General features: G+C 43.7%; 4 protein-coding genes across 5 annotated transcripts; 1 reads left to right on the top strand and 3 right to left on the bottom strand.

The window, feature by feature from the left end:
* Positions 1-70,699: 70,699 nt before the first annotated feature.
* LOC120987097 (mitochondrial inner membrane protease ATP23 homolog) lies at positions 70,700-87,923 on the bottom strand. Its single transcript, XM_040415733.1, has 6 exons — positions 87,611-87,923; positions 84,910-84,955; positions 83,156-83,237; positions 78,055-78,192; positions 77,456-77,539; positions 70,700-71,453 (listed from the first exon to the last, which is right to left on the bottom strand). Exons 1-6 carry the CDS (start codon positions 87,759-87,761, stop codon positions 71,250-71,252), a joined length of 705 nt encoding a protein of 234 aa, XP_040271667.1. The 5' UTR covers positions 87,762-87,923; the 3' UTR covers positions 70,700-71,249.
* Positions 87,924-96,676: 8,753 nt separating this feature from the next.
* Positions 96,677-106,533, bottom strand: LOC120981058 (mitochondrial inner membrane protease ATP23 homolog). 2 transcript variants are annotated; one of them, XM_040410529.1, is made up of 6 exons: positions 106,287-106,533; positions 105,342-105,387; positions 103,218-103,299; positions 102,674-102,811; positions 100,721-100,804; positions 96,677-96,919 (listed from the first exon to the last, which is right to left on the bottom strand). In XM_040410529.1, the coding sequence occupies exons 1-6, from the start codon at positions 106,435-106,437 to the stop codon at positions 96,716-96,718; spliced, it is 705 nt and encodes a 234-aa protein (XP_040266463.1). In that variant the 5' UTR covers positions 106,438-106,533; the 3' UTR covers positions 96,677-96,715. The 2 variants fall into 2 exon arrangements, with proteins under 2 accessions (XP_040266463.1, XP_040266470.1); XM_040410536.1 differs by having other exon boundaries at positions 106,283-106,418.
* Positions 106,534-106,734: 201 nt separating this feature from the next.
* Positions 106,735-181,660, top strand: RPAP3 (RNA polymerase II associated protein 3). The gene is made up of 17 exons (XM_040410518.1): positions 106,735-106,797; positions 109,262-109,427; positions 110,738-110,881; positions 116,232-116,357; positions 119,950-120,077; positions 120,191-120,312; positions 123,428-123,498; positions 126,115-126,261; positions 129,118-129,245; positions 130,070-130,191; positions 138,221-138,291; positions 139,465-139,578; positions 148,990-149,201; positions 167,884-168,064; positions 170,150-170,247; positions 172,124-172,224; positions 181,446-181,660. Exons 2-17 carry the CDS (start codon positions 109,275-109,277, stop codon positions 181,529-181,531), a joined length of 2,004 nt encoding a protein of 667 aa, XP_040266452.1. The 5' UTR covers positions 106,735-106,797; positions 109,262-109,274; the 3' UTR covers positions 181,532-181,660.
* A 10,827-nt stretch (positions 181,661-192,487) lies between these two features.
* LOC120985576 (G-protein coupled receptor 61-like) lies at positions 192,488-193,801 on the bottom strand. The gene has a single exon (XM_040413593.1). The coding sequence runs from the start codon at positions 193,799-193,801 to the stop codon at positions 192,488-192,490; it is 1,314 nt and encodes a 437-aa protein (XP_040269527.1).
* Between the last annotated feature and the right edge of the window lie 94,557 nt (positions 193,802-288,358).

A 288,358-nucleotide genomic window follows, 5' to 3' on the forward strand; every position in this document is an offset into this window, starting at 1 on the left:
CAATTCCCCCATTTGGAATTTTTTTCTCGCTTCCCACAAAATTTTATGGCATAATTAATGGTGGCATTAGAAAGTACAACTTGTCCTGCAAAAAATAATCCCTCATACAGCTATGTGACTGGAAATATAAAAAAGTTATGGCTCACGGAAAATAGGGAAGAAAAATGAAAACGCGAAAATTAAAAAACCTCCGATATCCTAAGGGTTAAAGAGTATCTGTCAGCAGATTTGTACCTATGACACTGGCTGACCTATTACATGTGCGCTTGGCAGCTGAAGACATCTGTGTTGGTTCCATGTTCATATGTGCCCGCATTGCTGGGGGTGTTGCCATTACACTTAGAGGCTGTTCTCTCTCTGCAACTGCCTAGCCCATTGCACTTGATTGACAGTACCAGGCGTGATGATATTTTCATTGCCTGGCCATGTCAAAGTGCAGAGGGCACGGCAGTTGCAGAGAGAGAGAGAGCAGAGCCTCTAGGTGCAATGGCAACGCCCCTGTTGCTCCTAGAGGCTAATTTGCATATATTTAAACATAATTGTTCTCGGGAAGCAGGCACATTAGAACATGAGACCAACACAGATGCCTTCAGCTGCCAAGTGCACATACAACAGGTCAGCCAGTGTCATAGGTACAGATCTGCTGACAGATGCCCTTTAATGTGTTACTATAGACTTGATTGTAAAATATCACCACATACAAAAATGCTGAAAATGCTGTTTAAATGCAATGAAAACGAAATCATTTTAAAACTATGCTGTGGGAAACCAGCCTTCTATCTTTTTTTCACTTTTCTTGTTTGTCTTCTATCTTGTGCAGTATGTTTTGGCTTTTTTTCAGATGTTGACACTGAAAATAACATAATGAAGATTTGTTTATTTCATGTATTTAATGGTTTGCATCTTGCATAAGGGGCACAGTTTTAGCTTATTATGCCCTTCTCATTATGAGAAGCAGCTGATGGCTCAATTACAACTTTGTTCTCTTTTTGACACGCCATTTAGGGTAAACTCACATGCGGCATAAAATCCGCTAATCACAGAGTGATTTTCCGCCCACAATTATACATATCCCGTATTTGTGGTGGATTTGTATGCAGAATGAGGGTGCGCTGCAATGAGCGCAAATCTGTTACAATGAGGAAATAATGTGTTTCTTTGGCAGTGTGGTGCCATAGTAGAGAAATGTGCTAAAATATTGGATATACCCTTTAAAATGTAAAAGATGGGCTGCAATGGGGACAGAACCAAACAGACAGTAAGAGCCTTCATGATGGTTTGGGTCAGACACAAGCCTTGTTGAAGCGACTGACCGGATCAAGAAAAAAAAATTATGTCAACTGGGGAACGAACAAAACACTTACCTGGTGACCACTTTTTAATATTTTCAGCTACAGATCTGCAAATTCCTTCCCTTCTGCCATCTAAGATGGCTGCACCATTTCTCAGACTATTTGATAACACTTCCTGCTTGTCCTTCTCTGCTCTTGGATTGGCCATCACTGTTCATGTGACCAGTGCTGGCCAATCTAAGGGCAGCAGGAAGTCTTTTGGACTACCAATGCACAGTGTGCATTAGGTAGTCTGAAAAAGCAGTTTGGCCATCTTGGAATGCGGAAAGAGAGGACAAGAACTGGCAGATCTGCAACTGAAGAGAAGAAAAGGAGGTTACCTTGTATTTTAGTACTCAATGGTACTAATGTGTTAAGATTTATTAAAATATGGTGTAATAATTTGTACTATGCATACAAACCAGTGCTGCCTCTGCTCCTCTTCTTCCTCCGTAGAAATACAATAAGGCCCAGTAGAACACAAGAAATCAGAACTATGGCAGAGACTTTAACTGCTGAGCTTTCATTTGTAAATGCATTCACTTGACCTAAAATGTAATATATGCAGTTATTTCAACACATTTGTAGTTTTACATTGATAACACACAAATACTCCTATCCATCTGTAATAAGCCCCAATCCAAAAGCAGCTAAGCATGCGTTTCTAAAACTACTTTTGCTTCTCTACCAAATGAAAATTATAAGCCCTGTATGTATCTCAGCCAGTCTCCTTCTTATGGCTTCTAAATGTATTATTTGAATATTACAGCTTGTTTTAGGTGGTTCACCTGGTTTTAACCATGTATCGGGTGCTCAAAATCTATCTGATTCACCCAATCAGTAAATTTAAAATCTGAAGTATAATGTATAGAGGAGCACTCCTCATCCGGTCTTACGCAGAAAAATAATATTTTATATATATATAAAGTGTGTGATGTACAGATAAAATGGCATATACAAATGCTTATTGGAGTTCCCACAAAGACAAAAAAACAATATGAACTTGATTGCATTGGTGCAATTGTGCGAAAAGAGTGCACGTGCAGTGAATACTGTGAAAAAGATCAATAAAAAATAGAGAAATAAAAAATAAAAAAATATTAAAATATAAAAAAAAGAAAAATATATGATAAAAATATAGTAAACTAGAGTGTCCAATCTAGTTGGCGAGTTGATCCTAGTGCTGGTGAGTCACTTGGTGTTAATATTCTTGATAGATGATCAAAGGGTAGATCAAAAATGTGTCTTATTTTACACATATTTTTGATCTACCCTTTGATCATCTATCAAGAATATTAACACCAATTAACTCACCAGCACTAGGATCAACTCGCCAACTAGATTAGACACTCTAGTTTACTATATTTTTATCATATATTTTTTCATTTTTTTATATTTTTATATATATATATTTTTTTATTATTGATCTTTTTCACAGTATTCACTGCACATGCACTTTTTTTGCACAATTTCACTAATGCAATCAAGTTCATATACTCCAATAAGCATTTGTATACGCCATTTTATCTGTTCATCACACACTTTTTATATATATATCCTTTTTTTAAAAAATATATTTTGTTTCCTCTTTTAACCAATAAATATTAATTTCTGCATAAGACCGGATAAGGAGTGCTCGTCTATACATTATACTTCAGATTTTAAATGTATTATTTACTTCCAAACACCTAAAACTATCCATGAGACCACTCAGCTTATCACATATTATCAGTTTATTTTTTGTTATTTCTATGGAACTTGTTGAAAGTCAGTTGGTTTCCTCCTTGTGTGACTTCACTACAGCATCAATATCTACCTATGGCTTCTTCACCTCAGTGATCTGAATGTGTATTAAAGGGGTATTCCAGTATAGAGTTGAGCGGACACCTGGATGTTTGGGTTCGACCGAACTTCACAAAAAAGTTTGAGTTCGGGACTCGAACTTGACCCGAACTTGACCCCGAACCCAAACCCCATTGAAGTCAATGGGGACCTGAACTTTTGAGCACTAAAATGGCTCTAAAAATGTCATGGAAAGGGCTAGAGGGCTGCAAATGCCAGTAAAATGTGGTTAAGAGCATGGCAAGTGCTCTGCAAACAAATGTGGATAGGGAAATGACTTCAAATAACATAAAATATGTAAAAATAAAAAATTAAAAATAATCTTGATCTAGGAGGACGAGGTCCATATGGAGTAGGAGGTTGAGGAGGCAGTGGATGTGGTGGTGTAGGTGAAAGTGGCAGTGGAGGAGGAGGAGGTAGCCTACATTGGTTTTTTATTTAAAATTTTATTTTTTAACTTAGGGTACACACCAAAACATTGGGAAATATAACCTGGGATAACCCCCTCCAGCCGTGCTAAACAAATGTTCAGACAATACACTGGCTGCAGGGCAGGCCAGCACCTTCAAGGCGTAAAGGGCAAGCTCAGGCCATGTGCCCAAATTGGAGACCCAGAAGTTGCAGGGGGCAGGCCCATCAGTCAGTACGTGTAGGCGTGTGCACACATACTGCCCCACCATGTTGCACGTCCCCGTGATGGTCACGATCCAATTTTAAATCTGCTCTATCAACTTTCGATGTTCTTTTCTGCACCTACCATGTTGATCACGGTTATCGGCGAATCAGGGTTGCACGCCGCAGAGGGAGCGCGAGAAAGGGATAGCACATCCAAGGGAGATCAAAGGATGAAATGTAATTTTGAACGAGCGGAAATGTGGGAGAAGTTATTAAAATGGAAGAATCGAAGGAAAGGAGGGGGCGCGCGGCAATTACCCACTCCCAACTTGGGGAGGTAGTGACGATAAATAACAATACAGGACTCTTGAGATGCTCTGTTATTGGAATGATTAATAAAAAATTATAGGGAATGTCACTGGGGTATTTAAGATTTGGAAACGTTAGACAGGAGAGGCCCTGCTGCCACTTTGTTGACTCTAGATAACTTCTGCCTGATCACACGTCACCGTGACGTCCACCATCCATTTGGATATCTTCTCTATCAACTTTCGATGTCCTTTTCTGAGCCTACCATGTTGATCACGGTTATCGGCAAATCAGGGTTCCATGCCGGAGAGGGAGCGTGAGAAAGAAAGACCACATCCAAGGGAGGTAAATTTTTTAAAAATAAATATGATCGAGCGGAAAAGTGGGACAAATTATTAAAGCGCAAATGTGGGACAAGTTGTTAAAGTTTAAGCATTGAATGAAAGGAGGGGGTGCACATAAATTAAAGAAGAATTTTTTAAATATAATTCCCTGTCACCTTGGCAGAGCAGAGGGTTTGTATACGGCAAAATTGGTAAAATGTCACCTGACAATGTAACAGATGATTTTTTGAAATTTATGCCCCTATCACCTATGCAGAGCAGGGGTTTAATCATGGCAAAAATGTCACCCAAGAATGTAACAGACAAATTTGTGAAATTTGTTTACCTGTCTACTAGGTACAGCAGGGGTATATCACACCCAAAAATTGGTGAATTTCACCCAAATATGTAACAGACAAATTAATGATTTTTTTTTTTACCTGTGTACTAGGTATAGCAGTGGTATATCACACCCAAAAATTGGTGAATTTTACCTGAAAATGTAACAGACAAATTAGTGAAATATTTTTACCTGTCTACTAGGTACAGCCGGGGTATATCACACCCAAAAATTGGTGAATTTCACCCGAAAATATAACAGACAAAATTAGTGAAATGACATAAAATAAAATAAAATACGTACAAATTAAAAAAAATAAACTTGATTTATGAGGTGGAGGTCCATATGGAGTAGGAGTTTGAGTAGGCGGTGGACGTAGCGGTGTAGGTCAAAGCGGCGGTGGAGGAGGGCGAGGTAGCCAACACTGGTTTTTGGTTTTAATTTTTTAATTTTTTAAAATTAGGGTACACTCCAAAAGAGTGTGAAATATACAAAATACAACAATGAGCAATTGCGCTGTAGTATAACAATGGTTGGTTAGTGCCGGTATACATGTCTATTCTGCAAAAGGTACGGACAAGTCCTGTGGGATCCAGGCCTCGTTTATTTTAATGAACGTGAGCTTGTCCACATTGGCTGTGGACAGGCGGCTGCGCTTGTCTGTGATGACGCCCCCTGCCGTGCTAAACACACGTTCAGATAATACACTGGCTGCAGGGCAGGCAATCACCTCCAAGGCGTAAAGGGCAAGCTCAGGCCATGTGCCCAATTTGGAGACCCAGAAGTTGAAGGGGGCAGACCCATCATTCAGCACGTGTAGGCGTGTGCACACATACTGCTCCACCATGTTGCTGAAATGCTGCTAAGACGTTCCATATCAGCTGGTGGTGCTGGTTGTTGTGGCGTGCTGACAAATCTTTTCCACATTTCGGCCATGCTAACCCTGCCTTCTGAGGTTCTGGTGGTGCCCCAGCTGCGTTGACGGCCTCTTCCTCTGCCTTCGCGTTGTGCTTCCACTGTGCCCCCGCTGTCAGGTGGGAATGCCACCAGCAGCGCGTCTACCAGCGTGCGCTTGTACTCACGCATATTACGATCACGCTCCAGTCACGGAATTAAGGATGGTACATTGTCCTTGTAACGGGGATCCAGAAGCATGGCCACCCAGTAATCAGCACAAGTTAGATTGTGGGCAACTCGGCGGTCATTGCGGAGACACTGCAGCATGTAATCGCTCATGTGTGCCAGGCTGCCCAGAGGCAACGAAAAGCTGTCCTCTGTGAAAGGTGTATAGTCTGTGTCCTCTGTATCCCCCCCAGTCACGCAACAGTGATTGCCATGAGCTGGTTTAGGTGCCACCCTGCTGTGAACACAGTTCCTCCTCCTCCTCCATCTCCTCCTCCTCATCTTCCACCTTGTCATCCTCCAGAGCTGTGCCCTGGCTGGACAATTGTGTACCTGGCGTTTGTGGGTGCAGGAACCCACCCTCGGAGCCACTTGTGAATGACTGGCCGGAAACCCTATGAAATGATCCCTCTTCCTCCTCCTCCTGTGCCACATACTCTTCCATCATTGCCAGCAGCGTTTTTTCAAGGAGGCAAAGAAGTGGGATAGTAACGCTGAGAACGGCGTTATCGGCACTGGCCATGTTGGTGGAGTACTTGAAACAGCGCAAAAAGGAACACAGGTCTCGCATGGAGGCCCAGTCATTGGTTGTGAAGTGGTGCTGTTCCGCAGAGCGAATCACCATTGCGTGCTGCAGCTGAAACTCCACTATAGCCTGCTTCTGTTCGCACAGTCTGGCCAGCATGTGCAAGGTGGAGTTCCACCTTGTGGGCACGTCGCATATGAGGCGGTGAGCGGGAAGGCCGAAGTTACGCTGTAGCGCTGACAGGTGAGCAGCAGCAGGGTGAGAACGCCGAAAGCGCTCACAGACAGCTCACACTTTATGCAGCAGCTCTGACATATCGGGGTAATTTGTAAGGAACCTCTACACCACCAAATTCAGCACATGAGCCAGACAATGGATGTGCTCCAAACGGCTAGTCGAGATTTCGCCCATTATCGCACACCACCAGGCAGGGGTTGAGGCTCACTGGCACCAACCAATCATCGGTGTGTTGTACAAGGCCCGTCCACAGCTCCTGCGCGGTGTGGGGTTTGTCCCCCAAACAGATAAGTTTTAAAACTGCCTGCTGTCGTTTACCCCTGGCTGTGTTGAAGTTGGTGGTGAAAGTGTTACGCTGACCGGATGAGGAGCCGGTAGATGATGAGGAAGCGGAGTAGGAGGAGGAAGCAACAGGAGGCAAAGAGAAGCGCCCTGCAATACTCGGTGGTAGAAGGACATGCGCCAAACTGCTATCCGTCTCAGGCCCAGCCGCCACTGCATTTACCTAGTGTGCTGTTAGGGAGATAAAACGTCCCTGTCCATGCTTACTGGTCCATGTATTCGTAGTTAGGTGGACCTTGCCACAGATGAAGTTGTGCAGTGCACACCTTATTTTGTCCCCCACTTGGTTGTGCAGAGAACGGATGGCACACCTGCAAAAGTAGTGGCGGCTGGGCACGACGTACTGTGGGACAGCCACCGCCATAAGGCTTTAAAAACTCTCCGTATCCACCAGATGGAATGACAGCATTTCAAAGGACAGTAATTTTAAAATGCTGGCATTCAGGGCTAGGGATCGCGGGTGGGTAGGGGGGTACTTCCTCTTCCGCTCCAGTGTTTGGGAGATGGAGAGCTGAACGCTTCCGTGGGACATTGTGGAGATGCTTGGTGACCTAGGTGGTGGTGTTGCTGGAAGATCCTATGTTTGCGGGTGGCAGGTGGCACTGTCACTCCAGAGGTGGATGAAGAGGCCGAGACTGCAGCAGAAGAGGAAGCAGGAGAAGCCAGAGACCTTTCTTTTGTTTTTGAGGTGTCCATTCCACTGCAGCTCGTGTTTTACACTTAGATGCCTGGTCATGCAGGTTGTGCTCAGGTTGAGAACGTTTATGCCTCGCTTCAGGCTCTGATTGCACAGCGTGCAAACCACTTGTGTCTTGTCGTCAGCACATTGTCTGAAGAACTGCCACGCCAGGGAACTCCTTGGAGCTGGCTTTGGTGTGCTCGGTCCCTTGCTGCGGTGGGAAGTAGTAGGCGTATTGTCTAGGGGACCGCCGCTCCGCTTTTGCACCCTGCTCCCTCTTCTGCTGTGCTGGTGGCTCTGAGCGACCACCGCCTCTTCCTCCGAACTACACAGGTCACTCACATGACCTTGATTCCATGTGGGGTCGAGGACCTCATCGTTCTCCACATCATCTTCTACCCAGTCTTTACCCCTGCCCTCCTTGTCGGTCTGCACACTTTCGAAAGCCATAGCAGTTGGCACCTGTGTTTCGTCATCATCCGAGACGTGCTGCGGTGGTCCTCCCATGTACTCATCTTGAAACATAAGTGGTTGGGCACTTCTGGGGCAGGGCTATGTGGATGGCCCTGGGAACCCCTGCTAACAGAGTCATCAAAAAGCAGAAGAGAGGGGGTGAGGTGAAAGACTGATGAACATCGGCTGCAGGTGCCAACTTTGATCTTTCAGCAGGAGACTGGGTGGGAGACAATGTGATGGAACTGTAGGCACTGTCAGCAACCCAATCTACTATCGCCTGTACTTGTTCTGGCCTCACCATTCGTAGAGCCACATTAGGCCCGACCAAATAACGCTGAAGGTTCTGTCGCCTACTCGCACCTGAGGAAGGTGTTTCACTTGTGCGTGTAGCTGGCACAGATCGACCACGTCCTCTCCCTGCAACAGGAGCTCCACCAGCAGCACCACGACCGGGGCCACGTCCCTTATTCAACGCTCTCCTCATATTTCTCAAATTTAGTATTTTGCACCAAAATGGGTGTTTTTTTAATAACAGAATAGAACAGCAGTATCTAAAGCGTGTATTTCACACTGACAGATGCAGCAAAGGCTGCAAATTAAGTATTTTGCCTAAAATAGATGTTTTTTTTATAACAGAATAGCACAGCAGTATCTAAAGCGTGTATCTTACACTGACAGATGCAGACAAGGCCGCAAATTAAGTATTTTGCCCAAAATGGGTGTTTTTTTAATAACAGAATAGCACAGAAGTATCTAAAACGTGTATCTCACAATGACAGATGCAGCAAGGGCTGTAAAGTTTATTATTCTGCCCAAAAAGGGTGTTTTTTTTTATAACAGAACATGACAGCAGTATATAACGCTTGAATTTCACACTGACAGATGCAACAAGGGCTGTAAAATTGAGTATTTTGCCCAAAAAGGGTGTTTTTTAAAACTCTGAAAATTATTGAAGTATTTCAAGCTTGTTTTTAACAATCACAGATGCAGCAAAGGCTGCAATATTAAGTACTTTGCCCAAAATAGGTGTTTTTTTAATAACAGAATAGAACAGCAGTATCTAAAGCGTGTATCTCACACTGACAGATGCAGACAAGGCCGCAAATTAAGTATTTTGCCCAAAATGGGTGTTTTTTTTTTTTTATAACAGAACAGCACAGCAGTACCTTAAGTGTGTATCTCACAATGACAGATGCAGCAAGGGCTGTAAAATTTATTATTTTGCCCAAAAAGGGTGTGTTTTTTTATAATAGAATATGACAGCAGTATATAACGCTTGAATTTCACCCTGACAGATGCAGACAAGGCCGCAAATTAAGTATTTTGCCCAAAATGGGTGTTTTTTTAATAACAGAACAGCACAGCAGTACCTTAAGTGTGTATCTCACAATGACAGATGCAGCAAGGGCTGTAAAATGTATTATTTTGCCCAAAAAGGGTGTGTTTTTTTATAACAGAATATGACAGCAGTGTATAACGCTTGAATTTCACCCTGACAGATGCAGACAAGGCCGCAAATTAAGTATTTTGCCCAAAATGGGTGTTTTTTTTATAACAGAACAGCACAGCAGTACCTTAAGTGTGTATCTCACAATGACATATGCAGACAAGGCCGCAAATTAAGAATTTTGCCCAAAATGGGTGTTTTTTAAAACCCAGCAAATTATTGCTGTATTTCTAGCTTATCATGCACACTGACTAATGTGGCAGAGGCCCCAGATGGAGGGTATTGCCAAAAATGGGTATTTTTTAAAACCCAGAAAACTTTTGAAGTATTTCAAGCTTGTTTTTAACAATCACAGATGCAGCAAAGGCTGCAATGTTAAGTACTTTGCCCAAAAAGGGTGTTTTTTTTAATAACAGAATATGACAGCAGTATATAACGCTTGAATTTCACACTGACAGATGCAGCAAGGGCTGTAAAATTGAGTATTTTGCCCGAAACTGGTGTTTTTTAAAATCCAGAAAATTATTGTTGTATTTCTAGCCTAAGGCCTCATGCTTCAGTTGTGTTTCCTTGTGTCTTCCTTTTTGTTTGTCTGACAGGGGGAAAAAAAGGAAGGTTAATTAAAAGTGTAATTTTATTGCACCAAGGTCTTGTAGAGAAAAGCGGACACGGACGCGGACATGGATGACATACCAGTTGTGCATCTGTTTTTTTTGACGGACCCATTGACTTGAATGGGTCCGTCCTCCGTTTTCCACTGACAAGAATAGGACAGGTTATATTTTTTTGACGGACTGGAATCACGGATCACGGACGCGGAGACAAAACGGAGGACTATCAGTTTTTTTTCATAGCTCCATAGAATTGAATGGGACCTCGGCTAAACTGTGAAAAATGACGGAACGGACGCGGATGCACACAATGGTCATGTGCATGAGGCCTAAATTGCACACTGACTAATGCAGCAAAGGCTACAGATGTAGGGTCTTTCCAAAAATGGGTGATTTTTTTTAACCCAGAATATAATTGCAGTAGTTCAAGCTTCTATTTGACTGTCACAAATGCATATATGAACTTGCATAAAATGGCCGCCGCCGCCGCCCACCTAACTAACAGACGGATAAAAGTTATTTTTATGGGTCACTGGGCTCAGGGCAGGGTAAAAAGATTGTGCACTGCACCCACAAAACAAAATCTAGGTAGATCGCTGAGTTAACAAGCACTTCTGATTAAAGATTCTGTCCTATTCTCTCCCTCACTGCAGCAGCATCCTATCCCTATACTAATCAGAGCAGAGAGACGTGCAGCGTTACGTGACTCCTGCTTATATAGAGGCTGGGTCACATGCTGCACTGGCCAATCACAGCCATGCCAATAGTAAGCATGGCTGTGATAGCTTCTAAGGGCACACAAGTTAAACGCTTGTTGATTGGCTGCTCTGCAGCCTTTCAAAAAGCGCCATTAATTCGCCAAACACCGAACCCAAACTTTTACTGAAATGTTCGGGTCTGGGGTCCAAAAATTTACAGTTCGGGTTCGCTCAACCCTATTCTAGTATTTTAATATTGATGGCCTATTATGAGGATAGACCATCAATATTAAAATTATGGACAACCCTTTCAGACTATAGGTGGTAGGTGTCACCAAGCAGAATACCTGTTTACTGCAATGCATTTTTCTGCACTATCTTTAAAATTGTCTTCTTTTATTAAAGGAGTTTCCAAGATTCAAAAAAACATGTCTGCTTTCTTCCAGAAACACTTCCAGAAACACTACCACACGTGGCCATAGGTTGTGTCTAGTATTACTGCTTAAATCCACTGATGGGAAAGGGGCTGAGCTACAATACCATACACATCCTGTGGACAGGTGTGGTGCTGTTTTTGGAAGAAGGCAGACATATTTTTTTGTAATTCTGGACAACAACTTTAAAACAGAGGATGCTTTAGTGAGCTAAAAACTTTCAGTTTTGGAGTTATCGAGAGAAAAGTAGAATATTTGCATGTATCAATACAGGAAAGGATTTGACTAAGGTTTTGTTCACATCGTAGTCCACAGGCCCCATAGACTATAAAGGGGTCCTTTAGGTTTCCGTTCAGAAGACATTTGAGCGGAGACAAAAGTTGTGCATGCAGAACTTTTGTCTCCGCTACAAAAATCTTCTTCTGAGCGGACACCTAATGGACCCCATAATAGTCTATGGGGCCTGTGGACTCCTTTCGGCTCAGTTATGTGCCGAATCTGTCCTTTCCGTTTTCCTGCCCCTAAAAGGGGCAGGAGAACGAAAAGGCTGAGCGGTGATGTGAACGAAGCCTAATATACTCTTGCACACATCTCAATAATTCATGCTTTACAATGTTGTCAAAAGTATACCAGTTCTATACAAATGAATCTTGCTAGGAATGCGTCATTACATGTAGCTATATATCTGGTATATGTTTCTTACCTTGTACCAAAAGCTCTGTTTTCATTGTATACCTAGATTTTGGTGTTATTACAAGACATTCATATATTCCCGCATCAGATATCTGTACATTGTGTAGTAACAGAGACAAATTTCCTTTTGGAAACTCTTTATAAAATAGTTCTGTTCTTTCCTTAAAAATGTCATTTTGCTGTCCTTTTTGATAGTCTCCATAATAAAAAAGTTGAACAAAAATGTTGTCATCAGTTTTCCACCTAACAAAGAGCTCATGATATGAAAACTCTTCTTTGTATTTAACAATGCAAGGTAGAATCACATCTTCACCTTCACTCCTCGAAACAATTATGTTACCGGAGGCTGAAAACCAAAGCATATTGAAGTAAAAATAGGGTGTGTGTCTTCTGGTTTAATTACTTTACCATGTTTTTTTTTTTTCTCTCAACATCCCCAAGAGGAACCCAACTATCCATTTTTTGAAAGGAAGTAGAAACCACATTGAGGCTTCATCACAGATTCTGCCAAAAAGTGCAGATAAAAAAGTCCTGCATACAGGACTTTTTTCCACTAAAAAAACAGTGTATAGCACTCTGTTCTCCTTTATTCATTTAAGCTATGTGCTGGATCCAGCATTTCTGTTAGGCCTCATGCACACGACCGTTGTTGTGTTTCGTATCCGTTGTTCCGTTTTCCGTGATTTTCTGCGGACCCATTGACTTTCAATGTGTCCGTTGAAAACTCGGAAAATGCACCGTTTGTCATCCGCGTCCGTGATCCGTGTTTCCAGTCCGTCAAAAAAATATGACCTATCCTATTTTTTTCACCGACAACAGTTCGCGGACTCATTCAAGTCAATGGGTCCGTGAAAAAACACGGAGGCACACAAGATTGTCATCCGCGTCTGTGATCCGTGTCTGTTTTTTTCATATCATTTTCAAGGCAGACTTGACTTAGATTTTTTTTTCACTTTTCATGTCTGGTGATCCTCCAAAAATCAAGGAAACAAAATGGAAACGGATCATGGAACAACGGAAACCTGTTTTGCGGACCGTGAAAAAATACTGTTGTGTGCATGAGGCCTTATTTTGTTGTTCTGCTCCTATAACAGTGCCAAAGATTGGAGACGACTACCGCTGCTATGAACATGCGCAGTGTCCCTACTGCAAATGTTAATATGATTGTATTTTATGCACTGTATGTCTTGTAAACTGTATAACAGTGTCATTTAGATATTTTATTGATCATATGCTTATCATTAAACTTTTCCTTTTATTGAAGGAAGACAAAAGTGGAGAAATAATCAATTTGCTATCTTCCTCAAACCTTTGAAAACTTTATTTGAATACACAGAAGGAACACAACATAGATATACACTGTAGGTAGTTACCATTTCTCATTCTTTCTCCTAGACTAAAATTACTTTTCTCTCCATTTGTTCCTGCATACAAGACAATGCAGGTTGAAATGCTTTTAAACATATTTGTATTTCAGCCTCCCCCAACTTCTGTCCTCTAAGGGGGAAGTTTGGCTGTGTAATAGGAAATTGGTCTATTGGCAAAGCTAAGTTTGTTTCTCCTAGTTTTGACTGATTTGCTGGTATCGTCACATATATTCTATCCAGAGGACAGATGATAAATGTTAGATTGATACAAACTGAAAAGAATGGCGTGGTATTAAACAGGCAGGAAGTGCTCAAACCCACATGCAGTTGTGCATATATATAGGGCCCGGTACTTGTGGCCCGTTGCTAATGACGATCCCCAGCAAAAATGCATACAGTGGAGGATGACCGCAGCGAACCACAAGTACCACAATAGACATCCTACACAAGATAGCAATTATGTGGATGTGATAATCAATATAACAATATAACAAAATAATAGCAAAGACAGGTGCACTCTGCGGTCTTACTAAACCCTCAAACTGATTTTAAAATTGACAGATTAGCCAACATATCCTACGGTGTAGGACATGTCTGAGCCCGAGCACCGCGCCAAGGTTTCTCAAGTAGCTCGGGGACCTAACACTCACCTACCTGAGCCGTATGGGCAATACCAGGAGCCAGTGGGCAAATTACAGGAGCATGAGGTCCGACTCACAAGCAACTCACCAGTTACCTCCAGCATGCAACCATGCTAGCAGTGGGAGGAGGGAGGAGTCTGCGAGTCCCACTCAAGACGGGCTGATAAGGCCCAGGCCTCACAGGTGCACCTAAATGTAGCCTGTAGATGGAAAGCAGGCACATTTAAATTGGAGTTTATACAGCTCCAGGCATCTCTATAAATACAAACTGAAAAGAATGGCGTGGTATTAAACAGGCAGGAAGTGCTCAAACCCACATGCAGTTGTGCATATGTGAGTGTTAGGTCCCCGAGCTACTTGAGAAACCTTGGCGCGGTGCTCGGGCTCAGACATGTCCTACATCGTAGGATATGTTGGCTAATCTGTCAATTTTAAAATCAGTTTGAGGGTTTAGTAAGACCGCAGAGTGCACCTGTCTTTGCTATTATTTTGTTATATCGCTATATTGATTATCACATCCACATAATTGCTATCTTGTGTAGGATGTTTATTGTGGTACTTGTGGTTCGCTGCGGGCATCCTCCACTGTATGCATTTTTGCTGGGGATCGTCATTAGCAACGGGCCACAAGTGCAGGAATTGCTCCCCTATATATATGCACAACTGCATGTGGGTTTGAGCACTTCCTGCCTGTTTAATACCACGCCATTCTTTTCAGTTTGTATTTATAGAGATGCCTGGAGGTGTATAAACTCCAATTTAAATGTGCCTGCTTTCCATCTACAGGCTACATTTAGGTGCACCTGGGAGGCCTGGGCCTTATCAGCCAGTCTTGAGTGGGACTCGCAGACTCCTCCCTCCTCCCATTGCAAGCATGGCTACATGCTGGAGGTAACTGGTGAGTTGTTTGTGAGTCTGCCTCATGCTCCTGTAATTTGCCCACTGGCTCCTGGTAGTGCCCATACGGCACAGGTAGGTGAGTGTTAGGTCCCGAGCTACTTGAGAAACCTTGGCGCGGTGCTCGGGCTCAGACATGTCCTACACCGTAGGACATGTTGGCTAATCTCTCAATTTTAAAATCAGTTTGAGGGTTTAGTAAGACTGCAGAGTGCACCTGTCTTTGCTATTATTTTGTTATATCGCTAAATGTTAGATTGGTAAGAGTTAGACCCTTGTTACACTTCCTTTCATAATGATCCATGCTGCCTGCCCCATACAAGACTATTGGAAAGTCTACGGGGAAGTCAATTATTTTCATATTATACACTATATTATATCATACCCCCCCATTTTGGCTGCTGTCCCACAGTCCCAGGATGAAGATGTATGTCCCACGCTCAACTGTCTCTGCATTATAAAGACCATTGCTAATTGCAAAGGGTGAAGAATGGAGATTGCTGGGCTGTGTAAGAGGAACATGCAATTCCAGAAATTGTCCAGTGGGTTCCTTCTACACAGCCTGGCAAGCACGATGTGTCTGTGACTGCATCATGCCTCCTGGGGAACGCAGGAGGTGCTCCGATCATTTGAGAAAGTATTTACTGTTCTTATTTTTTAATTTTATTAACAGTGCACTACTGAAATGGGGCATAACTACTGTGAAAGGGGCAATACTGAAAGGGGTCATAACTACTGCGAGAGGGCACAATTTGGGCATAACTACTGTGAAGGGGGCACAGTGTGGGCATAAGTACTGTGAAGTGGCACAATATGGGCATAACAGTGAAAGGGGCATGACTGCAAATGGGCATAACTACTGTGAAAGGAGCGCAATGTGGGCATAACTACTGTGAGGGGGCACAATGTAGGCATAACTACTGTGAAAGGGGCGCTACTGTAAGAGGGACATAACTACTGTGAAAGGGGAACAAAGTGGGCATAACAACTGCAAGGGGGTACAATGTAGACATAACTACTATGAAAAGGACTCTACTGTGAGGGGGGAATAACTACTGTGAAAGGGCCACAGTGTGGGCATAACTATTGTGAGGGGGCTCAATGTAGGCATAACTACTGTGGCAGGGGCACAATGTGGGCATAACTACTATGAAAAGGACTCTACTGTGAGGGGGGAATAACTACTGTTAAAGGGCCACAGTGTGGGCATAACTATTGTGAGGGGGCTCAATGTAGGCATAGCTACTCTGACAGGGGCACATGTGGGCATAACTACTGTTAAGGGGGGACAATGTGGGCATAACTATTATGAAAAGGACTCTACTGTGAGGGGGGAATAACTACTGTTAAAGGGCCACAGTGTGGGCATAACTATTGTGAGGGGGCTCAATGTAGGCATAGCTACTCTGACAGGGACACATGTGGGCATAACTACTGTTAAGGGTGGACAATGTGGGCATAACTATTATGGGGAGACACATTGTGAGCATAACTACTGTGTGGGGGCACAATGTGGGCCTAACCTTTGGGGGAATTAAGGGGGCAAAACTACCTTTTGGGGGCACAAAGGATGAATATTTACCATGTGGGACCACTAAGGTGACTGGGTGGGATTTGGCATGTAAAGAGAGGTATTGGGGGAAGTTAGAGGCATGGCTTAGTATTAAAACATTTGAGCGGGGTGCTACATTTTTTGCGATTTAAAAAAATTGGGAGGTATGTTATAACTACCATTAAGGTGATCACGTACGGTCAGAATATCAAAGGGATTCCCAAGATTTTACATTGACCCTTAGACCAGCCTATAAATATATGATCATAGAATGGGACAAAGGGGCCATAGTGCTCCACCAAGCACCAATAGTCATTCTGCTGATCTGTAGTTGTCCCAGGGGTCACACTTCCTTCTCCTCTGTAAAATCCTGGAAACCCCCCTAATGATTGCTATTTCATCTGTAACCATTTTAACACACAGTAAGCAAATGATTTTCTATGGATTTTGAACCATAGTAATATAGCAATCTAGATACATTTGTGACCATGATAATCTTATTCATAGTTCCTATGCTCTACAGCTTTTCAGGAAAACATAATGTTCAGTTGAGATTTCTCTGCATCTGATTTCACATACACTAAACCAGTCTGAATATTAAACCAGAAAGGCGATTATCCCTAGTTAAGTGCTAGGTAACAGACTAAAGGGATTGGGGTCAATGGCCATAACATAATGACTATTAAAGTGAATCATTAACATTAAGTATAACTTTGAACTGTAATAAAAGTATAAGCAAATATCACATAAGCAAATATAAGTACATAACTATAAATATATTGGAATTCCATATCGTCTTTTTCCTATATAAAAAAAAATATATGTTTCTTCATACTAGTCTGAGGATGCTGAGCAGGGGGAAACTGCAATTTGGGAGTCAAAATAATGGCTCAGTCATGGAGGAATAGCAGCATGTGCCAAAGCAAATTGGCCAGATGCATCCTTACTATAGGGACCTGTGGAGATGCATTTTTCAAGCAGCCCTCAGACTAGACAGTGGATGGATGATCCTATTGGTATTCTGTATAAGGTAGCAGGCACTTGAATGGAATCTCTGTAACAGTCCGGAGAGGAATATGTCAATCATGGTGACTGAATAACACATACAAGCAGTCCTCTTTAGTACATACAACGGAAAGCACATGGAACACCCTCAATTATACAGGGTGGCCCACGAAAAAGAAGCCCACCTCATGCAATAGTATGACAAGATGAGCGAGCAAGAGGATTTTTTTTATTTTTATTACCCACAAGTCACAAAAGATGCTGAAAGTGGTCACCGTTCACGTCTCTGCATCTTTGGGGATGTCGGATTACATTGGCTACTACTGCTTGTGATGCTGCGGATAGTGTTTCTGATGTTTTCCTTGAGTTCATCCAGGGGATATGGATTGTTAGCGTACATTTTCTGCTTTAAATTTCCCCACAGATAAAAATCACATGTGGACAAGTCTGGGGAACGTGGTGGCCATAACCCCTTGCTCACAGTTCGCTCCTCCATAAACAGTTCATGAACACGTGCCAGTGATTTCCGTATGGCGTGGCATATTGCCCCATCTTGTTTGAAAAAGCAGGACATTTTCTTCTTCTGGTGTTAGTTGGTTGTAAAACTGTTCAACGATGTTCAGGTAAATTTAGGTATTCACAGTTGATTTGAAGAAAATTGGGCCCACTGTTTCTGACACTGCAACAACCAGCATTTTCTGGTCCTGAAGTGGTGTTTTGTGAGTCGAATGGGGATTCTCAGCGGAACAGTACAGTTCCTCCTATTCTGGGAATTTATGTGACCTGATAAATGAAACCAAGCTTCATCCGTCATGAAGTACAGCAATGGGACCAAATGTCTGTCAGCAATCATAGTCAGCAACCAAATACAGTAATTTATGTTTAGCTTTGTCAGACTCTTTCAGTTCCTGCACACACGTTATTCGGTACGGTTGGAGATATTGGAGGCGGGCTACTTTTTGGTGGGCCACCCTGTATTACGCAGTTTCTTTTATCTTGATTAGATCCAAAAAGATACACAATACAGTGGCAGTACAACATGTTAGTTAGTCCATATATTTAAATTGAAGATTGAGACAGACAAAAGTGTGAAAACAAGCATCTGCAACGTTTCTGGGGACCACCGCCTTCTTCGGGCAACTGAGACAAAAGATGCTGCATTATATGAATTTCTAGGTGTACCATGTGCTTTCTGTTGTAGGAACTTACATGGACCTGAATACATCCCTCCTCTAATATTAATGGCAATGCTAGATTTGGCAAGTACTCCCAGTCTATGTCTTTTCATTGTGGCCAAAGCTCTATGCATGAATGTGAAGGCTTATTTCTTAAATCTAGAATCATGCCCAACACACTTATATACTTCATGGTCTAAAGCTGGCCATACATACACTGCCTGGCCAAAAAAAGGTCACCACCTAGATTTATATAAAAAATGGCTAAGAGCCTCCCAGTTTGTCAGGTCTAGGTTCAGCAATATTATGTGTCCAAAGAATGAGGTCAGCTGACTACCTGAATATACTGAATGACCAGGTTATTCCATCAATGGATGTATCCTTCCCTGATGGCACGGGCATATGGCACAGGCTCAAATTGTGAGAGAGTGGTTCAAGAAGAAAGAGACATTATTTTCACACATGGATTGGCCCAGGAGTCCAGATCTGAACCCTATTGAGAATCTTTGGGATGTACTGGTGAATACTTTGTGCAGTGGTTTAAATCTCCCGTTACAAGATCTTGGGAAAAAATGTATGCAACGCTGGACAGAAATAAATGTTGTGACATTGCAGAAGCTTGTGAAAACAATGCCACAGCGAATGTGTGCCATAATCAAAGCTAAAGGTGGTCCAATAAAATATTTGAGTGTGTGACCTTTTTTGGCCAGGTAGTGTATTAGAGAAGCTATTCGATGTTCGGCTAACAACTATCTCGTCCGACTGAACAAAGACAAGCATGCTCAGCTTGACCAAGCATTCATGTGTTATAAAAGGTTGTAATTTATGATATTACTCAGGTATTATAACATTGTATCTCAAATCTTAAGGAACCTCGCCGGATCATGTTTTGAAGATTTCTCATAAAAATAAAAAAAAAACTATGCTAAATACTGATACAGTAAAACTATATTATCAAATAAAACATAATACTAGTCCTAGGATTAAACCTACTTTAAAAAAAATAAAATAAAAAAATGCTTTTTGAAATATTGTTTACCTGATGCCCAGAAGAACACAATCCACAGAAGATTAGCAATGAGACACATTCTGGTATAGTAACTTTCCCTGTAAGTATAAAACATCAGAAGCACACACAATGTTAGCAAATGTATATTGCCATTTACCTCATAAATTACACTTTTCAGTGTGTAGAAAAGCCTTGGCTATCAACATCTAACTGAGGAGGCATGGTTTATTCAAGTAAAAAACATCTCTGGTAATATGAGAGACTGGTAATACAGTGCCAGTGTTGAGGGTGAGGAGAGCTGTCCTTGCACCAAATGAAAGTGCTCATTGGTTATAGAGAAAAGCCTATCACAGCCTGTAATTTGTGACTCGGTGTTTGTGGGGAACAGAGCACAGGCAGAGGTGGACTGGCCATAGACCCTACTGGGAAGATTTGCAGTGTTCCAATGCCCAGTGGGCCACTCGAACCCTCCTCATGGCCACCAGATGACCATGACCTTTCCAGCAATACTTAACGTTAGGAGCACCAGGTATTTATATACCAGGCCAGCAGCCGCAGGTGCACTCCTAGATTCAACTGTCACCATCCTCAGCCTCCCAGCCCCACCATCCACCCTCATAGGCCTCAGGCTACTGGACCTGAAGCCTATGAGAAAGTAGAATGACACAAGCAGTTGTGAAACGATAATGTCATCGCGACCGCTTGCACTGGGTCTCAAGTAGTGCAATTACATCATCGCAACCACCGTCTGAATGGTGACATGTTTAATACTGGATAATTAATAACTTGTAGAGCAGCACTTCAGTACCTTAATGACTCCTCATTGGAAGGCATGCAACAGCCCGTCTATGACTCCCGATCCACTGAAGTCCATTCATAGAAATTCAAATAGTAGACAGCAGCATATTCTTCCAAAAGTTTCTTTATTAGTTGTTAGTCCATGAAAAATTTACAAAAAGGCTATAAAAGCTACAACGTTTCGACTACGCAGTAGTCTTTGTCAAGCATGACAAAGACTACTACCTAGTCAAAACGTTGCAGCTTTTATAGCCTTTTTAATACTGCGGCATTATAGGGCATTAATGAGGCACTATTATAACTAGGGACACAATAGGACAACTCTATTTTTAAGAAAGGCACTAAAGGGGGCAATCTTATTGCTGGGGGCACTATAAAAGGATTATAATTTGTGGAGGTGCTATAGGGCTTTATTATTACTGAGGGCACTATAGTGGGCATCACTGGGGCGAAATACGGCTTAAAGTTGTCTTCATAGCAGTCTAGTGAGAAAAAAGAAGACGAAGAAAGGGATCATGTACTTTCATAACTTGATGGTGATATGCTGAAGGTAGACCTGGCTGAAGGTAGAGCTGGCTCGGTGATGTGACCAGTGTCTCTCCTCTGCAGCCCCCTCCTCCACATCCTAGGCTATTTCCACACTGCCGTTTCTAGGTCCGCCTGTGAAATCCGTTCCAGTGCTCTCACAAGCGGCCCAAAATGGATCAGTTCAGCCCCAATGCATTCTGAATGGATAGGGATCCGTTCAGAATGCATCAGTTTGCCTCCTTTCAGCCTCTATTCCGCTCTGGAGGCGGACACCAAAACGCTGCTTGAAGCGTTTTGGTGTCCGCCTGACGATGCGGAGCCAAACGGATCCGTCCTGACTTACAATGTAAGTCAATGGGGACGGATCCGTTTTCACTGACACAATATGGTGCAATTGAAAACGGATCTGCCTCCCATTGACTTTCAGTGTAAGTCAAAACGGATCCGTTTGCATTATCATGAACAAAAAAAAGAAATTTTTTATTTATTTTTTGTTCATGGTAATGCAAATGGATCCGTTCTGAACGGATACAAGCGTTTGCATTATAGGTGCGGATCCGTTTTAACGCAGGTGTGAAAGTAGCCTTAGGCCTCATGCACACGACCGTTGTGTGCACCCGTGGCCGTTGTGCCGTTTTCCGTTTTTTTTCGCGGACCCATTGACTTTCAATGGGTCCGTGGAAAAATCGGAAAATGCACCGTTTTGCAGCCGCATCCGTGATCCGTGTTTCCTGGCCGTGAAAAAAATAGGACCTGTCCTATTTTTTTCACGGCCAACCGTTCACGGACCCATTCAAGTCAATGGGTCCGTGAAAGAACACGGATGCACACAAGATTGGCATCCGTGTCCGTGATCCGTGGCCGTAGGTTAGTTTTTATACAGACGGATCCGAAGATCCGTCTGCATAAAAGCTTTTTCAAAGCTGAGTTTTCACTTCGTGAAAACTCAGAACCGACAGTATATTCTAACACAGAAGCGTTCCCATGGTGATGGGGACGCTTCTAGTTAGAATACACTACAAACTGTGTACAAGACTGCCCCCTGCTGCCTGGCAGCACCCGATCTCTTACAGGGGGCCGTGATCAGCACAATTAACCCCTTCAGGTGCGGCACCTGAAGGGGTTAATTGTGCTGATCACGGCCCCCTGTAAGAGATCAGGGCTGCCAGGCAGCAGGGGGCAGACCCTCCCCCCCCTCCCCAGTTTGAATATCATTGGTGGCCAGTGTGGCCCCCCCCCTCTATTGTAATAATAGGTTGGTGGCCAGTGCGGCCCCCCCCTCCCTCTATTGTAATAATTCGTTGGTGGCACAGTGTGCGCCCCCCCCTCCCTCTATTGTAATAATTTGTTGGTGGCACAGTGTGCGCCCCCCATCGGCCCCCCCTCCCTCTATAGCATTAACAACATTGGTGGCCAGTGTGCGGCCTCCCATCTCCCCCCCCCCCCCACATCATTGGTGGCAGCGGAGTTCCGATCGGAGTCCCAGTTTAATCGCTGGGGCTCCGATCGGTAACCATGGCAACCAGGACGCTACTACAGTCCTGGTTGCCATGGTTACTTAGCAATAGTACAATAGTAGAAGATTCATACTTACCTGCTGCTGCGATGTTCGTGTCCGGCCGGGAGCTCCACCTACTGGTAAGTGACAGGTCTGTGCGGCGCATTGCTAAATGAACCGTCACTTACCAGTAGGAGGAGCTCCCGGCCGGACACGAACATCGCAGCTCCCAGGTAAGTATGAATCTTTTACAATTGTACTATTGCTAGTAACCCGCTGCCATCAATGATCGGGGGGGGGGAGATGGGAGGCCGCACACTGGCCACCAATGTTGTTAATGCTATAGAGGGAGGGGGGGCCAATGGGGGGCGCACACTGTGCCACCAACGATTTATTACAATAGAGGGAGGAAGGGGGGGCGCACACTGTGCCACCAACGAATTATTACAATAGAGGGAGGAAGGGGGGGGGCGCACACTGTGCCACCAACAAATTATTACAATAGAGGGAGGAAGGGGGGGCGGGGGGGGCACACTGTGCCACCAACGAATTATTACAATAGAGGGAGGAAGGGGGGGGGGGCCGCACTGGCCACCAATGATATTCAAACTGGGGAGGGGGGGGGGGTCTGCCCCCTGCTGCCTGGCAGCCCCTGATCTCTTACAGGGGGATTTGATAGTACAATTAACCCCTTCAGGTGCGGCACCTGAGAGGTTAATTGCGCTGATCAAGCCGCCTGTAAAAGATTGGGTGCTGCCAGGCAGCAGGGGGCAGTCATGTACACAGTTTGTAGTATATTCTAACTAGAAGTGTCCCCATCACCATGGGAACGCCTCTGTGTTAGAATATACTGTCGGAAATGAGGTTTCACGATCTAACTCATATCCGACAGTATATTCTAACATAGAGGCGTTCCCATGGTGATGGGGACGCTTCAAGTTAAAATATACCATCGGATTGGAGAAAACACCGATCCGATGGTATAAAAGGGACTCCAGACTTTGCATTGAAAGTCAATAGGGACGGATCCGTTTGAAATGGCACCATATTGTGTCAACGTCAAACGGATCCGTCCCCATTGACTTGCATTGTAATTCAGGACGGATCCGTTTTGCTCCGCACGGCCAGGCGGACACCAAAACGACTTTTTTTTCATGTCCGTGGATCCTCCAAAAATCAAGGAAGACCCACGGACGATAAAACGGTCACGGATCACGGAAAAACGGAATCCCGTTTTGCGGACCGCAAAAAAATACGGTCGTGTGCATGAGGCCTTAATCAGAGACAACCGGAAAAGAAAGAGGACAGAAAGTGGCAGTTGGCACTGACCACCACAGTGATGCAGCTTCTAGGGAGGTATTTTGGGCTGCACTGTAGTATTTGGTCTTGTTGGGGCAGTATTTTGTGCTGTAATGTGGTATTTGGTTATGCTGGGGCAGTATTTTGCGATGCACTTTTGTATTTGGTTCTGCTTCTGTAGTATTTGTGCTGTACTTTGGCATTTGGTTCTGCTGAGGCAGTACAATTTGTTGCACTGTTGTATTTGGTTCTGCTGAGGCAATGTTTTGTATTGCAATGTGGTATTGGATTCTTGCTGGAGCAGTATATTGTACTGCATTGTGGTGTTTGGTTCTGATGATACAGTATTTTTTGCTGCACTGTGATATTTGGTTCTGCTGGGGCAGTATACACTGCGCGCAGAATTATTAGGCAAATGAGTATTTTGACCACATCATCCTCTTTATGCATGTTGTCTTACTCCAAGCTGTATAGGCTCGAAAGCCTACTACCAATTAAGCATATTAGGTGATGTGCATCTCTGTAATGAGAAGGGGTGTGGTCTAATGACATCAACACCCTATATTAGGTGTGCATAATTATTAGGCAACTTCCTTTCCTTTGGCAAAATGGGTCAAAAGAAGGACTTGACAGGCTCAGAAAAGTCAAAAATAGTGAGATATCTTGCAGAGGGATGCAGCACTCTTAAAATTGCAAAGCTTCTGAAGCGTGATCATCGAACAATCAAGCGTTTCATTCAAAATAGTCAACAGGGTCGCAAGAAGCGTGTGGAAAAACCAAGGCGCAAAATAACTGCCCATGAACTGAGAAAAGTCAAGCGTGCAGCTGCCAAGATGCCACTTGCCACCAGTTTGGCCATATTTCAGAGCTGCAACATCACTGGAGTTCCCAAAAGCACAAGGTGTGCAATACTCAGAGACATGGCCAAGGTAAGAAAGGCTGAAAGACGACCACCACTGAACAAGACACACAAGCTGAAACGTCAAGACTGGGCCAAGAAATATCTCAAGACTGATTTTTCTAATGTTTTATGGACTGATGAAATGAGAGTGAGTCTTGATGGGCCAGATGGATGGGCCCGTGGCTGGATTGGTAAAGGGCAGAGAGCTCCAGTCCGACTCAGACGCCAGCAAGGTGGAGGTGGAGTACTGGTTTGGGCTGGTATCATCAAAGATGAGCTTGTGGGGCCTTTTCGGGTTGAGGATGGAGTCAAGCTCAACTCCCAGTCCTACTGCCAGTTTCTGGAAGACACCTTCTTCAAGCAGTGGTACAGGAAGAAGTCTGCATCCTTCAAGAAAAACATGATTTTCATGCAGGACAATGCTCCATCACACGCGTCCAAGTACTCCACAGCGTGGCTGGCAAGAAAGGGTATAAAAGAAGAAAATCTAATGACATGGCCTCCTTGTTCACCTGATCTGAACCCCATTGAGAACCTGTGGTCCATCATCAAATGTGAGATTTACAAGGAGGGAAAACAGTACACCTCTCTGAACAGTGTCTGGGAGGCTGTGGTTGCTGCTGCACGCAATGTTGATGGTGAACAGATCAAAACACTGACAGAATCCATGGATGGCAGGCTTTTGAGTGTCCTTGCAAAGAAAGGTGGCTATATTGGTCACTGATTTGTTTTTGTTTTGTTTTTGAATGTCAGAAATGTATATTTGTGAATGTTGAGATGTTATATTGGTTTCACTGGTAAAAATAAATAATTGAAATGGGTATATATTTGTTTTTTGTTAAGTTGCGTAATAATTATGCACAGTAATAGTCACCTGCACACACAGCTATCCCCCTAAAATAGCTAAAACTAAAAACAAACTAAAAACTACTTCCAAAAATATTCAGCTTTGATATTAATGAGTTTTTTGGGTTCATTGAGAACATGGTTGTTGTTCAATAATAAAAATGAATCTTCAAAAATACAACTTGCCTAATAATTCTGCACTCCCTGTATTGTGTTGCACTGTGATATTTGGTTCTGCTTGGGAGATAGTGGGACCTGCCAAAGGACCACTTTTAGTTTTTTCTAGGGCCACTTTAAGTTCCCAGTCTGCCCCTACGCACAAAAGAGAGATAAGCTCACGTACTACACTATTAGGCATGTATTTGTAGCAGGTGCTGAATAGGGGAACATTTGTACAATGTATGACCACTACAAGCTGTAAATGGGGAGAGAATGAGATCCAGTCTCTTACGAGCATTATTACTGTATACAGTCATGGCCAAACATTTTGAGACTGACACAAATTTTGGTTTTCACAAAGTTTGCTGCTTCAGTTTTTTTCAATTTGCATTAACTCTAGATTGTTAGGCTACTTTCACACTAGCGTTTTTTGTGGATCCGTCATGAATCTGAAAAAATGCTTCAGTTACAATAATACAACCGCATGCATCCGTCATAAACGGATCCGGTTGTATTATGTCTTATATAGCCATGACGGATCCATCATGAACACTATTAAAAGTCAATGGGGAACGGATCCATTTTCTATAGTGTCAGAGAACACAGATCCACCCACATTGACTTACATTGTGTGTCAGGACGGATCCGTCTTGCTCGGCACCACATCGCGGACAGAAAAACACTGCCCGTGATGGGGACGCAACCAAATGGAACAGAATGCATTTTGGTGTATTCCGTTTTACTCAGTTCAGTTTTGTCCCCATTGACAATGAATGGGGACAAAACTGAAGCATTTTCTTCCGCTATTGAGGTCCTATGATGGATCTCAATAGCGAAATTGAAAACGCTAGTGTTAAAGTAGCCTTATGAAGAGTGATCAAATAAATTGTAATTAACTGCAAAGTCATTCCTTTCCATTTAAATTAATTTAAAAAAAAACCATAATGCCACAAAATGACTTGCTAACCTATTTTCCGTGATCTCGTTAGTTTAGGAGAAAGTGTTAACAATGACAAGGCAGCTCATATCACTTTGTCATGCTGACTGAATTAGAAGAGCAGACTGGTTGCTTTAAAGGAGGGAGTGATTGACATCATTGTCTTTTTCTGTTAACCATGGTTATCTCCAAGGAAACACATGCAGTCATCATTGCTTTGCATCAGAAGGCCTACATAAGCAAAGACATTGCTGCTTCTAAAATTGCACCTATGCAACCATTTATTGGATCATCAAGAACTTCAAGGAGAGAGGTTCAATTGCTGTGAAGAAGGCTTCAGGGTGCTTAAGAAAGACCAGAAAATGCCAAAAATATCTCCTAAAGAGGATTCAGCTATGGGATTGGTTTACCACAAGGAAAGTCAGCAGACAGATATGAATGCATCTGCAGGTACAGTGAGGCGAAGACTTTTCGTGGATGGCCTGATATAAAGAAGGGCAGCAAAAAAGCTACTTCTCTCCAAGAAAAACATCAAGGACAGACTGACAATCTTCAGGAAGTACAGGGATTAGACTGCAGAAGACTGGGGTAAAGTTATTTTTCTGATGAAGCCCCATGCAGACTGTTTGGGACATGTGGAAAAATAATAGTCCAGAGAAGGAAAGGTGAACGCTACTATAAGTCCTATATTTTGTTTATTTTAAACCACAATTTCTTCAAATTTAAAGAGTCTTTTTACTTACAGACATGGGGTACCGCTATGGGGACCAGATTCGCACCGAGTTTCGCAAATTTGTATATGGGAAGATGGGAGGAGCTTTCCATTTTTCCCAGCGGCCAACTACGTGCGAATCTGGTCCTTTGGCACCATTTTATTGACAATATTATTTTTATTTGGAAGGGAGGGGAGGACTCACTTAAGAATTTTTTACTAGAAATAAATAAAAAATAATTTTATCTTCAATTCACTCCATTTTTTAGTATGGACCAAATACATTTTTTAGACCTAACTATAAGTATTCAGAACAATCAGATCTCTACCCAGACGTATTCAAAACCAACAGACAGTAACAGCTTTATCTCTTCGGACAGATGTCACCTACCAGTCTGGTTAACTAACATCCCATGCAGCCAATATATTAGATTAATGCGCAACTGCACAACATTGGACCAATTTGATAAGGAGGCAAATGCTCTACAGAATAGATTTGAGGTAAAAGGCTACAAGAAAAATGACCTGGAAAAAATAAAACTTGAAATAGCACAAATAGATAGGAAAAAAATGCAAAAAAGATCCACTAGACACAAATAAAAAAAATAAAAAAGAGGAATCCGACTTTAAAATCCCTTTCATTATGCAATATAATGAGAGGGAGTTCCTCTTTAGGAAGATTGTTGAACGTCACTGGGATACCCTTAAACGGGATAAAATCATAGGAGATAAAATATCCCAGCATCCATGCTTCATATTCAAGAAGGCACAAAACTTGGGGAATCTAATAGCCCCCTCCATCAAAACAACTCAAAAGAAGAAACAACAAACTGTGTGTAACACCAAATTGGGTTTCTTTACCTGCAAAGCATGCAAAGTTTGTCAACTTGCAAAACAAAATGGACCAGTAAAAACAATAGAGGGTACACACAAAGTATACAAAACAGAGAGTTATCTTACATGCCATACAAGCAGCGTTATTTACTTTAGAAAAGGCCCCTGCACTAAACTATATGTAGGCAGAACAAAAAAAACCTACAAACTAGGATAGGTGAACATATTAGAAATATAAATAAAAAATTTGAGGGCCACCCACTTTCTCATCATTTTGCAGTCAAACACAGTGGGAATTTTGGGGGGTCCACTTTTGGAGCATTAGAACAAATCAAACCTGATCAAAGACCATATCAAATTAATGTCAAGAAATGAAACGAAATGGATCTATAATTTGGATAGCCTCGCACCAGGGGGACTTAACCAAAAAATTTAACTGTTTGCCTTCTCATAGTCATAACCATTCAATAAATGATAAATACCAAACTTCCCAGTATATACATTTTCTAACAAGGGAAGTAATCAAGTATGACAACCACATATTACATATAATACATATCCAAATGAATTGACGTTTTAAACATTAAAATATATACTCCATCCCCTTACCGCAATTGGATATATGGGTGAAGGAGGTTTCGAAAAGACGGCAGAGCAATACTGGAAAAGTTTAGATGTACCGGCAGCTTGTGACCTAGACAACAATTGGAGGGCTGGTAGCCATGGGAACGAACGCCTACTTATTTCCAAACAGGATGAACCACAACCATCCCTAAAAAAGGAATTCGCTAATTCTGAAACGCGTCGGAGGTATTGTGGTCTATGGAGGCATCCGTCCCCAGTGTGACGTCACACGGAACTCTCGCTCCCAAGGATTACCAGCGTGGTTTCCCTCGTGTGCCACGTGTCACCGGCCGGAACCACGTGCGCTTGCAGAGGAAACTGAAGATCTCATAACTTCAACTGAACCACCGGGACCATTTACAAGAACTCTGCACACGACCGCAACACAGGCAAGTACCCATCCTGCATTTCTGCCTGAATAATTTTGCCGGAAAGTAATATATCAACAAAAAACTATAAAAAATTGGTATATTTTGGCAACATTGGCAAACAATAACTGAACATCCCTGTGTTAATGTTACGTGACCTATTACCATTTAGCACTAAGTAGTCTAGTATTTTACCTCTTTTATATCTATATATTTTCATCGAGGGTTTGGGCAATTAACCCTTTCTAGACCGGCAGCGACGCACTCTAAGTAGAGTTACATAGTGCTATATCTTTTCCCTTCTCCTTGATTGTGGCAGCGTCTGCATCTCCAATTGTTATAAGTCCTGTATCATGTCAACTTTAAAGCAGACTATTCCTGTGTAGGGTTGCTTCTCACCCAAAGAAGTGTGTTCACTCGAAATTTTGCCTAAAAACACTGCCATGTATAAGAAATGTTATCAAACATCCCGAGGAGCAACTTCTCCCAAGGTTCCAGGAGTAATTTGGAGAAGAACAATGTGTTTTTTTCCCAGCATGATGGATCACCATGTCACAAGTGATAACTAATAGGCTCAGTGAACAAAAGACTGATATTTTGGGCCCATGTCCATACACATTGGGAACCTGTGGTCAGTCCCTACAAATCAGGTGGACAAACAAAAATACAGAAATTGTGATAAACTCCAAGCTCTGATTAGGCAAAAATGGGTTGTCAATAGTCAGGATTTGGCGCAGAAGCTGATGTCCAGCATGTGAGAGTGAATTGCAGAAAGAAGTAAACCACGGCACTCGTATTTGTAGTTTTGGAAATTTATATTTTCATTTCATTTTTCATTTCATTTATCATTATTTTTCATTTCATTTATTATTTCATTTTTATCAGCATCCAGGAATAGCAAATGCAAAACTGGCCAAAGTTTCGGTCCTAACACGGGACCTTGTTCACGGCCTTAGTTATATACAGCATGTTGCCTCTGGGATGCGGTGGATGACCGCATCCAGAGGCAACATGCTGTATATAAATAAGGCCGTGAACAAGGTCCCGTGTTAGGACCGAAACTTTGGCCAGTTTTGCATTTACTATTCCTGGATGCTGATAAAAATGAAATAATAAATGAAATGAAAAATAGTGATAAATAAAATGAAAAATGAAATGAAAATATAAATTTCCAAAACTACAAATACGAGTGCTGTGGTTTACTTCTTACTACATTACCTCCACTACCATTGAGCACCGTACCGAACGACACAAGAGGAGTGCCGTCCAACCCAAGCCATATCAAGAGTGAATTGCAGAAGTCTTGAAAAAGAAGGGTCAACATTGAAAGTATTGAGTCTTTGCATAAACTGGATGTATCTGTCAATAAAAAGTTATGAAAAGCTTATAATTGTACTTCAGTATACTGTAGATACAGCTAACAAAATGATTCAAAAACGCTGAATAAGGGGTGAACTGGTAACTTAAAGAGGCCCTGGGAAAAAAAATAAAGTGGTGGCCCTATGTTGTAGGCAGGTCCAAATTGACAGAAGGCAGTCCAATACAAATAGGCGGGGCTAACAGAAGTACAGGTGAAACTAGAAGAATTTGAATATCGTGCAAAGTTAATTTATTTCAGTAATGCAACTTAAAAGGTGAAACTAACACATGAGATAGACTCATTACATGCAAAGCGAGATATTTCAAGCCTTTATTTGTTATAATTTGGATGATTATGGCTTACAGCTTATGAAACCCCAAAGTCACAATTTTGAGGTCCCCTTTGGTCAGGGGGTATGGATTAATTAGCTGACCAGAGTGTGACACTTTCAGCCTAGAATATTGAACCTTTTCACAATATTCTAATTTTAAGTTGCATTAATGCAACTTCTTTTAAGTTGCATTACTGAAATAAATGGACTTTTGCCCGATATTCGAATTTTTTCGAGTTTCACCTGTAGGTGGGGCCTACAATACAGCATAAAACACCACCCTAGTAGAACCAAATAGCACAGTGCCACCAGCCACGTGCATAATAACCCAATACTCCTAAATTAATTAATGCTGAGAGCACTAGATCATTATAAACTTTGCTGGCAACCATGAGCAAGACTTTGGCGGCTCTGTGGACATCGGCCCACCAAAAAATTTCCCTATAGGGTCTATAGCCAGTCTGCCCCTGCGCTGAAGGAGCAAAGTTTGTGAAAACTGAACTTTGTGTTAGTCTAAATACTTTTGGCCATGACTGTAGAATGGAAAAGCTGTAGGAGACCAGTTCCAAAAGGTACTGGAGCCTTCCAAGAAATATGTGCTGTGACTGCTGAAGAATGTCTGTTCTGTCATGGGTCAAGTGGCACCTTCTCTCTACAGCTAATGCACAGCTCCTCCACAACTCTGCCCTTACAGCTGACTTTGTGAAGGGTGTGTACCTGAATCTGAACATCAGCTCTGGTTTATTTGACACCACAGGGAATGCTCAGATCAGCAGAGCATTCTGTGCTTATGGTCTGGGAAGCTGGCAGCCATCTTAGGTGAGAGAAGAGGGGCCTGGGACAAAACTTAAAAAGAAGAGCACCAGGCACATTTACTAAGCATTCAGCAGCTACTGTAATTTTTTTAGGTAGAGCTGGAAGGCCACTTTAATGTTTATTACATGATAAACAAAAAGTTATTAAAAAGATCCAGTGTCAACCAAGATCACCAAAATAACTACCATTCAATATACATAGTATACACTACTGTAAAATACAAGCAGTAATAGGAAATATTTTACAAATAGTCTGCATAACCAGAGAACCAGAAAAAAATGCTTCCTTTTCCCAAAAAGATTTCATTTTATTGAACGAACTGGTATGTATAATAAGATAAACCTTTCCCCTGGTTTTATTGATAAGCATATAGCTATATGCTGCATGACTAAGGCTCTGTACACCCTGTGTGTGTCACAGCTCTGTTCATTCGACGAAGACCAAAAGACATTCTGCTTAGTGTCAGTCAGGCTGATATACGTCCATGTACCATTTTTCAGCTGTGCAGAAAGCACAGCAGGCAGCACTACCCTATACAGTGAACCACCACAAACAAAGTATGTTTTTTAAGATAGTGGACAATAGAAGATGTATGGCTATACAGTAGAACATTGCAATGGAGGTATATGTTAGGATATCTGTGACAGAAGGCTTAAAGCCAGTGCACACAGAGTCTAACATCTCGAAGTAAACATCAGACACCTCCTTGGGCAAACAAATGATTGTCTTTTAGATATTTTTTCCTACATTCATTTCTTTCTTCCAGATTTTTTAGTTGCACTTCTGACATTACAAGAATAAAATAAATGTATACATCTAGATCACATAACAAACAAACTGCCCCACAGTTACATAGATTACATTTGTCTTATAAGACTCACCCCACCATCCAGCTAGAAGTTCATTGTTTTCTTGAGTAAATCTTCACACATTACTAGAGCCTAGAACACGTAGAAGCCCTAGACTTGTGTGCCCGGATGAAAGGAATAAGGAAGTACTAGCACTAAAATACTTCCAGTTTCGCTTTCGTAGTATTGTAGTTTAAGTCCTTAAAGGGGTTGTCCGAGTTATGAAAAAAATAAAGTATAGCACTGTAAATCTGATGGGCAGCAATATATAACTGAGCTAAGCAAGTTTTAGTAAAAAAAAAAAATAATCTATATTTCCTCATTTCCCTGGCTCTCTTCTGGCCCTTTGTTTACCTGCAATAACAACAATCTCTGCCCTTCCCCCTGGACTACTAAGGGAGTGCATACAAGAGCTGCCCTGAGTGACATGTCTGCCTGCTGGGAGACTATGCAGCATGTTGTATGTGTAGGACTACAAGTCCCAGCTGTATAATGACACTGCTAAGGGAGTGGTTACAAGAGCTGCCCTAAGTGACAATGTCTGCCTGCTGGGAGACTCAGCAGAATGGTGTATGTGTAGGACTACAAGTCCCAGCTGTATAATGACACTGCTAAGAGAGTGAATACAAGAGCTGCCCTAAGTGACAATGTCTGCCTGCTGGGAGACTCAGCAGAATGGTGTATGTGTAGGACTACAAGTCCCAGCTGTATAATGACACTGCTAAGGGAGTGAATACAAGAGCTGCCCTGAGTGACATGTCTGCCTGCTAGGAGACTCTGCAGCATGTTGTATGTGTAGGACTACAAGTCCCAGCTGTATAATGACACTGCTAAGGGAGTGCATACAAGAGCTGCCCTGAGTGACATGTCTGCCTGCTGGGAGACTCTGCAGCATGTTGTATGTGTAGGACTACAAGTCCCAGCTGTATACACTGCGTGCAGAATTATTAGGCAAATGAGTATTTTGACCACATCATCCTCTTTATGCATGTTGTCTTACTCCAAGCTGTATAGGCTCGAAAGCCTACTACCAATTAAGCATATTAGGTGATGTGCATCTCTGTAATGAGAAGGGGTGTGGTCTAATGACATCAACACCCTATATTAGGTGTGCATAATTATTAGGCAACTTCCTTTCCTTTGGCAAAATGGGTCAAAAGAAGGACTTGACAGGCTCAGAAAAGTCAAAAATAGTGAGATATCTTGCAGAGGGATGCAGCACTCTTAAAATTGCAAAGCTTCTGAAGCGTGATCATCGAACAATCAAGCGTTTCATTCAAAATAGTCAACAGGGTCGCAAGAAGCGTGTGGAAAAACCAAGGCGCAAAATAACTGCCCATGAACTGAGAAAAGTCAAGCGTGCAGCTGCCAAGATGCCACTTGCCACCAGTTTGGCCATATTTCAGAGCTGCAACATCACTGGAGTGCCCAAAAGCACAAGGTGTGCAATACTCAGAGACATGGCCAAGGTAAGAAAGGCTGAAAGACGACCACCACTGAACAAGACTCACAAGCTGAAACGTCAAGACTGGGCCAAGAAATATCTCAAGACTGATTTTTCTAAGGTTTTATGGACTGATGAAATGAGAGTGAGTCTTAATGGGCCAGATGGATGGGCCCGTGGCTGGATTGGTAAAGGGCAGAGAGCTCCAGTCCGACTCAGACGCCAGCAAGGTGGAGGTGGAGTACTGGTTTGGGCTGGTATCATCAAAGATGAGCTTGTGGGGCCTTTTCGGGTTGAGGATGGAGTCAAGCTCAACTCCCAGTCCTACTGCCAGTTTCTGGAAGAAACCTTCTTCAAGCACTGGTACAGGAAGAAGTCTGCATCCTTCAAGAAAAACATGATTTTCATGCAGGACAATGCTCCATCACACGCGTCCAAGTACTCCACAGCGTGGCTGGCAAGAAAGGGTATAAAAGAAGAAAATCTAATGACATGTCCTCCTTGTTCACCTGATCTGAACCCCATTGAGAACCTGTGGTCCATCATCAAATGTGAGATTTACAAGGAGGGAAAACAGTACACCTCTCTGAACAGTGTCTGGGAGGCTGTGGTTGCTGCTGCACGCAATGTTGATGGTGAACAGATCAAAACACTGACAGAATCCATGGATGGCAGGCTTTTGAGTGTCCTTGCAAAGAAAGGTGGCTATATTGGTCACTGATTTGTTTTTGTTTTGTTTTTGAATGTCAGAAATGTATATTTGTGAATGTTGAGATGTTATATTGGTTTCACTGGTAAAAATAAATAATTGAAATGGGTATATATTTGTTTTTTTGTTAAGTTGCCTAATAATTATGCACAGTAATAGTCACCTGCACACACAGATATCCCCCTAAAATAGCTAAAACTAAAAACAAACTAAAAACTACTTCCAAAAATATTCAGCTTTGATATTAATGAGTTTTTTGGGTTCATTAAGAACATGGTTGTTGTTCAATAATAAAATTAATCCTCAAAAATACAACTTGCCTAATAATTCTGCACTCCCTGTAATGACACTGCTAAGGGAGTGGATACAAGAGCTGCCCTGAGTGACATGTCTGCCTGCTGGGAGACCCTGCAGCATGTTGTATGTGTAGGACTACAAGTCCCAGCTGTATAATGACACTGATAAGGGAGTGAATACAAGTGCTGCCCTAAGTGACATGTCTGCCTGCTGGGAGACTCAGCAGCATGTTGTATGTGTAGGACTACAAGTCCCAGCTGTATAATGACACTGCTAAGGGAGTGGATACAAGAGCTGCCCTGAGTGACATGTCTGCCTGCTGGGAGACTCTGCAGCATGTTGTATGTGTAGGACTACAAGTCCCAGCTGTATAATGACACTGCTAAGGGAGTGAATACAAGTTCTGCCCTAAGTGACATGTCTGCCTGCTGGAAGACTCAGCAGCATGTTGTATGTGTAGGACTACAAGTCCCAGCTGTATAATGACACTGCTAAGGGAGTGGATACAAGAGCTGCCCTGAGTGACATGTCTGCCTGCTGGGAGACTATGCAGCATGTTGTATGTGTAGGACTACAAGTCCCAGCTGTATAATGACACTGCGAAGGGAGTGAATACAAGTGCTGCCCTGAGTGACATGTCTGCCTGCTAGGAGACTCTGCAGCATGTTGTATGTGTAGAACTACAAGTCCCAGCTGTATAATGACACTGCTAAGGGAGTGGATACAAGAGCTGCCCTGAGTGACATGTCTGCCTGCTGGGAGACTCTGCAGCATGTTGTATGTGTAGGACTACAAGTCCCAGCTGTATATTGACACTGCTAAGGGAGTGCATACAAGAGCTGCCCTGTGACATGTCTGCCTGCTGGGAGACTCTGCAGAATGGTGTATGTGTAGGACTACAAGTCCCAGCTGTATACTGACACTTCTAAGGGAGTGCATACAAGTGCTGCCCTGAGTGAAATGTCTGCCTGCTGGGAGACTCTGCAGCTTGTTATATGTGTAGGACTACAAGTCCCAGCTGTATAATGACACTGCTAAGGGAGTGGATACAAGTGCTGCCCTGAGTGACATGTCTGCCTGCTGGGAGACTCAGCAGCATGTTGTATGTGTAGAACTACAAGTCCCAGCTGTATATTGACACTGCTAAGGGAGTGGATACAAGAGCTGCCCTGAGTGACATGTCTGCCTGCTGGGAGACTCAGCAGCATGTTGTATGTGTAGGACTACAAGTCCCAGCTGTATAATGACAATGCTGAGGGAGTGGATACAAGAGCTGCCCTGAGTGACATGTCTTCCTGCTGGGAGACTCTGCAGCATGTTGTATGTGTAGAACTACAAGTCCCAGCTGTATAATGACACTGCTAAGGGAGTGGATACAAGAGCTGCCCTGAGTGACATGTCTGCCTGCTGGGAGACTATGCAGCATGTTGTATGTGTAGGACTACAAGTCCCAGCTGTATAATGACACTGCGAAGGGAGTGAATACAAGTGCTGCCCTGAGTGACATGTCTGCCTGCTGGGAGACTCTGCAGCATGTTGTATGTGTAGAACTACAAGTCCCAGCTGTATAATGACACTGCTAAGGGAGTGGATACAAGAGCTGCCCTGAGTGACATGTCTGCCTGCTGGGAGACTCTGCAGCATGTTGTATGTGTAGGACTACAAGTCCCAGCTGTATATTGACACTGCTAAGGGAGTGCATACAAGAGCTGCCCTGTGACATGTCTGCCTGCTGGGAGACTCTGCAGAATGGTGTATGTGTAGGACTACAAGTCCCAGCTGTATAATGACACTGCTAAGGGAGTGCATACAAGTGCTGCCCTGAGTGAAATGTCTGCCTGCTGGGAGACTCTGCAGCTTGTTATATGTGTAGGACTATAAGTCCCAGCTGTATAATGACACTGCTAAGGGAGTGGATACAAGTGCTGCCCTGAGTGACATGTCTGCCTGCTGGGAGACTAAGCAGCATGTTGTATGTGTACGACTACAAGTCCCAGCTGTATAATGACACTGCTAAGGGAGTGGATACAAGAGCTGCCCTGAGTGACATGTCTGCCTGCTGGGAGACTCTGCAGCATGTTGTATGTGTAGAACTACAAGTCCCAGCTGTATAATGACACTGCTAAGGGAGTGCATACAAGAGCTGCCCTGAGTGACATGTCTGCCTGCTGGGAGACTCAGCAGCTTGTTGTATGTGTAGAACTACAAGTCCCAGCTGTATAATGAAACTGCTAAGGGAGTGGATACAAGAGCTGCCCTGAGTGACATGTTTGCCTGCTGGGAGACTCAGCAGCTTGTTGTATGTGTAGAACTACAAGTCCCAGCTGTACAATGACACTGCTAAGGGAGGGAATACAAGTGCTGCCCTGAGTGACATGTCTGCCTGCTGGGAGACTCTGCACCATGTTGTATGTGTAGGACTACAAGTCCCAGCTGTATAATGACACTGCTAAGGGAGTGCATACAAGTGCTGCCATAAGTGACAATGTCTGCCTGCTGGGAGACTCAGCAGCATGTTGTATTTGTAGGACTACAAGTCCCAGCTGTACAATGACGCTGCTGATACACACATTGTACATGGGGGTCTGATCCCTTCTGCAATGCATTAGAATACATCTGTATTGTAATGCATTGCCTGTTAGTGTATTACACAGAGCAATACACTAACAGGTTGCCTAGGAGACCCATCCTGAGGCTGGATCTCCTGGGCACCCGTAGAAGGCAGGTCCCGATGCCGTGCAAGGCATTGGGCAGTCTCTGCATGGCATCGGGCTGCCTTCTCACCCATCGGGTGCCCCCTTACTCGCAGCAAACCACTTCTATGTCGCGGTCAACACTGACCCCGGCATAGAAGGGGTTAATGCGCCGGCAACGGTGAAAACACCGATGCCGGCACATACAGCAGGGGTCCAGCTAACGAGAACAGCTGATCCCCTACAGCTGATCGGGCGGGCACAGCTCCTGCCCCCGCCCGATCAGCGTGCCGTATTAGTACTGCGCTGGGCGGCAAGTCATGTCCTGCTGCGCCATACTATTACGGCGCTGGTCGGGAAGGTGTTAATCAAGCAACCAGCAAGTAAACAGTAATGTATTCTGCTATCCACAATAGTGGTAACATCGGCTTATCATAATGTTGCAACTGAAATGCATATCCCAAGCCTAAAATGACTGCCAAATGTAATGTTTTAGTAGGTTAGAGTATATTAATACAACTAAGGCCTCTTTCACACTTGCGTTGTCCGGATCCGACGTGTACTCCACTTGCCGGAATTATACGCCGGATCCGGAAAAACGCAAGTGTACTGAAAGCATTTGAAGACGGAACCGTCTTCCAAATGCGTTCAGTGTTACTATGGCAGCCAGGACGCTATTAAAGTCCTGGTTGCCATAGTAGGAGCGGGGAGCGGGGGAGCAGTATACTTACAGTCCGTGCGGCTCCCGGGGCGCTCCAGAATGACGTCAGAGCGCCCCATGCGCATGGATGACGTGATCCATGTGATCACATGATCCATGCGCTTGGGGCGCCCTGACGTCACTCTGAAGCGCCCCGGGAGCCGCACGGACGGTAAGTATACTGCTCCCCCGCTCCCCACTACACTTTACCATGGCTGCCAGGACTTTAGCGTCCCGGCAGCCATGGTAACCACTCTGAAAAAGCTAAATGTCGGCTCCGGCAATGCGCCGAAACGACGTTTAGCTTAAGGCCGGATCCGGATCAATGCCTTTTAATGGGCATTAATTCCGGATCCGGCCTTGCGGCAAGTGTTCCGGATTTTTGGCCGGAGCAAAAAGCGCAGCATGCTGCGGTATTTTCTCCGGCCAAAAAACGTTCCATTCCGGAACTGAAGACATCCTGATGCATCCTGAACGGATTTCTCTCCATTCAGAATGCATTAGGATAATCCTGATCAGGATTCTTCCGGCATAGAGCCCTGACGACGGAACTCTATGCCGGAAGACAAGAACGCAAGTGTGAAAGAGCCCTAAGAACAGAGGAATGAGGATATTTATTCTGAAAGACATGAGACATCAGTCAAATTCGTAGCAGGCGCATGCGCAGTAGGTATTGCGATGCCCTGCCAGGAGCGGGCATCGCATTGCGCATGCGCCCGGTACGATTTTGACCACGCAGCCTCAGTGGAAAAGGACAGAGGAGGGGAGTAAACGGGCGGGCAGAGGCACACGGAGGGCGGGGTTATGAGCCGTTGAGGAGGTGCTGCCTGGGGCTCGGAGGATTGAGACGCCGCCCTGGGCACTTGAGAGGGCTCATTAACATAATGTTAAAAGTTTATTTTCGGCTAAAAGAAAAGTCAGTTTTCTACAACAAAGGTACAGTTCTTAAGTTCTGGGTGGCACATATAACGCTATTTGATCAGTCTAATATTCTCAAATGTGGTGACAGACTCCCTTTAAGACAGTAGTGATAACTGCATAGGTGGTTAACAGGTGAGACATGAGCGCTTGTATAACATTGTAGACATTTTCACAGCTTCTAACTGCCCAATTAGGAGTCATCGGGACAATCACATACCATAACACCAGCAGAAACTGAGGCAGCACTATGATACTTGAAGGCACAGTGAAGATCCATAGATAATCTTAATCAGCAGAAGATGAATAAGGAACATATTAGTAAACTACTGTTCATGAGCCATTAATCTGGATTATTACTGGTGCAATTTAACTTGGCATTGCAATTACTACAGTTCATTACTCCCTATTTTCACTTACTCTCCATTTGAAACATTGTTATTGTAAGCGGAATTTTAATTCTGAGGGCATGCAGGTCAACAAAAAAAAGAAAATTATGGAGGATATGGTGAGTTGCTCTAGATCACTTGTCATAGAGCAGAGAGACCCTACAAATGGATCCTGCTCTGGTACACTCAACCAAGATTGCCTACTGAAAGTAATACTACATTACTGCTGTAGCAGATGCTCCCGGAGAAATAGGTAGTCTTGCCCCAGTAAGATCTGATGATCATCCGGTCAACAGACTGAGGCATTGTGCAGTGTCTGGATAAATTGTGCATTTCATGTATTGCAGCTTGTACCTGTGTTGGCTGAAATATATTACAGAATTGTAGCCACAGTTCCTTAAAGGGAAACTGTCAATTTTTTCCCCCCATGCCTCTACCATGGCATGATACACACTGCGCATGTGCCAGGTGTTTCAGAACAAAAGCTTTGCATCTGGAGGGTAATGGTGGCATAGCATTTCTATCAGAATGGACAACATCAATAGGATTCTTATTTAGGAGAGCAAAATCATGAACATATAGTAATGGCATGGTACTTGAAATATTCCATCATCATATTAATTTACGTAGAAACCTGTATAATATTCCAGTGCCAAAGATTCAATCAATTTTTTCCATTAATTTTTCTCATGATTTTCAGCATTCTGGCTTGTTATCTTTCAAAAGGAACCAACATGGCTTACACCCAGGGGATGAAAATCTGTTGATCACACAGTTTCGCGTCAGTAAAAGAATGAAAACGGATGCGAAAATCTGTGAAATTTATGCAAGAGATAGGACATTTGAAAATTTGCGGTGTTCCTAGAATCCGCCGCAGATTCTTTTAGACTGAGTCAATGAGTTTTGTCAAACCCCATTCACTGTACTTTGTGTTCATTGTACTGTACCCTGTTGTGATATTTTGGTGTAGATTCCATAAAAATTGTTATGTTATGCTAATTATGAAGAGTTACAGAGATTGTCTGGGACTTAAATATCAAAGATCTATCTTCAGGACAGATCCTCAATATTTGTTCGGTGGGGGTCCGACTCCCAGCATCCTCACTGATCGGCTTTTGGAAGGGGCTGTGGTCCTTTGGTGAGGCTTATGGACTCTTCCTTAGCATTTGATATCATGTTCTTCGGTTACATGTTCTTTCTGCAACTCAGTTCCATTCAAGCAAATGAAATTAAGCCAAAATATCAAGAACACTCACTATACAATATTTGATGCTGTGATTGGTAGCACTCACCTGAGTGCCATGGCTCCTGCAAACAGTTAATCGGAGAGGGACACCAAGAGTCAAACCCCCACCGATTTGATCTATCCTGAGGACAAGTCATCAATATTTAAAGAGTTTTTCCAGGAGTTTTTTCTATTTTGTGATCTTCCGGCCCCTGGCTTATTTTCTACTGGACTGGATATGGCCATGGTCATATGCACTGCAGTCTTTGACTGAAGTGGCACACATAACCCCTTCTGTACCCAGTAAACAAGCTGGTGATTGGAAGAATGCCAAACTGAGCCAAGGCACCGGACCAGCTGACTATGATTCTTTCATTAGGCAACACACGCTAGAGGGGCTAATTAAAAAGGACAAAATCACGAAAAACCCTTTAAGTCCTGGACAATCTCTTTAAGCCTTTCTTAGAGTGCAGCATTATCTGAACTGCAGAACTACTTTTTTCTTCAGTCTTTAAGCATATCATGCATTATTTTCTGTGTTAATAGGGAAATTCAAATTAGGTTGAATGTGCTCTACAGATCTTCTAATAACATATGTGAGACATTAATAAGTAATAGTCTGATATTGTTAGGAAAAAAGGACTTGTGGCTTTAACATTTGTCTCAATGGACCAGAGACCGAAACAGATGGAAGATCATGTTTGGCATCAGCTTGGAATTCCTAAGTATTGCTGATAGTAATTCCATTAAATATACCAGCTGTACAAGTGCCCTGTATGTCATCACGCTGACAGACACAGAATAAATGTGTTAGTATATAAAATGTTCTTTAAAAATGTTAATTTAATTGGTAACTCCAGGCAATTATTCTATAAAGCCCCTTTCACACGAGCGACTTTTCGGCGCGGGTGCAATGCGTTACGTTAACGCATAGCACCCGCACTGAATCCTGACCCTTTCATTTCAATGGGTCTGTGTACATTTTTTTTCACGCCTCAGTTCTGCGTTGCGTGAAAAACGCAGCATGTTCTATATTCTGCATTTTTCACGCAGCCCATGCCCCATAGAAGTGAATGCAATGTGTTTTTCACAGATGATTGCTAGGAAATGTTGTTTGTAAACCTTCAGTTTTTTATCACGCTCGTGAAAAACGCATCAAAACGCATTGCACTCGCAAACTGAACAACTGAACGCAATTGCAGACAAAACTGACTGAACTTGCTTGAAAATGGCACGAGTTTCACTGAACGTATCCGGACCTAATCCGTCACGCTCATGTGAAAGAGGCCTAAATCCTGTCTGCTTTGCTTGTTACTTCTTTTTTGGATCAAACCAACAGATGGAGGGCTGATTTAAAAGGAAAGGTTTTCTTTCTTCCATCTGTTAAAATGTATATTGTCTTAAAAATATATACATTGCATACACGGGATACAGAGTGGAGATGGACCATGTGAATGTAGAGATATTAGCACTTAGGTCTCATGGAACCCAAATCATTGGCCAGGAGCCCGTAGAAATCTATGGGCCTATATTGTACGTTCTTGTGTCTGTAAAATAATACTACTGGTTCATTAATGGATATGGCCTAGGACTAAACCAGAGAGAAGAGTCTAAGGCAGGGATGGGCAAACTGCGGCTCTCCAGCTGTTGTAAAACTACAACTCCCAGTATGCCCAGTGTCGGGTATATAAAGCAAATGCTTTATATATAAAAAAATATATAATAACGGATCAAAAGAAAAATTATGCAAATGATATTGATCCACGAGATGGACATAAACATCTCAAAAAGAGTTCAATCGAGAACCTGATTATTTTGTGCAATCAGACAAACAGGGTACAAGCGTCTATGCAAAAATATAAATGGTTTATTATACAATAGTTTAGAATACAATCAAAAATGTATCAACGTAAATTTCAATAATATACAATGATATGCAGTACCCAGAATTTGCCACTATATGGTACCAACAAAACACTACTCAACCAACACAAAAATATTATGCAATATGGCATTAAAATTGTGAGAGATATAAAATCAATGGATGATGCGCAAAAACTCAATCAAGAAAATGACAGATACGAGCCCTTGCTCTGCCCGAAATGATGACCAATCTCAGATATGGGGTAGTATTGCAACAAAACTTATAAATTATTGGCTTGATATCAAACTAGGGAATATAAAGATTCCCAACAGAGAGTTTCTCCAATATTATCCCCTTTATTCAGTTATATGCATCGTAACTGAAATCAAGCGAAAATATTGATGTAGCAACTAACGTTACACGTCTGCAAATGAGCAGGTATCTGGCTAAGTATCAAGCCAATTAATTTAGATCAATACTACACAAAACAAAAATATACATTACCCAAGGGTCAAGTGATGTGCAGAGTCTTGGGGCAGTCAGCTCTCAAGAGTTTTTCCGATAATACGAATCTTTCTCCAGAGATCTCCCTTTCTTTCTTTTTTTTTTTTTTTTCTTTCTGTCTTTTTTCTTCTCATTTTGGTATCTGGTTTCTTAACCCAAAACTTATCAGATGAACACACCCTCCTAGTTTGGAACTTTCCAATCATTGTTGGATGGGCGTGTGCATTGATAAGGAATGTGACGTCATAATACTACCCAGAATGCACTTTTGCTACTGGTGTAGTATTAACTGCTCTTATCTAGGTGGCACTGTTGTATTAGCTATAAGCATCATACCATTAAGGGTTAACTCATACATGCCTGATATTTTCAATACTACACACCTGACATCTAGAGGCCTTGTCTTAGAGCCGACGGACAAACTTTGATACATGAATGTATACTTTGAGGAACATCTAGACAATTCTCACACTGTGGAATTCATGTTTAGATAAGAAATACAATGAAACCTCTAAATCTGCAGGTGTCGTATATCTTCTAACTGTCTAAATGTATAATATATTGTTACAATAACACTAGCTCTTTGAACGGCGCAGTAATCTTCCCATGGACCTACTTCAGCCTACATGAAAATCCATACAAAATAGTGAATATGAATCAACATTGCTCTTAAAGGCAATGAATACCCATTATAATTAAAATAAGTAGATATAACTGTTTACGCTTATGGAAAAGCACAACACCAGTCTGCCTACAGCTATCAGCCTACAGCAGGGCATGATGGTATTTGTAGTTTTACAACAGCTGGAGAGCCGTAGTTTGCCCATCACTGGTCTCTAAGGGATTGTGCGTTCTTCATCCTCAGGCCTCATGCTCACGACTCTAGGTATTTTGCAGTCTGCAAACTGTGGATCCACAAAATACAGATACCATCTGTGTCTTTTTCTCTTACATTTTGCAGACTATATATAAAGAAAACAAAGACAAAAACATACAGCGTCTCATGTGCGATATCGTCTTAGTGTATGTGCAAATATAATGAATATATATGCGCTTACAGAATACCGTTGTGAGTAGTCACAACAGCTATAAGGGCTTCCTTGTTTTAAATTCTTACCAGCAAAAGGTGATACTGTGCTGCTGTCCAGGTCTCTTCCTGGCTCGAACGGGCGAGTATAGGGATGGTTCGTAGATAATGGAGAAAAGTAGACGAAACCCACAAGTCGGCTGTGAGCAGTATAGATGCAGAAACAGAAGTTCTTCTTTATTGTAATAATAAAATGGCAGCACGTTTCTGGGACGGAGCATCCCCTTCATCAGGACAAGCATTTTGCAGACCAGAATAGGACATGCTTTATATTTTGTGGAGCGGACATGCGGTTACAGAGAACAAATAGATGAGAGTTAATGGGCCCATGAAAAAATGCAAATTGCACATGGACAGTATCTATGTTTTGTGGATCTGCGGTTTGCAGACTGCAAAATACATACGCTCTGTGCATGAAGCCTAAACTGTACAAGGAGGTATGGACTTTTCCTCAGGCAATGTCCATATGGCTACCTCTGAAGTAGTCTCAATTAGCATTAGCAGTCACTCACAAGTTGGAGAATGTGAAATCTCAAAGTATAGGTCAAGGAAGAATGAGATCAACCTTAGCCCTTTCAATAGGCTTGAGCGAATCGACCTTCGGATCATAGATCCGAAGTCGATTCATTCAAAAACTTAGATATTAATGCTGTTTCCATACAGCATTAAAATGTATTAGCTCCAAAGTTCGTATGAACCGAAGTTGCGCGAGACTTTGGTGAATTACTACTGTATTCATATATACATATTTAAAAACAGATTAAAATAGGAATCCGAAGTGGGCTTTGGTACCGATGTACAGAAGCAGCATTAACATCAAAGTTTTTGAACAAATTGACTTCAGATCTATGATCCGAAGGTCAATTCACTTAAGCTTTCACCTCCAGAGGATTTTTTTTTTTTGCTTTCCCTCTCTGCATTTCCGTGGCCATAACTTTTTTATTTTTCAGTTCACATAGCCATATGAAGGCTTGTTTTTTGTGGGTCAAGTTCAATTTCTAATTGCATATGATGTAGTGGGGAGCTGGAAAAAATAATGCAATGCCGCACCAGTTTTATGGATTTAGTTTTTATGAAATTCCCTATAAGGTAAAACTAACCTGTAACTTTTATTCTACATTTCAGTACGATTACAGCGATACCACATATGTATAGTGAGGGCTCATTTTTTGATGGGGTAATCTGTACTTTTTATTGATACCATCTTGGGGTGTGCATGACTTTTTGATCACTTTTTATTTAATTTTTTGTGTGTGGGAGATGAAGTGACCAAAAAACAGAGAATTGTCCATTTTGACTTTTTTTTCTGTTTTGCAGTCTGCAGTCTGGGATAAATAATTTTATATTTTAAAAGTTTGGGTGTTTTTGCATGCAGCGATGCCCATGATGTGTATTTTTTTATTGTTTATGTATTGTTATTTTAATTTTGGGGAAAGGGGGGTGATAAGAATTTTTATATTTCTTTGAGATTTTTAAAAACATTTATTTATTTAAAAAAAATTTTTTTATAGTTCTCATAGGGAACTATAACAAGCAATCATAAGATTGCTTCTCTCATAGACTCCAAAGCATTAGCATTGGAGTGTAGGAGAAATACACTATGTTCCTATGCAGCCCTGCCACACAGCGCGTGCTTCAGGGATTTTGCTCCTCCAGCTGCAGTGGTCACATTTGACCATGGCATCTGAAGGGTTAAAAGTATGCGATCAACGTGATCATCGATTGTATATGTTAGCTGCTTAAAACAGCAGGAACTCATGGTGCCCGCTGCGCTTGTGAGCAGGTGCCATATTTAAACTCCGGCCCAGTGTATGTATGACACTGGTTGGGAAGGGGTTAAACAGAGATCAGGCTGACAACAGGGAGGGCAGCCAGGAGAACAAGGTCGAGAAAACAAGTAGGTTTGTGGATGTAACAAACACACTGTAGCAGCTTAGGAACCAAATGGATCTTATGACATAGTAACATAGGGGGTAATTTATCAAACTGGTGTAAAGTAGAACTGTCCTAGTTGCCCATAGCAACCAATCAGATTCCACCTTTCAATTTCCAAAGGAGTTGTCAAAAATGAAAGGTGGAATCTGATTGGTTGCTATGGGCAACTAAGACAGTTCTACTTTACACCAGTTTGATAAATCTCCCCCATAGTTTGTAAGGCTACATAAGACATCTTTCCATCCAGTTCAGCCTGTTACCCTGCAAAGTGTATCCAGAGGAGGGCAAAAAAGTAATGAGGTAGAAGCCAATTTTCCTCACTTTAGGGGGAAAAAATTCCTTCCCGACTCCAATCAGGCAATCAGAATAACTCCCTGGATCAACGACCCCTCTCTAGTAGCTATAGCCTGTAATATTATTACACTCCAGAAATACATCCAGGCCCCTCTTGAACGCTTTTAGTGAATTCACCATCACCACCTACATCAGATGAAATTGATCAAACCAGACAAGCATAGCCATATTGTCTCATGAGCTCACATTTCAGCCTAGCTATTGAGTTCAGAACATGTACGTTAACCTACTGCAGTGCTCGCATGTTGAGTTTAATTTGTCAGCCGCCACCAGTCATATCTACTGCTAGAAGCTGTGACAGTTACAGGGAGATGGCTGCAGCAGAAAGGACATACCCCCTGAGGTGTGATAGTGAGAGAGCTGCAGCAGAAAGGACACTCTCCCAGCTGTGATAAGGAGAGAGCTGCAGCAGAAAGGACACTCTCCCAGCTGTGATAAGGAGAGAGCTGAAACAGGAAGGACACTCTCCCAGCTGTGATAAGGAGAGAGCTGCAGCAGAAAGCACACTCTCCCAGCTGTGATAAGGAGAGAGCTGCAACAAGAAGGACACTCTCCCAGCTGTGATAAGGAGAGAGCTGCAACAGGAAGGACACACACCCGAGAGTTGCCAGCCTGAAGATACTACAGCAATTGGAGCAACAAATGAGGAGATCTCTGGATCCATATGAGGTACAGGGCTGGTTCTAGAAATAACATAACCTCTTCAAGAGGAATCTGTCAGCAGTTTTGACCATGCCAAACTGTTGATACAATTAGGTAGGGGCCGGGTAAAGCAGTAAAAACATGCATTGAGGAGATTTTATTATGAGTAACATCTGTAGAATCCAAAAAGGAGACCACTAAAAAGGGGCCGTGAAACAGTTAAAGGCAGAGAGCACTTCACAGTAAAGCGCCACCTCCTGGGGACATGCAGAAGCCATCCCTGACGGAATAAAAGTACATACTGACACTATTTCTTATAATAAATAATCCACAATAGGTAGGTTTGCACTGCTTTCTCTAGCCCCTACCTAGTGGATAGTCCCTTTAAAGGGGTTGTTCAGGTTGTTTTAATTTGCACTAGAGCCTGGAATAACACTGCTCCTACCTCTCACCATTGGTTTTCCGGTCTCCATCTTGTAAACTTCTGCACAATCAGGGTCATGTGTGCAGCTGCAGCCAGTGAATGCCAGTGATGTGCTGCTTGGGGAACATTATCACTGAAGATAGGCAATGGATGCAGTGGCGCACCAGACCCCGTCCATGCAGAAGTTGACAGATGGAGACTGGAGGACAAGTGAAGAGGCAAGGAGCCAGGAAGCTGGAATAGAGCTGCAGGGAGAAGGCGAGTATGGTTGACTTTGAAGGGTTAAACAATAGGTCATTTTCTGATTACACATGCCCTTTAAAATCCGACTATCTTAAACTGGTTGGACTAAAAGTGCAGTCAGTCAGTAAATATCTACCTTGCTTTTGAACAGAAAAAAAAAAATCATGTATTATTTCTGTTTGGAAATCTTTCCTGCTTGGCTTACCATGATCCAGCAGCTAAACAGAGCTATTTAATATCCACAGCACAATTTTGGGATTATATGGACACTTGATGGATTAATATTTGCCAAATTTCTAGCGTCGAAATGGGCAGGAATGCTGGTTTTATATGGCCACATAATAGTTTCGCTGCAAGGATTAATTCTTTTGATTTAGTGCATATGTGATTTTAAGACTGATTAAACCCTCTCTAATTAGAATTTCAGAACATAGCAAATATTTTATGTCAAATGAGAGATTTTATTATTGCCAGTGCAGCAGTTACCCAACTTTAGCTTGTTCTCTGAATATCAATTGTGGTTAAATGAAGGCAGCACACTGTTTAATTTTCTTCTACTAATGTATTAGAATGATCACTTTTTCTATTATTTCAGCAAGAGATATACAATCTATACAAATAATACAATATGCGTACATATCGGATATCACATATTATTCAGCAGAAACAAGTACACATAGAGGAAAAACATCCTGCAGTTTAGTATGCATTTACTGAACTCTCATTTTGGGTGTAAGGGCTCATCTGCACAACCGTATTACAGAGCCATAATAGAGCTGTCATGGACGTGTATGAGCCCTCTACTGTGCCTCTGTATGTCTCTGTTATGGTTCCGCTGGCCGCTGCTGCCTGTGCATTAGCAGCATCCAGTTGCTGGGAGAACCAGAGCAGCTGTGCAGCCCGCTCTGAGATCGGATCCCCGGGCTAATGATGATGCACGCCGGGGTTCCTGAGTGTCAGGACACTCAGCTGGCAGGTCATCCCAGCGTGCAGGGATGCAAGCGTGAAGCCGTTGGCGGCACATGCATGTGCTGGCGCTAGTGAATTTCTTGTCCTCTGGCTCCCCCTGCTGTTCCCTTGTTGTATTTGAAGACTCCTCTGGCTTGTGGATTTCTGGACTGGCTTTGAAACTACGTTTTGGCTTCTGGTGATGTGGTATTGTATTGATCTCCTGGTTCTTGACTTTTTGGCGTGTTGGTTTTCTCATTTGCTTCTGGAGTTTTTCGTCTGACTGGCATTTGACCCTTTACTCCTTATGACTACTCTCCGTTTGTGTGTTGTCCTCACACATACTTCAGCATAAGGACTGCTTCCCAGTTGTGGGTCACTGTCACTGCCAAGTAGGTAGGGATAGTCGGTCCAGGAAGTTTTAAGGCTGCACTATCCCTGTTTGTGGGTGATTGTAGCCATCTTATCCTGACAGCCACTGTATGAAACCAACAGAAAATAAAAATTGTGGAATGCTCCAATTTTGTGAAGGTATTCTCTCCACTGATCCAGGGAGAATATCTCCATACATATGATACACCAGTGCGCAAAAGGTTCATATGACTCAGTACTAATAAGACTTTCAGGTTCCATGCCAGTTTTCAAGAACCTCTAAATTTTCAGAAGCCAAGGTTGAGGACACATATCCAATTACCACAGAAAAAGAATCTTTACTGGGTGTCCCAGCATAGCAATGTATGATCTATCCACAGGAAAGGTGAAAATGGTCCTTTCACTGATAAGAACAGTGGTCCCATATCCCATGTTTGAATAGAGCGGCAGTCAACCATGCATGCTGCTGCTACATTCACAGTCTATGGGACTGACAAAGATAGCCAAAAACAGCACTTGGCTAGCTCCAGTGGATCAATGGAGTTAGAATGGAGCAGCAGTGTTCTCGTATTTAGTCGGAGTCCCAGCAGTCGGATCTCCGCCTATCAGACACTAATGAACTAGGCTGCGAATAGGTCATCATTTGTCAGGCTGTCATCTTTTGTGAAGGTAGACTGAAATCAATCAGCACTTCTAGCTGAAAAAGAATATGAAACAACATACACTATTAATAACAGGAATAAATAGAAGTGTGTGTACATTGCAATTTGAATAGAGGTGTATCCTGAAGACATTTCCAGCTGAAATTTTAGTCGCCTGGAATGATTTTCAATTAACAGGTATGTCTCGTCAGGAGTTAATTTGTGGGAATTCTTGCCTTAATAATGTGTTTGAGATCATCAGTTGTGTTGTGCAGAGGAAGGGTTGGTACAGTTCCTTACAGTGTTTAGCCTTTACTCTACTAGTGTTCTAATCCATATTATGGCAAAAACCTGTAAAGAAAGTAAAGAAAAACAACAGTTCATTAATACTTTAAGACATGAGGGTCAGTCAATCTGGAAAACTTTGAAGTTATCCTCAAACATTATGATTTGTGCTGCCCGAGGGAAGGAAAAGCAAGAGTTACCTCTGCTGCAGAGGATAAGTTCATTAGAGTTACCAGCCTCAGAAATCACAAATGATCAGCACCTCAAATTAGAGCCTAGATAAAAATATTAGAAAGATCAAATACCAGGCACATCTCAACATCAACTGTTCAGAGGAGACTCCGAGAATCAGGCATTTATGGACAAATTGATGGAAAGAAGCCACTAAAAGGAACAACAACAAGAAGAGAATTGCTTGCGCCTAGAAACACAAGGAATGGATAGTAGACCAGTGAAAATCTGTTCTTTGGTCTGATAAGTCAAAATTTGAGATTTCCATGCCTTTGTGAGATGCAGACAAGATAAGCAGATGGTTTCTACATAACGGATGGAGGAGGAGGTATGATTGTATGGGGGTGCTTTGCAGGTGACAAAGTTGGTGCTGGTGATTTAATCAAAATTCAAGACTCACTTATCCAGCATGGCTACCACAGCATTCTGCAACAACATGCCACCCCACCTAGTTTGTGCTTAGTGGACCATCATTTGTTTTTCAACAGGACACTGACCCCAAACACACCTCCAGGCTATGTAAGAGATATCTGACAAAGAAGGAGAGTAATGGAGGGCATCAGATGACATGGCCTCCATAATCTCCTGACCTTAACTCAAATGAGATGGTTTGGGATAAGTTCCCACAGAGTGAAGGAAAGGCATCCAACAAGTGCTCTAAATGGCAAAAAAGCCAGAAGATTGTAGCCTCCTACAATATAAAAACTTTCCTCTAGAATAAAATAAAATACATAAACAATAAAAAATAAACATCATGGGCATCGCGGCATCCAAAATCACCTGTACTATTAAAATATAAAAATATTTATCCCATATAGAGTATTCTGTAACAGAAATAAAATCAGAATGGCTCATTCGCCAGTTTTTCATTGCTTCACTTACTTAAAAAAATAAAAAATAATGTGATCAAAAGTCACACACACTCCAAAATGGTATCAATAAAAACGACAGATTGTCCCGCAAAAAATGAGCCCCCAGACAGCTCAGTAGTCATAACTATGTAAAAATAAAAAGTTATGGCTCTGTGAAGAAAGAGAAGAAAAATGAAAATGCAAAAATTAAAAAAATCTCCAGTATCCCAAGGAGTTTTCCAGGATTTTAATAGTTATAGTCTGATCTCAGGATACACAGCTGTATTTGCTGATTAGTGGACAGAGCTGGTTACTGCTGCTGGTTACTTCCAATGCGAGAGCTACTGTAGAACAGCTGATCAGCGGGAGTGAGGGGTCCTTTGTACTGCAATCTGCGACCTGTCCCCACTAACACCAGATCTAAAAATGTGAGCGGGGAAGCGGACGGGCCCACCTCATTTACCATTTTCTTTGCTTGTTTTAGGCGTAGAAAATGGTCTAAATGTACATTTAGAAGCGGCGGTGGATCTGCTGAAGTTATGTAAACACCGGCGCCTCTACATAACTGCGGCGGATCAACCTCTAGTGCAGGGCTTTATTAAGACCGGCGTCTAAAAAAAACCGGACACAAATGTATTGAAATGTATGCACATCTATTACATCTATATGTCAAATGATAGATAATCACAAAATTACATACGCTTGTTTTTACATTTTTTTACTGTATGTATAAACATGTTGACGTACAACAAAAATGAGATGTGAATAGCCCCTTATATTGTTTCAAAGTAGCTGCACCAGAGGTCACTGAAGTAAATGGGGGCAGTGCTGCAGTTACCAACTCTGTCCACTACACAGCAAATAGAGCTGTGTATTTCTGGCCCTAGAGCTAAAACAGCTGATCGCCAGGGGTGCAGGGTATTGTTGTATACAAGAATATTAAAATATTCAGAATATAAAATGCACAACCTAAATCAGATGTTTTAATCTCAGTATTCTAAAATATTCATGCTAGGTGCTATAAATATTTAGTATAAATGCAAACATTCACAAGGGATATACGGATTAGAAGTTATCCCCTATCCACAGGATAGAGAATAAATATTAGATTGCCCATGCTAAAATAGCTACTCCATTCATTTAGCGGTATGGAGCCCCCTGTTCTCGTGATCGGTGTGGGTCCCAGCAGTCGGACCCCTACTTGTTTTACAGTTATCTCTTATCCTATGTATAGAGAATAAATTCTAGCCAAAATACTCCTTTAATGTCACTTGACTTCATGTTTTTATTTTATTTTCTTTAATTTGTGGTGCAACAGTGATGCAGTTGAAGGGATTGTCTGGCTGTGAAAAAAATAGAAAAAGTAGCAGAATGACTTAAGAGTAATATTTGTTATCCATTTCAACATTTTCTGGGTAACCAGCTGGTCTCTACTTCCTGGTGTTTCTTGACACAGGAAGATCACTGGCCATAGTAATGACCTGCCTCAGCCACTAACTGGCTGAGTGGCCACATTTCCTTATCGAAAGAGACCAGGAAGCAGAAACCAGCAGGTGACGCAGGAAGTATCTGAGCAGGAGCAACAGGAATCAGTTAGGTGAGTATTACTTTTTTATGCCATTTCTCCTGTTTTACTATTATTTTTCCTGGCCGGACAACTCTTTTAAGAATCAGGTTATTAACATTTTGTTGGAACTCAACCTTAGGCTAAGTTCAAACCATGTTTGAGACATAAGCAATTTTCAAAATATATAATTGTAAAAGACTATACTTTCTGACACAAGGGCAGGTTAAAACACCAGTTCATTGCATAATGTTATATGATGGAGGCTGCTCACATGTGCAAAACACTGGTGACCATCCACTCACACAGCCCTATCCATTAAGGGATGGATGCCTTGCATTCCAAATGCACACATATTAGTCTTCTATGTAGTGATAATCACACATTTACATGTAATACGCCATTCTATCTAACAGCCTATAGGTCACAGCGGCAGCCAAGCACCTTCTAAGTACACATGCACTGACACTACATAATCTTGAAGCATCACAAGGCTTGGAAACATCCTGTAAAAATGATGAGCATGAAGTAATACCATATTTTTTGAACTATAGAAGGCCCCTGACTATAGGACGTGACCAGCTTTTAGACAAAAAAATATGAAAAAATATTCCATAGATAGATATGTATAGGTATGATATACTACTATTCCACAATAATAAAAAAACTCTTAAAAAATCATTTTCTTTTGCCGCAGCTCAGAGACAAAAAACAACGCAACAGCACTCTGCACACACAAAATACAATAATGCCATAATTATAGAAAATGCTATGCGCATTTTATAAATATGGGATTCTTACCAAATACATTTTGCACAAAATTATTTGTGCCTGTCCACCAGTGTCAAGGCGATCTCTATAGGACAGAGACCTAACATTCAGAGAGCCATAACGCTTTTATTTTTCTGTCGACAGAGCTGTATGAAGGCTTTGTTTTGGGATGAGTTGACGTTTTATTGGTACCATTTTAGGGTACATATTACTTTTTAAGTGTTTTGTTTTTAAAACTAATTACAGGATTGTTTATGGTGACAGTATGTAAAAACGTATTTTCAAAAAGTGTGCTGTCAAAAAGTATGGAAAAATATTCCTATATCTTATGTCTGCCTTTAGCTGTATTTAGAACAAAACATGGTCATTTACAGTATATATTCACTGAATGACAAAAAAATATATGCATTAAGAAGGAGTTGTTGGAATTGAATAAATCTTTATATGTGTGAATATAACAATGATATATGCAAGTGATTACAATATTAGAGTGAAAGGGTACATTTATTGGGGAAAACTGTAAAACTGATAGGAGGCTCTAGTCCGCTGCTGGGCTGCCTTTAGCCTAGATTCAAGATGAGATATGGTTGGGCATGGAGCAATACTGGTTCTGTATGGTAGCATGTGGAACAGTTACCCACAGATGTTGCAGTTGGGCCTTTAGATCCTGCACACTAATAGGCTGCAGATGCTGGAGTCCTAGTTGGGCCCATAAATGCTCAATTGGTAATAAATCTGGTGACTGGGCAGGCCAAGGAAGTGTTGCAATCTGGCGGAGACATTCCAGTGTGTGGGAGAGCATTATCCTGCTGAAAAATACCAGTTGGAAGCCCTTCCATGAGAGGCAACACATGTGCCTGCAGTGTGTCCTGCACATATCACTGAGTTGTTAGTGCCCCTTATATCACTACTAGGGGTGACTGACTGCCATATACAATGGCTCCCTAGATCATCACACCAGCAGTTGGGGCATTGTCCCTCCACAACAAAGGCAGGATTGAAGCACTCACCATGAGGCCTCCATACTGTAATTTGACCCTTGTCTGATCCCATACAGAACATGCATTTGTTGGTAAAGACGATACAGTTCCAGGCCTCTCGTTCATGAACACCACTGCGAAAGAAGGTGACAGTGGCAGGCTGTTAATTGCAGGACATGTAAAGGGTGCAGTGATGCCAAATTTTCTTCTGCTAAGAGCCTGGAAATGGTTTGGGCACAGTAAAGGTTGTAATAAAGGTGCTACTTGTGCTCATCAACAGATAAAATCTCTCTACTTGTGGTCTTCCAGAGCCCATTTACCATGTGTGTGTGCCCACAGATAACCACTACTCCCAAAATCTTCTAACAAGATCTCAGATCCTGCTTCTCTCAGTCCAATGATATGCCACCTCTCAAAGTCAGTCAACTGGGCAAAATATCTTAGAGTGCATCGTAGAGGCATGTCTAGAAAAGTCAGTAATCTCTAACCAATAGATACATTACCCAAAAGTAGCCTCTGAAAGACTTTTCATAGGCCAGCTGGGAAAGCACTTTTGCATACTATTGTGGCAACACCCCGATTAGAAAAATACCTCCACGTAGCTTATGAGAAAAAATGAACTTTATTGGATAAAAATACAAATAAATACATAGGAATCAATATAGCAGCAATCAATATTCCAAGAGAGAACATGGAGGGCGCTGCAGTGTCAGTTGCCTTAAATCCACATATCCCAAATCCAAATATACACTGCTCAAAAAAATAAAGGGAACACAAAAATAGCACATCCTAGATCTGAGTTAATTAAATATTCTGAAATACTTTGTTCTTTACATAGTTGAATGTGCTGACAACAAAATCACACAAAAATAAAAAAATGGAAATCAAAATTTTCAACCCATGGAGGTCTGGATTTGGAGTCACACTCAAAATTAAAGTGGAAAAACACACTACAGGCTGATCCAACTTTGATGTAATGTCCTTAAAACAAGTCAAAATGAGGCTCAGTAGTGTGTGTGGCCTCCACGTGCCTGTATGACCTCCCTACAACGCCTGTGCATGCTCCTGATGAGGTGGCGGACAGTCTCCTGAGGGATCTCCTCCCAGACCTGGACTAAAGCATCTGCCAACTCCTGGACAGTCTGTGGTGCAACGTGACGTTGGTGGATAGAGCGAGACATGATGTCCCAGATGTGCTCAATTGGATTCAGGTCTGGGGAACGGGTGGGCCAGTCCATAGCATCAATGCCTTTGTCTTGCAGGAACTGCTGACACACTCCAGCCACATGAGGTCTAGCATTGTCTTGCATTAGGAGGAACCCAGGGCCAACCCCACCAGCATATGGCCTCACAAGGGGTCTGAGGATCTCATCTCGGTACCTAATGGCAGTCAGGCTACCTCTGGCGAGCATATGGAGGGCTGTGCGGCCCTCCAAAGAAATGCCACCCCACACCATTACTGACCCAATGCCAAACCGGTCATGCTGGAGGATGTTGCAGGCAGCAGAACGTTCTCCACAGCGTCTCCAGACTCTGTCACATGTGCTCAGTGTGAACCTGCTTTCATCTGTGAAGAGCACAGGGCGCCAGTGGCGAATTTGCCAATCTTGGTGTTCTCTGGCAAATGCCGAACGTCCTGCACGGTGTTGGGCTGTAAGCACAACCCCCACCTGTGGACGTCGGGCCCTCATATCACCCTCATGGAGTCTGTTTCTGACCGTTTGAGCAGACACATGCACATTTGTGGCCTGCTGGAGGTCATTTTGCAGGGCTCTGGCAGTGCTCCTCCTGTTCCTCCTTGCACAAAGGCAGAGGTAGCGGTCCTGCTGCTGGGTTGTTGCCCTCCTACGGCCTCCTCCACGTCTCCTGATGTACTGGCCTGTCTCCTGGTAGCGCCTTCATGCTCTGGACACTACGCTGACAGACACAGCAAACCTTCTTGCCACAGCTCGCATTGATGTGCCATCCTTAATAAGCTGCACTACCTGAGCCACTTGAGTGGGCTGTAGACTCCGTCTCATGCTACCACTAGAGTGAAAGCACCGCCAGCATTCAAAAGTGACCAAAACATCAGCCAGGAAGCATAGGAACTGAGAAGTGGTCTGTGGTCACCACCTGCAGAATCACTCCTTTATTGGGGGTGTCTTGCTAATTGCCTATAATTTCCACCTGTTGTCTATCCCATTTCACAACAGCATGTGAAATTGATTGTCACTCAGTGTTGCTTCCTAAGTGGACAGTTTGATTTTACAGAAGTATGATTGACTTTGAGTTACATTGTGTTGTTTAAGTGTTCCCTTTATTTTTTTGAGCAGTGTATTACTATAAACCCAGCACTAGCAATAATCATACAAAAAGCTCCAGCGGTAGCCTAATTTAGAAGCTATAGCATAGTGTTGGAAAGGCAATATTGTTACAAAGCAAAAAGCAAACACATGTGGATTACCGACCGACACTGCAGCGTCCTTAGGCTTCTTCCAGGGATAGAGAACCACAATCAAACCCTCCTCTTTTTATACCTAAATTGATGAGTTAATTAGAACTCCAAGGCTGTTACCTATTGTCGTGGCATCATATGGCAGTCGACAGGCTGGATAATAATGGTGCATAGACCGGAAGATGTTGGGGCACACGTGCCAGGTCAAAATGAGGCCCGGGATGCGCGTCACCACGTACAAATTCATTTTTTTTCTCATAAGCTACGTGGAGGTATTTTCTATTAGCGGTGTTATAATGTAGTAGGGATGCTTTTATGATATTCATGTTGATGTGTATCCCGTTTTAGAGAATTAAGTGTGTATTATTAATACTATTGTGGCAAGACATGGAGTCCAATAGGACCACATCTGTAATCATGTACATGGCTCACTGAGATGTAACTGCATGCCAAGTTTTGAAGCAATCCAACATTTCTATCTGGATGCTTTATTTTTGTGTTTCGTTGTTGCTTTCTACATACTTTTCAGTAATGAAAAAATAAAGCTGATGAAAGAACATGCTAGGGAATACATGAACACAGTGGTTTTTTGAATTTTTGGATAGAGTATATTAGGAAACTGTAAAAGAGGGGTGAGGGACGGCTCACCTCTGGTTTATGATGGCAAGGTGCACCAGACAGATGTTGTACCCAATCACCAGACAACAATAGTAGAAAAAATAGAATGGGCACTCAAATACCTAGTTCACTAGGTAGGCAATGCGACTCAAACGATATGGTAGTAGTATATTAATTTATTGATAGCGATATATATATGCAGGTATATATCAATATACAATTAGTATTGAAAACCTAATAACTCTATCCTCTAAATAAACCTAAATTGATAAAACTCACATAAAAATAGTTAATAAAACAGGCATAAATCTATCCACTGTTATAGCTAATGGAAAGCCGGAGGTTCGGTCCAGCGTTCATAGGAGGAACACAATAATATTCCGTTATCTACAACAGTGGCTAGCAGCAGATATAGCTCCAGGGATAAATAAGTGAATAAATAATTAGTTAAATAAATCAATAGATGAATAAGTGAAAATTCAACAATAGAGTTGCGTGATATAACACAGTGACTAGAGGTGTCCAATAGATAAAATGTGGCAGAGTATGACACATAAAATCCACTGAATCCACAATATGGTGCAAATAAATAATAAAATAGTGAATATTTATAAATATATAAATATCTCTGGAGAGTCAATAAAACATGCTGTCTCCCACTGGTAGTATTGTTCCAAAAATAGTCTTGCTAATAATAGAACGTATGGCCTGGATCGCGGCTTAATCCACACAATTGTCCGCAGGTAAGTTCAGTTTGAGCAGATAGGCTGTATCATTAAGCAACCGCAGCAAACGCGGCAAGCTACTTGAGCAGTAGTATAAGTATGTCCAATAATGTTGCAATATGATGAAGCAGCAATGCAAATGTAGCAAACAGTATATCAGGGTGATTAAGCAGCAGTACGTATATCTCCAGCAGTATTGTGCCAATTCACATATATCGGAGCTAATAGCTCTTACTCACATGTACTCCCACCGTGGCGTCCCACGAGGTGTAAGTTCAAGCGGACTTGTCTTTCTATAGCACAGCTAGGGTATATGTTAGCGATGCTGTATCCACCCGACTGTGAACGGGAATGCTGGCTGTGTTGTGCTGCAAATCCACGTCCGGTTTCTTTGGTTAGAATCAATGTTCCACCTGTTTGGGTCAGTGCTGTTGCTGGAATATTTAACCCATCAGTCTCTGTATAAAGTCCAAAGAGACCCGCAGTTCGATTGTCTTTAGAACCGCAATTCTGACGTCCTTTAGAAAGCGCTTTCTCAATCCAGTACAGTAGGAAATTGATATAGATGGACTAGGGTCTATACCCCATACACTCTGCCCGAACCATTGCAGGGGGTGAGCTCCATGGGATACAGTCTGCTGCGTATTAATTAATAAGAATATTTATATATGCATTTAGCCAAAATAACTTTATATATATTTTATATATTTTTTATTTGTAATTTGTATTTATATATTTTTAGATTTTTATATAATATTTTTAGACCTAATATAGAAGTTCTCTACTATTTAATATGTTTTTTAATATAATAAAGATTTATAAATATTGTATTTTAGTAAGAATAATGTGTTTATATTAATTTATGATATAGGACAATATTATCCATATAAGATCCAATTGTAACCAGATATAATAAAAATTTGATATGCATAAGGATTCTGGTGGACCTAGGAATATACAATACAGAAAAACGCATGGGTGTATAAAAACCGCAAATTTACCGCAAGATTACCGCAATACAAAATAATTGCATCTGTGAAACCCAGATCCTTTGGGTCCATTTCAGGTCTAATAGAGAGCCCTATGGAAGATAAAAAGCCGGCCAGTTAGTCAGTTCCAAATTAGCCACTGAGGAAGAAGGCAGGTAGCCTTTGAAACGCGTCTGGTGAGGAATAATTGGACCTGACAACATACCGGCAACAATTTCCTACTGTACTGGATTGAGAAAGCGCTTTCTAAAGGACGTCAGAATTGCGGTTCTAAAGACAATCGAACTGCGGGTCTCTTTGGACTTTATACAGAGACTGATGGGTTAAATATTCCAGCAACAGCACTGACCCAAACAGGTGGAACATTGATTCTAACCAAAGAAACCGGACGTGGATTTGCAGCACAACACAGCCAGCATTCCCGTTCACAGTCGGGTGGATACAGCATTGCTAACATATACCCAAGCTGTGCTATAGAAAGACAAGTCCGCTTGAACTTACACCTCGTGGGACGCCACGGTGGGAGTACATGTGAGTAAGAGCTATTAGCTCCGATATATGTGAATTGGCACAATACTGCTGGAGATATACGTACTGCTGCTTAATCACCCTGATATACTGTTTGCTACATTTGCATTGCTGCTTCATCATATTGCAACATTATTGGACATACTTATACTACTGCTCAAGTAGCTTGCCGCGTTTGCTGCGGTTGCTTAATGATACAGCCTATCTGCTCAAACTGAACTTACCTGCGGACAATTGTGTGGATTAAGCCGCGATCCAGGCCATACGTTCTATTATTAGCAAGACTATTTTTGGAACAATACTACCAGTGGGAGACAGCATGTTTTATTGACTCTCCAGAGATATTTATATATTTATATATATTCACTATTTTATTATTTATTTGCACCATATTGTGGATTCAGTGGATTTTATGTGTCATACTCTGCCACATTTTATCTATTGGACACCTCTAGTCACTGTGTTATATCACGCAACTCTATTGTTGAATTTTCACTTATTCATCTATTGATTTATTTAACTAATTATTTATTCACTTATTTATCCCTGGAGCTATATCTGCTGCTAGCCACTGTTGTAGATAACGGAATATTATTGTGTTCCTCCTATGAACGCTGGACCGGACCTCCGGCTTTCCATTAGCTATAACAGTGGATAGATTTATGCCTGTTTTATTAACTATTTTTATGTGAGTTTTATCAATTTAGGTTTATTTAGAGGATAGAGTTATTAGGTTTTCAATACTAATTGTATATTGATATATACCTGCATATATATATCGCTATCAATAAATTAATATACTACTACCATATCGTTTGAGTCGCATTGCCTACCTAGTGAACTAGGTATTTGAGTGCCCATTCTATTTTTTCTACTATATTAGGAAACTGAAGCAGATTTAATACTTAACTATTTAAACCATATTTATGAGATCTCATGGACACCTGACACAAAGGCCAAAATAAAAGAACCTTGACTTGAAGAATAAAAATAGGTAAGTAATATGGAAAGAAAATCCACAATAGTTCCAGTATCAGAGTAAAATAGAACATGATTCTGGCCTGTGCAGAAGTTTGGATAATGTTATGCTCTAGGAAATGCACTGATTACAGAAAAATTTACCATGAAGACAGCAGGAGAAATAGCTGACAGGGTATCTGAAAGACTACTCTATATTCCTGGAAAGTGGTGATGATGTGAGTCCAGGTGAATAGCAATGTTAATGGAAATATGAAATCGGCTAAACTGAAAGCTGCAGAGAATCTTAAACTAAAACCCAGCAGAAGACAAGAAGTGCTAGCAAGAAATGTCCCAACAGGGATCAGCAGCAGCTATTTCCAAGGTTGAGAATGATTTAACAGTAGGTGTACAGAAGGAAGTGTGGTATTTCAGCATTACATATTCAGGTGAACATCTACACGTCTTCACAAAAATGCTAATATAGCATGTAGTCTACCATCAAAGTTACACTATAGCACAGGGTTTATCAGGACATTTACACTATGGCATGTGGCCGACCAGAACAGAAGACACACTATAGTACCACTATATTTCTTTTATTATTGTATGGCCTCTACCGAGAGTGGATGATTGCACAACTGTGGTTGGGCAAGGTGGGATGCGCGCCTCCTGCTCCCTACAGCTGCTACCCTGGGAGCTTGTTGTTTTACATAAAGGTCAATTTACCTGGACAGGTAATCAGGCAGATTATCAGGGATGAGTGTTTGTATAAACGCTCTTTCCCGATGATTAGCCTTTGTAAAATGTGCCAATGATTGTGTCGTTCTGCTGGCACCAACAAATCATTGATCCTGTGCAGCAGACCGTGTTTTCTAAACATCTGCTGTCCAGGAACAATGATTTTCTAAGGGGACAATCGATCGCTCTGTATATTGGAGGTGCTTGCTGTATGTAAATGAAGCCTTGATCACTGCTGACAATCAGGCAATTATCAGGAACATAAGTTCATTCCTGATAATTGCTTGATACATCGGTCATGTAAAAGTGTCCTTTGCATGCCTAGCGTCTGTCCTTTCCACCTCTTTCTCATGACTGGAAGGTGAGGGTGAGCAGCTTGAAGAAAACCAGATGATGGGAGGAGATGCAGCACATATGTACATACCTCCTTTATTATGAAACCCCTAAATAAGGTCTGCTTCAACCAATATCTCCTGAAGCCACATCATTTGTTGAATACGGTGCTCCATTGAGCAAAGTGTCACATGATGTTAGTATACACCTGTTCTGAAAAGCCCCTGACTCTCCAACACTACTAAGCCAGCAACATGAAGACTAAGGAGCTCTCCAAACAAATCAGACAAAGTATAAAATATATACAAAGTATTAAAAAAAATCCAGAACACCATTAAATCCATTATAACAAAATGAAATCGAAAGTATATGGCATAACTACAAAGAGAAGGCCGCCCACCAGAACTCACAGATCATACAAGGAGGGCATTCAAGTATGTTCTCTGATCAAATAAGACTAAAGCTACTTTCACACTAGCGTTTTCAATTCTGCTATTGAGATCCGTCATAGGAAAACGCTTCAGTTTTGTCCCCATTCATTGTCAATGGGGACAAAATTCAACTGAATGAAACTGAATGCTCCAAAATGCATTCCGTTCCATTTGGTTGCGTCCCCATCGCGGAAGTAATAACGCTGCAAGCAGTGTTTTTCTGTCCGCGATGTGGTGCGGAGCAAGACAGATCCGTCTAGACACACAATGTAAGTCAATGGGTACGGATCCGTTTTCTCTGACACAATCGAAAACAGATTCGTCCCCCATTGACTTTCAATAATGTTCATGATGGATCCGTCATGGCAATAGAAGACATAATACAACCGGATCCGTTCATGATGCATGTGGTTGTGATATTGTAACGGAAGCGTTTTTGCAGATTCATGACGGACCCGCAAAAAAACGCTAGTGTGAAAGTAGCCTAAAATGTAACTTTTTGACCATCATGGGAAGAACTGTATGTGGAACAAACTCAATGCTCCCCAACACCCCAATTCCCACAGTGAAGCATGGTGGTGGCAGCTTCATATTGTGGAGAGGCTTTTCATAAGCAGAGACTAGAAAACTGGCCAGGAATGAAGGAACAATTGATGGCATTAAACATAGGGCAATTCTTGAGGAAAATCCTTTTAAGTCTGCCAGAGATTTGAGACTGGGATGTAGTAGACCTTCTAGTAGGACAATGGCCCTATACCTACTGCTAAAGCTACACTTGAGTAGTTTAAGGGGAAATATTTTACATGTCTTGGAATGGCCTTGTCAAAGTCCACACCTCAATCCAACTTAGAGTCTGTGGCATGACTTAAAGACTGCACCACACAACCTATGTAACTTGAAGGAGTTGAAGTAGTTTTGCCTCGAACAATGGAAGAAAATCCTAGTGTCTAGCTGTGCTAAGCTAATAAAGACATGGCTGAAGAGACTTGAGTCTGTAATTTCAGCAGAAGGTGGCTCCAGAAACTAATAAGGATGAATACTTATGCACCTTAAAGTTCTCTGCTTTTTCATCTTAATTATTGTTTGTGTGCCACAGTAAAAAATATTTTGCACCTTCAAATTGATAGGACTGCTGTGTAAATCAAATGGCACCTCCACTCCCCAAAAATCTTTTTTTAAATTCCAGATTCTAATGCAACAAACCAAAGAAAACAATAAAGGGGTGAAAGCTTTTGTAGAGCGCTGTAGGAAGAACAAGGTGACTCAGTACTGCAAAGTTCAGTTGTACATTATGTGTGATATAAAAAGCTACTATAGTGTGCAGTATACCGCAGGGAGGAGCTACACAAAGCCCGAAGTCGATTTGTTCAAATACTTCGATTTTAATAGTGTTTCTGTACAGCAAAAAAAATGTATTGACTCCGTGAAGCCAAAGTTCATCTTGCCCGAAGTTGCGCAAGACTTTGGTAAATTCCTACTGTATTCACATCTGCGTATTTAAAAACAATTTAAAATAGCAATCTGAACTGGGCTTTGGTACTGGTTGGTACCTCGGCACAAAAGCCCACTTTGGATTGCTATATTAAATTGTTTTTAAATACACATATATGAATACAGTAGTGATTCACCAAACTCATGCATCTTCTGTCAAGACGAAGTTTGGCTACACGGAGAAAATACATTTTAATGCTGTACAGAAAAACCATTAAAATCGAAGTATTTGAACAAATCGACTCGTTTCGCTCAAGGCTAATTCAAATATAGAAATATTTATCCCATATGGTGAACGGCGTAATGGGAAAAAATATAAAAATGGCTGCTTTTTTCTTTGCTTCACCTCCCAAAAAAATTGAATAAAAAGTGATCAAAGTCATACACATTCCAAAATGGTATCAATAAAATCTACAGCTCACACTGCAACAAATGATACCTCATACAACTCCGTACACATAAAAAGAAAAATGTATGAGAATCAGAATATGATAATGCAAATCAAAAATCATTTTTTTTACAAAGCTTTTTTTTTTTTTTTTAAAGAGGTTGTCCCATGAAAAATATCCTACAGTTTTCAAACCAGCCACTGGATCTAAATACTTTTGTAATTGCATGTAATAAAAAATTTAGCATAGCCACTGAGTTATTCTATAAAATGTCTGTATAGCGCCACCTCCTGTTTTTCTGATTTCTTTGTCCTGCTCACTGAGAAGGCCGCACATGCTCAGTTTCATTCTTAAACTGCCTCCTGAGCTGTGATAGGGAGAGCATGGACACGCCTCCTGAGCTGTGATAGGAAGAGCATGGACACGCCCCCTTAGCTGTAACAGAAAAGACACTCCCCTTCAGCTGTCAACTTGATATAAATCTAGCAGAGCAATGAATGGGGAGATCTCTGGATCCATGGGAGGTACAGGGCTGGTTCTAGCTTTGTTAGAAAGAGGTTGTCAAGTACTATATGATGTCCGATTTTCATATTTTATATTAATCATGGGATAGCCCCTTTAAGTACTGATACACAAGAAAAACTACATAAATGTGGTATTGCTGTAATTGCACTGACCCAGAGAATGAAGATAACATGTCAGTTTTACCGCATAGGGAACGCTGTAAAAATGAAACCCATAAAACTAAGGCAGAATTGTTTTATTTTATTTTTTTACAATTTCACCCCATTTGGAACTTTTTTCCAGCTTCCCACTACATCATATGCAATATTAAATGGTGCAGTTAGAAAGTACAATTTGTCCTGCAAAAGAACAAGCCCTCATATGCTATGTGAACGGAAAAGTAAAAGTAAAAAAAAAAAATGGCTCCAGGAAGGCTGGGAGTAAAAAACAGAAATGCAAAAATGGAAAATGGCCCAAGTTCTGAAAGGGTTAAAGCGGTTGGCCCATCTCACAATTTGGTGACATATTGCTATGCTAGAATATGCCACCAATGTCCAATAGGTGTGGGTCCCACCCCTATCTCTAAAATGGGGCTGCCAAAGTGAATGCACACTGTGCAAGTGAAGCCACCCTCCATTCACTTCTATGAGACTGCCAAAAATAGCCAAGCACCAGGCGCTCCGTGATTTCTGGAAGTCTAATAGAGGTGAATGGAGAGATGGCTGCGTTTGCACAGCGCGCTCTCCATTCCCTTCTATGGGAGTTCCGGAAACCGACGAGATCACTCGTTTGCCTCCTTTCGGAATGCCTTCACTTTGGGGGCCCAGTTCTGGAGACAGAGAGGACCCACACCTATCAGACACTGGTGGCATATCCTAGCAGTATGCCACTAATGTGTGAGATGAGCCAACACAACCCTAAAATAAGCTGGAGAATAAGTACGCAGACTAGTAATTTGCTGCGGCCCCCAATCATCCAGGGGGACTACAGCAATAATACAGTAATGTCATAGATGTGATATCGCACACACAAAGCTTTTTGTTTTTAGATTATTTTTTTTGGATCCTTTCATTTAATAGCCTAAGGCCTCATGCAAACGAACGTTGTGTGTTTTGCAGTTCGCAAAATTGCGGATCTGCAAAACACAGCGTCCGTGTGCATTCCGCCATTTGGGGAACGGCACGGACAGCCATTGATATAACTGCTTATTCTTGTCCGCAAAACGGACAAGAATAGGGCAGGTTATATTTTTTTTGCGGACCACGAAACGGAGCAACGGATGCGGACAGCACACGGAGTGCTGTCCGCATCTTTTGCGGCCCCATTCAAGTGAATGTGTCTGCATCCAAGCCGCAAAAACTGGGGCTCGGATGCGGGCCAAAACAACGGTCGTGTGCATGAGGCCTTAGGGGGAGATTTATCAAACTGGTGTGAAGTAGAACTGGCTTAGTTGCCCAAAGCAACCAGATTTCACCTTTCATTTTCCAAAAGAGCTGTCCAAAATGAAAGGTGGAATCTGATTGAAGCTATGGGCAACTAAGCCAGCTCTACTTTATACCAGTTTGATAAATCTCCCTTAAAGCTATGTAAGATCTGTATATGCTTCTACTTGCTATGAATAAGGCTTTTCTTAACACACAGGAAGGCCAGATCCATCACACGATGGATGCCAACTACACCAGAGGGACCCCACTGACTTAAAATGGGGTCCGTCAAGGTTCCATTGTGGTGTCCACCATTGTGCAGTGCTGTTTTTACCCTCTGACGGTAGTGTGAATCCAACCTAAGGAAGGAAATGAGTGTCCAGGATTACTGTTTGTGTGGTAGTTAAGAGATTTAGAAGCAAACAAATACAAAGCACAGCAAGTCAGAAGATCAAATGACATCTAACACTACAAAACACAAGCTTAAAGGGGTTGTCCAGGATCTAGCGTTTTACATGCAGAGCCAAATTACAAAGCAGAAGTTGATTAGCTGCGCATAGCTATCATCAGCTTGCTTCCACAGCCTACTATTACCACTACTGGCAATTAAGGTGGGGGCGCCGTAATTAATAATTCTGAAATAACACGGCGCTGGAAGCTACAAGAAACCAGTAGGTTAGTCTTAAACAGTCATCAATCCTCTACTACTCCAGAGACGGTGGGAGGTTGCAGCACTATTGCCTATGGTTATTGAGGCAGCTATGGTGTATGAGGTTGAGAACTCTTCTATCATGTAGGGTGGTTTCCTTTAGAAGAAATCTTCATTTCACCATGAAGCATGCCCTAATTGTCCACAGTAAATCAATCCGGTATGATGGACACTAGTCGCCTTTATCAGGATCTGAATGAAAACATACAGCCCAAGCAGATTTCCTAGGTGTGGAATCCTATTATGGAGTCACTACTAGAACGTGATTTTTTGGCTTGTGGCTCCCTCTGCTGTTTGGTATGTAAAGGATACCTCAATGCTTGATTCAGGACGGCGGTACAATGGCAGACTCCAAGTCCTGAAGGAGACACCATTGCATTTTCTCATGATGATGAGCTGTATTAAAGGAGGGTTCCAGTTTTAGTATACTGCATACTCCGCGTAGCAACTGCTTTGCTTGAAGTCATTCTAAGTAAAAATTCGATCCAACTGATATAAAGCCTTTAAAAGTTGACAGTTTAAAGGGGTTTTCCGAGATCTTTTTACTGATGACTAGGGAGGAGCGAACTTCTGTTTTCAGGTTCGGCGTACAAGGGTCGGGTTATCTAAGAATTCCGTTATGGATAACTTATGGTCCGTGGTAGCGGAATCCATAACGGAATTCTTAGATAACCCGAAACCTGTACGCCGAACTTGAAACACAAGTTCGCTCAACACTACTGATGACCTATCCTTTGGACAGGTCATCAGTTTTAGCCATTTCTATCTGAGATCAGTTTTTTATAGTCCTACACAATGTATTTTTTTCTGTCTAAAATAATTACTAAGGCTGTACTTATACAGTTACAGTAAAACTACAGCTACATATTTATTTCTGTAACTCTGGCCATAGCATCGGAGGGCAATTCCCTTATCAGCCACGCTTTGCTGAGATGGGGACATCCCGTTAATACTCTAGAGGCAGATCCTGCAGCAGGGACTCAGCTCAGCCAGTGATTGGTTGATCCGGTATTTCCTGCGTATCAAAAGGGACAAAAAGCAGAAACAAGCAGGGGACCTGTCAGCACTGGAACAGGATTGTCACTTAGTTTAAAAGCAATTTTTATTAGCTGACAACCCCTTTAAAGAAAAAGGATGAAAACTTCAAACCGAACTCGGCTTCGTTTCTGACTAGTACCTCGGAACCGAAGCAGAGTTCAGTTTCAAGTTTTAAAGTGGTTTTCCACAAAATCAATTACCGAAGTTATTCAACGAAGTCCCGTGCGACTTCGTGAATAAATAACTGACTCATCAGAGCCCATACATTCTAATACTGTACAGAGACGGATCTCCGTACAGTATTATTCCGAAGTTTTGAACGAAACAACTTTGTTCAACACTAGTGGTAAAACCATAGACCTCAATATTGCAGTCACACACGGTAGCTTCTGGGTCCTTTCGCTACGGTTATTACAACATGACTAGTTCAAATAATACACCCAGAGAATATTTTTTTATTAAAAATTACAAACACAGGAACAAAAACACATTTTTCTTTTACATTTTCAGTGCAAAGTGTGCATTGTTGAATTAGTTTTGTTATATTGAATGGAGTCGGGAAGGAATTTTTTTATTCCCCTAAAGTGGGGAAAATTGGCTTCTACCTCACAGGGTTTTTTTGCCTTCCTCTGGATCAACTTGCAGGATAACAGGCCGAACTGGATGGACAAATGTCTTTTTTCGGCCTTATGTACGATGTTACTATATTAAAATTAAAAAAATAACTTGTTTACAGAGTCCTGTACAGGAAAATAAAATTAGAATATATTTAACGGGGTTATTCAGGAACTAAAAATTGCTTTGATCTGCTTATAATACAAGCGGTGGTCACTCATATTAGTGCCTTTGTTTTTTCAGACCCCTATTGCGCCGTTACAGCCCTCAGTCATGTAACACCGGAAGAGATGTGCATTCTTCCTGACTCATGACGACAACCCCGTACGTGTGGTTGATGGACCTGAACATTATGCCCTGAATTCCACATGGATCTTTTCCACTACAAAGACCAATCGGAATCCATAGCTAAAAGTCTGCAACATCTGAACTCACTCTTGCAGTCTCAGACTACCTTTCCCACTGGTCCACATATCTATAGTGGAAGGGGAAGCAACATTCTGTGGGGATCAAAAAAGTATTCAATATTAAAGAGGCTATAAACATTTTTTTTATTATTGGCCCATTTTACCATTATCAGGAATGACACTGGTTCCCTATAACTGGCCAAGCAACCGTTTGTCAGCTGATCGAATCATTTATGAGACTTGATGTAAAAAGTACGAGGGATGAATGATCGTAGTAAAGATCGTGTGCAATTTATATCGAACTGTATAAATGATTGCCAATCGCCTGATATTATCATTGATCGGTGCTCATTATGGCCCAGAACCAGGCTGTGTAAAAGGACCCAACGGGGATGTCTCATAAAAACATTCTACATTTTCCAAACCAGGACACAGATTTATTTCAAGATGTCAGATCTAACAGGACAATTGGAGCAATGAATAGGGAGATCTCTGGATCCATGTGAGGTACAGGGCTGGTTTCATCTTTGTTAGAAAGAGGCTGTCATGTCCTATACGACGTCTGATTTTCATGTTTTACATTAATCATGGGATAACCATTTTAAGCTGAATTCTTAGCAAAGTGATTAGAATTCAGCCTAAATTAGTGTTATGCACCCTCAGGAGTGCAGCGATATGGGCTACAGATCAAGCTGCCAGACAGCTTTCCCAGATGAATTTCACTTACTGTATGTGAAAACATGAAGGCAGCAGAAAGCCAACGATAGAACATTTTTAATAAAGGCTCACTTGAAAAAATTTTTATTTATTTTTACCCAAAATACAAAGCAATAGTAAAAACAACCCCAAAATGTCAATAGGCTTTAAAAGGGCATTCCGGTTATATTGTTGTCCCCTATACAAAAGGTGGTCAAACACCACCGATCTCAATAACTGGGGCTCTATACCCCATGGAGCTCTCGAAATGAACAGAACTGCCAGTCGGGCATGCACGCGGCTATCTGCAGAACTCTCTGAGAAATGAATGCCACTTATGATACAACTCACCTGCGAAAACTTGTGTCACAATTTTGGAGGATGTGTCCCAAAGACAGACTACATAGAAAATTGCGATGTCATTGTACCGGCCTATCATATCACACAATGGATAATCACTACATGTGAGGGCAGTGTAGGCACTACAGGCTCTGCTATGTAGCACCAGCCTTCTGTACTTTTAACCCTTTCCTGACATGGCGTTTTTCCGTTTTACTCCCTGCCTTCCCGGAAACATAACTTTTTCATTTTTCCATTCACTTAGCCATATGAGGGCTCATTTTTTTGAGGGACAAGTTGTACTTTCTAATAGCACCATTTAATATTGCATGCAATGTTGTTTGGTAAGCTGGAAAAATATTCTAAATGGGGTGGAATTGGAAAAAGAAACACAATTCCGGCAGTTTTATGGGTTTTGTTTTTATGTCGTTCGCCATGTGGTAAAATTGACCTGTTACTTTCTGTCTCCGGGTCAGTACGATAAGGATACCACATGTATCTAGTTTTTCTTGTGTTTTAATGCTGGAAAAAAAAAAACTTTTGGGGAAATTTTTTATTTTTTATTTTCATTGACATATTCTGAACCCCATAACTTTTTTACAGTTACAGCTGGTTGAGGGCTCATTATTTGCAGGATGATCTGTAGTTTTTATTGATACTATTTTGGTGTGTGAGACTTTGAGAATTTTTTATAACTTTTTTTTTACAGTACGTGAAGTGACCAAAAAACAGCGAATTGTCCATTTCGATTTTTTTTTTTTGTCTGTTACGCCATTCAGTTTGGAATATTTTTATATTTTAGTAGTGCAAGCGTTTTTGGACACAATAATGCCTATTTATATTTTATTTTAAGTTTTGGGGGAAGGAGGGTGACTTTTTCTAATATTTTTAAAACCTGCATTCATCAGATTGCGGTTTCAATTCAGTAATGAGATTTTACTCCTTACTGAATAGAAAAATCTGTATATTCCAATGCAGTGCTGCCACCTGCAGGCCTGCATTGGAATATACTTGTAACACACCTGGTAGCCTTGGACAGGCTCAGGCCTATTACTACTAAGGAACGCATTTCCCAATCTCAGCGAGGGCAAGGCATTCTGGCCCTGGGATCACATTGGTCTCAAAGTTCGTGCTTACATTTGACCTCTGCATCTGAGGGGTTAAGTGTCTTAGATTGGCATTATTGCCGATCGCAAACATTAGCCCGTGTGTCCGCTGTCACAGAGATGAGCGAGTGCCATCTTTAAAGATCCGACATCGCGGCCAATGTCGGGAAGGGGTTAATACGTTATTTATTTCATATATTCGCATAATATCTCCCACGATTTCTAAACTCTTTGTACGCCATATTTGCTTCAGCTGCGTTATGAGGAATGCGACCAAAAGGTTCTCTGTCGTGGAAACATGATTCAAAAACTTCATCCACAGCCTTTTCTGCTGCCTCTTGACTGATTTTCCTTGCAGCCATAATGGAGCCAACTGCTCGATCTCGGACACAAGTCTATTAACGAAATAAATACAGAGTAACAATTCCCTACGGTACGCACCAACAATGTGTAATGTTAGAAACTAATAAAACTATACAAAGAAATGTCCTTGTACTCTGCAATTTCATATCAATACTCTGGCAGTGTTAGGCTGGGCCTATGTGGCGTCTTTATCGCCATTTATCACTGTGCAGCACTGCCTGTACTGCAAATACTGTAAATGAAAGGTGACGGACACTGCTGGATTTTTTTGCTACTGTTGGGAAGCGGCAACTTGTCGGTTGCAATGCGACCCCCATTAACGTACATATCTGCGTCACAGACAGTGCTATACAGAGAACTTTGTTAGTGCGACATATATTGTGGCCAAAGTTGCCATGTAGCCCAAGCCTTAGGAATAGCAGATACAAACCACAGCAGTAAGGACTGCACCTCTCAGGTTAGACATTTTACACAAAAAAAACTAAAAAAGTCACAAATTCGATAGTTTTTGACAGGAAAAATGGTGCTGCACACGTAGCCATTTTTTCTGTGTAAACGACCAGCATACCTCATTAAGGCCCCTTTCACACGGGCGAGTATACCGCGCGGGTGCAATGCGTGAGGTGAACGCATTACACCCGCACTAAATCCGCGCCGATTCATTTCTATGGGGCTGTGCACACGAGCGGTGATTTTCACGCATCACTTGTGCGTTGCGTGAAAATCGCAGCATGCTCCTCTTTGTGCGTTTTTCACGTAACGCAGGCCCCATAGAAATGAATGGGGCTGTGTGAAAATCGCAAGCATCCGCAAGCAAGTGCGATTTTCACGCACGGTTGCTAGGAGACGATCGGGATGGGGACCCAATCTTTATTATTTTCCCTTATAACATGGTTATAAAGGGAAAATAATAGTATTCTGAATACAGAATGCATAGTATAATAGGGCTGGAGGGGTAAAAAAAAATAAATAATAATAATAATAATTGTTCGCGCAGTCGACATCTCTTCTGTCTTCTTTTGTGAAGAATAGGACCTTTGATGACATTAGTACGCTCATCACATGGACCATCACCATGGTGATGGATCATGTGATGGACCATGTGATGAGCATAGTGACGTCACCACAGGTCCTTTTCCTCACAGATGAAGACAGAAGAGATGCCGGCTGCGCGAACAAGTGGATTAAGGGGAGTTAAAATTATTATAATTTTTTTTACCCCTCCAGCCCTATTGTACTATGCATTCTGTATTCAGAATGCTATTATTTTCCCTTTATAACCATGTTATAAGGGAAAATAATAAAGATCGGGTTCCCATCCCGCAATCGCGTACCTACTCGCGCGGGTTTGCCGCATTGCACCCGGGACGCCTCCGGAGCCACGTCACGCCCGTGTGAAAGTGGCCTAAAAGTCAATGGGGTTCGTCACACTCAACTGGTGCTCATAGTGAGACAGATCCAGCACAAATTTTAGATTATTCAAAGTAACCCCCCCGTGCCTTCATAACAGCTTGGCACACCCTTCTGATTGTAGACTATTACAAACAGAACCACTTCCGTATCAAGCAATTTTTCAGTTTTTCTTTTTTTACACCCTGCCTTCTCAGAGCCATAACTTTTTTATTTTTCTATTCAAATAGATGTGTGCAGGCTTTTTTTTCCCCGTGGACAAGTTGTACTTTCTTATGGCACCAATTAATATTGCATACAATGTCTTTTTAACAGCATTCCTTGAAAGGTAAAAAGTACAACTTTTTTCTAAGGGTCAGTAAGATCATAACTATACCACATTTTTTTGTAAAGTTTTTGCGGTGTTATAATACCGTACTTTAAAAAAAAAACAAAAAACTTTGAAAGGAATGTAATTTTTCTGTGTGTTTTTTGCAAGGCAATCTGTAGTTTGGATGTCTTTTGATACATTTTTGAAGTAAAGAACAAAAAAAATAAGTTTTTTTAAAAAAAAATTCCATTACACCATTCACCACATGGGATAAATACTTTAATATTTTATAATACAATTTTTTTTACATGAATTTTTTTTATTTTATATTTTTAAAACCCTTTTTCACTTTTTACACATTTGTTTTTAGTCCCCAAGGGGACTTTAACATGCAATCATGTGATTGATTCTCCCATAGACTGCATTGGTTTAAAATTGCAGCCTATATAAGAGTATTACACTCACCGGTAATCCGGTTTCCTGGAAGTCTCCATGACACCACATCCTGAGATTGACTTCCTTCTGATTGGACAGGAAAAACACAGAGAGGTTAAAAACCCCACCCCCTCCCTCCATCGCCAGTGTATTTTAACGAAGAACGCCAGGATGAAAGGATAACAGAAAAAAAAAAACACTGAAGTATCTAAAGGGTGGGATGCATGCAGTGTCATGGAGACTTCCAGGAAACCGGATTACCGGTGAGTGTAATACTCTTTTCCCCAGTCGTCTCCATGACACCACATCCTGAGTAAATATCAAAGAAAATTATTAGGGGGGACACAACTGCAGAGAGGACTTTACGTCCAAACCTTAAGTCGTCGTTGACAAGGATATCTAATCTGTAATGCTTGGTAAAAGGTATGAATTCTTTTGCAAGTTGCTGCTCTGCAAATTTGCTGTAAAGAGGCCGAAGCTTTCTCCGCCCAGGAGGCGGCCATGCCCCTTGTGGAATGTGCTTTCAGGGAAGTAGGGGCTTCTTTCCCTTTGACTTTCTATGCTTCAGAGATAGCTAAGCCTTCCCCCTACTGGTATGGCGTCATTGTTTGGTATTGGTGGAGGAGGATTCTGCTTGATTCGGGTTGAAAAGGAAATTTCTTCCCCTGCCTCCTTTTGCATAGCTCCACCTTCCGGACTTCCCTTTAATCTTTCTTATTTTCGGGTTGATAGTGTCGGTCACGAAAAAATAGCCTTTTTTGTTTGTATCTTTCTTCTGGGAATCCCCTTTTCCTATTAGTAGCATTCTCTAAGATTTTGTCAAGGTCCGTTCCAAAGACGTATTGACAGTGGAAGAGGAGCGCGTTTAGTTTATTTTTGGAAGTAATGTCTCCTGACCAAGCTTTAAGCCATAAAGCCCGTCTCGCCGTGTTGGATAAAACGGCTGTCCGGGCGGACAGTTTGACAGACTCTGCTGTTGAGTCTGCTAAAAAAGAGGTTGCCATCTTCAATAAGGGCAAGCTCTCCAATATCTGGTCGCGTGGCGTTTTATTGACTAGGTGGATTTCTAGTTGCTCTAGCCATAAGTTTAATGTTCTAGCTACACAGGTTGAAGCTACTCCTGGTTTGAGAAGGGCCGCTGTTGCCTCCCAGGTCTTTCTTAAAAGACTTTCTGCTTTCCTATCTAGCGGATCTTTTAGTTGTGCTGAATCATCAAAGGGTAGAGCTGTATGTTTAGCCACTTTAGCTACTGGTGCGTCTACTTTAGGGATGGTTTCCCAGTCAGTGCAGTCATCTGGGCTAAACGGGTAACGCCTTTTAATCCCCCTTGGAATAAAGGATCCTTTGTCTGGTTTCTCCAACTCAGAACGTATCAACTTCTGGACACTATCTGGTACTGGAAAGACCGCATTTTTCCTTTCTCCTAGGCCCCCAAAAATCTCTTCTTGTGTTGACCTAGGTGTCTTTGGAATTTCCATTTGAATGGTAGCTCTGATAGCTATGATCAGCTCGTCAATGTCATCCGAATTGAACAAAAACCGTTTGTATTCGCCATCTTCATCTGAGGATGCAAATTGTTTTTGTACTGATTCAGAGTCCGAAACTGCCAGACCTTCGGAGTCTGAGTCAGAAATAAGTAAACTACTACTGCGGATGTCTTGAGGAGGAGTTATTTTTGGGGGTGTTCAGGCCAGCTGAACCTCCTCTTTAACTACTTTTCTAATATCTTCAAGGAAGCTGGAAGATTCTGATTTAACGACATTGGATGTGCATTCCTTACAAAGGGGTTTAGACCCTGTATTGGACAGTCGTTTATAGCAGATACCACATTTTCTGGCTTTCTTAGTGGTAGTAGCTGAATCCTTTTCTCCCTGAACGGTAAGGGAGGGAAGGATGAGCAGACCAACCCAGCATTACATAGACATGTGCCTGAGAGCAGGCTACTCACAGTCCCTGGATTTGTTGCAGGCTCGGTTCCAGAGCCCGGTGTGAGGGGGGGGTGCTCATCTTGACTCCCAACAACTTCCAGGGGCGCACTCCTGATAGGAAAAAGCCGCGCTGTGCAGGGCGCCATTCTGCAGGTCCTGTGGGTTTTTATAGCCTCCTTTGCCCTTCCAGGACCTGCGGCGCATGTTGATGACGTCAAGACGCTTTGGCTCCGCCCTCTGCGTCTGACGTCACCCGCCTGCTGGCTGGAAGGGACACATCCTAGTGCCGATCTGCCATAATCTTCTTTCCCCTCTGCATTAAGTCCCCCTGGACCGCCGCAGAGGGGATCTTCGCAGGGGGGCATATCGCAATGCACCCGAGCCCAGGCCTAACCCGGAGGAGGAGGGAGAGCTGCCCTGCAGATCCGACCTCGGCCTGGAAGAAAAACAGGTGAGCCCAGCTAGAGCTCCATACACCTCTCCGGCTTCCTATCCTGATGGGACAGGAAAAACACTGGCGATGGAGGGAGGGGGTGGGGTTTTTAACCTCTCTGTGTTTTTCCTGTCCAATCAGAAGGAAGTCAATCTCAGGATGTGGTGTCATGGAGACGACTGGGGAAAAAAGATTAACTATGTTCCTATCAAGCGCTGCTACAGATCGGGCCGGTCAGGGGGCCTGAGGCTGCCAAAGGAACTGAACGGGTCCCTTGATCTCGGCAAGGGGGAGCGGTTCGGTCCCTGGGAGCGCAGTGTTCCCTGGAAAAGACAGTAGTCGCAATTGACCATGGCATCTGAGGATTTTAAAATTCAGTGATCGGCCCTATCACCAATCACAGACTTTGCTACCAAGTGTCTGCTGTGTAAAACAGCAGGCACTCAGCTGCTATGGCACCTGCTCAGCTACTGAGCAGGAGCCATCTTTAACGACCAGACATCCATTGTATATTTATGGTGGCTGGCAGGGAAGTGGTTAAGACCCAACCTACCTTCTTGGCATTGATACTATTAGGCATAAACAAGGATGATATCCCACAATCTAACTTTAAAAGGCACCCATTAACTCCACCTCTCCCCCTTGGGTGCCACAGGTTTCAGGTCTCCTTGCGTCAACATCCTTTTGGACAAGGTCATGTGAACACTGTGTTACCCACGTTTTATGTGACTTGGATGACAAGTCTCCTCTATGGCCACTCGTTGGCTGCGGCGGTCATATGACCTGCGTCAAACAAAATGGGTAAAAGTGTGTAAATAGCAAAGTGCCATATAATTTAAAGGGCAGAGTGGTCACACGTACTATTCAAAGAGCAGTATGTTCAGGCAACCTACAGTAAGACTGGTGTGCATCACCAGCTACATAATAACCATGAGAGTAGTGCATGGTAAAAGCATAGGGGGGAATTTATCACGAACATAATATTTGCAGTTAGTTTTGCTTGAGTCTGCATTAGCATACTTTATGGCAAAATTATCAAAAAGCACACTCTGTTTGATGAGTTTGGCACATCTTTAAAAAATAGCATTTGTCTAGAAATGCTACTCCAGTGTTTGGTATGACTCCACCAAATGGAGTGGGCTTCCAGGTGCCATGATCGGCAATAACACCATTCACAGACTGTTAACCAAACCCCCCCCCCCCCCCAGGTGCTGTGTTCAATTGTGACCACAGCATCAGAGCTGTCAATTCCTGGGACGAAATTTTTTCAAATTATACCCCATTTAGAATTTTTCAGGTTCCCACTACGTTGTATGCATCAGATCATGTATCATTAGAAAGTACAACTTGTCCCGCAAAAACATGCCTTCATACTGCTATGCGGAAAGAAAAGTAAATGAAAAAAAAGGTATGGCTCCAGGAAGGCAGGGAGTAAAAGATGCTGCATAGTAACGAGTGAAATTAATCTAAAAGGATTAGGTAGAAGAGGAATGATCACGAGAAACCATGTTTCCATACCTGATGATGCTGCTTAATACCAAACTTGAACCGAGACATTTCATTGGTAAGGGAGCAATCTCCACTGAGACTGGCAGCTCGGATCTACAGCACAGTTCAGAAACATACATTTAAACACAATACAAATATTAACTTATAAGGGCTCAGACATGAAAAATATTATGAATGGTACACACTTTCAGATGGATAACATAGATTTAGGCATTGCAAATCAGCAGCAGAAATTGAAATCCTGTGCATTTAAGAGGCTTTCTGAGAGTTCTGTACTGATGGCCTATCCTTAGGATAGGTCACCAGTATCAGATTGGTGGCGGGCCGACACCTGGCACCCTCAACTGTTACGAGAAGCTGCCGGCCTGAGGATATGCCATCGATATCTGAATACCCCCAAACCCCTTTAAATCCGCATTGCAGGTCAAGTTATATGCAGATTTGTTGTGGAACTTTCCCGCAGCATTTGGATGAGATTTCCTTAACATCTCATCTATTTCACCATTACTGTAAACACTGCGGATTTGGGTCTTTAGCTTATATATAAACAAAGCAATGGCACCTCTACCCTAAAAAGTCCCTAAAATGAAAAGAAATACCGTACATACCTCAGTACAGGCTAAGTGTCGAATGTTGCCTAAAAAGTCAACTTGTGCACGACAGTGGTCATAAGCATGAATCAACTCATGTGTCAGCATTCTGTTCATAGTTGCTTGATCGTTAATATTATTCTGACATATAACAATCTACAAGAAAGGTTGAAGGAAAAAAATAAAAATAAATACACTATACCCTAGTAAATACATGAAATAAAAAACTAATGAAATAACAAATATTATTTGATACAATAGAGAGTTAGATGTCACCAAAAGGCCTTCGGCTCCTGAATAATGGTCTAATGCATAAATACTCAAATGGTGGAAGTACTAATCCTAAGAATATTACTGTAGTCAGTTCCCATTATTATACCCCAATGGTGTGATGCAAAACACTGCAGGGAAATCACCTAACATATTGGGGGACATTTATCAATGACTTTACGCCGACTTTGTGGCGTAAAAAAGTTGCAAATAAAGGCGCACGGCACCTGTGCACCATAATTTTCGACTTTTTGTGGTTCTCGGCACTTTGGAAAAGTGGGAGTGGCTTCACTGAAGGGAACGTGGCTTTGCGCCGCCCGCCACATTTACTATAACTTTCGCCAGAAAGTGGAGGAAGTTATAGCTGGCGTAGACTTCAGTTTCTGGCGCACAGCAGGGCAGAGGTGGCCTCATTTATTAAGAGGCTTCTGCCTCTTAACAAATCAGGCGCATCTCACGCCAGTGCGGGGAGATCAAGACTGGCGGATGGATCCACCAGCCTTAATATACAGTCAGGTCCATAAATATTTGGACATCGACACAATCCTAACATTTTTGGCTCTATACACCACCACATTGGATTTGAAATGAAACAAACAAGATGTGCTTTAACTGCAGACTGTCAGCTTTAGGCCTCATGCACACGGCCGTGCCGTTTTTTTGAGGTCCGCAAACCGCGGATCCGCAGAAAATGGAAGCCGTCCGTGTTGCCTTCCGCAATTTGCGGAGCGGGCGGCGGCAATATAAAGGCCTATTCTTGTCCGCAAAGCGCGGACAAGAATAGAACATGTTAAAAAAAAATTGCGGGGCCGCGGAACTGAGCCATGGACGCGGACAGCACACGGAGAGCTGTCCGCATCTTTTGCGGCCCCATTGAAGTGAATGGGTCCACATCCGAGCCACCAAAACAGTCATGTGCATGAGGCCTTAATTTGAGGGTATTTACATCCAAATCAGGTGAACAGTGTAGGAATTACAACAGTTTGTATATGTGCCTGCCACTTGTTAAGGGACCAAAAGTAATGAGACAATTGGCTTCTCGGCTGTTCCATGGCCAGGTGTGTGTTATTCCCTCATTATCCCAATTACAATGAGCAGATAAAAGGTCCAGAGTTCATTCCAAGTGTGCTGTTTGCATTTGGAATCTGTTGCTGTCTACTCTCAAGATGAGATCCAAAGAGCTGTCACCATCAGTGAAGCAAGCCATCATTAGGCTGAAAAAACACAACAAACCCATCAGAGAGATAGCAAAAACATTAGGCGTGGCCAAAACAACTGTTTGGAACATTCTTAAAAAGAAGGAATGCACCACTGAGCTCAGCAACACCAAAAGACCCGGAAGACCACGGAAAACAACTGTGGTGGATGACCGAAGAATTCTTTCCCTGTGAAGAAAACACCCTTCACAACAGTTGGCCAGATCAAGAACACTCTCCAGGAGGTAGGTGTATGTGTGTCAAAGTCAACAATCAAGAGAAGACTTCACCAGAGTGAATACAGAGGGTTCACCACAAGATGTAAACCATTGGTGAGCCTCAAAAACAGGAAGGCCAGATTAGAGTTTGCAAAACATCTAAAAAAAGCCTTCACAGTTCTGGAACAACATCCTATGGACAGATGAGACCAAGATCAACTTGTACCAGAGTGATTGGAAGAGAAGAGCATGGAGAAGGAAAGGAGCTGCTCATGATCCTAAGCATACCACCTCATCAGTGAAGCATGGTGGTGGTAGTGTCATGGTGTGGGCATGTATGGCTGCCAATGGAACTGGTTCTCTTGTGTTTATTGATGATGTGACTGCTGACAAAAGCAGCAGGATGAATTCTGAAGTGTTTCGGGCAATATTATCTGCACATATTCAGCCAAATGCTTTAGAACTCATTGGACGGCGCTTCACAGTGCAGATGGACAATGACCCAAAGCATTCTGCATAAGCAACCAAAGAGTTTTTTAAAGGGAAAGAAGTGGAATGTTATGCAATGGCCAAGTCAATCACCTGACCTGAATCCGATTGAGCATGCATTTCACTTGCTGAAGACAAAACTGAAGGGAAAATGCCCCAGGAACAAGCAGGAACTGAAGACAGTTGCAGTAGAGGCCTGGTAGATCATCACCAGGGATGAAACCCAGCGTCTGGTGATGTCTATGCGTTCCAGACTTCAGGCTGTAATTGACTGCAAAGGATTTTCAACCAAGTATTAAAAAGTGAAAGTTTGATTTATGATTATTATTCTGTCCCATTACTTTTGGTTCCTTAACAAGTGGGAGGCACATATGCAAACTGTTGTAATTCCTACACCGTTCACCTTATTTGGATGTAAATACCCTCAAATTAAAGCTGACCATCTGCAGTTAAAGCACATCTTGTTCGTTTCATTTCAAATCCATTGTGGTGGTGTATAGAGCCAAAATTGTTAGAATTGTGTCCATGTCCCAATATTTATGGACCTGACTGTATCTCCCCCATTGTGTTGCTCGCAACCACCACCATACATACAAAGTAATAAAAAAATACAAGACCAAATGATCCAAAAGACCACAATATTGTCACCCCGACGTACATTTTGCCCAAAGCTTCTTCCGACGTACATTTCTCCCCCTGCAAACAGCTTTGGGCCGAAACGTACATCGGGGTGACGATACTGTGGTCTTCAGGATCCTTTGGGCTGGTATATTTTTATTACTCTGTATGTATGGTGGTTGCAGGCAACATGCTGTGATTTCCCTGCAATGTTTTGTGTCACACCATTGGGGTATAATAATGGGAACGTTGAATTTTTAGCAGCTTCCCACCACATTGCGTGTAATATTAAATGGTGCTTTTAGAAAGTTGAAATTGAACCCTTCCCCTTTAAAGGGCTAAAAAGGTAAAAAGTCGTACAGTGCAGTTCGTTTTTAAAGAAGCAATTTTTTTTTTTTTTTTTTTTTTTTTTTACCACCAGCTACCATCTGTTATATCAGACATTCGGCCCCTACTGTATATGCAGTCCGTGGTCCAGCCCTGTGTCCGGTATCTATGGCCTAACTGAAACATGACATCAGTACTGTGACTTTCAGTAAGCAGCAGTGTTACATGACATATATAAGCTGTGTCAGCACATGGGAAACCGGACTAGTGGTGATATTAATGTACACTATATATGCTCCTCAGTACTTCACTACTACTAGCCGGGTCACATGACCTATCCAGCTCTCCTACGGATGCGTTTTTTACAGGACAATTTTCTGTTAGGGAGAGGCTACTGTATGGCTATAATAAGGCCTGTTTTTATATTCTGGACTGCTTATATAGCGTTCTTGTACACACAGGTTTAGAACAGTACTTTTGTGGTTTTTGTCCCATCTAGTAAGGCTGAAACGAGTTTATGAAGTTATGCAAATTAGGGCACGCAGGTACCCAGGCCTCCCGGTGATCTGCACGCCTAACCCCTCCCCATGGCGTCCTTTGGTCCGCCCTGTAATGATTTTGCGTCACCCTCTATGGGCAGAGGCACAGACATGTGCCGGTTAATGCCGTGGCTCGTTGTCCTCTGCTGGTGCCAATAAGTCTCCAAACCTAGATGGTCTTTTTAAGGCTACTTTCACACTGGCGTTTTGGCTTTCCGATTGGGAGATCCGTCATGGGCTCTCACAAGCGGTCCAAAATGGATCAGTTTTGCCCTAATGCATTCTGAATGGAAAAGGATCGGCTCAGAATGCATCAGTTTGCCTCCGTTCAGTCACCATTCCGCTCTGGAGGCGGACACCAAAACTCTGCCTGCAGGACGGATCCGTCCTGGCACACAATGTAAGTCAATAGGGACGGATCCGTTTTCTATGACATAATCTGGCACAATAGACAACGGATCCGTCCTGGCACACAATTTAAGTCAATGGGGACAGATACGTTTTCTATGACACAATAGAAAACGGATCCGTCCTCCATTGACTTTCAATGTTGTTCATGACAGATCCGTCTTGGCTATGTTACAGATAATACAAACGGATCCGTCTTGGCTATGTTACAGATAATACAAACGGATCCGTCTTGGCTATGTTACAGATAATACAAACGGATCCGTCTTGGCTATGTTACAGATAATACAAACGGATCCGTTCTTGGCTATGTTACAGATAATACAAACGGATCCGTTCTGAACGAATGCAGACGGTTGTATTATCTGAACGGATCCGTCTGTGCAGATCCATGATGGATCCGTACCAAACGCGAGTGGGAAAGTCGCCTAAGAAGAGCAGGCAGCCTGTCGAAGCTATAATATATTATACAAGTTTAATCATGAAATCGACTCCTTTCAAAATCATTTAAATGGGCGTTATATGAATTATCGTTTCATAGCCGACGTGTGCTCTCCATGTTCTCCGCGGACAGCACACGTATCCATTGATCTTAGCGTGTTCTGCACCCTTGCAGAGAAGAAATGCACTACTTTAGTCTGTTTTGCAGAATAAAAATGCACATACAAGTCTATGGGTCCATGAAAACCACAGACAGAACAATGGTGCCACCTATTTCATGGACCGTGGCTAGAAGATGCCGTGGACAACAGATGACATCTGGATGAAACAATAAGCATGGATGGGGAGGCCTTACTGTGAATATGGGTCCATGTAAAAAATGGGTCATTTTAACGATGGGCATTGCATTTCCTAGAGAAAATGATCCCAAATGTCACAGCCCAAAATAACAAATATTAGAAAGCGCTTGTCTGATTGGGTAGCGTGCTGAGCTGTATATTTAACTCTTCCAGTACCAGATTCTCTTTAAACATGTACTATGTACTGCTTTAGGACTTACTAATGAGTTTGCGGTGCATCTCCTTATAATAGGTGATGACATTTAGAAAATTACCTCAGAGGTAGAAGAATCAAAACCTCCTCCCACTCGTTCATCACATTCTTCACACGCGAAATGTCTGTCCCTGTATGCGGTGCTGGAAAAGAATAAAGGCGAGATCTCCATTGACATCAGGTCTTGTCCTGCCATATTGGAACACAGACATACAGTTCAACCCTTTACTGACACGGCCATTTTCTGCTTTCGTTTTTTTACTCACTGCCTTCCCGAAGCGATCATTTTTATTAATTTTTTTCAGTTGACATAGACAAAGGAGGGACAAGTTGTACTTTCTAATGGCACCATTTAATATTGCATACAATGGGTTCTATAGGTTTCGTTTTTACAGCGTTTACTATGCAGTAAGACTGACCTGTTACCGTCTTTCTCCCAGTATGTATGATTACAGCAATATTAAGTTTGTATAGTTTTCTGGTGTCTTAATATTTTAAAAAATAAAAATAAATACCCCCTTGAACACAGGATCGTCTGATCGTGTCTCACATAGACTGCAATGAATTACCATTGCAGCCTATGGGAGATTCAGTGTGTGCTCCATAGGAACATCTCTGTGGCAGGTAATTGACCCACTAGCAGGCCCAAGGCTACCACAGTGATCAAAAGGCTCCCCTGATCTCAGAGCTGGGGAGCTGTTCAGGCCGCTGGAGCACAGCGTTCCCATGGAAACGCCTCTCGGATGCCATGGTTACAACTGACCATGGCATCTGAGAGGTTAAACGCCTGTGATTGCTGTTATCGTTCATCAATTTTGTTGTCTGCTCCTGAGGAAGGGGTCACCTATACTTGAACCCCGAAACGCGTTGAGCCTGTATCACCATTAAAGAGATTGAACTGAAGCGCTGGTTTACCTGCTGACTGCAACCTCTTAGACCTATTAAGCGATCCTGGCCCGGGGGGGGGATGGGTATTGTCACGGGCGTCTTGAGTTTGACCTGTGGACAACCCCCCAGTGAAGCGAGTGGAACACCATACTATTATTTCTATTTGCTCCTCATATCTATATTCTATCCCAACAGAATGCTGTTTCTATTTAACCAATGTGATCAACTTTTATTCTCTGTCTAAATAGCCATTCCACTGGAATTTTATATATTCATATACTTATTATTTTATTTGGGGCGTGGCGCTATATACTGCTAGAGGAATATATATATGCAGATATACATATCCTCCTTTTTTTTTTTTTTTATCTATCCTGATTATATAAGCGTATGGTATCCACTAATGCTATTTTTCAGAAAAAACGTACTTTATATGATCACTAGTATCCTCACCACTGTTTAGTAGAAACCGTCACTGGTGGCACCTCTGGGGTTTCACACCTTCTAACCAAAAGAATCTGCTTAACCCCCTCTTCCTCCCCTTTTTTCCTTTCATCTTCCCTATCGTTCATCAGAGACAGCTTCTAAGCGGGTTCCGTGTTTAATTACCTTACTTCCGCTGTACTTGTACAGCAGACATCCAGAAGGGGTTAACTATCTGAACTGTAACCAGGGTTTGACACAGACAGCATAAAGCTTTCATGCACGATCAGGACATGGGCCCTTTAGCTCATGAAATTCATGGACTCTGCCAATGACATGAAACCTAGTAGCCAGTAGGTGGCGGTGGGCCCTACTCCCTAAGAGACCCCTATACAGTAACTTCACTGTCCTATGGAGGGCTATGAATAACAAATCAGTACAGTTGGTGGTCTCCCGTATGCACTAGCACCTCTAACATTACTTCACTAAGCTTAAGAAACTTACCAACCAGCCCGACTCATGGCATCAAGAAGTAATTTGACATGTGGACCTAATAAAACAAAACACAGAAGGGCATTACATTGGAATTAATGACACAGCCTATAATATACGCAGAGCTAAAATGTCTGATTTCAAGTAAATATAGATTAGAAATTGTATTATACAAATCTATGCACATTTCTAACATATTTATGTGAACCGTCGTTGTAAAGGGGTTTTCCAGACGCTGGTGGCCTGTCCTTAGGATAGGTTATCAATGTCAGATCGGTGGGCATCCGACACCTGGCACCCCGCTGATCAGCACCAGTAAGGGTACTTTCACACTTGTGGCAGAACGTAGATGCGGATCCGTCTGACAAATGCATTGAAATGCCGGATCCGGTATAAAAAATGTTTGCATTTTTTTTTTCGGTCTGTGCAGGAATGCCAGATCCGTTTTGCCGGAACACTTAATGCCGGATCCGGCACTAATACACTTCAATGTAAATTAAGGCCGGATCTGGCAAGTGTTCCGGAATTTTGGCCGGAGATAAAACCACAGCATGCTGCGGTATTATCTCAATCCTTATCAGTCAAAAAGACTGAACTGAAGACATCCTGAACGGATGGCTCTCCATTCAGAATGCATGGGGATAAAACTGATCAGTTATTTTCCGATATTGAGCCCCTAGGACGGAACTCAATACCGGAAAAGAATAGTGTGAAAGTACCTTTACTATACAGTGGATGAAAGCGGAAGCATAAGGTTCTGTCCACTGTGTAGGGGCCATGCCGGGATACGGCAGCTCAGCTCCCATTCACGTGACTGCTAGCGGAGCTGCACCATACTGGAGAACTACACAGTGAATGGAGCCTTCCATCCCCTGTATAGTTTTCTGAACCAAAGACTGTCAAAAACAGCTGATCAAGGAGGATCTGGCATTGATGATCTATCCTGAGGACGGGCCATCAATATTGAAGTCTCGGAAATGCTATGACTATGGAACTGATGACTAGACGTAGAGAAAATACATCTATATACATAAGAGGTAATGTAAACTAAGAATATTAGTATCTACCAGGAGGTTTTATGACCATTATAAAAGCACAATGCTGCAGGCGGAATCCATTTCCCATCAGCAGGAGAAGTCCACGACTCCTGGCTCACAGCGAGATGCATCTAAAGCAAATGGGGCCTGGTGGTGCTCCGGCCGTTTCTGGCTATGCCAGATGCAATCAACAGTTTAGCGCTAGTGTGAAACTAGCCTAAAGCCTCATTCACACGTCAATGATTGTGAGCTAAAACCAGGACTGGAGCCTCCACAGACATAAGGTACAAGGGACAGATCTGCACCTGTTCTGGGTTTAGAGCCGCACCAGTTTGGGCTCACAATCACTGAGGTGTGAATAAAACATAACGCTGGGTTCAGATCACTTCTACTGATCTGTCAGAAACTTTCACACTTGCAGCAGAGGATTCCGGCAGGCAGTTCCGTCGCCGGAACTGCCTGCCGGATCCGGCAATCGGGACGCATACGGATGGCATTTGTCAGACGGATCCGGATGCAGATCCGTCTGACAAATGCATTGCAATACCGGATCCGTCTCTCCGGTTGTCATCTGGAAAAACTGATCCGGTATTTATTTTTTTCACAGATTTAAAAAGGTCTGCACATGCGCGGACCAGAAGAACGGATCCGTTTTGCTGGAACACTTGGGGGCGGATCCGGCATGTGTTCAGGATTTTTGGCAAGACAGAAAACTGCAGCAGTATTTTCTCCGGCCAAAAAACGCAAGAGGGACTGAACTGATGCATTCTGAACGGATTGCTCCCCATTCAGAATGCATTAGGATAAAACTGATCCGTTTTTTTTCCGGTATTGAGCCCCTAGGACGGAACTCAATACCTGAAAAGAATAGCGCTAGTGTGAAAGTACCCTTTGAACAGAAAATGAAAAATAACTGATCCGCCTTATTTTGAGCATCAGTTGTGATCAGTTTGTGTCACTTCCATCAGACATTAGTTACCGTATGTTTGATGGGAGAAAAAGTCCTGCATGCAAAAATAACTATGTCTGACAGAAGCGATACCCAAAATACGATGGACCAGTTATTTTTCATTTTTCTGACGGATCAGTAGAACGGAAAGCTAAACTTAGACATGAATGAGCCCTATTATAAGATGTCCTTAGGAGTGAGACAGTGACAGCATGCACATGGCCGGTATCCGTATTTTGTGGATCCATGGTCGTGTGCATGAGGCCGAATGGTGGTGATGCTCTTCGCTGTACACGGCAGTCCCTTGAATGGAGTGGTGGTAACGTATCCACACAACTGCTTCATTTACACAGGGCAATAGGTGGGAGTCCCAGTGTTTGAATGATCATATCCTGTAGATGGGGGGGGAGAAATGTTGTTTATGGGCCAGTCCCTTTAATGAAGAGTTTCTGCAGCAGCTGCAGTGCTCAGATTGCTGCAAAACAGTATAATACACAACTCAGCTGCTGCAGAACTTCTTCTGGAAAATGGGGAAGGGGTTTCATGGTATGAAAGTACTGTAGACAGGAATCTCCCATTAATCACCAGAAAGAGGTTCTGCAGCAGCTGAAACATTACAGATCACCTTGTGCACTGTGTAAATGAGAGAGAACCCTCCTAATACCATGTATAGGAGGAGGCCATATCCCCCATGGTATGACATAGAAGACACGCATCCATCACCTACTCGTCTCCATTGAGATCTTCATCCTCGCCTTGCACCTGAGCTTCAGCCCGTACAGCTTGGACAGAAAGGGCTCTTGCTTACGACCGCGGGGGTCTCTCTCAGGGAACAGATGGTAGCCGTAGTCGTCTTTTCCTGATTTATCTTCCTCCATGGGGACCACTTTCTGTCACTGACCCTGAGCAGCGTGCAGGCAGCGCTGACCTTCAGGCGCAGGTATATGACGTCAGCGCCGAGGACTGCTGGCGGCCATCTTTCTTGTGGTCAGAGGCCAGGAGATGAAAACACTGACCGCGGCAAAGAATACACTGAAAAGGGAGGACTGTGGGGTATTATAGAAGCAATCAAACCGAGAGACTTTGGGGGGAAAAAGTACCAAACCCTTCTTTCCTGGATGAAGTGTTTTGGTATTTATTGAGCCATTTAGTTTGAGGGATTGTTTTTTCACAGTTTGAAGGATTGTTTTTCATGGCATATTTTTCATGGTACCATTTAGTAAGGGGTTGCCAAGGTTTTCTTATTGGTGGCCTAACCAAGGGCACATCTGACTGTCAGCGCCGTACTCCGCCGAGCGCTGCGAACTTCCTAGGCCATGTGACATCACGTTTATCGGTCAGATGGCCTAGGTGCAGCTCAATCTCATTCAAGTGAATGGGTCTGGGCTGCAAGTATTTATCATTATTATTTGACTCACAGCGCATTACAGACATTAGCATCACACTGTCCCCAATGGGGCTCACAATCTAAGTTCCCTTTCAGTGTGTCTGCAATACCAAGCATGGCCACTATCTAATAGACGGCACTGTGCACTTACCGAAGTGCCACGGCCTCCTCAAACAGTTCATCAGCTTCTGAGAGTGGAAAGCCGCCAGATCTGATATTGATGACCTATCCTGAGAATAGGCAATCCATATAAAATTCCCAGAAAACCCTATTAATTCTTATTCCATCAGTAGTGGCAGGGGGTCACAACTTACACCCCGTGCAGATGGCACAACTCATGAGCCTGTACCATAATAGTACGGCATGGTGCAGGGAACCAATCACATCATACTGTAATGGCACAGCGTGGGGACAGGGAAAGGCTAGGGACATCTTTGGGGGACAATTATTTTTTTTTTTTTTATCGTTGCATTCTACTCAAATTGGGACGCTGATCATTTTTTCAATTGGTCATTTATTGTTTTAAATCAGTCCTTTTCTTTGTACTGTACAGATGTCAGTCTTTGTGCTACTCTGTCAGGAGTTCAGAGATAAGGGAGCCATCGGGGCTCTGACATCTGTATAGACAAAAAGGGCTGAACAATTTTAATAAAGACCCATTATAATTATAGAAAAATTCCTCCGAAGGTGTCCACAGCCTTTAAAGGGGCTAACTGTGGTGAGACAACCCTTTAATAGTAATGCTGCCTACTCTCAGAGAAAGAGCAGGAGACACCCAGGCAAAAGGGGCAGACCTTCCAGAAGTATAGGCTATTGTCCCACATATGGAGCAGCGTGTACTTGGTATCGCAGCTCAGCCCCATTCACTTCTATAGGGCTGAGCTGCATCTAGGCCATGTGACCAATGCAAATGATGTCACAAGGGCTAGGGAAAGCTGTGAGAAGGCTGGGCAAGTGCTCTCTCAAACAGCTGATCGGCAGCGGTCCAGGGTGTCAGACCACCACCTATCATATACCGATGACCTATCCAGAGGAGACCTCAGAAGAGCCCTTTAATTAATAATTTAAAAAAAAAATTACTTACCAGTAATTCCCTTTTCATGAATCCTCCATGACGGCATACCATGAGAGATGACCCACCTACAACCAGGTAGGGACAGGAAGTATAAATTAGACCCTCCTTCAGCTCTTCCTCAGTGTCTTTCTGGACCGACAGCCTAGAGAGTCTTATCCTCACATATAAAGGATTATTATATATCTACAAATATTATATATTTATTTTTTTGCATTCACACCCACACACTCCTTCACCTAATTATTGGCCTATATGTGGGCCTGTATGTACATATTCTTACATATATTTATTCATATACGTACTTTAGGGTGGGAAATCCGTGCCGTCATGGAGGATTCATAAAAAAGGGAATTACCGGTAAGTAATTTGGTTTTTCCCTTTCATCCTCCATGACGGCATACCATGAGATATATCAGATCAATACTCTTATTAGGGGGGGGACTATGGCCTGAAGCACCTTCCTGCCGAAAGCGAGCTCCTGACTAGCTGTAGTATCCACTCTATAATGTTTAATGAATGTATGAGGACTTGACCATGTCGCTGCTTTGCATATCTGTTCTAATGAGGCACTCGCCCTCTCTGCCCAGGATGCAGCCACAGATCTTGTGGAATGTGCTGTAAAGGACTTTGGTGGAGGAATATCTGATGCTTTATATGACACCTTACCACCCACAATCAGCAGTGAGCCACTCCATTCTATTGATTACTTATATGACTCTGAGCTCGCCATTTTTATCCATCTGGATAAGGAGTTTTTTGTGTCTTTCTGCACTTTATGTGTTCCACTGAACTGGACAAATAGATAGTCTGTTTTCCTGAACGTTTTTGTAACCTCTAGATAGAGTAATACAGCCCTACGTACATCTAACTTGTGGAAATTCATTTCCTCTTCTGTTTTTGGGTTTGAGCAAAATAATGGGACAATAATCTCCTCCTGTCTGTGGAAGTTTGATACCACTTTAGGAAGAAAAGAATTGTCCAATCTGAATACAATTCTGTCCAGAAATACGATGCAAAAGGGTTCCACTATCTTTAGAGCTTGGATTTCACTCACTCTACGCACTGAGGTGATGGATACCAGGAATAAAGTCTTTAGTGATAAATATCTCAACAAGGTTTCTGACAAAGGTTCAAACGGGGCGTTTGTCAAACCTAATAGCACCAAATTGAGATCCCAAGGGGAAACTGTAGGCCTTAGGAACGGTCTTAACCTATCTGCCCCTCTTAAAAAACGGATAACCCATGGATGTTCCGCAATTTTTTCTCCAAACACTGCAGTTAAGGCTGATATGTGCACTCTTAAAGTGTTTGGGAGTAATCCTTTTTCAAAGCCAGACTGCAGGAAACCTAGAACTGCTTGGACTGAGAACTTCTGAGAAGTTTTTTCCTGGATATACCAACAGCAAAATTTACTCCACACCTTATGATAAATTTTTGAAGTTACATCTTTTCTGCTGGCCGACAGTGTTAATAATTGCTTCTGATAGGCCCTTTGATCTCAAAATCATCCTTTCAGGTTCCAGCCGTTAGGTGTAACCTTTCTATTTGGGGATGGTAGATCGGGCCCTGGGACAGTAGATCCTGTTGCCAAGGAAGGATCCATGGGCTCTGGACTGAAAGAGTCTTCAGGAACGCAAATCATGTTTTTTTTGGCCATAGAGGGGCTTTTAGTATCACATGAGCCCTGTCTAACCGAATCTTTTTTAGGACTCTGGGAATTAATTGAAAAGGGGGAAAAGCATAGTCTAGTTGAAAATCCCATTTTTGGGACAGCGCGTCTACCCCTATGTTTCCGTTGAACGGATTCAGAGAAAAAAACTTTTTTAGTTTTGTGTTTGTGACTGAAGCGAAAAGATCTACTTGTGGAGTTCCCCACAATTCCGTGATTTGGAGAAAGACGTGTCTTTCTAGGCTCCATTCTGTTGTTTTTAAGGGAGTTCTGCTTAAAAAGTCTGCTTCTATGTTTAGGGATCCTTTTAGATGAATCGATGATAGGGATCTTAAGTGAACCTCCGCCCAGGAGAATATTTTTTCTGTTAGTTTGCTCAGAGTTAAACTTCTTGTCCCGCCTTGATGGTTTAGGCAAGCAACGTCTTTTTTTTGCATCAGATGAGAAAACACCTTTAATGCTTCCCAGACTGCCGTCAATTCTCTTTGATTTGACGACAGAGATTTTTGAGTGACGGACCACTCTCCTTAGGAATAGAGATGGGAACAATGTGCTCCCCATCCCCAAAGGCTTGCGTCCGTCGTGATAACAACCAGGTGTTCGGGGTTCCAAGGAACTCCCTTTGACAGATGTTCTGACTGTTTCCACTACTGCAGGGACTGAAACACTGGTCCAGGGATTTGAATTTTTATCTCTAGAGAATCCTGGCTTCTTTTCCAACACTCTAAAATCCATTGTTGCAGGATCCAGGTGTGGAACTGAGCCCATCTTATGGGATGCATGAGGTCAGGGAGCCCAGTAGTTTCATTGCTTCTCTGATCATACATACGGATTGATTTTGGAAATTTGTTACCTTTTTGCTTATCCCGATTACCTTCTGGGTTGTAAGAACTGTCTCCTGGTGAATCGTATCTAGACGAACCCCCAGGAAGGTTAAATTCTGAGATGGGCAAGGATTTGACTTTTTCCAATTTATCAGCCACCCTGTTTGGTACAGTGTTTGGCAAGTCAGAAACAGGTTGTTTTTGAGAGCTGTCTCTGAATTGCCTACAATCAACAGGTCGTCTAAGTAGGGGAATATCAGGATGTTTCGTCTTCTTAAGTGGGCCACTACCTCCAGCATTACCTTGGGGCAGAGGTAATTCCAAATGGGAGTACCTGAAATTGGAAATGACAGTTTTTTTCCTAAGAAAACCGCTATGCGGAGAAACTTTTGAGATTCTTCGCAAACCGGGATATGGAAATAAGCATCTTTTAGGTCTATTGATGCTAAAAAATCTCCCTCTTTTAACAGGTTTATTATAGATCTTATTGCTTCCATTTTGACGTTTTTTATGAATTTGTTTAATCTTTTCAAGTTTATTATTAGTCAAGACTTTCCGTCTGTTTTTTTTGTACCAGAAAAATGGTCGAATAATAACCTTTCCTCTGTTGAGAGAAAGGAACCGGAATAATTGCCTTTTGGGCCAACAAATCCCGATTTTTTTCTGTAGAACAGCCGATCTTTGGATGGGGTTATTCTGAATACATTTGGGGGAGGAGGAAGGCAAAAGGTAATATTGTAACCTTTTGAAATGATGTTTAACACCGAGGGATATCTTTCCATTCTTTTAAGAAAAGCTTCAGTCTTCCTCCTACCTCCCTGGCGTCATTGTTTAGTAGAGTCTGTATTTCTTGGGGTAGATCGGAAACCTCTGTTACCACTTTTTTAATTTTTCCCTTTTTACCATGGAGTGTTACTAGATGTTCTCTTGACCTGGAAAGAACTCCCTTTTTTAATCCTGTGAAAAGGAAATTTCCTTTTGTTTGTATCTCTAGGGAATGACTTTTTTGAGTCCAAGGCTTTCTCTAAAATGGATTCAAGGTCTTGGCCAAACAGTAGGTTCCCATGAAAGGGTAAACTACAAAGTCTTGTTTTTGAACTGGTATCGCCGGACCAGGATTTTAACCAGAGAGCTCTCCTAGCTACTACTGCTAGGCCTGAGGTCTTAGCAGCCATTCTGATTGACTCTGCCGTGGAGTCTGACAGGAAATCGACGGCTTTCACTAGAAAGGAGTATCATAAGAGGCTCCTTCTTTCAGGAGAACCTCTAACTGTAACAGCCACCTTTTTAAAGACCTCGATACGGATGTGGCCGCCAGATTTGGCTTAAATAACGCTGTGCTAGCATCCCAGACCTTTTTAAGAACCTGATCAGCTTTTTTTGTCCATGGGGTCTTTTAAAGTCCCCATATCTTCAAATGGGAGAGCATTAGCCCTTTTAACTAGTTTAGATAGATACATCAACTTTGCGGCAGGATGTTAATAGGGTCTCGTCTTCTTCACAGAAGGGGAGGCGACGTTTCATCGTTTTTGGAATAAACAGTTTTTTATCTGGGGATTTCCATTCTCTTTTAATTAGTTCCATCATGTTTTTATGGACCGGAAACACCCTCTTTTTTCTTTGTTCTAGACCACTATACATTTGGTCCTGGACGGACCTCTGCACTTTTTCGTCTGAAAGCCCCATAGTAGCCCTAATGGCTTTTACTAACTCTTGTGTTTTTATATTCTGAGTCAGACCCGGAAGAGATCTCGGACTCCTCATCCTCCGAATCCGACTCCAGTTCTGAGTCAGAGGATGACGACCCGGAGATGCTCATTTTAGTATCTCTGTGTTTAGAGCTAGATTTCCCAGGGGTAACTACAGGACTTTCTGCCATGGCAGATCTAATTTCTTCCCTTATTACATCTCGCAGCTCCTCTCTAATTGACGGGACTAAAAGTCCTTCACCATATTAGAGGTACATTTCTTGCAAAGCTTTTTGTTATATGTGTCGGGCAATCTAGCTGAGCACATCACACATTTTTTTGTTTTTGAACTAGCTTTTTTCTGAGCTACGTCCTTTTCACTCTGCATTCACACAGGGAGAGAAACCATAGCTAGAGAGAGAGAGATGGGCACATACCGGGGTTAGCAAAGGGTAATGTAACCAGCATTCCCCCCTCCCCAGGACCTTAACTTACGATAGAGGGTCCCTGAGAGGTTTCCATCTGACCAGCTTGCTCAGACATGTGTGCACCATCCCCTCTACAAACCCCTCTTAAATACTCTCACCTGCAGACCTCAGATCAGTGGGTGACTTCCGCCATGATCCAGCGCGCCGACTAGTAGCTCCACCCCCTCAGCGTGCGTTCAATAGAGCGTGCGTTTCGTTTGGAACGCACATGAGCCGCATACGACTTCCGGTGGCGTTTTTGCGAGAGCCGAAACTATCGGATCGCGATGAGGAACTTTCCAACAGACCGGAGGGACTCACTGAGTGTCCGGTCACACATGGACTTCCGCGCCCGACGCGCATAGCGGGAGGTAAGGAGCAGCACTCTCGGCCATCTTCACAGCACCTCAATACCCAACTAGGGCACGGGTGCTGTCGCTCCCTCATGTGCAGATAAGGCATGTCTTTCTTCTTACCGCTCTGCCTGCCTGAAACAGAACGGGCTCATAGCATGTGCCATGAGGATGATCCTTCTCCTACCTGGAGGGACAGGAAGACACTGAGGAAGAGCTGAAGGAGGGTCTAATTTATACTTCCTGTCCCTACCTGGTTGGAGGCGGGTCATCTCTCATGGTATGCCGTCATGGAGGATGAAAGGGAAAACATGCATTTCTCAAAAGTAGCCAAGACAAATGTGAAGATGGCCTTATGTGTATCCATGCTGATATATCTATTGTTGATAAAAAAAAAAAAAATATATATATATATATATATATATATAATGGCTGCACACACCTATAAGCAGTAAAGCTGAGAAATGGGGATCATTCTAAATTAAAGTGGTATTATACCTACTGTAAATGGATCAATGGAAGCTCTTAGCGCACATTTTGATCAAACTTGTGCCGGGCCCATCTACCAAGTGTCAAGGTGGCTTCCGCAGATGGGTCCCTATCACTAATATACCGCCTCTCTTGGACTTATCCAAGTCCACATTTTCAGGGCAGTGTAGGAACCAGCTACATTTGTACTTTGCTCAGAAGCCCCAGGCAGATGGGCGTTTGCTCAAACCACTTGAATTTAGAATGATCCCCATTTCTCAGCTTTACTGCTTAGGCTACTTTCACACTGGCGTTTTGAATTCCGTTTGTGAGATCCGTTTCAGGGCTCTCACAAACGGATCAGTTCAGACAGAATGCACTCTGAATGGATAAGGATCCGTTCAGAATGCATCAGTTTGGCTCCGTTCCGCCTCCATTCCGCTCTGGAGGCGGACACCAAAACGCTGCTTGCAGAGTTTTGGTGTCCGCTTGGCGATGCAGAGCCAAACGGATCCGTCCTGACTTACAATGTAAGTCAATGGGGACGGATCCGTTTACACTGACACAATATGGTGCAATTGAAAACATTTTTTTTTTTCAAGAATAATGCAGACTGATCCGTTCTGAAGGGATACAAGCATTTGCATTATAGGTGCGGATCCGTCTGTGCAGATACCAGACGGATCCGCAGCTAACGCAGGTGTGAAAGTAGCCTTATGTGTGTGCAGCCATTATTTTTTTTTATCAACCATGTTTGCTTTATGGATATGCACCTATGACTATGAATAACAATGTGACAGTCTACATTTTCTTGTAGTAAGATATATCTATTGTGACACAGAAGACTGACAGCTGGTGGAGCCGGAGAGCATGCTGCCATGCTGGATTGTATCCTCAAAACCAAGTTTCTTTATTTCGAGTAGTTATGTAATGTCATGTAAAAAAAATTAATAAAAAATTTATAATCAATAAAGCCAGCACATAAAAGGTGTTTTCCCATAAACATGTATTCTGAAGATAGGTGATAAATCTGTCATGGCTGGGGGTCCAATCACTGGGATTACAAGTATAGGGTCCCTAATGTGCAGTAGCTTGCATGTATGACCACTGCTCCATGCACAGTCTGTGGGACAAATGGAGATAGCCGAGCACTTTACTCACCATTTCAATAGAAGTGAATGAAAGGGTGGTCATACACTACCACTCCATTCACACACACGGGACTCTGGGATCCCCTTCACATGATAGGTGGGGTCCTTACATTCAGACCACCAGCAATCATACATTGTTAAACTATTCTGTGGACAGATCATACACGTTATTTAGTGTAATATGCTCTCTCTTTAGGTCCCAAGTTCAGGACTTGGCTCGCATGGCTTTAAAAAGGTGTTGTCCAGCAACCCCTGGTCCTAAACCTGTGCCCCTCAACATAAGACTCACTCACCTGTCCGCGATACCACAACGGTTTCATTCCCATCCCCCATAGGACCAGGAAACAGCTTGGTCCTATGACCGCTAAGCTCAATAATAGGCCTTGCCGTCACAGCGGCTACAGCTCCAAGGCCAGATCACCCCTTGAAGCAAATGAATCCACAGACCGGGGGGAGAACATAACCCCTGCTCAGGGATTTCTAACCCATTTCCATGCCCCACATTGACAAATACTTTTAGGAAGCAACCAGAAATAGACTCTGTGTTGTATATTACCAGCAAAACATTAATCAGTTGTATAAATCACAGAACTAAATATATACAATTAAAAAAGACATACAATAAACACGCAAACCTAGCTTAAAACCTTCCACCATAAGCACTGAGGCTTTTCTGTTTGAGGGGTGCGATTCTGATTCACGATTACTAGATCATCGTAAGGATTTATTTCTGTGTTATTTTTGAGCAGCTTAAAGGTTTGCATAATATCTTCCTTGCTTTTTAAAATCTCTGTATGCCATGTCCGCGTCCCTTTTACAGTAAGGGATTCGACCAAACGGTTCATAGTCATTAAAACACGATTGAAACACGTCGTCTACGGCCTTTTCTGCTGCCTCCCGACTGATCTGCCTGACGGCCAATATAGAGCGGAGAGAGCGGTCTCTTACACAGGCCTGGGAGGGAGAGAAGGGAAGATCAGCTTAGATCAAAAACCACGGCCAGATTTCCTGAATTAAACCTACTGTTTCTACAAGAAATCTCCTTTTTTTTAACTTTCAAAATATCTCAATGCATTCCTCAGAAGTGCAATAATGCCTGCTTCTAAGGGCTCATTCACACGACCGTGTGCTGGCCAGGCCCCGTGCTGCGGACCACAAATTGCAGTCCGCAATGCACGGGCACCGAGCGTGGGGCGGCAGCAGCATGCGGATCGCAGACCCATTCACTTGAATCAGACGGTCCGCACCGCAAAAAAGTAGCGCATGCACTACTTTTTTGCGGTGTGGAGGCACGGCCAGAAACACCCCGTAGTGCTTCTGTGGGGTGCTCATCCGTGCTTCCGCACCGCATCTCCGGGTTTGCGGACCCATTCATGTGAATGGGTCCGCGACCTGTGATGCAGGGTGCACACAGCCGGCCCCCGGTGTATTACGGACCTGCCGTATGCAGGCCGCAATACAGCCACGGCGAGGTAATGGTCGTGTGCATGAGCCCTAACACAATATCCTGTGGCTATGGATAAACGTCTAAGGCTGTGTTCACATCAAGTTTCTATCATCCACAGTAGATCTATTTAACAGATACACTAACATACAAATAGAAGCCAATAGCAAGGCGTCATAGGCTTATGTGTCTGCTAAACACAGCCTAAGGCAGTGTTTCCCAACAAGTGTGCCTCCAGCTGTTGCAAAACTACACCTCCCAGCATGCCCGCACAGCCATAGGCTGTCCGGGCATGCTGGGAGTTGTAGTTTTGCAACAGTGGGAGGCACACTGGTTGGGAAACACTGGCCTAAGGCCTCATGCACACGGCCGTGCCGTTTTTTGCGGGCCGCAGACTGCGGCTCCGCAAAAAACTGAAGCAATTTGCAGAACGGAACGGGAGTCGGCAATATAAATGCCTATTCTTGTCCGCAAAGCGCGGACAAGAATAGAACATGTTATTTTTTTTTTTGTGGGGCCGCGGAACGGAGCCACGGATGTGGACAGCACACTGAGTGCTGTCCGCATCTTTTGCGGCCCCATTGAAGTGAATGGGTCCACATCCGAGCCGCCAAAACGGTGGCTCGTATGCGGACCCAAACAACGGTCGTGTGCATGAGGCCTAACACTGAAGGCTATGTAATACAGAAGCAAACAAATGCCCTTCCATTGACAGCCAATTTTATGTTTTTAGCGTATCTGTTAAAGGAGTTATTACATCAACTTAATAAAAAATGTCAATATCAGTAGTGAAGACTATTATTCTAATTACAGCAATGCAAAAACTGCTGCTCTCCAGTCAAATTTTCGCCTTCTCTTTTTACTCACTTTCTCTGGAGAACTTTTGTCTGTCCTTTCTGTGGGGAGCAGCAGATCACATGAGACCCTTTAAAACGGATCTACTAAGCCCTTGATTGACAAGGCCTGGCCATGTTACAGGGATTCTGTCACCAGAATTAACCCTATTAAGCTAGCTGACACTAGTGATAAGCTAATGTCAGCTAAACCTAACTAGCCTATTCCTACTTTTATCTATGCCCCCGTTACGCCAGAAATATAACTTTTATAATATGCTAATTAGCCACGAGGAGCGGGGGGGGGGGGGGGGGGGGGGGGGGGGGAAGGGGGTGGCGCATTGTTCCTGCTCCTAAAGGCTCCGTTCTCCCACCTTTGTCGCCTCCCTCCAAGTCCTGATTGACAGGGCCAGGCAGCGCTCGCATCTGTCTGCCAGCCCTGTGCTCTGGTGAAATCTCGCGCCGTTCAGCATTCGGCGCAGGCGCGGTGAGCGAAAGACGCTCTCAGGCTGCCAGCTTCCTCACTGCGCCTGTGGTGAATACTGAACGGCGCGAGATTTCACCAGAGCACAGGGCTGGCAGACAGATGTGAGCGCTGCCTGGCCCTGTCAATCAGGACTTGGAGGGAGGCGACAAAGGTGGGAGAACGGAGCCTCTAGGAGCAGGAACAAAGGCTAATTAGCATATTATAAAAGTTCGATTTCCGGCGTAACGGGGGCAGATAAAAGTAGGAATAGGCTAGTTAGGTTTAGCTGACATTAGCACATCGCTAATGTCAGCTAGCTTAATAGTGTTATATCTGGTGACAGAAACCCTTTAAGGAGGAGAGGGAGGAAGCCGGAGAACAAGGGTACACAGGGAAACTTGGGTCCGCCCTCTGTGCACTTAACGGCTAATCTGCATATGTATTAAAAGTACGTCTTCTCCAGAAAGAAGCAATGGATAACTAAGTGGAAGGTATCATTATATTCAGCTGAGCTAGCCCCAAGGCATTGTACCAGACTTAGTGTATTTCCTGCTCACAGATTACGACTGTTTTTTACGGAAGTCTTAATAAAAACATGCTGGCCTACAATACGTCATAATTATTGGAGGGAATCTGTCACCAGTTTTTTGGTGTCCAAACTAAGGGCAACATAAACTAGTGACAGATCCTCTTAGTAAGGCCTCATGCACACGACCGCTCCGTTGTTTGCGATCCGCAAACCGCCGATCCACAAAAAACGGAAGTCGCCCGTGTACCGTCCGCAATTTGTGGAACGGAACGGCTCATTGTAGAAATGCCTATTCTTGTCCGCAAAACGGACAAGAATAGGACATGTTCTATTTTTTTTGCGGGGCCACGGAACGGAGCAACGGATGCGGACAGCACATGGAGCGCTGTCCGCATCTTTTGCGGCCCCATTGAAGTGAATGCGGACCCGAAAAACGGTTGTGTGCATGAGGCCTAAAATGCAAGGACACTTTCTTTAATAGACTCAACCTATTTGTAAAATCTTGTAATGAGCAGCTCCAGCGCCTGCCAAAGAGTCTGGAATATTCCGTTCATCAGCTCCTGATTTCCCCTCGCTGCTAATTCAGTTGGGAAAAATTGTCAGTATCAGGGAGGAGGAGAAAGCTCATGAATATCCAGACTCGTTGGCGTGCACTGGAGCGGTTAGAACCTAGCAGCATAAAACTGGTGTCAGAATCCCTTTAAGAGGGGCGTCTTATATGGGTTATCCTGGAAAAGATAATGCTGACTTATCCTCAGGATAGGACATCATTAGCACATCAGTGGGGGTCCAAGTCCCGGCACCCCCGCCGATCAGCTGTTTCAGAACGCCGCTGCGCTCACTGGAGCAATGTAGGCTCCCAGCAGCTTTACAAGGATAGCGCCATACACTGTATAGTGGCAGTACTTGGTATTGCAGCTCAGCCCCATTGACATGAATAGGGCTGAGCTGCAACTAGGCCACATTATGTCACTGGCCTAGGAAGAGGCTGCAGCGCTCAGGGCCTCCTCTAACAGCTGATCGGCAGGGTCCTGGGTGTCGCACCCCCGCAGATCTGATCCTGATGATCTATACCAAGGATAGGTCATAAATATCTTTTCCTGGATAACCCCTAATAATTTCGATGCATCTCATGCATCAGAAAATGAAATCTACCACAGCAAATATCTGAGATCTCTACTCCCATATAACGCCAGTTTCTAGTACAAGCATTATTAAATTTGCCGGGCAGTGTAGGCTTTGCCCAGCCTGCCCACTCCCCGCCAGTTTTTAGAAAAGTGACGATTGCGGGTTAAAAGTGTGTTTTGTGTGTGTGTGTGGGGGGAGGGGGGAAAATCATACTTTTCTTCGTTCAAAATAGGACTTGAGCCATCACTCACAAATTTCCTATGCCAGAAGACAGGCACTGTTGCTTTAATAGGAGGGGTCCATTCACATACTGTTCGACAAACACTACATATACCAGTAACTTTTCAGGACATACCTGATGATGTTGTTTCAAGCCAAAATTAAACCGGCTAATTTCATTACTAAGCGAGCAGTCTCCGCTGAGATTGGCAGCTCTGATCTACAGGAAAACACCAAATGTAAATTGAGGATAGGGCATCAATATTGTACTCCTGGAAAACTGCTTAAAGGGAGTCTCATCAGCATTTCACGTTTGTAACCCTTCCCATAGCTTTCAAGCATTCTTAGAGTTAATAAAAACGTTACCTTTAGCATCAATCCTGGACTTATAAAACCGTCAAAAAACATCTTTGTAGCATATGCAAATGAGGGCTCGCAAGTGCCCAGGGGCGGCGTTACGCTCGTAGGTGCCCTGCTAGCTCAGCCTTTTCTTCGCTCCCCCCGCCCCTTCCTTCCCTCTGACCACCTATCTACTAACTTGTTGTTTCGCCGAGATCCTGCGCCTGCGCAGTCAGGCCGGCGCATGCGCACTGCGATGACCATTCCTTGAACGGCATGAGGCCTTAACAAGTGGAGCGTCAAATCTTCACAATGTCCCCAGTACAATATCACTGTAGGGTCTCTTAATATGCCACATTGCTCTGCCTTCCAGTCCTACATTAGTATGAGTATTAGGCCTCATGCACACGACCGTTCCGTTATTTGTGGTCCGCAAAACGTGCATCCGCAAAAAACGGAAGCCGCCCGTGTGCCTTCCGCAATTTGCGGAACGGAAGGCCCATTGTAGAAATGCCTATTCTTGTCCGCAAAACGGACAAGCGGGGCCACGGAACGGAGCAACGGATGCGGACAGCACACGGAGTGCTGTCTGCATCTTTTGCGGCCCCATTGAAGTGAATCGGTACGCACTTGAGCCGCCAAAACGGCGGCTTGGATGCGGACCAAAACAACGGCCGTGTGCATGAGGCCTTTACAACATGTCGCAGCCACCACAGCTCTCCCAGTATGACTGGTGTAACGCAGATGCACGTTCACAAAGATCCGCTGTGGACATGCAGTAGACACTGCTTAACCCTCGATCAGTATAAACTCATTTGTGGGAGATTTATCAAACTGGTGTAAAGGAAAACTGGCTTAGTTGCCCATAGCAACCAATCAGATTCCACCTTTCATTTTCCAAGGGAGCTGTGAAAAATGAAAGGTGGAAGCCGATTGGTTGCTATGAGCAACTTAGGGCTCTTTCACACTTGCGTTGTCCGGATCCGTCGTGCACTCCATTTGCCGGAGGTGCCCGCCGGATCCGGAAAAACGCAAGTGAACTGAAAGCATTTGAAGACGGATCCGTCTTCAAAATGCGTTCAGTGTTGCTATGGCAGCCAGGACGCTATTAAAGTCCTGGTTGCCATAGTAGTAGTGGGGAGCGGTGGAGCGGTATACTTACAGTCCGTGCGGCTCCTGGGGCGCTCCAGAATGACGTTATCCATGAGCGTGGGGCGCCCTGACGTCACTCTGGAGCGCCCGGGGAGCCGCACGGACTGTAAGTATACTGCTCCCCCGCTCCCCGCTACACTTTACTATGGCTGCCAGGACTTTAGCGTCTTGGCAGCCATGGTAACCATTCAGAAAAAGCTAAATGTCAGCTCCGGCAATGCGCCGAAACGACGTTTAGCTTAAGGCCGGATCCGGATTAATGCCTTTCAATGGGCATTAATTCCGGATCCGGCATTGCGGCAAGTGTTCCGGATTTTTGGCCGGAGCAAAAAGCGCAGCATGCTGCGGTATTTTCTCCAGCCAAAAAACGTTCCGTTCCGGAACTGAAGACATCCTGATGCATCCTGAACGGATTTCTCTCCATTCAGAATGCATTAGGATAATCCTGATCAGGATTCTTCCGGCATAGAGCCCCGACAACGGAACTCTATGCCGGAAGAAAAGAACGCAAGTGTGAAAGAGCCCTAAGCCAGTTCTACTTTACACCAGTTGGATAAAGCTCCCACACTATCTTCATAAATGTAAACGTCATGCTTACCTCAGAGCACGCTAAATGGCGAACGTTATTAAACCAATCGACATGTGCACGGCAGTGGTCAAATGCATGAATCAGCTCATGTGTCACCACGCGGTTCATGTGGGACTGATTGTGAATGTTATTCTGACACAGCACAATCTGGAGGAAAAAAAAAAAAAAAGTTACTTTGGAGGTAACTTTGTTTTAAAAAAGGCCAGAAAGGGTTAAAGATGAAAAAAAAAAAAAAACACCTCACTCATTACTCACCTTACTAGTCCACCTCCATTGCTGGCCTAGTCCTTGCTGCTCTCCACTTCCTGGTCCCAGCTCGACACACAGGAAATGGCTTGGCTCAGTCAATCACTGGCCAAAAGGGTGGCCCAACTCAACCAGGGATCGGGCATTCCAAGCCATTTCCTGTGTGACGGGCCAGGAGCGGGATGTGAACCAGAGTCAGTGAGGTGAGCAATGCCTATTTTCTTTAAACCTTCCTGGCTTTTCATTATCAAGCCCCTCCAGACTAGGAAATACATCTGACAATCATATGGCGTCCCCCCTCACTTACTTCAGATGTATCCGCGTCAAAGCCTCCACTTACTGATCCGTCACAATCCTCGCAAGAAAAATGGCGGTCTCTGGAAACTGTGCTAAAAAGGCAATACACTCACGTCAAAGTTATTTCTGCAGGAGCGGAACACATTCATATCCACAGCACTTTGATGGCACGTACAGTTATATATTCAGCAACCTCCAGCACCCAGCTGTGGGGAAACTACAACTCCCATCTGCTAGTGTATCGCTAACAAGCATTTGTAGTAACGCTTGTCAGCGATGATCTGGCAGTGTAATACTGGCGCCGACTACCCGATGAATGAGCAACCGCGCGTTCATCGGGTAATTGGAATCTTTCAGCAGGTTTACAAATCATCCCTTGCTGGTGGCAGATCGTGCTGTGGAATCCTGATCTGTTGCCGGCAATCAGTGATTCAGTATGGGGACAAGCGATGGCATTAGGGATAACTCCTCCATGACGAGCAGGCGATTGCCGGGAAGGAATACCTCCCTCTTCATAATCGCCTGTGTGATCTGCTAGTGTAATATTAGCATTAAGCTCCCTGAAGACTTTGGGGGTCATTTATCAAACTGGTGTAAAGTAGAACAGGCTTAGTCGCCCATAGCAACCAATCCACCTCTCAATTTGGACAGCTCCTTTCGAAAATGAAAGGCGGAATCTGATTGGTTGCTATGGGCGACTAAGCCTGTTCTACTTTACACCAGTTTGATAAATGACCCCCAAGCAGAGATTGGCAGCCTATGCTGTATATGTGAGAAGCCTTTTGGATACATACCCTAGATACCAGATTTCCAAATGATATGAACTCAAGGAATGATTTAACCCCTTCAACCACCGTGATGTACTGGTATGTCACGGTGGTCAAGGGAATGCATGGAGTGGGCTGCTGCAGTGAGCCCGCTCCACACACAGGCACTCAGCCGCACTGACGAGGAACGGCGATCACGCCGAACTCCATTATTTTATACCACAGATGCTGCGATCAACACCGATGGTGGCATCTGTGAGGCAAGGCAGTGGAATGCAGTTCCCTCTGCCTTCCAATTGGAGCCCCCGCAGTGAAATTGTGGGGCTCCGATCGGTTACCAAGGCGATATAGCTTTGCCATAGATATGAACGCTTACGTTTATTTAGAAAATCGATTTTATCCATATGCAAATTACCTCTGAAAAGAGCCCAATAGGCTGTTCCTAACGTCTCTGGAGCCCAGCCGCACCCATTCTGAAGGAGCCCAGCAACGCCCCGCGCCCCCTCCCTGTACTGCGCATGTGGCTCTTTTCAGAGGTAATTCGCATATTGATAAAATCTATTTTCTGAATAAACTAAAGCATTCATATCTATGTCAAAGGTATATTGCGGTATCATGCAAAATCTAGGTGACAGAATTCCTTTAAGTGAACCTGTCACCAAGGCGTTATCACATCTTTTAGGCATTGAAATGATGCTGTGATTCTGTAGATAGCGATAATCAGAGTCCATACTGTATACCCCTTATCCCTGTGAACCCTCTCGGTCAAAGTAGACAAGAGATGGGTCCATGACACACTCAAGTGCCCTTTCCTTAAATTTGCATGAAAGGCTACTTTCACATCTGCGTTTCTCCTTTCCGGTATTAAGATCCGTCATAGGATCTCAATACGGGAGGAAAACACTTCAGGTTTGTCTCCATTCATTGTCAATGGGGACAAAACTGAACTGAAAGGAGTACACCAGAATGCATTCCGTTCCGTTTGGTTGCGTTCCCATACCGTTCAGAAAAAACGCTGCGTTTGAGTGCATCCTGGGATGCGGAGCAAGGCGAATCTGGCATGAAACACAATGCAAGTCAATAATGCCGGATCCGTTTTCTTGGACAGAAAAATAAAAACGGATCTGGTTTTAGTGCCGGATCTGTTCATAACGGATGCAGACGGTTGTATTATCAGGATAGAAGCGTTTTTGCTGAACCCTGCAGGATCCAGATAAAACGTAGATGTGAAAGTAGCCTAATCCAGTAGAACCCCCTGCACTCACCATTAGGAAGCACAAGCCTCTAGTGATTTAGCCACTCACCTGGGTGATACCTACCTGCAATGGAATATGAAGCAATTATATTGATTCAGAATAGACACTTACCAACCAGACAGCTTCATGGCATCTAACAGTAGCTTGGCATATGGACCTGAGAAGCAGTAAGAGCAATCTGTTATAGTCGGCACTGATGCCCAATAATTTTACAAATCAGATGTATATACATGTAAGTTATTAGAGAGGAGTGACTCCATTTGCAGATTCACCAGAAAAATTCATTAAGAGAATTTAAAAATAAATAAAAATTGCCAATTAAACCTGTTAAATGAAGAGTGTGTATGGGAAGTATGACATCATATAGCCCAGACTGCAGCAGGCCGTGAAAAGGAGCCATTAGGAAAGGGACAGCGTGGTCCCTTGTGTTTTTTGGGGTTAGGGTTGTTCGGTGGAGGTTATGGGTTCTGAAGATGCAGAAGTGGCTCCACATCACATGCCTCTAGGGGTCTTCAACTGGAAAAAGCCCAAGGCACCATATAAAATCCCAATGTTTATTATTAAAGGGGTTATCCGACCCCTATAATGACCCAACAATGCCTGGGCCCCTCATATAGGTTATATTTACCCCCCTTCCCGGTAAGTATAACCTATATCAGGGGCCTGGGCATTGGGGGGGGGGGGGGGGCATTTAAAGGGTTTGCCTTAGATAAGTCAATATCTAGGACAAGCTCATGATATTATACTCACTATGTGATGCTGGTCCGCTCCTCTCGCTGTTTGTTTACATCACATGACCGCTGCAGCCAATCACTGTCCTCAGCGGTCTAACTTTAGGGACGTTAATAATCTACATTTTATAATTCACTATAGACTGTACAGTGATATGTGGACACAAAAGGCAAAAAATATAAAATGCTCAAGCTGATTGGTTACCACAGGCAACTAAATCAGTAAAAACACCAGAAAACCCAGCCTGCAGTTACTGTGATAACTAATGAGCCTATAAGAGAAGGGGGAGGGGTGACACTGGGACCACAGGCGCAGCACACCTACTGGTTTCCATGGTCAGCCGCAGCATTCTCTGGCACTTGTGGTTCGCTCCGCAGGATTTCGATTCGATCGGGTCCCTTGTGGTCTCCCAGCTCTCCCTGTCCGGGTACAGCGGGTAGCCATGCTGTCCATGCGCCGATCTGTCTTCCTCCATTTGTCTCCCCCTCTCACCTTTACAGCTATCTTACCATCCCGTCTGAACCTGCACAGGAAGCTGCCATCTTGGAACGGTTCCACGTGACGCCGTGACGTCATTGTCAGGCGGAACACTTTCAGCCATTTTTATTTGGGGAAAAACAGAAAACGTTCGATGAAATTTTGGGATTTTTATTTTCTCTGCGAATGTATAGGATAAGCCACAGTACCCTCGCCTGGACGCTGGGGTGCGCTGTTGTATAATTCGGAGATGCCATCATATCCGGGGACGTTGGTCTCTATGGTTACTGCGTGGGCGCAGGGCATGCCGGGAGGCAGCGAATGGGAAGTGATAGTAGAGCAGCGGCTGAGTGAGGAGGTAAGTGTCAGGCATGTGTACTTCCATGGCCCTGGCACTGCAGTATGCCAGCCTGGGTGGTTTCCATGGCACTGCTTCTCTCTGTGTGCACAGAACACTGCTGAAGGGGGTGGGGGGGTAACCTAGAATAACTAATTGTGACAAAAAAGGATTATTTTTTAATTTATGAAAGAGCGGGCAACGTTTTGCTCAAATTTCAGCTACATAATCTCCAGCAAAGCTGATGTCAGCGTTCCCCGCATGATAAATAACCCCCCAAACAGCCCAAATCATGGAAAACCCATGTACTAGTTGTGTGCAGTTGGTTTTCCCATCTGGGACTACCCAGTGATTGCACATTAAACGCTTCTAAGGCCGCATCTGTGCCTCCTGACCCCTCCACATGTACTATGTTCAGTACAACCCCGACATCCGCCTTCCATAGACATTAACGTGACCCTCCGGTTCAAGAAAAAGAAAAGAAATCTAATGAATTAGTGAACAGAACTCTAGATCTTCTACCATCCTAGATGGTCACACCACTTCTCCATTGGTAGCCCAAGACACTTGCTCTTGGATTGGCCAGCATCGGTCACATGAACAGTGATGGCCAATCCAAGGGGGCAGGAAGTGTTTCAGGCTGCCAATTTCACAGTGTGCATCAGGCAGTTCTATTGGGCAGAAGCGGCGCCTGGGAATTGGCTGAGCTGCAGCTAAAAAGGTCACCAGGTAACCCTGTATTGCACGGCAGATATAATCACTAATACAAGCGTTCACATGAATGCTGATTAGTAGTGTTGAGCGAACCTGCGACTTGCAAGTTCGGGTTATCAAAGAATTCCATAATGCAGGCGTGCCCAACCTGCAGCCCTCCAGATGTTTAAACTACAACTCCCAGCATGCCTAGACAGCCTACTGCTATCAGTCTACAGCAGGGAATTGTGGGAGTTTTACAACAGCTGGAGGGCCGCAGGTTGGGCATCCCTGCCGTAATGGATTCTGCTACCACGGAGCATAACGGAATTCTATGACCGCATGCCTCCGTCATAATAGAAGTCTATGCTGGCTGTCCTAGAAATCCGTTATGGTCCATGGTAATGGAATCCATTACAGAATTCTTAGATAACCTGAACACCGAACTTGCAAATCTCAGAGTTCGCTCAACAATACTCATTAGCGATCATCTGCCGCCAATTGCCCGATGAATAAGCAAACGCTCGATCATCGGGCAATCCAAGTTTTTTGACATGTTAAAAAATTATCGTTGACAGGCGGCAGATTGTGGTGGTGTGGTACAGCATGGGGACGAGCGATGGCATAGCGATCGCTCCTCCCTATACTGTGGAGGAGATCACTGCATGTAATAGGAGCGGTCTTCTCCTCTAGCGAGCAGGTGATTGTTGGGAGGGAATGCTTCCCTCCCGACAATCGTCTGCCACATCGGGCTGTGTAGTACAGGCTTTAGTGTTCTATTTGTTCCTATTTAATGTGATTTATTGTTTCTCTTGAGCAGGAAGGATGCATTAAATAATCATCTGACCCACACGAAATAAGCAGGTTTAGCCAAATTCTTTCTAATGTGTATGTGCACCTTAAAAGTTGCATGCAAACCTCAGTTAAATTGTGGTCATCTTTGAAATTTTAAAAGCACTAATTCTAACCCCCGGAGGGTTTCCCCCTTCAGAAAAATAGTAGTCATATAGTGTCCATGATTTACGCCCAGCTATTAGTTACAGACTTCATTTCATGGTTTAGGGGGTATTCTGGTTGTTAAAAGTTATCACCTATCCACAGGATAGGGAATAACAGATCCGTTGGGGTCCGATCACTGTGACCCCCAACCATCACAAGAATGGGTACCCCATGACCCTCAAAGTGCACAGAAATGAACGCAGTGGCAAGTTGGGCATGCAAACCGACACTCCATTCATGTCTATGGGAGTCGTACAGCGCTTGGCTACTTTTGATAATATATTCTAGGTGCAGCTCAGTCCCATACAAGTGACTGGAGACGAGCTGTAATACCAACCACAGCCACTATCCAATGGACGGCGTTATGCTTGGACCAGGCTGCGGCCTCCTGAAAAAGGAGGCAGACACCCGCCGATCTGATATTGATGACCTATCCTGAGAGGAGGTCATCAGTATTAAACACCCGGACAACCTCTTTAGTCTTCTCTAGATGGGACAGTTTTAAAAGGGTTATCCAGGAGTTTATATTGCTGTCCTACCCTCAGGATAGGAGATGAATACATATTCTTGACTAGAGTGTACATAGGCAGCAGAGTGGCGTTGGCTCCCGCCACATGAGTAAGGGGATATTAAACCGATGCCGCTCTATCTAACGCTATAGACGTTGGGCTCTTACTTGGTGTTCGGAGTAATAGCAGAGCTGTCCTCATGAAGTCCAATAGTTTTGGATTCTAGCCGTCCCTGTCAGGTTGTAGATATGAATCTGTATAACATGCACGTTTGTATTTTCAAGGCACTTCGCCACCATGTCGTCTCCAAACAAAGCACTTGAGCTTCAGTTACAGATGAAGCAAAATGCCGAGGAGTTGCAGGACTTCATGCGAGAGCTAGAAAGCTGGGAAAAGGATATCAAACAGAAGGATGCCAAGCTAAGCAAACAGACGGCCGTAGGTGAAGAGGTAGGTATGTCTGCAGTACGTGACATAAGAACAGGAGCGTCCTTATGTGTTGGCTACAAATCTGCAAATGGAAGGTAGATTGGGGCTACATCTCCAAGCACAGAGGAAAGGGATATTCCCACCTCTTAAATGTATGGCTTCTGAGAATGATGGGGCTGCATTGCTGGATCAGCCGCTTGCAGTGCAGGGAACTGTAGCACGTCTCCCTCTTAGTAAATGAAGTAATGCTGTTGCCTGGGGCACCTCAGAACTACGTAGTACTGATGTGCACCAGACAGCTGCTTTACCCTTCAAGGGTGGCATGCCCGCACTAGAATGAGATTCTGTTTCTGTCAAACCTACGTCATACTGGTTTTTACCAACCACCGCACCACTTTCATTTATTGGGGGTAATGCCGCTATCATATGATGCAGTATTTGACAGACCTATGCAGTTCTGTCATTCACTAGGTGGCCACATTGCTCCCTACAGTAGGCAAATTATTGGCACTACTTCCGGATGCTGTATCTGTCTATACCAGGTGGGCGCATTTATCCTTTCAGTTGATGGTGGGATTGTGCTATTGCCAGATGCACATTTGGTTACTTTTCTGTCCTCATTAAGCAGAATTCTTGAACCATCACCAGGTGCTGTATCTGTCAGTACTACACAGTCCTTAAGGCGCATCTGTCACGAGGATCAACCCTATTAAACGTGGCATACTGCCTGGTAGGGCTCATCATTGCGATGTTATTAATATGCGAATAAGCAAGTTGGAGCACCAGGAGGCGGGGCTGAATCCTTTGCTCTGCACAGGGCTAGACATCAGCATGTTAAGGAGAAAACTGTGTCCTGGCATCTACCTATCATATATTCTATGTACTGTAGCTTCACCACACTGAGATGTGCTCAGAAAGCTAATATACATATTACTGCTTTATTCATAAACCATCTATCACATGTTCAAGTCCCCTAAGGGGACTTAATATAAGTGTATTAAGTAAAAACAAGTTTTTAAAAATACAAAAAAACAAATTCAAATCGCCCCCCTTTCCTTGTAACAAAAATAAACATTAAACATATAAAGATAATTTGTATCCACGTCAAAAAGCATCCATACTATTAAAATATAAATATATTTATCCTGTACAATGAACGATGTAGCAGAAAACATCAAAATGGCCGATTTGCCGTTTTTGTTGCTCCACCTCACCAAATTTTTTTAAATAAAAAGTGATTTATTCAACCCACTTGTCACTCAATATATTGCTGCTGTAAGAATGAAATATTTGGCACCATGCATTAATATCTTAAAATACATTTCTTTTAGACACTACCCCCAATTAGAAACAAAGACTATAGAAAAAAGAAAAAGAGCAGAAGTAAAGTGTCTACTGAAACTAAGAAAAATGAGGAGAACAAAAACCCCAAAAGAAAATTACATGACTACAACTACTGGGACAAGCTGGATGTGGTAAGCCGTAATAGTGCATGTCGTATCAGGCATTTCTTTCTACATACTGAAACCATGTTATATGGAATATTGCAGCTTGTGATATTTATTTGAATTGTAACTGTTGTTGATGAATATTCACTTTGTTGCATTAATTTTGTGTATGAGACACATAAACCAATAATATATTATAAAAATATACAGAACATTAACCCCTTCTATCTCAGGCCAGTTTTCACCTTCCTGCCCAGGCCATTTTGTTGCTAATCTGACGTGTCACTTTATGTGGTAATAACTTTGGAACACTTTTATTTATCCAAGTCATTCAGAGATTGTTTTCTCGTGACACATTGTACTTCATGATAGTCATAAATTTGAGTCAATATATTTTCCCTTTTATTTATGAAAAAAATCCCAAATTTACCAAAAATTTCGAAAAATTCGTAATTTTCAAAATTGTTATTTTTCCGCTTTTTAAAACAGAAAGTGATACCTCGTAAAATATTTATTACTTAACATTCCCCATATGTCTGCTTTATGTTGCCCATCATTTTGTAAATGTCATTTTATTTGTTTAGGATGTTACAAGGCTTAGAATTTTAGAAGCAATTTTTTTAAAAATTTTAAGGAAATTTCAAAAAGCCACTTTTTAAGGACCAGTTCAGTTCTGAAGTCACTTTGTGGGGCTTACATAGTAGAACCCCCCCCATAAATGACCCCATTGTAGAAACTACATCCCTCAAGTTAATCAAAACGGATTTTACAAACTTTGTTAACCCTTTAGGTGTTCCACAAGAATTAAAGGAAAATGGAGACAACCTTTCTAAATTATTACTTTTTTGGCAAATTTTCCATTTGAATCCATTTTGTTCTTTAACACATTGAGGGTTAACAGCCAAACAAAACTCAATATTTATTACCCTGATTCTGTGGTTTACAGAAACACCCCACATGTGGTGGTAAACTGCTGTATGGGTGCATGGCAGGGCGCAGAAAAAAAGGAGCGCCGTATGGTTTTTAGAAGGCAGATTTTTGCTGGACTGATTTTTAGACACATGTCCCATTTGAAGACCGCCTGATGCACCCTTGAGTAGAAAATACAGAGGCTAATTTTTTGCAGGAAGAGTTAAATTTTTTATTGGTACCATTTTTGGGTACTTATGTTTTTTTGATCATTCAATATTACACTTTTACAGCGTTCACTTGAGGGGTTAGGTCATGTAATATCTTTATAGAGCAGGTCGTTACGAACTCGGGAATACCTAATATGTATACTTTTTCTTATTTAAGTCTTACACAATAATAGCATTTTGCTATTATTGGGGCGGGGGTAGGCTGGGCTTAGGGGGTGCTAGTCGGCGCTGACTGATTCACGCACATAAGAAAACACAAGGTGCATATTAAAATATATAACACTATATAAACTGACTAGGGTCTCTGCTGCACTGTACCGTATTTTTCACCCTATAAGACGCACCTAGGTTTTAGAGTAGAACAATAAGAAAAAATATTTTTCACTACACCTCAGGTCAGACCAGCAATCAGACCCCCAATGTTAATCAGACCTCAGATCAGACCCCCAATGCCTCAGATAAACCCCCCAACCTTTAGCCATCTATCAGCCCCTATGTGAGCCATCAGCCCCCAGCATCCCATGTCAGCCATCATCCCTTATGTCAGCCCCCAGGGCAAATAAAAAATAAATAAAAAAAACACTTATCTCTCCTGCTCCTGGTCACCATCGCGATTCACTTCATCCTGCTGTCGGCTGTGTATCGCGGCGCACAGTGTGAGGTCACAGAGCGACCTCGCGCTGTGCGCAGCCGATAGCCGAGCCGAGGATCCTTCACCGCTTCCTGGTCCTCCTGTACTAATGAAGCGATTCTATAATGGAAGCGCTTCATTAGTACCGCGTTAAATACTGCCCTGATCGCTGCGGCTCGGCAAACAATCTTCCAGGGCCCGGTTCTGGGCCGCGGCCCGGCGGTTGGGGACCGCTGACCTAGGAGACGCAACCTGGGGCTGGGTCTCCTTGGCCCCCGTAGAAGGCAGGTCCCCATGCCGTGCAAGGCATTGGGCAGCCTCTGCACAGCATCGGGCTGCCTTGTCACCCATCGGGTCCCTGCCACAGCAGCGCGGGAACCTGATGGGCTCCCTCGCCTGCCGCGAACCCCTTCTATGCCGCGGTCAGTACTGACCGTGGCATAGAAGGGGTTAATCCGCCGGCATCGGCTTTTACAGCAGGGGCCTGGCTATCAGGGACTGCCGGGCCCCTGTAGCGATCGGGGGCACACTGCTCAGGTGCCCGCCCGATCACAATGACGTAATAGTACGTCCAAATGGAGGAAGTCACCTGCCACCATGACATACTATTACGTCATGTCAGGAAGTGGTTAAAGGCTATGTACATCTTTTGGGGGCAATTGTTTTATTACTGCATTGTACTCATACAATAGTAAATGTCATTAAAAGGTACTTGTCCTGCAAAAAACATGGCCTCATACAGCTTTGTGAATAGGAAGAATAAAAAAGTTATGGCTCTAGGAAAGCAGGAAGTGAAAAACAAAAACTGAAAATCGCAGGGACCTGAAGGAGTTAGGGTGGGTTCACATCTTACTTCTAGATTCCGTTATGGCTTTCCGTTATAACATAGGATGGAATGCAAAACGGAAGTCTTTAAGAGGCATTCCATTTTGATCCGTCTTAATAGAAGTCTATGTGAATCATGACGGATCCGTGTGGTTCCCGTTATGCAAGACTGAAAGACTGTCGACAGGACTTTTTTTCTTAGTTCTGCATAACGGAAACGGGACGGATCCGTTATGATTCCCATAGACTTCTATTAAGATGGAATGCCTTTTTAAGGGCTTCCGTTTTGCATTCCGTCCTAATACAAGTCTATGGGAAGTATAACGGATCCGTCCTTCCATCTTATGGATTCCGTTATAACGGAAAGCCATAATGGAATCCAGAATGCAGATGTCAACCCACCCTTAGAGGTTTTCCATGATTTTAGCATCGATTGCCTATCCTCAGGATAGGCCATCAATGTCTAATCAATGGAGTCCAACATCCCGCCAATCAGCTGTTCTGCAATGACATCAGTTTGATGTATATGCCAGTTAAATCTCCCAGCATGTACCCCTGATTGATGCTTGTGTCTGTCACCCATGGGCTTCCATTTTATGTATAGAATAGCATAGTCTACTTCAGTATTTCATACCTTTTTTTTTTTTGAGGTTTACTCACATAAACTGGCCCAATGGAGTCTAAAATGATGCTCTGGCTAATGGAACCCTTTGTACATGCTGAGGGGAGATCATAAATGTTAGAGGCTGAGACTAAGGCCCCTTTCACACGGGCGAGTTTTCCGCGCGGGTTGAATGCATTGCACCCGCACTGAATCCGGACCCATTCATTTCTATGGGGCTGTGCACTTGTGGTTGCGTGAAAATCGCAGCAAGCTCTATTTTGTGTGTTTTTCACGCAACGCAGGCCCCATAGAAGTGAATGGGGCTGCGTGAAAATCGCAAGCATCCGCAAGCAAGTTTTTCACGCACGGTTGCTAGGAGACGATCGGGATGAGGAACCAATCATTATTATTTTCCCTTATAACATGGTTATATGGGAAAATAATAGCATTCTGAATACAGAATGCATAGTACAATAGGGCTGGAGGGGTTAAAGGGCTTCTGTCACCCCACAAGTCATTTTTATTTTTTTTGGGATAGTTGCATTCCTTATAGCGCGATATAGGAGAATATAATCTTGTCACTTACTTTCATGCGGCCGTTTCTTTAGAAAACGAAGTTTTATAATATGTAAATCCGGTCTCTACCAGCAAGTAGGGCGTCTACTTGCTGGTAGCCGCAGCAGAAAACCGCCCCCTCGCCGTGTTGATTGACAGGGCCAGCCGTGATCTCCTCCTCCGGCCGGCCCTGTCAGTATTTCAAAAATCGCGCGCCTGTGTTCATTCGGCGCAGGCGCTCTGAGATGAGGAGGCTCGTCTCCTCAGAACTCCCTCAGTGCGCCTGCGCCGATGACATCACCGAAAGAGAAGACGTCATCGGCGCAGGCGCACTGAGGGAGTTCTGAGGAGACGAGCCTCCTCATCTCAGAGCGCCTGCGCCGAATGAACAGAGGCGCGCGATTTTTGAAATACTGACAGGGCCGGCCGGAGGAGGAGATCACGGCTGGCCCTGTCAATCAACACGGCGAGGGGGCGGATTTCTGCAGCAGCTACCAGCAAGTAGACGCCCTACTTGCTGGTAGAGACCGGATTTACATATTATAAAACTTCGTTTTCTAAAGAAACGGCCGCATGAAAGTAAGTGACAAGATTATATTCTCCTATATCGCGCTATAAGGAATGTAACTATCCAAAAAAAAAAAGACTTTTGTGGGGTGACAGAAGCCCTTTAAAAAATAAAAATAAATTTAACTCACCTTATTCCACTTGTTCGCGCAGCCGGCATCTCTTCTGTCTTGTTCTGTGAGGAATAGGACCTTTTGATGACGTCACTCCAGTCATCACATGGTCCGTCACATGATCTTTTCCCATGGTGATGGATCATGTGACGGACCACTTGATGAGCGCAGTGACGTCATCAAAGGTCCTATTCCTCACAGGACAAGACAGAAGAGATGCCGGCTGCGCGAACAAGTGGATTAAGGTGAGTTACATTTTATACTTTTTTTTTTTTTTAACCCCTCAACCCATATTGTACTATGCATTCTGTATTCAGAATGTATTATTTCCCCTTATAACATGGCTATAAGGGAAAATAATACAATCTACACAACCTTGAACCCAAACCTGAACTTCTGTGAAGAAGTTCGGGTCTGGGTACCACATTCAGTTTATCACGCGCGTGCAAAACGCATTGCACCCGCGCGATAAAAACTGAACGCAATCGCAGTCAAAACTGACTGCAATTGGGTACCTACTCGTGCGGATTTGCCGCAACGCATCCGGACATGCTCATGTGAAAGAGGCCTAAAAGGACCAAAATGATTTAAAGGCGTTATTTCATGAAGATGGCTTCTGTGGCCCCTCAGGGTGTAAACTTTTCCCATCTTCACCCCCCCTTCCCATGATCTAGAACATACAGCTGCTCTGTAAGTGCACCTCAAGATCTGCTGTACTTGGCCTGGGATATCACATTTGAATGCCCCCCCCCCCATGTACTGCCATATATTCCCTGGCAAGTGCGATCAAGTGTAGTCACCTGATCTCCATGCTGGCTTTGTTTAAAAAGGGGTAATGATTTGTGTCATTTTGGTGAACTAATAGCCTTCTATGTGCTGTATTTTCCATCACATGCATGCTAGGTTTTATTGCATAATTTATACAGGATCTTACATGTTTTAGGACAAAGCCTTGCAGGAGCTCGATAAAGAGGACAACACTAATGAATCAGTGTCTGCAGAGTCTGATTCCGGGGATGAAGATGGCATTAAAATTGATACAGAAAAGGCTTTAGCAGACAAAGAAAAGGTATACCTTACATTTTACTTCTTTAGTAGTGTTCCTAAAATGGTACTGTTTTACATTACTGCACTTTTGGGTCTGCTATTTTTGTGCTTAGTTGTTCTTTTGCTGTAATGCTGTTCAATATGTCTATTTTATGTATTGAATACTGAAATCCATGTGCATTTCTGAGGAATTCAGACGTGTAGACTAGGGATCGACCGATATAGATTTTTTAGGCCGATGCCGATAATTTATACCAATATTCTAGGAATTTTCATTTTTGAAAAAAAAAAAATTTCCTACACAAATCTGCTGAAAATTAATATGTTTATTGTTAACGTGTATTTTTTATTTTATTTTTGTAAATCTTTTTTTTTTTCATTTATACTTAATATTTTATATTTTTTTGTTTGTTTTTTTACTAACTTTTAGCCCCCTTAGGGACTAGAACCCTTGTCCTATTCACCCTGATAGATCTCTATCAGGGTGACTAGGATCTCACACTGGCATGTGAAAAGAATGGAGGGCCACAGCAGCGTCTCGCCAGGAAAACTTCTTTATTCAGGAACACTCCTCACAACAAGGCATAAAAAGTAGTTTACAGCAGCAACGTTTCGGCTACGAATAGCCTTTGTCAAGCAGCCGAAACGTTGCTGCTGTAAACTACTTTTTATGCCTTGTTGTGAGGAGTGTTCCTGAATAAAGAAGTTTTCCTGGCGAGACGCTGCTGTGGCCCTCCATTCTTTTCACATGCCATTGGATCGCTTTGGATCTGCGATCCCCTGCCCAGCTGCTGCGTATTCACCATTTTTGCTCTTCAGAAGCCGTCTGTGCTGCTGCTCCTGAAACAATCTATTTTCTCTAGGATCTCACACTGTCCCTGCTGCTCTGTGCTATGTGCACACAGCAGCATGGAGCTTACCATGGCAGCCAGGGCTTCAGTAGCGTCCTGGCTGCCATGGTAACCGATCGGAGCCCCAGGATTACACTGCTGGGGCTCCGATTGGAGGACGAGGGGAGAGGGGATCCTGTGGCCACTGCCACCAATGATTAATACTGTGGGGGGGGGCGCACTGCGCCACCAATGTTTTTACGATTGGGATGGGGGTGGGGGGTGCACTGCGCCACCAATGATTAATACTGGGGGGCTTGGGGGGGGCACACTGCGCCACCAATGAAGAGAAATCTCTCATTCATTCATATACAGGAGGCGGGAGCTGGCTGCAGAATCACATAGCCGGCTCCCGACCTTTATGAGCGGTAGCTGCGATCCGCGGCACCTGAGGGGTTAACTACCGCAGATCGCAGCTATTGCTCATAGAGGTCGGGAGCCGGCTATGTGATTCTGCAGCCAGCTCCCGCCTCCTCTATATGAATTAATGAAAGGCTTATCTTCATTGGTGGAGCGGTGGCCACAGCCCCTCCCCTTCTCTTGTCCTCTCTCCTCTAATTGGCGGCAGCAGCACAGGGGGAGGGAGACACTGCTTCCTTCTCCCCTGTGCTGCTGAGGGAACACGGAGTGCGCTGTGAGCAGTGCGTTCTGTATTCCCAATAAGTTATCGGTATATCGGCAAAATAGATGCCGATACCGATAACTGTCAAAATCCTGAATATCTGCCGATAATATCGGTAAAAACGATAATCGGTCGATCCCTAGTGTAGACTGCTGCTCTGTTTCTTGCTCATACTTTACACTGCAGTTTAAGTTGTTTAGACCAGCTGCTGTTTAAAAGCACAAATTCACCAGAAAATCAGTGCAAAGGAAACTCTTAGGCCCCTTTCACACGGGCGAGATTTCCGCACGGGTGCGATGCGTAATGTGAACGCATTGCACCCGCACTGAATCCGGACTCATTCATTTCTATGGGGCTGTGCACATGAGTGGTGATTTTCACGCATCACTTGTGCGTTGCGTGAAAATCGCAGCATGCTCTATTTTGTGCGTTTTTCACGCAACGCAGGGCCCATAGAAGTGAATAGGGCTGCGTGAAAATCGCAAGCAAGTGTGGATGCGGTGCGATTTATTTTCTATTTTATTTTTTATTTTATTTTATTTTTTTTATTTTTTTTACGCACGGATGCTAGGTGACGATCGGGATAGGGACCCGATCTTTATTATTTTCCCTTATAACATGGTTATAAGGGAAAATAGCATTCTTAGTACAGAATGCTAAGTAAAATAGGGCTGGAGGGGTTAAAAATAAATAAAAAAATAATTTAACTTGTTCGTGCAGCCTGGCTTCTCTTCTGTCTTCATCTTTTGCTCTGCACAGGAAAAGGACCTGTGGTGATGTCACTGCGCTCATCACATGGTCCGTCACATGATCCACCACCATGGTAATAGAGCATGTGATGGACCATGTGATGAGCGCAAGAGAGTCCGGCTGCGCAAACAAGTGGTTTAAGGTGAGTTAAAAAAAATTTAACCCCTATTGTACTTGGCATTCTGTATTAAGAATGCCATTATTTTCTCTTATAACCATGTTATAAGAGAAAATAATACAATCTACACAACACCGATCCAAAACCCGAACTTCTGTGAAGAAGTTCGGGTTTGGGTACCAAACATGCCGATTTTTCTCACGCACGTGCAAAACGCATTAAAATGTTTTGCACTCGCGCGTAAAAATTGCGCATTTTCCTGCGACGCACCCGCATCTTATCCGCCCCTGTGAAAGAGGCCTTACTCTCCTCGTGGCAAAAAAAGATGAAAAGAATAGAAGCAATATTGCTCTGGTGGTTCTAAAAATCAGCGTTTTGATGGAATTGGGTCTTGGGTGATGGTCTGTTGATAACTTGGTATCTGTGGAAAGAAACTAAGGGCTCTTTCACACTTGCGTTCTTGTCTTCCGGCATAGAGTTCCGTCGTCGGGGCTCTATGCCGGAAGAATCCTGATCAGGATTATCCCAATGCATTCTGAATGGAGTGAAATCCGTTCAGGATGCATCAGGATGTCTTCAGTTCCGGAACGTTTTTTGGCCGGAGAAAATACTGCAGCATGCTGCGCTTTTTGCTCCGGCCAAAAATCCGGAACACTTGCCGCAAGGCCGGATCCGGAATTAATGCCCATTGAAAGGCATTGATCCGGATCCGGCCTTAAGCTAAACGTCGTTTCGGCGCATTGCCGGAGCCGACATTTAGCTTTTTCAGAGTGGTTACCATGGCTGCCGGGACGCTAAAGTCCTGGCAGCCATGGTAAAGTGTAGTGGGGAGCGGGGGAGCAGTATACTTACCATCCGTGCGGCTCCCTGGGCGCTCCAGAGTGACGTCAGGGCGCCTCAAGCGCTTGGATCATGTGATCACATGGATCACGTCATCCATGCGCATGGGGCGCTCTGACGTCATTCTGGAGCGCCCGGGGAGCCGCACGGACAGTAAGTATACCGCTCCCCGCTCCTACTATGGCAACCAGGACTTTAATAGCGTCCTGGCTGCCATAGTAACACTGAACGCATTTGGAAGACGGTTCCGTCTTCAAATGCTTTCAGTACACTTGCGTTTTTCCGGATCCGGCGTGTAATTCCGGCAAGTGGAGTACACGCCGGATCCGGACAACGCAAGTGTGAAAGAAGCCTAATGCAGACAAAGCTGAAAAAGTTTTCATTTTTACTTCAGGGAAATAATTACTTTAAGGCTGGAAAGTATGATGAAGCTGTGCAGTGCTACACAAGAGGCATGGATGCTGACCCCTACAATGCCGTCCTGCCTACAAACCGAGCATCTGCGTTCTTTAGGCTAAAGAAGTAAGTGTTTTGTCCTGCTGGTGTTTTTCCTGAACAAGCTGACTTGGTGATTTACATTTTGCTTTAAAACTGAAAACATTTTCTTTCCATATGTTTTTTTTTTCTTTTTATAGGTACGCTGTTGCTGAGTCAGACTGCAATCTGGCTATTGCTTTAAACCGCAGTTACTGGAAAGCTTACGCTCGCAGAGGAGCCTGTCGTCTGGCATTGAAGAATTTCCAAGGAGCAAAGGAAGGTGTGTCATAAGTTTTTTTTATTTTATTTATTTTTTAATGATTTTTGTACAGAAAGTAAACATTCGTCAGTATATAACTTTTTGAGCTACCGTCCTGCTCTGACAAACTGTTAAATTATAGATTCAGTGTTCAAAGAAAGGTTTGGGAAGAACCCTACTGGGTAAGAAAAGAGTGCACTGACAGGGTTTAACCCACAAAACCATATAAAATCAATATATGAAAAGCAGGCTATCAAGCCACCTCAGCTAGATAATAAATCAAAGCAATTTAATATCTGTTAAGTGGTCAGACTTTTGACATCTCAGAAGTTCTGATGGTTGTGGTGCTTGTCCAGAAACTTCAGTCAGTTGCTGAAAATAGGAGCAGAAGTGCTTAGCTGAGTGCTGTGCTTCTACTATCGACTCTCCTTGGAGAGCAGAGTGTGCAATGTAGAGTTGTTGCGATACCAAATTTTTGATTCGGTTTCGATACCATGAAAAAGTATTGCGATACTCGATACCATTCGATACCACGCGAAAAAAATAAACAAAAAAAGCCACGTGCATTCCTCATTTTTAAAAATGGCGAATCGCGCAGTTTTTATTTTATTTTTTCTGTTCCGGCATTCACCACCTAGATTTTTTTTTTATATTTTAATAGTTTGGACTTTTCTGACGTGGCGATGTAATATGTTTATTTATATATTTTATATGTGAAATTGGGAAAAGGGGGGTGATTTATACTTCATATTTTAGTGTTTTTTTTTTTTTCACTTTTTATTTAATAACTATTTCCCCCCTTAGGGGCTAGAACCTGGGATCTTTCATCCCTTTTCCTATTCACCCTGATAGATCTCTATCAGGGTGAATAGGACTCCACACTGTCCCTGCTGCTCTGTGCTTTGTGCACACAGCATCAGGGATGTTACCATGGCAACCAGGGCTTCTGTAGCTTCCTGGCTGCCATGGTAACCGATCGGAGCCCCAGGCTTACACAGCTGGGGCTCCGATCAGAAGCTGCCACTGCACCACCAATGAGGGGGAGTGGAGAGGTCCCTGTGGCCACTGCCACCAATGATTTTAATACTGGAGGGTCGAGAGGGGCCGGCGCACTGTGCCACCAATGATTTTAATGGGATGGGGGGATTGAGGGGGGGGGCACACTGCACCACCAATGATTTTACCCCTTTATACAGGAGGCGGGTACTAGCAGATCAGCGGCAGTTAACTGCCGCTGATCGCAGCTCCCTGTCAGGGGCAGGGTGCCGGCAATGCGATTCTGCTGCCGGCACCCGCCTCCTGTATGTGTTAAAGACTACTGTATATGAGTCCAGACTTTCACTATTAGGCCACACAGAGCGGCGCCCAGCGATGTCTCAGCACTCACCATTTAGTCCTGGGCGCCGCTCCGTTCGCCCGCAGTGCCCCATTACGGTCTCCTCTCCTGCTCCACATGCTGCTGATTACTATCGGAGCGATGGGAGGAGACATCAGCTTCACTAGTGGGCGTTCCTTCTCCCTGGCTGTAGCGCTGTCCAATCGCAGCGCAGGGAAAAGGAACGCCCACTAGTGAAGCTGATGTCTCCTCCCATCGCTCCAATAGTAATCCTATCATTGGGGGCGCAGTGCGCCCGCCCCTCCTCCGCCCCTCTCTTCTCATTGCCGCCCCTCCTCCACCCCCTCTCTTCTCATTGCCGCCCCTCCTCCGCCCCTCTCTTCTCATTGCCGCCCCTCCTCCGCCCCTCTCTTCTCATTGGTGGCAGCGGCAGCAGCACAGGGGGAGGGAGGACAGCTTCCTTCTCCCCGTGCTGCTGAGAGAGAACATGAGCGCGCCGATAGCAGCGCGCTCATGTTCAGAGATACTAGACTGCGCAGAAGCGCAGCCCAGTATCGAAAAAACGGAAATCCCGGTATCGTATCGATACCGGGACAAAAGTATCGATTGGGTATCGAAATTTCGATACCCGCAACAACCCTAGTGCAATGTATGGACACTTACCTCTCTAAGGATAGCCAATTATTAACAAAGGGGCACAGTACTTAAAGGATAACTGTCATATTTTGTTTTATTTACTAGCTTATTAGAGTTAGGCGAGTAAGTCTGTCAATGATTGCCAAAATATGTTTAATTACCTTATAATAACAGCTTACATTAATGTCTGCTGTCCCTTTCCACTGCTCCCTTAAAAGACCGTTTCTATGGCTCACCTATCTTCGACTAGGAAGACAGAGGGGCGGTCCTTCACACTGCATGCCTGCATTAGGCTTCAGAGTGAGGAGGCGTGTCTCTCAGTAATCCAATCTGATTGGCTGGCAGGAAGCTGCTGGGTTCAGCAAGTTTGTATGGGAAGTGAGGGAAGGCAGTTTTGGCCTCAGAGAACTGGCAGAGGAGCCATCTTGAGAAGATCCTCATAACGTAGGATTCAAAACAGCCGTAACTAAGGGGAAAACTCAAGGAAAACAGTGGTAAGTGAAGAAACTAAAGATTGATTTATGCATAATGCTGCTTCAGCAGTAACATGTGCTAAAATGAAAATTTGTCATGAAAATATGACAGTTATCCTTTAACTAAATTCTTCTGCTCCTTTGTGTCAGCAACTAGTTGAGATCTCCGCAACCAGACCCAAAGATCAAACCATATGACGTCATAACTTTAATCGGACAATAGGAACACTTTAAATATCCTTTCTTGTTTAGCCATTTTTAAAACCATGCTAGCATTACCTTGATGTCCCTTACTCCCGAATACAATATCGAAGTATGAAGTTGGGTATTCTTCTCCACTTTACTGTCACAAGAAGATTTGTCATTTAGATTACTGGAAAAATAGATGTAAAACACCAGCTTTCCAGGATTTAGATAAAAAAGGTAAAATTTTAAACTTTTGGAGAGAAGAGAAACTCATAGACATTACCAGTGAGTTTCTTTTCATTTCAAAGAGAAACATAAATGCCTTAAACACTTGGGATTCATTTATTTTTACGGTTGTGCTGTCCCGGATCATTTTCTTTTGAAAACTATCTAGCATCAAGCAAACTAACGGAACTGCAAATTCCTCTAAAAGGTGTCTATTTAGAAACGCTGTTCGTGTATAGGCAGATATTTCATTCATTTGATTGTTCTGTTTTCTGCATAGATTATGAAAAGGTCTTAGAACTGGATTCAAACAATTTTGAAGCCACCAACGAGCTAAAGAAAATAGCCCTGGTAAGTATATCCTTCTCAATCAACTCCGTTTTGTTTTCTCTTAATCTTAATGACAGCAATGCATCTCAAAAAATGTAGTACAGGGTACTAATAGAAAACTGCTGGAGGAGCAATTTCCTACTAAGTCACATGACTGAATGTAAAAAGAGCATGTTAGAGAGGCACAGTCTTTCAGAAGCAAAGATAGGTAGAGGTTCACAAATCTGCAGAAAACTGTGTCTAAAAATTCTTTGAACTGAAGAGGAAAGGGAGCATCCAGCTTGTTATTGGCACACAGTTCAAGACTCTGCCTCTCTGATGGTATGGGATTGCATAAGTGCTTACGGTGTGGCCAGCTTAGGGCTCTTTCACACCTGCGTTCTTGTCTTCCGGCATAGAGTTCCGTCGTCGGGGCTCTATGCCGGAAGAATCCTGATCAGGATTATCCTAATGCATTCTGAATGGAGAGAAATCCGTTCAGGATGCATCAGGATGTCTTCAGTTCCGGAACGGAACGTTTTTTGGCCGGAGAAAATACCGCAGCATGCTGCGCTTTTTGCTCTGGCCACAAATCCGGAACACTTGCCGCAAGGCCGGATCTGGAATTAATGCCCATTGGAAGGCATTGATCCGGATCCGGCCTTAAGCTAAACGTCGTTTCGGCGCATTGCCGGAGCCGACATTTAGCTTTTTCAGAGTGGTTACCATGGCTGCCAGGACGCTAAAGTCCTGGCAGCCATGGTAAAGTGTAGCGGGGAGCGGGGGAGCAGCATACTTACAGTCCGTGCGGCTCCCGGGGCGCTTCAGAGTGACGTCAGGGTGCCCCAAGCGCATGGATCATGTGAGCGCCCCGGGAGCCGCACGGACTGTAAGTATACTGCTCCCCCGCTCCCCGCTCCTACTATGGCTACCAGGACTTTAATAGCGTCCTGGCTGCCATAGTAACACTGAAAGCATTTGGAAGACGGTTCCGTCTTCAAATGCTTTCAGTACACTTGCGTTTTTCCGGATCCGGCTGGCACCTCCGGCAACGGAAATGCACGCCGGATCCCAACAACGCAAGTGTGAAAGAGGCCTAACACATCTGGTAAGAACATCTGCTCCCATCCAGACATTGTCTCCTTCAGGGAAGGCCTTGCATATTTCAGCAAGACCATGCTTAACCACATACTGCATCCTTTACACCAACATGGCTTCACAGAAGATGATTCCGGGTGCTGAACTGGTCCACCCGCAGTCCAGACCATTCTCCAATAGAAAACATTTGGCACGTCATGAAACTAAAAATATGGGAAAAGAAGACCTAGGACTGAACAGCTAGAAGAATGGGACAACGTTCCAAAACTTCAGCAGTTCTCCTAATTTCCGAGACATTTACAGACTGTTAAAAGAAGAGGGGATGCTACACAATGGGAGACATGGCCCTGTCCCAACTCTTTTCAGATGCGTTGCTGCCATGAGTTATTTTTTTCCATGAAATGGTAAAATGTCTTCACTTCAACATCTGATATGTGTTCTATGATCTATTGTGAATAAAATATGAGTCTGAGATTTGCTAATTATTGCATTGTTTTTACCTACATTGTACACAGCAAGCCAACTTTTTTGGGGAATTAGGGTTGTAATGTATTTTGTTTCACGGTTGCATGTAGTATTACACAATAGTTATGTGCAAGTATTGGAATTACCCTCTGCTTATCATCTGATTTATTTATGATTGTCTGTACAATAAGTTTTTAAATGCAACAGTTGGAGTGACTTCTAACCAGTAAGCCCATCTTTAGGGGAGAATATTATTTATTCAGCTCTGAAAGAAGGCCTCACAACCACAGCCACACATTCAGAGCCAAAAATATGTGATGAATCATGTGGTCCTGTAGAAAGTCCACCTTGGTAGATACATTCACTCAATGCGTTAACCATTTTTTATTTTCTGTGTTCAGCAAAGATGCCTCCTTTAAAGGGGTCGTCTTAGAGTAGGAAACGGTATAATATAAAGAAAAAATAGCCATTAGTCATCCATTAAACAGATGTTGCTCCAGTGCTGCAGCGGTTACATCACGTACCTCATTCATTTAGCTGCAGCAGTCACATGAATTGTATGTGTGATGTCGTCACTGTATGACCGGCGGAGACCACCAGAGGGGCAGCACATTTAAAGGGTGAGTAATGTTTCTTTTTCAGGTTATACAAACTCCTGCTCCAGGTGAGGTTTCTTAAAAGGGTTATGCCATGACTGATGTAAAAAATGAAAATCATATAGTACATGACAGCCTCTTTCTAACAAAGCTAGAACCAGCCCTGTACCTCACATGGATCCACAGATCTCCCATTCATTGCTCCAATTGTTCTGCCGGATTTATGTCAGGCTAACAGCTCAGGGACGTGTCCTTACTCGGGAGTGGTGTTCTTTCTGCTGCAGCTCTTTCGCTGTAACTGCCACAGCTTAACTGAGCGTGTGCAAACACCTCAGTGAGGTGGACAGAGAAATAAGGAAAAGAACAAACAGCAGGGGGCGCTATATAGATATATTTTATTGAATAGCTCACTGGCTAAAATGTAGAATATTTTTTGTGGCACAACCCTTTTAATATCTTGAACAACCCCTTTAATCAACTATTTGTGTGTATATTTTAGGAGCTTCAGTCATCCTCAAGTACATTACAAGAAAAAGAAGATATTAGGGAGAACATTGAAGAGAAAAGTTCAGAAATATCTGAAGAAGAAAAGAAACATATAGAAGCGCAACAGCTGAAACAAAAAGCTATTGTACAGAAAGATCTGGTATGTTTTAATACCTTAAAATATAAAAAATGCCTTTAAACCCTGAAAATATAATTGCATCCAGTATGCCGCCTCTGAGAGCGCTAATTGTGGGATGAACAGAAAATGATTCTGTGCGGTCGCATGGTGTATCAGATTGAGTCATATGATTTTCAGATTTGCCAGGAAGTGCTTCTTTTCCGCCCTACTATTTTGCTCTTTGGACAGGATATAACTGAACCAAGCTACTATTAGGCCTCTTTCACACGGGCGTCATGTTTTTTGCCCGAATAAGAGGCGGGTGCGTTGCGGGAAAATGCGCGATTTTTCCGCGCGAGTGCAAAACATTGTAATGCGTTTTGCACACGCTTGAGAAAAATCGGCATGTTTGGTACCCAAACTCGAACTTCTGTGAAGAAGTTCGGGTTTTGGATCGGTGTTCTGTAGATTGTATTATTTTCCCTTATAACATAGTTATAAGGGAAAATAATAGCATTCTTAATACAGAATGCTTAGTAAAATAGGGCTGGAGGGGTTAAAAATTTTGCCACTTGATCGCGCAGCCGGCATCTCTTCTGTCTTCTTCTTTGCTGTGCACAGGAATAGGACCTTTGAGGACGTCATTGTGCTCATCACATGGTCCAATCACATGGTTCATCACCATGGTGAGGGACCATGTGATTGGATCATGTGATGTGACGTCACCACAGGTCCTTAGCCGGCAGCTCAACATTACAGAAGAAGACAGAGATCCGCAACTACGCGATTAAGTGGACTCTGAGTTAATTTTTTTATATTTTTAACCCCTCCATCACTATTTTACTTTGCATTCTGTATTCAGAATGCTATTATTTTCCCTTATAACCATGTTATAAGGGAAAATAATACAGATCGGGTCCCCAGCCCGATCGTCACCTAGCAGCCATGCGTGAAAATCGCACCGCATCCACACTTGCTAGCCGATGCTTGCGATTTTCACGTAGCCCCATTCACTTCTATGGGGCCTGCGTTGCGTGAAAAACGCAGAATATAGAGCTTGCTGCGATTTTCACGCAACACACAAGTGAAGCGTGAAAATCACAACTCATGTGCACAGCCCCATAGAAATGAATGGGTCGGTATTCAGTGCGGGTGCAATGCGTTCAACTCACGCATTGCACCCGCGCGGAATACTTGCCCGTGTGAAAGGGGCCTTAGGGTGTCATTTTAACGTGCTTTATATTAGGTCTTCTACAGTGACAGCTCCTCTTTATAAGGCCTCATGCACACGACCGTTGTGTGTTTTGCGGTCCGCAAATTGCGGATCCGCAAAACACGCATGGTGTCCGCGTCCGTTCCGCCATTTGCGGAACGGCACGGACATCTATTGATATAACTGCCTTTTCTTGTCCGCAAAAGCGACAAGAATAGGACTTTTTTTTTTTTTTTTGCGGACCACGGAACGGAGCAACGGATAGGGACAGTTCACGGGGTGCTGTCCGCATCTTTTGCGGCCCCATTAAAGTGAATGAGTCCGCATCCGAGCCGCAAAAACTGTGGCTCGGAGGCGGACCAAAACAACGGTCGTGTGCATAAGGCCTAAAGTCCACTTAGTAACCAAATTATGAGTAAATACCTAATCATCTCATCATAATAAATAAAACATTCAGATGTTAAAACAACAGCCAAAATGTGAAAATGTGATCTGAGTGACTTTGTATGGAGGACCTGTTGGTAACACCCAGAACTGCTGCCCATTTTAGATTTTCCCAAATAATAACCCTTAGGCCCCTTTCACACGGGCGAGATTTCCGCGCGGGTGCAATGCGTGAGGTGAACGCATTGCACCTGCACTGAATTCGGACCCATTCATTTCTATGGGGCTGTGCACACGAGCAGTGATTTTCACGCATCACTTGTGCGTTGCGTGAAAATCGCAGCATGCTCTATTTTGTGCGTTTTTCACGCAACGCAGGCCCCATAGAAGTGAATAGGGCTGCGTGAAAATCGCAAGCAACTGTGGATGCGGTGCGATTTTCACGCACGATTGCTAGGACACTATTGGGATGGGGACCCGATCATTATTTTCCCTTTATAACATGGTTATAAGGGAAAATAATAGCATTCTTAATACAGAATGCTTAGTACAATAGGGCTGGAGGGGTTAAAAATTTTTTATAATAATTTAACTCGCCTTAATCCACTTGTTCGCGCAGCACGGCTTCTCTTCTGCCTTCATCTGTGAGGAAAAGGACCTATGGTGACGCCACTGCGCTCATCACATCGTCCGTCACCACAGGTCCTTTACCCAGGTCCTGAAGAAAGAAGACAGAAGAGAAGCTGGGCTGCGCGAACAAGTGGATTAAGGTGAGTTAAAAAAAAATTAAAATCTTTTTTAACCCCTCCAGCCCTATTGTACTAAGCATTCTGTATTAAGAATGCTATTATTTTCCCTTATAACCATGTTATAAGGGAAAATAATACAATCTACACAACACCTAACCCAAACCCGAACTTCTGTGAAGAAGTTCGGGTCTGGGTACCAAACATGCCGATTTTTCTCACGCATTAAAATGTTTTGCACTTGCGCGGAAAAATCGCGCATTTTCCCGCGACGCACCCGCATCTTATCCGGCCCAAAACCATGACGCCCGTGTGATAGAGGCCTTAGTGTTTCAGTTGGAATATTTTTGTATAATTTGTGAGGACATATGTGAACGCTGTGCACCAAGGTGGATTGGCCACAGCACATCTAAGTGTGTACTTGCCCAGTACTAAACTTTGTGACTGTGAAGTACACTGCCATTGCATAGTAAGTTGTAGCCATTGGTTCTCCTACATACTACGACTGTGTACCCCGTCAGGATGTTAAACAGAATTCTATTTCCATTGGTACAGGGAAATGCTTACTTTAAAGAAGGAAAGTATGAACTTGCCATTGAATGCTACACACAAGGAATTGCAGCAGATAGCACAAACGCACTGTTACCAGCAAATCGAGCCATGGCCTACCTGAAAATTCTAAAGTAAGGATCATATATATATGATATACTGTTTGATTTGATGCTGGATCATGTTAGATGATCACTGCTGTGTTTCTGTCGGGAAGGAGGAAGGGCTGATGTGTACTTCCCTTGAGTCTGATGCTATGCATTCACTAAAAATATCTGACAGTTGTATAAGCTCCTAAGCTCCCTCTAGTGGTGTCTGCAGGCAACCAGAATGTGATCATTTATCTGTATCTATTTGGAAGATTTGGAGTTCTCTATCTCTGGCATCTTTATAGATTAACCAAGACCTGTATCTGCTCAAAGTAACATTATAAAAAGAGAACATTCAGTAAAAGGGGTTGTCTGGCGATCTGCATTGGCGAGAAGGGTGCGAAGTAGCCAGGACCAGTATCGGCGGGGACCCAGCCAGAAAGGCCCCGGTGGGGGAAACAACCCCTTTAAGGCTCTGCTCCCACTAGGTTCACGAGTTATATATTATTATATAAATATGGGCTATCAATGTAACAGGGATCAAAATTGGTGAAAATTGATTTGCCCGAGAGAATAATCCTCAATGGCCATTTGATGCTGATGTTTGAGGTCTTCCAACTTGTGTTGTCTAAAGTCCAGGTCATTTCCTGCCAATCACTTCTTTATGTAACTCCTTTAGAGATCTTTGTGCGAACAGAGTGACATTTAAGAATGTGAATGTACAAGAAAAAGGTCAGAAGAAGGTTAATGGTTGTGAATCAATAGTGCTCTCATTTTGTGCTAAAAATAATGTCTCCTCTGCGGCAGGTCTCATATGAGTCTTAAGCCTTGGTATACCGATTGTACACATGTGGTTGTGCTTCTTTCAGATACCAGGAAGCCGAGGAAGACTGCACACAGGCCATAGCTTTAGATACTTCATATGGAAAAGCGTTTGCCAGAAGAGGGACTGCAAGAGTAATGCTTGGCAAACTGAGGGAGGCGAAAGAAGGTGAAACTCTTAGCTGACCAGCATGTCCACACACAACATATTTGCTACAGATTGTACGTGCAGATTTGTGCAGGTAAAATCTGCAGTGGATTACGGTACCAGGCAGGTGGATGAAGTGTTACAAATCCCATCCATGTGCTGGGGACTTGTTTTCTGTGTGGACGTTGACATGCTTATTTAAAAAATCCACTGCATATCAATTTCTGTTGCAGATTTTCATCACATATTTCACCCCTTTAAGTGTAACAGGAGTGAAATCCACGGTGAATCTGCATTTTACATATGGGATTTTGCAACACATTCATCATGGATTTGTAGCAAGATCGATAGCAGAACATTTCTGTCGCAGGAGGACTTGCCCTTGTTCTACTGTGGTTATTCACTAGTTATAAATATTACAAAACCTCAACATTCTTATCACTGCGATTAATTTTATTAGACTCCGTAATACACTGGATACATTTCATTTTATCGTTCTAGTTACTGAGGAACATATTTCATCTAAAGTCTGGATATACAACTCCAGGCACAGTGGAATTTCTGATATTAACCATATGTTAGCCGCAGTCTTTATTAAAGGGATTTTCCAGCCTTTACTGAGTGATGGCCTGTCCTCAGGATAGACCATCACTAGCTGATCGGTGGGGGCTAGCACCCCGCACTCCTTTTGATCAGCTGTTCGGGTATAGCTCAGTTGCCAGAAATCGGCCCAGAACTACACAGCACTCATTCATGATAAGGGTGCATTCACACGACCGTATCCATTTTTGTAGACTGTAAATTGCAAATTTGCAAAACACGGATACCGTCCGTTTGTGTTTTGCATTTTGTGGATCGGAACGTCCTGCCCGAAGATAGAATATGCCTCTTCTTTTTGTCCGCAAAACGGACAAGAATAGGACATGTTCTATTTTTTTTGCAGGGCCTCAGGATGGACATGCGGATTGCTGTCCTCCTTTTTTGTGACCCCCTATTGAAATGAATAGGTCTGCATAGACCCCAACTGTCTTGCAGTAAAACTGTCTTTGTTGCCAGTAGCAACTAATCGGAGCCCAGGTTTCATTTTACCCGAGCAGTGTAAGAAATGAATGAGGCCCATCATATCCTTCCCTGCCAGTTGAGTGGTACTCTGAGGACGGCAGTAGTATGCATGTTCCCAACAAAGTTTTGCGATGATAAAGGTCTATGTACCGTCAGGCTCATCCACAGGAACACAGGAATGTTTTGCTGGTCAATTTCCAGACCTTTCCGTACCAGCAAAAAGCAATATGCAAGGTTTGGCGCAGAAGTGGCGTAACGGGATCCATGGCTGATGCCCAAAAAATGTAGACAACCACATCATCAGGCACCTGTCATTGTTGCAGATATCTAGGAGAGGATTATGAGAAGCTCTCAATACAAAAATGATCCCAACATGTACATATTGGAATATGTCAGTGTGCAGTGAAATTGCTTCACCTGAAGCCATACTGAGTATCGAAGGTTCTCTTGTGCAAGAACAAACTTGTGTTTTTCATGGCCCACCCTAATATTATCTAGTGCACTTAAATAGACTAAATATAGGTTGTGGTCAGTGGGGGGAATGTATCAAGTTTCTGTGCCAGTTTTCTGGAATACAAAAGTTGGAGATATTGGTGCAAGTGCAGGTTTGCGCCAAAATTGGTGCTGTTTTGACCACCAACCTTACTACATTTACAAACTGTGAGAGGGTGCGAGCTGCCATTGGGACCTCCACAGCCCTACGCTTACCAGATGCCAACTACCTCGTTTGCTTAGATTTCTTTTTCTGGTGCATGAACTTCCTGCTGATGCGCTTTATGCCTCTTTAATTATTCTGACGCAACACTTAACTTCATGGTTATTTATTAAGACTGGTGTAAGACACAGTTCTTAATATATTTCCCTCAGTGTATTCTCAGAGAATGCTACTGTATTATTCGGTAATCAGGGCTCACAGATCTGTGATGCAGAAAAGGCAGCATCTTTGCTGTAAAGGACTGATCAGTAGCTTCTCTCCAGTAACGCATTTATTCCAATGATGCGCTGTGTTGGTATTTTACACTTTTGTGCCTTTATATAAAGTCAAAAAAGTGGGCAGCACTCCATGAGCCTTGAGCCTTGCTCCAGCATAGAGCCGAAACATTGCATGTCCTGTCTGGGTAAATAAAGATTTTTGTACTTTTTTTTTATCTCATGGAGTGCTGCCACTTTTTTCTATATATCCAGCGGGAGCACCAGCCAGGATATGGGTGCAGAGTCCAACGTAGGGTAACGGCAATACCTGATAATATGGAGATGAAAAAAGTAGGACTGCACTCCAAAATAATGGTGAAATAAAAGGATTTTAATCACCCATAATATGGCAACTTGCGACGTTTCGGCTCACACGAGCCTTCCTCAAGCCTGAATATGTCATATGTCAAGCCTGAGGAAGCCGCTTGAGGAAGGCTCGTGATTAGAGCCGAAACGTTGCACCACTTGGGTGAATAAAGGGTTCACTTGCTTTTACCTACCGGAGTGCCGCTCTTTTTTCTGGATCTATTCATCGGGGCTACAAGTCTACTCCCCTTGAGACGTGCACCCGTACCTCTCCCTTGCAGCCAGTGCCGCCATTTTTCTTTATATATATATATATATATATATATATATATATATATATATATATATATATATATATATATATACACACCAAAAGTTTGGACACACCTTCTCATTCAAAGAGTTTTCTTTATTTTCATGACTATGAAAATTGTAGATTCACACTGAAGGCATCAAAACTATGAATTAACACATGTGGAATTATATACATAACAAACAAGTGTGAAACAACTGAAAATATGTCATATTCTAGGTTCTTCAAAGTAGCCACCTTTTGCTTTGATTACTGCTTTGCACACTCTTGGTGAAATGGTTTTCACTTCACAGGTGTGCCCTGTCAGGTTTAATAAGTGGGATTTCTTGCCTTATAAATGGGGTTGGGACCATCAGTGGCATTGAGGAGAAGTCAGGTGGATACACAGCTGATAGTCCTACTGAATAGACTGTTAGAATTTGTATTATGGCAAGAATAAAGCAGCTAAGTAAAGAAAAACAAGTGGCCATCATTACTTTAAGAAATGAAGATCAGTCAGTCAGCCGAAAAATTGGGAAAACTTTGAAAGTAAGGGCTATTTGACCATGAAGGAGAGTGATGGGGTGCTGCGCCAGATGACCTGGCCTCCACAGTCACCGGACCTGAACCCAATCGAGATGGTTTGGGGTGAGCTGGACCGCAGAGTGAAGGCAAAAGGGCCAACAAGTGCTAAGCATCTCTGGGAACTTCAAGACTGTTGGAAGACCATTTCAGGGGACTACCTCTTGAAGCTCATCAAGAGAATGCCAAGAGTGTGCAAAGCAGTAATCAAAGCAAAAGGTGGCTACTTTGAAGAACCTAGAATATGACATTTTCAGTTGTTTCACACTTGTTTGTTATGTATATAATTCCACATGTGTTAATTCATAGTTTTGATGCCTTCATAGTCATGAAAATAAAGAAAACTCTTTGAATGAGAAGGTGTGTCCAAACTTTTGGTCTGTACTGTGTGTGTATATATATAGATCTATCCAGTTTCTTTGTCAGACTCAGAATTCTGCTGTCTTCTATTACTGCTACCTAACATTTCATCATCATGAACCAAAGACTAATATTTTGAGTTTGTGTGAATAGGTTGAATGTAAAATTATCATTTCGTATGTGTTGGAGGCTGATACTATTTTTTCCCTTTAACCACTACCAGTACTTGGTTCTGGTCTGCAAAGGTGACCACGGTGAATATAGTCAAATCCATACATAATCACCTTTGCTGACTCCAAATGTAATGTAAGCTGCTAATATAAGTGAGTATTATAGAAGAAGCTGCCAAAATAATTTACACTTACAGTTGCAAGAAAAAGTATGTGAACCCTTTGGAATGATATGGATTTCTGCACAAATTGGTCATAAAATGTGATCTGATCTTCATCTAAGGCCTCTTTCACACTTGCGTTGTTGGGATCCGGCATGCACTTCCGTTGCCGGAGGTGCCCGCCGGATCCGGAAAAACGCAAGTGTACTGAAAGCATTTGAAGACGGAACCGTCTTCCAAATGCTTTCAGTGTTACTATGGCACCCAGGACGCTATTAAAGTCCTGGTTGCCATAGTAGGAGCGGGGGAGCGGTATACTTACGGTCCGTGCGGCTCCCGGGGCGCTCCAGAGTGATGTCAGAGCGCCCCATGCGCATGGATGACGTGATCCATGCGATCACGTGATCCATGCGCTTGGGGCGCCCTGACGTCACTCTGGAGCGCCCGGGGAGCCGCACGGACGGTAAGTATGCTGCTCCCCCGCTCCCCACTACACTTTACCATGGCTGTCAGGACTTTAGCGTCCCGGCAGCCATGGTAACCACTCTGAAAAAGCTAAATGTCGGCTCCGGCAATGCGCCGAAACGACGTTTAGCTTAAGGCCGGATCCGGATCAATGCCTTCCAATGGGCATTAATTCCGGATCCGGCCTTGCGGCAAGTGTTCCGGATTTTTGGCCGGAGCAAAAAGCGCAGCATGCTGCGGTATTTTCTCCGGCTAACAAACGTTCCGTTCCGGAACTGAAGACATCCTGATGCATCCTGAACGAATTTCTCTCCATTCAGAATGCATTAGGATAATCCTGATCAGGATTCTTCCGGCATAGAGCCCCGACGACGGAACTCTATGCCGGAAGAAAAGAACGCAAGTGTGAAAGAGCCCTTAGTCACAACAATAGACAATCACAGTCTGCTTAAACTAATAACACACAAAGAATTAAATGTTACCATGTTTTTATTGAACACACCATGTAAACATTCACAGTGCAGGTGGAAAAAGTATGTGAACCCCTAGACTAATGACATCTCCAAGAGCTAATTGGAGTGAGGTGTCAGCCAACTGGACTCCAATCAACGAGATGAGATTGGAGGTGTTGGTTACAGCTGCCCTGCCCTATAAAAAAACACACACCAGTTCTGGGTTTGCTTTTCACAAGAAGCATTGCCTGATGTGAATGATACCTCGCACAAAAGAGCTCTCAGAAGACCTACGATTAAGAATTGTTGACTTGCATAAAGCTGGAAAGGGTTATAAAAGTATTTCCAAAAGCCTTGCTATTCATCAGTCCACGGTAAGACAAATTGTCTATAAATGGAGAAAGTTCAGCACTGCTGCTACTCTCCCTAGGAGTGGCCGTCCTGTAAAGATGACTGCAAGAGCACAGCGCAGACTGCTCAATGAGTTGAAGAAGAATCCTAGAGTGTCAGCTAAAGACTTACAAAAGTCTCTGGCATATGCTAACATCCCTGTTAGCGAATCTACGATACGTAAAACACTAAACAAGAATGGATTTCATGGGAGGATACCACAGAGGAATCCACTGCTGTCCAAAAAAAACATTGCTGCACGTTTACAGTTTGCACAAGAGCAGCTGGATGTTCCACAGCAGTACTGGCAAAATATTCTGTGGACAGATGAAACCAAAGTTGAGTTGTTTGGAAGAAACACACAAGACTATGTGTGGAGAAAAAGAGGCACAGCACACCAACATCAAAACCTCATCCCAAATGTGAAGTATGGTGGTGGGGGCATCATGGTTTGGGGCATCATGGTTTGGGGCTGCTTTGCTGCGTCAGGGCCTGGACGGATTGCTATCATCTAAGGAAAAATTTATTCCCAAATTTATCAAGACATTTTGCAGGAGAACTTAAGGCCATCTGTCCACCAGCTGAAGCTCAACAGAAGATGGATGTTGCAACAGGACAACGACCCAAAGCATAGAAGTAAATCAACAACAGAGTGGCTTAAACAGAAGAAAATACGCCTTCTGAAGTGGCCCAGTCAGAGTCCTGACCTCAACCCGATTGAGATGCTGTGGCATGACCTCAAGAAAGCGATTCACACCAGACATCCCAAGAATATTGCTGAACTGAAACAGTTCTGTAAAGAGGAATGGTCAAGAATTACTCCTGACCGTTGTGCACGTCTGATCTGCAACTACAGGAAACGTTTGGTTGAAGTTATTGCTGCCAAAGGAGGTTCAACCAGTTATTAAATCCAAGGGTTCACATACTTTTTCCACCTGCACTGTGAATGTTTACATGGTGTGTTCAATAAAAACATGGTAACATTTAATTATTTGTGTGTAATTGGTTTAAGCAGACTGTGATTGTCTATTGTTGTGACTTAGATGAAGATCAGATCACATTTTATGACCAATTTGTGCAGAAATCCATATCATTCCAAAGGGTTCACATACTTTTTCTTGCAACTGTACATATATAAATGTTTCTGGCTCTCAGAAGTGAATGAATCTTGTCACTTAACTCCAGTGAAAAATACTTAGTCGGCGTCTCCTAAGCATTCAAGTGCCCACTAAACCAGGGTGTAGCTATAGAGGGTGCAGAGCTAGCAGTTGCTACCAGGCCTAGGGGCCTCAGCAGCCCCCCTGTTGCAAGAAGACTGTATTATAGAAATCACATGGTAGGTGGGGGGCTCCGTTACAGATTTTGCACTGGGGCCCAGGATTTTCAAGTTACATTTCTGACAGTAAATGTCTGCCTAGAAAGCTGTGAGCTTAGAGAGCATATTCATTAATAAATCTCAAGGACTTCCTCATGAATATTTGTCAGGGGAAACTGTTTCATAACAGCATAGCCACAGTCTTTAATAATAGAATATTCAGTGTATATATCGCCTACAATGAGCCTCTTCCCAGACATTTTATGGAGTGTGCCCGCAGTATCTGTCCCGGACTTTACCCAGACTTTTTCTCCCAAGAACCCTAGTACTATCTCCGGGTTATGTCAAGTGAGCGCATGTGTGAAAACAGCAGTAAATGTTCCAGAAAATCACAGTGGGCCATGCCTAAAGTTCCTGCCCCTTGTCTAGGGACCTGGAACATTTCCTCTGTAGTGAGAACGCACCCGACATGGAACATCTCCGGTGTGATGGCTACATGTGTGAAAAGCCAACTCCAGTAAATCTCCGGACCTGATAATCCAGAAATATGCCGGAGTTTATAGTCTCCGAAGTTTCAGGTTCATCCTTGTGCAACAGACAGGAAGGGCAGTTCTAGGTAAGTGCGGGTAAATCCACACACCAGAAATTCTGTGGAACATCTACAGCAGACAAATCTCATCCATGCACTGTATAATCTGTTCACGTGGAAATTGACTTGTGGTGCACATTTTTACATTTGCAATGAATTTCTAGTGTTGAGGATTTTGCTGCAGAATATTTGCTGATCTGCAGCAAAATCCTCAGGTACAGAAGTAAAAAAAAAAAGTTTATGTGCCTGCCAATCTCCTGGCACTGCCATACTGATGTTTCCATGGCCCCCACCAGTTTCGCCTTCTGCAGTGAAGTATCATGTTAATACATGATTGCTGCAGGCTGTGATTGGCACACAATCGCTGCAAGTTGAGAAACAGAGACCAATGGGGAACTATGGCACCGTCGCCAAGGGATTGCCATGGCATTAGCAGAGGATTATAATGCAAGAAGGGAATTCACAGCAAAACCCGCACCGCTTGATGTGGATTTGCTCAGAAGATTTCCCCACCGGTTTCATTGGACTTGCCATAGAAAATTTCTAAAACACATGCTTCTAAAGATCGAAAACCCTTGAATTCTGCCATTTTCCCTGAAAAGCACCATAGTCTGTATTGTACCACCTTGACATCAGTGAATTAGGTTAAGGAACATGTTAACCTGGGTTAGGCTTATTTAGGTAATTAGGCATAAAATACGCAGGTATTTTTTTTACAGTACATAGTATTTTTTAATTTTTCCGTTTGCTCTCTAATTTAGTCCATATAATTGATTAAGTCCAGAAATGTGTATCTTATGATACTATAAAAAAAATTGAAAAAACAAGTTGCGCTTCAGATAAGAGGACCTAAACGTGAAAAAAATTGACACTAAAGTGATGGCTGATTCCGGTGTTCATAAATTAATATCATATTTTGTTTCTTTTCTTCTAGATTTCGAGACTGTGTTAAAACTTGAACCTGGAAACAAGCAGGCAATATCAGAACTGTCCAGAATTTCTCAGGTATTTCCAGTCATAGACTGCAATCTGGTTGCTAGTCATTGTTCTTCAAGGATGTATAATGTATGTGGAATAAATGTAACGAGCAACATGAGTACTGTGGGTCCTCTGAAACATGTAAAAGGTACTTTACTAGACAAAGAAAGGAAGGGGAACTAAGGTTATTAAAATGACAATGACCAAAACAGCGACAGGTAGCAAATGTTAAGGCTGTATTGCACAGCTTGATGTGGCAGGCAACTGCAATCGCCTGCTCACTAGTGGAGGAGACCACTGCTATTACATGCAGCAATCTCCTCCGCAACATGGGGAGGAGCGATCGCTGTGCATTGCTCGTCCCCATGCTGTGTAGTGGTTTTCCGGCATCGGATCATTAATGGGCACCACGATCTGCTGTTAAAAGTGTTTGCTCATTCATCGGGCAGTCTTTGGCGGTATTACACTGCCAGATTATCCCTAACGAGCATTTGTGCGAATCGGACAGTGTAGTACAGGCTTTAGGCTCTGTTCACATGGAAATTCCATCATATTTGCACTATTCGTCCCTTCAAAATCATGAACACCATTACTGAAACCTGACAGACCCATTATAAGTACGGTCTATTGAGTGCTATTGATGTCTGTCATAGGACCGATCCAGCACTTTTATTGGTGGATGGATGGGAATTTCAACTGGAATGCTAATAGAATTTTTCTAAAAATGTTAAAGGGAACCTGTCACCGGGATTTTGTGTATAGAGCTGAAGACATGGGATGCTAGATGGCCGCTAGCACATCTGCAATACCCAGTCCCCATAGCTCTGTGTGCTTTTATTGTGTAAAAAAACGATTTGATACATATGCAAATTATCCTGAGATGTGTCCTGTACGTGAGAGGAGTCAGGGACAGGACTCATTTCAGGTTAATTTGCATATGTATCAAATCGGGTTTTTTTACACAATAAAAGCACACAGAGCTATGGGGACTGGGTATTGCGGATGTGCTAGCGGCCATCTAGCAACCCATGTCCTCAGCTCTATACACAAAATCCCGGTGACAGGTTCCCTTTAAGGGAACTGTAGAGAATGATACTTGGTGTAACATGGCAATAATTAAAGAAATATTGCCTGTTGCTTGAAAATCCACCAGAAAAAGTGGAGCTACATATTTATGTGCCTCTTTTTATGTTTGTGTAGGAACTTAATGAAAAAACTGTAGACGCAAATCAACAGTCTGCAGACGAAAGTGAAGAACCTCATAAGAGACGTATTATAATGGCAATAGATAAACCTTCCTATCTAAGATCACCTGTAAGTGCATGTATAATTATTATGTACATTTTCTTTGGTAATCACTTGCAATTAAAGGGAATGTGTCTTTTAATTAAGATTTTATGTTAAAGGGGTTGTCTCACTTCAGCAAATGGCCTTTTTTATGTAGACAAAATGAATACTAATGTATTGTGTAATGTATGTAAGATCATAGGCATCACCATGTCCCAAGATGTCTGAACTATTAAAATGTAAACATATTTATCCCATATGGTGAACACTATAAGGGAAAAGAAATCAAAATGGCCGATTCTCCGTTTTTCCATCACATTGCCTCCCCAAAAAAGTGATCAAAAAGTTATTCACACTCTAAAATATCATTAAAAACTACACACTGCCCTGAAAAACATGAGCCCTCACTCAACATCGTAGGCGTAAATCTAAAAAGTAATTGGGGTCAGAATATGGCAATGCAAACCAAAAATCTATTTTTTTTTTTTAGTTTTTTTTTCTCCAAGGTATTAAAGCACAAGAAAATGTGCAAATGTGGTATCCCTGTAATCATACTGACCTTGAGAATGAAGGTATCAGGTTTGTTTTACCACGTAAAGACGAAACCCAAAAAAACATGGCAGAATCCTGTTTTTTTTCCCAATTCCACTCCACTCAGTTTGGAATACTTTTCAAGCTTCCCACTTCAAATTGTATTCAATATTAAATGGTGCCATCAGAAAGTACAACTTGTCTCACCGAAAATAAGCCCTCCTATGGCTAAGTGAAAATGGAAAAATAAAAACCTTATGGCTCCAGAAAGACAGGGAGTCCAAAAGCAAAAACAGAAAATCACTCTCTCCTCAATGGGTTAATAGGAAACTATTAATAAAAGTATGTTATAGAATACCTTTCAATGCTGTTAACAAGTTGGCAACATACAAGTGAGCTTATATTACAGAAAAACCTATAGACTAGGATTGCCTTCCTTTGCACATATAAACTCTCCACTAGAGGTCAGTCATGGGTAATTTAGGACAGAATTCCACGTTTTCACCCTGTACTATGGATTTCTGAATTTCTGTGATGGAGTGTTCTTGCACTTGTTCAGTTAGCCCCCTGCTTGACTCTGTTTCTTTGAAACAGCTGGTTTAAATGAAGTCTAACTTAGATTATATGTTGATGCCCTAAGGCAGGCATCCTCAAACTGCGGCCCTCCAGCTGTTGTAAAACTAAGACTCCCACCATGCCCTGCTGTAGGCTGATACCTGTAGGCTGTTCGGGCATGCTGGGAGTTGTAGTTTTGCAACAGCTGGAGGGCCGCAGTTTGAAGATGCCTGCCCTAAGGAGTATTCTCATCTCAGCCATTCATAGCTAAGTTCAGAATAGCCATTGAATGTGGCGACCAGCGGTGGCTGGGGACACGAAAATCCCAGCAACCTCTCTTTGGCCATCCGTCTCTCCAGTATACGTCCGTATACCACAAAGAAAAAGGTATAAAGTAATATAATAGACTGAGCTACCCCATATAACAGTGTCCAGTAAAGAAATCATATATGTTAGGCGTATTTAATGTTTTTTGCAATGTATGCTACTGTACGGCGTCTGTCCGAGGCATCTAATAGTATACAGTCATGAGAAAAACGGGAACATTGAATTCTATGGTTTTTACTTATCAGGTCGTAAAAAATGTGATCCTTAGAAGGCTTTAAAATGAAGTAAATACAATCTCACATGAACAACACATGACAGACTGTACCGTATCTTTATTGATTTCACTAACACTAGGCCAAAGTGCTTCAAAAGGAATTGAGGGTAAGTAGCAGCTAAGTGCTGCTAATCTATTGTCCCAGGCTGAAATGTGACCACCTCTATAAAAGCAGAGGTTTTGGCAGTCTGCTGGTCTGGAGCACTCAGGCTTGTGTTAAAACAGGGAGAAAAGACATCAGCAATGATCTTAGAGAATTAATTATTGCTGCCCATCAATCTGGGAAGGATTATAAGGCCATTGCAGAACAATTTAAAGTCCTGGCTAATTCATCCCAAGGTCAGACCATGCAATGTGCAGAGAACCTAAGAGCTACATCTAAGACACCACAGGCCTCAGCATGTTAAATGTTCAAGTCCATGACAGTACAATTAGTAAAAACAATGATGAACAGTGGGGGGGGCGGCGGCAGGGCACAGGGAGATGAGCGCTTCCATTGTGGACACGTTCATCTCCACAGTCATCTGTATCGCCGTCTTCAGCACAGCAATATACACTGCTCAAAAAAATAAAAGGAACACTTAAACAACACAATGTAACTCCAAGTCAATCACACTTCTGTGAAATCAAACTGTCCACTTAGGAAGCAACACTGAGTGACAATCAATTTCACATGCTGTTGTGCAAATGGGATAGACAACAGGTGGAAATTATAGGCAATTAGCAAGACACCCCCAATAAAGGAGTGGTTCTGCAGGTGGTAACCACAGACCACTTCTCAGTTCCTATGCTTCCTGGCTGATGTTTTGGTCACTTTTGAATGCTGGCGGTGCTTTCACTCTAGTGGTAGCATGAGACGGAGTCTACAACCCACACAAGTGGCTCAGGTAGTGCAGCTTATCCAGGATGGCACATCAATGCGAGCTGTGGCAAGAAGGTTTGCTGTGTCTGTCAGCGTAGTGTCCAGAGCATGGAGGCGCTACCAGGAGACAGGCCAGTACATCAGGAGACGTGGAGGAGGCCGTAGGAGGGCAACAACCCAGCAGCAGGACCGCTACCTCGGCCTTTGTGCAAGGAGGAACAGGAGGAGCACTGCCAGAGCCCTGCAAAATGAGCTCCAGCAGGCCACAAATGTGCATGTGTCTGCTCAAACGGTCAGAAACAGACTCCATGAGGGTGATATGAGGGCACGACGTCCACAGGTGGGGGTTGTGCTTACAGCCCAACACCGTGCAGGACGTTTGGCATTTGCCAGAGAACACCAAGATTGGCTAATTCGCCACTGGCGCCCTGTGCTCTTCACAGATGAAAGCAGGTTCACACTGAGCACATGTGACAGACGTGACAGAGTCTGGAGACGCCGTGGAGAACGTTCTGCTGCCTGCAACATCCTCCAGCATGACCGGTTTGGCATTGGGTCAGTAATGGTGTAGGGTGGCATTTCTTTGGAGGGCCGCACAGCCCTCCATGTGCTCGCCAGAGGTAGCCTGACTGCCATTAGATACCGAGATGAGATCCTCAGACCCCTTGTGAGACCATATGCTGGTGCGGTTGGCCCTGGGTTCCTCCTAATGCAAGACAATGCTAGACCTCATGTGGCTGGAGTGTGTCAGCAGTTCCTGCAAGACGAAGGCATTGATGCTATGGACTGGCCCGCCCGTTCCCCAGACCTGAATCCAATTGAGCACATCTGGGACATCATGTCTCGCTCTATCCACCAACATCACGTTGCACCACAGACTGTCCAGGAGTTGGCAGATGCTTTAGTCCAGGTCTGGGAGGAGATCCCTCAGGAGACCGTCCGCCACCTCATCAGGAGCATGCACAGGCGATGTAGGGAGGTCATACAGGCACGTGGAGGCCACACACACTACTGAGCCTCATTTTGACTTGTTATAAGGACATTACATCAAAGTTGGATCAGCCTGTAGTGTGTTTTTCCACTTTAATTTTGAGTGTGACTCCAAATCCAGACCTCCGTGGGTTGAAAAATGTGATTTCCATTTTTTTATTTTTGTGTGATTTTGTTGTCAGCACATTCAACTATGTAAAGAACAAAGTATTTCAGAAGAATATTTAATTAACTCAGATCTAGGATGTGTTATTTTTGTGTTCCCTTAATTTTTTTGAGCAGTGTATATGGCTGTGCTGCGGCAGGGAAGGGAGAGACGTTTCCCTTCCCTGTTCCTCTGATAGGCTGCCGGCACTAGGCCGGCAGCCTATCAGAGGCAGGTGCAGGCGGCGCGATGACGTACAGCGCGGGACACAAGCCTGAAGAGGCTTGCACTGCATCGCTGACATGGAGGTAAGTAGAAGTGTGTTTATTTTTTTTATATATTTTTTTATATGTACAATACTTTTTACTGGCCCATGTTTGGGGGGGTGCTCTTGTTACTGGCACATGATTGGGGGGGGTGCTCTTGTTACTGGCACATGATGGGGGGGGTGCTCTTGTTACTGGCACATGATGGGGGGTGCTCTTGTTACTGGCACATGATTGGGGGGGTGCTCTTGTTACTGGCACATGATTGGGGGGGTGCTCTTGTTACTGGCACATGATTGGGGGAGGTGCTCTTGTTTCTGGCACATGATTGGGGGAGGTGCTCTTGTTTCCTGCACATGATTGGGGGGGTGCTCTTGTTACTGGCACATGATTGGGGGGGTGCTCTTGTTACTGGCACATGATTGGGGGGGGTGCTCTTGTTACTGGCACATGATTGGGGGGGGTGCTCTTGTTACTGGCACATGATTGGGGGGGTGCTCTTGTTACTGGCACATGATTGGGGGGGTGCTCTTGTTACTGGCACATGATTGGGGGGGTGCTCTTGTTACTGGCACATGATGATTGGAGGGCATCTATGGTGGCACATCTTACTAGCACATGATTCGGGGGGGGGTGCTCTTGTTACTGGCACGTGATTGGGGGAGGTGCTCTTGTTACTGGCACATGATGATTGGAGGTCATCTATGGGGGCACATCTTACTGGCACCTGATTGGGGGGGGGTGCTGTTGTTACTGGCACATGATTCGGGGGGGTGCTCTTGTTACTGGCACATGATTGGGGGGAGGTACTCTTGTTACTGGCACATGATGATTGGAGGGCATCTATGGGGGCACTTATTACTGGCACATTATTGGGGTGCACCATAGGGGGCATCTACTGAGGCCACAAAGGGGTATTTTATATGGGGGGCGCTGTAGAGTAGCATTTTATACTGGGACACATTATGGTGGGTACTATGGGGAAGGGGGGAGAGGAGTACTATGGGGTCATCTACGGGGGGCACTAAGAAGGGGTATTTTATAGTTGCAAATTATGGGGGACACTGAGGGCATCTACTGGGGCACTATATAAGGGCACTGTCACATTATAAGGAGAATTATTTCTCCTGGGGGGGGGCATTATGGTGGGCTTTATTACTCCCCCATGATATGACCCCCTAGTAGCAGCACCAGCCTCTCCCTGCTCTGCTATCTTTCTGTACCTTCTCCAAATCCTTATTATGAAATCTCTCTCATTAGGATAAAGCACAACATCAGCTCCACCGAGCCCCCGGCCAAAGTGTTGAAGTGGCGTCCGAGATCCCTAAGGACCAAGCCAAGCAATTGTAAGTTTTCATGTGAAATATGTTTGTTATACACTGTGCCCCACAATATACAGTATACCTCTACACTGTGTAGTCTGTTCTATAAGCACCATTGTTTTGTGGCGGAGGACAAAAAATAATCTGGAAGTGCCCCTCCCAAGACCAGGCTCTGGATCCGCCACACCAGAAAACTGGCACACTGTACATCAGAAATCTATACCAGCTCCTGGCTGGAGTTGATTTCCGTACTGGTGGATGGGCAGAGGAAGATTTAACATTTATTAAGAACCTCTTAATAAATTGGTTGGATTTTCCTCTGGCAGGGTTTTTGCTAAGACTCGCGTGTGAAACCCCAGCATCCGTAAATGACCCCCACTATGTTCTTGCGGCTGCCATCCTTTTCGGTAAAACGAAATGCCATACATAAGTCTTTAATCTCAGTGTGCTCTTCTGATCATAAGATATATACGGGAACTGATTAATGGACTGAAATCAATGTAAAATCTGTAATAAATCTGCTTGTGTTGTCTGTTAGATATTAGTATCTCCTTTTCTTTGTGCGGGTCATTGTAGTGCATGTGTTGAATTTAAACCTCACCCCTAAGAAGAACCTTTTTCCAAGGCTTAAATACTGATGACCTATCCTTTGGATTGGATGATTGGTAGGGGTGTGAATCGAGAAAAAAAAGCTTTATGTGGTGAAGTTTGTTAGATCTGAGAACCATTGACCTTTATGATAAGAGAGTCCGTATGCATCCCGTAAAGCAATTGAATATGAAAGAATTGATACAGGGAATTTCACACACAGCTTTATTTATAATAAAAACAAACACTGCTGTTTTTTGAGCTAAAGCCAGAAGTGGGTCCAGCAGGAAGGAGAAGCCATCGGCCTAGTTTCTATTCTTTTTTTATTCCTCTTGTGGCTTTGGCTCAAAAACTGCTTAAAGGCTCATGCACACGACCGTATGGCTTTTTCAGTGTTTAACTGTCTGTTTTTTATGGATCGGTTGTTCCGTTTTTTGTTTAAGTTGTCTTTTTCAGTTTTTCCGTTTCGTTTTTCTGTATGCCATATACAGTAATTATTACATAGAAAAAATTGGGCTGGGCATAACATTTTCAATAGATGGTTCCACAAAAACGGAACGGATACGGAAGACATACGAATGCATTTCCGTATGTGTTCCGTTTTTTTTTTGCGGACCCATTGACTTGAATGGAGCCAAGCACCGTGATTTGCGGAGAAGAATAAGACATGTTCTATCTTTTCACGGTACGGAAATACTGAAACGGAATGCACACGGAGACGCTTCCGTTTTTTTTGCTGAACCATTGAAATGAATGGTTCAGTATATGTACCGCATACTGAACAAAAAAAATGGCCAGTATACTGAACGCAAAATCCTGTCGTGTGCATGAGCCCTAATTCTTCCAAAAAACTGTGTGTACTAGCCCCTTAAGCACAATGAGATTTTTCTTTTTTCTTTTTTTTTTAAACTCAGCCTTCCTAAAGCCATAACTTTTTTTTCCGTTTTTATAGCCGTATGAGGTCTTGTTTTTTTTGCTGGGCAAGTTGTGCCTTCTAATACAGTGAGAAACTGGAAAAAGTTCCTAATGGGGGGGGGGGGAGGGGGGGGAATTGTGGGAAAAAAGCAATTCTGACATAGTTTTATGGGTTTAGTTTTTACAGCTTTCTGTATACGGTAATACTGACCTGTTTGTTTTATTCTGCAGGTCAGTACAATTACAGCGATACCACATTTGTATAGTTTTTGTTTTACTCCTTTATGAAAAAATAAATAAACTTTGAAAAAAACTAGATTTGCATTGCCACATTCTGACCCCCATAACTCTTTTATAGTTCTAAATAATCTACTAATGAGACTGGCTCTCAACAAATCGCCTGTATTTTATTAATTCACTATTTGTATAAACATTCATTACGGACGTGTGAATGTAGCCTAAGGGTTTATTCACACGTCCGTTTTTTCTTTCCTGATCTGTTCCGTTTTATGCGGAACAGATCTGGACCAGTTCTGTACCCATTCATTTTCAATGGGTCCTGGAAAAAAATCGGACAGCACAATGTGTGCTGTCCGTTTCCGTTGTTCCGTTCCGCATGTCCGAAAAAATATAAAACTTGTCCTATTCTTTTCCGCAAAAATCGGATCCTGGTACAATACAAAGTCAATGGATCCACAAAAAACGGAAGACATTCGTATGTCATTACGTATGTCATCCGTTTTATGTGGATTCCGTTCCTGGAAATTAAATTTTTATTTTATAAACTTTTATTCATTTTTTTTTTTTTTTTTACATTTTCAAAGAAATCCAAACAACTTTATTTGCTTATTGAAATTTATACATGTTTTGCGGATCCGCAAAAAACGGATGACATACGGAAACATTTTCAGGAACAACGGATCCGCAAAAAACGGACCGAAAATCGGGATATAGAAAAATACTGACGTGTGAATGTAGCCTTAGTCGGGTCTTTGTGGTTTCCAGTCAGCTTGTGATCAACTTTGCGGATCCACACCCCGCCGCCTTAGAACGCTAGCGCGCTCCTTCAGATCCTGCCAGAGCGCCGTGTGTCAGCCCGATGATGTTCCGATTGCTTTCTGTCGGCATTCATTAGACGCGTTTCGAAACAGACTTGTTCCTTCCTCCGTGGTATATGTTCAAATGAATGTTTTCAGTGGCACATATATAGTCCCAACGAATGGCTGAGACGAGACGTGGACAGAGTTTTTTAATTAATTAATTGGATGTTAACAAAAGAAGTGTTTAAAATAATATAAACGAAGACGAGAACCATCTGAACACAGTTTGCATGCAGTTTTTATAAGTCCGAGAAACAAATACTTCACTTTAATTAATTATCTTTGAATCGCAATGTCTTATAGCATATGTTCCTGCACAGCTGCGTTTAGTTTTGCAGGCTCCTGACATGAAATTTCTCATCTGGTTAAGTGTGTACAGAGCTTGTACTGCATTGCGGGAAGTATAAAGTACAGGCATCGACAAGTGCATGCAGAGCTTTGGGGTACTGTTTGCTTGAGAATGGGTGCCCTGTCATACAGAGCACTACTATAGTTAACATTGCTAAATGTTCCTACGAAAAAAAAAAAAAAAGAAGCATGGTTCGCACATCCCCATATTATGTATTGATCTATTATTGCTTCTCAGCACAATCTACATGCTGTACCCGAGGCATTAGTATACGTTTTGATCAAAATGCATAGGCCCACTCACCACGCACCCCCTGCGGTCAGACTAAGCCCCTTTGGCATTGGCCAGCACCAACCCACAGGCACATCATCACTGCAGCAATAGCAGCCATGCTGCACTGCAGCATGTGAACAGATAGCTCACCTTTCCATGTGGTCTAAGGAACTACAAACTGAGACCTAGTAGGAGTGTTGGTACTCCTAGTAGTAATACCGCAGTACTGCGTGGTTGCCATTGTTGCTGTGCCGGTGGGTTGGTGGCTTTTTCTAGCAGTAGTGGTGGTGTTGGATTGCTGGGTCCCACCGCCTGCTGGTGCCGCGCTGTAGCGTCAATGGTCACCATGTGGTGCTGCACCAAATTAGAGTAAGTCCCCACTTGTGGAGGCAACCTTGGCATCGTGAATGGGCTTATGCATTTTGATCATAACGTATACCAATGTGTCATGTACAGTACCTATATAGAGGGTTGTGTACTTATGCAGAGAAGCAATGTCAGTTGTGCTGAGAAACAGTGATGCATAGCATGAGGTTCGATCCATGTTTTTCTCCTTTTTTTTGTTAGCTGTTCCTGCTAAAATGCTGACTGGAGGAGAGCTGCTGACTGGTGCCATCCATAGTCCTTATGTATAAAAAGGGACTGTGGAAGTAGCAAACAGCAGGGGAGGGGCTGTACAGTGAGAGCATCTTAAACTGATGCATGGTATAGCTCAGTTCATCAATGTGCCCGTCAATAATTTTTGTTAAATTTATCAAATTGCCACCAGCAGAATTCTGAATACAGCTCTGGGCTGTAATACCTTCTGCAACTCTCTAATGCGATATACTGGAAGTAAAGCTTTGCATTTACTGGCTCGTTGGTGAGACTTTGTTAGCATTTCTAGTTGCCTGTTGCATTAGCTTTCTAATTTATTTCTAATATATTTTTGATCATTTTAGAAACCTTTGCGAAGGATGGAAATTGAAGAGACTGGAGGTGGATTACTAACTCAAGTGAATGTTTTGACTGAACCTTATGATGTCTTGGTCCAACCTGAGGATCCTGCAAAAAGTAAAGATCTGAATTCTAAAGAACCAGTTTCCACTTACCCAGAAGCCCCCAGTGCAAAGATGTTAAAAATCGAGGAAATCAGTGACATGCCAACGACTGAGTAAGTCCGCACATAAACCCTTCTGTATATGGTATCCAAGGGGTTGTCTGGGTTCTAGATATTGATGACCTATCTTTAGGATAGATTATCAATATCAAATCTGTGAGAGCCCAACACCCAGCAGTCCCACCGATCAGCTGTTTTCAGCAGCCACTGGTAATAACACAGTGGATGGAGCCAGAAACTCTGTTCTCTGGGTAGTGGCCGTGCTGGGCTACTGCAGCTCTGCCCCCATTCACTTGAACAGCTGATGGTGGGGGTTTGGGGTGTCAGACCCCCACCGATCTCATATTGATGACCTATCCTATTGTTAGATCATCAATATCTAAAAGGTGGCAATCCCCTATAATTATTTCTGAAGTTTAGTGATCTGTTATCAACCTAACCAGGATCACTAATCCAATACTAGTAAAAAAGGAACAGGTTTAAAAGTGGTCATTCACATTTAAATTTTTTTAATACTTCTTAGGTTGGATAAATCCAGTCACAGTGTCAGTGTTGAGGAGTATTTTTACCCGAGGAGGAGTATGAACTTTGCAGTAATTCAAATGCATAGCATATAGGACTACACTTGTTCACATCTGTGTTGGAGGCTCCGCTTTGAACCTCTGTTGCAGATTCTGTCAAAAAGACCAGAGAAAAAAGCCTTGTATGCAGCATTTTCTCTGTCTGGTAAAAAGTTTTTGCCATACATTTAATGTACACATGTATAAAAAAAAAAATGTATATATGTTAACAGACGCCGCCATATTTTGGCATCTGTCACCATAGAATTCCATTGTAAAAAAAAAAAAAAAAGTATATGTTAGCACAGCGGCCCAGGACCGGGCCCTGGAAGATTGTTTGCCGGGCCGCGGCAATACAGAGGAGCCAAGATGCCAGGCGCATGCGCGCCCGACGCGCACATAACACACAGCGGGCGGTCTTACAGCAGGAAGGAAGGAGAGCGTTCCTTCCAACTGTGATCCCGGCCAGCCACTGCCACCAATGAGGAGAGAGGGGGCGGAGGAGGGGAGGGACTGTGGCCAATGTGCCACCAATGATAATTAACCAGAACATGGGTCCGGACTTTATTAACTAAGTAGCAGGATATGTAGATCTCCCTGCACTTACTTTTATATCTGGGTGCCGCTCCGTTCGCCTGCTGTGGACCCAATTACATTCTCCCGTGCTGTATGCTAATTACTACTATCGGAACACCAGGGAGGAGACATCAGCTTCTCTCCCTGGGCGTTCCTTCTTCCTGGCTTCCTGGCTGTAGAGCTGTCCAATCACTGCATACAGCACGGGAGACGGTAATGGGGGCCACAGCGGGCCAACGGAGCGGCGCCCAGATATAATAGTAAGTGCAGGGAGATCCCTGGGTGCCGCTCTACATGTCCTGCTACTTAGTTAATAAAGTATGGACCCATGAAAGGTCCTCTTACAGATACAGGAGGCGGGTGTGGCACCTGAGGGGTTAACTGCCGCTGATCGCAGCTCCCTGTCAGAGGTCGGGTGTCGGCTATGTGATTCTGCCGCACCTGCCTCCTGTATCTGTATTAAAGGTTAATTATCAGTGCTCAGGGGACCACCAGCCCCCCCCCCCCCGTATTAAAATCAAGGCTCCGATCGGTTACCATGGCAGCCAGGACGCTACTGAAGCCCTGGCTGCCATTGTCAGCTCCCTGCTGCTGTGTGCACAAAGCCCAGGGCAGCAGGGAGAGTGTGAAGTCCTATTCACCCTAATATAGCTCTATCAGGGTAAATAGGACAAGGGATGAAAAGATCCCAGGTTCTAGCCCCTAAGCGGGGAAATAGTTATTAAATAAAAAGTTTAAAAAAAACACCAAAATATTAAGTATAAATCACCCCTTTCCCAATTTTACATATAACATATATAAACAATAAATAAATAAACATATTACATATTGCCCCGTCTGAAAGGTCCAAACTATTAAAATATAAAAAAAAATTCCTATGTGGTGAATGCCGTAACAGAAAAAAAAATGGATGTGGGGCAGGGTGTGATGCATGTGGGGCAGGGTGTGATGATCACACACTGCACTACATACATCACAGGCTGCTGCTGTCACCTTGTTCTGTGCCTCCATCTTGATGTCCGGACATAGTCATAGTCTTCTTGATGTCTGGGACATATCTGCTGTGGTCCTTGAGCAGCGTGTCCTGCTCTCGTTGGTACAGCCATCCTTAGGAGCCGGCCCCTCCTTCTTTCATCTCCCGCCAGCTTCCCCTGCTGCAGAGGTCTGTATTGCTGTGGCACCCGCCCAAACTAACCAATAGAAAAGCTCTGTGCTGTGAAGAGCTTTGCTATTGGTTATTGCAGGCACAGGCAGCATCGCTGTGCTGCCTGTGCTGTTCACAGTTCTGAATGTAGGGGAAAAGTCTAAGGCGTATTGGTACCCCTTAGACTTTTTCCAGGGAGTAAAATGGCCTGAAGAGGTGTCAATGATGCTTGTACAGGCGTTATTGCAACCTCTGTGTGTGTGATACCACGGACTGTGTCTTTTGCACACTCCTACATTTTATTCCTGGGAGCAGCATGAGGGGCAGCCAGTCAGCAGTGCATAAGAGAAGTAGAGAACACCAGGATAGACTTCAGTACAGAGATACAAAGAGGCTGAGCACAGTGAATATGGCTGGCTTTGATGCTTTGCACCAAAGTCTCTCCTCAGCCTCCGCTTCTTATTAGGATTAGAAGAAGATAAGGCCAGACCATAGCTGCCAGGGCCGAAAAACGGAAGGAACATACTGGAGTAGGTCCGAAGAATGATTCCTTCTGGTTGGCCAAAATACTCCAGTCTGACACGACTGGTCTTTCTTTACTCCACTGCAGCAATGACCTGTTGTCTTAATGGCAGTAAATCATTGGCCACAGTGGTGACATTTCAACCTCAATGATGGCACCACTTTAGCCAGTGATTTGAAAGGTAAGTACACATTTGACATTACTATGTTAAACCATACTTACCTCATCTAAAACAGTACGGCTAGCTTCACATTAGCACTTGTACTTCCGGCAGGGAATAACCTGCCCGATCTCTCTGCATTGCCAGAAGCTACACCGTTGCCAAACTGCCCCATTAACTATAATGGGGACCAGAAGAAATCTGGCCACAGCCCAGCAAATATGTCTAGAATCCTGCTGAAAATACAAGCGCTAGTGTGAATCTAGCCTAAGGGATTCCCATCTGAGACACTTTAATCCTAGTAGAGCTATCATATATGTAATGCACATGATATATACCTTCCTACAAAGAAAATTAAAGGAGTTTTCCAGGATTTTAATATTGATGACCTATTCTCAGGATCCACATTATCATATCAATCACATTTATTTTTTACATTACTGCCTGTGAAGGCAAAATTGAGCATATTCCCTTACCCTGCAGCAAATCCACTAGTGCCACATCTAATTAGTGGCTCTATGTTCTGATCCCCCCACCCCGTGACATCTGTATGTCTTCATTACCTGTTGAAAGGGACATGTCCGGTGTCGGCACGGCTGCCGATGGTTTTTCTGCAACATTTCGGCGCGGCTGTCCACATCAACATTATGCGATAAAAACTGCCATGTGAGCGGGCCCTTACAGCTCCAGTATATGCCAACAAGTCCTGATATTCATGAGCTCCTGGCTTTCTGTGCCCCCTGCCACTGACTAACCGTTTTTTCCAACTGAATCAGCAGCAGGTGGGCAGAAAAAGCCAGGAGCTTATGAATATGGGACTCATCGGTATGCAATACAAGGTTTTAGCAAAGCGGCAGGGTCAACTAAGGAAAGTAGGGATCTGTCACTAGTATATGTTTCCCTTAGGACCCCATAAAACTGGTGACAGATTCTCTAACGGTCAATACTTTCTCTAACTAGCTAATATAGCCATGAATACAGCTCCCACAAAGGATGTAACCCAGATCTTCTACCCTCCCCACATTCCACAACTAACAAGATTTGACCATAATATACCAGACAGAAAGCACATGAGGTGAGAGAAAACTATTTTATTTTTTAAGAGTTAAATAAAAATAAATAACGAACATTAAATCCGTGAATGCTTGAAAACTCTGCAGGTCTTATGTCAGGTGCCTGGTCACTGATGGCAAGTCCAAGATTATCATTCAATACTGATGTTATTAAGAACGTCTGATGTTATCATGGTGGAACTGTTTTTGATGTTAAGTCCTTTATTCCAATGTCCTGATGTTGCAACAGCAGAAGACTGCACTAAGAAATCCCGATTTCTGGGCCTTTGCGCCTCTGCTGCTGCTGTTCTTTCTGAGACATTTTGGAATCCACCACTTTCTTCTCTTATGGATCTTTTCACTTTCCTCCTCTTCCTCGCCGATTTCATCAAGGTCAAAGCAATTTTGGAATCTTCTTAGTCCAATGATGTTGTCTTGCTTGTACATATCTCCATTCTCTTCCTCGCCATCCTGTATCCACTCTCCTTCCTCATTCTCTTCCTCTTCAGGAATGGTCTCTAGACTGGGCCAAAAGACCTCTCCAAATTGAGAAGGCCAGAATGCTGGCTCTGCCTCCTCGACTTTCTTCCTCCATTTCTCATCTGGGTAGTCCTCACTGTCCATATTCAATGGGTACAAACTGCACACCAACACTGAAAATACTCCACTGTCAACTACAACCCTCAAGAGAATGTTAGCTCTGCAGCTCCCTATATAATGTGTCTGATGTCACAATGTCCAAAGAACCAAAGATGGACAGCCAATCAAATTCTCTCTTGTTTGCATGTGGTTCACAATCTCACACTGAACACAATATTCACTTATTTCTCAGAACATCAACAACGATATAAACACGTGAACAATTATAACCACAAGTTCAGTATACTAGAAAACATATTTGCCCAGATTTAAGTGTCTGCACCTAGTATCTGTCTAAAAAGTAGAGCATATTGGCACAACTTTTTCCAACTTGCTTGAGAAGTGGAAAACATTTAGTGGGAAAAGGGCATAAAAATTGTAAGCTCATATCACCGCTTTGTATTTCCATTGTTTTGCTCCAATTTATTATTATTATTTTTTTTATCATGCACACAGAATATTTTGTCCGGTATTTTTGACGGCCCTGAATGGAGTCTCCAATGCCGATGTGAACAAGCCCTTAGCCAATTGATAGTTGTTATAGAGTCAGAGAGAAGTGTCTAGCTGTGCACCACATCTGGAGAAGATAAGGTGTTGTCTGAGAGCTAAAGTATGTGGGAGCTTTCTTAGCTGAATTCAAAGAATGTGGTCCACATCTCTATTAGTCCCCCCTTGGACCTCATTCTTTCCCTAACAAAAGCCTAGCACATCTGTCCCCTTGCTTTGAATCCTCTTCGCCAGCTTCCATGACAACCTAGCATGACACTGGACTTAGCATGGGAAAGTCAGATGTCAATCCCTATGGTCGATGATCTACAGGTGGTGTTGTAAGCAGGAAGGGGGGCTAACAGAGCTAAGTGGACTTTGTCTCCCATCCTTATGGAGGTCTCCCATGAGCATCTCCGGGGTAGCCTCAGCTACGACTTTGAACAAAAACACATCAAACAATTAACGCAAATAGCAGAATTAAAGATAAAAGTCAGGAATAGGAAGTAAGTCCTTTTAGGGCATTCATGACCTGGTCATTGATTAGTGTGAACATAAGAACTATCAATACTGGGAGTCTTTGGGCTTTACTATTAATGGGTCACTGGGCTACAAGTATCGGACTGTAACAGCTTTGTTATTCCTTTTGCACACCTCTTCCCCAGCCCAGAAACCTATTTTTACTATCTTAATAAGAATCCATATTCTTTTAGTCAGGATCAGCAGTCACACAAGGGGGAACAAGAAACATCCTTTCAAGTCTCCAGACTCAAGTCTCCAGACTCAATACTTTCTTGAAATGACTCGAATTAGGCTTTCCTTCAAGCCTCACTTGTGGTCAACAACACTTGGAATGGACCATCAAACCAGGATTTGAGGACAGGACTTTTCTAACGTGTCTTTTTACCACCACCCAATCTCCAGACACAAGTGGGTGGGTTCCTGGTGCTTTATCAACATCTGGAAGTGAAGCAAAAACTCGAGAATGTATTTTAGTCAAACGCTTGTGCAAACTAATCACATAATCTGTCAGACAACCATGTTGCATCTGGAGCCACTGTGGGAAATACAATCCTGTCCTAGGGCCTGACCCACAAAGGACCTTATAGGGACTAAGGCCTGTCTCACGGTTAGGGGTATACATTACTGAAAATACGGCTACCAGCAGGCACTCTGTTCATGGCTTACCAGTCTCTGCCATGGCTTTTTTAACTTTTACCTTTAGTGTCCCGTTCAGTTCCTTTTTCCCCTACTCTATCGCTGCTTTGTGGATGGTACGAAACATGTAAGGCGTGTTCTACACCCAAAACCTTCATTATCTTCTGCATCACTTCACCTGTGAAGTGAACACCTGTGTCACTTTCAATGGTCTCAGGTACCCCATACCTGCATACAACTTCGGCCATAATCTTCTTTGCTGTGGTCTTAGCAACCAAGTATGCTTCTGGCCATCCTGAAAACAAGTCATCACACTCACTCACACTATGCATACTCATACATGCCCCCCTTGGGTAGTTGAAGGTAGTCTGCAAGTGTTGAAACAGATACAAAGGGCAAGACGTGTGTTTCTGGGGTACCTTAACCACCTTGTCTCACGTTGTTTTGGGCAAAAATCATACATCCTTGAGTATATCTAACTGCTACAGTGCTAAACCCTTGGGCGTACCATGCGCTATGTACTAAATCACACACAGCAGCTTCTGACTGGTGCGTCACCCCATGGGTTGCCTGTGCCATCGTGGATTAGAGGGACCTGGGAAGGCATAGTTTCCCTTGGAACTGTGTTAGGCCTTCCTCATTCGCAGTCCCCCCTTTTTACATTCACTGGTCCCTTTCCTCCTTCCCACCTGGTTCTGTAAGGTCTTAAGAACTTCCAGCGAGATAGGAGTTATTTCTGGGACCTCTCCATTATGTTAGCACCGCACAACGGACTGTGTATTTCAGCGCAGCTCTGAGAATAGGGTAGTAGGAAAATTAAAATTCAATAGTTCCCTTTTTGGTGGACGATAAAACTGCAGCCTGCAACTTGCATCTCACTGGGAACAGTGTTGGCCAGACCCAGGAGTTGCTGCCACACTGCACCACTGCCTGTACTGTCTACACTCATTGGCACGGCTTTCTGGATTACTGAATAACCTGCGGAAATGGTGCTAAATTTAAGCCTGACAGTGGTTGGCTGAGCTTCAGTCAATTAGTACTATGCTTGTTTTTGCCCCAGACCAGTATATGAGGTGTGGTGTTTCTCCTGCACCACCATCACCCGTACATTTATTTAGTTACACAGTTAGTACAGTTGAAAAAAGGCATACAACCAAAGGATGGGAGGAAAGGTGAATTAAGGTAATAGAAGCATTTCATATCACCCATACCTTCCTCACCAACAGAAATATATAGTGGTGGTGTGACCGTGGTCTAAGAGGTGGGTATTTATGTGAGGGAACCATTACTAATCTAAATAACAGCAGGCAATTATAGCTAAGGGATAAAGTACAGTCCAATACACTGGATCTTCCCTGTACGTTATCACTTGGCTATAATAGCCTGCCTGCATTCACTACATAAATCACTCACACTGCACCACATACATCAGGGTGTGATGCATGTGGGGCAGGGTGTGATGCATGTGGGGCAGGGTGTGATGTATGGGGGGCAGGGTGTGATGCATGGAGGGCAGGGTGTGATGCATGTGGGGCAGGGTGTGATGCATGTGGGGCAGGGTGTGATGCATGTGGGGCAGGGTGTGATGTATGGGGGGCAGGGTGTGATGCATGGAGGGCAGGGTGTGATGCATGTGGGGCAGGGTGTGATGCATGTGGGGCAGGGTGTGATGTATGGGGGGCAGGGTGTGATGCATGGAGGGCAGGGTGTGATGTATGGAGGGCAGGGTGTGATGCATGTGGGGCAGGGTGTGATGCATGTGGGGCAGGGTGTGATGTATGGGGGGCAGGGTGTGATGCATGTGGGGCAGGGTGTGATGCATGTGGGGCAGGGTGTGATGTATGGGGGGCAGGGTGTGATGCATGGAGGGCAGGGTGTGATGTATGGGGGGCAGGGTGTGATGCATGGAGGGCAGGGTGTGATGCATGTGGGGCAGGGTGTGATGCATGTGGGGCAGGGTGTGATGCATGTGGGGCAGGGTGTGATGCATGTGGGGCAGGGTGTGATGCATGGGGGGCAGGGTGTGATGCATGGGGGGCAGGGTGTGATGCATGGGGGGCAGGGTGTGATGTATGGGGGGCAGGGTGTGATGCATGGGGGGCAGGGTGTGATGCATGGAGGGCAGGGTGTGATGCATGTGGGGCAGGGTGTGATGCATGTGGGGCAGGGTGTGATGCATGTGGGGCAGGGTGTGATGCATGTGGGGCAGGGTGTGATGCATGTGGGGCAGGGTGTGATGCATGTGGGGCAGGGTGTGATGATCACACACTGCATACATACATAACAAACTGCACTACATACATTACAGGCTGCTGCTGTCACCTTGTTCTGTGCCTCCATCTTGATGTCCGGACATAGTCATAGTCTTCTTGATGTCTGGGACATATCTGCTGTGGTCCTTGAGCAGCGTGTCCTGCTCTCGTTGGTACAGCCCTCCTTAGGAGCCGGCCCCTCCTTCTTTCGTCTCCCGCCAGATTCCCCTGCTGCAGAGGTCTGTATTGCTGCAGCGCCCGCCCAAACTAACCAATAGAAAAGCTCTGTGCTGTGAGGAGCTTTGCTATTGGTTATTGCAGGCACAGGCAGCATCGCTGCGCTGCCTGTTCTGTTTACGGTGCTGAATGTAGTGGAAAAGTCTAAAGGTCCATTCACACACCCGTGTGTTTTGCGGATCCACAAAACACGGACACCAGCAATGCGGCCCCATAGAAATGAATGGGTCCGCAATTCCGTTCCACAAAATGCGGAATGGAATTGCGGACGTGTGAATGGAGCCTAAGGCGTATTGGTACCCCTTTAGACTTTTTCCAGTGAGTAAAATGGCCTGAACAGGCGTCAATGGCGCTTGTACAGGCGTTATTACGACCTCTGGCACTGGACATATCTTTTCCCATTGATGACAAAAGTAAGTGCAGGGACTATGATAAACAGTGGTACTGAGTTCAATTTAAAGCTAGTATATAAGGAAATGTTTACAGTCTTGTGTGTGTATAGGGGATGGGGGCCTCACTACAAACTGCTCTCTAGCGCTTGCTTATTCTCCACATTGGTGAGTTTTCTTCTTAGGCTTATACCGCACACAAGATTGCTACATTACTACATGTATGTATTGTAGAGCTGGAACTCATGGCTGAGCAGCCTGGCAAGAGCGCTCACCATGCCCTGGGGAGCAGTGTGTAGTGAGGCTGCTCCTCCTCACCTCCATAGGCAAATCTGCAAGTGGAGGCAACCAATCCTGCTCAGGATTAAATCATTCCTGGAAACCCCTTTTTAAATAGATTCATGTCCTTTATTACTGATTGAACAAGGTGTATGTAACTGGATGCCTATGTTGACTTCCATTGTCATAAAAGAAATATAGATCCAGTGCAGCCTTCTATCAAAAACAGTATCCAGACTATAGCGTTATATAAGATTATATCACGAGCAAGGGGTTCAAGTATAGGCATCCTCTTGTAGAAGTGTGGGTTTTTCCATAAAAATACATGTCTCAACTATCTGGTAAAAACTATGTGAATCTAGTCTAAGGGTCCCTTTCATGGGCAGAGATTTGCATATAACAAGCACAGATCAATACAACAGCAAGCCAATCAATCCATGTTAAAGGAGATTTTACACCGTCGGGGGGGGGGGGGGGTCAACGGCTGCACCGACGATAGTTCATAGCCTTTAATCATTCGCACATCAGTTTGTCCTCAGCATTGTCAGCAGCACATAGCATGTGCTGCCAACAAAAGATTATTTTTACTGCCGCATGAAAAATGTGATCAGATGGACAACAGGTCTTTATTCTTTTCTTTGATCGCGGGGGATTTTACATGGGGCAGTGATAGAGAACCACCACTCCTGCAAATGTTTATTCGGCCAATAATTGGCCCGTGTAAAACGCCCTTAAAGGGGTTGTCAGACTATTTGTAACTGATGACCTATCCTCTGGATAGGTCATCAGCATCTGATCGGTGGGGGTTTGAGAAGGTCTAAGCACAGCTCAGCCCTATGCACCCACTGATCAGATGCTGATGACCTATCAAGAGGATAGTGGTGCCTTGCAGCGCTGGGGTCCTAGGTTCGAATCCGACCAAGGACAACATCTGCATGGAGTTTGTATGTTCTCCTCGTGTTTCCTCTGGGTACTCCGGTTTTCTCCCACACTCCAAAGACATACTGATAGGGAATTTAGATTGTGAGCTCCATTGGTGACATATGGTAATGTCTGCATCAAATAAAAAAAATAATAGGTCATCAGTTACACATAGTTGGATAACCCCTTGAACAGTCTGCACTCCAAGCGGATGTATTGTGCTTTACCAGAGCTCATAGAGTAATGCCCCTACAGAATACAGTAAGTGCCACCTCCAATAGTATATAATAGAATTTGCTTAAAGTGTATTTCTAAGACTTAAATACAAATACCCTCCAGATACTGGTACATACTGTATAATCTGTCCTGATACCAGATTGGGGGGGTCTATAGCCTTCCAAGCACAGGGTTGTACATTGTATAGTGCTTGGTATTGCAGCTCAATACCACTCACTGTAATGGGACTGAACTGCAGAAAGGCCATGTGACTGATGGATGTCACATGCTGAGGAAGAAACTTTGGCGCTTGCCTGAGCACCGCGGCCCTTTCAAATAGCTGATCAGCAGGAATTAGCTGGTGTCAGGCTTTCACCAACCTGATATTGATGATATATCCTGAATATAGCTTATCCCCATCTAAAGGGGTTTCTTTGGGCTTTGGGATCCTCAGGATAGGTCATCAATATCAGATCGGCAGGAGTCCGGCACCAGCACCCCGATCAGCTGTATGAATGGATTGCGCACTGTGTCTCTTCCTATTCGCTGCTGCTTTGCCATAGACATAGCAGCAAGAGAGACGGCACATGTACGCTGTGTGCTCAGTCTCCTCATATAGCTGATCATCGGGAGTGCCGGGTGTTGAACCCCTGCCGATATGATGTTGATGGCCTATCCTGTGGATAGGTCATCAATATTAAAAGCCCAGAGAACCCCCTTAATGTTTATTTACTTAGAATAATAATAAAAAAAACTTTGAGGAGCTGATTTTGCCTAGACATGACCTTTTTTTACAATAACTTTTGATAGTTATGTACATGCCTTATCTTCCGTCTTAATTCCAGTAGTTATACATATTTTCAAGTAATAGATCCTATTAGACTATTATAAGCCATTATGCTGGACAGCAGCTTATTTTAGTGCTCAGGCCATAGAGGGAATATTACTATAATTTGTGTGTTTTTTTAAATCTATCTTAACCACTTACCGTCACGCTAACGCCGAAAGGCGTCATTTCTGCGGCGCTCCCAGGTCACACTAACGCCAATAGGCGTCATCTCGCGTGAGCCGGGATTTCCTGTGAACGCGCGCACACAGGCGCGCGCGCTCACAGGAACGGAAGGTAAGAGAGTTGATCTCCAGCCTGCCAGCGGCGATCGTTCGCTGGCAGGCTGGAGATGTGTTTTTTTTAACCCCTAACAGGTATATTAGACGCTGTTTTGATAACAGCGTCTAATATACCTGCTACCTGGTCCTCTGGTGGTCCCCTTTGTTTGGATCGACCACCAGAGGACACAGGTAGCTCAGTAAAGTAGCACCAAGCACCACTACACTACACTACACCCCCCCCCCGTCACTTATTAACCCCTTATTAGCCCCTGATCACCCCATATAGACTCCCTGATCACCCCCCTGTCATTGATTACCCCCCTGTCATTGATCAACCCCCTGTAAAGCTCCATTCAGACGTCCGCATGATTTTTACGGATCCACTGATAGATGGATCCGATCCGCAAAACGCATCCGGACGTCTGAATGAAGCCTTACAGGGGCGTGATCAATGACTGTGGTGATCACCCCATATAGACTCCCTGATCACCCCCCTGTCATTGATTACACCCCTGTCATTGATTACCCCCCTGTAAAGCTCCATTCAGACGTCCGCATGATTTTTACGGATGCACTGATAGATGGATCCGATCCGCAAAACGCATCCGGACGTCTGAATGAAGCCTTACAGGGGCATGATCAATGACTGTGGTGATCACCCCATATAGACTCCCTGATCACCCCCCTGTAAAGCTCCATTCAGATGTCCGCATGATTTTTACGGATGCACTGATAGATGGATCCGATCCACAAAACGCATCCGGACGTCTGAATGAAGCCTTACAGGGGCATGATCAATGACTGTGGTGATCACCCCATATAGACTCCCTGATCACCCCCTTGTCATTGATTACCCCCCTGTAAAGCTCCATTCAGATGTCCGCATGATTTTTACGGATGCACTGATAGATGGATCGGATCCGCAAAACGCATCTGGACGTCTGAATGAAGCCTTACAGGGGCATGATCAATGACTGTGGTGATCACCCCCCTGTCATTGATTACCCCCCTGTAAAGCTCCATTCAGATGTCCGCATGATTTTTACGGATGCACTGATAGATGGATCGGATCCGCAAAACGCATCCGGACGTCTGAATGAAGCCTTACAGGGGCGTGATCAATGACTGTGGTGATCACCCCATATAGACTCCCTGATCACCCCCCTGTCATTGATTACCCCCCTGTAAAGCTCCATTCAGACGTCCGCATGATTTTTACGGATCCACTGATAGATGGATCGGATCCGCAAAACGCATCCGGACGTCTGAATGAAGCCTTACAGGCGCGTGATCAATGACTGTGGTGATCACCCCATATAGACTCCCTGATCACCCCCCTGTCATTGATTACCCCCCTGTAAAGCTCCATTCAGACGTCCGCATGATTTTTACGGATCCGCTGATAGATGGATCGGATCCGCAAAACGCATCCGGACGTCTGAATGAAGCCTTACAGGGGCATGATCAATGACTGTGGTGATCACCCCATATAGACTCCCTGATCACCCCCCTGTCATTGATTACCCCCCTGTAAAGCTCCATTCAGATGTCCGCATGATTTTTACGGATGCACTGATAGATGGATCGGATCCGCAAAACGCATCCGGACGTCTGAATGAAGCCTTACAGGGGCGTGATCAATGACTGTGGTGATCACCCCATATAGACTCCCTGATCACCCCCCTGTCATTGATTACCCCCCTGTCATTGATTACCCCCCTGTAAAGCTCCATTCAGACGTCCGCATGATTTTTACGGATCCACTGATAGATGGATCGGATCCGCAAAACGCATACGGACGTCTGAATGAAGCCTTACAGGGGCATGATCAATGACTGTGGTGATCACCCCATATAGACTCCCTGATCACCCCCCTGTCATTGATCACCCCCCCTGTCATTGATCACCCCCCCTGTCATTGATCACCCCCCTGTCATTGATCACCCCTCTGTAAGGCTCCATTCAGACATTTTTTTGGCCCAAGTTAGCGGAATTATTTTTTTTTTTTTCTTACAAAGTCTCATATTCCACTAACTTGTGTCAAAAAATAAAATCTCACATGAACTCACCACACCCCTCACGGAAACCAAATGCGTAAAATTTTTTAGACATTTATATTCCAGACTTCTTCTCACGCTTTAGGGCCCCTAGAATGCCAGGGCAGTATAAATACCCCACATGTGACCCCATTTCGGAAAGAAGACACCCCCAGGTATTCCGTGAGGGGCATATTGAGTCCATGAAAGATTGAAATTTTTGTCCCAAGTTAGCGGAACGGGAGACTTTGTGAGAAAAAAATTAAAAATATCAATTTCCGCTAACTTGTGCCAAAAAAAATTTTTTTCTATGAACTCGCCATGCCCCTCATTGAATACCTTGGGGTGTCTTCTTTCCAAAATGGGGTCACATGTGGGGTATTTATACTGCCCTGGCATTCTAGGGGCCCCAAAGTGTGAGAAGAAGTCTGGTATCCAAATGTCTAAAAATGCCCTCCTAAAAGGAATTTGGGCACCTTTGCGCATCTAGGCTGCAAAAAAGTGTCACACATCTGGTATCGCCGTACTCAGGAGAAGTTGGGGAATGTGTTTTGGGGTGTCATTTTACATATACCCATGCTGGGTGAGAGAAATATCTTGGTCAAATGCCAACTTTGTATAAAAAAATGGGAAAAGTTGTCTTTTGCCAAGATATTTCTCTCACCCAGCATGGGTATATGTAAAATGACACCCCAAAACACATTCCCCAACTTCTCCTGAATACGGCGATACCACATGTGTGACACTTTTTTGCAGCCTAGGTGGGCAAAGGGGCCCACATTCCAAAGAGCACCTTTAGGATTTCACAGATCATTTACCTACTTACCACACATTAGGGCCCCTGGAAAATGCCAGGGCAGTATAACTACCCAACAAGTGACCCCATTTTGGAAAGAAGACACCCCAAGGTATTCCGTGAGGGGCATGGCGAGTTCCTGGAATTTTTTATTTTTTGTCACAAGTTAGTGGAAAATGCTGCTTTTTTTTTTTTTTTTTTTTCATACAAAGTCTCATATTCCACTAACTTGTGACAAAAAATAAAAACTTCCATGAACTCACTATGCCCATCAGCGAATACCTTGGGGTCTCTTCTTTCCAAAATGGGGTCACTTGTGGGGTAGTTATACTGCCCTGGCATTCTAGGGGCCCAAATGTGTGGTAAGGAGTTTGAAATCAAATTCTGTAAAAAATGACCTGTGAAATCCGAAAGGTGCTCTTTGGAATATGGGCCCCTTTGCCCACCTAGGCTGCAAAAACGTGTCACACATCTGGTATCCCCGTACTCAGGAGAAGGTGGGGAATGTGTTTTGGGGTGTCATTTTACATATACCCATGCTGGGTGAGAGAAATATCTTGGCAAAAGACAACTTTTCCCATTTTTTTATACAAAGTTGGCATTTGACCAAGATATTTATCTCACCCAGCATGGGTATATGTAAAAAGACACCCCAAAACACATTCCCCAACTTCTCCTGAATACGGAGATACCAGATGTGTGACACGTTTTTGCAGCCTAGGTGGGCAAAGGGGCCCATATTCCAAAGAGCACCTTTCGGATTTCACTGGTCATTTTTTGCAGAATTTGATTTCAAATTCCTTACCACACATTCGGGCCCCTAGAATGCCAGGGCAGTATAACTACCCCACAAGTGACCCCATTTTGGAAAGAAGAGACCCCAAGGTATTCGCTGATGGGCATAGTGAGTTCATGGAAGTTTTTATTTTTTGTCACAAGTTAGTGGAATATGAGACTTTGTATGAAAAAAAAAAAAAAAAAAAAAATCATCATTTTCCACTAACTTGTGACAAAAAATAAAAAATTCTAGGAACTTGCCATGCCCCTCACGGAATACCTTGGGGTGTCTTCTTTCCAAAATGGGGTCACTTGTGGGGTAGTTATACTGCCCTGGCATTCTAGGGGCCCGAATGTGTGGTAAGGAGTTTGAAATCAAATTCTGTAAAAAATGACCTGTGAAATCCGAAAGGTGCTCTTTCGAATATGGGCCCCTTTGCCCACCTAGGCTGCAAAAAAGTGTCACACATCTGGTATTGCCGTACTCAGGAGAAGGTGGGGAATGTGTTTTGGGGTGTCATTTTACATATACCCATGCTGGGTGAGAGAAATATCTTGGCAAAAGACAACTTTTCCCATTTTTTTATACAAAGTTGGCATTTGACCAAGATATTTATCTCACCCAGCATGGGTATATGTAAAAAGACACCCCAAAACACATTCCCCAACTTCTCCTGAATACAGAGATACCAGATGTGTGACACGTTTTTGCAGCCTAGGTGGGCAAAGGGGCCCATATTCCAAAGAGCACCTTTCGGATTTCACTGGTCATTTTTTGCAGAATTTGATTTCAAATTCCTTACCACACATTCGGGCCCCTAGAATGCCAGGGCAGTATAACTACCCCACAAGTGACCCCATTTTGGAAAGAAGAGACCCCAAGGTATTCGCTGATGGGCATAGTGAGTTCATGGAAGTTTTTATTTTTTGTCACAAGTTAGTGGAATATGAGACTTTGTATGAAAAAAAAAAAAAAAAAAAAAAATCATCATTTTCCACTAACTTGTGACAAAAAATAAAAAGTTCTATGAACTCACTATGCCCATCAGCGAATACCTTAGGGTGTGTACTTTCCGAAATGGGGTCATTTGTGGGGTGTTTGTACTGTCTGGCCATTGTAGAACCTCAGGAAACGTGACAGGTGCTCAGAAAGTCAGAGCTGCTTCAAAAAGCGGAAATTCACATTTTTGTACCATAGTTTGTAAACGCTATAACTTTTACCCAAACCATTTTTTTTTTACCCAAACATTTTTTTTTTATCAAAGACATGTAGAACTATAAATTTAGAGCAAAATTTCTATATGGATCTCGTTTTTTTTGCAAAATTTTACAACTGAAAGTGAAAAATGTCATTTTTTTGCAAAAAAATCGTTAAATTTCGATTAATAACAAAAAAAGTAAAAATGTCAGCAGCAATGAAATACCACCAAATGAAAGCTCTATTAGTGAGAAGAAAAGGAGGTAAAATTCATTTGGGTGGTAAGTTGCATGACCGAGCAATAAACGGTGAAAGTAGTGTAGTGCCGATTTGTAAAAAAGGGCCTGGTCTTTAGGGGGGTATAAACCTGTGGTCCTTAAGTGGTTAAATGTGAATATTATTAGAATGCTGTTTTTGGCATTGGATTTGTAGTGTATTGTATAATTGCCACAATAAAACAACTTGAAAGTCATTCACATGGATCATCCATTTAATTAAATCCATTTATGCTGCGGTGCAGTCTGTGATTTTGCTTTGAAGTTCAGGAATGCCCCTTTTTGTACTGAAAACGACGGCTCTTTTATTAGGCACAAAAGCTATAGAAATTGCAAGCCCGAGCGCTGCATTTAGATCTTATCTAAGACGTGTATTATTAGTTTCCATAGAAGACGTTATTCCAAATGAATATTTTATTATTGCTTTACATAACCAGATGTAGCTCATGAAAAGCAGAACCTGTTTACCAAATCCCAGAAATCTCCCCTAATTCTGTATTCTCACTTGTAGCCTTAGTACAGCCATCAAGTACTGTGATGTCCTATTCTACCTCTACAGCCGTCACTTACTGTTCTCTGCCATCTGAAGGCCTTTTAATGTGGATTTGTCTTTTTTTTGCTTTGACTTGGCTGCACATAGTCTTCCATTGCATTGATGTATTTGTTATGACTGGTGCTTTGTCCAGAAGACACATCAGTTTTTGGAAGCATTGCATCGTGCACTGTACCCATTAACCTGGCGCTCACTTCTAAACCCTACTTCCCACCACTTTCTGAAAATCTTACAATGTCTTTATGGCATTTGGTCCTCAAACTTTATTTTTAAATGTATTAATGTCAACATAAAATGAATTGACAAAACTTCCCCAAGGATAGCTGGATATTTTGTGCTGATTTTAATCATAGGTCAGTGGGTGCTTTATGGGGTGGGGTTTGCATGGGATTACGGTAGATAATTCTTCAGCATGGACTGTCGGGATTGTATTTTAGCCCAAATCTCTTGAATAGGCATGAGATGAAGTACCAGACACAGCCCATGGACAAGCGTTATTGCTCAGAAGATACCCGCACTTGTCCCCAGGACCACATGCTGAAAGAGTGCCCTTTTGGAATACACTGCTCTGGGGTGCATCAGCATTTTTTTTATTTTTATAAATACGGTATATAAAAGCATGCTCTCCCACACTTTTCAATGCAGAGGGACACAGTGAAAAAAAAGTGTACTGTGGAGTGCTTATTCGTGTTATTTTTTTGCAATGGGAGTCAATGGCCAACATACGCCTCAACATGCCTGTACAGAGGTATACGTCAAGGAATTTATGGAGCGTATACCTCTGACGTGCCTCAAAAAACAAGATGGGAACAATGGAATATGTATGAAGGGCCCCCGACTCTCTTCGACAGATGTCAGGGGAGACCAGGATCGGCTGTACTGAATACGTTCGCCAGATACTTTTGTTCCCCCAGGAGATAAGCCTTTGCCAGAAGTGTCCGGCAGCTTTCTGCTCTCACCCCACGCACATCACATACACGCTCAACTGAACCAAATGTGTATGAGGGGTCAGGAGACGGCGCTTGTTAAGATGGCAGCTATTCAATGTGTATGGCCTACATTACACTCCATAATGGATCAGGAGGTGGGGAAAGGGCTATTACCTTAGGAAAGACCAGGTGACAAGAAAAGGGGGGACCCAGACCAGGCAGAAACAAGAGGCCAGAATTCTATATGAAACAACTGTGGGTGCTTATTGTTAAAGTGTATTAAATAAAGAATTATAAAAAATATGAAATAAATCAATGACTGTGGAAGGATTATATAATGACACAGGATTATTGTCAAATATTATGTATTATACTGTTAATATGCATACAGTCAGGATGTATTAAAGCGTGCTATAAAAAGTCATTACTAACTTTGTCCAGTGTAAAGTGTGATGTTTGCTTTTATTTAGGAATGACATCAATACCAGCGTTCCAACTCTGACCAGACCAGCAAAAATGGAAAAGGATCGGCCTGCATTATCTCCATCAGTGGACGGTGACGTTCCAGGAGTTCCTGCAAATTCATTTCAGCTTGAGTCAGATATAAGAAGACTGAAAGGGAACCCAGATATATTATATATGTACTTAAAGGTAGGAACTAACTAAATATCTTTGCTTTTTCTTTATGACTGGCTGAGTAGAACAAAATCTGGACATATTGGAGGGAATTTATCATGAAGGGAATATATGAAATCAGTTTGGCTTGAGACTGTGTTTCTGTACTTTATGCCACATCTATCAAATGGCACATGTTTGATAAATTTCTAAAAGAGAGTTAGACCAGCACCTTCATACTACGTATAAAAGGGAATTCAGGTGCATAATACCATGACTGCAGTGCAAAAACAAACACTTTTTATTGCACAGACACATGCAAGACTGTTAGTGTTGGTCCTGTCTGATAGAAGCCACCTTGTTGCTGGTAGATGGGCCCTTCTTATTGCACAGACACATGCAAGACTGTTAGAGTTGGTCCTGTCTGATAGAAGCCACCTTGTTGCTGGTAGATGGGCCCGACATATTCTTGCTCAAAAATATGCGCAGAGAGCTTTTAATTTTCATATAGTAAGTACAGCAGTAATGTTAATTTTCTTTTTCCATGCTTGCGGAGTGGACAGGAAGCTCCTGGTGTGACATAACATTTGTGCTCTGAGTTACTCAGATGTATTCCCGTTTCTGCTCTACCACCCTCCACAGCATAAGTCTCATATACACAACCCTCCTTCATGTCTGCTTTTTTTCTACTGTATCACTATAGTCTGGATTTCTTGGGGGACTGACATTCTTGAAAATGTATAAACTGTAGACCAGGACCACACTGTCAACTTAAAAGTGGCCCTGGAAAAACTGAAAGTGGCCCTATTTTGAAGTGGGGACCAAATTGATAGGCAGGGTCAACACAAGTGGGCAATGCCATTATACCACTCCAGCAGAGCCGAGTACCACAGTGCTTCTCAAAACGCTGCCCCAGCAGTACAAAATACCTCCCCAAAACCTGTCCCTCTCTGTTGGCCAGGGCCAACTTCCACGTTCTGTCCTTCTACTCCAGTTGCCATAGGGATGGCAATACAGTTAAATTCAGATGTCAGGAATGGAGTGTCAAATAATTACTTACCATGGCTGGCAGCTGTGAGGAAGGTCAGGCGGCCCACAGGGCATCAGCCCACCGGGAAGTTTCCCTGTAGTGTCTAAGGCCAGTCCTCCCCTGCTATAGACTTTTAAAATCTAAGGGATAGCTTCCTCCTCCCAAAAACATGCAATATAATGTTTAGATATAGAAATACTATATTACCGATTTATAGAAAACAAATAAAGCAATAGATATGATTTCTTAGGGCTCTTTCACACCTGCGTTCTTTTCTTCCGGCATAGAGTTCCGTCGTCGGGGCTCTATGCCGGAAGAATCATGATCAGGATTATCCCCATGCATTCTGAATGGAGTGAAATCCGTTCAGGATGCATCAGGATGTCTTCAGTTCAGGACCGGAACGTTTTTTGGCCGGAGAAAATACCGCAGCATGCTGCGCTTTTTTCTCCGGCCAAAAATCCTGAAGACTTGCTGCAAGGCCGGATCCGGAATTAATGCCCATTGAAAGGCATTGATCCGGATCCGGCCTTAAGCTAAACGTCGTTTCGGCGCATTGCCGGAGCCGACATTTAGCTTTTTCTGAATGGTTACCATGGCTGCCGGGACGCTAAAGTCCTGGCAGCCATGGTAAAGTGTAGCGGGGAGCGGGGGAGCGGTATACTTACAGTCCGTGCGGCTCCCGGGGCGCTCCAGAGTGACGTCAGGGCGCCCCACGCGCATGGATGACGTGATCGCATTGGACACGTCATCCATGTGCATGGGGCGCTCTGACGTCATTCTGGAGCGCCCCGGGAGCCGCACGGACTGTAAGTATACCGCTCCCCGCTCCTACTATGGCAACCAGGACTTTAATAGCGTCCTGGCTGCCATAGTAACACTGAAAGCATTTTGAAGACGGTTCCGTCTTCAAATGCTTTCAGTACACTTGCGTTTTTCCGGATCCGGAGTGTAATTCCGGCAAGTGGAGTACACGCCGGATCCGGACAACGCAAGTGTGAAAGAGCCCTTGTGTGTTTGTATGTGTACATATATAGTAACATCTACTGATTTTGAACATATGTAATGTTTGCTTTATGTCTGATTTTTAGCAAATTGAGCCCTTGCACTACCTGAATCTGTTTCATAAAGCTTTAGATCCAGATGTCTTCAATGAAATAATCAAAATTCTACGACTTAAATACATTGAGTAAGTAAAGATCAAGTCAATCGTTTGTGCTCTGAGCTTCTCCTTATTTTAAGGTTCCATTCACACGTCCGCAAGTATTTTGCGGTCCGCCGGCACTTTTAATAGAAATGCCTTTTCTTGTTCGTGTCTGCGGACAAGATTAGGACATGTTCTATTTTTTTTGCAGAATGGAATTTTGCGGCCCGATTGAAAATGAATGGGTCCGAAACCGCTCCGCAACGCTGCCCAACGGACCCATTTTGCGGAAGTGTGAATGGGCCCTAAGGCAGATATGTCATTATATATCATTTTGATGTATCTTGTGAGGCACTACCTGGCTTGAACAGTGCCTAATATTAGGGAGGAGAAAATTGATTTGTACAAATTGATTTTCACATCCCTATTCAATATGTATGCAATTTGTGTTTTTAGTACTCTGGATCCACACAAAATCTTTATGGCAACATTGCAGAATGGGGAGCATGATATCTTCATAACCTCATTACACCTGTTGGTCCTGGTGGACATGTACCAGTCGGAACCGAAGGAGAGTTCGGTTTCAAGTTTTAAAGTGGTTTTCCACTGTAAGGCCTCTTTCACACTTGCGTTGTCCGGATCCGGCGTGTACTCCACTTGCCGGAATTACACGCCGGATCCGGAAAAACGCAAGTGTACTGAAAGCATTTGAAGACGGATCCGTCTTCAAAATGCGTTCTGTGTTACTATGGCAGCCAGGACGCTATTAAAGTCTTGGTTGCCATAGTAGTAGTGGGGAGCGGGGGAGCAGTATACTTACAGTCCGTGCGGCTCCCGGGGCGCTCCAGAATGACGTCAGGGCGCCCCATGCGCATGGATCACATGATCCATTCGATCACGTGATCCATGTGCTTGGGGCGCCCTGACGTCACTCTGGAGCGCCCCGGGAGCCGCACGGATGGTAAGTATACAGACTTTAGCGTCCCGGCAGCCATGGTAACCATTCAGAAAAGGCTAAACGTCGGATGCGGCAATGCGCCGAAACGACGTTTAGCTTAAGTCCGGATCAATGCCTTTCAATGGGCATTAATTCCGGATCCGGCCTTGCGGCAAGTCTTCAGGATTTTTGGCCGGAGCAAAAAGCGCAGCATGCTGCGGTATTTTCTCCGGCCAAAAAACGTTCCGTTCCGGAACTGAAGACATCCTGATGCATCCTGAACGGATTTCACTCCATTCAGAATGCATTAGGATAAAACTGATCAGGATTCTTCCGGCATAGAGCCCCGACGACGGAACTCTATGCCGGAAGAAAAGAACGCAAGTGTGAAAGAGCCCTAACAATCAATTACCAAAGTTATTTAACGAAGTCACACACTACTTCGTTAACTAACTTCGGCTCATCGGAGCCCACACTTTCGAATACTGTATGGAGATGGATCTCCATACAGTATTAATCCAAAGTTTTGAACGAAGTAACTTTGGATGCATCTGAAGCTTGCTTCTCTCTTCACTATTTGTATGCATGAGGCCTAAGACTGTTGGAAAACCTGCTAAATCATTAGCGTAACCTTTAAGTATAGCCTAAATCAGAAGCAGTCGAGAGATTTATCTATGCCCTGTGCAGTTAAAAGAGACGTTTGACTGTGCTGATGTCATGGTCATTGATCCGCATAGCAGCATACAGTCTCCATGTTTAGGTGAACACAAATATGAACAAGTCAATTTTCCATTAACTTTGTTGGATACCAATGACCAGCATGACATTCTTTTTAGCTACCAAATTAGAAAAATCCACCAGTGTTTCAAGATTCAGCACTGTAAATAATGAAAAACAGAAAATAAATTAATAACCAGGATTTTCAGTAAGTTTAATACTGGTATGTTATAAACATTTTTTTATACTTTTTTTTTTTCCTCTAAGGAATGAAGACGCAGAAGTTGTGTTGGAGATTTTACAGATATTTTCTGAGCTTAGGAGATTTGATATGGCAGTTATGTTTTTGTCAGAATCGGAAAAAGAAGGTACGTTAATATAGTTAAAATCCGTGCTTGAGTTTTTACAATTTCATCATAAAACTATATAAATATAAAATAAGATCTGAAAATTAGCATGATTATTAATTTTGCCATAAACCTGTTTATTATGCTCCTCAGTAGTAAGTGAAGTCCACTTAGATGATGTTACTAGACCCACCCCTCAATTTTTATTTATTTATGGGGAATCTTGAATCCCACTGGATTTCTGAATGTAGCATAAAGGGGTATTCCCATCACAGACATTGATGGCATATTGCTAGAATATGCCATCAATGTCAGGTGCAGGGGCCACATCTGGGACCCGTTCCTGTCCACCGAACGGGCCCCCTGTAGTGAATGAGAGCACACCACATAAGCATGGCCACCCTCCCATTCATCGTTATGGGAGTTCGGAAAATAGCCAAGCACTGGCTCGTTTTTTCCCGTCAGTCCCATAGTGGTGAATGGCTGTGCACGCCCAGTGCATTCTCCAGTCAGTGCTATGGGAGTTCCAGTGCGCTCGCTTGGCTATTGTCGGAACGCCCACAGCAGTGAATGGAGAGCACGTCCTTCACTTCGTGAGCCCCATTCTGGAGAAAGGAGTGAGTCCCAGAAATGGAACCCCCACCGATCTAACACTGATAGCATATCGCATCAATGTTTGAGATAGGCAAACCCTTTTAAAGGGAATGTGTCATCAGGGAATGTCTTTAAATCACTTTTTTATGTCGAACATTTTATTTTTTTAAATATATGGGGTCATTTATCAAACTATAAAACTTTCATTTTCTAAAGGAGCTGTCAAAATAAAAGGTGGAATCTGATTGGTTGCTATGGGCAACTAAGCCAGTTCCATTTTACACCAGTTTGATAAATAACCCCAATAGTTTATATTTTTTTATTGTTCATGTCACAATATTTAAAAAAAAATCCTTAAAGTGTGCAGTTTTTGCACTGGCCACTATCCCTAAAATATGTTAGAGCTTCCTGTCTTTTGAGAGCAGTTAAATGGTCCATAGACACCATGGACAGGAGGACCCCTACGCATTCTATGTGAGATTTTGCAGAGGTCAGGAAGGAGCAGATGAGCGAATAGTGGATCCTGTCATTGTAATTCTGCTTGTGGTGAGAATGATAACAGCTACTGAAAATGTACTTGTACAGAACAGGAAATCATCACCTATCATTAGACGTATAGGCCAGTATGAAAATTGCAGGATTATATACATTTTTTAAAATATTGATAGTGACATGGAAAATGTAAAAAAAATCTCTACAAAATAAAAATAAAAAAAGTTTAACATAAAGTGATTTAAACAGTAGGTCATTTTCTGATGACACATTCCCTTTAAAGAGTAACCCACATTAAACTGAACATTCATGTGACTCTAGTGGCTCAAACCATTAGTGTGGCATTCCAATTGTATTACCTGTGTAACCTTAGAGGGTTTGTCTAGTATAGAAAATAATCCTTCAGTTATTAAAATCATTTTTGTGATACATGTGGCTATATTTTTATCATTTTTTTTTAGCATCTTATCTTTTATTTTTCATACCCAAGAAAATATTTTTTTTGAAGTCTGCGTTTCACCCTTTCTCTGTTCATTTTTTAGTGCAAAGCTGCAGCTAAAATACTTATTATTCTCTCTTTCATTCTCATATTCTCTCGCTCTCCCTCATATATAGTGTTTTTATTTTGTTTTGTCTTTATTCATTTTTTCATTTTTTTTTCTTATTTTAGACTTTGTGCCACCCCTTTTCTTTGGGAGTCATTTAATCTTGACTTTTTGTTTTTGTTCTTATTGCTGATTTTTCCTGTAACTGGCGGGGTCATATTGGCACCAGTTACAGGGGGGGATACAGACCCTGGAGACTTACTGCAGAGCTTATCTGAGTTTGCTAAGACCCAGCTGCTTCTGCAGTTACCCAGTACCTGACAATCACAAGATTATTGGGACGGGCAGGAAGCCTCATGGCTCCTTGTTATGTGTACAGTGCCTTGAAAAAGTATTCTTACCCCTTGAACTTTTCCAGATTTTTTCACATTTCACCCATGTGTGAAATGAAAAGAAAATGATACATGGTTTTCAACATTTTTCATAAGTAAATATCTGAAAAGTGTGTTGTGCATTTGTATTCAGCTCCCGAGTCAATACTTTGTAGGACCACCTTTTAACTGCAATTACAGCTGCAAGTTTTTTTTAGGTATTAGATATGTTTCATGGGTAGCCTGCAGTGAGAAATTAGGAGGGAGACAGAAGGCACCTTAAAGGGAACCTGTCATCAACTTCACGCTGACCTCACTGAGGACAGTATAAAGTAGTGACAGAAATGTTTATTTCAGCGGTATGTCACTCATGAGCTAATAGTACCGAGAACAAGCATCATAATCATTGCAGCCCAGGCCTTGAAAAGAGTCAAATCTACCTGAGAAGAGTCCTGGTTATTCCTCATCTCCTGCTCTCACCCATCTGCTGATGATTGGCAGTTCTCTCCCAGAGAGAAAGGGAGAAAACTAGGTAGAAGACTGTCAGTCATCAGCAGGTGGGCAGGAGAGCAGGAATTCATGAAGAACCAGGACTCTTCTCAGGTGGCCGGGACTCTTTTTCAGGCCCAGTCTGCAATGATTGTGATGTTGGTTCTCGGCAACCACTTACTTTTAACTTATAACTGACAGACCGCTGAAATCAACTCGCCTGTCTCTACTTTATTCTGCCGTTAGTATGGGCAGCACAAAGTTGATTACAGGTTCCCTTTAAGAAGGTTTGCCAACAGATAGTGATGATGTATCCGTTGTTTAGAAAAAAATTTTTTTTTTTTACATACACACTTTAAAGGGAATCTGTCACCTGGTTTTATCATTTTAAGCTGTCACCATTGCCATGTTCAATAAACTACCTTATTTCCTGCAGTGCTCTTCTTTCTTCATTTTGTGTTCTCATTTTGATTAAAAAAAAAAGCTCTTTTTCTGTTATGCAAATGAACCTTCAAGGTATCCAGAGGGGCGTTTTTTTTTCATCTCTGGAGCCCGCCTTAATTTGAAGCCCAAGCACGCCTCCTGGTCCAGAAATATCCTCCCACAGCCGAGGCAAATGGCGCCACCCCCTCCGCTACGTCATCTTTAACCTTCCAGATATGCCCCGTTATTCTTCATGTCGGCCGCCGGAAATCTGGCGCAGGCGCAGTGCCGTCGACTGCCTGCCTGAATGATCATAAAGCGCCTGAGGGTAACATCCTCAAAAGTGTCACTGGGCATGCGCCGAGCCCAGTGACATAATCTGAGCGCTGTTGCCTCAGGAGCTTTATGAACGCGCAGGCAGTCGACGGCACTGCGCCTGCGCCAGATTTCCGGCGGCCGACATGAAGAATAACGGGGCGTATCTGGAAGGTTAAAGATGACGTAGCGGAGGGGGTGGCGCCGTTTTCCTCGGCTGTGGGAGGATACTTCTGGATCAGGAGGCGTGCTTGGGCTTCAAATTAAGGCGGGCTGGTCACTGCAGGGCGTTACTGGGCTCCAGAGATGAAAAAAAAACTCCCCTCTGGGCACCTGGGAGGTTAATTTGCATAACAGAAAAAGAGCTTTTTTTAATCAAAATGACAACACGAAATGAAGAAAGAAGAGCACTGCAGGAAATAAGGTAGTTTATTGAACATGGCAATAGTGACGGCTTAAAATGATGAAACCAGGTGACCGATTCCCTTTAAACCATAATGAACCATAAAAGTGATATGTGTCAATAGCTCAGATACTAATATGAACAACTTGGCAGCAGTAATTGTTAACTGTAAAATGCTAGTTACAATAATAAGAGCCAGTACAAGCTCCTGGCTAAAAGGGGATGATCTTACCAAATGTTTTAATTCATAAATTTGAAACCTACTCCAGCCAGTAACTGGAGGAGATCTCTGGTGTAATGTCCAGCAGTTTTCTAGTGCACACTTTGTCATATGAGTCGAGCTGCGGAGGGGGAAAAGTGACAGGGGTGTTGGAGAAACCTAAAAAGTTGCAAAATTTGTCACAGACCCATTATCAATGTCCCCCAGTTTGTTTGAAACCACCCTAAAAGAATTTCCTAACTTTTAACAAACCGCATTAATCAATAGTACAGTGTGTGTTCATGAGGAATAACACTATTTCTGGCCATTATATCTGTCATTTTTCAGCAGTTTTTATTTGTGCATAGTAAATGTCTAGTTTGCAGTTCTTTCAGACATGGTGGGGGTGAGTGGAGACTAGCTGCCATCCACTGAACACACAAAGTAGAGGAGAATCTCCATCTTTACCCTCTCAGAAGTATGGTCCTAGATCATTGAGGACATTACAGAGAGTTATTGACTTGTGGTTGTGAACTTAGCACCTATGCTGATATATAAGTCTATGTAGCTGAGCAGTCTCTTTAGTCTCTCTCTTTGAGTGCCATCTAGCTTATGCTCCTGCTCACTCCTCCCCTCTTCGTAGACTTGTATTGGCATGTGTAATGTGTTATTCTTGCAGAGCTGCTCCTGTCTTGAGTTGGAATGTAAAGGATTTTTTAAAATAAAAAACAATTAGCAAGGAGGGGGGAGAGAGGTAAACAGCTGGTAACATGAGAACTAGACATAAAATACATTACAAAGTTTCTTGTTGTTGCTTGTACTATTGATTCATGTAAAGTTGTGCGATAGTACAGTTACTGAATCAAGAATATTATCAACAGTGATCCCTAATAAAACATAACTTTTAATCCGTGCAATTAATAAAAGGTCCCTAAGAATGTAACAGGTCAACAAGGAAAAGGTTGTGGATACACAACTGGTGGTATGATCCTGAAAAATAAAGGCAGGTAACGGATAAGTACAGAAAGGGGCTCTAGATCCCTAGACAGCCCTAAGGTACGGGTGCTATGCTGGCCCTATCGTCCTAGCCACGGAGCACCCGTCCTAAAAAGAACGACCCCGTCCGGAACCTTGTCCTCAAGCTACTTGGCCCTAGAGTGCCCTAGTGCAGCTAGTCCCTACATGCATGTTTCAATTTACTCTCAACGGGGGGAACATAACAAAGACTGGATAGGAACAAAGACCAAATCCAGAAGGGCATAAGTCAAGTATGGTCTAACAACACAATGTACATACAAATAGGTACTGGTACATAGTGTGAACAATGCCTAAAAGATAATCAAGGCTATTTTATTGGAAGTGGCAGCCCAAGATATGGGCTCCAGTACACTAATATGCTGGGCCTATACAAGTGCTGTAAGATATGGGGCACTTGCCGTAGTGTGGGGGAACCTTGTGATAGAAAGTCACCTCCAATCCGGTGGGCCTGAGCACATAAAGAGGCAGTAAGATAACCTGTCTGCAGGCGGCCTCCAGCAAAAATAACTAATGTGGGGGACCGGCAGGAAAAAAGGGGGAAAGTGATGATGTCAAATGAAACCGCTAAAGCACAGCTGTTCATTCAGTCCTAGGGGGGACACGGTACGTAACGTGTGAATCCACCGGGCTTCATGTTGTAAAAGTGTACGGTCCCAGTCGCCCCCACGTGTGGGTGGTGGGACAACTTCAATGGCAATGGCTTTAACGCTTTAGGGGTCACCAGAGTGGTGGTCATGCACATGATGGGACACAGCCGTATCCCCTCCTGTTCATAATGTCCCCCAGGTGTTCACCAATGCATCTACGCAGTTCCCTCTTTGTTTTGCCTACATATTCAATAGGGCAGCCACACGTGATTTTGTAAATGACTACCTGAGTGCGACAATTTATAAAATCCACAATGTCAATATTTGCGTTTGAGACGTAATTGTTCTGAGAAATCCGAGTTTGTTGACCAGGCTACGACCCTCAGGAGAAGATTCCTAGCAAGAAGATATCCGGATTCAGTATAAAGGCCGGTATATCAAACAGCCCTTTCATCTACATGCACCAAACTATCAGAGCCTAGACCTAAACCTGAGAGAGCAGAAAATCCGGTTGTTTGCTACTTTTGATGAGGCGGCTGGGCAAATGAGAAACATCTTAGGCTACTTTCACACTTGCGGCAGAGTGATCCAGCAAGCAGTTCCGTCGCCAGAACTGCCTGCCGGATCCGGAAAAAAGTATGCCAACTGATGGCATTTGTAAGACTGATGAGGATCCTAATCAGTCTTAAAAATGCCTAATCAGTCAGAAAAATGCATTGAAATGCCGGATCAGTCTTTCCGGTGTCGTCCGGAAAAAAAGGATCCGCCATTTATTTCTTTTTCACCTTCTTTTCGGTCTGCGCAGACCGGAAGGACGGATCCGGAATTCCGGTATTTTGAATGCACTAATACATGCCTATGGAAAAAATGACGGATCTATGGAAAAAATTACGGATCCGGCATTCAGGCAAGTCTTCAGTTTCTTTTGGCCGGAGATAAAACTGTAGCATGCTGCGGTTTTATCTTTGTCCTGATCATTCAAAAAGACTGAACTGAAGACATCCTGATGCATCCTGAAAGGATCGCTCTCCATTCAGAATGCATGGGGATAAAACTGAACAGTTCTTTTCCGGTATTGAGCCCCTAGGTCGCAACTCTGTGCCGGAAAAGAATAACGCAAGTGTGAAAGTACCCTTACAAAAACACTGGCCTATTTTGTTAATGGATCCAGATGTTAGGGATAGCATCCACGATTATCCACAGATAACCTTTAGGAGAAGAAATAGTCTGCGGGACATTCTGGTACACAGCCATTCCAGTCCAGCTCTAAATGGCGGTTCTTGGCTACATCGAAAACCCTTGGGTAGCTTTAGATGTAGTGGCTGTGTTGCCTGTAGTACAATACAGACAGGCAAAACGTTTTACGGTATCAATCTGCAGCAGTCCTTTCCAATTAAGGATTTTATAAACTGTCGCACTCGGGGAGTCATTTACAAAATCACGTGTCGCTGCCCTATTGAATATGTAGGCAAAACAAAGAGGGAACTGCGTAGACGTATTGGTAAACACCTGGGGGACATTATGAACAGGAGGGGATACGGCTGTGTCCCATCATGTGCATGACCACCACTCTGGTGACCCCAAAATCGTTAAAGCCATCGGCATTGAAGTCCCACCACCCACACGTGGTGGCGACTTGGACTGTACACTTTTACAACATGAAGCCCGGTGGATTCACACGTTACGTACCGTGTCCCCCCTAGGACTGAATGAACCGCTGTGCTTTAGCTGTTTCATTTGACATCATCATCACTTTCCCTCTTTTTCCATGCCGGTCCCCCACATTAGTTATTTTTGCTGGAGGCCATGTCCCTTTATTGAACAGCCATGCATTAATTATTTCATTTCTTTATATCTGCTATGGTTGTTGTATGTTTTTTTCTGTGCAAAAGCGACTCTAGGTCTGGGTCGCCTTGACCAGTTTACCTATTATATCAAATCGCGACTCAATGCCCTTTACGTCCAGCGATGTCCTATATTCAGGACTGCGCAGTTGATGGTTGCTGGGAACATGTCCCGGTTGCCTGGCAACATCCTTCAACTTGATCGCATGTTAAGAAAGTGTTCCATGTTAATGACGCGTTATGTGGCCTTACTTGATGACGCGCGGTGCATCTTGACGCGTAATCAAGGAATTTCACATTCGGGAAGCAATGTCTATGTTAAGCGCTTGCCACGCATGCGCGGTTAGCGCTGGCAATCTTTCCGACGTCACCCCACTGCGTCCCAGGCCTCGTTTTGAGACCTGACTTTGATTTAAATTCCGGGCGGGTGGCCGCCTGCAGACAGGTTATCTTACTTGTTTCAAATAGTAAACACACTTATTCCAGCTCACCTCCCTGGTCAATGAATGTGATCCCGACTCCAGAAGCCTTAGGGTGTGTCCACGTTGCGGTCAGCACTGAATACATAAGAAAAGAACGGCTCTGGATTCTTATAGAGGTCCTCTAAAAACTTCTTTATTCACATATAATGCTTACAGCAGACACATCCACCTGGTATACAAGATTTGTTGACGCGTTTCGGAACAAAGTCCTTAGTCGTAACAACGTAACACAATGAAGCACAAGAATTTAAATGTATCACAAGCCCACCTCTCCAAATTTCGGGGAGGGGAAAGTTAACATCATTGGTTGCTTCATTAAGTTGAAACCCTTCACCTACACTCATCTAATCAAATACTGAATGCTAAAAAAGGCATTTAGTATTTGATTAGATGAGTGTAGGTGAAGGGTGTCAACTTAATGAAGCAACCAATGATGTTAGCTTTCCCCTCCCCGAAATTTGGAGAGGTGGGCTTGTGATACATTTAAATTCTTGTGCTTCATTGTGTTACGTTGTTACGACTAAGGACTTTGTTCCGAAACGCGTCAACAAATCTTGTATACCAGGTGGATGTGTCTGCTGTAAGCATTATATGTGAATAAAGAAGACATTTTTAGAGGACCTCTATAAGAATCCGGAGCAGTTCTTTTCTTTTGTATTCAGGTTATCTTACTGCCTCGGTATGTGCTCAGGCCCACCGGATTGGAGGTGACTTTCTATCACAAGGTTCCCCCACACTACAGCAAGTGCCCCATATCTTACAGCACTTGTATAGGCCCAGCATATTAGTTTAGTGGAGCCTATATCTTGGGCTGCCACTTCCAATAAAATAGCCTTGATTATCTTTTAGGCATTGTTCACACTATGTACCAGTACCTATTTGTATGTACATTGTGTTGTTAGACCATACTTGACTTATGCCCTTCTGGATTTGGTCTTTGTTCTTATCCAGTCTTTGTTATGTTTCCCCTGATGAGAGTAAATCGAAACATGCATGTAGGGACTAGCTGCACTAGGGCCAAGTAGCTTGAGGACAAAGGTTCCGGACGGGGTCGTTCTTTTTAGGACGGGTGCTCCGTGGCTAGGACGATAGGGCCAGCATAGCACCCGTACCTTAGGGCTGTCTAGGGATCTAGAGCCCCTTTCTGTACTTATCCGTTACCTGCCTTGATTTTTCAGGATCATACCACCAGTTGTGTATACACAAAGTCTGGAGGACTCCCACGATATGGTAGGACTACCGGCTACTTTTTTAGGTGCCGCTGGGCACCATCATGTTTGAATGTCATTGAGCACTCCTATTGTATTTTTTCCTTGTTGACCTGTTACATTCTTAGGGACCTTTATTGATTGCACTGATTAAAAGTTATGTTTTATTAGGGATCACCGTTGATAATTTTCTTGATTCTGTACCCCTTGGTGATTGTGTTATTGTTTTTGTTTTTTTGTTTTTTTATACAGATGTCCGGGCTTTATTTGCCTATGTAGAAAAAGCTAAGAAAACAACTGAAACTTATGCAGCTCTAAAGAAGAAATATTGCGTCTGAGTATAGTACAGAAAGAAAACCTATATTAAATGGACATTTGAAACAGTCCAGGGTTAAGAAGAAACTATACTCATGCTACCTGAACAAATTCACTGACATTATGTACAAAATAAATTTTTCGTTTGTATTTTTACGTTCTTGTTTTTTTTTTTTAACGATTGTATATCTGCCCAAGTGTTTTAAAAGGCTTGTAGGGCAAAAATGTATTTTATGTTGTCGAATCATCTTCAGACACCGTTCTGAATTTGTCAGTGTACTGTATGTCGTTTAAAGGGTTATTCCAAGCCAAATGAAAACTTTCAGTTTACAATTCATTGTGTCACATACAGCACAGGGCAAGAGGGAGTAGATAATGACACAAAAGGCCCCCACACACATGATTGTCAGCCATACACATCATTTTTTCTTGTGTTTTGGTTGCTCTCAGTTTGTGTCAGAGGAGAGAAGGATCAGACATGTTGAATTTCAGCTGTCTGGCAGGAATGCATGTTTTTGGTGGAGCCAGGAGAGATAGCAGCCTACCCTTCCAAAAAGAGAGGTACTCTTTAGACTATGCTGCCAAGCTCTTTAGATATTTATATATTTGCCTAATATATTTTTAATGCAATGCAAAAACAATAAGCATAGCAAAGAATTTTTACACCTTTCTCCCATTATCAAACATCCACCTTATCCCTCGCACTGCCAGCCACCCAGGCTTGTAGATGAGAGCCAAATACAAATGGGTCTGTGGTGATCTCATTGATAAGGCTACTTTCACACTCGCGTTTGGTGCGGATCCGTCATGGATCTGCACAGACGGATTCATTCAACCGTCTGCATCCGTTCAGAACTGATCCGTTTGTATTATCTGTAACATAGCCAAGACGAAAGTCAATGGAGGACGGATCCGTTTTTTATTGTGCCAGATTGTCATAGAAAACGGATCCGTCCCCATTGACTTACATTGTGTGTCAGAACGGATCCGTTTGGCTCAGTTTCGTCAGACGGACACCAAAACGCTGCAAGAAGTGTTTTGGTGTCCGCCTCCAAAGCAGAATGGAGACGGAACGGAGGCAAACTGATGCATTCTGAGCGGATCCTTTTCCATTCAGAATGCATTAGGGCAAAACTGATCCATTTTGGACCGCTTGTGAGAGTCCTGAACGGATCTCACAAATGGAAAGCTAAAACGCCAGTTTGAAAGTAGCCTTAGCTGGAATATTAATCAACTTTGTTCCAGTCTTTCATTCAGCCATGGGGCTCGGTCTGTAATGGCTTGGAAATTTTTGAACTGCGTAGATGGATAGATAGATGGTTGGTTAGATAGATTAGATATACATATATAGAGAGAATGTATTTGACATTCTCTGTATATTGTATGTAACATTCTCTGGGTTCTCATCTTTTCAAACTCTGAGGTGGGTTCCCCAGTTGTAGATGCATGGCTAAAGGTACTTTCACACTAGCGGCAGGACGGATCCGACACCCTGCCCTGTCGGATCCGTCCTGCCGCTATTTTGCCGGACTGCCGCTCCGTCCCCATTGACTATAATGGGGGTGGAGCTCCGGCGCAGCACGGCAGTTCGCGGTGAGAGGCTGCCGGACTAAAAAGTCGGACATGCAGTACTTTTAGTCCGGTGGCCTTTGGCCGTGCACTGCCATGCTGCGCTGGATCTCCGCCCCCGTCCCCATTATAGTCAATGGGGACGGAGCGGCGGCACGGCGAAATAGCGGCAGGACGGATCCGACAGGGTGAACAGCCTGTCGGATCCGTCCTGCCTCTAGTGTGAGAGTAGCCTAAGCGCGCAGCTTGGATAGAGAGTTATATGGTGTAGCTATAAGGGGTGGAGAGGTAGCAGTTGCACTGACCCCTTGTGCTTGAAGGTGCCCAAAGGCCCATCTCTGACATTACAGGACACCAGTAATAAAAAATTGCACTTGGTATGTGTTACAGATTAAAGGGGTTGTCTTCCTTCAGCAAATGCCATTTATCATTGTAGAGAAAGTTAATACAAGGCACTTACTAATGTATTGTGATTGTCCATATTCCCTCCTTTGCTGGCTGGATTAATTTTTCTGTTGTGTTATACACTGCTCGATTCCATGGTTACAACCACCCTGTAATCCAGCAGTGGTGGTCGTGCTTCCACACTATAGGAAAAGGTGCCAGCCTCTCTGTTGACCAGGACCATGGGAGTGTGCATAGGCGCTCTTTCCTATATTGTGATGGTGAGACCCAGCCCAGGTAGAAAAAGCTTGGGAAGCCATGTGACTGAATGCTTTCTCGGCACAAGGACGTGTATCCCCTATAGTCCTAGTGGTCTGGACATAGTGTATTTGGCCTGCATGACACACAGCATGGTCTGAATCACTCCCTAGAAAGTAATTCAAGTAGGAAAGCTTTCTTTTTTCTGGCATTTCCCCATCTTTCCTATTCTGCAGAGATGGTTTTAAACCTGCTGCTGTAACCATTGATGTTTGTACTTGCTTTAAAAAAAGTTAAGCTAGAAAATATACACAAAGTTTATGTGCTTACTGATAAGTTTTACAAATTTCAAAATTTTTCTAATGGCCTCTAGATAGGTCATCAGTAACTGATCGTGGGGGTCCGACACCCGGGACCCCCACCGATCAGCTTTTTGTAAAGGCACCGGCACTCCTGCCAGCGCCACTGCCTTTTCACTGCTTTTCCTAGGCCAGTGACGACACATTCATCGGTCACGTGGCCTAGGAGCAGTTCAGTCCCATTGAAGTGAATGGGGCTGAGAGCGATACCAAGCACAACCGCTATACAATGTACGTTGCTGTGCTTGGTGAGCTGTGAGAAGGCAACGGCGCTCACAGGAGCGCCGCTGCCTTCTCAAGACAGCTGATCGGCGGGGGTCCCAGGGATCAGACCCCCACCGATCAGACACTGATGACCTATCCAGAGGATAGGTCATATTTTAGTAAACCCTTTTAACTATAATGGGGTCCAACAGTGATCCGGCAAATATGCAGAGAAATAAATACCATTTTTTTGTCTGGCCGATTCCCAGCATGCCGCAACAGCCTGCCAGCAGTGTGAAACCGGTCTAAGAACACGAGACCCTCAAGGAAACGAGTCCCTGACCTCTCACCATCATGATCAAGCCTAACTCTCATAGCACTCTGCCTGATCATGGAAAGAACTGTACAGCTGTTCAATAACAACCAAACAGAAGTTTCTTTCTGTGACAGGTACAATGCTGGAGCCTGAAAATGTGAGCACTGGATACCAGGTATGAAATAATGACCCCTTTTTTACCCTACAACCATGGATACAGACATTACCCCCTTTTTCTGCCCTTTAACACCAGAGATACAGATTATTATACAGTTCCCTTATTCCCTTCATTCATCCATATGTGAGCTTGCAGCCATCATCAATATCAGATCCGACACCCCCGCCAATCAGCTGGTTGAGGAGAAGGCCGCATCCCGTATATATAGGAAGGAGCCGGCATAGAGTTCCGTCGTCGGGGCTCTATGCCGGAAGAATCCTGATCAGTTTTATCCTAATGCATTCTGAATGGAGAGAAATCCGTTCAGGATGCATCAGGATGTCTTCAGTTCCGGAACGGAACGTTTTTTGGCCGGAGAAAATACCGCAGCATGCTGCGCTTTTTGCTCCGGACAAAAATCCTGAACACTTGCCGCAAGGCCGGATCCGGAATTAATGCCCATTGAAAGGCATTAATCCGGATCCGGCCTTAAGCTAAACGTCGTTTTGGCGCATTGCCGGATCCGACGTTTAGCTTTTTTTGAATGGTTACCATGGCTGCCAAGACGCTAAAGTCCTGGCAGCCATGGTAAAGTGTAGTGGGGAGCGGGGGAGTAGTATACTTACCGTCCGTGCGGCTCCCCGGGCGCTCCAGAATGACGTCGGTGCGCCCCACGCGCATGGATGACGTGATCGCATGGACACTTCCGTGCGGCCCCGGGAGCCGCACGGACTGTAAGTATACTGCTCCCCCGCTCCCCACTACTACTATGGCAGCCAGGACTTTAATAGCGTCCTGGCTGCCATAGTAACACTGAACGCATTTTGAAGACGGATCCGTCTTCAAATGCTTTCAGTTCACTTGCGTTTTTCCGGATCCGGCGGGCACCTCCGGCAAATGGAGTGCACGCCGGATCCGGACAACGCAAGTGTGAAAGAGCCCTAATATGCCTTATCGGTGGGAAATGTCTAGTTCTCATTTTCTCAGCTGTTTACCTCTAACCCCCTTTCTAGTTGCTTTGCTTTGAAAAATGCCTTAAAGGAGTTCTGCACTTTGTTTAAACTGATGATCTATCCTCTGGATAGATCATCAGCATCTGATCGGCAGGAGTCCGACACCCGGGACCCCTGACTATCAGCTGTTTAAGCAGGCAGCGGCGCTCCAGCAGCGCCGCGGCCTTCTCACTGTTTACCGCTGGCCGAGTGAAGTCACGACTTGCATCAACTGGCCTGGGCGGGGCTAGGCTCCATTCAAGGAAACGGAGCTTAGCCACTCCCAGGCCAGTGATACTAGTCGTGACGTCACTGGGCCTGCGGTAAACAGTGAGAAGGCCGCGGCACTGCTGGAGTGCCGCTGCCTTCTCAAATAGCTGATTGGCGGGGGTCCCGGGTGTCGGACCCCTACCAATCAGATGCTGATGATCTATCCAGAGGATAGATCATCAGTTTAAACAAAGTGCAGAACTCCTTAAGCTATCGAATTGATTCTACCGATTTACCCAAATTTTTTAAGAGCGAGACAGAACAAGCCTAGTATGCTACTCTGGGTTTCTGGGCAATATATATTTGTTGTCTGGGGGGTATTCCTTCTCGTTACAGAGTGCCTAGTATGTGTGCGGAGTATTGTGCCATACAACGCTCCTCTGGGTTTCTGGGAAAGTTATTCAAATTAGTGTTCCTTCAAAAAGTTAAAGACAGCTAAGCCTATCTCATGACAGCAGATGTAAGATGTGCCAACTTTCATATATTTTTCCTGAAACCCAGAGGAGCTTTGACTGGCCTAAAATACTGCCCGTGCTCATGAAATAGTACCCCAAACAAGGCATCTCTGGCAGCCAAGCAAATTCAGTTTTTCTTTCTTTTTTAGAAAGGAGACGGGCTTGGAAATCTTATTTCCAGAAAAGCATAATGTGGGGACACAAGTACAGCAATAGATAAAAATCACTGATTTAACAGTTTGAGACTAACACAAAAAATTTTGTGGATAAAAAATAGGAGAAAATTGATCTATGAAGCAAAAGCATGACAATAGATAAAAAATCTTATTATAAAAAAGCACTGAAAAGTTTGAGGCTACCACGAGGAAAAAATCTAATTATATAAAAGCACTGATTTAACAGTTCGAGGCTACCACCAAAGACTTACTGGATAGAAAATAGGGGAAAATGAATCTGTGAAGCACAAGGAGATATGTATAAACATATATAATAAAGATGAGCAAATCAATTCAATTTGGAATGTATTTTTTTGTGGTTTGTTTTGAGTGAATCAAGAGAGAATGAAGAATGTGCAATTCAGCTTTATTTCCAAAAGTATTAAAAAAGCGGAGTATTTCACACCTGCAGATACAACATATCCATTCAGACATTGCTCAGCATTTTAAACAGGCTTCCTAGCATAACTAGGAGAATAGCTAAGCCAGCCTCACATCTGCAAGTAACTCTTTCCGGACAAAAGCCCTTGATCAGAGCAAAGAAGACAGAATTGACTTTTCTAGCTGAGAGGCCTTGGGGGAAACTCTCGGTGGGTACTATTTCTGTTATGGAGACCAGTTAAAATATGTTATGACTATTGTAAGCTAGGCAATACTTCTCTTGGTCTCTGAGAAAAATAAATGCAAACTAGTATGTCTTATTCAGAAGGCATCAGAAAGAATTACTTTTCATATCTTTTTTGTATCTGCTGGCATAAGACAGGCTTACAATTATTTTCCTTTTTTTGAAGGAATGCTAATTTGAATAGATTTCCCAGATACCTAGAGAAGCATTGCCTGGCCTACGATACTTTGCACACATACTAGGTTCTTTCTGTAGAGAGTATCCCCTATACCAGTGATGGCGAACCTTTTATAGACCGAGTGCCAAAACTGCAACCCACAACACACCTATTTATTGCAAAGTGCCAACATGGCAATTTAACCTGAATACTACAGTCGAGTATAGTATATCCTCCATGTAGTATAAAAACCTGAATACTACAGTCCAGTATATCTTCCATGTAGTATAATAGCCTGCCTACATTCAGTGCACTGCCTGGGCTGTTCATAGTGAACCCTGCGCTGATAAATGGCAGGATAAGTCTAAGGCATACTGGAACACCATACACTTTTTCCAGGGTGCGGGTGCCCACAAAGAGGGCTCTGAGTGACGCCTCTGGCACTTGTGCCATAGGTTCGCCACCACTGCCCTATACCAGGGGTGGGCAACCTGTGGCACTCCAGCTGTTGTGAACTACAATTCGCAGTATACTCCTTTTATTTCTCTGAGTTATGAGCAGAGCAAGTATGCATGCTGGGATTTGTAGTTTCACAAGAGCTGGAGTGCCGCAGGTTGCCCACCCCTGCCCTAGACAATGCATATATTACCCAGAAACCGAAAGTAGCATACTAATGTTTCTCGCGCACTCCTTTTTTCAAGAATAAATCTGTCCTAGGAGACCAGAGAGTGTTACATACCAAATTTCAGGGCAATTTGGAGCATATTTGATTTGAGTCTGAAGCAAATTTTTAAAAAAATCTGGCAAATCGGACCCAAAATGAATTTTAAGAAGTTCGCTCATATTTACCTTAATCCTGTCCAAGATGGACCAGCTCCACAGGAGGATCATATTACACGTCTGTGTAATGTGTCACAGACGAGCAGGAGCTACATGAGCTGAAATACAGTACAGACCAAAAGTTTGGACACACCTTCTCATTCAAAGAGTTTTCTTTATTTTCAATGAAAATTGTAGATTCACACTGAAGGCATCAAAACTATGAATTAACACATGTGGAATTATATTCATAACAAACAAGTGTGAAACAACTGAAAATATGTCATATTCTAGGTTCTTCAAAGTAGCCACCTTTTGCTTTGATTACTGCTTTGCACACTCTTGGCATTCTCTTGATGAGCTTCAAGAGGTAGTCCCCTGAAATGGTTTTCACTTCACAGGTGTGCCCTGTCAGGTTTAATAAGTGGGATTTCTTGCCTTATAAATGGGGTTGGGACCATCAGTTGCGTTGAGGAGAAGTCAGGTGGATACACAGCTCATAGTCCTACTGAATAGACTGTTAGCTGTTTTTTTCTTGCCATAATACAAATTCTAAGTAAAGAAAAACGAGTGGCCATCATTACTTTAAGAAATGAAGGTAAGTTAGTCAGCCGAAAAATTGGGAAAACTTTGAAAGTAAGGGCTATTTAACCATGAAGGAGAGTGATGGGGTGCTGCGCCAGATGACCTGGCCTCCACAGTCACCGGACCTGAACCCAATCGAGATGGTTTGGGGTGAGCTGGACCGCAGAGTGAAGGCAAAAGGGCCAACAAGTGCTAAGCATCTCTGGGAACTCCTTCAAGACTGTTGGAAGACCATTTCAGGGGACTACCTCTTGAAGCTCATCAAGAGAATGCCAAGAGTGTGCAAAGCAGTAATCAAAGCAAAAGGTGGCTACTTTGAAGAACCTAGAATATGACATATTTTCAGTTGTTTCACACTTGTTTGTTATGTATATAATTCCACATGTGTTAATTCATAGTTTTGATGCCTTCATAGTCATGAAAATAAAGAAAACTCCTTGAATGAGAAGGTGTGTCCAAACTTTTGGTCTGTACTGTATATACTTCCTAAGTGCTTTATTTACAGCCATACAGGTCAGTACTTCTATGTAATGTCCACCATGAGCCTTCAACATACTTCTAAGTGAATAAGAGAAGGTTAGTAAGCAAATTATCCTCTTATTTCTGTATGCAATGGATGGCAGCTCGTCTCCACCCACTATGTCTGAGAGAACTGCAAACTAGACACTATGCACTAAAAAATGCCAAATACAAGTCATATAATGGCCAGAAATATTATTTTGCAAGTACATACACTGTACTACTGAAGCACAGTTTGTTGAAAGCTTAGTGATGCTTTGACTTATTTTTTTGTATGAGCTTCATCCCTTATGTAATACACTGTAGATCTTCTGTATTGCAATGTATTTTGCCTGTCAGCATTATGACGACAGAAACCCTGATGCCATCTTGGAGCACTCCAGGATGGCACCACTATCTCTACATTTCTTACAGATTTGCCATTGAGGAAGGTCCTTGAGAACCGAAACATCTGGTTTCTGTCAATTCTTCTAATTTTAACATACTAACCTGGATGCTACCTGGATACTGGCTCCATCTGAATGTAGCGTGAATAAAATTCAACACTTCTGCATAACAACTTTTTGTGTGTGGCGTCAACGTTCTATCAAACTATTGATGACTAATTGGTCCTCTGCCTGGTCTGCAAACCTCAACTTCTTTACCATATCTAGATCTCAGACATTGCATATCAATAAAATGCTAGTTTTTTTCTACTATTCTTGCATTCCTTATTTTAAACATTGCATAATTTTCTACTATTCTTGCATTCCGTATTTTAAACATTAAATATAAGTTATGCAAATAAATATATTACTATAACATTAAAGGGCTTGTTTCATCTCCAATATTGGTGGCATATCACTAGAATATGGCACCAATGTCACATAGGTGCCAGTCTCACCTCTGGGACCTGCTCATATGTCCAGAATGGGCTTCCCAAAGTGAAGGGCAGTGCACGATGCAAGTGTGGCCACCCTTCATTCACCTCTATGGGAGTTCCGAAAAAAGCTGAGCAATGGCTCAGCTATTTCTAGCAGTCCCATAGAGATGAATGGAGAGGGTCCAAGAGGTGGGACTCCATCTGACATTGGTAGCGTATCCTAACGGCTGAGGTGAGACAACCCCTATGCAAACAAGCTTGAAGAGGACCCATCATCACTCCTGATGTGACTATTTTAGTAAACACTTCTACATGAAATGGCTATTTGGGGGAATATGTTCTTGCACTCAGCTGTTCTTCTGTCACTCCTAGAAATGTATGAATAAATTGACAACTGTATTAACAGTTTGGGGGGAGGGGGTCTCTACACAGTCGAATCAGCGAAGACTGTGTGAGATCACACCTCTTACAAGCAGAATAGTAGCATCTAGTTGCCCTGTCTCCATTGCGTCCTCGCCTAAATTTAGCAGTTTCTGGCACAGGGGTCATAATAAATGACCCCCCATTGCCTTCAATATAAAAATATGCAGTAGATACATGGTAGTACAATAGATACCGTTTTCCAAACAAGACGATAAGCTTTTTACAGTTTTTCACATTAATGTATTTATATAAAAATCCAATTAATATGGCAGTAAGAGATAAATAAGAGTACTGACAAACTTCTCTGCCAATTCGACCTTGAGCTCTAAACCTAAAGACTGGTTACTAGCATGTTGTCTGACCACCCTATATAAAACACTGGTTGTTAGGTAGCTTATCCCTAGCAACCAGTCTGCCTCAGCTTGTGACTTGCACTGGCAGAAGATTAGGGGAATGCAGCTTGGCAGAAGGCAGTACATGAACATCCAGACTGCACTACTAATCAGATTTTTTTTTGATACATTAAGGCTACATGCACACGACCGTATGTGTTTTGTGGTCCGCAAAAAAAACTGATGACGTTCTGTATGGCATCCGTTTTTTTGGCGGATCCATTGTAATAATTCCTATCCTTGTCTGCAAACTAGAAAAAAATACGACATGCACTATTTTTTTTGCGGGGCAACGGAACAGACATACTGATGCGGACAGCACACGGTGTGCTGTCCGCGTTTTTTTGCGGACGTATTGAAATGAATGGGTCCGCATCCTATCCACAAAATAAAAAAACGGAACGAACACGGAGACAAACAACGTTCGTGTTCATGTAGCCTAAGGTGGAGAAACTCTTCAAGCTTCACTGAATTTAATATTAAGAAACTGTAAAAAAAAAAAAATGGTGATTAAAATAGCAGTGCTATCAGCAAGGCTTCCCAGTACTATTACATTCAGTACCCTGTCTTCTGTGAGGTTAACGTCTTCGACACCTTCTCCTAGTGATAGAAAGTGCACCGTAGACCTATTTCCACATTATCTAACAGGTGTCTCCACAGGACACCATCTTCTATATGCATATTAACCCTTCCCAACACTAGTCAGCCATGCTAAATTCGTGAACCCTCTGCTTGCCATACAGCACAACCCTCTTCGACATTGGTAAAAAGCAACGAGAGAACATTTACCACATTCCACTGAATCACATTTTGTTGCAACTTTTATTGCTGTTTTGTGCTTAGTGTCTATTCAGAGTCTGCAAAGGAGCATCACTGCCCAAATGCACGATACAAACAAATTGTACATACGTTTGGTAAATTAAACCCTGGCAACATACAAGATGTCGTTCTACTGAATGTCGGGATTAGGAAATGATACAGAATTTGTCATAAAACGTATGTATATAAGATAAGATATTCCTATGGCTGCGTCTATGACTTACAGTAAAGTGGCAAATGCTGCCAACTGTCCCTACTTCATATGAAAAGTGCTTGTGCCTTTACAGTAAACATTTAAGACCCAAATCCGGAATCATCTCAGTAAAACTATTTCTCCTACACAGGTAACAAAAGAAGACAAGATCATTCAATATTTTACAAGATGCCGAGGCCTGTATCCATGTAAAAGCCTAAAGCCGCTTTCACATTCAGTGTTTGATCAGTGATTTCCATCAGAGATCCAGTCAAAACCACAGAACAGGTGCCCTTCTGTTCACCTTCTGTGTGGCCCCTGCTCCTGGTTTTGGCTCACAATCACTGATCAACCAATGACTGTGTGAAAGTGGCCTAACTCTGGATTGTGTCCTCAGAAAGAACGTTCATTTAGTTGTCCCTATGCTGTTACCTGGTCTAGGACACATCTGCATACTCTTAAACCCTTCACTGGAGTCATGTTCCAGTAACTCTGGGGTTTCTTCTAAAATTTGCCCTGGGATTCTAAAACTCAAAGTACTTTGATTAACAAGCAGCCTAGAAGTAGAGGAAGTAGGGAAACTGTTTCTCCTCTCCACCACACAGCTAGTTCTTTGGAGAAACTGCAGAAAGTTCTCCTCTACAGATCCCTCATGACTGGACAGGCCTAGCTCCTCATCCATGGACTGTTTTAGGAAACATTTCGGGATCCTGGCCAGCTCTGTTCTGATTTGCCTGTTCAGACAGCCATAAAAGAATGGGTTGACAGTAAATGAGGTGTAGGCCAGCCATTTCACTATGTTCTCCCACTTGCTGCTTGAACCTTTATAGGAGCTACTTCCAAGAGCATTGTGAACATGATACACAAAATAGGGGAACCAGCACATGACAAACTGGCCGCCTATGATCATGAGAGTGAAGGCGGCTTTTGCGCCCCCTAATGTCCTGTCTGGCGATCCCCGGTGAGACCTGTTTCCTGGCACAATGTTGGTTTGGCTGCCAGTAGAGTTGGACCTCTGGCGAGGACTTGCTGCCCAGGAGGGTAGAGGTCCATGCTGCATGGCAGCTATTCTGGCCACTTTAAATACATTGCAGTATACTGTCAGTATAATCACAAGAGGCAACACAAAATAGACCAAGACGAAGAACGTCACAAACACTTTCTTGTGCCCCCCTGCATTCCTCTGCAGTGAGCAGCCAGTGGCATTCACCAGGCTGGCATTGGTGGACTCCGCACTGGCTGCATGGTGGGTCAGGAATGGCACGGTGGAGGTTAGAGATGCCTGGAACCAGATGAAGACCAGCACTGAGATAGCCAAGCCCAAGGTCATCTTCACTTCATATCTCATGGGGTGGACGATGTAGTAGTAGCGCTCTATGTTGATGGCAGACACGGTGAGGATGGACGCGCTGCTCAGGCACACCTCCAGGGAGATGTAGGCTTGACACAGGGACTCGCCGAAAGCCACCCGTCCCCAGCTGCCCACTATGCCCAGCGGCATCACCGTGATGGCAGCCAGGGTGTCTATGATACACAGGTGCACCACGAAGAGGAATTTGCGGAGCCGAGGCGTCTTCAGGATGACCGCCGCCACCGCCACATTGCCGGCCACGGCCACCACGTCTAACAGCAGCATGAGCACCAGTCCGAGGTACCGGGGGATGCCCTCCAGGGTGCCAGAGGAGCAGCTGCTGCTGCCGTTCACACACGGGGGCTCCATCCCTGGCCCTGTTACCAGGGGAGCGATCCAATGCAGCAGAGATCTGCCTTTACTGGCATCGGTCATCTCTGCCTCACTCCCCCGCAGCACCCCTCACCTGAAGGAGGACGCATCCCCTCGCCGTCCGGCTGCCAATGCCGTACCTGTAACGATCCGCTCGCTGCACAGGCGTGGACTGCCAGAGGAGGAGGAATCCATCTCATCACATTTGACGTCAGGTGACAGCAACTGACCCGGGTGCTGCGCTTCACGTGGAATGTGCCCCGTCTGGGGGCATCATGCCAATCTACTAACATTGTGCTCCACAGTCCATACATGGTTATTGCAGGGCTATAGGTAGCCATACTGCATGGTCCTGGAAGAGGATTGGTCCCCTAGAGAGATAGCCCAGGTTTTATAGTCTCAGATTAGGCAACTAGAGGAATTGCCTGATACATAAAGCATCTCCTGATGGTCCTAACCATAGAAGATATGCCCTGCTGGTCACATATGGGGAGGGGATCTGATATATGCTCCATTTGAAGCTCATCCTAATAAGGTTTCCTTCAGACGGCCGTATTTCTGGGTCCGCATCCGGATGCGGACCCATTTATTCACCATGTGTAGTTCCATTCCAGGACCCCGCAAAAAAGATAGAGCATGTCCTATTCTTGTCCGCAATCTTGGACAAGAATAGGCATTTCTATCACAGGGCCGCAAAATGTGGACCGCACACGGCCGCTACCTGTGTTTGGCGGACCGTGAATGGACCCTGAGACCTCATGCACACGACCGCGTCTGTATTGCGGTTATAAATACTAAATACAGATACTTTGCACGTTCTGTCTGTAGTTTTTTCACACCCATTAGTAGAAATGACTATTGTAAGCAATACGGGCAATAATAGAACACGTTTTATCATTTGCAATATGGTCGTACGGATGCAGACGGCTCACGGATAACATCCATGTGCTGTCCGTTTTTTGTTTTTTTTTTACAGACCATTTCATTTAGAAATGAATGGGTCCACATGCTATCCGCAAAAAATGTGGATGGGACACGGATGCAAAATACGGTTGTGTGCATGAGACCTTAGGCTTATTTGACATGAAAGAGTTTTCCGTCCGGATGTGTCGCATTTTGCTAACGAACATTACCTGGACTGAATCCTGACCTATTCATTTCAACGGGTATATGGATGTGAGCATTGTTTTTCAATAACCACTTTTCCGTTCAGGAAAAATCGCAGCATGTTCAACCATTTTTATGCAGGACAGGTCCATTCTAGTCATTGGGTCAGTGAAAAAAAAAACTGATAGCACATGAATAGCATCTGGATACAAGGCGTTTTTCAGGTTGCTAGGAGATGCCATGTGTTATTCTTCAGTTTTTCTTCACATGCATGAAAAACGGATGCAAAACTGACAAAAAAATGGAAACACTGAATGCAATTTCAGACAAAACTGACTCAACATGCATCCAAAACCAATAGCCATCAGTTAACTGAGCAGATCCTGACATGTTCCGTCATGTGAAAGAGGTCTTAGGCTACATTCAAAGGACCATATGTATTTTGCTGTCCGCAAAATGCGGATCCGCAAAAAATACGGACAACGTCCGTGTGACATCCGTGTCGCATCAGTTTTTTTGCGGATCCATTGTAACAATGCCTATCCTTGTCCGCAGAACGGACAAGAATAGGACATGCTCTATATTTTTTGCGAGGCTACGAAACGGACATACGGATGCGGACAGCACACAGTGTGCTGTACGCTTTATTTCAGGGCTCATTGTAATGAATGGGTCCTCATCCGATCCGCAAAAAAAACGGAATGGGCACAGAAACAAAATACGTTCATGTGAATGTAGCCTTAGGGCGGTGTCGCGTTGCGTTTTTTGCAAAATGATGCATTCTTTACTGCATTTTCCCTGCATTTTGTCGCACTTTTTTTTATTTGCGAAAGACGGTAACAATTTTTTGTACAGAAATGTCTATGGGAAAACTCCTGAAAAAATCCAGAGCATTCCGGGTTTTGAAAAAATAAACAAAAAACAGCATGGACCCAAAAAATGCCATGCCTATTGACTTACAGGTAATAGCTGCATCATTTTAGCTGTAAAAATGCATCAAATGCAGCTAAAAAGGGGAAAGATTTATCAAAAATTGTGTAACGGAAACTGGCTCAGTTGCCCATAGCAACCAATCAGATTCCACCTTTTATTTTTCAGCACTCCTTTGGAAAATGAAAGGCTGAATCGAATTGGTTGCTATGGGCAACTAAGCCAGTTTTTCTTTACCCCAGTTTTGATAAATCTCCCCCTATGTGCAAAACCACTGTAAGGCCTCATGCACACGTCCATATTTATTTTGCGGTCCGCAAAAAACAGATCCACAAAAAATACGGATGACTTCTATGTGCATTTTGTATTTTGCGTAATGGAACAGCTGGCTCCTAATAGAACAGTACTATCCTTGTCCGTAATGCGGACAATAATAGGACAAGTTCTATTTCTTTGTGGAACAGACATACGGAAATGGAATGCACACGGAGTACCTTCCGTTTTTTTTGCGGACCCATTGAAATGAATGGTTACGCATACGGTCCGCAAAAAAAATACATTTGTGTGCATGAGCCCTAAAGAAAAAAAAAGCTACCAATAAAGTTTGTTAAAAAAAAAAAAAGCAAAAATATAAAACAGGAATATCATGGTTTTTTTCTGATAAAAAAAATGTGCAATTGTGAAGGAAACTTTAAAACACTTTTTGCGGACCGCACATGGCTGGCACTATGGTAGAAAATGCATATTCTTGTTCCATCTTTCTTGCGGGGCCGCTGAACAGAAGTACAGATGCGGACAACAAGCGGTGTGCTGTCTGCATCATTTGCGGCCCGATTAAAATGAATGGGTCCGCACCCTACCGCAAAACGAATGCGGACCCATTGATACGGTCGTCTGAATGAGCCCTGACAATAAGACGGGATTCACACATGTCGTTACCGAGACAAAGGATGAAGTAAATCCTTCCTTTATATTTTCTACTCCTTTTGAGTCCACTACTGGCTTTGGCTCAAAATCCTGAAAATATGCAAGATACATTGAGATGCTGTGGATTTTGTACATTTTTGTCAGCAGTGTGAGAATGAGATTTGGTAAAATCTCACCCACATTGGTGCTACGTTAATACACTTGGATGGAAAATTTGATATCAGACTCCATTGCTATTTATGTCATACCCAAACACATTCATTACATTGGATACCAATGGGGTATTTTAAAGGGGTTGTCCACTTTCTAAAAATATAAAAGACCCCAAACTAACCTCTGTAAATCTCATGATATGTTACCCCTACTGCCTGGTATAAGGGCTCATACACAAGCGTGTGTGCCCCATGCCCATATTGCGGACCGCAGTGCACCGACCATGTGCACTCCATATCACAGATGTGGACTCATTGACTTAAATGGATCTGCAATGCTCGACTGTCCCTTGACACACCCTACTCTTCAGAGGCGCCGCATGAGCTCAGCGCATGTATCTGTGCATGCACTGAATGCATTTATTGACTGCTCAGTGCGTGCACAGAAGAGGATCCTTAAAGGGACAGCCGAGTAAGTGATCACGTGATCACTGCTATCTTGCACCCTATCGGTACGGCCACATGGTCCGGTTTCCTGGTGCAGTTTTGGAAGAGGATGATACAACTTCTCTTTTTTGAATTTGCTCCTGGTTTTGGCTTCCAAAACCGCACCGGGAAACTTGACCGTGTGGCCGCACCCTATGGATGTGGCAGCGTTTACGTAGCCTATAGATGGGAAACCATTCTACTGAGCAGCAGGGGTAAAGTATATGAGGCTTAGAGATGTATGTGGCACAGCAAATAGCTTACGGGCTTTAAGTAAATATTTTTAAAAAGTGGAGAACCTCTTTCAATGAAAACATTTTTTTTATAGTATATCTGTACATCAAAAGTGTTTGATAGGTGGGGACCTTTATCCTATTTGCAGTCACGGCCAGCCTCCCTGTACCGCACCCTCGCAGAGTTGGGAATGCAACCTACAAGACAGTTCAAGGGATTTTCCGAGACTTAAATACTGATCAGCTGTTTCAGAAGGCAGCGGCACTCGCAGTAGTGCCACTGCCTTCTCACAGCTTTTCCTAGGCCAGTGATAGCACATTCATTGGACACATGGCTTTGGCGCAGTTCGGCCCCATAGAAGTGAATGGAGCTGAGCGCAATACCAAGCACAGCCGCTATACAATGTACGGTGCTGGGATTGATAAGCATGGAGAAGGCCGCAGAGCTCACAGGAGCGCTGGAGCCTTCCCAAACAGCTGATTAGCAGGGGTCCTGGGTGTCGGACCCCCATCGATCAGATAATAGGTTATCAGTGTTTAAATCTTGGAAAACCCTTTTAATGCTTTTCCGTGACACGCTAACGCATCTGGATTTACTTGGAGTCATCCTATTTTTATCCTCCTCACCTGGTCAATCGGTGAGATTTAGTTGTCACCCTAGTGCTGGCGAGGTAGCTCAGCATGCACACTTAAACAAAATGATAGAGGTTAGCGCAGGGTACGCATGCTGCGGGGAGTGCAAGTTGCTGGGCGGGACAGCCAGTAGAGAGTGATAGGCTGCGCACCTCAAACAACTCCAGTCATGTGGATATCAGTACAGGATGTGACCTGTGCCACAGAACCTTGTTTGGACGGCACCACAGTCATGGGGAGCTTCATTATTGTATCCTTCCCTCAGCAGCAAGTCTATGGTGTGCTCGGAGTGCTTTATGCATTGCGTTGCGCTCTAATAGAAGAGAGCAGTCACATGACTTCTATCAAAGCCCAGTTGCTATTTTGGCTGTAATGTGATTCTTGGCTATGGGGGCAATAGACATATTATGACCAGATTTTAATAAGGTAACTTGCCCGGAGCTGAACCAGAGCTGGCAGCAAGGAGGGTGTGTACAGTATATAGTATGGTCTGAATATATAGTGTGGTCTGAATTAGGGTTGTCACGATACCAACATTTTGATTCCATTTCAATACCATAAAAAAGTATTGCGATACGATTCGATACCACACAAAAAAAATAAAACACCAAAAAGCCGCGTGCATTCCGCATTTTATGGAATGTCCAGCCCATAATTGAACAGTCCTGTCTTATTTTTTGGGGGGGGACAAGGTGACCAAAATAATGGGGAATCGCGCATTTTTTTTAAATTTATTTATTTTTCTTACGGCGTTCACCACATAGGAGATTTTTTAAAATATTTTAATAGTTTAGACTTTTCAGACATGGCGATATGTAATATGTTTATTTATTTATTGTTTATATATTTTATATGTAAAATTGGGAAAGGGGGTGATTTATACTTAATATTTTGGTGGGGGGTTTTTTTTAACTTTTTTTTAAACTTTTTATTTAATAACTATTTCCCCCCTTAGGGGCCAGAACCTGGGATCTTTTAACCGCCTCCGGACCGCCTAACGCAGAATCGCGTTCCGGAGGCAGCAGCCCTGCGCAGAGTCACGCATATATGCGTCATCTCGCGAGACTCAAGATTTCCTGTGAACGCGCGCACACAGGCGCGCGCGTTCACAGGATCGGAAGGTAAGCGAGTGGATCTACAGCCTGCCAGCGGCGATCGTTCGCTGGCAGGCTGGAGATGTGATTTTTTTTTAACCCCTAACAGGTATATTAGACGCTGTTTTGATAACAGCGTCTAATATACCTGCTACCTGGTCCTCTGGTGGTCCCTTTTGTTTGGATCGACCACCAGAGGACACAGGTAGCTCAGTAAAGTAGCACCAAACACCACTACACTACACCCCCCCTGTCACTTATTAACCCCTTATGAACCCCTGATCACCCCATATAGACTCCCTGATCACCCCCCTGTCATTGATCACCCCCCTGTAAGGCTCTATTCAGATGTCCGTATGATTTTTACGGATCCACTGATAGATGGATCGGATCCGCAAAACGCATACGGACGTCTGAATGGAGCCTTACAGGGGGGTGATCAATGACGGGGGTGATCACCCCATATAGACTCCCTGATCACCCCCCTGTCATTGATCACCCCCCTGTCATTGATCACCCCCCTGTAAGGCTGCATTCAGATGTCCGTATGATTTTTACGGATCCACTGATACATGGATCGGATCCGCAAAACACATACGGACATCTGAATGGAGCCTTATAGGGGGTGATCAATGACAGGGGGTGATCACCCCATATAGACTTCCTGATCACCCCGCTGTCATTGATCACCCCCCTGTCATTGATCACCCCCCTGTAAGGCTCTATTCAGACATTTTTTTTGCCCAAGTTAGCGGAAATATTTTTTTTTTTCTTACAAAGTCTCATATTCCACTAACTTGTGTCAAAAAATAAAATCTCACATGAACTCACAATACCCCTCACAGAATCCAAATGCGTAAAATTTTTTAGACATTTATATTCCAGACTTCTTCTCACGCTTTAGGGCCCCTAGAATGCCAGGGCAGTATAAATACCCCACATGTTACCCCATTTCGGAAAGAAGACACCCCAAGGTATTCCGTGAGGGGCATATTGAGTCCATGAAAGATTGAAATTTTTGTCCCAAGTTAGCGGAAAGGGAGACTTTGTGAGAAAAAAAAATAAAATATCAATTTCCGCTAACTTGTGCCAAAAAAAAAAAATTCTATGAACTCGCCATGCCCCTCATTGAATACCTTGGGGTGTCTTCTTTCCAAAATGGGGTCACATGTGGGGTATTTATACTGCCCTGGCATTCTAGGGGCCCTAAAGCGTGAGAAGAAGTCTGGGATCCAAATGTCTAAAAATGCCCTCATAAAATGAATGTGGGCCCCTTTGCGCATCTAGGCTGCAAAAAAGTGTCACACATGTGGTATCGCCGTACTCAGGAGAAGTTGGGCAATGTGTTTTGGGGTGTCATTTTACATATACCCATGCTGGGTGAGATAAAAATCTTGGTCAAATGCCAACTTTGTATAAAAAATGGGAAAAGTTGTCTTTTGCCGAGATATTTCTCTCACCCAGCATGAGTATATGTAAAAAGACACCCCAAAACACATTGCCCAACTTCTCCTGAATACGGCGATACCACATGTGTGACACTTTTTTGCAGCCTAGGTGGGCAAAGGGGCCCACATTCCAAAGAGCACCTTTAGGATTTCACAGGTCATTTACCTACTTACCACACATTAGGGCCCCTGGAAAATGCCAGGGCAGTATAACTACCCCACAAGTGACCCCATTTTGGAAAGAAGACACCCCAAGGTATTCCGTGAGGGGCATGGCGAGTTCCTAGAATTTTATATTTTTTGTCACAAGTTAGCGGAAAATGATGATTTTTTTTTATTTATTTTCTTACAAAGTCTCATATTCCACTAACTTGTGACAAAAAATAAAAACTTCCATGAACTCACTATGCCCATCACGAAATACCTTGGGGTGTCTTCTTTCCAAAATGGGGTCACTTGTGGGGTAGTTATACTGCCCTGGCATTTTAGGAGCCGAATGCATGAGAAGTGGTTTGAAATCAAAATCTGTAAAAAATGGCCGGTGAAATCCGAAAGGTGCTCTTTGGAATGTGGGCCCCTTTGCCCACCTAGGCTGCAAAAAAGTGTCACACATCTGGTATCCCCGTACTCAGGAGAAGTTGGGCAATGTGTTTTGGGGTGTCTTTTTACATATACCCATGCTGGGTGAGAGAAATATCTTGGCAAAAGACAACTTTTCCCATTTTTTTATACAAAGTTGGCATTTGACCAAGATATTTATCTCACCCAGCATGGGTATATGTAAAATGACACCACAAAACACATTGCCCAACTTATCCTGAGTACGGGGATACCAGATGTGTGACACTTTTTTGCAGCCTAGGTGGGCAAAGGGGCCCACATTCCAAAGAGCACCTTTTGGATTTCACCGGCCATTTTTTACAGATTTTGATTTCAAACTACTTACCACACATTTGGGCCCCTAGAATGCCAGGGCAGTATAACTACCCCACAAGTGACCCCATTTTGGAAAGAAGACACCCCCAGGTATTTCTTGATGGGCATAGTGAGTTCATGGAAGTTTTTATTTTTTGTCACAAGTTAGTGGAATATGAGACTTTGTAAGAAAATAAATAAATAAAAAAAAATCATCTTTTTCCGCTAACTTGTGACAAAAAATAAAAAATTCTAGGAACTCGCCATGCCCCTCACGGAATACTTTGGGGTGTCTTCTTTCCAAAATGGGGTCACTTGTGGGGTAGTTATACTGCCCTGGCATTCTAGGGGCCCAAATGTGTGGTAAGTAGTTTGAAATCAAAATCTGTAAAAAATGGCCGGTGAAATCCGAAAGGTGCTCTTTGGAATGTGGGCCCCTTTGCCCACCTAGGCTGCAAAAAAGTGTCACACATGTGGTATCGCTGTACTCAGGAGAAGTAGGGCAATGTGTTTTGGGGTGTCATTTTACATATACCCATGCTGGGTGAGAGAAATATCTTGGAAAAATACAACTTTTCCCATTTTTTTATACAAAGTTTTGCAAAATTTTACAACTGAAAGTGAAAAATGTCATTTTTTTGCAAAAAAATCGTTAAATTTCGATTAATAACAAAAAAAGTAAAAATGTCAGCAGCAATAAAATACCACCAAATGAAAGCTCTATTAGTGAGAAGAAAAGGAGGTAAAATTCATTTGGGTGGTAAGTTGCATGACCGAGCAATAAACGGTGAAAGTAGGGTAGGTCAGAAGTGTAAAAAGTGGCCTGGTCCTTAAGGGTGTTTAAGCTATAGGGGCTGAGGTGGTTAATCCTTTGTCCTATTCACCCTAATAGAACTTTATTAGGATGAATAGGATCTTACACTCTTCCTGCTGCCCTGTGCATAGTGCACACAGCAGGGAGCTTACCATGGCAGCCAGGGCTTCAGTAGAGTCCTGGCTGCCATGGTAACCGATCGGAGCCCCAGGATTACACTGCTGGGGCACCGATCACAACTGCCACTGTACCACCAATGAAGAGGGCGGAGGGGACCCTGTGGCCACTGCCACCAATGATTTTAATACTGAGGGGATTGAGGGGGGGGGGGGGGTTAACTGCCGCTGATCGCAGCTCCCTGTCATAGAGGCCAGGTGCCGGCTATGTGTTTCTGCCGCCGGCACCCGCCTCCTGTATCTGTATTAAACATTAATTATCATTGGTGGTGCAGTGGTCACAGTCCCTCCCCTCCTCCGCCCCTCTCTCTCTTCATTGGCAGCAGCACAGGGGGGGGGGGGGGGAGGGAATGGTTCGTTCTCCCCTGTGCTGCTGAGGGAACATGGCATGCGCTAAGAGCAGCGCGCTCTATGTTCTGTGATACTAGGCTGCGCAGTAGCGCAGCCTAGTATCGGTAAAAGGCAAATCCCGGAATCAAATTGATACCAGTACAAAAGTATCTATTGGGCATCAATATTTCAATACCCGGTGCAACCCTAGTCTGAATATATTTCTGAGGTCTGGCCTGGGTTCTGAATATATTAAATAGTTCTGGTCTGGTGTCTAATTTTAATATAGGGGTTTGGTTTTGGGTCTGAATAAATTTAGGGGTTCTGGTCTGGTGTCTGATATTAAAATAGAGGTCTGGTATGGAGACTGACATTACCTTAGGGTTACTTTCAGGGTCTACATATATTTGGGGGTCTTGTCTGGGGTCTGGTATCTACATGGGGGCCTGAATATGTTTAGCCATTCATATATATATGTCACTCCCTTAAAAAGACCTCTCCCATTTTTTCTGCCACTCGCTGCTCACATATCACCCTTTGAAAGGCTCTCCCAGGTTGATATCTTTGTTATCCCGTGGATATGCCATAAATGTACTTTGATGTAATAGCCCTTTAAATGTCCACTGTTTGTTCACCATTCTTCTGATATAGAGCTCCAAATCCCCAGCACCCTCATATATTTAATTGATTGATTGTTACCAGGGGCAGTTTATGAGTTTACTGAATACTGTCTTAGGGCTCATACACACGGGCGTGTGTGTCCCGCAGTGGCGGATCCAGAGCCTGGTCTCGGGAGGGGCACTTCCAGATTATTTTCTGTCCACCGCCACAAAACAATGGTGCTTATAGAACAGACTACACAGCATAGAGGTATACTGTATATTGTGTGGCACAGTGTATGCTATATGTGTATAACAAACATATTCCACATGAAAACTTACAATTACTTGGCTTGGCCCTTGGGGATCTCGGACACCACTTCAACACTTTGACCGGGGGGCTCGGCGGAGCTGATGTGTTTTATCCTAATGAGAAAGATTTCATAAAAAGGATTTGGAGAAGGGGCAGAGGGATAGCAGAGCAGGGAGAGGCTGGTGCTGCTACTAGTGGGTCATACCATGGGGGAGTAATAAAGCCCACCATAATGCCCCCCCAGTACAAATAATTCTCCTTATAATGTGCAAAACATACCCCCTTGTAATGCCCCAGGTGAGCTAATGTCCCCATAATGTGCCAGTATAAAATACCCCTATATAGTGCCCCCAGTAAATGCCCCCAAAGTGCTCCACACGCTCCTTCCTCCTAGTGCCCCCCATAATGTACCAGTTTAAAATGCTCCAGTAGATGCCCTCAGTGTCCCCCATAATTTGCAAGTATAAAATACCCCTTCTTAGTGCCCCCGTAGATGACCCCATAGTACTCCTCTCCCCCTTTCCCCATAGTACCCACCATAATGTGTCCCAGTATAAAATTGTACTGTACAGAGCACCCCATATAAAATACCCCTTCTTTGTGGCCTCAGTAGATGCCCCTATAGTGCCCCCAATAATGTTCCAGTAACAAGAGCAACCCCCCAATCATGTGCCAGTAATAATAGCCCCCCCATGTGCCAGTAATAACAGCCCCCCCATGTGCCAGTAATAACAGCCCCCATGTGCCAGTATTAATAACAGCGCCCCTATGTGCCAGTATTAATAACAGCCCCCCCATGTGGCAGTATTAATAACAGCCCCCCATGTGCCCGTATTAATAACAGCCCCCCATGTGCCAGTATTAATAACAGCCCCCCCATGTGCCAGTATTAATAACAGCCCCCCCATGTGCCAGTATTAATAACAGCCCCCAATGTGCCAGTATTAATAACAGCCCCCCCATGTGCCAGTATTAATAACAGCCCCCCTCATGCGCCAGTATTAATAACAGACCCCCCATGTGCCAGTATTAATAACAGCCCCCCATGTGCCAGTATTAATAACAGCCCCCCATTTGCCAGTATTAATAACAGCCCCCCATGTGCCAGTATTAATAACAGCCCCCCCATGTGCCAGCAATAACAGCCCCCCCATGTGCCAGCAATAACAGCCCCCCCATGTGCCAGCAATAACAGCCCCCCATGTGCTAGCAATAACAGCCCCCCATGTGCCAGCAATAACAGCCCCCCCATGTGCCAGCAATAACAGCACCCCCATGTGCCAGCAATAACAGCCCCCCCATGTGCCAGCAAAAACAGCCCCACACCATGTGCCAGTAAAAGTATTGTATATATAAAAAAACAAAAAAAAACCACATACTTACCTCCATGTCAGCGATGCGATGCAGGCCTCTTCCGGCGTGTGTCCCTCGCTGTACGGCTCAGGCGGCGCGATGACATCATCGCGCCGCCTGCGCCGGCCTCTGATAGGCTGCAGGCACTAGTGCCTGCAGCCTATCAGAGGAAGGGAAAGGGACACGCCTCTCCCTCCCCTGCCTCAGCACAGTCATCTATATCGCTGTCCTAAAGACGGCGATACAGATGACTATGGAGATGAGCGCTTCCACAATGGAAGCGCTCATCTCCTTGTGCCCCGCCGCCGCCAGCTCAGGGGGGGCAATTGCCCCGTTGCCCCCCCCTGGATCCGCCACTGATGTCCCGTGCCCATATTGTGGACGGCAAACAGTGGGTCTGCAATATATAGACCCATATCACGGATGCGGACCCACTGACTTGAACATGTCCTAATTTTTTGCGGTGTGGACCATCTCTTGTGGATCACAGACCCATTCAAGTCAATGGGTCCGCACCCGCAAACGATGTGCACACGGACAGTGCCCATGCATTGCACCGCATGGGTACAGGGCACACACGCTCATGAGCATGAGCCCTTGTTATTGGGTTCAGCATGCAGTCAGCCCCCCATTTACCTCTAGTGATGAGAGCTAATGGCCAATATGTTATCTTAAATCAAGGTCTATGCAGGAAATTTGGAACTTTGTAATAGTAAAATAGAGCGTTGACGGCCATTAAGATTTATTGATGTTAATCAGTACCAAATGTTTTACCTATTTAGATGAAATTTTTTTTTTTAAACAAGACTCCAAAAGAACAAAAATAAAATACTTTACTTAAATTTTTCAACTTTAGGATCCAAAAGAATATTTAAGTGTATTTATGCGATTTTTTTTAATGTATTTTTTTATTTGGGGGTTGGAGTGATTACTGTTTTTTCTTGTAGACGCCTGAGTGTAAAGCCTTGACCTAGATACCTAGACAGATGAACTAAGGGAAAGATAAAACAAATAAAGCAGGTAACAACGCTGCAGGGGATAATTGATGTGCCGCTCCGCGTACTTCACTGTAATTCTCAGCAATCTATAGAAGTGAAAAAGTTACTTATTATACTTTAGTTGCATAAGACCAAGCATCAGGTCGCCTTTAGTTTCCAGGCAACATCATGATAATATTACACAGCGAGTACAACATGTATAAGAAGTGTTACAGCAAAGAATCGTGTTGGGTTATTTTTATTTTTCTCACCTACACATTACACATTGTTGTGTCTTCAATAGTAAGGCTTTAGTAAGATAAAGTCCTGCTCAATCCACACCAACGGTGAGTGAAGATGTAGTGAGCGGCCTCATGTACGTATGTAGTTCCAGATCCATAATATGACGCTCATAAAATAATAAAAGCATGTGCTCCATCACATCTCATATTACAGATGTATTCTTCTCTAGAAGCATCAGCAACAGTGATTAAAAACTACGGTAGCTAGGCTTTAAAGGGGTTCTCCGGGATTTACATATTGATGACCTATACTCAGGATATAAAATCAGCGGGGTTCCGACTTCCATGAACCCTGCTGATCAGCTGTAAGTACAGTAAATACACTGCAGCAGTATTCCGATCTGCAAGAATACCATACCCCTCCTCCTATGGACAAGCATCCTCAGCCGTCACACAAACGCACCATTACCTGCTGATGTGCACACCTGTCCGAAGAATGAATCCGTCATGGCTGCTCCCAGCTTGGTAAACATCCAGATCCCTTTGTTGTGTCATCCTCCCTGGATGCTGGATCATTCTTCATCTCCCTGGCCCAAAAATCCATAGATTATATGGCTTCCCACGGAATGGGGGTGGCCTAGACACTCAACTGATCTGAACCTGGAACAAGGGCCAATGTCAACCACCAGAAATGGTTCCCCACTGGCTGTGGCTGCTGTAGCGCCCCCTTTGAAGAGACTGGGGGGAAGGGGTACACCCATGCCATCTCCAGGTCTAGAGGGCAATCCCATCAGAAATGGGTGAGATGGCTTGTCTGTTCTATGCTTGCTAAAATATGCTGCAAAAGTATTCCAACCTGTACAAAATTGACTTTTTGGACCACGTCCCTTCCTCTATGGGTGCACACCCTCGGCTGACATGCACACACCCACAAACAGGCCCACACCTGATTTGCACAGTTCACACCTGACCAACTAATGAAGCCGTCATAGTTGTCACCGGGGAGGTAAGCAGCCAGAGTCCTTTGCAATGTCATTGCTGGATGCTGAGGAGCCCCATCTATGCCCCTTTTCAAACGGACGAGAATTCCGCGCGGGTGCAATGCGTGAGGTGAACACATTGCACCCTCACTGAATCCGGACCCATTCACTTTAATAGGGCTGTTCAGATGAGCGGTGATTTTCACACATCACTTTTGCGTTGAGTGAATATCGCAGCATGTTCTATATTCTGCGTTTTTCACGCAACGCAGGCCCCATAGAAATGAATGGGTCTGCGTGAAAATCGCAAGCATCCGCAAGCAAGCGCAGATGCGGTGTGATTTTCACACATGGTTGCTAGGAGATGATAGGGATGAGCAACCCCATTAAAGTCTAATCACTGTATTATTTGCCCGGCCTTATAACATGGTTATAAGGGAAAATAATAGCATTCTTAATACAGAATACTTACTAAAATGTGGCTTGAGGGGTTAAAAATAAATAAATAAATGTACTCACCTTATCCTCTTGTTCGCGCAGCCGGCATCGTCTTCTTTCAGTATGAAAATCTTGTAGTGATCACAGGACTCTATCTGTTGCTGACTGGTTTGGGTGCACGTCTCGGTGTGTTCCTAGCTCCACCTCTTGGAACGTATAATTCTTCAACAATTTAGACAGCACTCCAAATTTGGTTAATTGGTTTTTATTTTGTATAAGGCTACTTTCACACTTGCGTTCAGAGCGGGTCCGTCTGATGTCTGCACAGACGGATCCGCTCCTATAATGCAGACGTTTGGATCCGTTCAGAACGGATCCGTCTGCATTATAGTTTAAAAAAAATTCGAAGTGTGAAAGTAGTTCAGACGGATCCGTCCAGACTTTACATTGAAAGTGAATGGGGCACGGATCTGTTTGAAAATTGAGCCATACTGTGTCAACTTCAAACGGATCCGTGCCCATTGACTTACATTGTAAGTCTGGACGGATCCGTTTGCCTCCGCACCGGCAGGCGGACACCCGAACGCTGCAAGCAGCATTCAGGTGTCCGCTTGCTGAGCGGAGTGGAGGCTGAACGCTGCCAGACTGATGCATTCTGAGCGGATCCGCATCCACTCAGAATGCATTAGGGCAGTACGGATGCGTTCGGGGCCGCTTGTGAGACCCTTCAAACGGAGCTCACAAGCGGAGCCCCGAACGCTAGTGTGAAAGTAGCCTTAGCCGGACATAGTGGTCCTTTTTTCAGACTGAAGCAACGTTTCGGGCAAAAGGTGTGCCCTTCATCAGGCAGTAATGTGCTCATACGAATGTGTGTGACCGGCATCTTCTTTCAGGACATGCAAAAGGACCTTTGATGACTTAATCGCGCTCACCGCTCAGGATCTTCTATCTTCATTCAGCAGGACCTGCGCTGACATCATCAAAGGTCCTTTTGCAGGTCCTGAAAGAAGAAGAAGAAAGAAGAAGATGTCGGCTGGGTGGACAAGAGGATATGGTGAGTAAATTAAATTTTTATTTTTTAACCCCTCAAGCCACATTTTAGTAAGCATTCTGTATTAAAGAATGCTATTATTTTCCCTTATAACCATGTTATAAGGGAAAATAATAGAATCTACAGAACACCTAACCCAAACCTGAACTTCAGTGTTGTCAGTTTGGACCTGCCTACAACATGGGGTCACTTTTAGATTTTCTTCCAGGGCCACTTTAACCCCTTCAGGACACAGCCATTTTTCACCTTCAGGACACAGCCTAATTTTGCAAATGTGACATGTGTCACTTTATGTGGTAATAACTCTAAAACGCTTTCACTTATCCAGACCATTCAGAGATTGTTTTCTCGTCACATATTGTAATTTATGACAGTGGTAAAATTGAGTCAAAATATTTATTTTTTATTTATAAAAAATACCAAATTTATCCAAAATTTAGAAAAATTTGCAAATTAGCAAATTTCAATTTCTCAACTTTTATAATAGATAGTAATACCTCCAAAAATAGTTATGACTTTACATTTCCCATATGTCTTGTTCATGTTTGAATCATTTTGAAAATTACATTTTATTTTTTTGGAATGTTAGAAGGCTTAGAAGTTTAGAAGCAAATCTTAAACTTTTAAAAATGTTTCCAAAACCAATTTTTTTTTAGGACCAGTTCAGTTATGAAGTCACTTTCTGGGGCTTACATATTAGAAACCACCCATAAATCACCCCATTTTAGAAGCTACACCCCTCAAGCTATTCAAAACAGATTTTAGAAACGTTGTAAACCTTTTAGGTGCCTCACGAGAATTAAAGGAAAATGGAAATTAAATTTCAAAATTTCACTTGGCAGATTTTCCATTTTAATCCATTTTTTCCAGTAACAAAGCAAGGGTTAACAGCCAAACAAAACAATATTTATTGCCTTGATTCTGTAGTTTACAGAAACACCCCATATGTGGTCTTAAACTGCTGTACGGGCACACGGCAGGGCGCAGAAGGAAAGGAATGCCATATAGTTTTTGGAAGGCAGATTTCACAGAGATAATTTTAAGCTGCCATGTCACATTTGAAGACCCCCTGATGCACCCCTAGAGTAGAAACTCCAAAAAAGTTACCTCATTTTTGAAACTACACCCCTCAAGGTATTCAAAACTGATTTTACATACTTTGTTAACCCTTTAAGTGTTCCACAAGAATTAAAAAGGAAAATGTAGATGAAATTTCAGAATTTTACTTTTTGGCAGTTTTCTATTTTAATCCATTTTTTCAAGTAACAAAGCAAGGGTTAAAAACCAAACAAAACTCAATATTTGTGGGGGATTCAGTCAGCACAACCCTGTATCAAGGTGCACATTGCTATGGCGAAATACATATACAAACGCAAAAACACAAATGCAATCGCACTCTGCAACCAGCACTCTGCCCTGCCTCCATGCTTGATGTTGAATGAGGCATTGGTGTACATTTTGGCCAAAGCGTAATAAGCCACTCACCACATCAAGGTCGCCTCTATGAGTGGTCCCTAACACTAGTTCCAACCTGTTTATGGGCCATGATAGCCACACAAAGTCCAGGGAGCGCAAGGTACAGCATGCACGCCACAAATGTCGAGAGCAGAGACCTGCTGGATTTTTAATCTGAACATAGCACCAGCAGGATTATAAATGAAGGAGGAGACATGGACCTATATAAACAACACTAGGAGTCCAAACCAGTATCCCTGACGAAGAATAACGCTTTATTCGAAACGTGTTGGTGTAACTTTGGTCCTCCTAGCTATCCGTAGTTCTCACTGTGATGTCACACAGTGCTCCGTGCGAGCGAGCTGATTTTTAAACTGAGCGTTGCCGCCAGCAGGGGCAGGCTCAGTATAACTAATAATAATAGGGTCCAGCCTCCCAATATCCCCTTCACTTTGGACGTAGGAGCAAGAAAGAAGAAGACACAAGACAAACACAGGCAAACAGACAAGAATTCAGAAACAGGTAAATACCAATCTGAAGTTGTAGAGCCACAGTGTACTTTGTTGTTTTCTTTTGGCACTTACTACCAGGGAAGGTGGACAGGGAGTGCCTCGCGCAGTACCTGAACATAGAATAATCTTAAAAAAACTGCATACTTCTGAAAGAACATTCTTTGGACAGATGAAACCAAGATCAACCTCTACCAAAATGATGAAAAGAAAAAAGTATAGCGAAGGCACGGTACAGCTCATGATCCAAAGCATACCACATCATCTGTAAAACACGGCAGAGGCAGTGTGATGGCTTGGGCATGCATGGCTGCCAGTGGCACTGGGTCCCTAGTGTTTATTGATGATGTGACACAGGACAGAAGCAGCCAGATGAATTCTGGGGTTTTCAGAGACATACTGTGTGCTCAAATCCAGCCAAATGCAGCTAAACTGATTGGTCGGCATTTCATAATACAGAGGGACAATGCCCCAAAACATAAAGCCAAAGCAACCCAGGAGTTTATTAAAGCAACAAAGTGGAATATTCTTGAATGGCCAAGTCACTCACCTGATCTGAACCCAATAGAGCATTTCACTTGTTAAAGACAAAAAGGGCCACAAACAAACAGCAACTGAAAACCGCTGCAGTAAAGGCCTGGCAGAGCATTAAAAAGGAGGAAACGCAGGGTCTGGTGATGTCCATGAGTTCAAGACTTCAGGCAGTCATTGCCAACAAAGGGTTTTTAACCAAGTATTAGAAATTAACATTTTATTTACAATTATTTAATTTGCCCAATTACTTTTGAGCCCCTGAAATGAAGGGATTGCGTTAAAAAAATGCTTTAGTTCCTCACATTTTTATGCAATCATTTTGTTCAGCCCACTGAATTAAAGCTGAAAGTCTGAACTTCAACTGCATCTGAATTGTTTTGTTCAAAATCCATTGTGGTAATGTACAGAACAAAAATTAGAAAAATGCTGTCTTTGTCCAAATACATATGGACCTAACTGTAATACATGGTAATTAGTGATCAGCGAAGACAGCTTCAGATGCTACATCTGAAGTAGCTTCGTTAAAAATTTCGGATTAATACCATGCGGAGATCCGTCTCCATACAGTATTAAAATGTAGGGGCTCCGATGAACTCTGCTTCGGTTCCGACTGGTACCTCGGAAGCGAAGCCGAGTTCGGTTATACGTTTTAAAGTGGTTTTCCACTTTAAAAATCAACTATGGAAGAAGTCTAACTTCGGCTCATCGGTCCGCGCAGCCATTCAAACCACAGTGGGCTCTAATTAAACTAATTAGAGCCAAACTGGTCAGTCGATTTGCATTGCTAATGGACGCGTGGCTCCTTCAATGCCACGCTGCCATCAACAATAGAAGCAGACTAAACAGTGTGGTCCTAATTAGTTTAATTAGAGGCCTTTGTGGATCTTATTGCCGCACACGCAGCGTGCCCGTGTTGCAACTATGACATAACCGCGCTGTGTAGTCACAGTTTTAGAGGCAGAAACCTGCATATTCCTAGTCCGGATCTCACCTGAGAAATTAATGTAGTCATTCCTCTGTGAACTAGACAGCCCGGACTCCAGACCAATGCATTTCTCCAAGATTTTGTATTATTAGGACAGGAAAGAGGTTTGTGTTTTTCATGGATTTAGCTCACAGAGAATTTCTAAACTTTATACAATTGTGAGCAGGATTATTTAGTAAAAAAGGATATTCCAATTTAAGTAAAATTAGCAGAGATTTAGAAAATAGTGGCAAAGTATATTAGATAGTGTCCTATTAAAATGTAGGGGCTCCGATAAGCCGAAGTCAGTTATTTTGCGAAGTTGCACGAGACTTAGTTGAATAACTTTGGCAGTTGATTTCTAAAGTGGAAAACCACTTTAAAACTTCGAACCGAACTTGTGTTCGGTTCCGAGGTACCAGTTTGAACTGAACCCAAGTTCGTTTCCAAGTTTTAAAGTAATTTTCCACTTTAAAAATAAACTACCGCAGTTATTCAACAAAGTCTTGTGCGACTTCGCAAATAACTGACTGCGGCTCATCGGAGCCCATACATTTTAATACTGTACGGAGACAGATCTCTGTACAGTATTAATCCGAAGTTTTGAAGGAAGCGACTTTTGATGTAACATCTGAAGCTTGCTTCGCGCAACACTAATTATGCTATTAAATGTCGATAAGCCTCTTTTTGTCTAAATACTTTTGGAAATGATGGCGACCTAATAAAAGCCAATCAATTTTCAATCACAGTTTGCATAACCCTCTTTACTAGCAATTGATGCATTTTTTCCCTAATGGCTGTGTACACTCAGTAATGTATTGACCCACTACTTAAACATTAACTTTATAGTTTGCTTGCATTCTATTGTTGTTAATACTTAACTTTTTGACATTAATCGTTTAGTTTAATGGAGTGTTACTTTCTATATTCTATATTAAATACAAACAGAACAGACTCCTGTGACTACATTTACAACTTGTACAACATTAAAAGTTTAAAAACAGATTAAAAAGTTTCAAAAACAAATTAAAAGGAATGTATAAATCAGTGTAAACTATTCTTACATTCTTAGACAATACGACATGTTTTCACGTGGCAGATTAAACAAGGTGGTTATGGTCATAACGTGAATATAAATGGACTTGTACACACTATGCAAATCATCTTCCACAAAGAGGAACACTGGGGGAAATATATCAGTGTCATTGCAACTGAAAAGTGTGTTGATTTGCACTAGAGAGTATGAAAATCAGCTTTTAGCAAGCTCTACCTTTAAAACAACTGGATATAAGGTAGCCATCCTACACTGCGTGCAGAATTATTAGACAAATGAGTATTTTGACCACATCATCCTCTTTATGCATGTTGTCTTACTCCAAGCTGTATAGGATAGAAAGCCTACTACCAATTAAGCATATTAGGTGATGTGCATCTCTGTAATGAGAAGGGGTGTGGTCTAATGACATCAACACCCTATATTAGGTGTGCATAATTATTAGGCAACTTCCTTTCCTTTGGCAAAATGGGTCAAAAGAAGGACTTGACAGGCTCAGAAAAGTCAAAAATAGTGAGATATCTTGCAGAGGGATGCAGCACTCTTAAAATTGCAAAGCTTCTGAAGCGTGATCATCGAACAATCAAGCGTTTCATTCAAAATAGTCAACAGGGTCGCAAGAAGCGTGTGGAAAAACCAAGGCGCAAAATAACTGCCCATGAACTGAGAAAAGTCAAGCGTGCAGCTGCCAAGATGCCACTTGCCACCAGTTTGGCCATATTTCAGAGCTGCAACATCACTGGAGTGCCCAAAAGCACAAGGTGTGCAATACTCAGAGACATGGCCAAGGTAAGAAAGGCTGAAAGACGACCACCACTGAACAAGACACACAAGCTGAAACGTCAAGACTGGGCCAAGAAATATCTCAAGACTGATTTTTCTAAGGTTTTATGGACTGATGAAATGAGAGTGAGTCTTGATGGGCCAGATGGATGGGCCCGTGGCTGGATTGGTAAAGGGCAGAGAGCTCCAGTCCGACTCAGACGCCAGCAAGGTGGAGGTGGAGTACTGGTTTGGGCTGGTATCATCAAAGATGAGCTTGTGGGGCCTTTTCGGGTTGAGGATGGAGTCAAGCTCAACTCCCAGTCCTACTGCCAGTTTCTGGAAGACACCTTCTTCAAGCAGTGGTACAGGAAGAAGTCTGCATCCTTCAAGAAAAACATGATTTTCATGCAGGACAATGCTCCATCACACGCGTCCAAGTACTCCACAGCGTGGCTGGCAAGAAAGGGTATAAAAGAAGAAAATCTAATGACATGGCCTCCTTGTTCACCTGATCTGAACCCCATTGAGAACCTGTGGTCCATCATCAAATGTGAGATTTACAAGGAGGGAAAACAGTACACCTCTCTGAACAGTGTCTGGGAGGCTGTGGTTGCTGCTGCACGCAATGTTGATGGTGAACAGATCAAAACACTGACAGAATCCATGGATGGCAGGCTTTTGAGTGTCCTTGCAAAGAAAGGTGGCTATATTGGTCACTGATTTGTTTTTGTTTTGTTTTTGAATGTCAGAAATGTATATTTGTGAATGTTGAGATGTTATATTGGTTTCACTGGTAAAAATAAATAATTGAAATGGGTATATATTTGTTTTTTGTTAAGTTGCCTAATAATTATGCACAGTAATAGTCACCTGCACACACAGATATCCCCCTAAAATAGCTAAAACTAAAAACAAACTAAAAACTACTTCCAAAAATATTCAGCTTTGATATTAATGAGGTTTTTGGGTTCATTGAGAACATGGTTGTTGTTCAATAATAAAATTAATCCTCAAAAATACAACTTGCCTAATAATTCTGCACTCCCTGTATAAATCAATGTTTGACATTTTTAACAGGCCCCTAGACATGACAAATAATAACTAAGCCAGTACCTCATTAGCGCAGAGCAGAGATTACTGGCTTTATTAGGTGGGAGGCCTAGGTCAGATGAGCTGCTGGCTTAGTTATCATCCAAGTCATGTCTCAAGGCCTGTTTAAAAGGTGGAACATTGACTAATAGGATAGCTACTTTACATCTGGTGGCATTAGAGGCAGAGCCTGCTAAGAGATGATTTGCATACTCTCTGTCACACACCTGTCTAAGCTCCCATTGCGAGTCTGGCTGCAATATTGCGCTGGCGTCAGTATATTGCTAAGGCAACCAGCACTGCTGACAGTTGTTTTGCCTTTTCATGAGTGTAAACAGTTATATCTACTTATTCTAATTATAATGGGTATTCATTGCCTTTAAGAGCAATGTTGATTTATATTCACTATTTTGTATGGATTTTCATGTAGGCCGAAGTAAGTCAATGGGAAGATTACTGCCTCGTTCAAAGAGCTAATGTTATTGTAACAATCTATTATACAGACAGTTAGAAGATACACGACACCTGCAGATTTAGAGGCTTCATTGTATTTTTTATCTGAACATGAATTCCACAGTGTGAGAATTGTCTAGATGTTCCTCAAAGTATACATTCACGTATCAAAGTTTGTCCCTCGGCTCTGAGACAAGGCCTCCAGATGTCAGAGGTGTGTAGTATTGAAGACGTCAGGCATGTATGAGTTAACCCTTAATGGTATGAGGCTTATAGCTTACACAACAGTGCAACCTAGGTATGAGCAGTAAATACTACACCAGTAGCAAAAGTGCATTCTGGGTAGTGTTATGACATCACATTCCTTATCAATGCACACGCCTATCCAACAATGATTGGAAAGTTCCAAACTAGGAACGTGTGCTCATCTAATAAGTTTTGGGTTAAGAAACCAGATACCAAAGAGAGAGAAAAGACAGAAAGAGGAAATAAACAAAGAAAGAAAGGGAGATCTCTGGAGAAAGATTTGGATTATCGGAAAAACTCTTGAGAGCTGACTGCCCCAAGACTTTGCACATCACTTGGCCCTTGGGTAACGTATATTTTGTTTTATGTAGTATTGATATAAATTAATTGGCTTGATACTTAGCCAGATACCCGATTATTCGCGGACGTGTAACGTTAGTTGCTACATCAATATTTTCGCTGATTTCAGTTACAATGCATATAACTGAATAAAGGGGATAATATTGGAGAAACTCTCTGTTGGGAATCTTTATATTCCCTAGTTTTATATCAAGCCGATAATTTATACGTTTTGTTGCAATACTACCATTATCTGAGATTGGTCATCATTATGGACAGAGCAAGGGCTCGTATCTGTCATTTTCTAGATTAAGTTTTTGCGCATAATCCATCGATTTTTATATCTCTCACAATTTTAAAGCCATATTGCATAATATTCTTGTGTTGGTTGAATAGTGTTTTGTTGGCACCATATACTGGCTAATTCTGGGTACTGCATATCATTGTATATTATTGAAATTTACATTAATTCATTTTTGATTGTATTCTAAACTATTGTATAATAAACCATTTTTTTTTTTGCATAAACACTTGTACCCTTTTTTACTGATTGCACAAAATAATTTGGTTCTCGATCGAACTCTTGGAGGTGTATATATGTCCACCTCGTGGATCAATATCATTTGCACAATTTTTCTTTTGATCCGTAATTTAAAAAAAAAATATTTATATAAAGCATTTGCTTTATATACCCGACACAGTGGGGATGCTCGATGTATCATGGAGCTGGGACACCAGACCAATCACGCTCTGTGCCGGCATCACATGCTCCCTGACGGGCCTATTTAAACAGGCAGCTGCTGGCTACAGGCCTCTGAATAGTGATTTTGCTTCTGATGTGACCTCCTGGTATTTGAATCTGCTTGCTGTGACCTCGATTTTGCTTGTTGACTTGGTATTTGATGTTCACTCCTGGTTTTACTTTGCTGTGTATTTTTTCTGTATTTGGATTTGTATGCGGTCCTGATTTTGCCTGTATGGTTTTTCAGCTCTTTCCTATTAACTCATTTTGGTTTAGGCCCCTGCACTTAGCTAAGGAGGGAAGGCCGTCCAGTTGCGGGCCATCACAGGATGGATAGTGCAAGTAGGTAGTGATATTGATGCAGATGGAGTACACCGTGCATTTGGATTTCGTGTGAGATCTTCAATAAAGATGGTGGTGGTCGGCCCATCAGGAGAAAATGGTTGAGGTAAGTATGATTTTTTTATTTTTTACCGACATTCAGGGAAAATCGATTCTCTACCACGAAGCACGAGGAAATTCGGCTTTGCGGCAAATCAAATTTTCCCTGAAATTTGTATCAACGCTCGATCAACACTAGCTCTGTTCAATAGTCTGCTTAAACCTCAGGGCCTGGCATTCATATGGATGTTACTTTCGCATATAACAACTACCTAAGCATTGTGGCAGACCAATTGCACCCCTTCATTACATCAGTATTCCTTAATTGCAGTACCCCTTCTACATTGTACAAATTGTTCAGGAATGCTTTGAGAAATATGCAGCATTCAAGTTCTTGACTTGGCTTCCAAATTCCACAGATCTCAATCCAAGGACTAAAAGCATTTGTTGCTAATATCTTGGTGCAATAAACCACGGACACCTTCAAAGGTCTTGTGGGGTCCATGCCTCAATGATTCAGATCTGTATTGGTGGCACAAAGGGGACCTACACAATATTTTAATGTTTTAATGTTGTGGCTGATCAATGTATACATGCATTCAAACACACGCAAATGCATACACACTGGGAAACACATACAGTACAGACCAAAAGTTTGGACACACCTTCTCATTCAAAGAGTTTTCTTTATTTTCATGACTATGAAGGCATCAAAACTATGAATTAACACATGTGGAATTATATACATAACAGACAAGTGTGAAACAACTGAAAATATGTCATATTCTAAGTTCTTCAAAGTAGCCACCTTTTGCTTTGATTACTGCTTTGCACACTCTTGGCATTCTCTTGATGAGCTTCAAGAGGTAGTCGCCTGAAATGGTCTTCCAACAGTCTTGAAGGAGTTCCCAGAGATGCTTAGCACTTGTTGGCCCTTTTGCCTTCACTCTGCGGTCCAGCTCACCCCAAACCATCTCGATTGGGTTCAGGTCCGGTGACTGTGGAGGCCAGGTCATCTGGCGCAGCACCCCATCACTCTCCTTCATGGTCAAATATCCCTTACTTTCAAAGTTTTCCCAATTTTTCGGCTGACTGACTGACCTTCATTTCTTAAAGTAATGATGGCCACTCGTTTTTCTTTACTTAGCTGCTTTTTTCTTGCCATAATACAAATTCTAGCAGTCTATTCAGTAGGACTATCAGCTGTGTATCCACCTGACTTCTCCTCAATGCCACTGATGGTCCCAACCCCATTTATAAGGCAAGAAATCCCACTTATTAAACCTGACAGGGCACACCTGTGAAGTGAAAACCATTTCAGGGGACTACCTCTTAAAGCTCATCAAGAGAATGCCAAGAGTGTGCAAAGCAGTAATCAAAGCAAAAGGTGGCTACTTTGAAGAACCTATAATATGACATATTTTCAGTTGTTTCACACTTGTTTGTTATGTATATAATTCCACATGTGTTAATTCATAGTTTTGATGCCTTCAGTGTGAATCTACAATTTTCATAGTCATGAAAATAAAGAAAACTCTTTGAATGAGAAGGTGTGTCCAAACTTTTGGTCTGTACTGTACATACACACTTGTATACAAAAATTCACATGCATACATACTGTGTGACACACATACAAAAACACATCAGAAAAGGGGACTGGGCACAGCAGTACATTATTGTGCCAGTCATCAGAGATGTGAAAACCCTTTGAATCTCTCCCCACCCCTCTCACATGACTAATGTCTGAATGTAGTGCCTTATGCAATCTACTGGTAAAAGATGAACAGCCCCATGTAATGTTCACCTTTAACACCTTCAAGTCTAGTCTTTAAACATGGCGCCCGATCGCATGTGCAGCGGGCGCCATAGCCTCCGGGTTTCTGCTATATAAAATAGCAGACACCCGCGGCACATGTATGCAATCGCAAACATTTTCCCCATCAGATGCCATGGTCAAATGTGACCACGGCATCTGAGCAGTCCGGAAGCGGAAGCCAGTCGGTTCTGCTCCGGTAACAGCGTTCCCCGGCTGAGATCGGGGAACCTGTTTCATTGCTCTAATAGACCGAATCCTCAAGCCTCCATTTTTTGCGGAAGGGAACAGCTGGCCCCTGATAAAACAGTACTATCCTTGTCCGTTATGCGGACAGTAATGTTCTATCTTTGAACGGAATGGAAAAACGGAAATACAGAAACGAAAGTCACACAGAGTACCTTCTGTTTTTTTTTGCGGATCCATTGAAATGAATGGTTCCATATAAGGTCCGTATACGCAACACAAAAAACGGAACGTAAACGGAAAAAAAAAACGTTCGTGTGCAAGAGGCCTAAGGGCCAGCTATTCCGTTCCGTAAAATACGGAATGCACATGGATGTCATCCGTATTTTTTGTGGATCCATTTTTTGCCGACTGCAAAATACATACAGTCATGTGCATGAGCCCTAATTGTACTGACCCAGGGAATGAAGATAACAGTCCAGTTTTACTACAAAGAGAACCCCTTAAAAACAAAACCTATAAAACTATGGCAGACTTGAGTTTTTTTTCAATGCCAACCCATTTAACATTTTTTCCAGCTTCCCACTATACTGTGGGCAATATTAAGTGGTGCTATTAGGAAAAACTACTTTTTCCACAACAAATAAGCCCTCATACAGCTATGTGAATGGAAAAATAAACAAATTGTAGCTCAGGAAGGCAGGGAGTAAAAAAAGAAAAATTAGTTCTTCAGAAAAGGAGTTAAAGTGGTTGGCCTAACCTCAAAATAGGTCATCACGAGCTGATTGTCAGGGGTCCTAAACCCAGCATCTTCGTCGATCAGCTGTTTGGGTGTAGCTCTGTTGCTTAAAGTCTGTGCTAGAACTACACAGCATCGTCAACTTTGTAGTGAAGGGAGCTCACTTCTGCAATGCTGCTCCCATTGTAAAGGCAGGTTTACACTGCACAATGTAACAGCTGATTGTTGGGAAGGAAGTGTTCCTTCCTGACAATCGGCTGCTCGTTCAGTGAAAGAGACTGGTTCATTTACACGCAGCGATCTCTTTCACAGTATGAGGATGAGGGATCGCTATTGCGAACCCTCATCCTCATACAGCTGCACTGTTTCTGGGCAGGAGATCGCTCTTTAGCCGGCACTATCTCCTGGCCAAAAACTGTAATTTAGGTGCGTGCATGAAAGCAAAAAAAACCTCCAAAAACACTCACCTTCTCCATTTTCCGCGGTGAACGCTCACTGCTGACTAGAAGCTCAGGACAGGACCGGCGCAAATGGAGGAGATGAGCAATTTTTATTTTTTTATTAACATTGGGGGAAGCCATACTTATTTTCTAGAGGCTGCCACTTTGATTTGCACTTGGACAGACCTGTCAATCCAATGAATTTGCGCTGTGGTGAATGGGTTGGATTTCAACAATGAAAGCCAGCAAAGAGCTACATTAGTCTCCACACAAGATTGCTTTTCAGCTGCACCAGAGAGCTGGGTTGGATCCTGTTTTCGGAAACCTTTACTAAGTAGGGCAGATGTGGAGGTCCTGGGGAAGTGCTGTAACAGTGCATGGATTGTTCAGACTGACTTTATTTGCTATAATAAGCTGCAACAGTATTCCAATCTGTACAAAAATGACTTTTTGGACTATGCTTCTACCCCCCATGGATGCACACCCTTGGCTGACATACATACACAATCATGAACATGACATCACCTGCTGATGTGCACAATTCCACACCTGACTGATGAATGAATCTATCCTGGTTGTTGCCAGGGAGGTACACAGACGGAGTACCATGTGATGTCATCATCCCTGGATGCTGCTGAGTGGACCCATTGTGATACATGCAGTTGTTCTGTCTGTGAACATTTTCATAGGGGATGTCATACTGATTTTCTAGAAACTTCCACTTTGATATGCATTTGGACAGACCTGTCAACCTAACGAATTAATACTGTGGTTAATGAGTTGGATTGCAACAGCAGAATCTAGCAAGAAGGCATTGTAGTGTCCATGCAAGATTGCTTGCATCTGCACTGGAACACTGGGTTAGATCTTGACATCTTCCTGGCCTAATAATCCATAGAATGTATGACATCCTATGGATTTTCTACAGGCTGCCACTTTGATTTGCACTTGGACAGACCTGTCAATCCAATGAATTTGCGCTGTGGTGAATGGGTTGGATTATAACAATGAAAGCCAGCAAGGAGCCACTTTAGTCTCCACACAAGATTGCTTTGCAGCACAGCACAGAAGCTAAATTGATGTTTATCTGCAACACAGCCAAGATTAACAACCAAAAATGGTTCGACCACTCCCATGAAGCGACAGATTGTGGGTGCAGTATTGGACTGGGGTTCCAGGGGCCCACCAGAAGCAGTTTTCTTGAGGTTAAACATCTAATAGGTCTTCCAAACCTGCCAACTTTTCAAAATCCCAAGTATGAACAACAGCAGTGCCTGTTAGTGGCAACCACAGTCATGCCCCATTAGTGCCACCAAACAGTCGTTTTGGTTCAAAATTTAAAGAGGCTGGACAGCCCCATCAAGAAGAAAGACCAAGATTTTTTACTGTGTGCTCCTGCTTAAATGGGTTGTCTCACCAAAAAATTCTACATTTCCAAACCAGCACCTGGATCTGAATACTTTTGTAATTGCATGTAATTAAAAATTTAGCATAGTCACTGAGTTATTCAATAAAATGTATCTGTATAGCGCCACCTGCTGTTTGTTTTTTCCTTATTTCTTTGACCTGCTCACTGAGAAGGCCGCACATGCTCAGTTTCATCCTTTAACTGCCTCCTGAGCTGTGATAGGGAGAGCATGGACACGCCCCCTTAGCTGCAGCAGAAAAGACCCTCCCCTTGAGCTGTCAGCTTGATATAAGTTTGGCAGAGCAATGAATGTGGAGATCTGTGGATCCATGTGAGGTACACGGCTGGTTCTAGCTTTGTTAGAAAGAGGCTGTCATGTACTATATGATTTTCATTTCTTAAATTAGTCATGCAATAACCCTTATAAGGATAATTGCTGCAGGATCATCTAGTCTTTTGAAGTGTACAAAAAAGAAAAAAGTGGTCTGCACCACACATTGACACCACCAAGGTCCAGCTCAGTGAAGGGCAACACAAATGAACGGTGCTCAGTGGTGAAAAAACATAGTAATATAAAAATCCAGCAAAACAGATATTGTCCACGGCACTCACCTGATTTCTAAGAAGTTCACTTTATTAGGCCTCTTTCACACGAACGTGTCCGCTCCATGGCCGTATTGTGGACTGCATTTGCGGATCCGCAATACACGGGCGTCATTCCGCATCACGGATGCGGACCCATTCACTTGAATGGGTCCGCAAATCTGGAGATGCGGAACGGAAGCACGGGGGTTTCGTCCCGTACTTCCGTCCTGCCAAAAGATACATGTCCTATCTTTTTGCGGAACGGGCGGATTGCAGACCCATTAAAGTAATAGGGTCCACGATCCGCTGCGGCTGCCCCACGGTTGATGTACGTGCATTGTGGCCTGCAATTTGAGGGCCGCAGCACGGCCACGGGGCGCACACGTTCGTGTGCAAGAAAGAGGCCTTAGGCACATGCCCGATGCAGGGATTAGTACTCAGCACATTCAGCCCACCAACGGCTCAAGTCCTGGCGGAATAGACGTAAGCTTGCCTTTTAAACGCTGTGTTACCAATCTGCCGAGTTAACTATTTCACTACACAATCAAAAACAAGACATAAGAATAGTACACGATAAACACAAGAATAATAAATGTTCACCATAAATTAATATAACTTAACTATCATAGTTCATAAAAACAAGCCTTCTGCAGAAAAGAGGATAGATAATTTCCATCATTGAATCCGCAGGGTCCCATTGCGCTCGTCCACTTTGCCTCATATTGTAAGAGGGACCTATGTCGATCAGAGCCATTGACCGGTGGGAGGATGATTGACCGGTGGGAGGATTCTCTGTAAACCAGCGAACCGCAAGCACATCCCCTTGTGCACATCCCGTATGTGCTTTATCAGACGGGTGCTACCTTTCCCCGTCTTCAATAATTGCAAATGTTCCTATATTCGTTTATATAGAGGACGGATCGTTTTGCCAATATATTAGTACTTGCAGGGACAAAAGATTACTGTCACGAGGGTGTCAAGAACCACGCCTGACTCCGTTATACCCCGGGTCACGAAGTCGCAGCGGTTGGCTGCGCGCTCTATGTAAGATAGGGCTGTTTCCTTATGGTAGCTTTCTGGGTTTGCTTTGCAACCCTTTTGGCTCACTCAGGGATCCGTAGCTCCTTCTCCTCAGCTGTTCCTTGTCCAGCACTCCCAACCTCCTTATATTCCCCTCTCACACTTCTCTGGTTGCCAGATATAGAGCTTCCTGCCTGGACATCTATTCTGACCCTCTGGAGCTGTGTTGCTGCGTTCTCTGGTTGTTGGTCCAGAACGCTACCCTCCGGATCCCTGTTGGACCTTTGTGGTCTGCTGTGGTCGCCCACCTGGGTGTATGTGTTTCTCTGTATTGTCTGGTGTTTCCCTCTTAGTGTCAGTGGTGCGGACTAGCAATCCCACCGGCCCATCTAGGGACGTCAGGGCAGTCAGGTGCCAGCCGCAAGGTGAGTCAGGGGTCACCACCTTTCCCTCTCCCTTGGGCAGGGCTTTCCCTTTTCCCTCCCTGTGCGTGTCGCCGGTCATTACAATTACATACACCACAAAATCTGAGCGACATGTAATAAAGTCTTTAAAGGGATTCTGTCACCAAGTTTTAGGCTATAGAGCTGCGGACATGCACGGTTAGATCGCCGCTAGCATGTCCGCCATATACCTGTCCTATAGGGCTGCTTTTATTTTCTTTAAAAAAGGATTTTAGAGATATGTAAATTAGTCTTGTAAGGTGTCCAAGGGTCTGTACGAACCTTCCTGGTGCCCAGCCACGCCCGCCTGTGAAGGAGCCCAGCACCGCCTATGTCCTCCGAATCTCCTCCTTTCGTCACCGATAGATTGCCGTAATCTCGCGATGCACGAGCTCGTGCATGCGCATTTCCTTTCCTGAGACTGATGCCAGCACAGGGAAGGAACACTATACTGGCACTACGCATGCACGAGCTCGCGCATCGCGAGATTACGGCAATCTATCGGTGACGAAAGGAGGAGATTCGGAGGACATAGCCGGTGCTGGGCTCCTTCACAGGCGGGCGTGGCTGGGCACCAGGAAGGTTCGTACAGCCCCTTGGACACATACAAGACTAATTTACAGATCTATAAAATCCTTTTTTAAAGAAAATAAAAGCAGCCCTATAGGACAGCTATATTGCGGACATGCTAGTGGCGATCTAGCCGTGCATGTCCGCAGCTCTATAGCCCAAAACTTGGTGACAGAATCCCTTTAACCTCATGCATTATTGGACCTATCCGAATCTTTTTACCCACCCTCACATAATGGCAATATTTACATGAACCGCACTTAGCTAATTCACAGTCACCATCAATCATGTGCCAATTTTTCTAAATAGCTCGCTTCTATGGGACGGCTCTGTCTGTTCAAGTGAATACTACAGAGCCGACCCATAGAAGTAAATGGGGACGCCATACTTGTAATTACACTGCTTACCACTGCAATTGTTGTGGCGAGCAGGTAAACAGAGCAGAGATGGCAGAGCTTTTTTGAGCGTTGCCTTCTCTTCAAACAGCTGATCTGTGGGGGTGCCGGGGGATAGGTCATCAATAGTAAAAAGATGGCAACCCCTTTAACAGTAGGGCTGGAGGGAAGGGGTTAGGTTGAGAACTTGGCATGGGGGGGGGTTTCAATGTTTACCTCAGGCAGTAGAAAGGCTAGGTGCTCCCCGCCCCTTGGCACAAAGCACAGAGGGAAGGAGGGCCCAAGCTGAACTCTTGCACCAGGGTCCATGAGCCTTTAGCTATGCCCCTGCTTGTAGCACATAACATATACACATGGTAAGAGATATATTTGTATCCAGAATCCCACTGTCAGACGTTTTCGTGGCATCTGGAAAATTTCTGTGAAGTTGGACATGAATGTTGCCTTTGAATGCCATTTATTTTTTCTTTCAATTCTAAATAAAATTAATTTGGTTAAAATTCTGTGCTGATTCGTTTCTGCACAGACAAAACTGTAAAATACTAGTGGGAGCTTAGAGCTTAATGCGTGCTTTTATACTATCATCGCTGGGGTTAAAGGGGTCCTCAGGACAGGTCATCAATATCAGATCGGCGAGCAGGAAGAGAAAAGGGAGACAGCATGTGTGCGTCTTCCCTCCACACAGCTGATCAGCAGGGGTGCCAGGTGTCAGACCCCTGCTGATCTGATATTGATGACCTGAGGACAGGTCATCAATATTAAAAGCCTGGAGAACCCCTTTAAGGGGGGAAATGGAAGAGATTCCTTAATCATTCACACATCAGTGTTTTGGTCAGTGATTTCCATCAGTGAGGGCTCATGCACACGACCGTATGTATTTTGCAATCCACAAAACACGGATCTTCAAAAAAAATGGATGACATCTGTGTGACGTCTGTGTCACATCCATTTTTTCCAGATTCATTGTAACAATGCCTGTCCTTATCCGCCAAACGGACAAGAATAGGACATGTTCTATTCTTTTGCGGAATGGGCTTGCGGATATATGGATACGGAATGCACACTGAATAATTTCAGGTTTTTTTCTGCCCCATTGAAGTGAATGCATCCGCATATGGGCCGCAAAAAATAAACCGAACGGACAAAAAATACGTACGTGTGCATGAGCCCTGATTGTGAGCCAAAACCAGGATTGGAGCCTCCACAGAATTAGGCTGCGTTCACACGAGCGTGTCCGGATTAGTTCCGGATGCGTCCCGGTGTGTTGCGGCAAACCCGCGCGAGTAGGAATGCAATTGCAGTCAGTTTTGACTGCGATTGCGTTCCGATGTTCAGTTTTTATCGCGCGGGTGCAATGTGTTTTGCACACGCGTGATAAAAAAACGACTGTGGTACCTGAAGGCGAATGTGACTCCATGTTGTCTTCTCTATGATGTACAGAATTGTTATAATATCTCACCTACGCACTTCACATCCCCTTCCCCCCCGCTGTGAGTTAGGTTCACTTATCTGTCTCAGGACAGATTCTGGGAATCTCCCAGAATTAGAACAAATGTTCTAATTCACTCAGGGTCATTGGGCACAACAACGTACGTTCTTATATGTGACGTATTACATACCCATAAAAGGGATGTTCCAATTGTATCTGTATGGGCGTCAATGTTTATCATTTTATGATTGGTTTAACGCTGTTGTTGTGCAAACTTTTCTGCTGCCTATATGAGGCCAAGCAATAGCATAATAAAACCAGAGTGTTTCTCAGTGATTGCCTGTGTGCGTGTCTGTTATTGCCAACTGGGAAACATCTCTCCTGACGTCAGTGACATCAAACCAAGGTGGTCGTAGAGGTCCAGAAAGGCCCAAATCCTTTCAGTTGGGGGCTCCGTTCCGGGATAGAGAAGGCCATCTTCGTGTCCGGTAAGAGAGACATCCCTTTTGTCCACTGCCGGGTACGAGGGCACTGGCCACATCTCTACCCGTGAGTTTTTATTATGTATCCGGGATACATTGTTAAGCCTTAAAAATAAACTCCGGGAGTTTATAATGAGTACTTGGAGTACTTTCATGAATAAGGCCGGCACTTGGAGTGCCATGCACGGAAAAAAATCTCCGTAAGTTGTTTTGTGTCAGGGACACACCATAGATTCTCCGGGAGGTCTATTTACTTTATCTAACTGTCGACAGAGATTTTTTTTGTACCAGAAGTACATGTAAGAGAACAGTCTCCGGGAGACTGACCTACCTTGGTTTGATGCATACCTATATTTAGAGTATAAGATACATAGAGTCTTAAGATTAATCTGTTTGTGTGAGAGCTATTGTTCTGGTGGTAAGTGTAAGAACATATCTCCCTGTAATATTATCACTCTGTCATTTGATGCAGTTTTTTTTACTGTGGGTGAAGGAAAATCTAAGTGTGAGTTTCCCCCTCCCAACCAGAGACTGAAGGCTGCAAAAAAACTGACAGCCAAATTCTCCTTCCTAATCTCATGTTGATTGTAAAGCAGCGCATTTTCTCATGGACCTCAGACAAAATACAAAACTTTGAGAAACATTTATATGAGAAGGAGGCAGCGGGATGCTTTGAGTTTAGGAAGATACAGACCCCCACACATAGTTGCAAACGTTTAGGAAAACCGTGAGTAGACAGCCGAGACATTTCTCAGTTGCTCTCAGCCATCTACTGCAGATGCTGTCCGTTTCAGCGTGATAGACTTGAAAAATGCTTTCTTCTCTATTCCGGTTGATAAGTGGACCAGACTCATTTTGCTTTTTCCTTTGAGGGATGTAAACTCACCTGGTGCAGGATGCACCAGTGATATGCTGATTCACCTGTAGTGTACAGCATTGTCCTCCAAGCCAGTTTAAAACACTGGCACGCCCCCCCCCCCAGGGTTCTGTGCTCTTGCAATACGTGGATTATTTGTTATTGTGTAGTATGTCAGAGGAGGCCAATGTATGTTTATCTTTGTTGAAATGGTTGTCTGAATGTGGACACAAGGTGCCACGCAAGAAAATGCAATGGTGTAAAAAGCAGGTTGAATACTTGGGCTTTGTTCTCACAAAGGGAGAAAGGAGAATCAGCACAGAAAGATTCCAGTCTGGTAGCGGGTCTGGTCACCCCGCACACCAAGAAAGAAATGTTATCTTTCCTTGGTGTGATAAACTACTGCAGACAATGGATTCCTGATTGATCCTACCATGACAATGTAATGAGACAAGCCACTCTGCCAGATCTCATCAGGTGGTCTGAGGAAATGTTTAATGTATTTGATTATTTGAAATGTTCTTTTAATGATAAGTCCAGGTTTAGGCCTCCCTGACTACAAACTCACATTCCACGTATAGGCTCGACAAAATTGTAAAACCATGGCGGGTGTGCTGACATAGTATCACGGAGGCAAGTTACGTCCTTGTGCTTTTTTCTCAAAGGTGGTTCTGGCATCCGTCCAAGGAATGCCGGCCTGTCTGAAATCTCTTGCAGCCTGTGCTGTGATAGCTGAGCTTGCAACGCCACTCACAATGGGACATGAGACTATCCTGTACACCACACATGATGTAGTAGGCCTTCTCAAAGGCATACACACACAGCACATGTCTGCACAAAGACTATCTGGATGGGAGATTCTACTCCTCAGCAATCCCTCCCTCCAAATCAAATACGCAACACACACCTCAGGTCCAGCACCTATCTTGAATGCCCTATTAGGACTTAAAGGACCCGAGGATCACTTGATAGAGGTACATGATTGTATACACGCCATACAACATAAGACATCACCCCGCTCTGATTTACAATCTGTACCAGTAGAAGGGGCTCCTGATGTTTTTGTTGATGGATCCTGCAGCAGACCAAATGACAACACTTATCATGCAGGATATGCTATTGTTATGCTACACATATTGTCCTGGAAGCCAGGCCCATCACATACCAATCTGCACAAGCAGCAGAATTGATTGCACTCACAAGAGCATGCATACTACATGAAGGCAAGCCAGTCACCATTTACACTGACAGCAGGTACACACATAAAGTGGTCTGGGACCACGGGGTCATTTGGCAAAGGAGAGGATTCATTGCAGCTGATGGTAAGCACATCTCACATTCACAACTTGTCATAAAACTTTTAGAAGCCATAAGATTTCCCTGACAGATTGCAATTGTCCACTGCAGGGCGCATACTGGTGGTACGGATCATGTGTCCCAAGGCAATTCCCTGGCAGACGCGGAGGCCAAGAAGGCTGCACTGATGGCCCTGGCCACATTGCAGATGGTGAAATTAGTACCTCCTTCACTTGAGTTAACTCAGATGCTTGTGGATCTCCAGTTCTCAGCTACTGACAATGAAATGGCCAATTAGTGTTATCCAATCTTGCAGAAGAATCCTAGGACAGGATTAATCTGCATAGAGGGGGAATCATGCATACCACAGCACAGCTCCTCTCTGTTCATTGCACATTTTCATGGAGTAGGACACAACAGCATTCAAACAACACACAGTTAGTGTCAGATTATGTGGGAAGGTGTATCACATGTTTGAGGAACAACCCAAACACCAATGTAACCAGATTCATTAAAGTCCTAAGTGAAATTGAGGAAAAAGTTGCTTGTAAGTCTCATTGTCTTCCACAGGAACCAACTCACCCATTCCAAGTGGGAGATATCGTGCTGGTAAAGAAATTAAAGAAAGGAAAATTCGCAGGAGACTTCACCTACGGACCACCGACTACAGTGGTAGCCGCGACCCGCACAGCAGTACTCACGGAAGAAGCATCTACCTGTATCCACGCCACCAAAGTGAAACTGCTAAAGGAGGCACCCCAAAAGGAGGTAATAACGGGGACAGACAGTCCTGACCTCGAAAAAGGACAAAGTAAGGTACTAACGGGAGCAGACAGCTCTGACCTTGAAAAAGGACAAAGTGAGGTACTAACGGGAGCAGACAGCTCTGACCTCCACCAGGATGCACTCCCTCAATTCTGGAAGATGGCACAGATGGTCCACTTGGACTGTGGGATTACTGACGATCCTAATGACTCTGCCGGAGGATAACAAAGCTGAAGTTGCTATAACTCAGAAAGGTGGAATCACTACCTTCTGGTACAATTCCTCCAGTACTCACGTTGCCACTTACTCCTTCTGTTTATGCAGCATAATGAAGTGCAGTCCTTCCACGAGATGCGGCAACCACTATAAGAATGGACATACCCTCAGAAACAAAGAAACCTCCTCAAACCCTGTATCTTAACTTTTAACAATATGAGAGCAATATCTGACCCAACATATGAGGAGGCTCTGGCAGAAGAAACTGGGTTCTCTGATGCCAACCTATGGTTAGAATGGATGAAGTACAGCGCAGCTTCAGTAAATAACAGTAATTGTTATATATGTGGGACCGCTAAGTCTCACCTAGGTACTGTGCCCTTAATATTGCCCTCCAGTGTTGAGGAATGTTTTTTGCAATTATTCTCAAATTCATCTAGTAACCAGTCTGCATGTGAGGAATACCCACTCCTCATAAAAACTCCCCGCCCTGGTGCAGGTATACATATCTATCCTGGTAACTATACCTGCCACAGAGGGGGAGATCAAGGAAGATCCCTGGGTAATTTCACTGAAGGATACTGTGCGACTTACAGTGAAACAGATACCTCCCTCACACAGAATCAAGTATACTCGATTGGAGATGTATATTGGATCTGTGGGGATGGAAAGATAGATCTAGATAGAGGGTTCCTGGAAAGGTGAATGTGCTCTTGCCAAAGCCATCATGAACATACACATCTTCACTGAAAATGAAAAAGACACCAACACACATATACGCAACCGTTGTGCCCTCCCAAAAGGTAGCTTCGACCCACACATATATATTGGTGCAATCGGGGTCCCAAGAGGGGTCCCTGATGAATTCAAGGTCAGAGGTCAGGTGGCAGCAGGATTTGAATCCATAATTCCCCACATAACAATCAACAAAAATACAGACTGGATCAACTATATTTACTATAATCAACAAAGGTTTGTAAACTACACCAGGGATGCGTTACAGGGTGTAGCAGAAGAGTTACAGGCAGATTCCATTATGACATTTAAAAACCGCATGGCACTCGATATGATACTTGCAGAAAGAGGTGGTGTCTGTAAGGTATTGTCAGACCCCTCATCCTGCTGCACGTTCATACCCAACAACACCGGCCCTAATGGTAAGGTCACACTGGCAATAAAGAAACTCGAGGATTTATCAATCGAGCTCAAAAGAAACTCAGGTATCGATAACCCTTGGGATCAGTATTTTGGCTGGTTCACTACCTGGAAACAGGCACTTGTACAGTTGGGAATCATTATCCTGATAATTATTATAGTAATAGCAATAGTTACAACATGTATCATACCATGTGTACGGAAACTGATAATGAAAGGAGTATCAAATATGTCATTTTATGAGACTCTGCTGCCTAATCCTGAAGACAACTCACATGAAGGATATAGAAAATATCTGGCGGTATACAGCGAAAAGGGCAAGGGTAAGAACCATATTATCTAAGAAATTTGGTTCTAAAGAGGGGATTGAAGGCGAATGTGACTCCATGTTGTCTTCTCTATGATGTACAGAATTGTTATAATATCTCACCTACGCACTTCACATCCCCTTCCCCCCCGCTGTGAGTTAGGTTCACTTACCTGTCTCAGGACAGATTCTGGGAATCTCCCAGAATTAGAACAAATGTTCTAATTCACTCAGGGTCATTGGGCACAACAACGTACGTTCTTATATGTGACATATTACATACCCATAAAAGGGATGTTCCAATTGTATCTATATGGGCGTCAATGTTTATCATTTTATGATTGGTTTAACGCTGTTGTTGTGCAAACTTTTCTGCTGCCTATATGAGGCCAAGCAATAGCATAATAAAACCAGAGTGTTTCTCAGTGATTGCCTGTGTGCGTGTCTGTTATTGCCAACTGGGAAACATCTCTCCTGACGTCAGTGACATCAAACCAAGGTGGTCGTAGAGGTCCAGAAAGGCCCAAATCCTTTCAGTACCCAGACCCGAACTTCTTCACTGAAGTTCAGGTTTGGGTTCGGTGTTGTGTAGATGTTATTATTTTCCCTTATAACATGGTTATAAGGGAAAATAATAGCATTCTGAATACAGAATGCTTAGTAGGTGATCAATTGAGGGTTAAAAAATAAAAAAAATTAACTCACCTTGTCCTCTTGTTCGCGTAGTTCTCCCGGTCTTTAGTTCTTTAAAAAGATGAACTATGGGCTAAAGGACCTTTGGTGACGTCAGATCACATGCTCCAATCACATGGTACATCACCGCGGTGATGGACCCTGTGATTGGAGCATGTGATCTGATGTCACCAAAGGTCCTTTAGCCCATAGTTCATCTTTTTAAAGAACTAAAGACCGGGAGAACTACGCGAACAAGAGGACAAGGTGAGTTAATTTTTTTTATTTTTTAACCCTCAATTGATCACCTACTAAGCATTCTGTATTCAGAATGCTATTATTTTCCCTTATAACCATGTTATAAGGGAAAATAATACAGTGTATAGACAGTCACCTAGCAACCGTGCGTGAAAATCGCACCGCATCCGCACTTGCTTGCGGATGCATGCGATTTTCACGCAACCCCATTTACTTCTATGGGGCCTGCGTTGCGTGAAAAACGCAGAATATAGAGCATGCTGCGATTTTCACGCAACGCATAAGTGATGCGTGAAAATCATCGCTCATCTGAACAGCCCCATTGAAATGAATGGGTCCAGATTCAGTGCGGGTGCAATGCGTTCACCTACCGCATTGCACCCGCGCGGAAATCTCGCCCGTGTGAACGCAGCCTTAAGGTATAAGGGAAAAATCTGCACATGTTCTGTGTTCTAAACCTCTTCTGGTTTTGGTTCAAAATCACTGATGAAAATCACTGACCAAACACTGACGTGTGAATGAGTCATTAAACACTTCTTAAAGGGGTTTCGTCACTTCAGCGAGTGGGTTTTATCATGTAGAGAAAATCAATACAAGGTATTGTTATTATTCATATTGCCTCCTTTCCTGGCCAGATTCATCTTTCCATCGCATTATACACTGCTTGTTTCCATGGTTACGACCGCCTTCCAATCCATCAGCGGTGACCATACTAGCACATTGTAGGAAAAAGCGGTGGCCTCTCTGATGGCCGGGACCGTGGGAGAGCACATAGGCTGGTGTTTTTTTCCTATAGTGTACAAGCACGACCACCCCTGATGGATTGCAGGGTGGTCGTAACCATGGAAATGAGCAGTGTATAATGTGATGGAAAAATGAATCCAGCCAGAAAAGGATACAATATGGATAATCACAATACATTAGTAAGTGCATTGTATGAACTTTATCTACATGATAAATGCCATTTGCTGAAGTGAGACAACCCTTTAAGTTCTATGAAGCACATCATATGTAGTTTCCTTAGATACCACTCCCTATTCAGCCAGTCCCAAAGCAACTACTGACTAGAGCAGTGATGTCGAACCTTTTAGAGGCCGAGTGCCCAAACTGCAACCCAAAACCCACTTATTTATCGTAAAGTGCCAACACGGCAATTTAACCTGAATACTATAGTTCAATATAGTATATATTCCATGTACTTTATCATTTAGCTATAATAGCCTGCCTACATTCAGTGCCCTGCCTGTGCTGTTCATAGTGCGCCCTGCGCTGATGAATGGCAGGAAAGGTCTAAGGCATATTGGTACACCATAGACTTTTTTCACAGTGCGGGTGCCCACAGAGAGGGCTCTGAGTGCCGCCTCTGGCACCCGTGCCATAGGTTCGCCATCACTGGACTAGAGGATCCACTTCTTTGGCAGGGTTGCCAATTGTTCTTAAATTTACAGACAATCTGCAAATATCAGTGTCTTTTTTGCCTTCCACAGTGATTTTTTTTTTGCTTTTTTAGATTTTCACATGTGCAGTGCAAACAGGACCTGAAGCAGTCAGAGCCATAGAAGGGGAGTGCTTTCCCACAGGAGAAACACTACTGTTGATATTTTCTCCATGGTGAGTTCTATACATTTCCCTCTCCAGTACTGCTAGTGGCAGAGATTGTTACATATGACTCTCGGTATGACTGGGCTGAATATTCCTGCATCACATATCTCAGGTTTTATCCCAGGGTCGTTGTAAACCTACTGACCAGGGATAGATTGCCTTCACCACCGCCGCCCTGGTAATGGAATAACAGTACATAGAAGACTATAACAGTGTTCTGGAGTCTTATTGAATTTTACCAAAGGGCTGAATGTTTCCTGCTAAAATTGAAATAAAACTCAGCTATTTGAGTGGCTGCCGGGCCTGGTCTGAGAGAATGATCTTGAATAACCACAGGAGTGGGGGTTGCGAAGACATAGCTGGGGGGAACTGTTCAAAAATGTGCTGTGTGGCCTAGTCATTTCTAGTTACACCACTGCTACTAAGAACTCATATAAAAGCCATATTTTTCATCTGTTTGCACACATGGAACCACCAAAGTAAATGACGCTACTCACACCTGCTTGGGCATGCACTATTTTGGTCCATGTCTCATGGAACATGGGCCTAGAAACCGTTGGAGACAATTGTCTCAGGCGGTCATCAGGTCATCATCCTATGTAGACATATAGGCCTATCTGCTGTAATAAAAACCATCTGAGTGAGATGATTTTTTAATACGGTCATCTGAATCAGGTCTTACTGTTTTTATCGTTTTTTTTGTTCTACAGCGGAACGAAGCCTGCTCTTAATAGGTTTTTATAGTCAGACACACAAAAATGGCTTTAATTTAAATGTTCAGTTAAAGGGAGTCTGTCACCTACTTTGGACACATTAAACTGTTATCACTGTCCTGTAGGTGACATAAACAGATAACAGATCGTACCTTTCTTTCTTACAGTATTTCTGTATATTTGATGTTGAATAAGCCAAGTTTGAAGATATATGCAAATGACCTGCAAGTGCCCAGGGGCGTTCTTCTCTGAATGCAAGTGCCAATGTTCTCCTGAGAATGCTGTTATCGCTCCTCCCATGTTTCAATGTAAGCTAGCCCAGTGCCCTTCCATCATGGACTCTACTCTCTGAAATACCGCAACATCGCGCGCCAGTGCGGGACCCGGCACTGACGCAAGCTGGGTGGCATGGGGTGATCAGCCTGTGGCACTGTCTGAGGTGTTATGGAAGACCAGGTTGCCCTGGTGTCTCTTATCCTCCTCTTGACAATACCCCATAGATTCTCTATGTGGTTTAGTTCATGATTACTGGCCAATCAAGCACAGTGATACCATGGTTATTAAACCAGGTATTGGTATTTTTGGCAGTGTGGGCAGGTGCCAAGTGCTATTAGAAAATGAAATCAGCATCTCCATAAATCTTGTCAGCAGAGGGAAGTATGAAGTGCTCGAAAATTTCCTGGTAGACGGCTGCACTGACTTTGGACTTGAAATAACACAGTGGACGAACACCAGCAAATGGCATGACTCCCCAAACCATCACTGACAGTGGAAATTTCACACTGGACCTCAAGCAACTTGGGCTGTATGCTTTTCCACTCTTCCTCCAGACTCTGGGATCCTAATTTCCAAATTAAATGCAAAATTTACTTTAATCTGAAAGTAGGACTTTGGACCACTGAGCAACACCCCAGTCCTTCTCCTTAGCCCAGGTAAGACGTTGTCTCTGAAAATGTCTCTGACATTGTTTCTGGGTCATAAGTAGTGTTTAGCACGAATATTCGAAAAGCAAATTTTTATCTCGAATATCGCCACTTCGAGAAAATGCGAATATTTCGAATATAGTGCTATATATATTCGTTATATCGAATATTCGTCATTTTTTCCATCTGAAGACATGATTCCTTCCTGCTTCTTGCTTGAGTCATCGGCACACAAGCAACTTAAGCAGGGAGGAATCATGACTTCAGATGGAAAAAATGACGAATATTCTAAAAAACAAATATATAGCACTATATTAAATACAGTGCTATATATTTGTATTTTAGAATAGTCTACTTTTTTTTCCATCCTGTCTGAGTTTAAAAAAAATCTGAAGTGGATAGTCACTTTACATTCTATATGGGAAAGCATGTTGCAAACTGTAGTTATAAATTGGTTTTCTGTTTTGTTTTCAGTACAATGCTGCCATCTTCTGGAAAGAAAATCATGTCTTCGACAGAGTGTCTTGTAGTTAGGCTAGAGTAGCCAGAAATTAGACATCATTTTTGTTTTTAGTAGTTTTTATTGAGTTTCAAATGGTCATAGTATACAGAGTAATTAATTTGTATGCTCCAAGAAACCATGAAGCCATGATGCATGTTACGTTCGCAGCCTATGTTTGCCGCTCCGCTCTCTATGTGCCCGTCTGTCGGTTGTGTATTGTAAACCGGAGCTTAGTTCAGTGTATCTCTCCTCAGGTTCAGCACTGCAGGGGTTACATCCTTTCTCTCCTTGCTCTCTGTGTTGTTGTCCAGCTTCTGACTAACTAGTTCATCAACTCCCATATACATACCTGCTTGTCTCTCTCAATCTTTGCCTGATCATTACAGGTCCTACTAGTATGCTTTACCTTGCTACCTGAGCTATAATCCGTTTACCTGTCAGTATACTGACAGTTGCCTTCCTGGACTTTGACGTCAGCCTGTTCCTGACTAGCCTGCTTCCTGTGGTACCCTGGTGTTCCTGATCCCCATGGCTCAGCAGCCTACCACTCCTGGGTGGTTGGCATAGTGCATCCACATCCACAGATTGTAACAGTTTGATCAGGCCATTGATCCCATTGATCCGCCACGGATGAGATTACCTGAACTTTGCCAAGAGATGGCTCAACAGCGTGACCACCATGACCGACTGCTGGACTTTGTGCAAGGCGTAACCACCTGTCTGAGCACCTTGATTACTGCCTCTGGGGATTCTGCTTTATGTCTGTCATTGCCTCCATGCTAAGATGGTAATCCTAAACTGTGTCATCGCTTCATTAACCAGTGTACCATTAATTTTGAGCTGCAGCCACGTCTGTTTTCTTCAGATCCAACCAAGGTGGCCTTTTTAATTTTCCTTCTGTCTGACGAGGCCCTCGTCTGGGTTAATTCATTATGGGAGAGAGACAATCCTATGACCTACAAGAGTTCCTAACCACCTTCCACAAAGTCTTTAGGAAACCAGGATGTACCTGATCTGCTGCCTCCTCTTTTCTGAAACTTCGCCAGGGCAACTTCAAAGTAGGCCAGTATGCCATACAGTTTTGCACTCTATTCTCTGAGTTGGTCTGGAACATTGAGGCGTTCTGGGAGGGACTGTCAGCTCTTATTGAGGATGAACTGGTGAGTTGTGATATCCTGACTACCCTGGAAGGTTTGATCTCTCTCACTACCCGCATTAATCTCTGGTTCCTAGAACATGCCGAAGAAGACCTCTTCAGTTAGTGCCAACATTCCAGAGTCCACTGACTCCTCCATCTTCTACTACAGTCCAGGAGCATCAACGCAGTCACTCCAGTGACCTGTGTTTGTACAGTGGTACCAAGGGACACTAAGCCGGCGAGATCTCTGAGCCTTGGGACCATGGGGAAAATGGCAATTGGTGAAGACCAGTTCTCTCCAAAGTTGACCTTGCTAGTATCTCTATCCTACAGTAGTACCATTCTAGCCTTCATAGACTCTGGCTCGACAGGAAGCTTCCTGCATCAGGCCTTGGTGAACCAGTACTGTATATCCATCCGGCACCTGAAGAATCCCTTGGTGTTGACCTGTGTTAATGGAAAAGCTCTTTCTGAAACCATCCAGTAAATTAGAGCCCTTGGAACTTCAAGTGGGTGCTGAACATGTCTCAAGAGACTCGATGAGGGGTGCTATGAAAAATCTGTCTGGAGTAAAGTGCCTTCCTCTTCTGGAGTGGCAGGGGCTGACTCTGCTGCCAGTTATTTTTTTATTTTTTTCAGATTTGGCCTGTGACTAAGGCTTCAGCTTGTATTAACAGAGTTGCTGTGCATGATGTATGTTGTAACCAATATTCTATCAGTGATGCCCAACCTACGGCCCTCAGGCCAAATGCGGCCCGCACAGTGTCGGGACTTTATCAGCGCAGGGCGCGCTGCAAACGGCACAGGCAGCAAAGCGATGCTGCCTGTGCCCGCAATCTCCCCGCCCAGCGCCGCCTCCTAGCTAATTTATTCACTGTACTTGCCTCTGTGAAATTGAAGAGAAGCGCCGTAATCTCACACAGGCACACTGGCAGAGGCAGAGGCAGTGAATAAATTATCTAGGAAGCGGCTCTGGGTGGGGGAGGAGATCTGTGGATGACACTGAGGGGGGGGGGGGGGGAATATCTGTGGATGACACTGACGGGGGGGATATCTGTGGATGACACTGAGGGGGGATATCTGTGGATGACACTGAGGGGGGATATCTGTTGATGACACTGAGGGAAGAGATATCTGTGGATGACACTGAGGGGTGGATATCTGTGGATGACACTGAGTGGGGATATCTGTGGATGACACTGAGGGGGGATATCTGTGGATGACACTGAGGGGGGGATATTTGTGGATGACACTGAGGGGGGATATCTGTTGATGACACTGAGGGAAGAGATATCTGTGGATGACACTGAGGGGTGGATATCTGTGGATGACACTGAGTGGGGATATCTGTGGATGACACCGAGGGGGGATATCTGTGGATGACACTGAGGGGGGGATATTTGTGGATGACACTGAGGGGGGGGGGGATATTTGTGGATGACACTGAGGGGGGGAAATTGGTGGATGACACTGGGGGGGGATATTTGTGGATGACACTGAGGGGGGGATATTTGTGGATGACACTGAGGGGGGATATCTGTGGATGACACTGAGGGGGGGATCTGTGGATGACACTGAGGGGGATATCTGTGGATGACACTGAGGGGGGATATCTGTGGATGACACTGAGGGGGGATATCTGTGGATGACACTGAGGGGGGGGTGGAATCTGTGGATGACACAGGGGGGATCTGTGGATGACACTGAGGGGCGGATCTGTGGATGACACTGAGGGGGGGATCTGTGGATGACACTGAGGGGGGGATCTGTGGATGACACTGAGGGGGGATCTGTGGAAGACACTGAGAGGGGGATCTGTGGATGACACTGAGGGGGGGGATCTGTGGATGACACTGAGGGGGGATCTGTGGGTGACACTCAGGGGGGATCTGTGGATGACACTGAGGGGGGATCTGTGGATGACACTGAGGGGGGATCTGTGGATGACACTGAGGGGGGATCTGTGGATGACACTGAGGGGGGATCTGTGGATGACACTGAGGGGGATCTGTGGATGACACTGAGTGGTGATCTGTGGATGACACTGAGGGGGGATCTGTGGATGACACTTAGGGGGATCTAGGGAGGGGTGTGGGGATGTTGGGGTGGGAGGTCCTGGAGGGGTGTTTGGGTGGGAGTTCTTGAAGGGGTGGGAGGTCCGATAGGTATGCGGGAGATCCGGGAGGGGGGGGCATACATTTTTTTTCTATGGGGCCCAGTCATTTCTAGCTATGCCCCTGATTGGTAAGATTGGGCGGGCACTGGAGCGATAGAGCGCCCTGCTGTAGGAGAAGCCGACTGGAGATGAAAGGAGGAGGGGCCAGCTCCTGGTGGTGTCGGGCACACGGCGCAAGCATGGCGGTAGAGGATCTGACTGAAACCTAAAGACCAGACATCAAGGTAGACCTGCTGAAGAAGGTGACAGCGCAGTATGTGATGTATACATGTGTGTAATGTATGTAGTGCAGTGTGTGATCATCACATACTGCACTACATACATTACACACATGTATACATCACATGCCCCCTCACAGTAATAATGCCAAGATATGTGCCCTCTTCACAGTAGTAATGCTCACACATTGTCACCGCCAGCTCTGTGAGAAGATCTGGCAGACGTTCTTCTATACCTGTTGTATGATGTTCTTTGTTTTGGTTTCACTTTCTCATCTCCTTTTCTTCTCACAGCTGTCACCTATTTGCACTGATTGTCTCCCTTTATATTTCCTCCCATACTGCCTCACTTTGCGGATTATACTTCTTCCTGGATTGTGTTCACTGTTGGAGGCTGCTTCTCCTGATTCCTCAGATAAGTCTGTTTCTTTTATTTGTGTTTCTTGCTGGCTTGATTATAGGTGACCCTGACTCCGTCCGTATTAAGTGCAGGGAGCCGGTGGTCGTGTCCCCTCACTATTATAGGGTTTTCAGGTGTCACATAGTATAAGGTACGAGGACATGCAATCGTCTACCACAAAGATCTTTGCATGGGCATAGCAGTCAGGGAGAGCTCTAGGGCTTTTATAGGGCTCACCCATATGCTCCTTAGTTTGGGATCAAGCCAGTCGGATGTTTATTTATAAATTCCAGCTTTCTGCAACACCATCCGTGACACACATGCCCCCTCACAGTAGTTATGCCCAGATATGTGCCCTCTTCACAGTAGTTATGCCCTGATATGTGCCCTCCTCACAGTAGTTATGCCCTGATATGTGCCCCCTCACAGTAGTTATGCCCTGATATGTGCCCCCTCACAGTAGTTATGCCCAGATATGTGCACCCTCACAGTAGTTATGCCAGATATGTGCCCTCTTCACAGTAGTAATGCTCACTCATGCCCCCTCACAGTAGTTATGCCCTGATATGTGCCCTCCTCACAGTAGTTATGCCCTGATATGTGCCCTCCTCACAGTAGTTATACCCTGATATGTGCCCTCCTCACAGCAGTTATACCCTGATATGTGCCCCCTCACAGTAGTTATGCCCAGATATGTGCCCCCTCACAATAGTTATACCAGATATGTGCCCTCTTCACAGTAGTAATGCTCACACGTGCCCTCTCACAGCGTTTGCATTTTCTTCTGGCAAAGCTACCTGGTCCCGGCCCGTGAAATTTATACCAAGTCTAGTGCGGCCCTCAGACGAAAAATGGTTGGGCACCACTGTTCTAGATGGTTTTCTCCTATTGCTTCTCCTATCTGTACAGAGTAAAGGAATGTCTGCAAGACTCCAGACCAAAGAACAGAGGACATAGGGGAGGATTATTGTTATGATTGCGGCTTGTGTCCGCTGCTCCATCGCTATGTGTCTGTCTGTCCATTGTGTATGTGTGAACAGGAGCTTAGTTCAGTGTATGTAACATCAGGTTCAGCACTGCAGGGTTTACACCCTTTCTCTTCTTGCTCTGTGTTGCTTTCCAGCTGCATTTATCAGCTTCCCTATAAATACCTGCTTGTCTCTCTCATTCTTTACCTGATCATTACCGGGGATGCCAACTGTCCTGAAATTATTTTACAGCTCACAGTAAATGCTAGTAATGAGGTGTTATCAGTATATTGATCTATAGACATGGAGTGGAGCCTCACCACAGACTGCTCCGGCGCCTGCATGGGATTATAGATCATACAACCTCCCCCTTACATAACTTAAACTAATAACTATAAACTAATAATAAGACACGTGGACACATTAGTGCATGGATAAAATTAGGCCACGGCCAACTTTATTAAAGAATAGCTTATACAAATAGATAATTACCTAAATAACTTTGGTTGGTTATTTGGTTATTGGTAGGCTGCTGAGCCATGGGGATGAGGAACACCAGAGTACCACAGGAAGCAGGCTAGTCAGGAATAGGCTGACATCAAAGTCTAGGAAGGCAACTGTCAGTATACTGACAGGTAAACGGATTATAGCTCATATAGCAAGGTAAAGCATACTAGTAGGACCTGTAATGATCAGGCATAGATTGAGAGAGACAAGCAGGTATGTATATGGGAGTTGATGAACTAGTTAGTCAGAAGCTGGACAACAACACAGAGAGCAAGGAGAGAAAGGCTGTAACCCCTGCAGTGCTGAACCTGAGGAGAGATACACTGAACTAAGCTCCGGTTTACACATACACATACACAGATTAGACCAGCCATAAGCTCGACCTAAATACCATAATCAACTCATCCACTTGCCACTATACGGCGAGCGACTTTACCCCTTCTTTCAATAAAGTGGCCGTGACAAACAAAACTTAAGGGAGGGCGGGCAGGCAGCAGCTCCTCAGATTGCGATCCAGCAGACAGCACAATGCTGTCGGCCACCGCAATTATATACACCTTTGGCCATAAACACTCCTGACCATCAGCCAATGCCCTCCTGTTGCTGGGGTTCCTAATCTTCCTTACCCCAGCAACAAACCCAGGATAGGACATATAACCGTCCAATCCGGCCTCACCTTCCCTACCCTGGATACAATGGCTATTTTTAGCCATCCTAACCATCCACTTTCGACGGGAAAAATTCCCGCCAAAATGAATAGCCATTTAACCTGGGATGCTAATAATCCCATGATGATCCCGCCATATTGTCAAATACGGGATCCTGACATTCACTTCACATTGGTGCACTGTGATGTCAGGCTGCCTAACTGCATACACTGCAGATTTTGCCATACGGACATCTTATATTCCTGACTGTTCCATCATCTTGCCCATTCCCCCACTGGCCACTGTGCTCCCCAATGCCTCCAAATACTATACTGCAGAAATGTTAGTGCCATACAACTAGAACCTCCATAGTAATATTGCTCCCAAAAGTTCCACCAATACCAAAAATTTGCTTCCATGGAACCTTTATGCCACCATCTGCAACGCAGGTCACAGGTCTCTCCTGGCCTATGGCCTGAGTTGCCTGCCTCCTAGCACAGGTGGTCTCAATGATGGTCACTTTAGGCATAGCGGCCAATGGCTCTCTGCTGCAATATTCAAGTTTATCGCCATCCTGAAGATGGCGATACATTTAAATGTGTGGCAGTCACTTTAATAGACACTGAGACAAAACATTAGAAAACAAATGATAATTGTGAAGGATGCAAAAGTACAGCTGAGTCAGCTAATATAGTTTAAAAGTCCTGAGAGCAACCAGAGAACTGTATAAAAATCCTGAGGCAAAATGTACATATAGGAAATACGTTTCCATCAAACATGGAACATTGAAGAGGCAGTTCATAACTTCCATATGAAGAGAGAGAAAAAAATGCAAAGTATGTATTAGTGGTGCATGAGTACCGGAGTATTTTAATTCACAGAGTTGTGTTCCTTCCTTGTCCGCTTCACTGTAATCCATTCCCGGGCAAGAGTTGGAGGTCTTTGCTTATGTGGGGATCTGTCTCCCTCTTGTGGTGAAAGCAGGGACCATTTTTCCAATAGTTCTGCAGCTTGCTTAGGAGAGAATAAAACAAAGTTCTTACCATTCCTAGTGATTATAAGTTTAACTGGGAATCCCGAACAATATGGAATGTTGTTTTCCCGAAAGGATTGCCGTGTATTTGGTGACAAATCTGCAAAAAAATAAGACCTGTTTGAAGAAATCCGATAGCTATTTCTTCTGGCTTGCTTCTCTTAAAGGGATTCTGTCACCTCGTTTTCGGTTATAGAGCTGCGGACATGCACGGCTAGATCGCCGCTAGCATGTCCGCAATATACCGGTCCTATAGGGCTGTGTCCTTTTATTTTGTTTAAAAAAAGATTTTAGAGATATGTAAATTAGTCTTGTAAGGTGCCCAAGAGGCGGTACAAACCTTCCTGGTGCCCAGCCAGGCCCGCCTGTGAAGGAGCCCAGCACCGCCTATGTCCTCAGAGTCTCCTCCTTTCATCACCGATAGATTGCCGTAATCTCGCGATGCGCGAGCTCGAGCATGCGTAGTTCCTTTCCTGAGGCTGATACCAGAACAGGGAAGGAACACTATACCGGCACTGCGCATGCGCGAGCTTGCGCATCGCGAGATTACGGCAAAATAAAAGGACACAGCCCTATAGGACCGGTTAGAGGCGATCTAGCCGTGCATGTCCGCAGCTCTATAACCGAAAACGAGGTGACAGAATCCCTTTAAGAGATTATTTTTGAAATTGAATAAATGTAGTTGCACCAACACATCTCTTGGGGTGCTGGACGGTAGTGATTTGGATTTAGGAACCTGATGTGTTCTATGTAATACCCCAGAGTGGTATTACCATTCCTACACCCTGCTACTGTCTCTAATGGGTTAACCATAATGTAATCTGTGTTTTTATTCCAGGTCCTCTTACACTGTGCATTGATTGTTCTGCTATGTAACTGTTATTCTTTGTATTTCATGTAATGTGCTGGGTTGTCCAGCGGGTGGCAGCGGATATATGGCAGAGAGATCTTTAGATAGAATGGAACTTACCATTCCATTCTTCCCCTTTTAGGCAGAATTGGGCTAGTCCCATTTTCTACCAAGGGAGGGACAGCCGGAAGTGTCTAGTCAGTCTAAGACAGGCTAGTGTATGATGCAGACGCGCCATGATGAAGCAGCTAGTGGAGGCCCCCCTGCTGCATCAGGATTCCCTCCAGAGGGAAGAAGCTCATAGAGCATCATGACTCCTTGCAGATTTACCTACAGAGTCTCACGAGGGGGTCACCAGCCAAAGGCACTCACTCCAAAGATACCAGAATAGTTCTGAAGGCCATCTGCCAGAATAGAGCCGAGTTTAGCACAGCAGAGAGAGAAAGCAGAGTGCTCAAGTTTGCCTGCCTTTACATGCCAAAGCCTGCTGGACGGTATCCAGGTAGGAGCACTGTGACACACCCAGAGACTATTAAGACTACATCACACCACTTGGCATTCCTAAAACCTGGGACAGGATCGGCCCTGGGGGAGGGCGTCAGGTTACACTCTGTCTATAAGCAGATCACGCTCTGGTGTATCTGGAAGGATGGCTGTAAATAGATATGTTAGGCATTCTTACACAGAATCTTCTGAGATCTGAGAATGTTTCTGAGCCTAACATTATTTCTTCTAGAGCGATCCTGTAAATCTGCTAGTTTTACCTTCATTGCCAAAACCTCATCCTGAGTGTCATTATAGGAATCAATTAGAGAATTGTGTGCCTCTTTGAATTCCTTCATCTTTTCCTCTAAATGAGTTGTGCGATGACCAATGGTGTTTATATCTGCTCTGATGGTGTTTAAGGCAGATTGTATATCTAGGTGAATTGAATGTTTTAAGTCTGCCATTAAATCTTCTATTGCTGACATAGTAATGTTTTCATGATCTAAATACATACTATTGCTTTTCAGCAAGCTGTTAGCTGATCCCCCACTTCACTTTTCTTTTTTGCAGATGAAGTGCTTTCAACAAGCTCCTCTGAGGCCTGTCTCCTCATGATATTTCTGGAGCTGGAACTGGGAGGTGACACAGCAATGTTTTCCTGAGAGCAGGCACCATCTTGGCTTTGTGTAAGATGGAGAAACAGCTCATGCTGTTTCTGTACACATTTTTTCATTAAAGCTGTTATTTTGCTGTTTGGCCACAAGAGGCCACTGTTCCTCCACACAGTTAAGTTTTGCTAAGTAATTGAATATACATAGGAGGTGGAGCTGATGACTCATGCTGCTGCTGCTGCTGAGAAGAAACAGGAAGCAAGAGAGCAGACATGCTTAGAGAGACAGAGGCTGGGAGACAGCTTCGGGTGGCATCCGCACGTCAGTGAGACTTGGGATGGCTGGAGTCACTGTTGGAAGTGACTGATGACTGTCAGCAATCCAGATGTGATCCAGAAAAGAGAGGATCGGTTCCCGGAAGGCTAGAAGAGCCGTGGAACGGAGCTACAGACCCTGCAGGGCCTCATGGTGGATGGAAGGACTTGTAATTCGGTTTAAGTCACCATCGGATAAAGACCATACCTGAGTCGTCGGTAAGCCAGTTCGTGCACGCACCGCAGTATATTGTGGGAGCCTGGAAAAACTAGAGACTTTGATCTAGCCTGTGTTTAATTAGACAGATAGGGATTCTGTGTGCAGCAGGTTACAAGGATTGTGCTACAAGGACTATGTTACAAAGATTCTGAAACTATTCACTGCAAACTTCAGCTACTCCAGCGTCTTGGCTGGGAGTATTAAGGACACGTGCAACAGTGTCGTTTGGGAACAAGGGAAGGGAAAATTATAGTATATACCTTTAAGATTGTGAGCTCTTGTGCTGCACCGCGGGCTGCCTGTATCTTGCATCCCACACAAATATTCCCATTCTCTAGGGTAATAATAGGTAAGCGAGGCAGTGATAGTTGTGCTCGCAATAGGTAAAGCATTGCAAGTGGTATCTGTCGGCCATCTTGGGGTGCCGTGCTGTGCAGCACAGGGATCTTGGTGTCCAAGCCGAGCGTATGTAACTTCAGGACATTTTCACTACATTTGAGATTGTGTTTAATTCTACTGTTCAGTAAAGTTTCTGTTTTTGCAAAAGCTGGTTTCAGTGTTGCCTTCCGCGTCTGTGACTTCGCTGTATCCTGGGGAGCCCACTCCGGTACACGGTCTTACATTTGCACAGTATTGAAGAATGAGTTAAGTTTTGCTGGTTTACCAGAGGTTTTCTTTGGTTTTCTCATATCTGCTGTTTCCTGAGGAAGTCGCTGGATCCAGAGGAAGGCAAGTATGCTTTTGTATGATTTAGCTGCTGCAGGCTGAGGCTATGAACTAGTGGCAGGCATGGCCAACCTGCGGCTCTCCAGCTGTTGTAAAACTAAAACTCCCACCATGCCCTGCTGTAGGCTGTGAGCTGTAGGTAATCTGTATATGCTGTGAGTTGTAGTTTTGCAACAGCTGAAGCGTCTCAGGTTGGCCATCCCTGAACCAGCGTGTCTGCTGAGCATCCTGCCATACCCCCTCTTTCATTTATATCCCAACCCCTGCAGTATACATAATATCCCCCATAGTGGCCCCAGCAGTGATAATGTCCCCCATAGTGGCCATAGCAGTGATAATGTCCCCATAGTGGCCCCTAGCAGTGATAATGTCCAACATAGTGGCCTCCAGCATTGATAATTTATTAATTTGTAGTTTGTTATGCCCAAAAAAATTACTCTCCTGTTCCACTTGCACATATGTCATTATGCTGGGAGTGTGGGTCCTTCAGCATCAAGAGTGGAGTGACTGCCTCTGCGGATGCAAGTGGATGAGGTGAGTAATTTTTTTAAAATTGTAATCCCTAAATTTCCCACTAGTGTACCCATTTTTTAACAGCCGTTAGACGAGTGCACTCATCTGTCTAATGGGCATTAAAAACAATGTCATTGCTAACTGCCGGCATGAACGGCCGCATCTGATCATCATCCTGATCAATCCTGAGTGCTAATACGGCTAACTTGACAAAATACAAGGTGTACAACACCACGAGATCCCACGGTACCTAATAATGGGACCCAGCAAGGCTCAAGCAGCAGCAGAACACCTTAAAGAATTTGCGCGCCAAGACAACCAACATCAGCAGACTGCCCGCACCCCTGAAGACGCCAAGTTAATTTGGCGAAACATGTCGGGGGGCAGAGTGCTGTAGAGCATGTGTTTTTAGACAGTGTATGCCTGCACCTTACAATTTACAAAGTTTAAGTAAGTGGCAGCTAGATAGGGAGAGTGTGTGGTGTGTGGAGTGAGAGCTCACCAGCTACCGTATGAGACCCAGCACTGTGGAGTAACAGTGCCGGTACCAGTAACAATCTGCACTGGCTGCTAAACATAAAGCAGCCTAGCAGAGTATGGGAGCAGGGCGGATAGCAGCACCTCCACACCTATCCGAAGGCGCCATTATCATCATATAAGATTCAACAACATTTATTATCCATATAGCAGGCACAGCTGAGAATTTTAAATGTTAGTCCAGTGTGGTGTTTTATTTATACACAATAATAAATGTTACGTTTTAACCTAGAATATTATCACACGTGTCAACCTAGAGACAACTAGTGGTCTCACTGACCATTTGAAAATAAAATAAAACTGTGTCTCAACACGTTGTGAAGGGTCACCCAAATAGTAATAAGACAACCAACATGGCGCCGCAACAGCCAGTACACCTCGCACTCAGCATATCCGCGGACAAGCGGCACAACAAGCAGCTATTGATGAGCCGGAGGCGTCTGAGCTTTCACCGAAAGAGGCACATGAGCAGCTTATGTCAGCGATCCTGGCCTGCCAAACTTCTCTCACTACCAAGATTGATGAGGTACGGGTGGATTTGGGCCTCCTCAGACAAGATGTCCAGCAACTTAGAGAGCCGGTGCGGGGAGCGGAAGAGAGGATCTCTGAGCCAGAGGACCTCACCCGTCCCATACCTGCCAAGATCCATGCCCTGGAAGACTCGGTCTCCTTATGGAAACAAAAATGCGACGACCTGGAGAACAGGGCCAGGAGGAATAATGTACGCATATTGGGCTTTCCCGAAAGAACAGAGGGTTCGGATCCTGCCACCTTCCTGGAGGCCTGGTTCAAGTCTACTTTCCCCGAGGCAGCCTTTTCTATGGCATATGCAGTAGAGCGAGCCCACAGGGTTCCAGCTCGCCCGCCACCACCTGGGGCCCCACTAGGCCTCTTTTAGCTGTAGAGCATGTGTTTTTAGACAGTGTATGCCTGCACCTTACAATTTACAAAGTTTAAGTAAGTGGCAGCTAGATAGGGAGAGTGTGTGGTGTGTGGAGTGAGAGCTCACCAGCTACCGTATGAGACCCAGCACTGTGGAGTAACAGTGCCGGTACCAGTAACAATCTGCACTGGCTGCTAAACATAAAGCAGCCTAGCAGAGTATGGGAGCAGGGCGGATAGCAGCACCTCCACACCTATCCGAAGGCGCCATTATCATCATATAAGATTCAACAACATTTATTATCCATATAGCAGGCACAGCTGAGAATTTTAAATGTTAGTCCAGTGTGGTGTTTTATTTATACACAATAATAAATGTTACGTTTTAACCTAGAATATTATCACACGTGTCAACCTAGAGACAACTAGTGGTCTCACTGACCATTTGAAAATAAAATAAAACTGTGTCTCAACACGTTGTGAAGGGTCACCCAAATAGTAATAAGACAACCAACATGGCGCCGCAACAGCCAGTACACCTCGCACTCAGCATATCCGCGGACAAGCGGCACAACAAGCAGCTATTGATGAGCCGGAGGCGTCTGAGCTTTCACCGAAAGAGGCACATGAGCAGCTTATGTCAGCGATCCTGGCCTGCCAAACTTCTCTCACTACCAAGATTGATGAGGTACGGGTGGATTTGGGCCTCCTCAGACAAGATGTCCAGCAACTTAGAGAGCCGGTGCGGGGAGCGGAAGAGAGGATCTCTGAGCCAGAGGACCTCACCCGTCCCATACCTGCCAAGATCCATGCCCTGGAAGACTCGGTCTCCTTATGGAAACAAAAATGCGACGACCTGGAGAACAGGGCCAGGAGGAATAATGTACGCATATTGGGCTTTCCCGAAAGAACAGAGGGTTCGGATCCTGCCACCTTCCTGGAGGCCTGGTTCAAGTCTACTTTCCCCGAGGCAGCCTTTTCTATGGCATATGCAGTAGAGCGAGCCCCCAGGGTTCCAGCTCGCCCGCCACCACCTGGGGCCCCACTAGGCCTCTTTTAGCTCGCATGCTAAACTGGAAAGATCGGGACCTTATCCTTACCCAAGCAAGATGGATGCAGTCCATCACGTACAAAAACGCCAAAGTATCCTTGTTCCCCGACTTCTCCGCTGAGCTTCAAAAGAAAAGGACGACTTTCGTTTCTGTTAAGAGAAGGCTCCGCGACATGAACTTACCATACTCCATGGCTTACCCTGCCATGCTGCGTGTGGTAGAAGGGGAAAAATCGCATTTCTTCACCGATCCCAAAGAAGCGGGTGATTGGATAGCTAAGAAGTTGCGCAGACTGTCGCCATCTTGAGGTGCGGTACGGCACCATCACCTCACTCTTTGCCTGAGGACTCAACTACCAGGGCACAATATCAGCGTTGTCGGAGGAGATTCGTCATCTGAACCAGGCACCGTTATATCATTATGGACTCCGTAATAATTGCGCACAGCCAATCCGGAGTGAGTTTCATTGTTTAATGTGTACACCATTGGTTAGATGTCAGCACGATGTGTATCATGTAGAGGGAGCTGGTCAGATACCTGCATAGACTCTCACCATCTTGAAATATGCAGGTCCCTGACTACTCAGCCACAGGGAGGTTACTTTCCCGCATTTGGCATTACTTACTCTATTTCAATGTTAATTTATGGTATTATTTGTTCCATTAAAAGTTTATATACTCTGTTTGGGCACAATGTGGTGGATCACTTCCTGTAGGCAGTCTTATATATGTGCTAGGAGATTCGATATGGAAGAGTTATCAGGAGGTACAGCAGAAAGGCAGATTTGTTTCCAGATATAAGTCGCATAAAATATGTCCGCCCTATCGTTAATGTCCTGGAATGTGAGGGGACTGGGTAACCCGGGTAAAAGAATGTCTGTCTGTTTTTGCACATGTCCGCAGATATAACCCACATATACTTAGCTTACAAGAGACCCATTTGACGGCCGAAACGGCCGCTAGGCTTCAGAAAACATGGGTTCAGTGGTCAAGTCACTCATATGGCACCTCACACTCTAGGGGAGTGTCTCTTCTAATTAACCGCTCCATTAGTTGGGAACCACACATGGTTGAGACTGATCCGGATGGGAGGTGTATTTTTGTGTATGCACACGTGAATTGTACTCCATTTGTGATTCTAAACATTTACTGTCCCCCTCCTGCTAATATGGCGCTTTTGCAGACTGCGGCCATTTTTGCGGCTCAGTATCTGCACGCTAAGCTAATATGTGCAGGGGACCTTAATATGGTCATAAATCCACATATGGATCGCTTTCATGCTTGCCCGACTTCCTCGGTCCACAGCCCGCCCACTTTGTTGACAGCCTGGATCGAGGAAATGGGGTGGCTAGATTTGTGGAGAGAGAAACATCCAGGGTCTGTGGAATACTCCTGCCTCACTCCCTCCTGCGGAGCATTATCCAGGATCGATTACATATTTGGCTCCCCTGATGTATACTTAGAACTATCAACTATTTCTCATGGCCCCCAAAGTGTGTCTGACCGTGCACCCTTAATAGCACAGTTTAATGTTCCACAGGCATTAAGCCCTTATTTGAAAACGAGAATACACCCATTCTGGCTCACCCTCCTGAAGGATCAAGACAGGATCCCAGACCAATTGCAAATATTCCTAGAGGTACAGGACGTAGATACGAACACCTTACTACTGTGCGATACGTTGAAGGCTTATCTCAAGGGGTGCCTTAAATCATCCATTTCCTATATTAAAAGGGATGCCCGGAAAAAAGAGCTCTCCCTTAATGTCTGTGTCAAGGAAGCCGAGGCAAGGTTTGTCTCGGATCCTTCTGAAGCAAATAGACAGGATTGGTTACAGAAGGGTAGGTTGTATATGGTACATCTACATGAAAAAAGTAACCGCAAGTTATTTTTTTATAAACAACAGGCCTTTGAGGTGGGGGATAAGGCAGGAACAGTGCTAGCCCACATAGTCCACAGAAATACATCTGCTCTACCAGTCTTACTTATACAGATCCCAAGTGGTGAGGTCAGAGACTCTGTCCCAGGCATTGTATCGGGCTTTGCTGACTTCTTTCGTGATCTATACCAATCACGAGTGGCATACTTAGAGTTGGAGCTTGAGCATTATCTAGCTGAGATAGCCTACCCAACACTATCGGTAGAAGACAGCAATTTGTTAGAGGAGGATATAACCCTGGAGGAGATACAGGAGGCAATTAATGGTCTGGCGAACGGGAAGTCTCCTGGTCCTGATGGGCTGCCCCTGGAGATATATTCCAAATATGTAGATATCCTTGGTCCTCAGCTGAAGGAGATGTTCAAAGAGGCATGGCGGTTGGGCAAATTACCGGACTTCTTATACGAAGCGTCCATAGTAGTAATTCTAAAGCCGGACAAAGATCCGCTGGATTGTCCCTCATATCGGCCGATATCCTTATTAAACTTAGATTACCAAATCCTGACAAAAATTTGGGCCAATAGGTTGAACAAAATAATAACTAGCATAATACACGGTGATCAAACTGGGTTTATACCAGGAAGGTCGACCTCCAATAATATCCATAGGGCACAAGTCATAGCCCAAATTGGAACCCAACACGATAGACAATGGGCGATGGCTTCATTGGATACGGCCAAAGCCTTCGACTCATTGGAATAGCCATATCTAATGAAAACGTTGAAGAAGTTTGGCTTTGGACCTAGATTTTTGCGATGGGTATGGATAACATATATAGGGATCCTAAGGCCAGTATTCTGGTCAATGGTACGGCCTCTTCTTCCTTTACTCTGCAGAGGGGTACGAGGCAAGGTTGCCCTCTCTCTCCCCTATTGTTTGCAATCGCCATTGAACACCTGGCTTTATGAATTCAGCAAGATTCGACATTTAAAGGGGTGGCGCTAGGGGGGAGAGAGGACAGAGTAGGCATGTATGCAGACGACCTTATATTATTTATGAGTGAGATGGATGTTTCTCTGCCACGAGCTATCGCCATTATAGAAAAATTTGGGCACTTCCCAGGGTTACATATCAATTGGGCTAAGTTGGCCTTGATGCCGCTGCGGCGATCCGACTGGTCCGAGGTTCATCACAATCTCAGAGTAGTGGACCATTTTAAATATCTAGGGATTTTTATCACCAGAGTGCCGAAAGACTCCTATTCCAAAAACATTGCCCCTTTAGAAGCCATTTTTACGGACAAATTTAAGGTGTGGAAAACCCTACCTCTGTCCATCATGGGCAGGATCAACCTAATAAAAATGATCCTATTACCCAAAGGGCTATACATGCTGGAACACGCTTGCACCCCAATATCCCGGAGCTTCTTTGATCGCCTTCATTCTCTAATGGTAGAATTTATCTGGGGAAAGGCCAGACACAAGCTTGCCTTGAACACAATGCAACGATCCAAGGTACAGGGAGCAGCGGCATTACCAAACTTTCATTTGTATTTCCTCGCAGGACAGCTGAGGTTCCTAGCTAATTGGGTCAATGGGGAACCCCTTCAGAATATGGAGTATTATTTGCAACAGTACCTAGGTCTATCCAATTTATGGCCAGTGCTAGAAAAGGTCGGATCCCTATCGGGACAAATGTTGCAGATTCACAGGTTGGCGCAACAGGTCTGGAGAGATGCCAAACTACGACAATATCTGGACTGGGCCGACACCATACCTCTGTGGGATAACCCATTATTCCCCCACTTACAAGGTATAGAAGGGACACATACTTGGGAAGCATCTGGGATCACTGTACTGCGAGATCTATATCAAGGTGGAATCTTACGCTCCTTTTCCCAGATTCAAGAGCAATTTGGGATAATACGCACCCAGTTTTTTAAATACTTACAGATCAGACACGCCCTTCAGGAATAATTTAGGGATGGAAACAGGGCCATTTCCTCTTATCCTTTAATTGGGGTCATTAAGTCACAGGGACCTAGAGGTATAATATCCGTACTCTACACTTACCTTTTAGGTAATCATATGTCACTACAACCCATACTAGCTGAGGCCAGGTGGAAAGGGAACATTCCCTATCTTACGGCAGAGGATTGGACAGAGGCGATGGAGGCTGTTACTAATGTGTCTCCCTCGGTCAATAATAGACTGATCCAGTTATTTATGCTGCATCGCAGTTACCTAACCCCCACCAGACTGCACAAGATGGGGAAGATGCCCCAACCTAGTTGCCTAAGATGCTCTCATATTAATGCCGATTTTTGGCACATGATGTGGGAATGCAAGCACATTAGAACATATTGGCAGGAAGTGCTTGGGGTACTTTCATCATTGGGTATAGGTCCAATACCATTATGTCCCAAGGTATGCTTATTGGGTATTTTGGACAATGATGGTTGGTCTCACTACAATAAAATATTTCTGAGCGAAACTCTGTTTCTAGCCCGTAAGGTAATCGCTCTTAAATGGATGGCAGATGATCTACCTATATTGGGGATTTGGAAAAGACTGGTGAACCAAGTAATACCTTTTGAAAATGTAATTTACATGAATAGGAAATGTCCTGACAAACTCCAGAAAGTATGGGGTCTCTGGTGTGATTCATATTTAACCACTTCAGCTGGATCCGTGGTCTCCATTGATCCTTAAATGTGCCAGAACACTCAAACCTTATACGATTTTACTGTTTTAGCTCAATTTATTTGATTATTTTTGCCTAAGTACAAACGATACTTCTGTATTGCATGATATTTTATACTGCATATTATTGTTTCATGTCCATCTGATTGTACCACAGACACGCCTTGTTACTCTTTTTCAATAAAACGAGATTAAAAAAAAAAACAATGTCATTGATTTCACTGGGCTCCATCTGGCCATGAAAATGGCCAAAAATAAGACATGTCCTATTTTTTAATGGCCACAAAATTAACGGCCATGTGAATAGCCTTATTGACTTCAATTGTCTTAAAAAAAAATGCTGTGTGAAACCCATTACAAAGATGTGTCACCTTGGTCAATTGCCTGCAACATCCAAGTGCATAATTTAAAGGGGTTGGCTATTCACTTTAGTGGGGCTGAAAAAAATGGAAATGACTCCATGTGCATTCCGTGTCCGTATGTTGACATGGCCTTTCTGTAAAAAAAATAGAACATGTCATATTAATTTCCACATTACGGACAAGGATAGGACTGCTCTATAAGGGGCCGGCCCTTCTGTTCAATAGCCATCATCTACCATCCACCAGGCCTTATTACTACCCTTTTCAACCATTTTAAAACCTGGCTTCTACATTTCCTTTCCGAGGACATCCCCACCATCATCATGGGGAATTTCAACATCCCTTTTGTCACACACAGCTCAACTGCCTCCAAACTCCCATCTCTTACTGCCTCATTTGGACTCACACAATGGTCCTCCACAGCCACCCACAGAAACGGACACACACTAGACCATGTCTTCACCTGCCTCTGCTTCTTATCTAATCTCTCAATTTTTCCTCTCCCCCTTTAAGAGCACAATCTTCTTACGTTCTCAAGCACTCTCCTCAACTGCCCCTCTACACCCTTGTAGAAACTAGTGATGAGCGGCAGGGGCAATATTTGAATTTGCGATACTTTGCGAATATTTTTCGTCATATATTTGCAAATTCAAGAATTCCCGATTATTTTCTTGATTGCGAAAATCAGCAATGCAATATTCGCGAAATGCGTGGGTCACTTTTGCTACACTTTCCAAGCTGCTAGAAGTTTCCTGAGACTGGAGAAAATGGTTTGCATCTTTTAAGCATTCAACCATCATATTTATCCAGCTATCGCCCCATCTCACTACTCCAACATGCGCATCTCGAACTGTCCTCCCACCACTTATCCTACTCACTTTTTGATCAGCTGGTATCCGGCTTCAGAACTAATCACTCCACTGAACCCATCCTAACCAAAGTCACCAACAGTCCTTTAAGCCACACATCCAAACCCTCACCTTCACCTGCCACTTTCAACTCAAGAACATCTCTTGTATTCTCTCCTCCCTCCCCCCTCAACTAAAATGCTAGTGCATACCCTCTTCATCTCCTGCCTGGACTACTGCAACATTCTCCTCTGTTGCCTCCCATCTATCACTCTCACTCCCCTCCCCACTCATTCTCAACTCTGCTGCCAAGTTAACCCCTTCGCTACCAGAGCTGTACATATACGGCGATGGAGCGATGGGCAAATATAGCGCCTGCTTGCACAGTGGAGACCCGTGTCATGGCCAGCTGGACTCCGCTGTTTCAAATGACCGCAACCGGCAATAATGCTGATCGCAGTCATTAAAGCCTTTAGAGGGAAGCTCATCAAGAGAATGCCAAGAGTGTGCAAAGCAGTAATCAAAGCAAAAGGTGGCTACTTTGAAGAACCTAGAATATGACATATTTTCAGTTGTTTCACACTTGTTTGTTATGTATATAATTCCACATGTGTTAATTCATAGTTTTGATGCCTTCATAGTCATGAAAATAAAGAAAACTCTTTGAATGAGAAGGTGTGTCCAAACTTTTGGTCTGTACTGTATATATATATATATATATATATATATATATATGGTATCATTGTAATCATACTGACCCAGAGCCCAGAGAATCAGAGAATGAAGGGCACAGGTCAGTTTTGGCAAAAACAAAACGTCGTGGGAACAAAACCCATAAAACGGTGGAGGAATTACGTTGGAAAAGTTAAAAAAAGGAAGGGGGTGGCCTGAATCGGGAGCGAGATGGCCACTTAGAGTTAGAGCTCAGGGCATCCTGCTCAGCAACTTCCAAAGCAGTGGCTCACGCCTAATTCAGCTATATTCCACCTCTTATAAGTCCCCACAGCTCCCAAGATGAAGAAGGAGGCCCCAAAGCTACTTACAGCCCTTTCTCCCGCTGTGGGCAATGGCGTCCGCGAGCCCGTCGCCACGAGGCAGGAAACTTCAGACGGAGACAAGCCGCGGGAAGGGGAGAAGGAGACGCTGCAGCCAAGCCCCACAGAACACAGCAAGTACTCCTCTCTCTCTAGGTCAGATCGCAGCTTAGATGAGAGGAGTCCAGGGCTCACGACCAGCTCAGAATCGGCAAAAACCCCTGCTAGGGGACATATAAGGCACAACACAGAACAAGGCAGCCCGCCATCTTCTATGCCAGAGGCACAAGATCACAGGTCAGCAGCACTCCAACAACCACTTACCCCTGCCTCATCCGCAGCTAACCCCAGCAAACAAAAGACAGGGTGGGAAACTACTTTATCATTCTCTGCAACAGCAGGCACTCAGGAGGGAAATCCTACTGAAAAGCAAGGAGATGCATTGACCTCCATTATTATTACCAACCAGACTGCCACAGAAGCTTTTATGATAAACGCAATGAAAGCGCTTAGGCATTCTTTCCAAAGAGATATTACTCAAGCAATTGCTACCATTTCGGCCACTGTGGACGACCTGGGAAATCGTGTTGAACATAGAGAATCAAAAATGGGCGAATTTTCTTCAGCACATAACGAGCTGGTAGACGCTCATAATAATCTGAAGACCTGGAGTCAATAAAATCCAACATGGCAGACCTAGAAGACCAGAACCGTCGCAATAACGTAAAGTTCCGCGGCATACCAGAATCCGTGTCACCAGCCAACTTGGTGAAATTTCCCCAGAGGCTGATTACAACTCTACTCCCCAATGCCACAGATAAAGACGTAATCATTGATACAGCTCATAGGCTCCCAAAGCCTAAATCCATTCCTGAGTCAATACCGAGAGATACAATAGCACACATTCATTTCTACCATATAAAAGAACAACTCATGCAGGCGGTGAGGAAAAAAGGCAATCTACCAGAACCTTTCCAAGCAATAACACTCTTTACAGACCTATCCCAGCATACCTTGGCAGCCAAAAGAAATCTACTTCCCTTCACCAGAAGCCTTTACCAACACGAGATCCAGTATAAATGGGGCTTCCCAACAAAGCTAATCATCCCCAGAAACGGAGAACAACACCTTATTACTTACTTAGAGAAGGGACTACATCTTATACGCAGCTGGGGGCTACAACTTCCAGATGACATCTCTCCTAAATCCCCCTCAACAACCTTCCAGGATCCCCATGGAATGGAGCACCAGTTCACGGGACACGTGAGGCCGCCATAATGTATATTATATTGCAGGACACTGTGTTTTATTTCTACAAACCATCCCCATGGCCTTGCTGGATAACAATATTTAAAACCCTTTCTTTGCAATGGTATGCTGTGAATCCCACTACTTGTGATTGCATTACTTGCCGAACAAGGTTGTTACGCTTGTTGAAGAGATATTTTAGAATCAAAAATGTCTATTAGGTATATGTCACTAAATACTAAGGGCCTTAACAGTCCTTATAAGAGATCATTGGTATGGAGGGAAGCTAGAGATATGGGAGCATGCATAATCTGCATACAGGAAACTCACTTTAAGAAAAATAATTCTCCTAAATTCACCAATAAAAATTTCCCCATATCTATTGTGCTAATGCTTCAAAAAAGAAAGCTGGAATATGTATCGCAATAAGAGATACGGTTACGTTCCAGGAGGGAGAGGTAGTGATGGATGGCGGGGGTAGATATATTGCACTTATATGTACTATCAACAATACGCTATTCACTTTATTAAACATTTATGTGCCCAACATCTCACAATTGACATTCTTGACATCAGTTATGGAAAAAATAACACCTAACATAAAAGGTAAAAGGTAAACTAATCATATGAAGAGATTTTAATATAGTGGCAAATCCACTTTTAGATTCCACATCCAGGCGCAGTATACCCTCCCCTGTCCTTTACCCATGGTTGAAAAAACATGATTTGTATGATGGTTGGAGGTGCACTCATGATAACGAAAAAGACTACACATTTTATTCACATAGACACCACATTTATACTAGGATAGATATGTTCATCCTCTCTAAGTGGGTTCTGCCAGACATATTGTCATGCAAAATTCACAATATCACATGGTCAGATCACGCTCCTATATCTATCAGCTCACCCAGCTAACACTTATATATGGAGACTCAACCACTTTATACTGTCCATAGACAAAATATTAAAGACAAACTCTCATATGATTTAAAAGAATTCTTCTCTATAAACACAATCTCATCACCGAGCCCATTAGCTCTGGAATACACACAAGGCCTACATGAGAGGCCTGCTAATAAAGCAGTCCGCTCGCTACAGAAAAAGGAGATTAGAAGAAACCGAACTCCTTTTAACAGCTATTGCCACATTAGAATCGACACATAAATTAAGGTCCACTCCAAATAACTTTAAACTGCTAACGGAAGCCCGCATTGCCCTCAAAAAACATCTGACCCAAACATTCGACAAGCAGACAAGGTCCCTTAGACAATCTTATTACATGTCCTCCAACAAAGCAAGAACCAAGGCAAGAATAGTAGCCGTCAAAAAAGGAAATGTGCAAGTAGATATAACAAATCAATTCGCCATAGGGGATGAATTCTGCAATTATCATAGCCTATACAACTTAAGGGAAGAAACATCGGTCCCCCAAACCACGATGGAGTCTATTAACTACTTCTTGGACTCTATTAGTTTTCCTTCTTTAACGATTAACCAGCTATTGAGACTAAATGAAGAATTTATGCAACAAGAAGTAGCTGAAGCAATCAAAAAACTAAAACCAGGTAAAGCTCCCGGTACTGATGGGTATCCTGGAGAATATTTAAACCACTTCCAAGAAATTCTGATACCACATCTATGCGACATCTTCAACTTAGCTAGGACAGAGGGCAGTTTCCCAAAGGAAATGTTAAAAGCCAACATCATCACACTACCTAAACCAGGAAAAGATCCTGTCACCCCAGCGAATTTCCGTCCAATTTCCCTTCTCAACACAGATGTCAAACTTTACGCCAAAATAATTGCTACCTGGCTACTTCTTATCTTACCCTCCTTAATTAGGTGGATTCACTAAAGGTAGACAAGCACCAGATGGCACTAGGCGTCTTATAAACCTGATTCATTATGTCTCCAAAAATAAAATACAGTCTCTCTTGCTTTATCTAAACGCAGAGAAGGAATTCAATAGAGTCCACTGGTGATATTCCTTTGCTACCTTGGGAAGAATGGGATTTGACGGTGTGATCCTATCAGCTATTAAAGCTCGGCCCAAGTCATAGTGAATAGAATACTCTCAAACCCATTCCAAATCACTAATGGGACACGGCAGGGATGCCCATTATCCCCCCCCTGATATTTTCTATCATTATGGAGCCATTAGCTGAGAAAATCAGATTAGAAACAGATATAGAGGGCATAACGATTGATTCTACACAGCATAAAATCTATCTTTTTGCAGACAATATTATTTTAATTCTTAAAAATCCTATCCATTCACTGACCGCAGTAAAAAAGACACTAGATCAATATAGCTCAGTCTCTTACTATAAAGTAAACGTGTCCAAATCACAAATGCTCAATCTAAATATCACACAGCCAAAAATGAAATCTCAACAAAGATCAAATTCCCATGGGCTGAAAGCTCTATAACATATTTAGGGATTCAACTCACCAACAATATTAAACAACTAATACAGACTAATTTCCCTCCAGTTCTCTCATCTCTACAAAAAGAAATGGACAGAGTGGCGAAATATCAAATGAGCTGGATGGGTAGGATTATAATGTATAAAATGTTATTTCTACCTAGGATTCTATATTTTTTACACACATTACCGGTTCCCATTCCAACAGCGATTTTCCACTCTTTTAAAACACAAATGTCTTCCTTTATCTGGAAACAAATGAAGCCACGAATAGCCTTCAACGTTTTAACTAAACATGTCGGTAGGAGATATGGGAGTACCCGACTTAAGCCAATATCACAATGCATTCCTCACTACTCAATCATACCACTGGTCTCATCCTGTTACTGACAAACTTTGGCCATCCATGGAAGCCTACATGGCCTCTATCAAAAGACTAGATCTTATACACTATATGCCGAAATATCATCTTTACCTATAGGAACACCACCAACAGTATTAGCCACCCTAAACGCGTGGAACACGGGTATTTCAACTTAAACCGACTCTACATTAATGACCACCATTCAGGTCCCGATACAAACATTGCAAAATCATATACAAGATTTAGATTTAAGAGAATGGACAAATAGAGGTATTACAGACATCTCCCAACTAGTCCATCAAAATGAGGTCCAAACCTTTAGCAGCTTGCAAAAACGGTTTCATGTACCCGATTTGGAGCAGTTTCGTTATAACCAAATGGTGTCCTGTCTAATTAAGGTGAGGCCCCATAGAGCAATTCCCGCACCGTTGAATAGGATTATACAATCCTATTATTGGGACTCTTTCATTTACAGGATATCATTTACGGACAGTTCAATCGTTACAGGTCAAAGAATATACGTCTCTTATATACTGATCTGTACAAAATGCATAAACAATGATCATTGTTCTTGTATAAGCTTGTTGATTGTTTATTGTATTGAAAACCTCAATAAAAATTTAAATTGGAAAAAAAGTAAAAAAGTTATGGGTACAGGAAGATGAAAAAACGTCCAGTATTCTAATGGTAATACACCTCTCCCCTTTTTTATCCTCTGCCTCCCCTCTCTGCCAATCTTTTCACTGGTTCCCCACCTCCTAGCAAATTCAGTTTAAAATACTAAAAACTACAACTACCAGTCCCCGTCTTACATTTCTGACCTGCTTTCCTAGTACATTCCCACATGTAATCTTTGAACCTCACTGGACTTCCTTCTCTGTTCTCCCCTCATCTGTTCTTCACACAATCGACTACGAGATTTCTCACATGCCTCTCCCCTACTCTGGAACGCACCACCAGCACATCAGACTCTCCCCCAAAATCCAAACCTTTAAAGGTAACCTGAAAACCCACCTCTTCTGGAAAGCCTACCATCTGCAATAAGCATGCTGCTACCACACAGCTAGATGAGCAGCCTTTACCCTTACCTACTTCTCTTGTCGATTCGATTGTAAGTTCTTGTGGGCCATGTCCTCTCCCCCTCTGTACCAGTCTGTTAATCGTTTCTTGTTTATTGTATTTGTATTTTTATATTATGTACAGTGCCTTGAAAAAATATTAATATCCCTTTAGCTTTTCCCCATTTTTGCATGTAACACCCACAAACTTAAAGAGGACCTTTCACTCATTATGACATTGTGAACTAAGTATACAGACATGGAGAGCGGCGCCCGGGGATCTCACTGCACTTACTATTATCCCTGGGCGCCGCTCCGTTCTCCTGCTATGCCCTCCGGGATCTTCGGTCAAAAAGTTATGGTAGGCGGAGATTTCAGTCACTAAGTTATCGTAGGCGGAGTCTGCCCTTGTTCTGCTGTAGCGCTGGCCAATCGCAGCGCAGAGATCACAGCCTGGGAGGTTCTTTTCTCCCAGGCTGTGAGCTCTGCGCTGCGATTGGCCAGCCCTACAGCAGAACAAGGGCAGACTCCGCCTACCATAACTTAGTGACTGAAATCTCCGCCTACCATAACTTTGTGACCGAAGATACCGGAGGGCATAGCAGGAGAACGGAGCGGCGCCCAGGGATAATAGTAAGTGCAGTGAGATCCCCGGGCGCCGCTCTCCATGTCTGTATGCTTAGTTCACAATGTCATAATGGGTGAAAGGTCCTCATTAAATGTATTTTATTGGGATATATATTTATGTGATAGACCAACACAAAGTACCAAGTATGTGTGAAGTGAAAAGAAAATGATACAAGGTTTTCAAAATTTTTAATAGGTAAATATCTGGAAAGTGTGGTGTGCATTTGTATTCAGCTCCCCTGAGTCAATACTTTGTAGGACCACCTTTAGCTGAAATTACACATGCAAGTCTTTTGGGGTATGTTTCTCCCAGCTTTGCACATCTAGAGGCTGAAAATTTTGCCCATTCTTCTTTGCAAAATAACTCAAGTTCAGTCAGATTGGATAGAGAGTGTCTGTGAACAGCAATTTTCAAGTTTTGCCACACATTCTCAATAGGATTTAGGTCTGGACTTTGACTGGAACATTCTAACACATGAATATGCTTTGCTCTAAACCATTCCATAGTAGCTTTAGCTGTATGTTTAGGGTCATTGTCCTGCTGGAATGTGAACCTGCGCTCCAGTCTCAAGTCTTCTGCAGCCTCTACCAGGTTTTCCTCCAGGATTGCCCTGTATTTAGCTATATCCATCTTCCCACCAAATCTGACCAGCTTCCCTGTCCTGCTTAAGAAAAGCATCCCCATAGCATGATGCTGCCAACAACATGTTTCACGGCGGGGATGCTGTGTTAAGGGTGATGTGAAGTGTTAGTTTTCTGCCACACGTGGCATTTTTCATTTAGTCACAAAAGTTAAAATTTAGTCTCATCTGACCAGAGCACCTTCTTTCAAATGTTTGCTATTTACCCTACATGGCTTGTGGCAAACTGAAAACAGGGCTTCTTGTGGCTTGCTTTCAGAAATGGCTTTATTCTTGCCATTCTTCCATAAAGGCCAGATTTGGGGAGTACATGACTAAAAGTTGTCCTATAGACACATTCTCCCACCTGAGCTGTGGATCTCTACAGCTCCTCCAGAGTGACCATGGGCCTTTTGGCTGCTTCTCAAATTAGTGCTCTCCTTGCCTAGGCTGTCAGTTTAGGTGGACATGTTTGCAAATGTCCCATACTTCTTCAATTTTCAGATGATGGATTGAACAGTGCTCCATGAGATGTTCAAAGCTTGGGATAATTTTTATAACCTAACCCTGCTCTACATTTCTTCAAAACTTTATCCCTGACCTATCTGGTATGTTCCTTGGATTTCATGATGCTGTTTGATCATCAAACTTAAAGTGACAGGTGGTCACGCCCCCTTTCCAGCACATAGCCCCACCCACTCCAACCATAACCCCACCCACTCATCCAACTCCGCCCATAAACCCGCCTACAACCCGCCCAAACCATGCCTAAAATAACTCCCATTCAAAATGGCCATACCCCCTTTTCCTCCCACAACCCAGCCCACTCCATCCATAACCCCACCCCCCACAAGTCCGCCCAAACCACGCCTAAAATACCACCCATTCAAATCCCCTTTTATTCTTTTAGAGCCGATAAGGTGTTAGTAATTCAATTAAGTTTTAACATGTTTAAAAAATATATATTAAGCTTGTATTAAGCTTATATCAATCTCTTATTAAGTTATTATAAATATAGGCAATAGCTATTTGATCTGTCTATCTAACTAACTAACTAACTAACTAACTAACTAACTAACTATCTATAGATTTTTGATGATGTCACCGAAGGTCCTGCAAGGTATACGATGCAGTCCAACACGTCAGTAATTTAAATAAGTTTAATGTGTTTAAAAATAAAATGATATTAAGCTTGTATTAACCTCTTACTAAGCTATTATAAATGCTAATTGATCCTTCTATCTTACTAAAAGCTAAAAGACCTTTGAGGATGTCACCGAAACGCCCCATTTTCTGCCCATAATCCAGCCCACTCCGACTACAACCCTGCCCATCGTGATGTCATCGAAGGTCCCGCAAGGCAGCAGTCCCTTTTGTTAGTGGACCTGCGATCTTTGAAATTTGCTTTTCTGTCTACCCATTTGTCCTATTTCATAGCCTATGAACAGAGGTTCACAGACATGTCAGGGAATGTTCTAATATATTTGTATAACTATCTATCTGTTATCTATCTATCAATTTATCTATCTATCTATTTTATCTAGGACCTTTCACAAGCCCCTTTCCCCGCCCATAACCCCTACCAGTCTAGACTATAGGAAATTTGCTTCGTTACGTAATTATGTTGAATAAAAATCGAAGGCATTCGTGAGTTTAAAAGTCTTACTTGAGCAAGGCCCAATACTGTTAAAAGTGCTTCAGGCATCTGCTTTTGCGTTTGTGAACGGTCATGTTTTCCCATTGAAACAACCAGCAGTAGTCCCCCATCTTGTTGGGATTCCAGCGGCCTTGATACCTGTTCTCCATTGTAGAAATATTTTTATGGAACCGCTCTCCATGTTCGTCACTTACGTGTCCCAAATTGGGTGGGAAAAAGTCAAGATGGGAATGTAAGAAATGCACTTTCAATGACATTCGGCAGCCAAGTTGTTCATATGCTGTTAGCATGTTGTCTACTAATTCAGCATAGTTTGCAGCTCATCTGTTCTCAAGGAAGTTCTACACTACTAGCACAAATGCATCCTAAGCTGCAAGACGCACTCGCTTTTTCAAATTCTTGGGCTGATGATAAGTAGTTTATTTGCCACATATGTAGCAGAAATTGTCTGGATCGTTAACACATTTGCGTTTATCCATCTTAGGGTACTTTCACACTTGCGTTGTTGGATTCCAGCAGGCAGTTATGTCACCGGAACTGCCTGCTGGATATGGCAATCTGTATGCAAACGGATATCATTTGTAGACGGATCCGGATGTGGATCCGTCTCACAAATGCATTGCAATACCGGATCCGTCTCTCCGGTTGTCATCTGGAAAAACGGATCTGGTATTTATCTTTTTCACATCTGTGCTATGATGTCAGCCGTTTAACACCTGCCATGCTGCGGTCCGTAGGGACCGCTGTATGGAAAAGGTTAACAGGAAGGGAGCTCCCTCCCTCTCCCATCGGGTGCTGCTGTGCCGTTTCAGCCCCCGATTCTTGACGGGATCAAGGAGGGAGGGGGCCCCCTCCCTCCCCATCACCTGCTGCTCTGTTGTGGCAGCGAGTGATGGTCAGACTTAGCCTTACCATGGCAAGCCAGAAGCCTGTGAAGGCGTCCGGTTGCCATGGTAAGGCTAAGTCTGACTTGTGCTAAAGACAGAAGTCTGATCAGACTAAGCGTAAAGTGAAAATACAGTACAGTACACTATATAGTGTACTGTATTGTATTGTACAGACATCAAACCCACTGGATCTTCAAGATCGAAGTGGGTCTGGGTAAAAAAAAAAAAAAAAAAACATTTAGCACTGATTAAAATTTAAAAACATAAAATGCACTACACATGTTTGATATCACCGCGTCCGTAATGACCTGATCTTTAAAATTGTCATGTTACTTTCCCCGCACGGTGAACGCCATAAAAAATAAAAATAAAACTATGATGAAATTGAAATTTTGCCCACCTTACTTCCCAAAAAAAGTAATAAAAGTGATCAAAAAAGTCGTATGTATGCTAAAATCGTATCAATCAAATCGGCACCTCATCCAGCAAAAAATAAGCCCCAACATAGGACAATCGCCCCAAAAAATTTAAAAATATGTCAGACTCAGACTATGGAGACATTAAAACATGATATTTTTTTTGTTTCAAAAATGATATTATTGTGTAAAACTTAAGTAAATAAAAAAAGCAGACATATTAGGTATCGCCGCGTCCGTAAGAACCTGCTCTATAAAAATATCACATGACCTAACCCCTCAGGTGAATACCGTAAAAAAAAAAAACGGTGTAAAAAAAGCAATTTTTTGTCACCTTACATAACAAAAAATGTAATAGCAAGCGATCAAAAAGTCATACGCACCCCAAAATAGTGGCAATCAAACCATCATCTTATCCCACAAAAATCATACCCTACCCAAGATAATCGCCCAAAAACTGAAAAAAACTATGGCTCTCAGACTATGGAGACACTAAAACATGATTTTTTTTGTTTCAAAAATGAAATCATTGTGTAAAACTTACATAAATAACAAAAAGCAGACATATTAGGTATCGCCGCATCCGTAAGAACCTGCTCTATAAAATCACATGACCTAACCCCTCAGGTGAATACCTTAAAAAAATTAATATAAAAACGGTATAAAAAATTCAATTTTTTATCACCTTACATCACAAAAAGTTTAATAGCAAGCGATCAAAAAGTCATACGCACCCCAAAATAGTGCCAATCAAACAGTCATCTCATCTTGCAAAAAACTAGCACCTACACAAGACAGTCGGCAAAATTTTTTATAAAACTATTGCTAGTGTGGCCTCACAAAAATTGTAATATAGAGCAACCAAAAATCATATGTACCCTAAACTAGTACCAACAATACTGCCACCCTTTCCCGTAGTTTCCAAAATGGGGTCACTTTTTTTGAGTTTCTACTCTAGGGGTGCATGAGGGTGGCTTCAAATGGGACATGGTGTCAAAAAAACAGTCCAGCAAAATCTCCCTTCCAAAAACCGTATGGCATTCCTTTCCTTCTGCGCCCTGCCGTGTGGCCATACAGCAGTTTACGACCACATATGGGGTGTTTCTGTGAACTACAGAATCAGGGCCATAAATATTGAGTTTTGTTTGGCTGTTAACCCTTGGTTTGTAACTTGAAAAAATGGATTCAAATAGAAAATCTGCCAAAAAAGTTACGTTTTGAAATGTTATCTCTATTTTCCATTAATTCTTGTGAAACACCTAAAGGGTTAACAAAGTTTGTAAAATCAGTTTTGAATTCCTTGAGGGGTGTAGTTTGTAAAATGGGGTCATTTTTGGGTGGTTTCTATTATGTAAGCCTCACAAAGTGACTTCAGATCTGAACTGGTCCTGAAAAAGTGGGTTTTAGAAATTTTCAGAAAAATTTAAAGATTTGCTTCTAAACTTCTAAGCCTTCTAACGTCCCCAAAAAATAAAATGGCATTCACAAAATGATCCAAACATGAAGTAGACATATGGGGAATGTAAATTAATAATTATTTTTGGAGGTATTACTATTTATTATAGAATAAATGTGGAATTTTTTAATAAATAAAATTTATTTATTTTATTCCATTTTACAATGTCGTGAAATGCAATATGTGACGAAAAAACTATCTCAGAATGGCCTGGATAAGTAAAAGCGTTTTAAAGTTATTCACACATAAAGTGACACTGGTCAGATTTGCAAAAAAATGGCCTGGTCCTTAAGGTGAAATATGGCCGTGTCCTTAAGGAGTTAAGGACCTCCCTAAACATGGCGCCCTCTCGCACGTGCAGCGGGCGCCATAGCTGCTGAGTTTCTTCTATTTTAAATAGCAGAGACGCGCGGCACATGTATGCGATCAGCCATTTTCCCTTTCAGATGCCATGCCTATTAGATCAGTGGTCCCCAACTGCCGGGCCGCGGCCCAGGACCGGGCCCTGAAAGATGGTTTGCCGGGCCGCTGGGATCAGGCAGTCTTTAACGCTGTACTAATGAAGAGCTTCCATTATGGAAGCGCTTCATTAGTACAGAAGGACCAGGAAGTGGTGAAGGATCTGTACTCACCGCTTCCTGGTCCACGGCTCGGCTATCGGCTGTGCAGGGCTGCGCACAGCGTGAGGTCGCTCTGTGACCTTACACTGTGTGCCGCTATACACAGCCGACAGCAGAATGAAGAGGATCGCGATGGTGACCAGGAGCAGGAGAGGTAAGTGTTTTTATTTTTTTTAATTTTTTTATTTGCACTGGGGGCTGATGGCTGACCTGGGGGACATATGGCTGACATGAGGGGCTGACATATGGCTGACATGAGGGGCCCGGCTGACATATGGCTGACATGAGGGGCTGACATATGGCTGACATGAGGGGCTGACATATGGCTGACATGAGGGGATGACATATGGCTGACATGAGGGGCTGACATATGGCTGACCTGGGGGCTGACATGGGGGGCTTATGGCTGACATGGGGGCTTATGGCTGACATGGGGGGCTGATAGATAGCTAAAGGTTTGGGGGTTGATCTGAGCCATTGGGGGTCTGATCTGAGGTCTGATTAACATTGGGGGTCTGATTGCTGGTCTGACCTGAGGTGTAATGAAAAATATTTTTTTCTTATTGTTCTCCTCTAAAACCTAGGTGCATCTTATAGGGTGAAAAATACTGTACAGTGCAGCAGAGACCAGTGCAGCAAAGACCATAGTCCGTTTTTTATAGTCGTTATATAGTGTTATATATTTTAATATGCACCTTGTGTTTTGTTATGCGCGTGAATCAGTCAGCCCCCCCCACCCCCTAAGCCCTGCCTCAGAACCCCCGCCCCCTTCCGACCCCATCCGGTCCCTGGGAAAATTGTCTTGCATGAAACTGGTCCTTGGTGCAAAAAAGGTTGGGGACCACTGTATTAGATGATTATACCAATACAGGCCACTAGGTGGAAGCACTGTATTGGTATAGTGCAAATTAAGTGTTCAATGGTGTCTATATAGACATCAATGAACACAATATGCAATCTAATTATTGAATTATTGCCAGTTATTGTCACCCAAGATGACTTAAAAAAAGTAAAATAAAGTTTTTTAAAATATCAAAAAAAAAAAAAAAAAGTTCAAATCACCCCCTTTCCTTAAAATAAAAATACTTAAATAATAAAAAAATAAACATCATGGGCATCACCGCGTGCGAAAATGCCCATACTATTAAAATATAACAATATTAATGGCATAATGGGAAAGAAAATAAGAACAGTTTGCCATATTTTGTCACTTCAACTACCCAATAATTATTTTATAAAAAGTGATCAAAAAGTCGCACACACTTCAAATTGGTATCACTGAAAAGAACAGATCTTTCCGCAAAAAATTAGCCCTCACACAGCCCTGTACACATAACTACAAAAAAGTTATAGGGCTCAGAATATGGTTAAAAAACAATTTTTTTCCCTCAAAGGTTTTAATTATTTTTTTCTGTATTAAAACGCTAATTTGCAATCTCAATTCATTATATTTTTCAATGCGAAATATCGGCAATATAACTTTCGCGTACGCGCATGCGCAAAATAGGCGCAACCTACTACAGCAACTGTTTCCACCAGACCGAAGTTGAATGCGATTAGAAAAGATGGTTGCCAACAATTTTCGCGATGTTGGGGAAGTGATGAGTGGCAGGGGTAATATTCGAATTCGCTAATTTTTTGGTGGGCGACTGGTATATCACACCAATTATAATTATTTTTTCCAATACCGTTTGTCACTGTGTGTAGCAGAGGGAACGCAGCAAAACCGCAAACAAATGCTGCAGTACCCAAATGCACTATATAGAAAGTATATTATTGGTATATAACACCCGCTTCAATCAGTTTTTTTGGGTAGCTGCAGTATATCACACCAGTTATAATTATTTTTTACAATACCGTTTGTCACTGTGTGTAGCAGAGGGAACGCAGCAAAACCGCAAACAAATGCAGCTGTACCCAAATGCACTATATATAAAAGTATATTATTGGTTCATAACACCCCGCTTTTATCAGTTTTTTTAGGGGGCGACTGGTATATCACACCATTATTTTTTCTAATTGCGTTTGTCACTCTCTGTAGCTGCAGTAACGCTCACCACCACTGCTGCACAATATAAATCCACTATAATATGCTTTCTATGTTAGAAAGTATATTATAAGTGTATTACACCCCTCTGTACTGCACACCTATCAATAGTACACCTATACCAGTCCTTAAAAGGACTTTTGTGGACCTATTTGATAGCATTTTTGTCCCTAACAGTCTGTCCCTGCTCCACACAGCAACCTCTCCCTACACTGACAAAACACTGAATGTAAAATAGTGGCCAGATCGGATCTATTTATAAGGTAGGGGGTATGTCCATGGGCTGAAACGTCTCAATTGGCTGTCCTGTACCACCTGATGGATGTGTCATGTGTCAAAGTTCTTCACAATGTAAAAGAATATGGCGGACGCAAATATCTTCATATGTTCGCATGAACGCGCAAAGTTCGCCGCAAACCGACCGCTGGGCGAACCGCAAGGCCATCTCTATTTCACACTTCTAGAGTGAGTCGTATACTGAGCTCTCTTGGCGAAGCCGACATTACGGCCGCCGAGAGCCGGGTCATCATGATGTCCTGCGGTATCTTTATAGAATAAGCCGGCTGTAAATTGGGCAGCTAAAGTTTGTGAATTATAATTTATTAGGGATTCTATATACGCTCTATACGTATAAAGGTTGTCGCTTCTTGAAATCAAAGTGTCGCCGAGCGTTATGTTCAATTGATTAAAAAGACTCGTAATAGGGTAGTTAATAAGGGCGACGCGGGATCCGTTGGGTATTGGTGTGTTATCCGGGCTAACGATTCTGCAAACGACGTATAACAGAGTGTTATTTAGGTTGTAATAATATTCACCGCTGCCCGAGATGAAGAACTCCAAAGGCGCGTTGTCTGCAATGGCCGCTATCAGTTGTACCTCTACATAAAACGATTTTTCAATATTTGTTTGAGTAGGCAGTATTTGAAAGATATCCAACTCTGATTTGGCGTACTCGGTGGATGCGTCGTGAAGAACGGCTTCTTGTTTTCTGGCAGCGACGTCTCTTAGTCGGGTCTACTTTATTCATAAAAGGGGGTAGGACGCCGCCGTTGCGACTGCGTTTTCCTTTCAGCGTTTCTCTCCGAATTTGCACGACGCCGGAGCCCCTCTGCCTTTGCGTAGGTCTATTAATACTAGGGATGTCCCGATACCATTTTTTTAAGACTGAGTACGAGTACCGATACTTTTATTTAAGTACTCACCGATACCAATTACCGATACTAATTTTAACAATAAAATACACAAACATGTATTTTCTGACCACTGACCAACCAAAAGGCCCAAAAACAGAACTATAACATTCCAAGGAGACATTATACTGTATGGGGGTCACAGAGACGTTATACTGTATGGGGGCAGCCACAAGGAGACGTTACACTGTATGGGGGCAGCCACAAAAAGATGTTATACTGTATGGGGGGCAACCACAAGGAGACGTTACACTGTATGGGGGCAGCCACAAGGAGACGTTATACTGTATGGGGGGCAGCCACAAGGAGACATTATACTGTCTGGGGGCAGCTACAAGGAGAGGTTATACTGTATGGGGGGCAGCCACAAGGAGACGTTATACTGTATGGGGCAGCCACAAGGAGACGTTACACTGTATGGGGCGGCCACAAGGAGACGTTACACTGTATGGGGGCAGCCACAAGGAGACGTTACACTGTATGGGGGCAGCCACAAGGAGACGTTATACTGTATGGGGGCAGCCACAAGGAGACGTTATATACTGTATGGGGGCAGCCACAAGGAGACGTTACACTGTATGGGGGCAGCCACAAGGAGACATTATACTGTATGGGGGCCACAAGGAGACGTTACACTGTATGGGGGCAGCCACAAGGAGACGTTACACTGTATGGGGGCAGCCACAAGGAGACGTTATACTGTATGGGGGCAGCCACAAGGAGACGTTATACTGTATGGGGGCAGCCACAAGGAGACGTTATACAGTATGGGGCACTGGAGCAGCCACAAGGAGATGTTATATACTGTATGGGGCAGCCACAAGGAGACGTTACACTGTATGGGGGCAGCCACAAGGAGACATTATACTGTATGGGGGCCACAAGGAGACGTTACACTGTATGGGGGCAGCCACAAGGAGACGTTACACTGTATGGGGGCAGCCACAAGGAGACGTTACACTGTATGGGGGCAGCCACAAGGAGACGTTATACTGTATGGGGGCAGCCACAAGGAGACGTTATATACTGTATGGGGGCAGCCACAAGGAGACGTTACACTGTATGGGGGCAGCCACAAGGAGACATTATACTGTATGGGGGCCACAAGGAGACGTTACACTGTATGGGGGCAGCCACAAGGAGACGTTACACTGTATGGGGGCAGCCACAAGGAGACGTTACACTGTATGGGGGCAGCCACAAGGAGACGTTATACTGTATGGGGGCAGCCACAAGGAGACGTTATATACTGTATGGGGGCAGCCACAAGGAGACGTTATATACTGTATGGGGCAGCCACAAGGAGACGTTACACTGTATGGGGGCAGCCACAAGGAGACATTATACTGTATGGGGGCCACAAGGAGACGTTACACTGTATGGGGGCAGCCACAAGAAGACGTTACACTGTATGGGGGCAGCCACAAGGAGACGTTACACTGTATGGGGGCAGCCACAAGGAGACGTTATACTGTATGGGGGCAGCCACAAGGAGACGTTATATACTGTATGGGGGCAGCCACAAGGAGACGTTATATACTGTATGGGGGTCACAGAGACGTTATACTGTATGGGGGCAGCCACAAGGAGACGTTACACTGTATGGGGGCAGCCACAAAAAGATGTTATACTGTATGGGGGGCAACCACAAGGAGACGTTACACTGTATGGGGGCAGCCACAAGGAGACGTTATACTGTATGGGGGGCAGCCACAAGGAGACATTATACTGTCTGGGGGCAGCTACAAGGAGAGGTTATACTGTATGGGGGGCAGCCACAAGGAGACGTTATACTGTATGGGGCAGCCACAAGGAGACGTTACACTGTATGGGGCGGCCACAAGGAGACGTTACACTGTATGGGGGCAGCCACAAGGAGACGTTACACTGTATGGGGGCAGCCACAAGGAGACGTTATACTGTATGGGGGCAGCCACAAGGAGACGTTATATACTGTATGGGGGCAGCCACAAGGAGACGTTACACTGTATGGGGGCAGCCACAAGGAGACATTATACTGTATGGGGGCCACAAGGAGACGTTACACTGTATGGGGGCAGCCACAAGGAGACGTTACACTGTATGGGGGCAGCCACAAGGAGACGTTATACTGTATGGGGGCAGCCACAAGGAGACGTTATACTGTATGGGGGCAGCCACAAGGAGACGTTATACAGTATGGGGCACTGGAGCAGCCACAAGGAGATGTTATATACTGTATGGGGCAGCCACAAGGAGACGTTACACTGTATGGGGGCAGCCACAAGGAGACATTATACTGTATGGGGGCCACAAGGAGACGTTACACTGTATGGGGGCAGCCACAAGGAGACGTTACACTGTATGGGGGCAGCCACAAGGAGACGTTACACTGTATGGGGGCAGCCACAAGGAGACGTTATACTGTATGGGGGCAGCCACAAGGAGACGTTATATACTGTATGGGGGCAGCCACAAGGAGACGTTACACTGTATGGGGGCAGCCACAAGGAGACATTATACTGTATGGGGGCCACAAGGAGACGTTACACTGTATGGGGGCAGCCACAAGGAGACGTTACACTGTATGGGGGCAGCCACAAGGAGACGTTACACTGTATGGGGGCAGCCACAAGGAGACGTTATACTGTATGGGGGCAGCCACAAGGAGACGTTATATACTGTATGGGGGCAGCCACAAGGAGACGTTATATACTGTATGGGGCAGCCACAAGGAGACGTTACACTGTATGGGGGCAGCCACAAGGAGACATTATACTGTATGGGGGCCACAAGGAGACGTTACACTGTATGGGGGCAGCCACAAGAAGACGTTACACTGTATGGGGGCAGCCACAAGGAGACGTTACACTGTATGGGGGCAGCCACAAGGAGACGTTATACTGTATGGGGGCAGCCACAAGGAGACGTTATATACTGTATGGGGGCAGCCACAAGGAGACGTTATATACTGTATGGGGGCAGCCACAAGGAGACGTTACACTGTATGGGGGCAGCTACAAGGAGACATTATACTGTATGGGGGCCACAAGGAGACGTTACACTGTATGGGGGCAGCCACAAGGAGACGTTACACTGTATGGGGGCAGCCACAAGGAGACGTTACACTGTATGGGGGCAGCCACAAGGAGACGTTACACTGTATGGGGGCAGCCACAAGGAGACGTTATACTGTATGGGGGCAGCCACAAGGAGACGTTATATACTGTATGGGGGCAGCCACAAGGAGACGTTATATACTGTATGGGGCAGCCACAAGGAGACGTTACACTGTATGGGGGCAGCCACAAGGAGACATTATACTGTATGGGGGCCACAAGGAGACGTTACACTGTATGGGGGCAGCCACAAGGAGACGTTACACTGTATGGGGGCAGCCACAAGGAGACGTTACACTGTATGGGGGCAGCCACAAGGAGACGTTATACTGTATGGGGGCAGCCACAAGGAGACGTTATATACTGTATGGGGGCAGCCACAAGGAGACGTTACACTGTATGGGGGCAGCCACAAGGAGACATTATATTGTATGGGGGCAGCCACAAGGAGTCGTTATACTGTATGGGGGCAGCCACAAGGAGACGTTATATACTGTATGGGGGCAGCCACAAGGAGACGTTACACTGTATGGGGGCAGCCACAAGGAGACATTATATTGTATGGGGGCAGCCACAAGGAGTCGTTATACTGTATGGGGGGCAGCCACAAGGAGACGTTACACTGTATGGGGGCAGCCACAAGGAGACGCTACTGTAAGGAGTCAGGACAACAATTTTTGAAGCCCCCCCCTCCTCAGTATAATAGTCTTGTGGCCATCATACAGTAATGTATATTTCTTCTTGCCCTAATGGCTGCTTTTAGAGATCAATGTGCAGCTTGCAGGCAGGAAGGGAAGGACCAGGGCCATAGAAGACAGACACTATCACCTTTAGAGGGACTCGCTCCTGGCAAACACAGTGGAGCAGACTGTGATGTAATTATAGTTATTGCAGGGACTCAGAGAATCGTCTGAGAGTTTATTAGTTAAAACGAATCGAATGAGTCAGAGACTGTGTCACCCCAGACTTCCTGCTCTGCTACATGCACCCTGTACACACACAGCACCACTACATGCTATGCTAATAATGCCGCCCCTTCCCCCCGGACGGACTTACAGGGAGCCGCAGAGCAGGAAGCCTGGCAGGGACTCGGTGACACGGTCTGCGACTCATTGGATTCTTTTAACTAATAAACTGTCAGACGATTCTCTGAGTCTCTGCACTACGCTCCCTGTGCTGTGAGTCAGTGCTGGCTGCCTCTGATTGGTTGGAGGGCGGGGAGGGGCGGGCCTAGCTTCCACTCTAGGCTCCAATTACACTGCCTGCTGCTGCCTGTGAAGCTGTTAGCTGTGGGAGATGCAGGGGCTGCGGACGGACACATAGAAGCGGTGCACAGGTATCGGCAGTGGTATCGGGGACATTTGCACGAGTACATGTACTCGTGCAAATGCCCGGTATCGGTCCCGATACCGATACTGGTATCGGTATCGGGACATCCCTAATTAATACGATCCATAACGGCGGTCGATGCAATAGCGACATCTTTAGCGATATTCCTGGAGGCTGTTTTTACTTGCGGTTTTACAAATTCCACACCTTTCTTGAAAATGGGAACGACTCGCCGGAACAATCCACAAAATATCCCGGCGAGACCAGAACCATGCATTAATTCTTCTCCGTGAAAACCATCCAAACCATGACCGGCTTGCACTAGGTAATAATGTGTATACGCATCCAGGTTGCCGTACACTCTCTGGGACAATATTTTAATGCGTCATCACAGCACGAGGTCTAAAGTGTAATCGCACAATAGTTTTCCCGTATTTGAATTTAACGGGTTTAGCTTGATCCGTGAGTATCGATATTGTAATGGTATCAAAGTGTTGTTTGCAGAGAGGTATATAGTCCAGCCGCTTAACTCCACAGTTCTTAAAAGCTGTACGTAACTATCGCCAACAAGTTGATGCTGAATGATGTCGGTATAAACAGCATTGTATAAAATCCGGCTTTAATATCAGGATGAATTTTTCTCTTTATAGGTAAAGAATCGTTCTCTTTTGCTAAAACTAAATCATCATCCGTGAAATGTTCTAAAACAGGCAAGATAAATTCGTTGTAGCACAAAACGATGTACCCCACATCAACATTCTTGTTCGAGCGATTGCGCGAGTAGCCCTGAAGCCCCAATATATTGCCTAGCTTTTTACCCGGAGTGAACTTATATAAGCTTGATTTTATTACATAGACGGTTCTGTCAATCTCATCGTATCTTAGACACAATTGATCAGGCAGTATTTTTATAGAATCAAGTTTGTTATTAATGGCTTTGATCAGCTCGTTCATATTAGGGTAATAACCCGATTTAACAAAAAACTGTCTGACAGGGTCATCGCACTGGGCGACGTAGAATACACGATCGCCGGTCCCAAAGGTTTTCCACGTATGGGAATACTGAATCTCTACTAACGCCACTTCATAAGGACCGCGAAGATGGACGGCTTTTGCTAATTTAGTGGTGTATCGGCGATGGTATTTTTGGGGTAAAGTTTGGCGTTGCAGGGTAGCGTAATAAAAAACGAGCCGTCTTCCATAGTTTACACGCTCACCAACTGATTTAATATCAACGACCGGTAAGTATTTTACACCATTATTTTCCTTAGAAAAATCTATCATCGACAGAAGATCGGCTTGCCATTGGTCGTCTATATCAGACACCACAACTGTTTCTTTTAAATGATTTTTTAACCGGTTTGTACAATGTGTAAGTATCCTCGTTATTCAACCAATTTTTTACAGTGTCTTTTATTATTCCAAATTTGTAGTAGTTTTCTCAATATTTCAGTGTTTGCGGTCATTTTAGCGACATTTTCAAACACCTGCTATCGACGACGCGCCCTAGAGGTTTATGCAATTTTAACTAATCAAGATAGTGTATTTATTGTAAAAAGAAAAAACGGACTACATTTTTATTTAAAAAGTCATTTTATGTAAAAATATTGAGATATTACACACAAATACATTTTTATACACTGTCAAAGTAAAACTTATAGCGATAACCAAGCCGTCTGTAACAAAGTAAAACAAATAAAAACATTATCAGGCGCTACGTACAAATACATTCAAAGTAAAAGTTACAACATTAACCAAGATGTCTGTAACAAAGGCGGCGTTCTCTTTTTATGTAATAAAGAGCCTCGCGTTAACGCAGAGGTTGTTGTTACGATTGGCTGCTGCCTAAAAGGGGTACGAACCGTTTCAAAAGGTTCGTCGGGCGACCCCTTTTTTAAATTATCGTAAAGTTCTCGTTCTTGCATTACTGATCATGGTTGATGACATGTTCAGTTTGGCAATGGGTTCCATGAAGAAGACCCACCCGTGAGGCATTTTAACCTTAAGCAACCCGTGACTCGAATCAGGTCGATGATGTTGGATCCTGGTATAACTTGATCTTTGTAAATGAATTCACCCCTAGCATTCCAGTACGGCTTGTTACCCGATAGTCACAGTTTGTTCAACAAAAGTTCAGCATTTTTCCTATACCTTATATTGACATTGTTAAGTATCTCTTTAACATTGTCTCTGCTAGAAGAGTCATTTGTCGATCGTTGTTGATCTGGTTGTGGCTGCGTAATCAAAGTTAGAGTTGACATTTCTTTATCTGACAAGTTTGTTGAGCGTCAAGTATCTCTGTAACACATTAGTGTATCTCTTAATTTTTTCTGAAAGGTAATTTCTGTGTAATATTTCGCTAACTTTGACGTCCAAACGGCGTGTAATGGTTTGGCGTATGTCTGGTGTTTCTACAACTGTTTGGTCCAACTCGTGTTTGGAAACCAGGAACATTTTCTCCGCATACTACATTATGAGCCACCGACTCTATTAGCTATCAAGCTAGTGATTAAAGGTATCGCAAAGCCGAGCAGCGATCCTATAAAACCGCTGCACTGGTTCACCATGTGCTTTTTGTATTTAATGGGACAGCTTTTATCGCTTAATTTCTTTATAGCCTTGCACCATCTTTTCAGTATATTTTTTGTCACTCTCTAAGAGGTATCTTTCCTTTAAGGATATTGAGAGCGATCTCGCCAATAGCGGATATAAAATCATTACTGGCACTGCGTAATATTGATTTTCGGACCGTCAGTTTTGTTTTGACCAACGCTTTTAAAAGATCACAATTACGTCGGATCCTGTTCGCCATCTTTACAGGAGCTGCGACGCTACCAAGAATGACCGTCGAGATGAGAAATATCACATTTTAGAGCTTCTTTTTGCAAACATAAACTGCCGGAAGATCTGGCGGGAACAAACCGGTTCTTAGCTTTAGTTCCTCGGGCATGTCGGATCTTAAATCTACGAGTAAATAGCCGTAAGGTGCGTGTGTAGCTTCTTCAAAAGCTTCTAAAAAGAAACATGTTTTACCAGGGTACATTTGCCGAGCCAACGTAATAACTTGTAATTTATCACGCGGGTTTTTAAAAAGGACCATGTATTTAGTGTTCAAATTTATGGTCTGGCTTTTCTTACCCTGACAAAAAAACATTTTGAACGAGATACATGATGCTCAAATTTCTGTGGTGCAGGAATTTGGTGAATGCGTTTTTTATATAAGATTTTTGCAAGCCTCCTCCATAAGATCATCGACGACCGCCAAATGATGGTTTAGCTCATCGTACAATTTCTGCCAACTATGGGGTTTCGCTTTGGTAGATAGGGTAAGCGGATGCAGTACAGAGGCAAAAGTTCTTAACGCAAAATTTCAGTGTTTATTCACACTTGAGGCAAATGCACAAAACAATGCGTTACTTTGCAGTCTTGGTGTTTACTTCACAAACAATGGAAAGTACATCTTGTGTTACTTCACACAAATTGGAAAGTTCATATAAGACAAGTCACCTTGATGTCAGTTCTGGCTCCAGCAGTCCACGGCAGACTTTAGGGGGCTTGTTTCCTCGGCCCATGGGTCTCAGCCCTCCAACCTGACACCAAGCCTCAGATCCCAACACAGAGATTCTGCTTCTGAGCCCAGCTGCCTATTTAAGGACAGCCAGGTGCTCCCAAAAACCCGGACCGGCAATTAAAATCCAGTCCTGTATTTGACCCCACCTGGCTGAAAATCAGCCCAGCAGCACACGCTGGGAGGAAAATACCTGTTTTCCCAGACCATTCCCCTCACTGTGTTACATACTCCCCCCCCCCTTTGTTAAACCCTGAGGGGGTGAACACTCACCAGACAATGTACTCAGGACAGGGCATCCGTGTTTCCCTGCATCTGGCATGCCCTGTGTTCCACTGTAAATTTAAAGTTCTGTAGGGAAAGGGACCATCTGGTGACCTGGGCATTTCTGTCTTTGGCCTGGCTCATCCACTTGAGAGGGGAGTGGTCAGTCCACCAGGCGGAATTTTCTCCCCAACAAATAAGTGCCCCAATGATGTGCCAGTAACAAGTGCCCCCATAGATGCCCCCCAATCATGTGCCAGTAACAAGTACCCCCATAGATGCCCCCTAATCATGTGCCAGTAACAAGTGCCCCAATCATGTGCCAGTAACAAGTGCCCCCATAGATGCCCCCCAATCATGTGCCAGTAACAGGTGCCCCCATAGATGCCCCCCAATCATGTGCCAGTAATAGTATCATATAAAAAAAATAAACACTTATACTTACCTCCATCAGGCTGGCAGCGATGCGATGCAGGCCTCTTCCGGCCTGTGTCCCGCGACGTACGGCTCAGGCGGCGCAATGACATCATCGCGCCGCCTGCACCAGAGGAACGGGGAAGGGAGACGCCTCTCCCTCCCCTGCCACGCCGCAGCACTTTCATATGTATCGCTGTCCTGAGGACGGCGACACAGATGACTATGGAGATGAGTGCTTCCACAATAGAAGCGCTCTTCTCCCTGTGCCCTGCTGCCGCTCCCCAGTGACCCGCGGGGCTCAAGAGGCAGCTGCCTTGGCCCCCCAGAAGCAACTGGGCCCAGAGCAGCTGCCCCTTTTGCCCCACATTAAAGATGGCCCTGAGTACAGCACCGAGGCCTACTTCGGAGGCGTCGGTCTGTACTATAAATTCCATTTTGAAGTCGGGCGTCAACAAAACCGGGGACCCGCACAGGGCTGACTTCAAAGCGGAGAAAGCCTCTTCCGCCTGATCATGCCAGCGAACCATCACTAACTTGCGTCCCTTCAAGAGCCCTGTCAATGGCGCAGCCACTGTAGCAAAGTGGGGGACAAATCTCATGTAATAGCCCACCATTCGCAGGAACAACTTTACATGCCTAGTGGTTACAGGTCATGGCCAATTCCGCACTGCCTCTATTTTGTTCACTTGTGGTTTGATGACTCCGCGCCCAATGACATACCCCAGGTATTTAGTCTCCTATAACCCTATCGCACATTTCTTTAGGTTAGCAGTTAGTCCAGCCTTCCAAAGGGAGTCAACTACAGCCTACACTTTGGGTGGGTGACTTTCCCATTCGGCACTGTGGATGACAATATTGTCCAGGTAAGCCGAAGCGTACCGACAATGTGGATGAAGCACAATGTCCATAAGTAATTGAAAAGTGTCAGGGGCGCCATGCAAACCAAAGGGTAACACCTTATATTGGTACAGCTCCTCTGGTGTGATGAAGGCATTTTTCTCTTTGGCAGCCTCCGTCAAGGGTACCTGCTAGTACCCTTTAAAGAGGTCCAAAACAGAAAAATACCGGGCTTGTCCTAACCTCTCGATAAGCTCATCCACCCGGGGCATGGGATACGCATGGAATTTGGAAATCTCGTTTAGTTTACGAAAATCGTTATAGAACCGTAACGTCCTGTCCGGTTTGGGTATTAAAACTATAGGGCTGGCCCACTAACATTTAGACTCCTCAATAACGTCTAGTTGCAGCATTAGCTTGTTGCTATCCTCGGATACCCGGTATGGTTTTAACCTGACTTTTGCCTGAGGCTTAGTCTCAATGTCATGCTAAATTGTGGAAGTGTGTCCGGGGAGGTCTGAGATCACATCCGTAGGGTCCCTGCCACCTAGCCAGGAACTTACTGTCCACGGTCGGTACCAGAACCAAAACTCGATCTCCCAGGTTAAAGATCCGGACCCGATCCTGCCGATTATAGACCTGACTTTGAGCTCGCTAAGCTGCCTCCATATGCTCTTTTACAAGAGGCAACATTGTTTCCATATGTTCCTGCATCTGGGTGATGTATTCAATAATACTTTTATATGGGGTGGGTTCTTGCTCCCACGCCTCTTTGGCTATGTCCAACAGACCACGAGGATGTCTGCCATATAGCAGTTCGAAGGGTGAAAACACAGTAGAGGCCTGGGGCACCTCTCGCACTGCGAACATAAGATAGGGCAGAAGGAGGTCCCAGTCCTTCCCATCCTTAGACACCACTCTTTTCAACATGTTTTTTAATGTTTGGTTAAACCTTTCTACCAGGCCGTGAGTTCGCGGATGATAAACGGATGTCCGTAGCTGTTTGATGTGCAGCAACTTACAGAGTTCCCTCATGACCTTGGACATAAAAGGGGTCCCCTGGTCAGTCAGAACCTCATTAGGTATCCCCACTCAGGAAAACATCTCCATTAACTCTTTAGCTATAAGTTTGGCTATAAGTTTGGCTGATGTATGTCACAGTGGCACTGCCTCTGGATACCGAGTGGCGTAATCTAGGACAACCAAGATGTGTTGGTGTCCTCTAGTGGACTTCGGTACTGGGTCTATGAGGTCCATAGCGATTCGATGATCGAGAGAGGTACTAAGGGACTGCGGAAAAGGTGCTGGGGGCAAGTTGTTTGGCAGGTCGGGCAAGACTTGCAAAATTCACACACTGGGCCAGTAAAACCGTTGTAATATCCGTTCCTGTGTTTTCTGCATTCCCAGATGATCCCCGAGAACATGTTGGTGGGCTAACTCTAACACGAGTTTGTGCCTGGGGCACCACCAACTGTTCAATATATTCACCCCGCAGCTGGTTTACACGATACAGCATACAAAATGAGGAAACATCGACTCGGCCCCAGGTTGTTGTGGTTCACCATCAATTATTACCACATTCTCCCAGGCTCAGGATAGGGTTGGGTCCTGGTGTTGTGCTGTACCAAAATTTTCCCCAGAGACATTGAGGTCTGCCAACTCAGGACTTGGTGGCAAGTACTCCAATGTCTCCCATATAACACTCAGCGGGGTTTCCCCCTCTTCCACCGAAGTGGCGGTCACCCCTACTGCTGGCCCTTTGGCCTCAGGTTCCCAGGGTTCTGGCCTTCCTCATGAACAAGGCTAATCTCCTGGGTTTACCCCTGACTCACGGGTATCAATAACTCTCACAACCGGCCATAGGGCCGGGAAGCCCGGAAAGTTTCCTGGCATATAGTGACTGACTGTAACCCCAATTAGTGTCCATGGGCTCAACCCGATGAGGATAGTCATCCCTTACATGGCCAGGCTCCTGACACTGCAAGCAGACTAACGGAGCCAGGCTCATAGTGGGTACATCCCGGGTGGGTTTCATCGGCTCAAATCTCTAGGCCTGGGGCAGAGATTTCAGAGGTTTGACTGCCCCCGCTCCCAAAAGAACCCCCCTGTAGATTCTTAGTAGACTCATAGCGTTCCACCAGGTCCACCATCTCCAGGGCATTGCCAGGACACACCTGGCCGAACCAGTGCTGGAGAGGGGGTGGCAAAGCCCTCCAGAACATATTAGCTAATAGTCGATCCAGCATAGCCGTGGGACTCAGCACATCCGGCTGTAGCCACTTTTGCAAGAGGTGAAATAAGTCACTGGGGTCTCGCGGGCTCAGCCGGGTTAAACCCCCACTGATGTACCTGCTGGGCCCGAACCAACACATTCACCCCCAGTCTTGCCAGAATCTCACCCTTTACTTTCTGGTAGTCGGCCGCTTGATCGTCCGTCAAGTCGAAATACACCCGCTGAGAATTGGATGCCAGGAACGGAGCGACGACCTCAGCCCACTGGTCTCGGGGTAGTTTCTCCCTTGTGGCCACCTTCTTGTACATCGCCAGGTAGGTTTCGACGTCATCTAAGGGTGTCATCTTGGGGATCGCCGCATGGACTGCTTTCCGGACATCATGGACACTTTTGGATGTTCCTGCCGTTTGTATAGCCATCACGTGTTGTAACAGCAGCTGGTTTGTTTCTTGCTGCTGCCTGTTAGCCTCCCGTTGTTGCAGGTTGGTTTCTTGTTGCTGCTGGATAGCCTCCACAAGAGCCTTCATCGAGGGTCACGGGTTGAAATTTAGCGGGTTTAATACAAGACATACAACCGTGCCGGAGAAAAAATGAAAAGCAACAATACTTCGGCGATCACGCCCACCTCACTGGGCTTGCCCGCATCCTCCAACAATTGTGGGGTTTCGCTCTGGTAGATAGGGTAAGCGTACACAGTATAGAGGCAAAAGACAAGTTCTTAACGCAAAACTTCAGTGTTTATTCACACTTGAGGCAAATGCATAAAACAATGCGTTACTTTGCAGATGAAGGACCCCGGCGGCTGTTCACGGAACTGCCTGCTCCCGGTGAGGGCTTACCTGTGCATCGCCGGACGGGTGAGTCAAGATGGCAGTCCGCATGTTTCTGCTGGCGAACACTGCGAACTGACCATTACTGCTTGCTATGGGGTCCAGGAGTCAGGGGGCCTAATCAGATATAATAACATTGTACTTTTTTTTTCAAATCAATTTTTATTCATTGCACCAGCACATTGTAAATATATTACAAAAGTTGATAAATTCAAATTAAGGATGGTACAAAATTTAATTTTCATCTCTTTTTTTTAACATAGACATATCAATCAAATTGCAAATCAATATGTTTACATAGTTGAAAACTCCCCCTCTCTCCCCCCCCCCTCCCCAACTCTAATCTCCAACACCCAAAGCCCCTGTCTGCTCCGACCAGTTAGCTAAATATACAATTCTAAGTTAAGACTGTTGGTATCAGTTTGATTCATGTACATATATCTATTTCCTACGGAACTAATCTATACTCAGTTTCCCTAAAGTCCCTTTGAGAGCCTCAGTGTTATACCATTCTGTTTACCTGAAAGATTGCATAACTGACCTGATCTCATCTTGGGTAAGATGTTTGGTTATAAAAGTTTTCCAATATTGGAAAAATCTTTTAGTTTTTTTTATCTTTGCTTGATTCTATATCTAACTTATCTAGGTACATAAAATGTGTCATTTGGGATATTATCTCCTGAATTTTTGGTATCTCTGGTTTCAACCAATTCAGGAATAAACACCTCAGTGACATTAGTAGCGCTGCATCTACTGATTTTGGGGGCGTTGATGCGTCTTCAAAAAAATGGTGAATAATAAGCTTTCCGGGGAAAACCGTAACGTAAAACCCCAAGTATCAGTGATCCAATTTTTGATCTGTTCCCAAAAGCTTTGGATCTGGGGACAAAACCACACACAGTGTGACAAATCAGCTTTCTCCAACCCACATTTTGGGCATGCTGTAAGATAATTGTGATTATCCAAATTTTTAGGAAAGTTGAAAGCATAGATAGCATGATGTAACAGCCGGAGGTGAGATTCCCTCCATTTTTCACAGGGTACAGCTTTACAAACTCTTGTCCATCCTTGTAGGACATCTTCAGAAGATATATTTATCTTTAGCTTTTTCCTAAAAAGGGTTGATGCCAAAACGTTATTTCCTGATTCCCTTAGTGTTTGATAGATATGTGAGATGGATAATTTCGTATTTGTCATCCCTAAAGAAAATATTAGGGAGGTTTTGTCACATTCCCCGGCCACATCTCTTAATCTCTGTTTGCAAAAATGGGATATTTGTTGGAAGGGAAGGAAATGCGGGCTGTCCAAACTATAAATATCACAGATTTCAGGGAAGGTGAGGTATCTTTTTTCCACAACATGTAGAAGTTTTTGGAAAGAGGTAATTCCTCTATTCCTCCACTCAGCAAACATTTTGATTGTTGCCCCTTGTGTGAATTCGGGGTGTTGCCATAAATCCATTATCTTAGATGCAAGAAATGATTTTTTTGCCAATTTACGTGTTTCCTTCCATGCCACCATAGTATCCCTAATGATTATGGAATGTTTTAGATATGGCTTCAACGTTTGTCTCCTTGTATGTAGCAGTGCATTTAGGACCATGGGAGTGCTAATTGAGTTTCCAAAGTAAAGTTAAAGTAGTGATGTGTCATATGGACCCAATCCAAGCAATGTCTAAGAAGACATGATAAATTATAAAGTCTGACGTCTGGTATGTTCAAGCCTCCCTTATCTCTAGGTAACATTAATTTTGAGATGGCTATGTGGGGCTTTTTCCCTGACCATAAGAAGTTGGTAAACACTGATTGAAGCTCCTTAACATCTGTATGTTTTAAAAGCATTGGAATCGTTTGGAGTGGATATAGTAGCTTGGGGAAACATATATCATTTTTATCAAGTGACTTCTTTTGTAATTGTTTTAAAGAGGGGAAGATAGTTTAGATTATATAGTGAGGTAGTCGATTTCCCTATTTTGATGCCTAGGTACGTAATATATGAATTACTTACCGGAATTTTCTTACAGTTTTCTGGGAGTTTATTTTTCACTTTTGAGGATGTCAGGGGCATCAACATGCATTTATCAATGTTTATCTTGAAGCCCGAAACTGGCCCAAAAGAATCAAAAAGTTGGAGAACCCCTTCAAGGTCTTCCGTGGGGTCTGCTAAAAATAATAGCAGATAGTCTGCAAAAAGTGATGTGTGTACTTCCTATTGCCTATTTTGATTCCCTTGAAGATGTCTCCTCCCTCTAATATACGGATTAATGGTTCTAAAGCCAAATTGAATAGGAGAGGGGATAGAGGGCACTCTTGACAAGTTCCTCTACAAAGTGGAAAAGGCGTTGATAGGAAACCTGGAATTGCAATTCGGGCTTGGGGGGCGGTATATAAGGCGGATATAAACGTTCTAAATGAACTGGAGAATTTCATCCGATCTAGGACCTCATTCATCCAGTCCCATCTGACGTTGTCAAACGCCTTTTCTGCATCTATTGCCAGCAGTGTCGGTAAATTGGAATTACATAGCTTCCATTGTACTGCGTCTAATACCGTCAGAACTTTGCGAATGTTGGACACTGCGGATCTGCCTTTGACAAAGCCAGATTGAGACGTAGATACCAGATCCGGCATGGTGTTAGAGAGCCTGTCAGCCATAATTTTGGCTGCTAATTTAAGGTCAACTTTTATCAGAGATATTGGGCGATACGAAGAAGGTTGTATTGTGTCTTTTCCTGGTTTGGGAATTAGTTTTATGTGTGCTAGATTATCTGATGCTGATAATGGGGTGCCTGTCAATAAACCATTAAACACTGCCGCCAGTGGACTTTTGAGTTCTTCACCCATCATTTTATAGAATAGTATATCCATCCGATTTGAATATTTTCAAAGTTGCTGGATAGAGTAATGTGAATCTGATGTTATTGCGATGAAGTTGGGTACACAGCGGTGAAAAGGCTTTGCGTTTTTTTGTAACTTCAGCGGAGTAGTCTTCAAAGATAAGGATCCTCATCCCTCTAAGTATGACAGGTTCTGTGCGGGTTTTAAAGGCTTTGAGAACAGACTCTTTTTCCGTGTAGTCCAAATAATGCACAATTACATGTCTTTATTCGACTGACGTTCTTTGGGAGAGAAAGCTGTTCCCACTCTGTGTGCGCGTTTCACTTTACAGTGATGCGATAATCCCAGAGCATATGGTAGCTCTGATTCACAAATGGATCGCAGGTCTCCCTGTGGTATGGATTCTTGTAGTCCCACCACTCTTAAGTTGTTGCGCCTTGACCTATTTTCTACGTCTTCCAGCTTTTCCCACAATCGCCTGTTTTCGGCTTGGGTTGTCTGGAGCTTTGCAGGATCGATTCAGTAGTGTCTTCGATCACTTGTATCCGGCTTTCTGCCTCCGCCAGCCGTGTGCCATGATGCTGCACTTCTTCTTGCAGCTGCTGCATTACATTCGTGACCGATGCAGCTACAGTTTCCCGCAGATCTGGAGCTAAATGTGAAGCCACTTCTACTGCCAACTCTTTGTAATCAATCTTGTGCGATTGTGTATCAATACTTTTCTCCCCCGGCGAGTCAGGAGCGTGTACAGGTATTATCACCGTCTCCGGAAGTCACATTGTACTTTTTTGTGTAAAATAACAATATGGGAGCTTTTTGCTATAATCTGTGTTTTCTAATATATGGGTTTATTATACATATCTTTAATTATTGCTCCTTATTGCTGTGTTCATTTTCTTACACTAGGTGGTGGGGTATTATTTTGTTATGGGGCCCTATGAACTATAATTACACCCCTGTGTCAGTGGAATCCACTGTTTTTGTCAAACTAATGTATATGAGGGCCTCTCATGCAGTGGCGTTGCTAGGGCTGGTGTCACCCGGTGCAGTAGAAAATGGTGTCACACCCCAAGCCCCCCCCACTAGTAGTCATTAACCCCTTTCAGCAGTCCCCTCTTCACAGTAGTTATTAACCCCTTTCAACAGTCCTCCCTTTAGTGAAGGGGGGACTGCTGGGGTTAATAAATATTGTGAATGGGGGACTGCTGAAAGGGGTTAATTATAACTACTGTGGGAGCAAAGGAGGGAATAAATAACTACACTGAAGAGGGGACTGCTGAAAGGGGTTAATAAATACTGTTAAGGAGGGACTGCTGAAAGAGGTTAATAACTACTGTGAAGGGCCTTCACAGTAGTTATTAACCCCTTTCAGCAGTCCCCTCTTCATAGTTATTTCCCCCTTTCAGCAGTCCCCCTTCACAGTAGTTATTAACCCCAGCAGTCCCCCCTTCACTGAAGGGGGACTGCTGGGTTTAATAAATACTGTGAAGACTGCTGAAAGGGGTTAATAACTACTGTGAAGGTCCTTCACAGTATTTATTAACCCCTTTCAGTCCCCTCTTCAGTGTAGTTAATTATTCCCCCTTTTGCTCCCACAGTAGTTATAATTAACCCCTTTCAGCAGCGCCAGCCCAGTAGCCAATCACAGACGGTCTTTCCCCCCTTTCAAGTTTCACAATCACAGCAGACTTGTTCCTTGACCTTCCCCCCTTTCAGTTTCAGCAATAAATTCATTCCCTCCCCTAGTCCCTGGCCCGGCCACAGCAACAGTCTTGGCCAGCTAGTCGACTACTACCAGTACCTGTGCATTCGGCACTCGGCAGCGCTCCTCAGAGTCTCTCTTCCTCTCCGCCGCAAATCTGCTGCGTGTGACGTCAGTGCACTGTTGCTGCTGAGCCGCCTGAGCGCTCTGCGCT

Source organism: Bufo bufo, chromosome 1 (genome assembly GCF_905171765.1).
Source record: "Bufo bufo chromosome 1, aBufBuf1.1, whole genome shotgun sequence".
NCBI lineage: Eukaryota > Metazoa > Chordata > Amphibia > Anura > Bufonidae > Bufo > Bufo bufo.

What these genes read in the sequence shown, in the direction of transcription:
- RPAP3 (XM_040410518.1), top strand. Translation starts at nt 109,275, where the DNA reads ATGTCGTCTCCAAACAAAGCACTTGAGCTTCAGTTACAGATGAAGCAA. An exon ending in TTTCCAAGGAGCAAAGGAAG is followed by an intron (nt 120,313 to 123,427) that starts GTGTGTCATAAG and finishes TTTTCTGCATAG; the next exon opens with ATTATGAAAAGGTCTTAGAA. An exon ending in AACTGTCCAGAATTTCTCAG is followed by an intron (nt 138,292 to 139,464) that starts GTATTTCCAGTC and finishes ATGTTTGTGTAG; the next exon opens with GAACTTAATGAAAAAACTGT.
- LOC120981058 (XM_040410529.1), bottom strand. Translation starts at nt 106,437, where the DNA reads ATGGAGGAAGACAGATCGGCGCATGGACAGCATGGCTACCCGCTGTAC. An exon ending in TTGACGCGGATACATCTGAA is followed by an intron (nt 102,812 to 103,217) that starts GTAAGTGAGGGG and finishes TTTTTCCTCCAG; the next exon opens with ATTGTGCTGTGTCAGAATAA. An exon ending in GCTTGAAACAACATCATCAG is followed by an intron (nt 96,920 to 100,720) that starts GTATGTCCTGAA and finishes TCTCCCTCCCAG; the next exon opens with GCCTGTGTAAGAGACCGCTC.
- LOC120987097 (XM_040415733.1), bottom strand. Translation starts at nt 87,761, where the DNA reads ATGGAGGAAGATAAATCAGGAAAAGACGACTACGGCTACCATCTGTTC. An exon ending in TTGATTCTTCTACCTCTGAG is followed by an intron (nt 78,193 to 83,155) that starts GTAATTTTCTAA and finishes CCTTTCTTGTAG; the next exon opens with ATTGTTATATGTCAGAATAA. An exon ending in GACACTTAGCCTGTACTGAG is followed by an intron (nt 77,540 to 78,054) that starts GTATGTACGGTA and finishes ACTGTGCTGTAG; the next exon opens with ATCCGAGCTGCCAGTCTCAG.
- LOC120985576 (XM_040413593.1), bottom strand. Translation starts at nt 193,801, where the DNA reads ATGGAGCCCCCGTGTGTGAACGGCAGCAGCAGCTGCTCCTCTGGCACC.